The sequence below is a fragment of the Cygnus atratus genome, chromosome 2 (genome assembly GCF_013377495.2).
Source record: "Cygnus atratus isolate AKBS03 ecotype Queensland, Australia chromosome 2, CAtr_DNAZoo_HiC_assembly, whole genome shotgun sequence".
NCBI lineage: Eukaryota > Metazoa > Chordata > Aves > Anseriformes > Anatidae > Cygnus > Cygnus atratus.
In genome coordinates, this window is record NC_066363.1 from 87408649 (window position 1) to 87697006 (window position 288358).

A 288358-nucleotide genomic window follows, 5' to 3' on the forward strand; every position below is an offset into this window, starting at 1 on the left:
GTCATCGCCAATGTGTTTAAATTGCATCCATTCTGTCTGCACTATAGTCACAAAACATGTTTTGTCCTCCCCATACCTTCCCTCACCCACCCCCCTGCATTCCCCTCCACTCTCCCCTAGATTCACATCTGAGCACAACCATCAGAAGTTTGTAGGTGAACTCGGACTGGAGTGTGACCCTGGACCACTCCAGGTAGACAGTGTTAAATGTACCCTTTGTATTTAGAGAGCATCTCCGGGGAATTCTTTCTGGTAATGCTTTGGGTGGAGAAATTGAACCTCAGGACTGATTTCTCACCTGCTTCTAGCAGGGATCAAGTTCCAGTAATGTCTTCCACCAGAGAGAGCAAACACAGAAAGCTGTGTGTTTTCCCCATCTCTAGGATTTCAATGTGGATGGCCCTTTTAGATAACTCTCCAGCTGCTGAGGTTTCCTTTGCTGCATTTTAGCTTTTGCTTTTTTCCACTTTACTTTTCTTCTAGTCATTTCTTGCAGAGGAGGGCTTCCCCAGGGTCTCACCACTGTCCCTTTTGTGAATTCTTAATTTCAAAGGTGTTCTTTGAACACCTTATGTCCCTTCCTGTACCTAAATGAAGTTCAAATGTCCTCAGATGAATGTCCTTGCAATTTCTCAAGAGGCAAATGAAACAAAAACTCCTGCCATCTGATTTACTTAAATGCAAGATCCACGTGAATACAAAAACTGTGGACGGATAGTTTCAGATGCTGGAACAGGAAGGCTGTTCAGAACTCTTGCTTTACAGAATAAATAGCCAGCACCAGGGTAGCTATAGCAACATGCGTATCCCCACGTTTGAGGGAAATCTAGTCCTTGTAATGGATAATCCAATCTAGCAAACAAAGCAGATACCTAAGTAAATCTAATAAAGTTATTAAAATTAATTTAAGATTAATATAATGATATAAAAATCCTTTGCACAGCATGCAACAATTTTAACTCTTCAGTTTCAGCAGATAATCAGGCCTACTACATCACTAAACCGCATCTGAAAAAAACCCTGTTTCTTAGAAACAACTTCCATTGTCAGTCTGATGTTTTATAGACACATTCACACACATATGCACCCACATTCCGTATACACATTATATATATGCTACCTACATACACAAGCTCATGGACGTGTGTGTATTCTGAAACACTTTTAAAAAGTCTTAGTCTTCTTTAGTCTCTCTCATAATACTGCCAGAGCAATCTTTGCAGGCAGCACTGATGTAGCATTCATGTCCTCCTGCTCAAGAAGCAAAGGCCCTTAGGTTTGAGCTGAAGAATTTCTTTCACCTATCAGCAGCCCAATGCTTCAGAGGCATCCCTGTGTAGTCTGAGCCCAAGGATTAGAGGCAGTCTACTCATGGGCCGTAGCTTCCCCTTTACAATATCAGCCGTCTTCCTATCAAATTCACAGCCTCTTTTTCTCCCAGAGTCGAGGACATGTTTCCCAGAGAGTGGAAGATAAGCAGTTCCTTTTGTCTGAAAAGTGGGGAAGAATTCCTGAAAGCACAAATTTACATTTTATGATTTTGGCCCTTTTTCCAAACTGTTCCTCATTCTTGGAACTCCTTCCCTCTTTTATGATCCAAGCAACCACCCATTTTCATTTAAATCATTCCCTGAAACGCACTTTCTCTGTGAAGCCTCCGGCTACAGATGACGGGATATGGCAGAAACAGTGTTTGAATTCAGAACAAGGGTTTTGTTTGAGCAAATTGTTTGGGGAATAGCCACTTTTTATACCACACCTGATATTCAACAGAGTATTAGCATGCAAACAAGGATTTATTATTCACGAGTCATTATTTCATTATTCTTCCATTTAAAAGAGCTCCAGTCATCCAATCACAGCACCGAGGGAATAGACACATATCACGTCACCCAGTGTGTCAATTACAGGCCTTAAATGAGGATGAGCAAATAGTCACTGTGAAGGGTTTGCCAGTTCACCTATTCTCTAGGGTGGAGTTAGGTTCTGTTTGCAAACAAACTAACAAAAAAGCATTTTTGGGTAATCTGTTTGCAATCAATAGCTGAAGCAATCCAACAAAAAACAACAAAAATCTGTCATGAAGAAAAAATCAGTTAAAAAGAGATAGGAAAAAAATAATTGTATATTTTATACCAACCCCTTTGAATTGGGAATGGTGTTTTGTCTCTTTATGTTCTGCCCTAAGTTATTTTGCAGATCTGTATGGGAAGGGTTCCTTTTTGTAGCAGTTGTCAATGCTGTAATATTCCTAATAAATTTCAGCTTACAGTGAAAAGACAGATTTTCTTGAATTGTGCTAAAAAGCAGTAACAGAAACAGAAGAGACCTGAGGAAGAGTTGGGAACAGATCCTCCATAGCCTCTAAACACACACTCCTCAATGCTCCTCTGCACACATGTACTTGCACACATTGGCAGGCGTGCCCACCACAACTTCATGCGCCTTGCACCAAACGCTACCCAGAGAAAGGTGATGATCCCGGAGAAGGAGCCCGCCAGCAAAACCATGGCCACATGCCGCCGGTGTCCCATGGGGAATTCCTCCCACAGAGAAATAGCAGTGGATTTATGGACTACATACAGCAGGATGAATAATACGGTGGTGGGAGGAATGCCCAGTTGTCTGTGTGGGCGCAGAGTCTCATTGTCAACTGCTATAAATTCTTACTCTGATCCTCTGAAATTGTGTCGATACAATCCAAGACATCATTAACCTCCATAATCATATTGTCCCTTTTGCTCTCAAGGCTCTATTATTTTTCCTCTATTTTCTCGTTATCTGGAGGCCCCAAAAAAAGGGCTGGATCATGCTGACTTAACTGCTCTGCCAAGGACTCAGTGGATGGGAACAGCTGTCGTTCCCTGAGAAGAACCCAGCTGAATAAAGCCAACCGGACCATTTGACACCATTATTTGACATTGAATAATCAGGTAGATGCTGATAAGTGCCATGTGGTGAAGCAGAAACATTACGTAAAACAAACCCCAAGCCTCTTGCTAAAGAGTTTGTGGTTAAATACTACATGGTCACACACTGTCCATTCATGAGGTGGTACCAGGAGGTCACTGTGCATGAGCACGGCCATCCCACTTTGTGTCCATTCCCACCAACACCTCAGGTGTCAGCAGCTGGCAAGCTGATCCTCTAGCTATACTAGAGAGTGCTGTACAGCATCAACCTGAACTGCAAAAAGTCATGAAACGATGATGACTAGCCCACCTTTCCAAACAGTAAATATATATGTGTGTGTTTGGGCATGAGAAATACTGCAGGTATGAAAAATGCTATGGGAAAGCTGAAAAACCAAGTCCTTGGTGCAAAGTTAAAATGCAGGCTGCCTGTGATTTAGGTATGGCTTTGCTGGTTTCTTTGCCAATCAAATCCAAAACCATCATCGTAATCGACACTTTTAATCCTCTAAGGAGAGGAGCACTGCTACCAGTTGTGCTTGTGCAGCCTGAGCAATCTCTGTGCAACAGAGCAGAGCCTTATTAGCACATCCTGCAAAATGATAACTGGTAGTGTGAAGTCCTTACCTAACATTTATAAACACTTCCTCATAAGAAACGCCAGGCACTCCAACGTATTTAATTTTAGGAAAGCAGCTGGTCCAAAGCAGGGCAGACAGTATTATTAGTCTCTCTCTGGGGCAGGACTGATCATGCTTTCCTGTGGAGAGAACTGACGGGCGGAGTTTTGGAGCAGCCCTGGTGCCAGGCAGCAGGCTGGTGTCACAGTACCAGCAATTCAGCTGCCTGGTGCAGGGGACATGACCAAGCTTCCCAACACCCAAAATCTTATCTCAGAACATATGCTATGCTTGTATTTCAAAACATCGTTCTGTGATTCATAGCTGAGAGCACAGCTTCTGACCAGTGCCCTTATAACCCCCAGGCACCCTTCCAACCTCCTCATCCTATCTTGCAGCTGCATTTTTCCACAAAAGGGTGAAGTGCTGCCTTCCAGGGGTGCTGGGGAGAGAGGCAGAAATGCAAAATAAGGTGAAGGCTATAATGAATTGCTGTAGAAATGAAGGTTTGTGGTCTGTGAATGGTGGTCAATGTGGTCTTTGGCCAAAAAAAATCCAGGGAAGTGTCCCACAGAGCTGAGCAGGACCAGAATATTCTCTGGTCCCGTCCGACCCAGACCTAAGGAGACGGACCTAAGCTGCAAAAGCTCTGATCCAAGCACATGCTCCTCATCTCAAGGGCAGCTGGGTGGTGCCACCTGAGCCCCCCTTAATTGCCAAGCATGGATAAAGCATATGGAAAACCTCAGGACAGGGAAGCGGCACAGAATGTCTCTGTAGAGCGCCTGTGCCAGGAGGAAGCCAGCCAGGGAAGCGCAGCCGAGAACGCTTCAGCAAGAGTGGATCTGAAAGCCGTGATTCAATTTGTACCCAGCTCAGCTCCACGACTGTCTCTTAGCTGCTTCAAATTGCTTTCTTTTTGGCAGCCCAGAAATTAAATGTTAACTCAGAGAACTGTATTAATCTCTATTAGCAAGGAGCTGGAATCTAAATAGCTTGAACCTGGGCCTTCTTGTATGTCAGCTGAAGCAGCGTGCATTTATCCAGCCTATAAATCAGTTGGGCAGGCAGAGCAACCAAAAGCAGGTGTCACAAAAATGCAACGGTCAAGGCACAGCATTTACCTTGACATTGTTTTTTGACTTACTTAAGAAAGCCTCCAAAAAATAAACAAAATTGTGACAAAAACTAGGAACTGACCTAGGAGGGCTAAAAATACTAAAATAATTCAAAATTTATTTAGTTTAAACTTTTTCCAAACATTGCAGATTACAATAGCATTGCTGCAGGTTTTCAGCTGCTACTGTTGTGTTTCTGTAAGGGAAACTCCCTCTTAAATAGTTCTGCTCTAACAGAAGAAGCTAAATTTTTTCCATACACTACACTGCACAGAAAATGCCTGCTTGCCATCTAAACTCATTTCTCTTGTTCAGGCAGTGGCCAGCACCATATGCTCAGAGAAAAAAAAAAAAAAAGAAAAAAAAAAGAAAAAAAAAAAGCAAGAAATGCTAAAATGTAAGGAACCTGCCCCTAGCAAAAGTTGCCTTCTAATCACTGGGCAATTTATTGTTATTTATGATCTAAAGCATGGTGATTTATATCCCTTGTAATTTGTTATTCTACTCAGTGCAGCACTTGGTGTTTGTATTATTCATGGGCCTTTTTAAATCTTATTTCTTCTCTGACCTCAATAATAGCAGCTGGGGCAGTAAGCTCCACAAGTTAATTACTGGTTGTGCATAAGGCACCTTCCTTAAAAGAATCGTATTTTACTTACGTGTGCCTCCTAATTTGTTTGAGTCTCTCTTGCTCTTTCACTCTGATTACGGCCACTTCTTCTGGAAGGTTCATTACCGTGCTTTAAACACATCTTTAGAAACCATTGCTTGTTTGTCTCTTTTGTCAGCCCTGAGCCTATGTATCTCTTTGTGCATAAACAGTCTTTGTACGACCATTTGCACCATGAGTCCTCCACCAGCCTGTCTCCGAAGGCTTTTTATCGATGTTCCATGGGTTGCAGAATTGCTTTGCCCTCTCAAGGTGACCACTGGAGTGACTGCCGGGGCGCTGAAGAACAACCACAAAAATTGAGGATTTCCTTCTCAATTCTCTTCCTAATTATGAAGAGAGCCCCTGTGCAGGACTTCAGACCAGCCGCGCATGCAGTGTCTGCCAGAGCTGTCACAATGGGGAAATATATTGTCCCTGGACAGATCCTGCCTGACAGTGGGGACTGAAAATAGTGCTTCACTGGGGCTTGCTCTCCCTGACATGCCCCTCGATGGAGCCTGCCCCCCTTGCACTGTTTCTCTCTGGCTGCCCCTGGGCCAGGGCTCCTGCCTGCTCCCCCTCTCCAGGCACTACTGACAGGGCAGGGGGCTGGTGACCCAACCTCAGCTCGCACAGGGGCTTAATTTCTTATTTAACCATCCTGGGAGGTGGAAAACCTTCTTTTTCTGACTTCATTTATCCCCCATGCCTGACCCCAAGTCCTCTCCCACACTTCATGCCCAGCCCTTGCTGGTAACTCCAATCTCCTTCTGATAGAAAAATGTGTCTCCCTGTGCTTCTTGGTCCTGAAGAACGGGCAGTAGAGCAGAGCTGGGACTGAAACCAGGCCGACTCTTTCACTGCAAATGCCACAGAGCATGGTGTCTCTTGTGCAGTGCCTTTTTCATTGGCTGCTTGCAAACTACGTCACCCCACCATGAGGACTAAGTCTAGGCAGATGCTCCAGGCCAGGAAACTCCATCAGGACCACTGTTCCCTGTCCCTGAGCACAGGTTACTGCCGGCACTGCGGCACCCCCAAGTGACCAGCCAAGAGTGGCTTAGAAGATGTAAGGCCATTGAGGCTTTCACTGATGATGTCCAGAATGGTTTGGTTGATACTGTGACTTGGTACCACAGACAGAGAGTGCTCAGACACTTCTGGGCCGGGATGTGTTTCCTACCCAGACCTGGGTGTAAGCTGCTGACCACCTTATGGGAACATAAATGGAGCAGTCATTCATTTTGCTGCCTCTTCCTCAAGCTCCCTTGCAAAATAACCCTGCTCTAAGGCTCTCTAAACTAGAGCTAGGTGCAGAGCTAAGAACTTACCACCATATGGGAGTCAGCAAGGCAGCTGTGGACACTGGAGGTTCACAAGAGGCAGCACTCCCTGGGCAGAGCTGCTTCACAGAGTCACAGGCTGCTGCACTGCATAAGTGAGCTTTGCTGGGGCACTGCAAGTGCTTGGGGAAAAAACCCACCATGCTCCAAGAAATCCCATGCTGTAACCAGCGTGGCTGTGGAAGGGGCACTCTGAAGGTGTGTTAGAAAGCAAACCTTGCAGATATGAGTTATAAAGAAGTGTAAAGAAGTATAGATAATAAACAGCCAGGGAAATTCTAGTACTACAGTGCTGCAGGAAAATGGAGCAACATCAGAGATACTGCTGTTTTCCTTTTTCCTACACAATTTCTTGTTCAGCGCCAGGAGGAAAGGAGCCTGGCTATCATGCTGCTCCCTCCATCCAGAAAGAGGTCCTGCCTTAGCTTGGCCAGTGTCATAGCTGTGGTGGATGAAGAATACTGGAGAAAGAAGCTGAGGCCGATGTGTGTTCAGGCCAGGGCAGGAAGGCTATGAATGCTGACTCAGCAGGGGCTGCATTTGCTGTAGGAGAGGAGGATTTGTCCACACCCAGCAATTAAGATGTCATCTCTGTTTGATACAGCAATCACCTCTGCAATTGCTCCACCGAGCAATTTTCCTCTACAAATGGACTTCAGTCCTATTACTTAATGCAACTATGAGAAGTTTTTTCCAATATTCAGTGCAAGCCGGAACCTATATAGAATAGAGGGTGACAGCACAGAGCCCTTTCTGATCTGAGAAAATACCCAGAAGTCTAAAAGAAATGCTATACGATGTGAGCAAGATTGACCTTTCTCCAGACAGTAGCAACAAATTATCAAGCTGAAAAAAAGAAAAAGCAGTCCTTCTAAGAATGAAAGTGAGCTCTGCAAACTGAGTAATTTAATGGTCTTTAATGTCTCCAGCCAAGCTTCATATCACTTGGAGCAGTAAGGAAAAAAAGGAAAGAAAAAAAATCAAACTACCTTTAATTCCCACGAAGAGGTCACAGAGTTTATTATGTCCAAAGCCTTACAGCCTGGTCCTAGAGCTAGAAAAAACAGCAGGGTACATTCCCTCATAAAATGATATATCTTTTCCCCTTTTGTCAAGATTTTGCTGCTTTAATCAGATAAGACCACTTATTATATTCAGTAGAATTAGAAAAGAAAGAGAAATATGAAATTGTGGCTTTTTTACAACTTATTTAAAGCCTTAAAGGGAACTGTAACAGAAAACCCAGCCTGCCTGCCTGACCACTTCTCTCATCTCACAAAAAATTGCAAGGCTGTTAATGTGTTAATGTATTTTGCTGAAAGTTTAGCTCAGAAATTCATGTTATCTATCTCTTTTTTTCTTTCCATCCGGCTCAGACTTTCAGATATGCTTCTTGCTGGCTAACTTGGTGTGAGCACTGAGGACTTCAGGAAAGCCAACCACCAGTGCCCTGTAGAAGGAGAGCCTGTGGAGTACCACTGCCACTAGCAAAGCAATCATGCAGGAGAATCCAAGTGTGCCCATCTCTTTGTTTATGCACACTGAGCTCGCAGAAGTTGAGAGAGAAGCTTTCCTAAAAATATATGACCTTCTTTAGCAAATGGTAGAGGAAGTTCCTGATCCACTGCGCTGGTTCTCTTGGCGGGCATGAACAAGGCTATCATAAAACTCCCTCACAGGTCAAAAAAATTGTTAGACATTGTAGGACTTCTTCATGCACCTTTAAAATAATAACGGAGGAAAAAAAACTGTCTTGAACAGAAGTTTCTATCGCAGAGACATCAAAGCTTTTAAGCCTGGACTATTGCAATGCAAGATGATCCCCCAAATTGCTCCAAAACAGCAGCTTGTTAAGCAGGCAGGTACTTACCTGTAAGGCTGAGCAGACTGCAGAGCCCATTTATACCACAATAGCTACCAGCTATTCTGCTGCACAAGTACCCTCTCCAGCTACGTGGCTGCAAGTGAGCTCAGATCTGGGCATACAGCAGAAAACACCTCCTCAGTCCTGCTGTGGCAGCTGCCTGTGACAGGGAGAAGGTTTGAACTTGCAGAGGAGAGGCAGGGCCACACCTGGGAGCTCACTGTGGTTAAAGTCAGTGGGAGTCGATGTTTAGCCAATTTTTCGACTCACAGATGTTGCAGCGTTTCTCCACCATTTATTTCCAAGGGCTAGAACAGATAAAGCTGCTCATGGACACATCTTGACTAGACTTACACAAGAGAAGAAAGGACTGAAGCAGCCTTTCAGCTGCTAATAAGGCCCCAGACTTATAGAAGTGATAATCTGTGAATGGGATAACTGTGAGCGTGGCTTGCAGCAGCAGAGCAAAAAGACTCTTTCTGGCTCCACATCCCCATGGGAAATCTCGTGTTAGGAAGCTCACAAGCTAATGACCAGCACATAGGCAAGACCTGGTGAAGGGGAGTGACAGCTCACAAACCATTTATATACAGCTGGAGCAAAATGCCAGATGTGTCATTGATGTGTCATTGACAAACTTTTGCCTAGGATCTGAGGGGCAAGATTTACATTCTCAAGGGAGCTGCTTTGCCAGGCAAACCGACTATGGTGGGGTTTTAATTAACCAGCTTATGATAGGTAAGAGAAGTGAAGCCCCAGGTCAATGAGAGCACTTGTATCCCTTCCTTTACTAACCGCTAGCTCCTGGGACTGTGCTTAGATGAGACAAGACATGATCAGGTCCTTGCTATGCCTCTCTGACTGTCCTCTGCCAGTGACTTAGGACCACAGTTACTCCAGAAAGTGGCCCAGACCCCAGCTGGCTCTGTGACTGCGTGTGTAAAATGGGCTTAAATCCATCATCAGTGACTACTTGAAGAAAATATTTATTGATGCTTGAGCAGTATTTGCAGAGAGAGGTGAAGTGTGAACTGTCAATAGTTATGGAGGGAGAGCCTGTAAGGTGTGAGACACAGAGAAGCAATGCATCATGCATTTTTAGACATCATTAATGATGCCACATGAGTCTGAAGGCAAGGCGGATGGCAGGGTTTCATAGACTCACAGAATCACAGCATATCCTGAGTTGTAAGGGACCCACAGGGGTCATCGAGTCCAACTCCTGACTCCACACAGGACCAACCAAAAATCAGACCATGTGTCTGAGAGTGTTGTCCAAGTGCTTCTGGAACTCTGTCGGGTTCGTGCCGTGACCACTGCCCTGTGGGGCCTGTCCCAGTGCCCGGCCACCCTCTGGGTGCAGAACCTCTCCCTAGCACCCAGCCTGACCCTCCCCGTCCCAGCTTCATGCCGTTCCCTCGGGTCCTGTTGCTGTCCCCAGAGAGCAGAGCTCAACGCCTGCCCCTCCGCTACCCTTGTGAGGAAGCTGCAGGCTGGGTTCTGGAGATTTTCAAACGATGCCTAAATAGATCTGTCTTGCTTATCAGAGTCTCTGAAAGCTCAAGGTTCAGATAAGCACTGCAGGGGATGCATATTTAAATGAAGGTACAGAGGACTCTCATTTCTTCATCCATCACTTAAAGGTTTCCTTTGCAGCGTCCTCAGGAGGTATGACTCCTGCTTGCTCTCTTCCTTTGGTGAGTGTGCATGTGTGTATGTGAATGTGCATGTGTGCAGTATCTTCCCCATTCTATCTGCATTGGGATTAATTTAGATATAAGGCAGTCAATATAACTCATTCTTCATATTTGTTTCAATTTCTAGGTTTGTCATACAAAACGTTGTTCAGGAACATGTCTGTCTCAGTGTGTCATCTTTCAGCAGCTTAGAAAAGAGAAAAAAACGATAGGAAAGAGTATGTGGTGTTTTAAATAGCCCTAATTCTTCATTTTGTCCTCTATGGATGATTTTTTTCTTAAGCCTGTTGCTTTATCTTGAACCCATGTACTCAAAAAAAAATATTATTAAAGGGTTTTTGTTTCTTTTTTGCTTTCAGCAATAAAAAGATAATTCAAGGGGGAAACAACCCTTTTCCTCTCATGAATAATCTTCAGCATGGGCCAGTGAACGCTCTGTGGTCTGCGGTTGGTTGACCACAGTAGTCTGGCTGTGCTGGCTGTGAGGAGACATGAAATTCTGAAAATCTCTGACCTTTTCCCCAGGCAGTGATGCCATGAGCTCCATCTCAGCTGCCAAGGTCTGCTCTTGCCTCCAGCATCACAGCTGGAAGAGGGGCCGTGTGTGAGCTGGTAGGAGTGAAGCACATCCCAACACCACGTCGGTGGGCTGCCGAGAACAGGTTGACTGAAGGTGACATGGTGGAAGGGACAAGCCACCTGCCCCAAAGGCCAATATGGCACCGTTATTGAACAAGCCTACTTGGGTTAAGGTTGTCTTGCAGTTGCAGTCATCAGTCCTCCACCACAGCCTAGTTAGCTGCCCTTAAATGTCCTTTCTGTCTTCCTCTCTTCTTCCTGAAAGGTCCCAGGAGGAGCATCATGGAAGAGAGGGAATAGCTTTGGGCGCTGTACAAGTTTTAACCAACTGGGCAAATTACTGTGGGTATAAGTAGGGGACAAGGTCTGAAGCTCCTATACATGTTCATCATGCACTTCTGCAGCTATTTGGTGTCAACGTTGTCATTGCTGAGACTGGTCTCAGTATTGCTCAGGTTATTGTAGGAGCACTGTGGTCTACGACAACAAATACATTCAGTTTTAATTAAATGTACAAGACTGTGTAGGGTTTGGGAACCTTTTCTGTCAACTAACTTTAGATTTCAGTTGTCTGGGCCTACCTGGGGATTTATAGGTGACCTTCTCTTTTGCTTGGATAGTTACATAAAGATCACACTAGAATATATTGCACTTTGCCTCTCAATTTTTTGTCTTACTTATTTTTTTGGAAACTGTGATTGAGGTCCTGCTCTTGCTTGTGCTAAAGCTAACAAGAGTTGTGCCATTTACATAGATACCCCTGTGCCCAATACATTTATACAAGCTCTTGCTGAGATCTCATGGCAGCAACAACAGTTTAGCACCTTTAATCTGTGAAGTGCCTCGCACAAATGTTACCCACACCACCTTTATGAGTCAGGAAGCCACCATAAATATCTGAAGTTTCCCATCTAGGAAAGCTACCATAGATCACAGAATCATCACTGAGTGGTTCAGGTTGGAAGGGACCTTAAAGACCATCTAACTCCACCACATACTGATATCATGAAATTTTGCTTCCTTTGCGTGATTGTTCCAGTTTTTCATAAAGTCCCAGTGGGAGCCACATCCATTTTGTTAGCTGGACTGCTCTCCTTTCAGAAAAACACATTGAGACACAGGAAAGGGCAGTGAGAGGAACTGAGGGCTTGTTATTGTGGGACACTGTACCGTAATGGAGGTGCAACTCACTGTGGTCTGTACAGCTCCTTTGCAAATCTCCAGCAGGTCTTCACCCTCTATGGCTAACCTATATCCTCTTTAACATCAATCAGTTGTGTTTGTTCTGCTGGTAAAGTCTTTATCCTTCTGTCTTTCTTTGACCAGGTTGGCCACCCTGACCTTGTGAAAACGAGATGAAATACCACACTGGAACCTAATGATTTAAATATGAGACTGCACATTTCATCTTGAAATATGGATGGTCTTATTAAAGTGTGGAGGGAAAGCAGACAGAAGTACAGCCTTTTGTGTTTGGTTGGGTACATGTATTATTTATGATGTGGAATGAATGACTGATTGCCTTGAATTTTGATATGTGAGGCAAATGAAGAAATGTTACCTCTTCACATGCAATGCTACAGGAAAGTGGTTTCTTCAAGCCTCTGATGTGGGAAAAGCTGGCTTATGGTACCTTTCATACGTTTGAGCTGTAACCGAAAGGTAAACAGGCAGAGCTGATTTAACTGTGAGGACCTACAGTCATCAGTGGTGCAAATTCTATTATATTTAACAGTACAGCGCTGAAGCTGCATTTGCCCAGTGTGTGCTGATTAAAACTGCATGTAATGGCACTGTGGTTACTGGCAGAGTCGTGACCTTCACCCCTGCAACTCGCCTTCAAGGGCCATGGAGCTTTGCGGCTGAATAATAGACTTGTGTCTGCAGAAGAATTCAGTCATAAAAACCAAGCTGCTGCTCTGACTTTGTGATTTTCTCATAATGGCCATCAGGACAGCAGGTGAATTAATCTCTTTTTCACTCTGCCAAAGCAGCCTCTAAATTATTAAAGGTAGAGAGAGGCAAACCGTGCGTTGGTATATAGCAGGAAAGGACTTGGGTCACCAACTTGCACACTATCAATAATACCATAAGTAATCACACTGTCAGCACGTATTTAAAAGCCATTTTGACCCTATTCTTCAGGTTACCCATCTTAACACGGAAATGGAGAGGCTGACTCCATCTTTTAGTGCAGCTGGAGGCTGAGAGACCATGATGTCCATCCTTCTCCTCCCGCAGGAGTCCCGGCAGCAGTCGCTCAACTGTTTCCCAGCCACTGCTCTGCTCAGTTCTCTCGTGTTCCTGTAACTTACACTGACCTACTGAGTGTTGTCTGCCCTCCTTGTATGTTTATGTAGAGCATATAAAAAAGGACAGGGCGCCCACACAGACAGACTCGCACATACGTACGCTGGTGACATGAGTTTAAATATAACCAGGATTTGCAAGGCATTTTAAGGTGAAAAGCTTCACAGAACTGCTGACTGTCATTGGAAGTTGTATTTCTCCTTCCTTTTGCCTATCAGACACTGCCTGTAAGTGACAACTTCAACGGGATAGGCTGTTCTCAGAGGATAATGGCTTTCTGATGCTCCATAGTGCTATGGTGAATTGGAGATACCTGAGCAAGAGGGATGCTCGTTTCCAAAGCGGAGACAGTCAGTGGCATGGCTCTGCTACCAGAGCTTTATTCTTCTGCCATAAAATGAACTTAGGCAGACACTGCAAGAGGAACAACTCTTCCTGGTTGTAAGGTGTTGTAAAAACTGGCTCTCGTTTTACCAGCTGGCTGCCTCCAGGTACAGCAACACCACTCACCAGTTGATGCCAGAGATGCAGATTAGTGTGCTGGCCAGTGCAAGTAAGCAAGGGCACCCCTCCTCCTTCAGGTTTTGATAGACGGACTCAAGCAGAGCATCCAATACCTCAATAACGTCACTGACTCTCCACAGCTCTTGGCACGGTGAGGGCCTGGCCAGCATGAGGGCTTTACTATGCAGAAGGCATGCCACTGCAAAGGCCTGGCTGCACACAGGGTTGTATAGACTGGTATAGCAAAATGATACAGCTTCCCCAGGGTAGAAACAGCTATACCAGTATAAAGATAATTATTTATGCTGAAATTTTAATTTCCACACCAGAAGGCAGTGGTATGAAGCCCCTTTGTGCCAATACAACTGTCCCCAACCAGTGGTCATGTTGGTGCATCCATTTCACTAAAAACATCACACCTCTAGTGGAAATAGTTGTACCAGCACACAGCCTATGAGCAAAAAAAAAAAAAAAAATTAAAGACAAGCTCCATTTTATAAACAAACAAACAACAACAACAACAACAAAACATATTAATAAGTGAATGGGCTGGAAGTTTTGGAACAGTGGGCTGGACTACCTTTCAGTGCTCATTGGCAAACATAGGCCAAATATTTGGCAGGCAGGGAGACATTACCAGCACACTCAAAGTGATACTGCTCCATACCCTGGGGCTTGCTGAGGGTTTCCCTGCCTGTCCCTGCAGCACAGCCGGGGTCGAGGTGGGAGAGGAGTGTGCCAGTGGCTCTGCCCACACCCCAAGGAGTTTCCAAAATCAATTCCGAGACCAAACCACATGGCAGAAGCTGTTCCCTTAAAAACAGAAAAATGCAATCCTCATCAGCCTGGGGACCAGTCTCATGATTTTGCGGCTCTGACTCATGATTCTTCATTGCTGATAATTCTGCTTCACACACTCAAAAATAAAATCTGCTCCTTGGCTCAGGTCAGGCAGATTTGGGGTGAATTTCCTTCCCTACACGTTCCACTTGCTGCTTCAATGGCAGCCTCCAGCACAGGACTGGTTTATTGCTGGGGAGAAAAATGTTACCTGCCCTCGGGAGGAACCTCTTCTCAAAACTGTTCTTTCTGATCCCACCTTTGATTATTGGTGACAATTTGAGTGTATGAAGAAAGCACATATTTTTCCCATTTTGGCAATGGTGGAAAACCTTCTCCTGGTTAAAGGAAAATGTACATGAAGAGACCTGGTTTAAATTATTTTTGAAATCTTCTTCAGATTGCACCCTCAGTAATGTAAGATGAGATCAGCATCCTGAGGAAAACAAGAAATCCTCACCTTTTGTTCCCAGTTTTGGGAACACGCAGCATGTTATTACCCTGGGCTGGGCTCCATGTGATCTCGTAGCGCCAGGAAAAACACTCAGAAGATGAGGTACTGCATCTTGCTGGAGACCACACAGACCCTAGAATGAATGGCTCTTCAGAGTCAAGGCAAAAAAAGGGTGGCCAAAAAAAAAAAAAAAAAAAAAAAAGGTACAGGCCGTCCCCAAGCACTTTCATTGCTGTGCTCACCAAGCTCTCTCTGCTGAAGTGGCAAGATCGGGAATGCCTCCTCTTCCTTTTTCCCTGAGGAGAACAGCTACAGGTAGGCAGGAAGCCATCTTGGGGACAGAGGCTATTTCATGACAGGGGAATTTCTACCATTGAATTCATCAGCTGTATTCCAGCTCCTTTTTGTTTTATGTGTTTGCTGGAGATGTGTCTAGTTTAGATACAAGTTACTAGGAGCATGTTTACCTAGTATTTTGTACCTCATGCACTGGGGAGGATAAATAAAAACACATGAGCACATTACCGCATTCAGCTCTGGGGCCCCCAGCACAAAGGCATGGACCTATTAGAACAAGTCCAGAGGAGGGCGACGAGGATGATCAGAGGGCTAGAGCACCTCTCCTATGGAGTCAGGCTGAGGGAGTTGGGGTTGTTCAGCCTGGAGAAGAGAAGGCTCCGGGGAGACCTTACAGCAGCCTTACAGTACCTGAAGGGGGCCTACCGGAAAGCTGGGGAGGGACTCCTTGTCAGGGGTTGTAGTGATAGGACCGGGGGAATGGCTTTAAACTAAAAGAGGGGAGATTTAGACTAGATATAAGGAAGAAATTCTTCACTCAGAGGGTGGTGAAGCACTGGAGCAGGCTGCCCAGAGAAGCTGTGGATGCCCCATCCCTGGAGGTGTTCAAGGCCAGGCTGGATGGGGCTTTGGATCTAGTGGGAGGTGTCCCTGCCTATGGCAGGGGGGTTGAAACTGGGTGATCTTTAAGGTCCCTTCCAACCCAAACCATTCTGTGATTCTACGATTAAGGTCTCTGGGGAGAAAGACAGCTGAATGGCTGCTTTGCCAGAATTCCCGATGCCTGACCTATACTATGAGAGGTTATGTTTGTTTCTTACTCTATCCATACCTACTGCACGCAGTACATCGGCCAGGAAGCAGCATGACTTGGAGGACAGGGCCAAAATATGACACATGCATCCCAAGTCCCAGCTTTGCTTCTGCCACCATCATCTTGGGTGACCGCAGGCAAATAACCTGAGTGCTCTGCTCCCATCCGATTCTCTTCCTGACTTTTCTAGTTTGGAAAGGTCTTCAGGGCATGGACAGTCACTTGTGTTTGCACAGCACCAAAGACGACAGGGTTCAGGAGCTCAATTAAGGGTTGTATTTACAAATATAAGCAAATAGTAATATAAATAGAAGCCATTCTGCTAGCTCAGCATCCTGCTGCTGCAGAGGATTAACCCATTCCAGAAGTCCAATGTCTTCTTGACCGCTTTGATGCCAGGACAATATGAATAAAACATGCTACTCATTACTTTTACAAAGCATTTGCATAAAATATATTGCTACATTTTACTACATTTTCCTGTTATGCAAGCCCACCTTTATGTGGTAAGATTTATTGCAAGGTAAGATTTATTGACTTATTTCAGCATGGAAATGACTATTAAGATTGACCTGTCAGCAGTTTTTAATTTAATTGCTCTTTGATCCTTCAGCCCTGAACATATTTGCATTTTCAGTTTAGCATCTCTTGGCAACACTTGTAGAATACAGCAGAAGTAGCAGCCGAGATGCAGAGTCCTAAGAAAACCCATGAATTTCTCCATTTCTGGACATGTTCTGCTACTGAAATACAACAGCATTTCAATCTCACTTTATCCTTACAAGTGAGCTTGTGGGTGGGAAAAATACTGTTATTTGTTTTCATTCCCTAATCTTTTAATCCCACTCTGAGCAGAGAAGAGAGAGAATCTCAAAGGAACAATTTTCAACCTGAAACCAAAACAAGATGCATCAAAATCTGTCCATATTCGGTGCTCCCTACCAAAATAAGTGCACAGGACTCACCCACCCACAGGACAGGGGGAATGAAAACTGTGGCTGTTATGCATCCAAATGGTATTTTAGTTTGTTCCTTCACATAAAGCAAAGGTCTAAGAGGATAGATGATTTCCATGGTGTTTATATGGAAAAAAATATTACATCTCATCCTTTTCCATGGAGAACACCTGGACTAATTAATATATACTATCTAACGCAAAACTATTTGTAAAATACGTAGGACGATCAGGACTATAAATGAGAAGGAGGATGGGGAACTGCCCTCTCTTGGAATGAAAGACCTGCACTGATTCCCAGCTTGAAGCTGGAAAAATTCTGCCTCATGGCAGATGCATAGGATAAAACTGGCAAGCTTTAACCTGTGTAGCTGGGCTTAGAAGAACGCTTCATACCAACACCGGCCCCATCAGCAGTAGAGCAGCAATTTTACATAACACAGAATTGTTGCTAAATTATTCATCAACAGATAAAAATATAACTCTTTGCACTTCTGCAGCAATGGCTATCTGCAAATTGCCTTTGACAGTTTCTTCTATAAGCTGAAAAGCTGGGAACATTAACAACGAGGCTGATGAACAAGGGAATATGTGCTGGGGGGGAGGCCACACTACTGCCCTGTGCTCACCATCTGCTGGTCAGGGACAACACAGGCTGCACCCACTGCTGAAGCTGACCGAGGTACTGCGGGCTGAAGCCGTGGTGAAGGCTGAATTTTATCAGTAACAGGTCTACAATGGGGATGGCTGAGTCTGGTTTTGAGCATGTTTAGCTGAGCATGTGGTTGTATTGACAGAGATGCTTGCAGTCTCAGGATCTCCCTGGTGACTTCCAACATCCAGTGCAGGTATCAGGTCTCAGTGTTTCGGTGGGCTTGCTGCTCACTGAGGTGCCCCCTGCATGCTGCTGGCACTGGTACGTATTGTTGTGGAAGGAGGGCTGCAGCTCTTTGGCTCACATGCGCTTCACTCCTCGATTTAGTCAGAGGACAGACACAGCCAGTTCCCTCTCCCCTCACCATTACCTCTGGTTTATGCCTGAAAGGAAACCTTGCAGGCAGCTGGCTCCCAAGACCTCGGTACTGCAGTGGCACAAAGGCCGAACCACAACTTGCTCCCCGCTTCGACTGCTGCTCACCTGAAGAGCCTTTGTCCATCGGCATAGTGTTAGCACTTGGTTTGCCAACTCACACGCTGGCTAAATCAAACCACCTATTGGTTTGTTGTGAGGAAAAACATAGAAGTGACACCACAAGTCAGTGGTACCACCCAAACCAGGGCTCTCAAGTTGTGACCCCCCTTCCCTGTGCCAAGCACTACAAGGAACAGATCCAAGTACATCTGACAGAAACGCTTCTGTTGAATGCATGAAATCAGATAAAGGAAAGCCGTGCATATTTGCACTGTGTTTGCTTTGTTCCTACTGCAGTAAACACAGGTTACAATATAGAAGACAATGATGTTCCACAGTCTTGTTCTTTCAGTACAGTTTCCTTTTTTCAATTCCTGAATTGCAAAGTGGACAGTGTGTTCGTGTAGGAATAATGTCCTCTTTCAGCCTGATGTACAACTGCAACAACGTTGTGCTTTGTTCAGGGGGAAACCTTTTAGGACTTCAAACACAATAAAGACCTCAGAAAAAGAGACATGGCACGTACATGTTTTTATAAGCATATAGACAAAAAAGTAGAGAAGAGCAAAAGGAAAAGAAATTGGCTGAAGATGACATTATCTGGAGCTTCCAGCAGTGACTGTGTACAACTGTTGTGATTGCATCAAAACTCGGTCCCTGCCTTTCTTGCTATTTCACAGGATAAAAAGGCTACTGTTATAAATGGAAAAATGATCCACTGGTAAAGATCCTTTTTCCAACAACTACTAATTTCCTGAAATGATGAAAGAGACTCTGTGTGTGTGTGTGTAGTGAGTGATGGAAGGGAACAGACGATGAAAAGTGAGTTTGTTCTTAAAAATTCCTTAAGTGTGAAGAACATACAGTATTACTGTTAAGTAGTTCTAATTTCTCTCTCTTTTTAAAAATAAAATATTGCAACAAATCAGAAATGTGCTTAAATAAGAACAACTCCCCCTTTAATTGTTAGACAAAACCAGAAGGAGAGCGTGACTTATATCTGGTGTGGTATCATGTAGTCTGTTAGTACTTAAACCCAATTACACTTGTTTAACAAACACTTAAAAATATTTAGTAACAATAAGGAAAAAATACCTTTTTGCTCCTAGAAAGGTTCATCCATCTTAGTGTACTTTGTTGAACAACCCTGGGAACTGAACTACATGGAAACTTTCCCTAGCCAAATGAAGACATCAGCAATGAATCAAACTCCATACCCTATTCAGCAAAATAGAAAAGCAGATCAGAACAACACTGTACCAAATCCAGGTAAACATTACTGAAAACCTAGGAATTTCTTTCTTTCTTTTTTTTTTTTTTTCCATTTTGTCCTTCAGAAAGAAACTCTGCCATTGAAAAAGTCATTTTCTGCAAGTGGGGAAATGCAACCATTATGGAAGCTACAGCTCCCATGCGGTATAGCATATTTTATTTTGTGTTCTCAACAGCAAAAAGTGGAGAAAGAATAGGAATATCCACATAAATCTTAATACAAGTCTCAGAGGCAAAGCGTGTTGGTACACATGCAACTCAGCGGAGGAACAAAGACGAGTAGAGGAATAATACAGAAATAAATAAATACATTAAAAGTGCTAATTTACTGTTGTAGAAAACAACTATTTTTCATATTGTACCAACAAAGAACCGAATTATGAACATTTCATTCAGACAAACTTTGACTCAAATGAAGATTTGTGCAGATTTTTGCATTCAAATTAAAATACGTGCTTACTGCTAAGCAACACTAAACAACAGAACTGATTCTTTTTTGGAGAGATTAGAGGAAAAACATCACAAACTATCTCTGGGTGGCATTTTCCATTGTTTCATAATTGCATCTCTTGTTCTCTTCCTTCTTCCTACACACTGATGAAGTGCCAATTTTTGGCTGCGGTAAACGTAGCATAAATTGTGCAAATCACTTGAATGACCTAGGGAAGTTAAAACCTGCCACGTTCAATACCGTAGATTGATGTACATGTCAAAAAGTCTTTTGGTCCAATACTTTGCATGACCAACATCAGAAGGCTGTCTGTACAAGGAGTTTTCCATAATGAAGTCCCCTGAGTCAAATCGCTCATGCAGACAGTCAATATTATTTAAAATTAAATATTTAATCAGAGCTATTTAATGCTAGCTTTATGGTTGAGTGATATTCTGAGCTAAGAAAAAAAAAAAATAAAAACATGTAAAAAAGAAGGGGGGGAGGTGGCTACATTTTTTTTAAGAGATTCTCTAAGCCCTGAACATTGATTTATACCTGCACAAAGAATAAAGATAGCAAACCCAGCTTCTCCATTCACTTTCTCTGGTGATACTATTTTTCACCTCATTGGACTATACCTTACCCAGATAAAAGAGCATTGTAAAGGACCAGAGGTATGTCAGACTTTCCTCTGGTCGAGTTAAGAGTTCTGGAAGGAGAACCTAGGCCAAGAGATACACTGTGGAAAATGGGAGCTAACTGACTTTATTTTGGTCCTTCAAAAAAGAAACCAGCCCTGGGACTGACCATCTACAAGTGCCATGAAAAGACACATCAAAGACTAATCCAGGTGGCATGTAGACGTCTAGACATAGGCTATGTCTACACTTGCAAACCGTGTGGACCAATAAGAGCAGATAAATCGAAATACTTGGTGCTGAGGACACGATGCCTTTACCAGACACGTCAGCGTTTCTTCTTTTAACTTAGGACAAACTCCAGTCTGGTTCCATGGAGTTAATGTCAGATTGTGATGGAGTGCATCTCCCAAATCCATCTCATCCAGTAGCACCCCAGTTCCCAAGTCCTGAATCAGGGTAAAAGAGGGGGGTGACATGACAAAGAGATTCAGAAGAGCTTGTCTGACATGCACTGAAACACCTATGTATGCTTACTTCCCAATTGAAGACTGCTGAAAGTCTCCATAGGAAGTTATTGAATGGAAGGGTCATACTTATAACTAGACTTCATCCAAAATGGGTTTATATTAAAATTTCCATTATTTTGGACTTAAACTGCTACCAGGATTTCTGCAGTACCTGGGATGACAATGTTAGCAGCACACACATCTCCCATCAGCAAGAGAAGGGAATGCACACCCAGTCCAGCTTCTTGTTGTAGACAGCTGAACTCCGTTTCCATTTTCAGCTTGAGCTCTGAGTGAGCTGGCAGGATTTTTTATTATTTTTTTTCCTGTCACACTGAAGGTGACATCTCATCTTACAGCTGTTCTTAATCTTACAGTTTTTTAGCCATGGGAATTTGATAACCAGAATTTTATCTAAGAATAAATATTTTATAAACTTTTGTCCTATGCAGCAGCCAGAGAGAGAACCTTTGAGTCTCAAAGACTGGAGTATCTTATTATCTCAAAATCCAGTTTTGGATCCCTTACTTTGAAAAGTATGTATCTACACAATTTATTACACAAAAGGGACATTAGGAATGAAGGGCTACAGAGCCAGGGCCTTCAGACAACACTAAGAAAAACAAGAGGAAGACCTGCAATGAATTCCATCTTACTGCATCTCACCAAGGAAGCTGCACTTGATAATGGTGGGACAATCTGTTTAGTATTCAAGCTTATGAGTGACCGAACCCTTTCCTGCAACAGCAATTTATCATGTTAATATTTCGTATCTCAGGGACACTGAGAAGACTTTTAAGGTGTAAGAAGACTAACCAGTCAACAAAAGTGATCTTATTTATCTTAGGGCATGAAAGAAGAGCTTAATTCTAACCATATTAGCTTCCCTAATGATGAAATGGATCTTTACCAGTACTGGGTTAATATCAAAATGTATACAGTTGATACCTTGATTCTAGTTGTTGATTTCTAACTGCGTTCCTAAAGTATTAGCTGCGAGCCCTTTTCTGTTTGAGACATTTTATATTAGAGCCGAGATATCAAACACCGCATACTGGTTTGCTTAAGACCATCTTCAGTTCTACTTTCTTTTCTTAAACGGAAAACATTTGGCAAAAAGAGTCTTTCAAGCCATGTAAGGTTTGATTTTACGTTTATTTGTGGCACTAACAGACATCAGTATTTTACAATATATAATATACAGTCATATTAAATGCAGATGGCTAAATATGCTCTTGCTCTCAACATTACATAGGCATACATTTTAAATTTCACCTAAAAAAAAAAAGAATCTACCGTCACTCTGGTCTGTGATTATAAAAGTGTAAATGTACAAACTTCCTCTTCCTTCATTTCATTACGATATAGGAAATACGAAAAAGCATTTTGATCCCTCTTTTATAAGTTAATCATTTCAATTTAATGAAATATTTTCAAAATATGTACAACAACAACTACCAAAGTAGTTAACATTTGAAAAAGATGCTGCTATAAATACTCATGAGACAACATACAACAGCCGTACAACCTGGAAACAGAAGGCCAACTTACGCATGACCTGACCAAAGGACTAAGTCCTGACTACTGATCCAAACCAGCTTCACTTCCTTTTGCAGTGCGGGAATGAATTCTAGACCTCGGACCTCTATGCAGGGCTCTGAAATCTTACGAGTAAACTTCACAGTCTGTTGCAAAAAGAGATCCCTTAAGGTGTCTCAGTATTTTTAAAGTGCTACAAACGTTACTAGGGTTCGGTATATCTATACAGCTTAGTATTCTATACGTCATATCCCATAAGTAACTCTTCAGTAGACACAGTCTCACAATCATTATTGATTGCCTGCTTTCACAGAGCTCCACCAAAGATATGAAGTTTATCTAATCTCAAAAAAAAAAAATGACTCCATCTTATGACAATTAAGGTCCCTCATAATGTACCATAACCTTTTTCTTGTGATTTTTTCTATAGATCTTTATTCTCTTTTTTCTCCCTGATCGCTTTCAGCCATTTTCTAAACCAAATAAGAAGCAAGTCAAGAGTTTATAACAGTTACATATTTTTAACAACTTGAAATGAGTATTACTTTTCAGATAGCTAGCAAAGCCTTTTTATTTTGCCCATAAACACAATTAAGTATTAACACAGGACTGCACAGTGTTTATATTCTTATTAACCTGCCAACAAGAATAGTTTATTGGCAACCTTAAATATTCAGAGGCAAAACACAATTCCTTGGCACAGACGCTTTACAGCAGAGCAACACATTTTTCGCTTAGAACCATTATGCAGGAACACACAGAAAATTAACTACAACTTATTTTGGCTCGTAGACAAGAGAGTAAACTAAACTTCTTGATGTTTTTTGCCACTTCAGACCTTGAATGATGATTATGGGTGCATATGGGGTTAGATTTCCAATTACCTGTTCTTTATACATGATTCAAACGAGCAGAGGGACCTGTAACAAAGAAAAGCACATGATCATTCAAGATATTTTTAAACCTTCAACTGTTGACATTGTTAACCAAACATTCTCTTGTGGGGCTGTTTTCAAGCCTACTCTCTTCATCAGCTCCTTAAGACTTAGAGCTTATCTGTTCTTTTTTTTCTAGCTGTATCAGTTGGTCTAATAAAAGGTTATATTATCCTTGCTTAAAACCCCACACCTCACATATCCTTAGATCTTATAGTTGCAGTAACATTATTACTAGAATTAGGTGACATTTTTCTGTGAACTTTCTTCATTTTGTGGAATGAACAGAAACCCTGGCTGTAAGCAAGCAATATCTGACTGTCAAATCTATGCGGAATCAGAAAGCTGTCACTGGTCACATAAATCAATTGATGAGTACTTTACTTCCTGACTGAATGAAGGAAATTCCCATAGCCTTTAATTCAGGAAAATCCTTAAACAAATGCTTATCTTCCTTCCTAGTCCTCAGGTCATCTACGCATATGCTTGATTTTAATGCCAGTGTACGCTTCCAAAATCAAAGTTACTGAGCTTTGATTCCATCAGACAGATATACATTAATGTCACCACAAAAGCTAAACAGGAATAATGTATTCGATTAAGTTTCAACCTTCCATATTGGCCTTAGCATCCATGGCAGAAGCTTTATTCTTAGGGAAAAAAGTAGGCCATGGTACAAATTATTAGCAAGGTGAAGAGTTCAAATTAAGTTTTATCTTTCAATTCAAATGAAGTAGCAGCATGCAAATGACTGCTCCTAACTATGCATGGGAACCAGAATCACTTTACTTGCTCATTTGACTACCTGTATATCAAGCTTGGCCAACCTTTAAGTGGGGTCTCCTGCCCCATTTCCAGCATAGCAGTGACAACATCAACGGTGGATTTGAGTCTGTAATTTCTGTCATTGCACCCACGGACAACAATGACGAGAAACACTCTTTCTTCATTCAGAATACCACACCTCTGATTATATGAGAAAAATAATCCAGTGCTATACATAAAGGTACAGAACTAGGCCATACTCCCTGGAAGACATTGAACATGCCATAATTCAGATCGATGTATTACTTGCTGGCAACCAACTTCAAATTATACCAGCATACAGCACTAACTTATTGTAATAGGTGCAGTAATTACCTTACCTGGCTCCTTTGATTGCCAACAGAGTGATACACTGCACGTATCAAGAGCTCATGTGACTAAATGCCGATGCCAAACACTGGAATGAATGCTTGTACATACTGTGATAGAGCCAAATTCATTTTGTTAACTTAGAAAAGGCTGCTTAAATATGTCTGGCTCTAGTCTTTACTGGGAAATGTGAAGTCTGTAGAATACCTCTTGTACGTACTGTTAAAAAGTGGTCTACAGAAATCATTTTTCCATGAGCAAAAGCTTGTTTTTCAGATATGCAACTTGCCTTCCCCACCTTATGCAGGCACATTCTGCTGTGCTACTTCTACCAAATCCCTGAGTACAACTCTACCTAATATGAGTAGATGGTATAGCAGCACAGGCAACTTTTATAACTTCTCTTTGTTGGGTAAGATTTTCCATCCTGCATGGACTTGTGCTGCAACTATACCTACAGCTAGACATCTAATGGGTTATTTGCATGTGTAGTTATGTTTTTTCTCCACAGATAATCATAGTAAATCCCAAGGCAAGTATACTTCAGTGTCTGTGTAACATGTAATGATACACAGAATTGCAGAAATCTAGCCATATTAGGCTGCATTTTCTGAGACAGAAATAAAATATTTAAAAACGAATCATAAGAACCTTAATTGCATGAACTTGTGACAAAAAGTTCTTTGACAATTTAAAGAAAACACCAGTTCACTTTTAACACTAGAAGCTCAGATGTTGCCGTTCTTCTACTAACCTGACTCAGTAGAATTAGCCAATATTTGGTCTCAGATCAGCTGTTTATTTCCCCTAGTGACTGACTGTCCTTTGTGCAGGAGGTAGATTGCATGGCTAGGAAGCAGGCTCCTTGCTAGTGAGATGCCTTTATTTCTGAAGTCAATTAACTGCCAAAGGCACTAGGTCATCTGTCCTGGTCGGTGACTTTACTTCACACCATCTCCCCTGACTTGCTGTTACACTTTGGACATGTTAAACACGTACCAGGTTGCAGGACAGACCATTCTGAAAAGTGAAGAAAAAGGTTGCTGCCTGCAACCTTTTCCAGCATGGTAGGTTCACCCCTTTTCATCACATTTGCATCTCTATTCCCTTTGGGTAGGATATGAAATCTAACCCCCTTTCTGGCAGGTCTCCGAACTGCACTGCACTGCACTGCACTGGGGATGAACCATGTTCCTCAGGATGACCAGCTGGGCTTGGCACCCTCAAGAATTTTCCTTCAGGAGTCTGTGGACAGCAACAGTGTGCAATAAAACAGAAGCCGTTTCTTCAAAACAAAGTATGATTTATTTGCCAAAGCAGGCACAGTACTCCAAGAAACGGACTAAAGAACAGCCAGGAGACCTGTGCACATACTGTCTTACCTTCACTTGGCATTTCTCTCAAGTACCTATTTTTGTTCTAGTTTGTTTTGGGTGACCCACTTACAGCCTGTGTGGTGCAGACCCTGACTCGCAGCAAGGCAGGGTCAGCCTGCAGCACTTTCTTTCCTCCCTTCCTGCACAGTGGATCTTTCAACCTTAAAGTTCATGACTTCAGCAAACAGCTGTGTAATCAAGGGTGGAGTGGAGGAGTTGCCTTTTCACAGATATTAATAGAGCTCAAATTTTGGTTGGGATGCTCCTTATCTAGGCAATTGGTTGCTTTTTGTGTTTGGTTGCCCTGACAGCCCCGTTTGATCTACTTCCATTGCAAATAACCCCTCATAAATAAGGCCAAACTGAGTCATACATAACTAAGCAATGCAGATCCTTCCCAGTTCTCTGCAATATTAGCTAAATAAATGACTTCACCATCAGAAGCCCTTGTTCCAGAAAACTTCAAGAAGACAATGAAAGAGAAACAGACACAATTCAGAACTGAACTTCCCAGTCTGCTGTCTAGTTGCTGAAACCAAAATCCTCTAGAAAGCAAAGCCAAAAATGGCTCTGTGCTCACACCACCAAGTCATGACATCATAGATCTTGGACAGACAAGACAAAATAAAGAAAAAAAGTTTGCTCTGGTGCTGGTGCAAAACCACCTGCTAGTTACTCTCTACCAAAAACTCAGTGCTCATTGGAGACATGTCCTTCAGCTGTAAAGGAAGAAACCTCTGATATACAGATACATACTTCTACCAACTCAATTTTTGCTATCACAAGTTGTCCAACTGCAGGGAAAATATCAGCATTCAGCTCTCATTTAACACAGCAAACTAGGAGAGATATTAATACACACTGGATAGAAAGCTCTTTGTGAAATCTGACATTCTTATTTTATTAGTGATCAAGGGCATGGGATACCAGATGTCAAAGTGATATGATGCCTTTAGCATATACAAGACAGCTTGCATATCCAATATCATGGAGGACAGCACAACAATAAGAAAATCTTACTTTGTCTTGGAAAAAATGCTGCTCTTTTATTTTCCTGAAAGACCTACATAATAAGAGATTCACTGTTCTGTCACCTCAATGTCAGAACTACCAAAAAATTACTCTGTCTCGAAAATGAAAGAAGACAGGCACAGTGTTTAGAAGAATATATCAGTATATCAAGATTACTTTCATGGACTGCAATGGCCATCCAACTGTTTCAAAGTAAATCCCCAAGGATATGATAAAGACTTGTTTAAATGAGTAGTGGTACAGGTCCCCTCAGAGACTTCTGCAACAGTTACGCAGTTGGAAGAACAAGGAATTTGAAAAGATCTAGAAATCAATGAACCACATGAAGTATTCTTGAATGTCCAAATGCCCTATTTTTCTGTAAACCGGTGAAGTGTGGAAACAAATGCCTGACTTAGAGTATTACTTCTTCATAATTTGCAGTCTTCTACTAGTATGCATAGTATAGATGTAACTTTTCACATGCAAAATAACTGCATGTCCAGAGTTCTCTTTGTATGCTGATGTAAACTTCACTGTAACACTTTAAATGATCCTGTGGAATTCCTCATTTGTCAGATTTCTTTAGCTAGCCTTTTTATTGTTAAAATTTGGTCATCTTTTCTGAATTTTTTTAGAGGATAACTGAGCAAGGTTAAAGCCTATTTACATACTTAAGGCTGGCATTAGGCAAATCACATGTTGGGAAAATGGCATCTGTTTCTGTACATTTCCTAAAGTCTGTGGATCAAAGTCCATTCTTTGATACTGCAGTATAATATTAAGATAACTCCACTTAAACCAATTAATCTGCTTCTCTTCACCTAGAAATATAGTGTAACACAAGATTAGAAAGAGTAATTTTTGGTCAAAGAGATAAGTGAACTTATGCCAAAAAATCACACCCAGGCAACTGAGCATTTAGCCATCTGGGAGTTGAGTAACCCACAGATGACCACAGAAGTGATACACATATCATCCAATTTACAATTAAGTTCAGACTGACATTAAAAGGAAGCCACGGTTTTACTGACAGCTTTCAGTATGTGTGACCAGGGTGCAAATGTAGGGACTCAAAGTCTAGGACACACTACTGAAATTGGAAGAGAATATCTATCTCTAAATTTGCTTCAGGGTCTCACATCTGATCTTTCTTAAGTTCACGTAGTCTGAAGGACATCCAGTATCATCTCAGATTCACAATAATGGAAAAGGGCATGGGAGTGCTTTCTGAAATGATATTCATGCTCTCGTTGCTCTCTTCAAAAAAGTACTGGCTGTTCATAGGGTTGCATGTATGTACAGGCATGTTTTAGCCTTAGTAGTGTGTTTTAATACCCATTCAAAGGTTTGAAATACAATGTGGACCTTTAACTCAGTTAGAGAAAACACTGCGTGTACTTTCCTCTGCTGGCAGAAAGAAATGTGTGGCTAGCACGGCTTACAAACAGCTCCCAGAGCACAGCAGCCCCAGTTTATTTCATCCACAAGGAAATATAAAAGTAATTTACCTTTTTTAACTTTGCTGCTCCAGCACCGGAGCGAATGGCCTCCATCAGGGCTTGCCTTGCCTCCCCAGGGTCACCTGCAGTTTTAGCAGAGAATTTAGGAGCTGATGTTGACAGCTGAGTTGGAGGTGGTGGTGGTGGCTGAGCAGGGGCAGGTGGGTTACAGAACGGCTCTTCCCGATAGTTTTCTGTTTTCTGCAAGGACAGTTCTGCATTCCTAAAACTCTGGAGCTCTTCAGAAGCCAATGAGGAGATCTGTTCATGATGCAGTTGAAAGGAGGAAGTTAATACCAAGCATGACTAAACTGTAATTACTTGACATTTGATGCACTTTAATTTCAGTACCCCAATTTCACTTTGCCTGAATGACATAAAACATGTAGAACTTTTGTTTGCTCATGAGGTTGAACATCTGTTACTACTCACTCACATCACTCAGCTGGGCTGATTACAAGCATCAAGGATTTGGCATTGCCTCTGACTCAGAAACTCAATCTTTATTTACTGTGAGCTCGAGCATCCTGTAAGTATGTAAGGTAACAGACAGAGAGTTGGACTTGGTATTCATTTGGAAACAACCACAAGGGGTTTTGGAATCAGGAATATATATTAAGGCTGCAGTAGCCACCCAGGAATCTCATTACTTTTCACATTCTACGCTGCACGGAAATAATCTCATATGACAGAGAGGCTCTTCTAGATTTAAGATTTCATTGCTTCATTGAAAAAAAATAATATTAAACCTAAAGATTTCAGCCACACTGGAAAAAAGTAAAAAAAAAGAAAGACCAGAGAGAACAATGTGAAAGGACTGAGAACAAAACTGATTGCTCTTCCAAGTGGCTTTCTGTAGAATTTCTGAACCTAAAATTCCTGCATGAATTACTTACTTGGAAACTCATTCTAGTTAAAATGAATGCAGGGGAGGAGGTAATCTTTCAGACTAAGCCAGCTTTTCCATCAACTGCCTCAATAAATAGTTTTGCCATTAGCAACATTACTAGTAATAATCATGATAAATTATTTGTAATCAAATGATTTGGCAATTATTAGGAAATTCAGTTCCATGTGCCAAACAGGAGGTATTCAAGTAGATGCATTAGTATTCTGTTGCAGAGGAACTGAGGCACAACACTTCCCTAGTGAAAAATGAAAGGATTCATCGCCCATCAAATAATCCAAACTCACAGAGCTCCTATGTTCTATTCCTTCACTGTATACACACACACGGACACGGACAAATACATGGTAATAATGTAATGTCAAACAAGACATGAACATTTGAGATGGCATGAAAAGACAGCCCTTTCATCACAGCACATCTATATCCCACCCGGTACACATACAAACACGATGCTTCAACTAGCACAGGTGACAGAGTGTGAAAAAGAAGCGCACGGTTTCTAGGCAACTTCCTTTAAAACGATGGCAAATGCTTCTCTGCGGGAGGAAACTATTCCAAAAAGTCTCTGTGGCAATACAACACCACTTTGTTGTCAGAGCCTCTTTCGCACAGATCTACGTTTATTCCTCATGAACGCAGACTGCAGTTAAGTCTGCGTGAAGATGGCTGCTGCGCTGCATGTTCTGCTCTCAAGCTCCCAGGAAGCTGCACCCTATCTGCAGCAAGGGCAGTAAGGTATTCAGAACTGCTTTGAGGGAAGGAATAATTCCCTTACAGAGACAAGGGAGACTTTCTACCTAATGCCAGCTATTTGGATGTGTGCTAATGGCCTGAGTCATTGCATAAGGGAAATGGGAACCTCCTTGCCAAATACACATCCTTGGCTGGATTAGTGAACTAAGGCAAGAACAATGCAGGCTTCGGCTATTACGAATAAGAGATGCTTTAATGATTAGGTAAATCTTTCAGACAGAAGGAATTATCCTGCTGTGGTGAAAGTGTTTGAAATTTTCCATCAATTACTTGCACGCACCAGCTCATATTAACAGATAAACAGCACGCATGGAGAAGCCCTAGTGTTTTTTCAGGTAGCTGGAATTGGATGTATATGGAAGGAAATGCAAATATATTAACCTAACCACATACCTAGAAAGTAGAAAAAGTAACCCCTAAAATGTGAACTTGATGAACATTTGATGTCTCCAGTGTACATTCACTGTAATCCATTTAGATTTCTATACACTTCTTTCTCAGTTAAAAGCACACCAGTTGAAGGAATGTGAAGTTTTATAGCAGAGGGTAGAATCTGCCCTGCCCTGCTATCTGCGTAAGTCAGATCTGACTTTGTATCATAACACTCCCTTCCTAAAGTCTTCTCTTTGCAACACAACTTGTAGTTTCATCTTCTCCAGGTTTATTCGAAACACTCAGCAGGCACAGACTGCACCGAGGAGACCACTTATCATCTTGATTTCTTACCTTTTTCAGCTTTGAGGTGCCACTGTGGCCTCTAATTGCTGCTAGAAGGGCTGAGCGCTCGTTCTCTGGCTCAGCATATGAGGGTTTCTTGTGATTGCCATTTAGTGCGCTGTCTGAAACCTAGAATGTGAAAAGAATAAACCTCAGATTGTTATTAGATATTTACTTAGAGATACTTTGTAAACACTATTAAAAGTATTTTTAGCACTTGTACCAGATTCAAGCTATGGAAACTGCTGTCTGTCTGCTTTTGTACCTGCTTTACAACCTGAGCTCACGCTGAATGGTGAGGGTACCCATAGGTCCCAGTTAGGAATTACATACTTACAGACTCAGTCTCATATCCCCTAAGCATACAATCAGTGGCAAACTGGTATCACCTAGCAATACAAAATGGAGTTTTATTTCTTGTGCAGTTTTTTACAAGTTTTCTACGTGCTGTGTGTTCCTGTTTTTACATAACAGCCTGAAATGCAGGCTAGGCTCTTTGGCTAACCTCGATTACCTCTTCATGCTGTATCTATGCACCCTCTGCCTCTTTTAGGCAGTGCAGCAGCAATGGTGTTGCATAACATACAGGATGTGGAGAACCACCAGTGGCTTGGGCTGCATTTTGCCACTATAAATTTTTCAAACGCCATGTGTACTCCAGGTCCCCAGCAATGGTACCAGTTATAAAACCTCTTGTGTCCAACAGACTTCTGCGTGTTTCTGCAATATGAACAGACTAAAGAAAGTCTCCACTTTACCTTCCTGAGCTTCTCCTTTCCCCCTCCTGTTTGAATGGCTTCCATTAGGGCACTGTGCAGCGACGTATCTTTAGGAATTGGTTTCTGGACAACAGGTTTGAACTTCTTCTTTGGTCCAAAGATATTGGTCTGCACATTAACATCCAGTTCACCGACAGCATTAGTAACTGAATCATCAGGTTTGTCCTTCTGTTCTGACTCTGCCTTTGCTGTCACACCATTTAACTTGGGCGATGCTCTCAGCGAACTAACTTGCATGCTGTCAGCAGGAGGCCATTTAGTGATCCGCAAAGACGAGCTGAAAGTGGGTGAGACTACTTGGAGATCAGGTGACTTGAGAGAGGAGGCTGAATTACTACGGGGCAAAGTCTCACATTTCTGGTCGAACAAAAGACGCGTCTTTTTCTCCGCTATACTTTGTTTGCTATTTAAACTGTGCTCATCTTCTGTACCGTTGTTATCCTTTGGAGAGGATTTAGTAAGTGGGACACTGACATTCTTTTTATAGAAACTAGCAGGAGTTGCTTGATTTGGTGCCCTGATGTTAACTACTTTGTTTTCCATGCCAGAATTATCACCAGGTGTGAACCTGTGGGATACTTTTTGACTGCAAGTAAAAATATTTACATTTTTTTCTGTTTCTGCCGATTCTGTTTCCACAGGGCTGGAATTGGACACAATAATACACCTTTTGGGGGAAACTTCTGCTTCAGTTTTAACCTCTGCTGCTCCATGCTTATTTTCATCTTTCTCATGAAATCCTGCAGAGTCAGGCTTAAAGGTAGGTAGGTTGATGTGTTTTGCAATGGCAGAGGCGACATACTGACTTGAAGTTCTCCTATGAGGTTTTAGAAATGGAAGCTCCACCTTGTCTTTATTAATGGCTGGGACCATTAATGGTTTTACCTGAGACTGCGTGACTGGAAGAGGTGGTTTGGTCTTTTCATTCTCAGACTGTTTTTCAGCTACCTGGGAAGTAACAGTTTGTGGTGCTACAGGTTTTGGAGCTGCAAGACAGACAGGTTTGTGTTCCTGTTTTATAGTGAAGGACTTCGAGTTTGTGTTAACTGCTGGCTTTTTAGCAAGATGCTCAGCAGAGTCATCACTTTGTTTTTCCACAGAACTTGACCTCCAAAATTCCTTCACTTTCCCGAGAGGAATTTCCTCACTTTCACCAGTAGAGGAACCTGGTATGTTCTTACTGACAACAGCCTTTGGGCTGATAAGGTTGCCTAGTTCGTCTATCTTAATGGCACCAGTGGAGACTGAAATTCCTCTATCAGAATGTTTTACTTCAGGTTTGGGAGGGACAACTTTAAAGGTTGTCAAACCCATTTTGGGTTCGTAATTTGTTCCCCAATTCTGGGCACGATGACACCATGGGGGTGTTGATGGGACTTCTTCTGTCTCAATTTTTTTTGCTGGTGGCCATTTGATTTCTAATTCTGATTTACTTTTTTTCAGAGTTCTCTCCCTGTTACTACCTTCATTAAATGGATTTACTTTCTCTTTTGCTGTACTAATTTCAATTGTGGTCTTGGAGTGAGATGGAATCAGCTTAGATTTACACTCCTCACACTTCATACCATGCCTGGGTGGGGCTTCCAGTCTTAAGTTCTTTTCACTTCTTTTTTCAAAGGAGGATGTGAGAGATTCAAACATATCTCTCCTCTGTTCCACAGGCAAGTGAATGAAATCGCTTTCAGATGGTTGCTGATGTAGTAGGTCTCTGGATTTACATACAGGTCCAACATCTGTGTGTCCTTTATCAAAGGAACCCGCATTGTTGTTTTTATTTGTAAAGTTTCCTGTACTGACAGAGTCAGCTAGTAAGTTCTGTGAACCCCTTGTCTCTTGGTTTCCAGATGAATTAGAGATGGTAACTTCTGGAATATCATCTATGACTGTTACTGGAACAGAACTGGCAACATCCCGGGGATCCTCAACTTTTCTTATATGTGGGCTCTGCACTTCACTGATACACTCAGAGTCAGAGTTACTTTTAACATCCATTGCTGCAAAATACACATATAATATTACATATAGGCAATATTTAGGCAATATGACTTTAAATTAGACCAACAACTAATACAAACTTACCCATAGCAGATATTTCAGTTACACAAAAACTAACAGGAATATATTCATGCCTGTATTACAAAAAAAGGAGAGATCTTGGTCCTTTTTATTGTCTGGCTGCTGATTAGGATCAGCCAAATATTCCTGCAGTCCTCCTGCTTCAGCCAGTGGGAAACATATAAATGCAGCTGAAAGCAGAATTTAATCTATTGTTCATACCTTATCTTTGACTAACTTCTCTCAGTGATAAACATTTCACCACATGACTCCGAAGGAGAAACACTTCTGAGAAACAGTGAGCAACTCCAAATTATGTTTCCCAGACCTGGTTAGTAATAACAACCCAGCTGAAGGATTTCCTTGAGCAAGCAAACAAAGAAACAGTACTTGTATTTTTTTCTCCATTCTTTCATTTTCCTTCATTACCAATGACTCCAGAAGCCTCATTGTGCAAGAAGCTTAACTCTCCTCTCAAATTTGCTGGTATAAATAAAGGGTTACAACACAGAAGCTAAGAAAAAGCAGTGTTGGAAAACTCACAGAAATTAAATTGGAAGTCCACTGCAAAAGTACTGAAATAAAGATGGAAAGTTTTAAAAAAGTATTCAGCATCATTTGATGACAAACCATTAATAGTGAAATGTTTGTATTCACAGATGGAAAAACAGAAGCACATTATTGCTTTGTGATGATATTTTATCTCTTCCCATTGTTTCTTCCTGCATTTTTCAATTTTTAACTTTACAACACACGTCTGCTAATGTAGTGTGGACATGGAGAGGAGACCAAAGTGTCTCCCCTTCTCTACTTCACTAGGATAAAAGATGCAGCAGAAGTACTGTTTATAAAAGAGAGCTAACTTCACTACTGATTTAGTGTCACTGAAGTCAATGAAATTATACCAAATTTGGCCCACAAAATGTGTCCACAAACTGCTGATCATCTCTTTCTAGTAGCAGACACCAAAATACAATGACAACCTGATAAACAGCTTGAAAAATACTCAGTGCTGTTTTATAAAGAGTGGCTGCCCCAGAAGCAAAGGGAAAGCAGCCACTTCGGGTGCGCCACATTCTGCCTTGGACCCGCGAGTTGCTCCCAGTGATCTCGGTGAGAAATGTGCAGATGTCTCAGATGTTTGACAGTGTACCTCCCAGCTATGCCTATGTCTTTTGTACCTGAGAGGTTACACAGTTCCCTACCTTCTAAATCTTCATCCAGGTCAGCCAAAGTCTGCTGGAGTTGTGCATCAATGAATATATCCTCATTCTCATGCTTAGCTGCAGTCATTTCTTCATTTTTGCTGCTAATAAAGAGAAAAAAAAATGCATTGTGTGTCCTGCTTTTTTGCTTTGCACTGTTGCTCTGAAATATGCTCTCATTTCAGCCCCTTTGGCTCCACTGGGGATCTGAAATTCATTCCCCAAACTATGAAAAATATGCAGCCTTAGAGACACAAACCACGCCGACACGTGCATCTAGGAGGGATCTCAGTAATGCCCGAGCGTATTCCGTGTGCTGGTGATCAAAAGATTAGGATTAATACACCCTGTCACAAAGAAACGGTCTGGCCTCACTGTGAAGCATGCAATTCAGCTGGACCGCAGAAAAGTAACATATGCCAAGGCAAAGTTTTTGCATATCCACGTAATTTTAACGCAGACCGCTAGCCATCCTGTGCACACTCTATGCCAATAAATCTGCACCTTAATTAAATAAAAATTGCATGGCAATGCAAAATAAATAGAGCTAAATACTGTTAGACAATCACTCTGCATCCTGGGGGGAGGGAGGAGAGGAGTAAAGAGAAACTAATCCCTTGAGAGCTGTTTCTAGTGAAACATATTGAGTGGTCTTATTTTGCCAAGAAATAACTATATGGTTTTTGATGAAGTCGTACAATGATCTAAAACAAGTCTAAAATCAGAATGAGTGCCAAGTGTTGTCTTGGCTTATTGAAGAAAAAAGAAAATGAAGATGAAACTAAGAAGAGTCCTAACAAAAAAATAACTAAAATAAAAAAATACACATGACAACCTATTACACAACAGACCTTCTGTTTCTTAGGAAGAAAAGTTTTGACCAGCAGAGCTTTCCTATCTAAATAATTGAAACCAGGATGTTATGTTGGACGATTCATTTTTTCTAGCTACCTGTTTCTCACCTGAAGTTAAAACATTGTCATCTGTGACGCTGCCTCTAAGTTCTGCCCATGTGATTAGTTTATTGACAAAATAGTTTTCCCTTCCAACCACACCTAACACACTCTGGTCAGGTGAAGCAACTTTGCCCTTTTCAGTATCAAGCCCTTAATATCATAGATAAAAAAACATGACTTTTTTTTTTTGGTAGTTTGCTGAACATCACATGAAAGAATGCTACTTTTCTACTACCCTTTAGAAGAATTTACCAAATAAATATTCATGGGTGTTACCTGACATTGATTTAAATGATCTCCAACAGTGTAGCTTCCTTTTTTGCTATTTTATTGCTTTAGTCTTCTCTTGCTCTTAACAGGAGTAATTGGAAGCACATGTTCAAGCATCAGGTATTTCATTTTATTTCATTTTGTTTCCTTTCATTTACCTCTCCTTTCCTTGCATCTTCGGTAGCAGTCCTGAAGCCTGATTCCTTTTCCTACACTGGGATGAAATCAAGGTGGCAAAGCTACATATATGCCTAAATGGTTTCCTAAATTAGAATCTGAGACAGAAATCTGTATTCACTGTTTAAATACAGAGGAAGAGACGCAGTGCTGCCATAGAATATCATTTCTTCCAGCATCTGCCATTGACCCGAGCTTTGACAAGCCCTGAACATCCCCAGAAGCTGATGTGAACTGATGATGCTCAGGCTCATAGTGCAGGATCACGGCAAACTGAGTTTTCCCCATGATGGATTAAGAGAAAGGTGGCACAATGCAGCCAAAGTCACCAACAGAAGCAATGAGTGCTGAAAGGCAGCAGTCCTACTGTACCCTGAACACACGCACGCACAGATATCATTCATCTGAGCAAACTGATAAAAAGATTTAAGCTTACTGCAGCATTCAGATTGAGGTCGAAGTCTGGGAAACAAAACTCTCAGCTTTAAGGTGGCAGAAGGTATGAACCACCTGAATGTCATATTGATTTTGCCATGAAAAGTTTTATAAAATTAATAAAAAATACTTGCTCTTCTGAGCGCATTTTAAAACCAATTAATTGCAAACTCAAAGAAACCATTTGTGATGGGAAAATGATCCAAACTGTGCATCATAAACAATATGCAGCATGGAAGGTAAATATTGCTTTCTTCTTTAAAAAGATGGTCTTGTGGGATAGTTGTGTGTAGTTGGAAGCAAACTACTGACATACACTGAGACCCTTTCTCTAAGCTACTGTGAAGAAGGTGCTTCAGGCTACAGCGCTTCAGAAAAATCTTGGAAGATACATGTGTAAACCCCTATCTATCACAGAATTAGACCTAATTTCATGAAGGCTGTGCCAGCTCACCACGTTTTGGTACTTGATCATATCTTTCTGTCTCTTGCCTGACTGTTCTTCAACACAGGCAAAATCTGTATTACTAAGGTTATAGGTATTGGGCTTTCTCCAGGAAATAATGAAAACAATTGGATTGAGGATTTTATGGGTGATTTATCTAGGAAAACATATTTAGGGATAGAACGGGGATTCTAATGTTGCAAATAGATGGTTTGGGTTCATCGGACTGACCAGCTCTTTTCTCACATCAATCAGGGAGAATCTTCCAAAGACTCCTTATAGCAAAATCATCTTCTCCTTGATGGGCACAACAGTCAGCAAAGGTTTCTTTTATTATCCTCTGTGCACTTATGCAGAGACTATACGTAATTTGCCTCTCAATCTCTGCTTCAATCTCCTTATCTAGACAACTGGGATAATAATATCCAATTCAGAGAATTTTTCTGAAGGAAAGAGAACAATGCAGTGAAAACGAAAGGATTCTTATTCTTTTACAGAGAGAGCTTCAGAAAAAGCAGATCTTTTCTTGTGCATTTCCAAATTCCTAAAAGAGCTATTTTCATTTCATCTCCAAACGCACCTAAAAAGCAAGCCAAAAGGTATATATTAATTGCAGAGCCCTTCTTAAAATTCTTAGCATTGGGAATTTAAAATGTGATACGTGTTTCAGGAGGTGAAAGTCTGGTAGTTTCCAGTAGCTCACATGGTTTATAAATATGCTTGAAAAGACTCTTGCACACAACAGCATTTGGAAAGGAAAACAAGAGGGCCTCTGATTTTTATTTTTTTCAGACTTCTTCCCTTCTAACGCTATACACTTTTCTTTTGTTGACAGCTCAGTTTTGGCCAGTATCCAAGAAAAATATAGGACTTATTCCTACGTTTTACATTCTGGATAAACATTACCAATGGCATTTTCTCACACATACTTTTTTTTTGACATAGGGAAGAACTTGATAACCTTTTTGCTGCCTTTCTGGTAAAACGTGAAGCGCTAAAAATACACCACTGGTGAGCGTTTAGCACAAGCTCGAAAAGGCAAACTTCCACGGTTACTGGAAGCCTGCTCACTTATTGCTTATGTAGATTAGCTGAGATTTGTGCAGGAGCACAGAACTGAGCAAAGTGAGTACTAAACTACAGCCTTTAGTGCTCCACTGAGCTCAGGCTACAATACACAATTACTCCTCGGCAGTCATTCATGCAGTTGGAGACAAAATGAAACTTACGGCAGCATTTTGTCAAATTAGTGCCATGGGAGACAGACATTTATGAGAAAGTTTACATTCTAAAAAGAGAGGAAAATCTGTGATAAGCCTTGCTGGAAATGCATTAAAAGACAATATATTTGCAATGAGAGAAGCTGCTATTTTGTTCTACTGAGAGCAGCTTTATCTGGGGGTTTGCAAATGACACAACTGACTGAAGTCTCTTTGGGCACTTCTCAGGAGTTCTGGAAAGCTTCCCGTATGGTACTACGGGTAGAGACCATGACTGCCAGCATAACTGAGAAAATATAACATGGAGCTATATAAACTGCAGAGAAAGAATTGAGGAAGAGATTCAGTTGTTGTCCAGCTGGGACACTCAGTGCCATCTGAAACACTGTAGGACATGCAAGACATCTGCATGGGGCTGGCAGACAAGAAGGAACTGATGGGAGACCCATGCCCCTGCTGGAGGTGGAAGACCAGTACACGTTTCTCAAGTTCATTGAATGCTTCCCCAAAGTCTCACTCATTTTGTACCACCCTTGCTATATCAAGACTTCAGAACATGGCTCCTATAAATTTGTTACCAGCTGGGCAGGGAAGACAGAGCCCTTGTAAATCAGAGGCAAATCCAGAAAGGCCCACAGTGCATGAGCACACACAGGGAAGGAGCGGCTTCTGTGAGGCTGGCAGTTCAATGGACACGAGAGCATTCAGCCCCTCACATGTGTCTTAAGCAGCTAACAGGGATGTGGAAGGCTGGTATTATGGTTACTCCGGACTGGCCTTTGGAGCATTTTGGCTCCTTTCCCTCCTCTGATAGTTTTCTCAGTGGGGTACTGGGGATTTAGTTTAACCCTGCTGAATGTATCCAGATTCGTCCTCTTCAAAATGGATCAACAATAGTCTCCTCTTACATAAATGCTGAGAAGATAAATGCTTCTACCTGGGGTTTATCATAACTGGTGTTAAAGAAAAGACTGATGGTGAGTGATTTTATGTTGTAGAAAGTAGGGCTGAAAGTACATCCTTTTTGAAAATGACTTTGTGTTCAACCAGGTCAGAAATGACATCAAGGTATCTCAAAGTGCTTATGTATTTGTTTTTGTGATTGATGCAGCAAAGTACTTTTAAAAACTGGAGGTAACTATTTTCCAGAGTAGCCGAGTTTACAAAATCTTAGGGTCCATTTTTCCATTATTTATATTTCTTAGGCTATATGATTTTTTTTTTTCTATTTCCTTTTGAGGAAGTCCTTCTCTCTCATATTTTTCCTTGTAAACCAAGAGATGTTATTTAACCTCGCCGCACCATCTTTTAACCTGCATCTTTTAACCTGTTATTGCGCACAGGTTAAGTTGCTGTATTGAGATTTAAGTCGAGCTAGTCCACTTTCCTGACTATTTCTGGCAATCCTATCTGCCTGCGGGCTTTCCCGTTGAGAGGCTGTGAACGGCTGCAGAAGAGCAGTTAGTATAAGTAGTGGGCTCTCTGGTCTTTGAAGCTATGACTTGACCAAGGAGGTTCTTTGCTACCTCCTGTGAACCTGAACATAATGTTTAATAGTTCTAGCTTTGTATGACCAAAGCCTGTTAAAATGCCATACTGTAGATTGTTAAAATACTGGAAAGTACATCCCACTTAAGACTGGCTAGGTAACAAAGTCATCAGTTGTCTTTCATACAAGATTTCTGAAAGTGGCAGGAACTAGGGAAAGGAAAAAGTACACGTTCATATTCTGTTGAATGCCACATAACCTTGCTTTTTGTGTTCTTCAACAAGCAGTTAAAAAAATAGCTGCACATGCTTTTTGAGAACAAGTTGCAAGTATCATTTCTGTTCCAGGTTTTCAGTTTGTGTTCTGTTTCTAGCTCTGTGGGACTGCATCATACTTACAATGGTCTTTAGGCTGCAATTATATTTGTGCTGAATAAAAATAATCAGAAATTTAATTAATCTGTTTTCACATCCTAGAATACACAGGTCCAGTAGTGCCCTCAGACATAACACCTGGTTAAAATAAGAACTTGCAAATATAGAGAAGGAGGAAAATGAAGTAATTTTTCATCAGCAGCTAGGTTTACGGTTCTTTTACAGTCCTTCCCCATGGCTACTGGTCAAAAACCTTAACAGAAAGCAAATGAAAAAGCTTTTGCTTATTTATAGTATCATTTTGTGGTTTTGATATCCTTAATGCTAGAAATCTCTGAGCTTGTTACATAGTGGGATGATTTAAGCTTCTAGAGCCCCAGACATATGTCTCATATGCTTCAGGGTCCTCCCCTAAGCTGCAGAAGCAGCAGCTTGCAGTTGCTGTACAGCTGGAAGCATGCCCCCGCTCCCCCTCCTTGCACCATCCTCTGGCAACAGCTTCTCAACGGGAAAGCCCGCAGGCAGATAGGATTGCCAGAAATAGTCAGGAAAGTGGACTAGCTCGACTTAAATCTCAATACAGCAACTTAACCTGTGTGCAATAACACTGCAGGTTAAAAGATGGTGCGGCAAAGTTAAATAACATCTCTTGGTTTACAAGGAAAAATATGAGAGAGAGCACGGACCAAAGCCTTTCTCTGCTGGAAGTCAGCACTGCATCTTTAGCAACCCAAGCTGCTTCCTAACACGCAGTGTATTATACAGCTCCAAAGTACATAGCATTTTACAAGCCGATGAGTTTAACAGAAAGGCTAATCTGGATTCTTGCTGTATAATGACTGTGAGTATCTATTACTTAACTGTAATATCATTAGTACCTTCCCTCCACGAACATCTGCCAGCAGAAAAGTGCATGAGAATATCCAAATCCAAAGAGTTTTCTGGAACAAGGGGAAAGGGAAAGCCAGAGATAAGGAAGGAAATTAGCAAAACTATGTAAGAAGCAGAGGCTTGCAAATCTGTCAGACATCTGGGTCTTAATTAAGTAATTTTTCATCCCTGAAGTTCTCCTTGTCACTTTAACCCTTTCTCTTCCTTTCTCCCCCTAAAAGCACATTTATTCTGTTTTCAAAAAAGTTAAACACATGCCCACCCAGCTAAAACAAAGCCTATCTTACAGAGAAATGAGGGAATAAAACTTTCCCATATTTCTCTAAGATTGCTGTAAGTGACATGTAATTATATAGGACATGTTTGTGCACACAAATGTATATATATTACATACGCAGTGCTATTCTCCTTCCTGATTGCCTTCTGCCACTCACGGTTATACTTTTTCTTCCTCTGACCTCCTTCATCATTAAATTCTCTCCAGCTACCAAGTTCTCCTTCCCCCCTGTCCTTCCCAAGTGGAATACAAAACCTTGTAACATTTGAATTTGAATGGGCTGAAAATTAAGCAGAACAAGTTCAGCCACCCCTATCCTTTCAAGCATTTTTTTAAATCTAACTCATCAAAACACGAAGAGTTTTGTAGCAAACAGCCGAGTATTTCTCAGGTTGGTAACAAAGTGGACTCTTTTCCTTCTCCTTCCCATAGCTCCAGCTACCACAACCAGAGCCAAAGGTAACAAATTCTCCCAAGAGAAAGGGAGGAAATAGGATTCTCCCTATCCAGATCCAGAGCATGAACTGATCTCCGCTTGGTTCCCCCACCCCCACCCCGTGCCCTCAATTAGCTGTACGTGAAAAAATAATCCTCCTTCATGGCTACTGACACAGGAACTCAAGGGAGGGGAAAATCCCTTTTTTAGACCTCTGGAAGGTATCTTTTTGTCCCTGACAAGTCACCGTCTATCATTATGCATTTATTTAGCTTTAAAACTGGCTAGTTCCCTTTAGATTTTAAAATACTTAAAAAAAATCATAAATTTAAAACCTTTTTAAACTTTAAAAAATATTTTATACTTTAAAGTGTTTTTACTGCCCTTAGTGAGGCTGGTGGAATGACTTACTCTTAAGAGCCCTTACAAAATCCTCATTTCAGTTGCTCATATCTTTGAGTAATAATATATCTTTGCTAGGTGGCAGTCCAAATACAACAATTTATAACATTCCCATGATTATTCTATTATTTTCTTTCTGGCAAAATGGTTAAATGTCTTTGAAGAACAGAGTTTGGAGGAAATGGAGAGGTGCACCCTAATACATGAAATTCTGTTTGAATGCTCAGCCCTCTGAAAAAATGGGTCCTTATGGTCTAACTGGTCACTGGTCTGCCTTGACTCTGTGCATCACCTCTCCTTATAATGCCACCTCTTCATCTCACATGAGTACTGTGAAGAGAAATTAATTAAAGTCTGCATGGTACATGGATACTAGTATGATGAGTAAGATAGAAAAAACAAGAGGAAATTAAATAGTCCTGTCTCCAGAAGAGAATTCAAACTGAGAGCAAATGGTTGTATAACTGCTCCATTATTTGAGTCTGAAACTTAGAAAGCAAACAAAAGAGTATGATCATTTAACTAGCGACTTTATCATACTGCACAGAAGAGGGGGAAATTAAGGTTAAAGAGGGGAAACTAAGGTTAACCAGACAGCCTTAATATTAATGTTACCTAACTTTGAGCATGTGACTTAGCATCCCTAATAACTTTATTTTAAAATAATTTTTAATGTGTAATTATTTATAAAGCTCCAGACAGTAGGTGTGCATGATGCTTTATAGGCATATAAAACTGACTGATCCCTGCCCCAAGGAGCTTGCGTGATGACACCATACAAGGGATGGGAAAGGAGGGGGTATGGGAGGACAGGGTTGCAACACTGTGAGATCATGAGATGTGCTTACTGCTACATAAGCAACATTTCAGCTTCTCTGTGGTTTTCTTGTTACTCATTTAACACTATATATTAAAATTTGGTGAACAGATACATAACACAAATCAACTGTAAGGAAGGATATGAAGAAAGAGAACTATGTTGTACAGTGTTGGGAGTCAGCAGTTAATATTAAAACATTCACAGCCCAACGCTGCATGTAGTCAATTATTTATATGGGGTTAGCCCGTGGCACCTCCAGCTGAGATCAGGATTCTGCTCTCAGGCACTGTATGAACATATCATGAGATATGATAACTGTGTGAAGAATTTTACCGTAAAAACAGTAAGTGGCTGACAGGAATATCAGAGGCAGAGAGACAAAGATGGTTTAACAGGTTAGAGGCAGGTAGAGTGAGTGATTTGATACTCTACATGCTAACTCTTAGGTGTATTTGGATTAAGATTGCTTGAACAAGAATCCCAAAACAAAACAAAGAAGAGTACAGGTGCGAGTGGCTCCCATGTGCTGGAAAAAAAGACCATAGAGGAAAAAAAACATGTTGCAAACCCCTGCACTGTGGGGACCTTCTTTTAGAAATTTTTGTATCTGTTCTCTGGGAACCGAACAAGGTTTGAACTCTGTTGCAACTGTCATTTCTGTTTGTCCAAACCCTGTGGTATGTGCCATTTCTTCCTTGGTCAAACGATTATGCTGCTACACAAAGACAAACCTATTGCATATTGAAGCCTGTACCCTTAAACACTCACAACTTTCCTCGACTTCAGTAGTAGATGAGGTGCAGACCCTGCTGTGATATTCTAAAGCCATCACGTATTTCAGCTGCTCTGAGACCACCCACGCCAGCCAGTGAACAAATCCAGAAGCTTTGAGAAAAATGCATTTAAAAATACATGTACAATTAACCAAAGTAAGCTATGTGGCAAAATACTCTTGATGATCTCCTGGAGCACAGGCTAAGCCTCTGGAGAAAACCTATCTCTAACAGCTATGGTCTTGATCGTGCTTTTCACTGCAGTTTGTTACGGTGCGCATGCCAAACACCACTTGGTCTTTCTTTATAGCGTCTTCACACTCTAAATATAATTTGCTTCCACTTTAAGGGTAGTTTTCATTACCCATACAGTACAAAATGATTTTAGTATACAACACTATAGTTATTTCACAGGGTGAAAAGACCGAGTTTTAGTCAGCTTTACAGTTTAAAGAGATTAGCTAAATATTTTCATTATTCTTATTAACTTTTTTTCCCCCAAGTCTGGGCCACATTAGTCACTAACTGCAATTTCTGGCTTCAGTGGAGCTCAGACTCAAGGACTCCACTATTGCTAGCTACTCTTTCTCTACAGTAGTGACATGCTCTCCAAATTTCTTTGTTCTTATCCTCTTTTTAGAATTGAGTTAGATCTAGGTACATGGAAGAATACAAAGGAATTAAGAAACTCCATGTAAAATTTTCCTTGAAGTTCTGTAGCTTTTGAAACACATTTAAAACTCTGTATAGCTTGGTATCGATTATTCATACAAACTGCACTTTGACTTGTCTGGGAATTTAGAAGGCTTGTTGGTCCCGAAAGTAGCCCATTCATCACAAGAACTACGTATAATCTCAGAGCTCCCAACAGATTTTGTTATTGGGGTGGTGGCTGCTCTGACAGCAGAAGTTGAAATTGATTTCTCCAAATTGGCTGTACTCCAAATTGTACTCAGAATTGATTTAAATCCCACCAAAACAAGAGTTTAATATGAATAGCTTAAAATACACACACACACACACACACAAAAAAAAAACAATACTATTTTTTCTTTCCCTCCACACTTACGAAGTGGCTTTTAAACACTTAGCAAGTTGACCTCAAAAGGATTTAGAAAAGCACAATTTTCACAGCTGGTTTGTTTACAAACACATGTTAGGGGTAGAGCTGGATTTACCTTCAAACACTGCTGGCACATTCAGAGCACAAAAGTTTAAAAGATTTTACTACCAGTATCTCTGCTGTGGCAGCCTAAGTGATTGCTGCCGATGACTAAAATCAATCACAAATGTTAGACTTCTGCTCTCTCCTAAAGGTGATCTGAAATAATTTTTCTGTCCCAGAGCCCCCCAAAAAAACATGATTCATGAAAAATAGCTCCACTCCCTGAACAACAAAACATTCTCCTCTTCCAGCCTAAAACCTCTCCTTTTAATTATGGACATATTTGTTAAATACAGATTATTTAGAATGCTAGAATCACAAAAGTTTAGGTTGGAAGCCTAGTCCAACCTCCTACTGCAAGCAGGGCTAGTTTCAAAGTTAGATGAGGCTGTCCGAGGCTTTGTCTAGCTGAATTTTGAAAACCTCTAGGCACAGAGATTCTTCGACCTCTCTGGGCAACCTGGTCCACTTTTGCATTTTGAGAATGAATTTTGTCTCTTCTCGAAGTACTCTTCTCTCTTCCCGTTGTCTCTTCTCTAAATACTCTTTCCGAATATTAACAATTTTGTGTGTTTGTGTTGCAAAGGCAAATCTCAGTGCAATGTAAAGAAAATCTGCCTTTTTCTGAAGTGAAAGATGTAGAAAAATATTGACTTTCAAGAGCTAGTGTGTCAACTAACTACTTCTGCTCAATCTTTCATTTTACTACAAAACACCAGAAAAAGTCTGAAGTACTTTTCACTGATTACAATTGTTCTTACAGTGCCATGCTTTGACGTCTTTGTTCAATATTATGGTAATCTTTTCTTTTTCTTTTTTTCCCCCTAAATGTGCATGTGCGTTTTTCTAACCAGTTTAGACCCTGGATTTTGAGGGTAGTTGGGACTGCTTAATTATTTTACTACTGAAATTAATAGGTTGCTTTTTCAGACTGTGTCTGGAACGTCCACTGTAGCTAATATATTAGCCTATCTAACCCTCCAAACAGAGACTGTATCAGGACCTAAGAAACTGTAGAAGGACAAATCCTGAGAATAATGTATTATTGAAGAAGTATTTACATGAAACTTGACCTTGTTCCCCCTGATATTGATGGGAAAAGAAAAGCCCTGAGATCATTCCAATAGGTTAAATACTGACTTTGGCCTAATTTATCCCTAATTTATCCCTAATTTATCGTCCACTGCATGATCCAGGATGAAGTTCTCCCTCAGAAATGTGTGGAAGGAATAACTAGGTCATGATACATGTTCTTATGAAGGGGCTACAGATTAGCAGCTGAATGGAGAGAGACCAGAAAGTGCAGACTTCGTGTCAACTGAGAATTCAGAGGAATTTCTGGCCCCTGTCCCATGACTCTGCAGCATCACACAGAGCGGATCCCTGTCAGTATTACCAGGCCACCCTCCTTGCTGGAGGCACAGCTTCCTATTTGGCCAGTTTGTATTTGCAAAGTCCTATAAATTTTGGGTTCCTTCTGCAGCCCTGCCACCAACTATGTGAGTTTTGGCAAACAAACAGTGTCAGAGTCACTTCTGCTTGAGGGCAGTTTCCAGTTAAATTCCAGGTTCTCGTATTTTCTTGCAAAAACTTCAGTCAAATATTTATTAAAAAAAAAAAAAAGGAAATATGCTGGGAAAAAAAAAAACAACAAAAAAAACCACAAAAAACAAGGTACATCATCAATGGAGGTTAGCATTAGGTGAACATACATATGCATGCACACACCCATAAATAAGCCCCCAAATTTCACTGAACACAATCCTTTTCTACCTGGTTTTCAATGACTTGAATTTTTCCATTTTACACATTTTTCATTATATGACCTGCATGTCATTTTTCTAGATCAATACAAAGTATCATTTTAAGTGCTTCATATCAGAACCACAAAATAAACCAAACTGAAACAAAATTATTTCAAACTTCTTGGAGAAATTATCTCTGGAGGGCAGCAGTCTTTAGCAAGAAATGTAACTACAAGTTCAAACAGAAAAGTGACCTTTGCCTGTTGCTACAAGTATGTTACTAGAGGGGATTTGGCAGAGAGTTTTTTCACTGGGAGGAGTCACTTGGCATTGGCAGTAGTTTATGAAAGAGCAGAAGAAAGAAGAAGTTGGTTTTCTTAAATGATTCCCTACAAGGAGGACATGCAAGATATTTTCTAAAAGCCAACTGCATATGAATCTTTACCTCTGTGGAGCACTGTCATATTCCATGTTACTGCAGCAGGCGTTCTTTACAGGGCATGTCTCTGTGCCACACATTGTGTCTGCCTCAGCTGAGTCCATGTAGCCATTGACCAGCTTGATGTCTCTTGACTTCATGCTGTCATTTTGTGAATCCAAAGATACAATGTCGGATGGGGAGCTCACAACACCCGAGTCTTCGGTGGTGTCCTCTGATGCAAAACAGCTGCTTTCTGATGCTGTTTCTTCTACCTCAGATAGCTCCAGAACTGTGTCATCCACTGCATAAACATTATCATGTGCAGGCAGTAGGCTCTCTAAATGAAATATAGCAAGGAAAGTTAGCTGGAAGTCATTAGCAAATAAATCAAGCACAGACCTATTGCTTTATAACTAGAAAAATAATACATGAAATCCATTAGAAATAGTAGAATGGTGCTCAATATTTGTATACATGATAGAGATGACTTGCAAAGTGACAAAAATTTCATCCTTCTTTACTTCTAGAAGGGTGTTTTGCCATGCATATGTCCTGTGGAGTTTGGGTTTTATGTTCTTATCATCTTCCTTACATTTCTGGAGAAACAACTCTCCAGGGACAGCTTCCTGAGGAATTAGAGAAATGGAAAGTCTCAGCTCCTTCCAAAGAAGTATGAAGATAAATTTAACTGATATTGTATGTAAAAAAAAAAAAAATAAAATAAATAATTCCTGTAAGAAGTCTATACAGAAGTAAAAATGGGTAGCATTTCCTAGTTAGGAAACTGAAATGGTAAATTAGGTCTATTGCTGGCCCACTCTGTGGGTCACTTTATTTTACCACCCTTCAATTTCCTATGTGTTAAGTGGGAGAATAACAATCACCTCTTTGCAAAGTATACAAAACCTAGTAAGTGTTACAGAAAGGTAGACTCAACTTAAAGCAGAACCTTTTCCAACTTTCAGTTGTTTATATAGGAGATCAAGAGATATGCCCTCTGTATGTTTAACTGTAACATCACTGCAAGTGATGAGAGATGATTAGATATAGCATTTTATGCTCTGATTTAGTTTGGTTCCTATGATCTACCTTTTTTTTTTTTGTATGTGTGAAAAATACAATTTTGTTATTACCCTTAGGAATTCTACAACTCTGGATTCCATCCTGCAATTATGCCTTTAAAGGGGAATTCCCAATAAGGTCAATAATTTCAGAGTGACTGAAGACAGCATCATGCCTAAACACACTTCTTTTGATCAAAAGGAATCAATAAAGACTAATATGAATATTTAATTAGGAATTATAAGTGTGCTCCATTCTCTTCTTCAACCTCAGTAAGCAAAAGGAAGGTTAACCAATTGGTTATGGTCTGATCCTGCAGACAGTTGTGGTGGATGTTAATTATATGAGAAGTCCCACGTATACAAGTATGATTAAGATTAAACATACACTTCACTGTTTATAAGGTCATAATCTACAAGTTTTTGAACTACATATGAGCTACAGGTCAATGAAAATGATAAATAGAAATAATTCTGCATTATAAATAAAAGTATTCTCTTTAGGTCAGGGAACTGAAAACAACTTTGTTAAAGAAAATGTATTATAGAAATAATTTTGTAAGGGCGTAGCTTAGCAGTGAAGCCTTGAGTAAAACTAAAATAAAAATCAAACCAACATTCTCCTTGACTGAGGTTACAAGATGCCATTAAGTACTGAAATTGATTTCTGACAGCAGAAGCAATAAAATTCACAGAGTTACAAATCATGATTAAAGTCATAAGTGCTGTCAAGCATCAATATTAATGATGGGAGATGATCCAAAGACTCTATCGTGACTTTGGAAGTAATGTTACTTGATTTCTCTGACCTTATTTTCTCTAACATTAGCTCTACATTCCAGATTTAATCCAAGAGATTGTTCCATGTAAAAATATCTGTTACAGAAAAAAAGTATGCATCACTGACAGATTACAGTATGCTCCAAGACAGAATAACAGTTAGGAAAACACCAATATCAAGGAGAAATAAGAATAATTTGACATTAAATACCAAGCAATAAGCACAAACAAAAATAGACAGCAAATGAACAGGTAAGAGTGTACGGCCTGCTTGGCTTTCAATCAGACGACAAGCACTAGTAAAAGCTACAATAGGTTGAAAACAGAACAAAGTAAGGCATGGTATAGCAAAGAAGCCACAAGTGGAAGTTAAACAGTGGAAGCAGATGGGAAGTTTTGAAGTAATGCACAATGCAGTATATTTTGATGCAATGAGACCTCTATGTAATACCGGCCACATCTATTGTCGCCAGGGTGGCATAAACAAGCTCCACCCTGTAGCTGGCACGATTTATAACAAAGAACCTTCTTCCAGTTCCTGACACCAAGGTGACAGACAGGCTTTTCCTCCTGAGCTGTGTCTCTCATTTATGGGTCCTCTCTTTGCCTGCCTGCAACTATTTCCTGCATCCTTCTGCTCAGGAATATAGATAGTAACTACACCCTAGTCTCTCACTGGTTTTATCCAGCAACCTGCTCTGCTGCAGGATCTCCACCCTCCAGCCCCTTCTTCCCACATACTGTCAGAATAAAAAACAATTCTTTTATTATCAGGGTCCATGTGTGATTCGATCCCTATCTGATATGCCTGGATCTCGGCAGCTGAGTCATCCAGTCCACTGAAAGCACCTCCTTGTTCAACAACTTCAACCTGAAACACGGGAATACAAAAAGACATCTTTCTATTCGATGATTAAATTCCCTGTGCTCACACAAAACCAAAATGTCTCCCTCTGTTCAAGCCTATCGGTTTGTCAAAGCAGTTCCCTCATCTTTTATTTTCGCTGAGAGGATCCATTAATTCTTAATATAGTTAACACATGTCAGCAGAGCTGCTGGCTGAGGTAAAACGTTTTGATTGCCACTACTACTCGTCTGAACACGAAGGCACACACTTAAAACCTGACTGCTGAAGTTGTGTGTCATGTTAACTACCTCGTTTCAGCTGTTTTTAAGTGGAGCGATCCTTGGATGGATGAAGTGAGAACCCACTCTTCCTTCTACACATTTGATCAAGTCTCCACCAGTGCAAAAGGAGGATGGCTGGGCTGCGCAAGGACAAAGCAACTTGCTGGCTAAACACACAGCATGAAAAAAGCCTTCCCCAGCTTACTGAGTGGTCTTGACTCTGGAAGTCAGAAAGCAGCTTTTACAACTTTCCAGTTTTACACAGCGAGCTGGGTGACGCGTCGTAGCAGATGCAATTCTGCAATTTTTGTGATTTTTTTTCTCAGAGCGAGCGCACGTGTGGAACACCACCGCACACAGCACTGTGTGACCACAGTGATGGCAGCCAACTGAGGTAATTTGTTGGTCAAACGAAGACAAATCCCACCATTTGTTTCACTCTTCTCTGTCACGACACTAAGATGACTTCAATTTGTGCCCTGATCTTCAAGACCTAATGCAGACAAAACATCCAGGCTAAGACACAGAATATTGAGCAAGTACTCCAGGACTGGGCACACAAATAACGATTGCCACGGACAATGTGTTACTGAAACAGTACTGTAACTCAGAGACTACCTGCATTTCTAAAGGCATAACAATGCCAAGCTCTTCTTTCAGTACCACGTAACCCACTGCATTGGCTTGAGGTGGGGTACGGTATTTTGAAGGATGCAGAACATGGCCTGCAGTCTCCAAGTCCTGCTAAAACTTGTGTGACATCTCATCCGTACGTGAAGTTGGAGGGCCCCTCGGTGCCCTGCACTCCCCTAGCAGTGGGCTGCAGAAGCTGCAGTGCCCAGAGGAGCACCACAGCACCACAGCTCTGGCACAGCACCAGCAGGCCGCACAATTAGGTCAGCCACAACCGACAAAGGCTTTCTTGGGGGGGGTGCTGCAGGAATGCTGCCACTGATCATCAGGAAGGAAAGAGGAGAGTAGCTCATCAGGGAAGAATGCGAGCTTCTTGTTTAACACAAAAGAGACCTTGTTGCTTTAATCTCAATAGGCTGTAAGTAATTAGGAAAACACCGAGCTCGGAGTTTAGGAGAGCCGTATCTGCACTCGTGCAGCTTGATATTGCATATATGTACACATTACTCATACGGAATGCCAATGATGGGGAGACAGATAAACCTCACCTGGTTTAAATGCCAGTCAACACTTTCAGATACGAAGGCTGAATTCAATACGTGAAGACTATCATGGGTGAAATTCTCACTTTGATTACTACTGAAAATTACCACCACTGACTTCACATGAGACTGAAATCAGACTTCAGCGTTCAAAGGACGCGTGTCCTACCCAGATGGACAAAATCAGAACTGAGTCCATGTCATTAAAGCCCAAACTGTCCCTCCCTCTAAGTCCAATGGGCGCAGAGCTAATTCTTTACTTGCCAAAGCCTAACTGTTTGCTAAGTGCTGTGACCTCCTGCTTCTACAGCACTTCCGGTTGTTTATTGTCACATTCATTAATGGTAGAAACAGTACATCCAAAGGCATTTTTTAAGACGTAGCAGCTGATATAATCCTAACGTGGTGACTAACTGGAACTTTGTACTCGTTTTACAGATGCAAAGTTCCTATAATTCTTCTGAGTTCTTGCTCTCTAGGAGGTTGGCAATTATTTTCCAATTTCTTTCATCACTTGTTCCACTGCCAAAAACTTTCTTTTCATGGATTAAAATTGCTTTGCTGTAGTTCAAATGGCCTATTACAATAAAATTGTAAAAAACGTTACAAACTTCATGATGTTAAAGAATATTAATTCTTAAAATGATCCCCAAATTACAACATAATTATTTTACTGACAGTACTTAAAACTTCTAGTAAGAGAAAGAAACATTGCTCTAATTATTTGCACTGGCAGTAAAGAGTTGGACCATCACAAAAGACCAGTATTAAAAAAAAACAGTGTGCATTTTTTCATACACTCGGAAGAAGCCTGGTGGAAAAAGAAAGCATATATTATGGCAACGATTAACAGAGATTATAAAAATGAGCAACACAGGAGTAGTGTAAGAGTTTTCACACAGGTACAATGTGTTCCGGTTACATTTTACTCATTTGCTCATCAACGAAAAACTTGCAGGTTTAAGTAGGAGTTAAAATACAAGACAGAATGGGCTGCCTTCTCTGTATTTATGACAGTTTAGATTATTCTGGTTCAATATATTTCTTAGCATACTTGAGCCTACATGCCTACTTCCATTTTGTTTTTAATTGAAAGAAAAAAAGAGAAAACAAACGACAACTGTTATATATTAACAACATCATGGGGGAAGTGGGGGAACAGATCAAGCTCTGAAGCACTCCTCTCTCAATGTTGTAAATGCCTTGCAAAAACTGAATGCGTGCCCAAGAAAGGCTGTGGTGAGGATGCTTTGCAGCTCTAGCTCTCCTCCGAAATGAGGATGCCGGGCAGCTTAGTGTTGGATCTGTTCTTTTAGCTCATAGAATCACAGAAAAAAATTCATTTGGAAAGAACCTCTGGAAGTCATCCTCCTCAAAGCAAAGCTATCTTCCAGCTTAGATGAGGTTGCTCAGCATATTGAGAAGCTGAGTTTTTCAAATCCCCAAGCCCAGAGACTCCATAGACTCTCTGAAAAATCATAAATCGTTCCGTGGGTAATGTTTAATGCTTCTCCCCATAAAGAACTTTTTCTTATAACAAATTATTTTTTTTTCTTACTGCAACTTGTAACTGTTGCCTCTTATCCTTTTGCAGTGATCTCTGAGTCCGGCTTGGTCTTCCTCTTCCTACAGATTCACTCCTATGATAGCATTCAAATCCTCTTGACCCTTCCCTTTTGCAGGCTGAAAAAGCCCTGTTGTGCCTCAGCACCTCCATGTACACGTGATCCAGCCAGCCATCTTAGAGACCTACCAGACTCAGCTGCTTCTGCTCCAGTTTGTCAGTATCTTGTTTGAGAGAATTCAGAACTGAACCCACTTTTGGACAATGAACACAGATGTGGCTTCATGGCAGCCAAGTAGACAGGAATAATCATTTCCCTTGATCTGCTGGCTATGCTCTTGTTAGTGCAATCCAGTATGTGGTTAGTGCTTCATCACCATGAGGGCACGTTGCTGACTCACACAGTCATGCATGTGACTCCCAGTTCTCACATAATGAGGTATTTTCGGTCTCCTTCCTTGCCTTATGCCCCACATGTTTTCTTTGCCAACAGGTTCTTTAAATGCAGTCCTTCTTGATGCAAAAACTCTGCAAACAGAAATAAATCTATTCCTTTGCACACTAGTCAATAAGAAAAATGAAGCCTCACAAAGGACGTCTCACTACACACATCAACAAAAAGGTACATATGGAGTATTATTAGATACGTACCATGAATCTACAACATCTCCATCGTCAATCCTAAGCTGACCACACTTACCTTAGCTACCCAGATCTACTCTGCTTTCCCATGGTTGAAAAATAAATGCAAGGTGGACCAATTCAACCTGCCTTACCAATCTGAGCCAGTTAAGCATTTCTCACTTCTCCTTGTCTGCTGTTTGTTGATTCCTGAACAAAAAGGTAATTTTGTAACTTCTGCAAAAGCTTTTTTGTCAGTGGTATTCCCTACACCAAATGCAATACAGGATAGGATCAAGCCAAGGAGTAGGAACTGAAGGGTATTCTGGTTCCTCCATTGTTTTTTCCATGGACAAGTGACCACGAGGATTTGTGCACCAATGTTTCATTTCCCTTTCAAATTTATGCTGATTTTTTTTTGTGAAGTCTCTCTCTCAGTGCTACCTTGTATGTCTACTGTCTCTTTGAAGGCTCAGAGGAAACTGCCACCCCATGTAAATGGCTGCTCTCCCATTTCAGCCCTTTATTTTTACCACCTCCCAAACAAGAAAATAAAGAAAAAAATCTGAAATTATGAAAAACAGATTTTCAAACAGGGGAAAATTAACATACAGGATTTTATTACCACTATTTCTTTCCCACAATCCTTTCTTCCATGACTGCAAAATCCTCCCTGACCTCTGCAAAGCTGATTTGACCTAGAATGCTGCTGCCATTACTAAACTGATTTTTATCCTCTCTTTTTTGGCACTCTCTTCAACCTCATTCTTTGCTAGTTCCTTGCTGTTATTAAAGCCGTGTTTGAAGACTTTGATGACTATGCACCACAGCCAGTAACTAGCCATCCTTCTTCAAGGGGATGAGGCTTATAATGGCTCCCAATTTCCTGCAAAAGCAACACGAAGAGCAAAAAGAACAGGATCAAGTGTGCAAGCAGACAAGTCTTTCTTTTGACTAACTGAAGAACATTGCCACTTGGCTTGGAGAAGAATAGATTTAAAAAAATGAGATAGTGGCATGAATTTTCCATTTAAACTTATACACAATAAAATATGATGGGGAGACTTTTGTAACAGTTCCTGGTGTTCAGTATCTGAGTTAACAGCAAGCTAGAATTACATACAGGGTGCCTTTGTGGCCCTGCTTGCTCCTTTGCTTAGGTGTGAGGAGAGATGCAATGTGCCTAATCTGTGCATTTCAAAAGACTATGAACAAGCAGACAACATAGGTTAGAGCAGCCAGATAAAAATGGAAATATATTTAAGAATATATATTAGGTGGCTTCAGACTTCCACTTTATAAATCATCATGCGTAATACTAGTAACATGCCATTATCAATAATGGGGCTCTTTGGTGGCCTTTGTGGGAAGGGAGAATCTACATCTAACAACATAAACTGCCTGATAGAGTAAGCCTGGTGGAGAAATAAACCACTCTCCACATTTTGCTAAGTGATGCATTTTGGCAATCTGCATCCTTTACAGAGGTGGTCAGCTTCAATTCAAGTACACTGCAGAATCTAAACAAATGGACTGTGAAGGTGATTTTCATGAGCCACCTTTGAGAACAGACTCTATAAAATTGCTTGAAAAGTGTATGCGCTATAATGATTAAAACCAGAAACGATTAGTGCACCTATGCAATAAAACAATGTTTTATTAGGTGATTTTTAAGACCACAGAAAAAAGGCCATTTGCTCAACATTTCTTTTTAAACTTCTCCATCTTTTCCTCTGTGCATTCTGTTCTACTCAATTCATTCTCTTCCTTGCTGCTTGTCTTTATTGTTAACAATTTCAGAAAATGTCTACTACAGTCTCAGATTTCTAGCATAATCCAGAGAAAAGAACCATAAAACACTTTTGCATTGTAATTATATTTTCCTTCCCCAGAGACTAGCTGCCAGAAAGCCCAGCAAAGAAAAGACAAAAAAAGCCCTAAACGCACGTACACACTCACTTGCAGGATTTAAGAACTCATTCTGTATTACAGAGATACCTTTCCACTCACAATTACATATTTACTTCTGATTAAAAGTAATTTATAAGTTGAGAATTGTGGAGGAGAATCAGGTCAATCTGTGATTATCTATTACCGAAGCCATCAGGAATCACACACATATAAGTAAAAAAATGTGAACAGCTGCTTTCTGTTTATGGGGACAAAGTACACTTGCCTTGACAAAGTACTTCTTTTGACAACTTCTGCACAAATGAGAAGAAAATACTTGTATTATGTTCCTAACAATGCAGATTTATTAACCAGTAATGGCAACAAACAGTGGTTTTGCTTAATGCTAACAGCTAAGAGTAAACTCCAGACTGGAGTGCTGGTTGACAAGATGGGATTTCATCACTTTCGGTGATTTTTTTTTTTCTTACATGTCCTCACAGCACCTCAGTCTGTTCAGAACTGTGATGTTTCCCTTCAGTTCCTCCATCAATACATCCATCACGTTCCCTTACATCACCTTCTATCTTCGTACAGAATAGTATCTATAGCATCATCTCAAGTCAGACAGAGCCCTGAGAAAATTAAATGTTTCATGCACAAACCACCTGTCTAACTTACAATTAGGACGGCACAAAATAACTCCATTTAATTGGCTAAAACATGCTTCAGCCAAACCACCAATAACATAAATACCTTCACAGAAGTTTTTCGGCAGCTAGCTCTGAATTTAGATATGAAAACATTTTCATACATGTCTGTGCCACAAAGCTCTACACTGACCTCTTTTGATGTACACTTTCTGACTCTTTCCCTCTTGGACCACCTGATCAGTGGAATAGCTGCTTTCCTCTCCAAAGTTCGAACTCCAACAGGCTACTCTATATACTTGGGCTGATGGCTTACCCTGGCAATTATGTTTGTAGGAATATTTTAACCTAGAAAAGCACGCTTCGTTTCTAAGCTTAGTTATTGCACATTTTACTCTGCATATCCACAGTCGATGAGAAAGAATTACTCTTGCAGCTAACAAAACTAAGGACCAGAGTGTGGTGTCTCCCTGAAGATCTCATGCAAGACTGTCCACAGGGGCATTGTGCCATTGTCAGAGGACATTTCATAGTCACCCTGACCAGACTCCCCTGCTGGGCAATGCACAAACCAACGGCAGCGAGTCCAGGGCAGTGTACACCAAGCACACTCACCATGAAACACCATGCCAGGTATCCTGGGGCTGTGCTGTCAGCAAAGAGCCACAGACATGCTGCAGAAACCCATAAGGGCCATTGCTTACATGGAAGGACGACAAGGGACAGGCCTCTTTTCCAGTAATACAGACATACCCAAGAAATCACTGAGTGGGGCAGGAATCAAGTGCTGGGTAGCATGAACTCCAACTCAGGCTCTAGCCACGAGGTTATCTTGTTCAGCTGTGCACACTGAAGGTCTCAATGAGAGCCTAGTAAGGAGGGAATATAGGACAGGTGGAGAGAACATGGTGCTCACTGAAGAGCCCTGCTGTTGTGCCATTACCCTTTGACAGCACATGGACTGGATCAGGTCATTTCAGACTTAAGCAGAGAAAGCAATACTTAAGTCAGAGCTGAATTTGGCCTGTTCTTTCAACGCCATCTTCTGAAGTCAATTATCTCATCAATCATGCTTTGCCCTGGGGCTTTCTTTCACTATTAACTTGAAATACCAGGAGGAAGAAATGCAAACATGCAAGAGTGGTTAACTGGATGTTGTGCTTTGTACTCACGTGTGGATAGTAAAAAGGTAATGGCAGTGCCATCTCTGGCACTACTGTGAAGAGTACCCTATGCAAGAAAAGCTCTTCTGAAATGGGTCTTCATCTGAGCACCCACTTGGAATAAACTTTCCCCTTCATATTTTGCTCTGTTAGCAACAGATCCCGCTTCCGTTTTATCAGGTGGGTTTTGCCACTGACTCCAGTGGGAGCCGGATCGGGCCACTCACTGATTAAAATGCAAAGCTGCAGATATCTCCTGCATGGGAGGAATCCCCACAGGGAAAATTTGTCTGCATTTTTATTCATGTGAAACATTTTAAGGCTTTCATTTACACAGTTCGTTCAATAATAATGTATATGCTGTATAATGGGGTACCCACTTAAGCATGTTTAAGTGCTTTCCTGGAGCAGGGCCATTTCTAGAATTTGAAGGTTTACTATGACCATATCCTCAAAACAGACATGCCAATGTGGGGAATTCTTCACCTGAGTTAATGGGCCTAATTCTGAACAGGATCAGCATAAAAGATTATTTTTTAATATGAAATTTGGAAATGTCTTTGATTTTTTCTTTCTTTTTAGCCTCAGTTCCTACAGAAATTAGGTTGAGAAAATTCACGCTGCTGTAGGTTTATGATCAAACCCTCCAGTAACTTCTAAACTGTTGGCCAGTTTCTCCTGAGTTAGTCAGGAAGGATAACAGTGCTAAAGTTCAGTTCCAAAAGTTTCATTGAGAGGTAGAAGGACAGAGCAAGGAGACTCATACTTTTTATCTAGCAGAGAAAGGGCATCTATCTACTATCCATCTATCCATATACTGAGGGAAAGATGCTACAAACTATAGCTAAGCTTCAACTGTCTGTGGTGTTTTTTATATACTAGAGAACTGAGTCATTGAAGCAGCAGTCCAAAAGAAATACTTTAGGAATTACTTGATGGGGTCTGAGGGAGAAGAAGAAGACAAAGTAGAAAAGGAAAAGTCCCCTAATCCTAACATCCAATTTGGTCTTGGAAAAAAAGCAAGAAGGTGAAGCTTTTGAGGTTTTCTCCTCCATCTATTTCTTTCCCTTTCTCATCCCTAAATAAAAAAAGAATGTCAGAAAAAAAGAAAGCACCTCCTCTTGTAAATAACCAATTATTATTTTTCTCCTAAAAACACCACCTAAAGACAGTGTTTGGAAAAATTTTAAGCAGGCATGACTGGCTACTGTACCAGTTTGTACAGTACACTTTGTACTGTAATACTCAAACAATATCTTCACTCTCCTGATTGCTCACAACTGTCCTCTCACCTTAGTGGCCCCTATCACAAAAGCAAAGAATTGAGATGGTGGTTTGTTATTACTCTTCACATCATGGCAAGTAAGTTTAAAGACTTCTGTCTTCAGTGCTTTCAGTCTACTAATTTTCTCCCAGGCACTCATTTAACCACATGGAAAAACCGCAAGGAGTTGCCTTGTGCAAAGATTTTTTGTGTAGAAAAATTCAATCAATGCATTGCCAAAGCCTTGTATTATGAACAGTGACATGTATTTTGTGTACCCTGCAAGTGCAGAAAAGCCTTTTTAGCACAATCTGTGTCCTTTGTAGGAGTAGACTGAAGACAAATGATTTTATTTGAGGAACATCTGAATCACATCGATTAGCTTGATGAATACAGAACAGGAAAGCTGCCAGGTACAAAGGAAGCTGGGCATGTCCACAAGGGAGTGGAGCAAACAAGCAAATTACAGTATATGCACACTTTTTTTTTTTTTCTTTTGACCAAATGTTTTCATTTGGAAAACTTGGACACTTAAACCTCTAAGTTTCTTTAACGGACTGGTCAGTTAATGAGGACCGTGTTCTCACCTTCTGAAGGAAAGCAGAAAAATATTTTAAAAGTAAAAAAGTGTATTTTTAAATCACAAATTATCAATAAAATGTCCATTTGCATTGTGTTTAATTGTAATAAAATTACTTTTGGAAAAAAAAGAAATCTTTCCTCTCTTTGGGGAGAAAGCAGGATAAGTTTTACCTGGTAAAAGAGAATCATGTCATTCCTGACCATTGATTTAACATATCTGAGGGACTGCAAGTACACAAAAAGTTTTTCAGAATAAAACTAAAATACTAATGTATTCTTGCAATTGTTCCAAAATATTTAGTTCTACTCCCAGTTAATACCAGAAATTGATTCAGGCTGGCCCTTCTATAGCCCTCAGCAGGCCACTGTTAGGCTTTCTCCATAGAGGCCAAGTATAAAAGTCTACATAGCTTCCAAAATGTTCCTTTCTCTTATGAGCATAAGTCAAGTACAGAAAATTCTTATCTTGAACTCCGAAGTTTTGCTAGTAATTTATTTATTTATTTATTTCCCTGCATTTCTTATATAATTCTTTATAATTCTCATAGAATAAGAATTATTGAATTCTTGTATCAAGTCTGTACTGTTTCACATATAGAAACACCTTATAGAGATGGCTGCACTTTTTTCACTTAGTTGAGAAAAAAATGTTGAAAATGGTTCTTCATTGATTTTCATGTTTTTACAAAGTGAAAAAAAAAATTCCCTTTTTTAACCTCATCAAGTGAAAAAAACAGAGGAAAGAAACAAACAGAGAGAAAACAAAAAACTGCTAACCTGTATGTTTTTAAAATCAGGTATCAATAATAATTTTTATTATATGTGTGAAGTAAAAATAGGTTGGTTGTTTGCTCTAACAACTAAGTAGATATTCCCCTACCACTGTTTACGAGAGGCTACAATATATTTTTAGCAACTTCACTTTCATCTTTTAATCACAATACTCTTATAAAAATATTTGCCAGCCATAATGGTCCTTTCTCATTCTTTCCTCTGTCTTCTCTTGGTTTAGGTCTTTGTCCTCCATTACACCCCACCTTTGCTTATGGTACAGTAGGTTGGAAAGTAATTCTTTTATCCATGCCAGGAACCAATTATGGAATCCACAAAAGGAGCTGACAAAAGCGGCTCTGTCTCTGCTCTCAGCCTTTTGCTCCCTCAGGCCCTAAAACCCAGAAGTGAATGTGCATGGCCAGAATTCTCAATTTCTTAAAAGAAAGCAGGCAGTCATTTTAGTGAGTGTTTACTGGCTTAGAAGTGGTAATAGGAAAAGCTGAGTATGAGCATCTCTAAGGATGGACAAGCAGTTTGGTATGGTACTATCACCTACCTGGAACAGAGAACACAAAAAGTTTCAACACTTTGCTTTCTGTAGCTCTCTGTGCAATGACTGCACTTGAATCAGTAGGATCTTGCACTACAAATTTCCATGCCATTTCCAACACCAACATCCCTGTTTGATTTGGCCCATTATGTGTAAATCAAGCCTAACTTCAAATTCATACCCAGGACTGAAATTCCGAGACACATACAGTCACACCATGTGCATCTGTCTGGCCGGACACAGAAGTTTAGTTCAGCTCGTTAGTGATAAAGCGCAAGTCTGCTGGTATGGGTGTGACAGTTTCTACAAATCCCACAGAGTACGTTTAAGATGCTACCCAGTTATTAAAGGTAAGACTTGCAGAGTTAAACTTCTCTTATTCTGACTAAGGAAGAAGAAAACAGGGAATTTGGTTTCACTTAGAATAAACATTCACAGTTTATCCACAGACCACTTGGATTGCAGAACTGGGCTGCAAGGGAATTAGAAGAAGAGAAATGTCTTTATATTTAGTCAGGGTGGGAAATGGGAAGATAAGTTTTATTCCACACTTTATGAAGTAAGTAAATAAACAGTCAAAGAGCTAAATATCAGGAAATGAGATTAGAAAGACTGTTTGATTCACTGGAGTCCAACCCCTTACTTAATGTAAGCAGAAAATATTTTGTTATATTCAAAGGAATTAGACTAGGGCTTACTTCTGGCTTGAAGTCTGCAAAGTCACAGGTATTATTTCCAATACTGTGGCAGGCAGCTGAGTGAATGGACATGTAAGGGAATACAAAATGCAATCTTTCCAGCTGGTGTTACCTTTACACAGGAATGCATCTCCTTCAGAGCTTTCTCAAGGCACGAGAAAAATTAAGAGATTTGGTGACCCAAATTTAGGATTTGCTTATTAGAACTGAACAGGAAAAAAAAAATCTCTGATGTTCAAGAAACATTCAAGGGATATAAAGGATGCTGCAGTTACTGCCTAGTCAGTACCTTATCCAGTTCTAGAGTAGCTCCCTTTTGCCACTGGGCTGTACCCTTTCAACAGCCACTCGTAGTAAAGCAGATCATGATGCAGAGAAATAGAAGAGCACCTTCCCCCTTCTCCACCTCAGCAAAAACACAGTGGAGTTCATTAGGCATAAGCTCTTCCGGATAAGCAAGGAATAAACTGTGTCCACTTATGTACTTCAGCAGTGGACTTCTGTGGCCACGCAGGTGCTATACAGAAGCCTATCTATATACTATACATGAGATAATCTGAAAAAGAAGTGTAAACAGTGGCAGCAAGCTTGTTTCACCGTCCTTGAGGGGGGAGTTCATAGTTTTGCAATGACATTAGAAAACAACATGGCTGTAATTTTGGAGGGATGGAATAAGTTACATTCTGTCTTCTAAAATAACATGTATTTTAGTATGGAAAGTTAAATGGTGCCTACTGCATGAACTAAATATATATTGAGAGTCATGGTAGTGACGGGAAGCCAAGTTAGGGAGACAGAGCTGCTGTCTTATACACACACACACAGCACAACTCTCACACTGAGGCACTTTAAACTGGGATGGAACCATAAGGAGGGCTTAACGTGGCTGTAAATGTGAAGAATAAAAATAATATGAGAATCATGCCCACAGAGTTGACTCTACATATGCAGAATACAGAGACAGATGATGGGCATATGACAGGTTACATGGCCATGTCTAATAAATAAATGCATCCTAGGCCTTTGCAATTTAGATCACCAAGTCAAAAAGGTGTGGTATTCTATTAATCACTGTCCCCTGACACTTACTTGAGCACTCTGGACCTCACGGCCAGCTGCAAATAATTACAGTTAAAAACAAACAAAAAGAGAACTATTTCCTCCTACCATCCATATATTTAGAATATTCTCTCATATTATTTAGAATATTCTAAATATTCTCTCCACACTTTACCTGCCCAGAATCAGTTTCAGTTCTGGACCAGTAGCACATTTGCTAAAGACAAAAATGGAATGAATTCAAAGCTTAGTATTCTGCAGCACTGTCACCGGAAAAGAAAAAAATTCCAGCTGCTCAGTTGGAAAGACTGCATTCACTTAAATCCTCAAAGATCAATCATAAAAAAAAAAGGAAAAAAAAAGACAAAAAAAGACAGCATTACATGTAGAAAAAACATTTAAGGGTGTTTGGAGAGTCTTCAAATCTTCAGTCTTAGTCTCTGAATGACTGAATCGCTGATAACAAAGTCACTTGTCAGTGAAAGAGGATGGATACTAAAATAAGCTGCACACACTTTTAAAATGCTACAAGTCATGCTGATAAATATTTCTAGCAGAACACATCCTTCTATATCAACACTAAACATGACGTATTCCTATGCACTTGTTCTTAAGCACATACAGCAGCTATGTGCACTAATTTCCACACCTTGGGCATAGCTAGACTAGATACACAGGCGGTATCTATACAATATAATAGGCAACATAACATGCCAACACCCTTTGCAAGAACACCTAAAGTAAGAATTTGAGCTTTTGTCTAGAAGATGCCATCACACTAGCATCACATGCAAATATGATTTATCTTTGTTTTCCTATTCGTGATGAAACTGATTAAAATCATAGAAAAGAACTTTATTTTTCTTTTTAGTTGATGAACAGAACAACTCGGTAAATTAGGTTTAATTTTATGACTTTCTTAAAGGCCTAAAGCCTTTGCATAAATGTGACACCTACAGCTTAAAATTCACCTTTAGCATTATCGTTACTCGCTACCTATTGCAACAGAGTGACAACGTCAGCTCCCTCTGGTGGTCAAAATTTAAAAAAAAAGTTTTAGAGGGGCAGTCAGTAAAATCTGTGCATCATGAAGCTTAATCTGTTTATGGACATTTATCATGCATCAGAACGGGATTAATCATAAATTATACATCTGTCCTTATTTCCTAAAGGCACTCGTTGTCACTGCCATTGGAGTCATAATACTGGAAATTGTCTTGATTTACAAGCTATCTCTGCATTTACTTACCCTCCTGAGGCATTTCCCAATGTCTAGGTGTTTTTTTGTTTTGTTTTGTTTTTTCACCCCAGGTATCCTACTCTGAAGGAGAGTATTTCAGCAGTGCTGTTTGGTAGTGCAGAAAAATGTTGAGTAACTTAAATGCATTTTCTTACTAATTCTGGTAAAACCATTTTGGTGGAGAAGTATAGCATAGCAGTTTAATACCAGGTTAGATGATCTTAGAGGTCTTTTCCAACCTGAATGATTCTATAATTCTATTTATTATCAATCTCTGTATCATTCTCAGTAAATTTTTATTGTCTCTATGAATAAAATGAAGGAGTAAAACAGCCAATATCCATTTATATCACTGCTAACTTCATGTTCCATCAAACTGACCTAAACCAACGTTTCTTCCTGCCACTGAAAATGACAGAAACACCCTCATTCTCTTCCAGGAGCAGAACTGAGGTGACTTCAGGAACACTGGGTCAAAGCCCAGAGCAAGCGGGGATTCCCCGAGCACACCTAGGTGCTGAGATGGTGCTTGTGAACCAACATACATCAAGTTCACATTCCCATGGTCACGCTTTGCTTGAACACTCTACCCCCTTGTACACGCATTATTAATGAATTCACAGTTGTGAAATGGCGTATCTATGCAATTCCATTGAATAGATTTGGATTTAATGAGTGTCATTGGAAGTTCTTTCCCACACTGTATATACTAATGGGAGGTTTAGACATGCTAATGATAGAGCATAAGCATAATTTCTTATAATTAAAACGATTTCTTGTAAAGATACAGTACTTTTTATTTTTTAAGTGTTGTTCAATACTATATATAAGTACCTAGCATTTATGAAATTTTAAGAAACAAAGGGTATGAGCTAGCAAAAGCATGGATTTTCTTTAAAAAAAATCAGGAAGACAAGAGCTAGCTAGCTAAAATGGGTCATTAAAATATTTTACATAGAAATTTGACATACAATATCAATTTCCACAAACTTTTTTTTAAAGGAAAATTTTGCAATTTAATACAAAAAGCAAGTATATTAAGGATGAGTCATGAATTTTTTTAGTTTTCACCTAGAGCTTTTTCAAGTTTCAGCAGACCACATGGAAACAGCTTCTCACAGCAAACTGTCAGATATACGGAGAGGGTCAGAATGATATTCTTTCATGGCAAGGAAATTTTTTCATCAAAAATGAAATTTACTTGAAAACATGAGCTTCCACTAAGCTAAACTGGTGTCAATACACAAAACTGCTTTTACAATACACTGTACTTCTACACTGTGCTCAATATAAACCCCTTTGTTTCACCACTTCATTACTCCACTTTTATCCTAGTCTTAACTCCATGGGGCATGTAACTCTGTGGAGTGACAAATAGGATGTAAATAGAATAATGAGAAGGGGTAAATTAGCTTCCTAACCTTCACATTGTGAATATCTACTAGTTGTTTCTTTGTTTTATTTATATTTTTTTTTAAGAGAGAAGACTTACAATTAAACCATTGTCCCGTCTTAAGAAGCTATTACAAAGTACCTGGCAGCATCAACAGTTCAATTCCACTCCACTTTTATTAGAATACCTTAGGGTATTAAGTATACTTTCTGAGGCATCACTTAGAACTTATTAACTACATGTCATATTTGTATTAAAAACCATCAGAACCCTTTTTAGTCATGTTTCATATTATCTGTAGGAATGCTTTGTTTTCTTATTCTCCGTTTTGCCTACCTGGAAAGGATTCAAGATGAACATGACTGTTTGCTTAAGGGTAAAACAATAATTTTTCATCATTTAAATTATAGTTATGTATTGCAACTCACTAATTTAAGTAACATAAATGTCTTAAATCACAGTACATGTGAGGTCAGAATAGTTCTGGGTGTGTGCACCATTGCAGTTCATAAAACCTATGTTTATAATTCAGAATCATTAAAAATACATGCCTTATGGACTGTTCACACGAAGAACTTTCTTCAGTGAAAAGAAGTTTTCGTTAAGTACAGTCCTATAGCTGATATAATTATAACTTACTGAGTATTCCTATTACAACTGTAAAAAGGGGACTTGTGGAACGAGATTTATCTTGAGCAAACGGTGTTTGCATCTTTTGTTACAGAAATAGAACACACACCTTGATTTCCATAGGATGTCTCCAACATCAAGATAAAATTAATCATACTAAGCATCAGGATGAAAGCAGAAGTAAAGCCTATGAATCAGTGCATTTGGTACTGATTCTTAGTATCCCTTTTAGGCCCATTTTAATTTGACAGATCTTTTTTTTTTTTCTTGGCACCTTGACTGATAGCCAAGATACAGAAAGAATCCTGTACTTCAACTTGCCTAGGCCATGCCCAGTTCTAGTTTTGTTCCAAAGGAACAAAACATACGCTATGAAGGAAAAATAGGATAAATTTGAGAATGTAAAATGTTATACCTAGGCTAATAGAGGAAAGAAAAATGCTTTTAGGAAGTTTTCATGAAATCTTTAGACAGTATTGAAATTAAGCCACTCTTCCCTCCCCCATACACACACTATTTAAAACAACAAATCAAATCAAACCATGGCTCAAAATAAAGACAATATTTTGAAAAAGAACAGACAAATGTATGGATAATCTTTCTGAGACTGATATATAGATTTATATAACACAGCATTCAGTTCTGGAGCATACATCTCACAAATGAGTAGGAACAACAGCCAAAAATAATCAATAGTAATTAAAAGAGAATGTGCAAGTTCAAAAAGAAAGGAAGCTGAAATCTCAGCCAGAAAGAAAAAAAGGTTCTTTTCCAGCAGGGAAAGAAGAAAGGTAACAGAAGAATCAGGGTAGCAGAGGCAACAGGAGGTTCATAGGTATGAAGGTCATAGGAAGAGGCGGGGTCTGTCAGACGCGCTTGGTGTATGAAGGGAATGATGCACAACAATAAACTGTTGGAGGAAAAAAGAGTAAAATGATAAAATTAAAAATATTGTGTACATAAGACAACAGAATGGCTAGCATGCTCAGAAACCTTCAAGAATCAGATGCCCAAAGGTGTAGTTAGGTGCACACATACTGAAATTCAAAATCCCACAGATACTCTAACTCCCTGGGTTTATGTATAAGCTAACTTGATCCCAACAGCACAACAATGATAGACAGCATGTCTACGAACTCTGCTTGGACTGAATTTTAATTCTCTAGAAGGTACAAGATAGATGATGTTGGAGATTCAACTTCGTTCAGATCAGGCTGGAAAAGTAAGAGTGATGGTGGTATAAGCCTCCTAAGTCACCCTTACAGATTTTCTTGCCTTAAAGCCCATCTTTAAAAAAGAAAAGGCTGGAAAAACTGAAAGACTCCTTTTGCGGTACTGCATTATAATAGGCCAGCAAAGTTACCTACTGAGCAGTCCACAGTTCTCAATTAATTTAGAAGCACATGTAAGAAAATGTCGTTTTCTCTCTAGGAGTTTTTCTACTTGTTTTTGCTTAAAGTTAATAAAGTCCAACCCTCAGAAACTATCCTTAATCACTGTGAAAGACTAAATATCTAAGGTGACTGAAGAAATATGGCTAAATTGCTTGTGAAACTGTCATGGCTTTTGTCAAGTGGCTTATATTACCCATCAGTATATCAAATGATATCACAGAAAATGTTAAAAATTAAACATGGGGACAAGGCTCCTTTCTACTCTGTTTCTTAAAATGAACTTGTTATTACCCATCAACTAGTAGCATACATATTGTCCATATAAAATAATTGGGAAATACTTCTACTAATCCTTCATCCCTTTCAAACTTTCTAAGTGATTATTTTGATCTAAATTAAAAAAGACAAATTCAAATAATGATCTCATTTTTAAAGACAGAAGTTCATTAGCACCTTATTCAGTGTAAGAGTGAAGAATTTAAGTTCAGGATCTCACTCTACAAGAAGGTGAACTGTCTTTTATTTTTTAACCTTTTTTTAAATTTCTTACTGGATTTCTGTATGATAGCTCATAACAAGCCAAATAAAAATGGCTAATCAAAGAGGTTCACAGGAGTACTGAATTTATTCTAATGACCCCCATGGCAGGGGTGTTGGGTTAGATGATCTTTAAAGGTCATTTCCAACCCAAACTGTTCTGCCTGATTCTCTGATCTCTTTGAAAACACTTCAAGGCAGTATGTTTTAGTTGTACCTCTAGGTACAGCAATCTTTCAATATATGGATTCTTTACCTCATATGAGTAGTACAGAGCTTGCTATTGAGTTGTTTATTGAGAACTTCAGGAGCTAAATGCCAATAACCAAAGCCATGCAAGAGAGGTGTTAATCTCCATTTCGGTATTACCAAAGCACACTCAAATCTAACAATCACAGGCCATGAACAATCTGATTAGTAAGATAAGGAAGGAGAAAGGATCCCATAAACATATCATTTTCGACATGCACACAACATGCAACTAAGGGTCAACCAGACCAAAAATTAACAGGAAAACCCATGTAATGAGAATAAAAAGATTAAAGAGCAAAAACCAGGAGGAACAATTGCACTCTTGTTTGTGGGAGAGACTCTTACCATTAGAGCCAGAAAAGCCCAAGTATCTTACTAAAAGCCCTATTCATGAATGACTTACGCTCTACCTAAGTTTGGAAAACTCTGTGAAGAGCGATTACCACCATCCCCTATGAAATGAAAATTCCTCACCATGGGTTTCTCCGAGCACAATGGGACGACTGTGTGTTTGCTGGGAAGGAACAAGGGGTGGGGCACAGTGCCTCACAAACCATGGCAGATCATAAGGAGCAAGAATTTAAACTCCACACGATCACAGAATTATAATTTCTGAATGGGAATCACATCTTGTCAAACTGCTGCTGACAGTCACCCACTCAGCCAAAGGAGACCACAATCATCATCAAAGAAAGCTGTTTTGAGAGTGATTTCAGAACAAATATGCCTTTCATCAATATCTGGCATCAGTAGCTTATCCGCCTTCCCACCTTGTTCTATGAGAAAACACTTACTGAGGTTAGAGTCAGGAAGATTGAGAACTTTGCTGTCCTTTGAATCTACCGCAAAAGTCCTATTTGCACTGCTTGAGGCATTCTCAGGCAATAAAAACCATCATTGCAAAACTCCGTTCCTATACCACTCAGTCGCTACGGTATCTAAGCACCTTTCAGAATGGCATTAAGCAATATAATTAGCATCTGTCGTGTGTGCTGCCTTCTCTCATGGGTACATCTATACACGTTTCTCTCCTGTAAAGCTATACATGACTATATCTAGGTAGCGCACAGCATAATTATAAAGCTAAACTTGTCCCTCTCCAACATTGATGCTTTAAGTCTAAAATAAATATCCACTAAGCACTACTGCTTTGCTCCTAGTAAACCGAGGATAATAAAAGCTCATGTTATGTTTCCATGTACAAGCTTAATCAAATCATTTTGGCTGGGATATTGTGTTTGTTTAAGAGCAAGTGATCGGGCGGATAACATCAGAGCTGCATTGATTAAAGTGTATTTGATCAGCAAGGTAGATCAGGAAAGCGTTGCAAAATATTGGAGTGGTAGAAACTCAAATGAAGCAGAAATATTAATGCAAAGAAGGCCACAACAGACTTTTAATAAAGAAAACATTGTAGGCAAACTGATGGTATCTAGTAAAAAAAAAAGATTTCAAGTATGATATGGTTTCTGTGCATATGCTAGTAAAGAAATGAATTAGGGTTAATCCTCAATAAGATTCAAGTTTTCTGTTAGTACGGATCTCTCTTTTTTTTTTTTTTCCTTTCTCCCCGCTATAAAGCTCATCAATCTGTATTTCCTTAGCACAGATTTGAAAAATAATACTTTAGATTTAGTTGGCAATGAGCAGCAAAACCACTGACATTAATGTATCAGTGTAACTGATACCTGAAGAATAATTTTGGTAAAGAAAATGTCCTGGTAAAATATCTTTGTCAAATTAGCAGCTAATGGAGGCATTTCTCTATTCCACGGTTAGGAGACAGACTCCTAACCTTCAAAGAAGTGTGTCCACGAGATGCCATAATGTGCAGAGCTCTGCTGCCTTTACAGGATCTCCATGGGTGTGCAGGTCAAGCCCACAGAGAATACGCTACATGATCAAAGACTTGGATCATGTACAAAGACTTAAAGACAGTCAATGGATAAGCGTGAAAAAGCATGAAAACATGCTTTTCACAAATACACATGGATGTGGAAACTATTGCATTTTTTTGTCTGATAACAGTTATGCCCTGAGGGGAAGAGCACACAAAGGATTATCCAGAGATGTCAAGGAAGGTGTATCCATTAGGACAGGAAGGCCTTTAACAATATACAGCTGGTGTAAATGGCTGCATTTTCCTGAAGGGAGACACCCTGGAGTTTTCAACCTAGACTGATAGACCTATTGACTCTCAAAGGAATTTGTGGCTGGAGAGAGAAAAATTGTTAGTACAGGAAATCAAAGATGGAGAATTAATACAAGGCAACGAATTTCTGCTTCCAGCTGGGTGAAGTCACATGTTTTGATGGTTGCTTTTAAATGCTTCCAGAAAATGGCCAGGTATCTCCAGCAAACCTGTCTCCAAGCAAGTGCTTCATTTACGTTACATTAATTAGTTACACTGCATTGGGCATTTCGAAAGACAACAGGCTGGAAAAAAAAGGGAAAAAAACAGACATGTATGTCCAGAGAGCAGAGAGGAAAGTCTGGAAAAGCTACCTCTGAGAATAATCACCAACAGAGATGAAACGCATATACATATATTTTGAAACATACGTTTAGGTACCAGCTTTGTTGGTGCCGTAACATCTGCTTCTCTGTAACAGACTGCTGGATCCATAATGTCTCTGTCAGGAGGAGGGTAAGGTGGGGGTGGGGGGATCACTAACTCGGGTGGACCCCGAGTGGTGCCTCTAGGAGGCTTTTGTGGCACCTGCCGTCCATCACCTACAGGGGGGATCAATTGACTAGTTACTTCAGCATCAAGACAACGATTGCTACGTTTGCTGTTATTTTTAAAATACACGTTGATTTTCCCTCACCCACAACCAAAGTCTTTCTGGATCTAGTTCTGCTCTTATTTAGCCCCAAATAATTACGGGAGAAGGAAAAGCCTGGTCTCTCTTAAATCAACAACAATGGGACCAGAAATAGGCTAAGCACATACACGTACATCACAGCTAACAGTTGAAATCTTCACTGCTGTTTTGCCAAATATAAGGAAGGATGAAAATTCAAAAAAGAAAAGTGTAAAAAAGGTATGTAAGAAAATAAAAACAAGAGAAAAATGTTTTATTTTCCGTAAGTGCCAAACTGCATGAATTTGTTGACCTTTAGGATATGTTATGTGACCATTTCCCCCTCTCTATAAGAGAAAAAGGAGAAAGCCTCAGATCAATATTTTTAAGTAGGTATGTTGACGGGTTTTTCTTTTTGTGAGTAGTTTTTGTATTATTTTGACATTGCGGGGAAGCAGTTGTTTAAGTCATTCTTTATAAAAGTGTTTTAAGCTATCAAAGGAAATGCTCATAACTTGCTGGAGGCTCATTTCAATTTTATGTACAATATCTACATAAATACATGCACCTTTGGACTATGCTGCATTAACCATTTGCAATGTCGAAAAGCTGCTGCCAGTTTGTGGTGTACAGACCTAGAGCTATTGCAATTCAGCAAGTCCTCAGAGGCTGCAAGTCAGCTGAGGAAGCAGGACTGCCTGCTTGTTCTGCTCTCATGCCCTGCCCTAAGCATCTGCTACTGGTCATAGCTGAAGATGGATGCTGGCTGAGATGGACCTCTGGTCTGTGCCATCACTCCTAGGCTCATGCTCTGGTGTTGCTGAGAAGGGGAGTAGCGCCAAGAGGCAGGAAAAAAAAGATTAAGCCATTCTGATTTGTTACTTAGGAGTCACTAGTTTGTAGAGATTGAAGACAATTAAATGTTGGCAAATGTGTAGACTTTTAACTGCTTTGAGGAAATTGGGCACAATGCTTTGGGGTCAGAGTAAGTGGTTCAGTATTGAATGTGCCCCATTCGCCAGTTCGAGGATATTTTTGATTGATCTTTTGCTTGGATTCATGTGGCTAACTTGGGAGATATACAGGTAGCTTTAATCCTTTTTTCATCATGAGGCTGCCTGTTTCTTGCAGCACTTTTCCCCCCCTCACTACTGTCTTGCCTTTTTCACAGCTTTTCTCTCCTGCTTTCAGAGCCATCTGTGCTTTCTCATCATTTTCTTGCAAGGGCCTCAAAGAGAGGCTGTTTTACCAACCTTCTCTCACTGTAACATTTTTTTCTCGTTAATGAACGTATTCATTCAAGAAAGTAGCAGAAAATGAAAAGCACTGGGGATCGGGCTACTGTGGGACGAGTTCTTTGTTGGTGTAAATTAATAAGGCTCCATTAAAGTAAACGATACTACAGAACCCTACATAACAGAGTCTGGCCAGCAAGCATTTATGTACACAGCACTGAATGGACTAGAAGTGGTTATGCTCTGCTTTATTTCAGCTGTAATGTTATGAGCACTGATACAAAATAAAATTAACACTTACAAAAAGTTGAAGCACCAAATGTCATCAATAAGTAACTTGCAACAGGGCAAGGCATGAGGAGTTTCAGGCTGTGGCATCAGAAATAGTTAAAAGTAAGCCAATTTGCTGAAAACCCCTGTATTATATGGCACAGTGATAACGTTCCCCTTGGAGGGCTTAAATAAGAGATGTCAATGGAGTCGAGCATGTCAAAAGATAATGGACTCCTGCTGCTACATAAATGCTGAGGCATTAAATGTGAAGCATTTACTGTAAATAAATGTTGGAACAAAGCCAAGAGGTTTCTTTCTAAACTGTGAGGCATTCATAATGTAAGCAATTATGTATGACAGGATGTCATATCTGTATGTCTTAGGCACTTTATGGAACATGAGGTCAAAGACATGAATTGAAGTGCATTGAGTGCATTACAGTACTTGAATGCTTCTCTTAATGCACTGAAAAAAATGTTTCAATATGTGGGGTTATCATCTCATATCTTTACCCATCATAAAATCACTTTGCTAAAAGCGTAATCTTGGGGTCCTCACTTGGACAAAGCTCCCACCAACCTGAATGAGCTAGCAGTCAGATAATGACAGAGGTTTGGGAGAACATTTTTCAGTTTTCCTGCATGAGAGTAAAGGTGTATCACATACTGCTGAAGCCTACAGTTCCCTCATCGTCACCAGCTATGTATGGAATTCTTTAAAGAGAACCAGTTTTCTTTTTCTAGCTAAAGACTCGGGAGAGATTAATTTAGGAACAAATTCAAAATAAAAACTTCACTGACCATCAACTGACTTGATGTCAAACTTTTGGAGGCCTAAAGGAAAAGAAAATGTCTTCAGGCTTTAAGAACATGAGGAGAACCTGAACTAGCTTAATTGTACCTCAGTTCTAGTAGACCCCATGGCTTCAGATGTATTCAGTATTGCCTTGTCTATCTCTTCACTTTCTTTTTACTAGCAAAATGAGCATGACCTTAGAGGCACAGAATAGGCCCAGGGCTAGTGCTTTTTAATATCTAACTCATACAAAACATTCAAATCATCTGACAAGTGTCATCTACATTTTACTGTCTTCTGGTCCTCTGAATGGTGCCATTAAAATGAGGTAATATAGAAACACTTATTTCCAGACTTTCATTCTGCAATGTAAATGCATTCTCCCCCCCAGCCAAGTTACAAAAGTTCCCAACTCACAGCATAACAGAATTAAAGAAACTTTGAACAGTGAGTGTTGAAAGCACATGCATGGAATTACACAGGAGAAAACAGCATCTCTCACCCATTGTGCTCTTCCTCTTGTCTTCCACCTCTTCTGTCCTATTTGGCATGGCAGGAGTGGGTGGAGCAGACAGAGTTGGTGGAAGAGGCGCACGCCTCTTCTTTTTCTGTAAATCGTTTAGGGATGCTCCTTGTGAAATCTAGAAAAATTGAAAAATATGCACAGTAAAGGATGTGTGTGTTTTTTTTTCTTAAGTTACCAGTAACAAAAAAGTGTTTGTCATATGCTAATTGCTAATTTCTTTAGCACACAGCATCACCAAAATATTTATAATACATATTTATAGCGAGGAGATTGAAAAGACAGACCAGAAGAGGTGTAGCAAGGCACTCGGAAGGAATGGGGCAAGAACCTCAGAGATATGTCACAGCAGGACTACCAGTATGCTTCATTTGATGGTTCTGATAGAAGGGAATTGGTGAGCAACACAGAGTATGACACTACATGCGATGTTAGGCTTAACCCATCGCATGGTTAAAAACGCCAATCTGTACATGTAGGTAATAAATACTCTCATTTATTTCATTTTTCTCTCAAACTGATGTTTCAGGACTTGTGAGAGAAGAACCAAAATTGAAGGTCTGCTTGTATGATGATAAGAGATCATAACATACTCTGTTTATGTCTACTGGACTTCTTAGACATACTTCTGAAGATCTGTAACACCTCTGCTTCCAATAATTGCGACACGTTGGTTGGCCAGCCAAAACTTCATTACTGTTTATACTGATTTTTAAAATATGGAAAATTTTATTACAAGCAACTTGGGTTTCACTGCATTGCATAATATTTTCTGTTGATTATTGGAACTTAGCTCTATTTCCTTTCACCGGAAGAATAATTAAAAAAAAAAAAGGTAGGAAAATCTGTTTAATTTTTGTATTTGAAAGGTACTGGCAATGCTAGATAGAACCAAGCGCAGCTGAGGCAGAGGGTAATGGAAGCTGCCCACACATAGCATGCTGTTGGCATTCCTCAGTCTTCCCTCATGTTGCTTCTCTGCTCTGTCCATCCTGATACTCCACATAGCTGAAGATATCTAATATACAGAATTGCCCAGTGGTTTTCTAATATTACAAAGGTCTAAATAATAATAATAATCATCATCATCTCCCCTTTAATCCAAAGGGCTAATGAACCCCTAAAATGCATTTGTTGTGGGAGATTTCATTAAATAAATAGTAGCTTCACACTGCTCAAAGCTATTATCACAGTTCACAGGAAAAGCATTCATTTGTATAAGTCTTTTCATAGACTGAGTGAAAAGTCTTAGGATAAATGATTTTTACAGAGAACAGGACCTAAATAGAGCCTCCCTCACTTAGCCTTCCTTTTTAAAAGCCCTCAGGAAGGGCTTAAGTTTATAAAACATGGACATTCAGTTCCCACCTTCCTGGACAATGCTCTAACCACTACACCACATGACATTCGGATGCTCTCCACCCGTTCTTAGCGTCCTGCACACAGCAAAACTTGGTAGTAACAGAACTGGAAATAGAGCACGTTAACCAGGATGAGCTGCAGCTTCCTAGCAAACAGATTCTGTAAGGTGGAGGGGGCAGAGGGTGGGAAAGGAAAGGTGTCCTGGTGTTGGTACCTGCTACCATGTTTTGTTTTTCTATTTTACATTAAATATCCATTGGATAGAGTGCATGACTAAAGCCAGTCAGGCCAATCTAGATAAACCTGGCTAGAGTTAATGGCAAAGAATGTTGGCCAAAACTTCATGGAATTTAAAAAAAATAGCCTTCCCTCCAGGAAAGAGCACCAGGCCAAACATTCAGAAATAGTTACAGCAAATATTTAGAGCTTCTTTGAAAAACTTTTGCCCAAATTAATAATGTTACTCCATATCAAGATAGGGCACCTCTCCTGATGAAGATACTGTCTGCCTCTGCCAATTGTTAGAAACAGACTATAATTAACCAAAGTTGGATTTAATATTATTTTTAATACTTATAGAACCAGAAGGACCAATACTCAGCTGAACATGGATGGGGAACTCTGTTCAGTGAAACAGACTCATCAGGCTTTGGTTTTGCAGATGAGGAATTACACAGATGACAGCTACCTAATTCTGCATTCTTCTCCATGCCTGTTTGGGGTAATTGGCAAATAAGCAGTTAGAAAAAAAATCACATTCTTCAGCACTGCCTTTTACAATAGCTAAAGACATCTAAGTGTTTAATACTGTATCTTGATTACTCAGGATACTACCTTACAAAGAGAAAATTATCAATCAAAGTTGGGACTAAACATTTAAATCTGACCACACTGTCTCCAAAATTCAGTAGCTATGAAGAATCATTTGGGAGACAGGCAGAAACTTCCCCAGCACTTCACAAGCACAAGCTATGACTTTAGCAGCTATTTAATAGCATTTTGTAGCTTTCAAATTCACTCCTGTCTCTCCAGGCAGAAAGGTCATTTTATTTGAGGACAACAATGGATGGGCTGGTGATTTAAATGATAAGCCTAGGAAATCTTGAGAGTCAAGGCAGAAAGAAACGTGTTTTTCCACTTGAAATGACAGAGATCACTAGTCAACCTTCACCGAGTACCAGGTGAGTGAAGGATATTATTTTGCCATAATCAAATTCCTCAAAGATAAATTGCAGCTTTAGAAAGAAAAAAGAATCCTTAACAGAAGCCAACATAAATGAGCTATATGCTTTCTTATTTAGTTGAACCTTCTAGGAACATTACATAGATTTATGGACGAACAAAGTGCTACTGCTAAAGAAAAGGCTAGAAAATAGCTAGAACACAACTGCAATAATGAAAGTTTGGTCAAATACACACAAAAAATGCTTTTATCATACTGTCAGCTAAGTGCAGCATACTTCACAAAACCCATGAAGAAGATGAAAAGCTTGCTTAAAGCTAGACATACTACCATGTATATAAGAAGTGTCTAGTTCAAGAACAGGTTGTAAAAATTATTAAAGTAGTTCTTTAAAGCCAATCTCAGAAAACCTATGAGGCTCAATATAAATAGCAAAAATCCACAAAGAACATTCTGTTTCCTTCTTGCAATTGTATATACCAAAACAATAGAACTCGAAAATAATTTGTTATGACTGGTTGCTTCTTTTATAAAGAAATCAAGCCTTAACAACATCATCTGAAGTAATTTCCCATCCAAACTTTGTTACAGGTTCCCCTCTCTGAGTGTAACAGAGTATATCCTATTCTTAGCACCTGTGCTTCACCTATGTAGAGTTAGATGGAATTATTAGGTGAGCTTCCAGTTATGCAACAAATACATAACTTTTAAAGATGTTAGTGACTGTTCTCTGACTATAACTAATACCATCAACTGAGCTAGAGATGAATAAAGTGGTCCAAAAGGACCTAAATCTGAGAAATACAGCAATTCCTATTCCCATTTGATTATACCACATACGATGCAAAAACAAACAAAAGAAAACCCACACTTTTTTTTCCATTAAATTCATGTCATGGCTCACATACTGTTTGAAATATACTTTCAATATTGCAGACAAAATATTTGAGGAATATGCTGAATGTGGTGTACCTCTGTGAAAGCTCAAAACCTTTATTAAAATTTGAGGGCTTAAAATAAAATTTCAGAATATATTTGGGGCAAAATAACAAACTCATGGGGAGGCTATGTGCCAAAATTGTGAGGAAGGGCATCCTACAAAGCTAGTGCTTGAAAATATTAATCAGTAGCATTTGATAGTCATCTTACTTGCAAAAGGCCTGTGGATACAGTACCAGTGGATTTGTAAACAGTGGATGTGTTCATGGCACCAAGCCTGTCAGAGTACAAGAAGTGTTTGAACAACGCTCTCAGACATATGGTTTGATTTTTGGGTGGTCCTGTGTGGAGCCAGGAGCCGGACTTGATGATCCTTGTGGGTCCCTTCCAACTCACGATATTCTATGATTCTGTGATTCTAAATTGATATATTTTTTTAATGTGTAAGAGTCCAGTATTTTCTTTGGGTTAGGTTGCAATGAATATGTAATCATGAAAAATCATAGTACCATAGAATGGTTTGGGCTGGAAGTGACCTTAAAGATCACCCAGTTCCAACCCCCCTGCCATGGGCAGGGACACCTGCCACCAGACCAGGTTGCTCAAAGCCCCATCCAGCCTGGCCTTGAACACCTCCAGGGATGGGGCATCCACAACTTCTGTGGGCAGCCTGTGCCTGTGCCTCACCACCCTCTGAGTGTAGAATTTCTTCCTTATATCTAATCTAAACCTACCCTCTCTTAGTTTAAAGCCATTACCCCTTGTCCTGTCACTACAACCCCTGACACAGAGTCCCTCCCCAGCTTTCCTGCAGACCCCCTTTAGGCACTGGAAGGCCGCTGTAAGGTCTCCCTGGGGCACTTTCGTCTCCAGGCTGAACAGCCCCAACTCCCTCAGCCTGTCTTCATGGGAGAGGTGCTCCAGCCCTCTGATCATCTTTGTGGCCTTCTTCTAGACTGATCATCTTCATCTTCTGGACTCATTCTAATAGGCCCATGTCATTCTTGTGCTGGGGGCCCCAGAGCTGAATGCAGTGCTACTGGGGGGGCCTCACAAGAGCAGAGTAGAGGGGAAGAATCACCTCCTTTGACCTTAATGCATCCTTGAAAAATATACATAGTGCATCTTTGTTAAACAACAGAATACAGTAATGTTGTAAGTCCTATAGTTTTATCTTGCCTAGTAAAGTATGAGGCAACTACCAAGGTATTTCAAAATGGTGATACTAGCAGGTAAAAATGCTTAAGCTAGTACTAAAAGCCCAGCTGGATTTTGTGGACTTGAGGGGAAAATATCAGGAAACTTCCATACTGGATGGTGAAGGCCAACTTGAAGCTTTCTATGAACCTTTTCTATGCCTTTCAAGCAATGCTTTGTCCATTTATTGAATAGCTGAGGGAGATTTCATCATCTTCAGCAATTGCTGTGTTAGGACACAGAGACCTGGGGCAAATACGAGACAGAAGAGAGACATGGACTTTCTGCAGGGCTGAGAAACAACTTGGAAAAAAGCTGGGTGATCCCAGCTCAGAAGCACAACTAGGGACACAAGGAGGGAAGAATAACCTAAAAACTGCCATGGAAAGACCCTCTTTGATTTGTGCATTAAAAGCAAACAGCACCTTGAGTTACTTGGAACGACTGTGGGTATCTGTATCGTAGTTGGTGTCCACACCTACTGGAGAAAGCTTTGTCAATTGATTGATTTGTCAATTGACAAATATAAACTGTTCTAACAGAAGCCCTCCTCCACCAGTGGACCTAGTCAATATGTGATTGAGGTGTTAAAAAAAAGTGCATAGCTTGTCTTTCAAAATCCAAACTACTCTTCCTAGTATTTTCATAAAAACAAGAAACGTTTGTCTTAGAGCAACAGATTTTTCCTTTCACTCTCACTGTTATCATTTTTACCATAGACCAGGAAAAATGGAAACTTGAAAACCTAACAATTTTCCAGGGTTTGCTTTTTATCAAAATCACCCTTAAAGCTATTTTCTTTTTGCTTAAACATTGCAGCTACAGATGATACGCTTATTCTATCAGCAACAGGATTAAGGACTGCTTTTAAAGGATGTCCCATAATGGTTTAGCATATATGAATCAAATATTTTATAGTAAGTGATATAAATTGTGTGAACTAAGCTCATACTCTCTTGCTCATTTCACTTTTTTTATGCAACGTCAGGATCTCTTATTGTTTTTCAGAATGCTTGTATTTTTGTGACTTCTGTCTAATTTGTATGTAAAACACGTTCAGGGAAACAGTGAGTGATTATTTGTAAAAAATATTTTTAGAAGCAAATAAAAATGATTGGAAGAAGAACACACATGGATTCAATCACAGGCATGCCCTAACTACAAACTGGTTTCTGTCATCCAACACAGACTAGACACACACTGATTTAAGCAAGCCAGAATTCAATACACCTGCTGGTGATGATACTGTGTGGGGTCAGAATGCCTATTGAATTACAGGATTGTTTAAATATGACCCACAGAAAATTTCAGAGTTAATTTTTAACTAAACAAACAACAGGATCACCCCAAACTATGTGTGGGACCATCCCAATTCTTCTCCTCTCACACTGAACTGTAAGAGATCTTGAAATAATTAAGAGCCATTTCACAATAAGCTCTGGAAATAAAAAGACACATTTATTAACCACTTTTAAACTCTTGATATAACTGTAACTGAACTGAAGCTTTTGCAGCATTGTATGAAAGACAAGTGGTAGGCTGGTATGCTAGTAAGATTTATGGCTTAAGAGTTTTTAAAATATTTTTGCTATGATTTTGTACATAATTTAAGGCAGTTGAGAAGAAAATATTTTGATCCAAGAGGAGCTGTTCTAGGAAAATCAGAGAGATAAATCTTTCAGCTGCAGAACGGAGACATAAATCTGTCCACTAAACTTGATGATATAAAAGCTACTCTATCCAGCTGATTCTGCATTTTCACAGGGTAACAGATGCTTCAACATGCCTAGCACCAGAAACCACAAGAAGTCCCAACTGAACGTTAATGTGTCTTAAACAACCTTTACTCATATGTCTAATATTCCCTGGACAGGTCATACATTATTAGGCTTTTCACTGACATTAGGCATACACTGACAAAGGGAAATTCTGGGAGCTCTCAAAGAAACTGAGCTTATGAGCAATTCATGAGGCTGACCACTGTCAGTTACACTGTATTAAACTGTCTATTCAGCACTGAACTTCTAGCTTGCTTCCTTATTGGGTAGCACTCCATTACCGCTGATTAAAAACTGAATTTCTAATCCATGAGTATGTTGTAGTGGCATTCAAAGACAGAAGTCTGATGTTTCCCAAAAACATGTCTTTATGTTGCAGAATGCGTTTGAGTGGTGGGATATTTAAGGTGCCTACTAGGATGCCATGCAATGCAACAACATATTGTAAAAGCAACATACACATGGATACTAAAAAAACTGGCACATGGAAACAGCTTGAAAAAGCATATTCTTTGAAAAACTTGTCATTTTGATAAAATGCATAGAAATGACTACATTTCAAAAACTGGCAAGAAGCTTCTCTGGCTCGGTCATTTCAGTACTGTACATCTTGATTTTCTAGTCCTGGATCTCACAAATGAATAGCATAAAAGTAAAAGTAATGGGAGATTTTGAAATAAACCATACGAAGATAAGAAATGAATACTGTGATAGCAAGATTGATCATCTGACATTTGGATTGACTGGACCCAAGGTCTTGCGCTACCTTTGACATGTCAGTCTCACACAGCACATGTTTACATGGGGAGATTCCCAAGCTGCTGCCAAAATGCAGCACTAGTAACTCACATGATGGTTTGGCTCATGTGATGGCTGTCCCCCTGCCATACTCATGGCCTCAGATTCTGAGCTGCTTTTCTGCTGGAAGTGTTCAGTCTCTGTGTTAAATCGGGAAGTCAGGCTTATAATTAGCATGCAAACTGTATTGCTCTTCTGAAAATACCCTTACCATTATCATTTTAATTAGATGCCATAAAATATTGTATAATTTTGCCCACTTTTATGCTGTTTAATTTCAAATTAAATTTCTCACATTATACCATTCTGGTATTAAACAGGATTTTGTAATGAAATTTAGTGGTCATTACCAAAACTGAATCTCTGGCTGCAAAAACAGTTCAGTACTAATAACAGATAAAAAGGTTAGCATTACTGGATTTTACAGAAATTGCTACGCTTTTGTGCTGTTTTTATTCATAAAATGAAGAAGACAAAAGTCAAGGATGTCCTTGAATGCTCAGTTGATTGGCGACAGAAAACTAAATCAGTTGACACAAGAAAGCCACTACAAGGTGAAGGGGCAAGCTCATTTTTCCGTCTGTTTTTATTGAACACACCCTTTGTGAAATGTCATGGTCAAGGGCAGTTAAAAATTAATGTCATTCTAATCTTCTTTAAACACTTTAACTTGTTCAGCTAAATGTGTCAGACAGGAAACTATCCATAAACAAATTTGAGATGTTAAATTACTAAGATAGCTGTGATTTCCTTCTTTTGCAAAATCTCATTACTAGCTGGAATATTATTTCCACTCAAGGAAGTCACTCTACAGCAGCAAATACTTTCACATGCATTGAAACATGTAGACTACACAAGTCTGCGGATGTTTGTTTTGGCAGAGCATTGAACTTCCTCTGTTTCTCTGAATACAATGTAATCCTCCTCATTTATGTCTTCATTTAGGGGAAAAAATCAAAAACCTCAGAAACTTCAAGTTCATATTTTAAACCACCACAAACTGATTTGCTATTAAGATTGATTTCTCTTCTAGAAATAGCCTGTGAAGTAAAACAAAAAAAGGAAAAAAAAAAAAAACAAACTCAAAATTTTCTTTTAATGTTTGTGCTTATCTTTTCAGTTAGAGCAATAAATTTGAATAGAACAATTGAGCATTAATTGGAGTTTAAAATACACAGTTGGACTGTAGCTTAATATTTCTTCTGGCAACTTTATGAATGAATTTGATAGGTGTCTGTCATACCTCCTTGAGCCACTAGTGCCTTTAGGAAAGGCCCTGGCATGAGGGTTTTATGTATAATATTTTCTTCCTCCGTATCACATTCAGGATTACAGGCTGGTTGACTGTCGGTCTGTTGTTCTGTCCCTAAAAATCTGAGAAACGCCATAAGCCGGCTGAAGATCTGCAAAATTTAGTTTGCATCTTTGTCCAATTTTCTGCTAAAAGGATGGGCTGTAATCTAACATGTTAGGGCCAGGAAGTGGATTGCAATCACACAAAGATTTTACCAGAAGCAAGGAAAACCATACCCTTTCTGCTGCCACTAAACTACATACCTCTCTGGAGCTTAGGTTTTCCATTACACTTAGAATTTTCTCCTTTAGAGAAAATCGAAGGGAATTTCTAGTGCTTAGAACAGCACCAAATCCTAAGCAACATCCTTACAATTCTTCTCAATTTAGAAAAGAGCACACCGGATTTATTTGCAGTATTCGCCTTCCTTGGACAAGCCCCCTCCGTCTGCAAACACACAAAATGCCTGGGAAACATGTTTTGGGCAGTAAGTCAAGTGATAGTTTCATGTCATCATTTCCTGCTCCTCCCTGCAAATTTCCACTCAGTCTAGCTCCTTCCAGGGCTTACAAAGGGCAGCCAGAAAGCCCTACTTCCATGATCTTGAGAAACCAAGGAGAAGGTGGAATAGCCAAATGGTATCACGGTGTAGATTAGACGTATTGCTATGGACTGTAGCATAACACAGCTCTACACCAAGCCACTCCTCACAAGTATAAGATTTTTATCACCCAAAACGATGAATGGGCTCTGCCAGAAACCTTGGTTTGAGAAACCCACCATGGCATTCTGCTTCCTATCCTTGCCTGGAAGTGGCAGCAACACGCAGCTGAGCAGGGCTCAGGGACAGTCTGCTGAACTCTGATGTTCTGGTTAAGGCGGGCACACAGCAAACAGAACGACGTACCTGTACCTTTGGTTGACCTACACTGTTCGTTCTCCAAAGAGATGAAAAACTGAAGTGTCACGCAGTCAAATGAACTGGATTTGCATTCCCCTCTCTCTGTTTTTATTACTTTCATGGCTTGACTGTGAATTAACTCAAACAAAAAAAAAAGCTATAGAAAGCAGTGAACAGTTTTTACTAGATTATATCTATTTGTGATGTTTCTCCTTGTTTTCTTATTTAGCTAAAAAATGACCATAATGCAATTAAACCTGATTTACACAGCGTACATTTACTTAGTTAACTTTTCTAGTATATAAATATTTACCTTTCTAATTTGAGATATAAGAAAGGTAGAGTTACAAGTGAAATCTTAAGAGTGACACAAACCCAGTTTCTAAATTAAGCAAGGTGTTAGGGTCATTTTTCATTGCTTACTGAATGCCAGTTCTTTAGAAACCTAGCAGCTTAAAATTATCTGTCTATTAACTTCCCCTAAATACCTTACCCGACAAAGTCTAATAATTACTCCACACATACTTTCTCTTTAATGAGAGTTAAAGCTTACGATGACATCAGCCTGTCCTACTTGTCTGCGACTTGCAAGCCAGATGAAGTTTACTAAATGTTGCAACCCTGCCAAAATTCAGGGCTGCATAGAACAGTATGTTCGGGCCCTGATGTCTTGCCAGTTTTCAATGAAGTGCTTGACGGAGACCACATGTGGAGGTCAAGTGATACTATCATGATCTCACCAGATGGTAAATTGTGGTATTATTCCCAAGGCAGGTAGCATAATCTGTTCAGAAACAGTTGGCAGGTGATCCATGAACTCACAGCCAGAAGCAACTGGATTATTGCAAAAGATCAGGAATGTTATTGATGTTGGTGAAAAGACTTTTCCAAGAATTTTTCTTGCACATAATCTAAGGGCTCAACTCTGAAGCTGTATGTTTTCTTGAAAAAAAAAAAAAGGGATGTATTTTATTAACTGCTATCCTAAATCAGAACCCTTCCCATAAACAAATCTTGTACACTTACATGATTATTATATGATGCATGTTAAGTGGTAAAAACAAAGACACAGCAAGCTCAGTTTGCTTGGGTTCCTGTTACTACACAGGTTAGAGGGCAGGATTGGACTACTTTGCAGAGAACAGCAGTTGAGCACAGATAACTCCTCAGCCAACCACTGAGGAGTCTCACAAAATCCTGTAGGTCTTCTTTTCCTATCCTTCTCCATTATCGACCAATCCAAACCACAGTGTGAAACAAACTGCACTTCACACAATCCAGCCTTCAGTTAAAGCAGGTAAGAACTTAAAATCAGTTCTGGACTCATCTGACCTTCCCTGAAAAAAGCTGCAAAAATATTTCTAAAAACGTGACAAAGCCGCACAGTGGACTCCTCTTATGCAGTAACTTCTTCATAATCAACTTTTTTTCCCAATCTAGAAAAGCAATATTCTCCTTCTAATAAAGACAGGACTTTAAAGCAGGTTTTAAAATTTCAAGTTCCAATGGTACATTACCTATAAATTGACTGTGTATTTTATCTGAGTAAAGACAGATTCTCCAATGGCCAGTGTAGAGTCAGTATTACTTCTCCTTGTGCTTCTGAGAGGCTGCACCTTCTGGCTAACATCAAAACCTCCCCTGAAATTCTACACTAACATCCTCATTCATACTGACCAAACTTCGGAAAAAAAAATCAACTGTACTTAATCACTTTGTGACTGAGAAAGTCATGATTCCTTTTAATTAATTCATCACAATGAGAAATCTTACTCTATTTAAAATTATGGAACCAAGGAGACAGAAAATAAGTATATTAATTACCAGTTAGAAAAAATAGGGACACAGAAGAAACTGGAAAGTAAGCTGCTTACATAAAAATCTAAAGATATTCAAATGTTTTTTGAAATTTTATTTCTAAAATAGGACACATGCTGCTACTAAATTAATGTGCAGCAAAACAAAGTTGAACATTAGGAGCTCTAAAGAGGTTGGGTAGCAATTTGCACAAGCTATGAAATTTCTTTAGAGATATGGAGAAAAATTATGCATTATAATTAAAATGTAATATACCCTTAAATGATACTCTTTGAAGATATTTAGAAAGTAGTTACCACAGTGCATAAATCAGTTACCTTTAGCCTTTCATAATTGTTTTGAAAGAAATAGTTTGTTTGATTTAGTATGCATACACCAGAAATAATTTTTCAGAGATGTTTTTCTTTTTAGAAGAGGTACCACTTACTCCCTTTAGCTAGCAGCTTTTTTTGAGGCTTTGATATGTTTTCTAAAATTGATTCTATGTATGACAGCAAGATAAGCCTTCAAGCCATGACTGCACTTTTCTCTCTCTTATTTTAATTTGGGCCTGCATCATTAGCCAAACTAGAGTGTACTTGTCTAGCTAAATTAAGCATCCAGGCTGCACAGCAAACATTATCTGATGTTCTGTCGGCTGGTTTCATGTTTGCCATCTGAGCATTGTTTTGTCAGACATGAAAAGAACAAGCCTGGATACCTCTCACTCAACTAACTCAATGTCATGTTTAAAACTCTTTAGGGAAAAATGAACAAATCACTTTCAAATTAGAAATTAATTGTTCTGTGTTCTAATTTCATAGTCATTTACTTCAATATAGAGCATTTTAAGGACCACAGACCTCCTTTACTACTCACAATTGTTTCTAGTAATTGGTTCTGGTACATCTCGATAATGGACGCTGTAATAGGATAGCACTAGCCAGGTTCAGCTCCAGTGAAAATATTAAATAGATAAAATTTTCCAGATTTATGACTGGTTACAAAGACCATTATTTCCATAAAACTTAATTTAGTATATCATCACAGAATTTCACATCTGTGAACAGCAACAGTTTATGTACATGGCTTTTTCAACACAAGGCAATTAACTGAAAATCATTAAGAAAAGTTCCATGCTTACACACTCATCTTAAAGAAAGAAATATTGTCTAATCCTTTTGGGAAAACTAGATAGATCCAGGAAAGCAGCATGCTGTAAGAGAACTATCTGACTTACTATCTTCTGAAAGGTAAAAATGTCATAATTTGCTAAGCAAAACAATAGACCCATCATTACACAAGAAAGAAGTGTACCAACAGCCAATTCCTCAAAGGTCTTGTAATCTAGAAATCAAGCACAGAAAGACAAAAGAAAGTACAGCAAGCAAGCATCAGTAAAATAAACAGTTATCTGCTTTTCTCTTAAGGAAAAATCTGTCCTAAGTTGATAATGATTGATGATGATTGGTCTTAGAAGCAACAGCTGTGAGGATAGGGCAGTGAGCATGGAAGACAGTGGCACACCTAAATGACAGCACAAAGCTACAAGTGCAGTTTTTTTGGGATGGAGAATTGAAAGTGCAAAACATTGTGACTATCCACTTGTCCATTTCTGTCTTGTGTTCCTGTTTAAATCAATGAGCATACTTGACACTGACATGAATCTGATGCTGATTTCACATGTAATAGGATCAAATCTTTCCTGATGCTGCCTTTTTTTTTTTTCTTTGGTGTCAGTGAAAGGCACGTGTCCAATGGAGTGCACTGGACATCAACTACACAGCTCCCAGCTACCTGCAATTTGAGCTGCCCACCTGCATCTCCCCGTTTTGAGATGCAGCCCAGGGTGCCTGAAAATATAACCCTCCTGAAAGGCATTTTGATGCTGCAGTTACAATACTAAGTTGAAACACATATACCAGGGAAGTTGCTTTAGGGGTCATCCTGGAAAGTGATTATTGCTCACATCATTTACTGGCAAAACTTATGACCTCATTCTGCAAATGCAAACCTTTGCACTTAGGACCACAAAACAGAGAGCAAAGATGAGAATAGGAATCAAAGACAGCTGCTTCTGTATTAACAAGAGGCATGTTGCCTGGTTATCAAATTAGTAGTGATGAGAAGATCTAGTGAATTCAGTAAGAATGTGTATCACTTCACACTTATCTACACAGAGTATCACCTGCTTGTTGAGCAGAGGAAAAAGAGCCCATCACATCCATAAACTCTCAACATCTACAGAAATGTATAAATGAAGTTAATAAGCTTCTAAATAAAATTTCATACAGGATGACTGGAATAAAAGTGCCAAAACAAATGGGGTAGTAAAAGCCTAATGGAAACTTTCATAACTACCATACAGTATTTGCAGCCTATGACATCCAAAATAAGTGGTTTCTACATGAATTTGCTGTGAAATACAGAGGAATAGATACAATTTCCATTCCTAATGGGTTAGTCTATTAATTATCTATTTACTTATATTGACACACAGAGAGAGACTCAGCTACTCTTTGATTGTATCAAAATACTGACTAATGCCAATTGCGTCGCAAGTCCCCTCTTGATCTGGCATTGTACAGCAGTACAATGTACACTACAGCAACTAATATCCAAACTCTAATACAAAAATGAGGAAGAGAGCATGATTTAACCACCTTTCTTAGCAGCTGTACCCCACTATAATCTTTAATACTAGACCCCACTGTAAACTCAAGAACTCTGGAAAGTAACATTAGGTTTATTTTTAAACCATGACAGGACATCTCACACATCCTTGACTACCTGCTGACTTCTTAACATAAGAAGAGTGTTTCTTCTTTATGCTTACATAGCTTGGGCACCTGAAGACTTTTTTTCTCAGAAAAAAGCATCTTTAACAAAGATTCAGTATCCCTGTCCTCATGACAAAATATTGCTAAGAAATATCACACATCACCTGAGGGTTCGATCAAGTCTGCCATTAACACCAGTGAAGATTATGATCTAATAGTCATGATGTCCTCTGTTAATAAACAAAGACTAAGGATCTTTAAAAATAACATGCACCATTCACATTTCAGGCCTTTTTAATACACAAAAAGAAAACCGTACTGGAACAAACAAACAAACAAAAAAAAGGAGGTACAAAGTCAGTCACTAAATTCCTTTTATTCAACAATTAAAAAAAAAAAACTCGAGTGTTTTCCCTCCTCTTTTAGAAGAAATCTTGCTTTCATATCCTCAGGGAGCTTACAGAAAATTAAGAAGTGATCTACAAGATGCAGTATTTTGTAGAACTGAAGGACAGATTTTGAAAAACAGCTTTTTCCTGCAGCAGAAACTGATTCATTGCATACTTCCTCAGAACGTGAAAAAAAGTATCTGTTATTCTCAAGGGAGACTTCTGGATGCTCCACATGAAAAAAAAAAACAAAACACAAAAATCTACAAAAAAGCAGAAAAAACACACACCACACAGCCCCCCCCCCCAACCCACCACGACCAAAAAAAACCCAACCACATTCACAGAACACTTAAGGGGAAAGGAAATGTGTCATAAGAGAAAGGTTGAGAAGACCTCACCCAGAAGACCTCTGAGTCAAAAGAAACCTCCCTTCCTCTCCGAAAAATGATAAAAAAAACAAGCACTCGTATCTTGTTGACTTCTAGCAGACATTTCTGGCTTAGGTGTAACCTATGGAAGGGAGATAACTGACCTGAGTCCACCCACCCTTTTGTTGAATTATGGGCTCCCTATTAACAAAGAATACAACTGTCAGATGATCTCCACCATGAGCTGCTCATTACCTTTCACTTTACATCGAAATACAGAAAAAGATGGAATTTAAAAGGGAAGAAAATACCCACAGCAGGATCCTATTCTGCTGCATTACGAAAAAGCAAGCTCTCCTCGTCCCCCAGATATGTATGAATATAATCACTTGTGCAAAAGTAGGATTGACCACCTTGGTAAATCTACAGAAATCTGAAATTCTGCCCCTTGGGACAGAGAGCTCTGGTTAAGAGTGGGGTTTTCACAGCAATGAACTGGAGCAGATGCACAAAGGAAGAAGTAGAAGACAGTGAACTGGTCAGAACTGATAGAGATGATCGCAGCAGATGCTAACTGAGCAGGTTTTAGACACCTGCCCACTATAAACCTCAGTTCTGCAGGTATCCACAGCAGCTTTTCTCATTCAGTTGTGATTCTGTTCCTCAATTTCACTACAATTGCAATACCTGCTGGTATCATGACTCTCCTTTAAAATGATGCTTCTGACAGTCTGAGAAAACCTGGCAGAAAAAAAGGCACAAACACAGGAAGGCACATCCACACAAACATCCACACAAACACAGGCTCTTTGCTAAGCACTCAGCTGTTTTTTAGAAGTGAAGCCAACTGCAGGAGTATTATTATTATTTTAAATGTCAAACTGATCCAGAGTACCCAGCGACAAAGCAGATTCAAGAAACTTTAACCCTTGCAGCAAACAGAGAGCTCTACCGATGGCCTCTTTAATGACACAGCTGCACATGCTATGAACCTACTTTACTCTTCACTGCCCTACAGCATTGGTATCCATTGCGTTAGGGTCTAATTTGCAGTCCTATGGAAATATGTCACTTTGAAAACCTGATGTGAACAGCAGTAACAGTGTGATTTCATACCAATTGAGATTATCCCTGTAGTCAGCGCACCACAAATCTGTGCCCTTAGATAATGAAGACATAAGATGGAACAGTGGTAATTACTTAATGGAAATGAGCGTGAAAGATATCTGCTAAAAATCACGGTATGCTGGGTGGATGTGAACGGCAGAAACACTTCCTTTGCGCAGATTTTTATATTAACAATCTCAATTTAAACTTCTTTTGCAACAGAAGGTGGCATAGCGAAGAATAATATGATAATAAAATCACCGTGTCCAGATACTGAGTTGCTGAGCAACCAGACGTAGCTTCTGACATCTTAGAAGTTCAGCAAACATCAAGCTACAAACTCAGCTTCCTAATTACGGACAGCAAAGCTAACTGTTTCTAAAAATCTTGGCCACTGTTTACAAGGTATTTTACTTCTAAGGAAGATAATGAATCATATTTCCAAACGGCTCCCAAGTTCACCCCTGTGGCATACTCACATGTACATGGGACTTTTGAGAAATGCAAATTCAGGGACTGATACTGGAAATCCAGGTGAGTGTACGGTTTAACAATTCTTTGAACAGATTTCCTATGTTAATTATGATTTCAACAGAATTTTATTCATGTATTTCCTTCACTGCCTTCCCTTTATTTTTACTACTTGAACATTATTCTGCGGTTCTCACTGGAAGTATCAACAGCAGGTATGTTTTCACTACACAGTGCCCATGTGCAGTGTGATTTGGAGTATTCCAGGGTTGCCTGCAAATGGACATAAACTCAATGGCTTTCAACATGATATTTCATTTCATTAGCATATCTTGTCCTTCGGACACACTCTTAATGTGCTCCATAAACCAGATGGGACGCACCTTTCACTAACTGATATATTCTATTTATATTGGTTTATATATAAAAGGATGAGTAGTACTGTAGCACAACTTCTCCCGTGAGAAAGGCGTCATTACCATAGGCATGACAATGCTACTCAGAGCCTAGAATGCCTAACCCAGGGGCCTGCCAGCTCAGTGGCACTTCTCTCGTGGAGTGGTAGTATAAAAAGGACTCTTGGAAGCACAAGATGCACTGGAGTAGAGGAACATGAGCCACAGGAAGCTGCTGTCTCTCACAAGAGTACAGAAACATTTGAAAAGAAAAAAAAAGAAAACAAGAAGAACAAAACACCCTTGTGTGGTTGTCAGTAGAATCTTTTAACTAAGATGGTAAAAATAACTTTTCCTCTGCATTTGCATATTTTTAGTTTTCTTCATTTAATAAAAGATGTACAACAAATGTTGAAAGTATCTTCTCCAAATACACAAGAAATTTAGCAAATTTTTAACATGAGTACTTTTTTTCTCCAGGGAGGATACAAAAATCTCACTTATCTTTGTTGATGTTAAAACTATCACCTTAAAGCTGATCTTCCCATTTAGACATAAAATTGGTCAAAAATAAACTGGATAAACATATTGTAACTAAAATTAAAAACTACAAAACATATACTAGAATATTTATGTCTGCTATATAGCCCCATTCTTCATTCAGTACAGGAATTTGACTGGCTAATAACAAATCCCAGATGCCTCCTGTTACATCTACATACTATATGAAAGTGCTTCTGTTCTGAAAATCACAGCAGCTGAAACAGCACATGGCTCCTTTATCACAGTCTACAAATTGCATTTCTGGCTTCTGGAGTTGACATTAGAGATATTAAAAAGATGGAGGCACTGAAGAGCCCTCTTCTAATTCTGATGTTGTCTCCAAAAAGCCTCATGATTTTACTCTGAATAAACCACTCAGTTTCATAGAAAAGGCTCTTACAGAAAGCCCCTGAGGCCTAATTTATCATCTCCCCTCACTCTAATTTCTGTACTTTTCCATACACACTGAAAATAAAAAGTAATTATTCCCATAAACTTATTTGCCAGTGCACATTAGTCTTGACCTCCAAAAGACTTAAATACTCAATTCTGCAATTCTTCCAAGAAACGACCCAAACCACACTTTTTCTTTTAAAGAGAGGCCAGTGAATAAGCCCCTGAGATGTGCTTAATTCTGTCAGACTTTATGTGTGGCTTCTCTCCATGTGCTCTATAATGGAACACTCATACAGATTTTTTCTTATGTGTTTTGTCTATGTAGCACATGGTTTTTGGGTTGGGAACCCAGTTTTTAATATGCCTACAATAAGGTGGCCCCAAATTTTGCTAGCACATCCTCTAAAATTCTGTAACCATTTGCAAAAGAATGCAAAAGAGTTTCATTTTTTTTTGCTCACTCCATGCTCTTTTCTACTCTATACGTCTGAACACTGTTAATGGTAAAACAGTGATATCTGAACAGTGTTATGATAAAATGTTACTACCATACCTTGGTCTTTTAAAAAATATTTGTTCAACGGGCTTCTCATTATTCTAAATTGCATCACCTGGGAGATGTTTACAAAAAGGGGGGAAAAGTCTCCAGGTTAGAAATACGTAAACTCCTTTCTTTGACTCTGCATTCCTTTGTAAGCTACTTCGTGTATGCACAGCACTCTGAAACATCGTTCAGTTGCACTCCGAACTGAAATAAATACTTGCTAGAAGAGATTTAATACAGTTACAGAGGAAATACTACCTCTCAATAGACATGGAAATAGGAAGACTAGAAACAGACTAGGAAAACTAATGATGCTGCAGTAAAAAGTAATTAAAGTTACTGCAGGGGCCTTACCCTCAAGGAGGTAAATTACTCTTAGAAACAAAAGTTGCACTCTAGTAAAATTACACTGTAATGATCCACCTATCCAGAAAAAAACAAGCAGAGAAAATATAAATTTAGAAGTTTAAACATCCTTTCATACACACAGAAATTTCTTATTACAATTACTAGGTGGGGAGATTACATGTATACTCCCAAAGCATTATCTATGCTGTAAAGAAAGCAGAATGCCCTAGAGCTTAACAATGGGTTAAAAATAATGGGCTTGTTAGGTTGGAAAGTCAAACTACATGTATCCGTAACAGATCCATTATTTGCTTTTCTATGCAGCTTTATGGAAGGAGATAGTTTAAAAAGAAAAATCCTTCTGAAAGTTCAGAATACCACTGTTTTAATTTTCTATTAATGTGCTAGCTTCACTGGAAATAAACATGTTCCCCTTTTGCAGGATCTTCCTGTTAGTAACAGTTGCACATAAATAAAGTTTTCTAAACAAACATCTTATCTTTTTATGGAAGGAAGTCCATTAATAAGGAATTGACGTCCTTCCCTGAAAAAAAAAAAAATCAGTGCTAATTCTTTCCCATAAACTAAAGAAATAAACTTACACCCTGAGATTTTTTACTCTATTTTCACAGCAAACTGGATAGTTTGCACGTAGATAAAATAGAACTGTTTGGGTTTTCATGTAAACAATATTCCTGTTGCTACCTTGTCACAGAATACGCAATAACTAATCTCTTCCCTCAGTTTTTGATTGCTTCATTTCAACTGTACTCCACTCATTCCTGTTTGAACTACCGTGCAGCCTATGAGACACTTTCAATCTGTGAGCTTCAGAAGCACATAATAACTGTTTAATATTTTGACATGGGCAACTATTTTCAGAAAGTTTTCCTTTACCCAACAAATGCAGGCAAACTAACTCTAGCAACTGTGCCCATAATATACCGTACTCTTCAATAGCTTTGTCAGCTCCACAAAACACTTCTATTGACTAAAATTAGTTTTGCTATGGAATATCCTCTGACGCAACCTTCACCTCTTTCCCTTCATCAAAACAGCTTTTCCTTTAGACTACGAGAATTTGAAGCTGCCACTATACTGTATGCTACTTTTGACAAATACTTTTATTTCCCAATGGGTTCAGAAAGCCAGCACTTCCATCTATTTGAACAATGTTGATGCTAAAATGTTTAATAAGAATTTAGCTTCTCATTGTTTTTGTCTAAAACAATTTAAAATGTCAATGCCACAACGCATGGAGATAAGCCTAAGAGAATGGCAGAGTAACACAGTGTGTGATGACTATACTTGTATAAACTTAGTATTTTTATTGAACACATTGAACGTTTAACTCCAGGGGATACAAGAAACCTCATCACAGTATCTACAGTGGGAATTTCAAAAGGATTTTTTTTTTTTAAATGGTGCACCATATGTTGAAAAGTAATATAATCATTTCTCTTGAGCTGTATCTATAGGTGAGTGTTCTACCAATGGCACCTATCCTTATTTTGAAAGATGAAGCACCATCATGTCCCACCAATCATGCTTTTGTGTATCCTAAGGAATGGGAAAGTGAAATCCGATAATCTGTTACCAAGTCCATGCATCAACTTTGCTTACACTATGCCTCATTGGAAAAGGCACTGAAGGTATGTCTAACGTAGGTAAATAGAAGAGTGACAGGGAGTGAGACTGAGCACTAGACTCCTCCTTATCAGCTACAATGACCTCAAACATTCCTTCTTGACTCCATTTTGGATTAATAGAGTTCACTTTCCAAAAATAAATCTGCTACAGATATGACAAGCCCTAAGCAAATAGAACCAGTCCACATTACATGACCTTGAAGGTCAACTGGTTCCTTGCATTTTATTTGGCATCCGTATCTAGTTTTATGCAGTGACTATTAAAGTTTACATTTAGAATATAACGCTTTTGTTGATGGTGGAACCAGAAGTCTTCATGTGATTGTGCATGTTTAGTAACACTTTTCCACTTAACTCCATTCTTTTCAGATGGTTAGGACCTCTAAAATGTTTTTCTTCTCATTTGTGCTTAATTCAGCTGACAGTGTCATGGAACATTGAACCTTTTTAAAGGGAAAACAGAACACCACTTTAACAAATCTCATGGCACAACTGGGAAAGCAGGGCAGATCTTCTAGTATCCAGCACAGGAAATAAGCCAATAAAGCTACCTAGTCCCCCTGTGTAACTACCAGCTTTTCTATCCTTACTTCTTCTTCCTCCTCCTTCTTTTATTGTAATAATGCTTTACAAAACTTTTCTCATTCAGAAGAACTCTTGATAGTGGGAAAAGCTTGGGGAGGTCTCAAGAGAGCTCAATAAAATATGTACAAACTCCAAGACTTTTGTTAATTTTATTTGGTAAGATTAACAGTTTCAGTTCTGTGAAGACCTGCTGCGGTTAGTGGCTAACCAACAGATCTGTGAATGACTGCAATTCTGATGAATGAACTGAGGGCAGTCAGCACATTCAGCAAAGAAGCTGATTTCTGTGGTTTCAGTTACCTGTACTGCTGTCTTTTCCTGTCCGCTCATCTCCATGTTCTGCAACGGAGGTGTCACAACCGGTGGAGGAGGTGCTCTGCGCTTTTTCACTTCTGGGTTTGCTGTCATTCCTGAGATGTTACCAAGGGACAGTGATGGACCCAGGCTACTGGAACGAGAATTCACTGAAGGAGAGTTTGGTGCTGTGGAAAAACCCTGTAAATGGATTAACATCTTGGATTAACATCACTTTTTAAAAACAATGGAAAGAAAGAAGAAAAACAAGACACATCTGGTTACCGTTTAAACAATGGTATGAATAGTCATGTACGTTCCTCTGCCAAACTTGCTGAATTGCAAACTGTAACTTTTGGACACTTCTAAAGGTCAACTGGAACAAAGCTTACAGGCAGAATTAATAAGTCAGAAGGCACTATGAGCACCTACTGCAGCTTAACAATACTGTTGACAGGAACACCACTGCTGTTTTGATATTTAAAATATAAGCTTAAATTACACATAGTACACATTTCTGAAAGCAAGATTTACTCTCAAGTGAGAACACAGTATTAGTCAGATGCTGCCTGTATACCAGGCTTGTCTATTTTGTTATCGATGTGGTTGATTTACCTGAGGCTTCTCTGCAGATTTACGGAGGAAAAATTCTGCTACCATAAAATTATTTCAAATTCACATGAACAATCATGCATAAGTATTTACAATCTGCTAAAACCAACCAATGAATCTGGTCAAAAGAAATCCCACTGACAGGCACTGCTCTGGATTTAAACAGGCCCAGGTGAAAGGAAAAGCAGAAACTATCTCACTAATTCCTTAATATTAAAAATTATTTAGGCTCAAAGCTTAATGAAATCAAAGGAAAAATTTCACTGATTTCTGAACAAGACCTTTTTATATTAATAATTAACAAGACATTTTTATATTAATATGCAATCAGAAATACAGTCGTACAGTAGTAAATCCGCCAATAGAAATGGACTAGGAAACATGATTACTTGAAAACGTGTATTTTTATTTTAGTTTGGACACTTGAAATTCAACTTATTTGCATTTTTGAATCTGCTAATGATAATCTTGCAAATACATTTCCCTCAAAACTTGTTAGTTCCCTTTCACTATTTATATTAAGAGAAGCGTCCATGCTAACATTACTTTTTAATTAAGTTATGGGAGAGTTGTTTCTTCTCAGGAATGGTTTCTGTGAAATCATTACTGATACCAATCCACTATGAGCTGGAGCAAGATACCTACTCTGGAAGTGAAGGTTGATGACCATGGTTGATAACGCTGTTCTTATCACAACAGAACATGCTACTGCATGTGCAAAACTCACCCATCCAGGATGTAAAGCTCTCAGGTGAAATTTTGTCCAAGACCACAGAATACATAGTAGCAGGAAACTAAAGACCACCACAAATCTCATCACTTTCCAAATAAAAGAGGCTGTTCTTTGAATCTAGGTTCTCCAATCTGGGAAGTGGTGGAAATGCTCTCCCTCAATTTATGACTGCTTCATTATTGTGTGGATATGCATGAGACAGTAGGATAATTCCTTTCTACAAGTGTCAAGAGCAATCTTAGGTAAAAAATAAAAACATGGAGCATCAAGCTTAAGAAGACAATTAATTTAATTTGAGCATTGTTGAGGAAGCACTCATGAAGCACAAAGAGCTAAAATATATAGCATCACAAAAATATACACATATATAATACAGGTTCCTGACTGCCTAGTAAGGTTCAATGCTTTGTAGATTCCTATGAAAGCAACTGAAAATGGTAATCCAGATAACAAATTGCTTTGTGTCCTGGCCTGCATGTGATAACTACCACTGACTTAAAACTATTTGCTGGACTTTTTGGTTATCTTTTACTTTGCACACTGCACAGACTTCACAATATTTAGCACAAACAATGCATAGTACCAGCCTCCTCTGATCAACTGTAGTTTTACTAGAAGATTAAAGCAGTATTTGTCACATCTTTTCCATGACTAATTTATTTGAACTGACTAGCATCAATAGTTTTTTCACCTTTCTAGCAAATGAGCAAAAAAGCTCTAATTGGAAGGTGGGGTTTAAAAGACTTGGTCTAATCTTATTAAGAAATATGCTTTTTTCTTGCTCCTACATCTCAGGCAGTGGGAAAAATAATGATCTAATGTAACACCTAGTAAGTTTTAAGTTGATCTCAGTGCATATTGTACCTGGTTCTATAAAATAAACTTTGTTCACTCCTGAAGAAATGATTGGGTTCACATGGTGAAATATACGGTAGTCTCCTTTTCCCACACACTTACAAAAGGACTGAACGAAATCATTTTAAAGGTTATTCTACAGGCTATGCTTTTGTGACTGTTTTAATTCTTTGATTTTCCTTACTGCATTAAAAGGTTGAGAAATTTTGTTCACAGATTTACAGATATATAAAAACAATAAATAACCCTAAGTCTTCCCTCCCAGCATTACGAATACAATATACTGATAAGAACATAGGATGTATCTAGTTTTAAATTAACATCCCATTCAATTCTAACTCGGGGTCTTGTGGCTCCTTTTTCAGGCACTTTCAGATCACTGTGAAGGAATACAGACATGAATAACTAAACACTTTAACCTATTTTTCTAAAGCTTAAATTTCCTAAGAGAAGATACAAGGAAAAATATGTAATACTAATATGAAACTGTAAATAGTCTACAATAAAAAGGCTTTATCGAGAGAAAAAAATAATGAAAAACTTGGAAATTCCTCTATGTTTTCATCACCAGTCCAACCTTTATATCAAGCCCTTTATTTACTGAGTGAGCGTTTCAAGAATGTTCATGTTGAGACTTTTCCCCTAAAATAAAAACATACTACATCTTCCAAGGGAATGGATTGAGAAAAACTTCAAAGTAGTTGTGAAAGCCCCATCATTCAGCAGTGAGAGCTCTGTCTAACTGGAGGCAGATCTTCAAGGTCTCCCACGAGTGGAGCCCTTTTCATTATCTTTAAGGAAAAAAAAAAAAAAAAACAAACATCTTTGGACATGAACCATTGATACAAGTGTTTTTGGCACTCATTTGGATTCATTTTTTTTTGTAAACCTGACCTAGAGAGACAACACCTTATGCAGCTCTAAAATATTTTAGGTTGAGTTAGATATATTGCAGCTTCTTCCCAAATCACTGGATTTTGGAGATTTAGCTTTCAGACAGGATAGTAAGGCAACAATTAAGAGCATACAACATTAACTAAGCAAACTTGCAGGGACCTGATATGCACAAGTCATTTGCCCAAACTCCCTCTCATTTATTCTTGTTTTAATTTGTTATCAGTGGACATATTTCAGTGGGATTACTCAAATTATAGCAGCATAGGTGAGAGGAAAACCAAGCTCAAGCATTGCAGCCAATATAGCTGTCTGAAGAAGTCAGCCCTTATCTCCTGTTTCATTTGATAACAACAGGCTACGGTTAATGTTCTGTTCAGAATCAAATTTGGTTCCTACAATCTGTGTGTTTTGTAAATACATTGCAGAAAAAAAAAAAAAGAACAAAAAAAAAATATCAGGGCAATGAATTATATAAAGAGCTTTCCAAAATGTATCTCAACTCGTAAAATCACAGTCTTTGCTAGACCACTGGTATTACAGCACTTTGCCTGCCATTCTAACAACAATTAAGTATGCAAACTAGCAAGACAAAAAAAACAGTTTCCTCTTCTTTTTTTCAAATTAAGCTGAAGCAAACAAACACAGATGGACCAGCACAGGTTACCAGTAAACCTGGCCTCTAGTTGAGCAAGTGTCTTCAACAGGTCCTAAACTATAACCCCAGACCAAAGTGCATTTCAGTTCCATGAAGCAGATGTTGGAAGGAAGCAAGGAACAGCTGCAGGACCTACTATCTGTTTTGATGTATACATTGTTTAGTGTTACACTTGCCATGGGGTTTTTTCCTGCTCCTTGAACTTCTGAAATATAAGGGACTTTTTTTTTTTCTTATTGCATATGACTCTTTTGGGATAAGCAGTTTAGTTTCAGTGTTTTCCTTCCAGTTCTTCTAGCGGAAAATTAGCTTTCAAAGACTTTTTGGATGGTCAGTAAAGTACCGTTTAAAACACAGAAGCATAGAGACTCAGAGTAACCTGGTGACTTAGACATACCAATTCCATTTGCAAAAGAATTCGACTTTCCACAAGACGACCAAAGCCCATAGCCCACTGAACTCAAGACAAAGCCCAAGCCCACTGAACTAAAGCAGAGGCCAGTCTGTGTTCATAGACCATCACCCTACAATGCAATTATAAAATGTCTTTTGCAAACTACTCGCTTTTTAAGGACGAACAGGAGCTCTGACATCTTACAGGTACTTCTGAAAAAAATTTAAAGATCATATTAATGAAGGAATGTAACATTAATCTATTTAAAATCCATTAAAATGTAACAGTACTGTTGTGAGAATTCCGTTTTACAAAAACAGGTACCTATAAAAAGGGAAGTCAGCTTATGTTTGTTTTCAAAAGATATCCCTGATATAAAACTCCCTTACCCAAAGCCCTGTTATTAGCATTTCCTTGATTTTCTGATGACACTAAGTGGCATTTAAAGGTCAGCAAGGAAGAGACTGCAGCTTGCCTGTGAGAGCGATCTGACTTCCCGTTCCCTGTCCACACCGGTCAATAAAAAATTTTCAAAATGTCAAGTTCTTTTCTTGTGAGGTTGCTATAGCCAGGGCTTTCTTCCGCAGCTCTCTGCCAAAACTCAGATGTTTGAGCTCTCAGTCTTGTTATGCAACTTCCTTCTGAGAAGTTTTCATATCAAAGGTAATCAATTGGGTTGTTTTTTTAGCATGTGATGTATGGGATGCATCAGCAAAAAGTTTTTTTTCCCCGAGAACAGAGACAAAAATAAGAATACAATATCATAACAGAAATTATTTTGTTTATAGTTATACCATGGGTAAATATGAAAAACAAGATCCAGAGCAGGCAGACAAATCCATCTACACAGTGACAAGAATATTTATGCCTGTTGGACGTTTAAACTCCATTAATGCAAACTCTTATTGATTTGCTGAACGATACCCCAACTGGTTACAATTGGCCATTTAAAATGCCAGACATGTTATGTCAGATCTACTGCACAAATTAAAAGTCAGTCTGCTTTCTTTGAGATGATACTGAAATTCCTTATACTAGCATTAAGTTTGACAACACCAAAATTGAATCTAAGCTCCTGCTTCAAAACTGAAGCAAAATACTGTCATTAATGAGATTGCTTGGAGACTTAAAAAAAAAAAAAAAAAAGAAAAAAAGAAACCATGGCCACTCAAATTTTCCTTTTTAACTGGCCACATTGAATATAGTTTGTTTTTTGTATTCCCTGAAGCATTATATCACTATGGTACTTGCATACAGCCTGCAGCCAGAAAAGAAAAAAATCTTTTCTTGCTCTGATTTTTTTTTAAATGAATTTTTGTGCAATTTACTTTAGATTGGTTTTTCATCTCATTCCTTGTTCATATTGGTAGGAAATAATCTGGTCACCTCTCTCAGTATTAAAAGAGAAAGGCAACTATTTAATTTTTACAGCAGTAAATCGTATGGGCATTATCATCTTGATTTTATATATCTGATGAGGCTTTCGAGGTCTTAATGCAAAAGCTTTGAGTTATTTTTGAAGTCTGTACAACTCCAACTCTGTCTTACACTTGTGTAAGTCTATTTTAGAATCCAGCCAGCAATTCCAGATCCTTAAGGCCACATGATGGACATCAGAACTTACACAGCCAGAAAACCCTAAGAACTTTCTCTCTCCTGTGCCCTTTCAGTTCTCCCTCACCATGGACGACCACATTTCTTCCATTTTAGTACCAAGTTTGTTAACCAGAAATCCTAGCAATGCCAGGTGCAAGGAGATCACCTACTTTACAAGGTCATCTACTCTATTTCCCAACACTGAAGTGGCATAACCCATCTGTCCCTGCAGAGGTTATTAAAACCTTCCTATGACACAGGTCCACACTATCCGCAATTACTCTGTTTTACTGTTTAACTATCCTTACCATAACATTTTTTTCCTTGTACTTTAACTACAACTTCCCTTCCAAGAAGTTTATCTGATTCCTTCTTGTCCTCACCTTAGTAAGGTCATTCAATGTAAAATATCCCGATGCCTCTAGAGCTACGAGTGCAACTTCAGTTTATGTTTACTTTGCACCTACCATGTTGTCCAACTTCTTTGAAAGTGTAGAGAAGAACCTAGGTAACTGTTCTTTCAGCGTTTATACTATGAAAGTTCCCACCTGGGAACGAGAAAAGAGGAAGCCTTCAGGAGAAAAGTTTTCAGAAACAGACTGAAGAAACTTAGAGTAGCCTGCTTGTGAATTTCTAATATTAAATAAGTGTGGATATTATCTCAAGCCCCGTGCACTACACTGAGAACAAAGAGGGTGCCCAAGCAGAGAGCTTCCAAGAACCTTCTTCACTTTTTATTATGTTTTTTGTGTGTGAAGCAATCTTCAGAACTCCTTTGTCGTTTGGAAATCTGACAAGTATTGAATGAATATAGCAAAAATCACAAATAAGTTTATTACTTTTTTATGAACAATGAAATATTTGACTTCGATGCTTAGGAATATTATTTTTTAAATCAGATCATTAGTGGATTAGAAAACATGGACCGGGAATACATGCATTCCAGCTAAACATAAACTTGTCTAAATTCTTGGAAATGCAAAAATTGGAAGCAGTAAAATCACACCTTTCTGCTAATATCAGCATCACCTACTACTACTAACTTCCTCAGTATTCAAGCAGTTTCAGATCACAAATTTAATCTCAGTTCTCCAAAGATGCCTTTGTGGCATTATAAGGCAGTGGAATACACATCTGTGAATTCAACTATGTATATATAATATTCAAGTACTTTGTTGAGATTGTCAATTTATATTTTTTCAAGATTTAATAATGGATGTGATTCCTCAGTATTTTGAGAATAGAAGCTTTCCCTGAAGTATGGCTCAATATAAGAATTTGCAATAAAACCTGCTGACTCTTCCATTTTAGCACTGCACTTCAAAACCTCTGGTGATTTAAAGTTCAGTATATTTACTCCAAATAATCTCTCCTGTTCCATTTTTCACTCTTCCGATTTTCCCAAGCCACATGAATCTTCATGCTTAACAAAATTTTTGTCTACTCAAAACCACTCCTGTGTCAAAAGTAGCAAGACTTCATCTGAGAAGGTCTCCCTGCTAGAATGAAGAAAACAGTCATATACCAAGGGAAATGGATGCAATGATTTCCTTCCATCACAGCCATACATGCAGATGAGGGAAGACAAGCTAACCTCATTTATGTTCGTGTGCTTGTATTACCTCTTCTGTTTAAGTGACAGTGTGCTACAAATACATATGCATATATATATATATATATTTTTTTTTAAAAGGTACATCCCAGCAGAATAAACAAAAATAAACTTTTTTGACAGGGGAGGGTAGCCACTACATTTTCTAACTGGTGGGACAGAGGGAAAGAAGGCAGAGCAACCTCTCAGCAATCTCAGAAGATGGGAGCAGGAACCATGCCTCCTGGTGCTAATGGGAAGACTTAAGTGTATGAATCAGTGTTTGGGAGGCACGCAAGAATTATTTGTGCCCTCTGATATCAATCCAGACACTTAATTCACTGCAGTAACCAGCAAGCACGCACCCTAGGGCCTTGTGAATCAGAGCTGAGGAACCTGGTAAAAAGAAGGGAAAATATCTTCTTTGATTCAGAGCTCTTAGCATTGACAAGCCAACCTCAGTTCAGTGCAGTGAAAATGCACTTGCTACAAGTCTTTCTCATGCTCAGTTTATTTAGTTTCTGCCACTGAGTGTCCTGTGAAGGATAAAAAACCATTTTGTTGAAATCTGAAGCTCATTAGTCACAAATGAAAGAAACTTAGGTTGCTGAACATTCTCTTCTAAACAAATGTGGTCGGTAAAACAAGTAGGTGTATGTTCAGAAAAGCAAGCTTCATCTCATAACCACACAAGCTGAGATATTTTCCACTTAATATTCCGGATATAAAGTACCTTCTGCCTTCCACCACATTCTCAATTTCCAGAAATACAACTAAAAATCTGTGAAACATAAAATTATTGGAAGATATTTCAACACAGCTATAAATCTAATGACATCCACGAAACAGCCACAAGCTTTAGCATGCGTGTGTTACATGCATATCTAATCCCATAAAATGCCATGTTAAGATTAAGGTGACATACAGATTACAGAGAAATCAGACACATTTATGCACAAGCTCCCAGACTGCGTCAAATTCCTTCACGCCCTTCTCGTGCTATGTACCTGATACCACCCGGCTAAATGTTTTTTATTTATTTTTTTTTCCTGGATGACAGATGTATTTTAAATAGCTCTACAATGTAAATATTCTTGGTGTTGTTTTGGATATGTAAATCCCAGTGAGACAAAACCATCATTAACATAGCACAAAAAAACACTTCTGTACTGTGTATTTTCTGTGCTATGTGGTAGTTTAATAAAAGTTTACTGTCCACCACTCTGGCAGGAGGTAGGACTGCAGGGTGCAGAACTGAATTTGCATGTCAAGCTGAACCACGGGTGACAGTGTGATGCTGGCAGGTGCTTAGAATAAGGTTTCCTTGTATTTCATACAAGTGTGAAACACTTGATCTTGTCTTTCAGAAATGCATCGACAACTTTGTGCCTTATTTGTTAGAATGCTGTTTTTTTCTTTTTTTTAAAAAATATACTGTTTGGGGAAAATACCAGAATCAATTTATATATAAAATGCACCCTCTCAGGGCTGATTTACATCTTTCTGGTTAGACTGCTAAAAACTCATCTTCCACAAGTCCAACACTTTTTGTCACAACACATTGTCAAAGTGCATCAGCCGATAAAAAACGACCACATTTTGAAATATATGTTTTTCATAACTGTCAGAAATATAAATATGTAAAGGCAATATGGGGAAAAAGATTAAATTCAAAATATTATCACAAGGGAATGGCTAACAAAATAGTCAACAAATTCAGCTACTCACGTTATTTATCATTTTTTTGGATAGCTGCATGCATATAAACTAAATAACTGTATCATTATGATAGATACATGACAAGAAGAAAAAAAAAATTCATGTAATATGCCAGGCAATTAAAAAAAAAAAAAAGGAAATGAACTACGAAGAAAAGGGAAGGTTTATCCAAGGTAAAATGTCTCATCAAATGGGGATGGAAGATGGACTTGCACTGAGAGATGTGGAAGAAGCTTGGTGAATTATAAAATGAATTGGGAAAAATACATGGAAAACACCACAAGTGTGCTGTTTGTTCTCTTTTGGATATCTGTCCAAGTTGTTCAAAAGGAGGAGAGGAAGAAGTATGAAAGAAAATAGGAAGAAGTAGGAAGAAATAGGATAGCAACAAAAAGATGGTCATTGTGGATAAAAATGAAGTGGGTATGTTCACCAGATTTGACAGGAGAGGAAACCCTTGCAGAAATTCAAACACAATAATCTGGAAAAGGAGAGGAGCAAAGCAAAGAGCAGAAGACTTCAGAAAATGTGATGATAGAGTACTGGCTCATATCCTGGATAAGGAACAATGAGCTCAGGAGATTATGCACAACAGAAAACATATTCTGCAAGAAAACGCAATGATTGTTCATGTGTTAGTCCAGAAAGATGGCAACGTTACTGCTCAGTTGTTGACATGAGAATGGTGGTGGTAGGGAAATCACATGAACAGAACTCAAACTGGTAAAGATTCAGCACTGAAAACAAGAGGGAAGGGGATGAAAATATGGATTTGTGAGTATGTAATAACTATTCCTGTGCTAGGAATTTAATGCATACAGACACGCAATGAGGCAGATTGGAAGAAAATAACCAAAGAAACATCTTAAAACCAACCAAAAGTTGTCTAGAAGTCAATGACAGACACTAATGGAAAAGTACGTTTTAAATGAAGTGAAGGAGAAGTGAGAAGTACAGAGGAAAATTCACATGGATTCTAACATTCAGTTCAATCTCCGTATAGAAAGGAGACAAAAATATCACAGCAGAATGGAAACAAAAAGGAAAGAACATTCAAAAAGAGACTGTTTACGCTTGGCCATGGGAAGGCCATTAATAAATCTAGCGAGAACAATCTTGGAAGAATGAAGATGGAAAAAGCCAAATTTTTGTAAGTCTGAAAAGGCTGCTTTCCCCTTTCAGTTACACTTTTGCACTATTTAAAAATAGATGAGCTCAACCAAATAGGAAAGCACAACCAAGCCAAAAATCAAAATTTGTCTTTATTAATGGTCTGGCAACAGGCTCTAGGAAAAGGGGAGTTCAAAAGGTCAAAGACCAACAACAGCAAAAAAGACATTTTTGTAATTTCCACTGGTGTTAAGCATTCATCAATCATAAATAACCACAAAAAGGATCAGAGGTCCTGAGCAAAATTAATTCATCATTGCAGTAAGAGCTTATTTTTTCTAGGCTCACTGATTCTTTTAAATCAATCAGCCAATGTGATCAGTCCATGGAAGATACAAGTTGCCATATTTGTGATATATGTCTTTATAAAATTCGAAATATTTTGAAAAATTACCAAGAACTTCCACTGCAATAAATTCTTTTAACATATAGGGGCTAGAGTTGAACATCTTCGGTATATTTTCACTGTAGATATGCCAATGTATACTGGAGGAGGAGATGGAAATTCCACTTAAAATATACAATTTAAAAAGTATCTGCTCTAATGCCTGTATAGCCAATTCTTATGGGACTAAAAATATGAATAATTCCTGGCATGAGTTTTTTGTGTGTTTATTTGTTTAGTTTCAAAGAAATAATTTCCATTTTTTACCAAAAGTATTTTTACTCCAGGTAAATTAAAATGTGTTCCCTCCCCCATTTTAATGGAAGTGGTGCCCCCTTCAGCAAATTTTACAGAGACAAAGAATGTTAACAACTGATTCTCATCATCTTTCAGGACTGCTGTGCTTCTAACACATATGAGTTTTGGCCTCTGAAAATCATTACTTGGTAAAAATAGTATAGCTGTTGATCAATGGAGAAAATCTGTACTGAAATTCAAAGGCAAATTTCCACTGAGATCTAGAGAACTTCTCTAAAGTCAGAGAAATTGCTCTGATTTACTCAAGCTCAGGGAACTGGCTTCCAGTTCCAGTCCCTATAGTCCAATTCCCACACAAATACTTCGTTAATTTAGAATGAGGTTGTGCAACTACTTTTCCCTTTGAAGTCTATGGTAACTGTAGGTGTTTAGCTAGAGGGAGACAAATAAAATCATCCAACTGTCAAAGCAAATTTTCAAAAAGGAAGCTTTACATTTTTTTAAATGATAAAACTGCCAAAAATATTACTCCAAAACGTGCAACCTCTGAAGATTTTAAAACTTACATTAGAAGAACAAATCAGCTTCTGAACTCTGAATTTAGTGCATATCTTAACAGAAATCCTAATTACAGAGTCACTAAGAGGACTCTAGCAACATGAATCAGATGTTGACAGCCAGGAATTTTACTGTTTTAATTAGCCCTTTCAATTGTCTGTGTGCGCGTGTGTGTGTACATAACCTGTGTGTGTATATGCATGTATACACATACATACACGGGTAGATACACACAAATTTTATTGCTTCAATTAACTCTTTCAAATGTCTGTATACGTGTTTATGTGTGCATGTACACATACTCAGATAAAGGGAGCACAACATCTTGAGACCTAAACCTTAAAGGGGAGCCTAAGCCAGCCCCCAAACTGTATCTGCAGTTTCCATGCTGGGCATTTCTGGAAGCAAGTAATGGCATTGAAGCAGACCAGCCTTTTTTAAGGAGACATGACAGCTTGCTGCTTAAGAAAAAGACAAAAAACAAATTCACACAAGTTCATGCACACTATGCTCACAGCTTAATGATCAGGTATAGATGTCAATAAATCGTTTTGATTTACAACAGCTGAATATTTGGTCCCAGATTGACCATGGTGGTCAGGAAATAAGAGTATAGGGGTGAAGAGAAGGTATAGGGACAACATTTTGCAGCTGGACAATGGAGAGTGCACATCCAGGTGATACGCACATCCATCTTTTTTTTCATCATACTATAGATCAATACCTAGAGAAATTAAGCTTGTCCCATTAGAGTTGAAAAATTTAGGTAGAAAATATACACACTTATACTCTGAAAAAGTCACAAGGATCTAAAAGTCAAAAGTTATTTCAGGATCTAAGTCTTGCAAAAGCAAGAAATTTAGATCTAAAGATTCCTCTCCATTCTGGAGCGTTCTCCAAAGGCTATTCCCTTTAGAGAATAACCAAAATCCTCAACATGCTGGCAAAAATCACACAAATTCAGTAACTGGGCACAGAAGCACAGGTTAAGAACAAAGAAGCAGATCTATCTTTGAATTTTCTTAGCATCTTATTCAAACATGAGTTCAAATAATTTTGGCCTTTTTCTTCTTATTGTAAGCATTCACTATTATAGTTTTAATGCTGACTTTGTCTGTGTCAGTCCACTTCTAAATAGAAGCCAAGCTATAATGTAGGATACTGCAAAATGACTGGAAGTACAGCTGTGGTTGAGCTCAAGCTACTTCAACCTTTCCCATTTACCCACTTCTATGTATATCGTTTCATATTTTATCTTCCTTTGCAGAATACTATGGCCAACTGTGTTTTTCCAAGTCTATAAATTCAGTACAATTTTCCTCACGACTCCAGAGCCTGACTTTTGATAGTCCTAAAAGACCAAATTTCCCACTGTGTATAGCCTTGTTTCCTATGTGGATTTAGTGTGAAATACTAAGAAATTAAAGCACTCTGATTTATACGTTCACGCTGACTGGAGTATTCCAAGCCATTGGAGTGCACTCCCCATGAAGGAGCTGTGGCAGAAATTTTTCAAGTTCAGCTCTGAATTTAAGTGACACTGAAGTTAAAATCTGTGGAAACAGATAGAGCGTATACCTACACTTGGACGTTCACCAGCATCAGGACAATTACCTCTTAAAAAGAAGCAGCAGTGCTGAGAACTCTGCTTACTTCTCTAGGTATGCACTTCTTCAGATAGCAAAGAAAAACTTGCTTTTGCAACAAATTATTGGTTGGGGAAAGCCACTCCTTCCTTCACCACTGTTTGCAATTCATCTTCTGCAAGACTTAACTTGTTTACTTTGGGGTTTTCTCCCTCCCCAGTGGGAAAATGTTCTATAAATTAAGCAACTTCAAGGGGTTTATCTGTGTCAACTGTCCATCAAAAAGGAGCTACGTTCTTATGTTTTCAAAGAGGACAGTGAAATTGCCAGCAGATCTTTCTCCATACAAAAGAGAATCTAAAGTAGCAGAAGAAAGAATGATTTTTAAATGGCCTAGTGCAGATAATGGCTAACAGCTTGTAAAAGACATGGTCCGAAGCCAACTGCAACCAGCAGGAATTTTTCCACTGGCTCTAGTGAGTTCTGCATCAAGTCTCCAATGGTCACTCTAACTTTACGATGCCAAGAGACAGTAATAATGTGATCTAAACTATGCTACCCCTTCTCCAGGATATCTTTTTCTTCAGTATATTCCCAAACTCAACGAAAACGACAACAATGCCAGCACAGAAATCACAGCTCTGATTTTTTAAACACAAAATTTGACTACAGATACCGATACTTAGTCTCTACTGCTAAAGAAATGAAGAAATTAAAGCCCCTTCCAAAAATACATGCATTAATCGGAATTCAACTAGTTGGCAAAGAGTTGTATTAGATGTGTTACCAAAATGCACGTTATGAACAAAAAGCCTAAGGGAAGAGCACATGATTAGATACAATGATGTATAGCCTGGCTGTGTAACTATTTAGAGAGGGTTTAAAACAACAAAATGCAAGCACCCCTAGCCCCTCACTCCAGATGATGTTAAACAGCATACGAACAAATTACTACAAAGCTAACAGACCCTATACTACTTTCACCCTCAGCATGATGCTTTCTTTTGGTTTAATATTCAGCCACAGGAAATTAAAAGTAGGATAATATATTAAGACAGTTCACAATCCAAAGCAAAAGCACTGCGAAGTCTTGAAGCCTTGTCTTTTCTTTCCACAGGCAGAGGAGGAAGGGTTTTTTTTCCTTAATTCAAACAGGTTGCATAGAATATTTTCTCTTTCCCTCTCTCTTTTTTTTTTTTTTTTTCTTTTTGTGGTGGGGACAGCTTTGGAAAGGCATGTTGCTTTTAATTAACTACTAGTTAATGACTTTGACTGACTTGTACAATATATTTTAGTTGATATTGCCTTTCTGACCTGTAGCCCTTAAACTGGAACAAGGACCTTGTTTAACGTTTGTTAAATTTAGACGGCGCCACTATCCACTATTACCCCCCTCCCACCCCTGCTGCACTAATCTCCCATGCCAGCTGCTCAAATGTTTACATTTGAAGGGCTTTCTCTGTTTGTGCAGAAATGGTCTCTGCACAGTATCTCTCATCTGTACATTTGCCAGAATCAAGGCAAGAAAAGCCTCACTGCTGGAATTCTTGATTAATAAATAGTCTTAAATGTTTCTTCTTCCCTTCCCCCTTCTGTCAAATCCATTGCCATTAGGTTTTTATAAGGCAAAACTCCATAGTGCTCTTTATTGGCCTGACTCTTGTCCTATGCAAACAACTGTAAATCAGAACAAGCTCCATTTGGACTCTATGAAATTTCACCATCTCTGTGCTGAAACTGGGAGAGATCAAAATCAAGATGTGTACCTGAACATTTGCTGGGATGGAAAGAAGAAAATGTTATGATCAGAGGAGGGAAACAAACCAACGGCACTAACAGCCATAACTCTAATGGTAATCTCTCCATCTCTCGCTATCCATTTGCTTCAGAGTGCCTGTACAGCTCACGTCCTAGACATTGGTTCCACCTGGCTCTCACCGGGTCACCAAGGTACTGAACCAGCAAAACACATGAACAGGTGCTCAGGATGACACTGGAAAAGTCAATGGGTCTACCTCCTGCACCAACTGCTCATCATCAAACTCTCCAAGGCTATGCCTTGCTATTTGCCTTGATCTGATGCTTTTAAAAGCATCAGATTCCCTTCTTCTGGCCTTCCAGGTGACCATTTTTAAAGCCAGAAATACTTTCCCTAGTTTTCCTGAGTACTTTGAGAATGGCTTAAAAGTGTAAATGACAAAAACAGCAACAAAAACAATCAATCAAAAGGCAACGAGAAAGTTATCTACCTGTAGGTATCACAACTTCACACTACGTAACTCTTTACAAAAACTGACCATTATTCGTCGCTCTCCTTTCCCTCTCCCACTTGCCTCCCAAAATGCTGCCATGAATTCAAATGAAACACTGAACACAGGAAGGTAACAGAAAAAGCAATGTCTGAAATTACTTGCAATCATTTCTGTTAAGCACACGGGGGAAGATCAGCATTGGAGCTGCAAGTAAAAGACCAATAAAACCTAATTTAGCAACTGTTTATTAAAAAGAAGAATGTGAAACAACTACACAGACTGCAGGCATTAGAAGGTCTCTTGTAGCAATTAATAGCTGAAGAGCACACACGGAACTGAGAGTTATACACTCCTTGCTTCATATGCACAACTCCTATTTGAGTTAAAGGGAGACCTGTAAGGCCTGTGAAGACTTATGTAAGTTTGACTTTGCATGAGAGAACTAAGCCACAAAGTTCACTTAGGAAAACTCCCCCATCAAAGTGAAATGTATTGTGTCCTGTCAGCAAATGTTGTTTTGCAAATCCTCTCTCACCTGCCATAAGATATTATTGAGACATATGGTTTCACACACTACCAAGCAGCTCAGTTTTGCCAACGAACAATAATGCACAGAACAAATATGTGTGGAAATCATGAGATCATCTAATTAAAAGAAATGTTATTGTTTGCCACTACTTTTAATGAAATCGAGTCTTCGCTGTCCACAGAAGAGGCTGGAAAAGAACCAAATCCTATTAGCGCTCATGCCTCAGAAATTCTTTGCAAGAGAAGAGAAATTATACCTTAGCCAGTGTTGAAAATCTTCGCCGTATCTAAAATCTGTATATGCTAATAGGATATTTTAGACTAGTATAATGAATCTATGGTTACATGTGATTCAGATTATGCCACTACAAAAACAGGTGTTACTGTCTGAAAAAAAAATTTCCATTGTGTATTAGCAACATGGAGTCCATGACATGCAATTAGCCATTTCTGATTTCATCTAGTAAAGGGCACTGGCATAAATACACACTAATCCTTTCATTACAGTAGTTACATTTGGAAAGCTTTAGAAGAAATATTTTGGATATCCATCATTAAATCAAACAGAAATGTACTTTGCAATGGAATTAATAATTCCCTGACTCATTCCCAGACCATCCCAAACTTAAACACAAAAAGCATTTTATGTACACAGAAATATGTGAAATCCCTTTTTAAGTAACTACATTTCTGCTTATCCAATTGCAGAAAAGCCTGATCCTCGGATAAACTTTTCTTTAAAGGTGGTATTTTCAACACCACTGCGTGCTGGTCAGTTACAGTAAGAACAATAAGCTGAATAAATTATGACCAAATATGAATTACATGGCTATTATACACTATTAAGGGTCTCTGTTAATATTAAATACCAAGTAAGCAAAGCCTGAGTGGTTGAGATGTCACTAGAAAAATCTCAAATGGAATTTAAGTTTGTTTTGTTTTTTTAATGTCCCTTTATTAATGTAAATTAAAAGCCATCGGCCTTATTAGCTGCTGCTGCTGCTTTATTCTGTTTTTTTTTTTTTTTCCAGTGAGTTAACTTCAAAACTTTTCAGTGAAATCAGTAACAAAAGATGAATCAGACATAAAAGGATTTGGGTGGTTAAGGGTGTGTCATAAGGTCTTAATTAAACATCCGAGGGAGATATCTGAGCCAACTTACGCCAGCCCGACTAGGTCCACACAACACAGAAGGATGCCATGGAGCCCAGGTCTGGAAGCTCAATTGCCTCACACATCTGGCTAGCCTAACTTACCGTGCTCTTGTTAGCTTGGGCCTCTCCAAGTCACACCTCTTTGTGCTTTCCCTTCAATAAGCCTGACACATATACTTATGATGTGCTTACTCCCCGCTTTGGTGCCTGAATTCTGCTTCTGGGCATGCTGAGCATGAAACTGCTGAGAAACTATGCTGCTAACCTCCTGCCTAAACTCCTAACCTCCACCGAGATCCGTAAAGTTGGCAAGTCTTTCTGTCTTTGTCAGCAAAGGGGCTTAACCCAAGAGGTGAGCACAAGGCACAGCTAAGAAACATGGCTCCAAACAAATCCTAACTGCTAGAAGAGGCAGCTACTGGATTTCTCTCCTGTCTTGTTCTCCTCATCCATCCATCCACCCACCCACCAGTTCAACAGTTCATCAAGAACATGGGAAATCCAGGTTCAAAACTTTATTCTAGTTAGGAGGAATCAAACTTCCTTCTCTCCGGAGCAGACTGAGATTATCCTCTGTTCAAACACACGAATATGAGTTCAGCTAGAAGAAGAGTGAGACGAGGCCACTCATCCCAGCAGCGAACAGCGGCCATTTGGCTCCCCTGCTTCTAGCTTCAGTGACAACTTACTTGCTGGATCTAACATCTGCTTAGCATAAAGCATACAAAAACATCTCCGGCGCTGGCACTGGAACGCAGAGCTGCCACCACACTTAAGTTATTTTGTTACTGGTCTGAATAGTTAAGCTTGCTCTTGGTCTGTCTTTCTGAGTCACTGAATATTTGGGTATTTTTACGAAAGGGTGCTTCCCACATCAAGAATACCTCACAGCTTTGTTCCAAGCATCTCTAGCCCAGCAAGTATTTTGGTTTTCATTACAAAGGAGGAAATAATTCTCTCAATAATGGTCCTGAGAGAGATAGATTGGCTGCCGTCTCCAAAGGCACAGAAGGGATCCAAACTTTGATCTCTCACATTATGGCTAACAGTGGTAGGTGGTAAGCTTTTAAAATAAAAGCCCTGAACTCAAGATTTCATCCCAAGTAGAGGCAGGTAGCAGATACACAAGATGGTCAGAGTTTATCGTCGACTCCTTGTGTGTTGATTTTGGTGGCTTCATAACTCAGTAAATTAAACTCTGATGCTTAGATCCAGTGCCCTGCATAGCTAGGGAGCATTTCCTTCAAAACGCCCTGCAAAAGCCACTGGTAGAACAGAACCTTCTGAGTCGTCCTTTCACCTGCAGCGACTAAGGGGGAAGAATGACACAACTCCAGCTTTTAAAGACGTGGCTGTTTTCTTATTACCTCGTTTGATCTACGACAAGCAGGCAAATGCAATGCATTGTAGTGATTTTACTCTGTACCACACAACTTTATGTAAAGATGCAACTTCTGGTGATCACTGACTACATGACAATCTTTCTTTTTAACAAAACCTTCACTGCTGCCAAAAAATGTGACCTGTACAAATCCAGCACTCCGAAGTGGAATGGAGGGAAAGAAAGTCAAGCCTAAGTGATTTGTTACCAAATCTCATGATCTTAAGCCACTTTTGTGTGGTGAGGGAAGGAGCTGACAAGTGATTCCTGAATGCATGAAGTTGGCAGCATTTGGTTGTACAAGCTAAGAAGCACAGCCAGAAGATGGGTCAGCCAACATGTCTCTTCACAGGAGTCTGTTTTCAATAGCTTGTAACATTATGATGCTTTAACCAGAGCTGCTGAGACTTTCCATTCCAGGTGTCTGCCTAAGGCTATTTTTTTTTTTTTTTGAGACAAAGTAGTTCAGCTGGTTCTGAGAACTAGACTTCTTTTATACTCCACACTAACTCCAAGGACCTTTTCTTTGAAGAGGTCTACTAACACCATGCTTTGGAGTGAGAACTTGAAGGCTCATGGCAAGCAGCCACTGTCCCAAGCTCTTGCCTTCTGCTATCACATAACCTAAGAAAAATCTGAAGGTACTATGTTAAATATATGAACGTATCTATGACTCACATAAATGAAGACGGTGGATCCTGTAAGTGCACACCACATAGTTGCATCTCTTCAGCAGACATAACTCTTGATGAAAGGCACCTAATCCACCTAATCCATCCTTCTACTCCAAGGCAGAATCAAGTATGTGTAGCTCAACCCCAAGATATTTTTGTAGGTTTTGCAGCCCAGATTAGGTGGTATTTCAAAGTCTCTTTTAAATCCCCTCTGAAACCTCCACACAGTCAGAATTATTTCCCAGTTAAATTTTCACTGCTATACATAGAGCAAATCACTTCTTCCCCTGCCCTCAGTGGACAAGGAGAAAAAAAAGTTGATAACTGTCTTGTTTACTACGTATTTGAATTTCATTAATGCCAGTTACAAGACCGTTGAACCTAGCAAAGTTCAACTACTCAGTAAGAAAAGTTAACAATAAAATGTTTTTTTCCAGAATATCAAAGGACATCAAAATAAAACTGACATCACTAATGTGATGGTGAATCTCATCTTAAGATATCTGGTATGTAATAAATCTATTTTTCTTCTAACCATGTAAAAATTTGCAGAAATGAAAACATTTTTAATTATGTTGTATCTTCTTGAGTATGATTCTCTGTTAACCAGCTCTACTGGCTTATGGGTACCCTGTAACAGAAGAGTGATGAGGACAGACCAATATATTGTAATATTTAGATGACTCTCCATACCCATGTTAGGTTTTACATTTTGCAAAAAAAAACATGCTAAGCAAAATTGTTTCAAAGTCATATCACAAATTTATGTCTTTGACATCGTGCATAGATAGCTCTAACTGTGTAAAATGTAATAGAAGTATCCCAGGATTTGACCCTGCAAGTACAAATAGATGCAGACAACATCCTAAGCACTGACAGGAGACCAAGAAACAAGAATACCGATCTAAAGTGAATGCAATTGTCAGAAATGAAAAACATATTAAAAGTAGATGGCTACTCACTTCCATTTAGATGACATGAACAATATTCTCATTGCTACAGTTCTTACTACCTGGCTACGTGAGGTGAAATCCTAAACAGCAAAGATGATATTCACTGGTCACTTGGAGCCTGAGATGGTTGAAAAGAAATCACATTTTCATTTATGTTTGCATAACCATAGTTGATCACCCTCCAAGCACTTCTGAATTTAGAAAGTGCATCATGAATAACTCCTACCAGCTCAGAGACATCATAGTTAGAATATATTAAGAGCAAACAAGGCCCTGAAAAGGTAAATAATAAGTTTTTTAAAACCCTTTACAGGGAAAATAGCTATTTCGACCATTTAAGAAATTTTTAAGAAGTGACTGCCAAAGTTACTAATGCACCAGAAGTCCTCAAGATTTGTTTTCGAACTTTATGGCAGTATTTTTCTTCAGGGTGATGACTTTGTTTTCTGTATAGGGACTGGTATGTAAATCAAAGAAAAGCACAAACAAATAAAAACCAACAACACCAGAAACAACAACAACAAAAACCTATACATATGTCCTAATATGTATAACATCTGATAACCATTTGAAACCCAAAATTCCTTTTTTTTTTTCCTGGATATTTTTGTTCATGAGCATATGTAATAATGGCCATGGCAGATTTATTAAGCAGGGAACTACTAGATTATCTGCTTCACTGAGGTTCACTGATTCTGTTATAACATATTCAGACATATACTGAAGACTAGATTTTTAAATATGTGCTGATGAAAATCTTCTAATATTGGTCTGCTGAAATCGTGTTTGAACTAGAGAAACCTTGTGTGATAAGACTTTGTGCTGAAGTTTCAAATCCTCTGATAAGTGTCCCTGGCTGTACTTTTAAATATTTTTTCCCAAGCTGATTTATTACATAAACAAAATTCCACATCAGAGATACACATCGTTCAGCACTTGGGATGTGTTTTTTTCACTCTTGATTTATGAAAACACAAAGGCCCCCAAAATAAAAACAGCTAATTTTAGTACTGTGTTCCAAGCATCAGGTTTCATCTTGATCAACTGTTCACTTGAGGACAGTGACACCAAGTGGCAGAGATGACAAACTCCTCCTTTCTTTCCCAGTTCTCAATTGCAGCTGAGTCCGTCTTTGATGCACAAAAAAAAAAGAATAGGGTTAACTGTGCTGCAACTTCCAACTGCTTTATTTGTATGTTGCATTTATACAAGCTCTTCTGCTTAGCACAAAATTGGTACAAATTAAAGGAAGAGATTTCTGCTTTGTTTACAATATACCATTAAATTTCAGATCCATTAAATTGTTTACTGATGTATGTTATAATGAACTGCTGCATTCTGGAGACTGTCATGAAAAAAATCTTTTCTTCCATTTTTACAGTCTCTACAGTGTTAAATTCTTCTTTTCTCTTTTCTTTTTTATTTTTGCTGATACTGTTAAGTGTCCTTTCATCTCAGCGTAACTGTTGACTTTCCCATCTCTATTTTGAAAATCAATTCCTTCATCAACAATCAACATTTTATAAGCATTAAAAATTTAAAAAGTAATTATAAAAATAAAGAACTGAGGATGTTCTGGTGTATATAAAGGGAACATAACTTGTTCTTCAATAAATATCAAAGACTTCCTAATTCTTATAGCTTTATTCTATTCCTTCGTATTGGTCAGTTTTCAAAAAACAAACAAAAAAACCACAATAACTCTAGAACAGAGTCATTACTTTTTCTACTTTTTTTTCCTATTTTTTTCTTACATTTTTCAGTGCACATTACCACCATATAATAGTGAAAAAAAGGATTTAAACAAAGAATACCAAAGTTCTTCATTATGCCCGTAACTCAGCTGTACTTCACGATTTGCCTATTTCCATATAGGCAAGAAAGATTTTCCTGATCCAGACAGTGTAACTGCTTGCACTATGCTGAAGACAATCTTTGAAAGGCAATGTCAAAATATTTTCCTTTCAAAAATTACTCCGAAACTTTGGTTTTAATTCCTGCACTGCAATGCAAAATGCTTTCAAGATGACCTACAACAGTGAAAAAAAATCAGACTTAAAAAAATGGATATGGATAAAGATATAATCCATAAAGATATGGATTTGAAGGATAGACAATTCAGTGGTAAGCAATTCGCTGGATGGCCACAGCCTGATTGTGGTCAATGACTCTAAGTCCAGGTGGAGGCTGGTGACAAGTGGTGTCTCTCCAGGGTCCATCTGAGGACTGATGTTGTTTAATATCTTTATCAATGACATAGACAGTGGGATCGAGTGCACCCTCAACAAGTTTGCAGGTGACACCAAGCTGAGTAGTGCAGTTGATACACCAGAAGGAAGGGATGTCATCCAAAGGGACCTAGACAAGCTGAGAAGTGGGACCACATGAACCGAATGAGGTTCAACAAGTGCAAGTGCAAGGTGCTGCACCCGGGTCAGGGCATTCCCAGACATGAGTACACACTGGGAGAAGAACTCATTGAGAGAAGCCCTGCAGAGAAGGACTTGGGGGTTCTGGTGGACAAAAAGCTTGACATGAGCCAGCAGTGTGTGCTTGCAGCCCAGAAGGCCAACTGCATCCTGGGCTACATCAACAGAGGGGTGGCCAGCAGAGCGAGGGAGGTGATTGTCTCCCTTTGCTTTGCCCTTGTGAGGCCCAACTTGGAGTACTGCGTTCAGGTCTGGGGCCCACAATCACAAGAAAGACGTGAAGCTGTTAGAGCAGGTCCAGAGGAGGGCCATAAACATGATCAGAGGGCTGGAGCACCTCTCCTGTGAAGAAAGGCTAAGAGAGCTGGGGATGTTCAGCCTGGAGAAGGGAAGGCTCTGGGGTGACCTCATAGCGGCCTTCCAGTACTTGAAGGGGGCTTATAAAGAAGATGGAGAGCAACTTTTTATGCAGGCAGATAGTGGTAGGACAAGGGGGAATGGTTTTGAACTAAGAGAGGGGAGATTTGGATTAGATATTCAGAAGAAATTCTTCATGCAGAGGGTGGTGAGGCACTGGCACAGGGTGCCGAGAGAAACTGTGGATGCCCCATCCCTGGAGGTGTTCAAGGCCAGGTTGTATAGGGCCCTTGGCAACCTGATCTAGTGGGTGGCATCCCTGCCCAGGGCAGGGGGGTTGGAACTGGATGATCTAAGGTCTCTTCCAACCCAAATGATTCTGTGAAACCATGGAATAGGAAGCCTCTACTGCATGACAATTTGCAAGAAGTCCTGCCTTACCTCATTAAAATTTCTTCTATATAATGAGATCTCCATGTAAAATACCATTTAGTTTGAGTAAGGATACTCAGTTCCCCTGAAGTATATAAATGAGACTATCTTTTAAACAATCACTGGAATAAAGAATTACTCAGAATGACTGGGGGTCTCAAAGTCCAGCCCATAAGGAATTGCTAAGCTGAATTTTAGAACTAATGAAAGTGCTTTCACTGGAATTTCCAAATGAATTTTATCTTAAGTTTATACAAGTGATCTGTGCTAGCTATCTATGCCAAATTTACAGTATATTAGAATTTTTTTCCACCTAAGATCTCACAGTTGTTTACCTTTTTCTTAAAGCCCATCTAGCCTGTTTGAAGGATGGATGTCTTGCACTGCTGAGAGAATCAGTTAGACTTATTTTATACATTCTCATCAAACTTTTAACAGAACAGTACAGAATTAAACTGAACTATTTCAATACCTTCTTTTAAGTATGCACTTATTTCTTAGTAGGATCAGTGCTCAAACAGAAGTGTCAAGCCAGAAGTTGAAGATATAAACACTGAACAATGGCTACATTGTTCTTGAAGATTAATTGCTCTTAAGAGGAAAGGGAAAAAAATCCCTGACCTGAAGGTGTTGATGTAACTGAATTAAAAGGTAATGCTTTTTTACCTGCTACTGCAAGATCCCTTTGCTCTCTAAGCTCTATTGCTTGTGCTTTCAAAAGACAAAAGTTACATTGTTTTGACAAGACAGGTTTGAACGTTTTTCATCAATGACAAAGGAAAAAAAGGTCTTCATTTGTGATTTGCCCTATGAGATTCCCTACAAAAATTAAAAGGAAGCAACCCTCTTCTGAGGAAGCACCACACACTAGTGTAAAAGACAGTTCAGCATATTTGAACTACCTTCATCATATCTTCACTTGGAATCCCTCTTCTTCCTCCTCCTCTTGTCATAGCTGGGTATTAAGACACTGAGATTAATGTGTAATGGCAGTGAATACGACACAGATTTTATTTTTGGAAAGATTATGAAGGTTTTTGTATACTTTTATCTCATATATTTCAATTACTGACATGACCTTCTACTAGAACTTTAGAGTAATAGAGCCCTTAACAAAATAGTCTTTTTACAGTGTCACACAAGTTTTTGGTGTCATATACCACTTTCTTACTTTTGTACTCTTTCATATATGAAGGCTTCACAGATTCGAAGAGTTAGGTGTTTTTTAATCTCACAACCAATCATTTCTCCATCTATTTTCTATTTCCCCCTTCTGAGTTCTTTTATATAATGTTTTTTTTTTTTTTTTTTTTTTGGGGGGGGGGTTCTGTTCTATCACTCCTCCTCCATTTTTTTCTGTAATTTTCTGTCACTCTTCACCTTGACTAGTGATTTGCACATTTTGCGGATCAGCACTCCTTTTCCAAATATTTGTTTGTAAAATGGGGATTCAGATCTAAGCCTCAAATTTCAGGCTTCAATCATGTCATCAACAAAGTTTTCTCCAGGTTTTGAAAATATAAGAAAGAGCCAAGTAATAATAATAATAATTAGAAAAAAAAAGGCAACAAAAAGACACCACATTTATTATGATTATAAATCCAAAAGGACAGCCTTACAAAAATATATATGATTCACACTTCCTAATTATAAACCTAAATCCTGGTAATTTTGTAGTCTGTCAGGAGCTTAAAAACCTTTCTAAATGTGGTTCACAAGATTTTTGTACCCCAAAACCTACTGAAGTATGTAACAAAACTCCCTTCTTTTATCAACCCTGTTTAAAACAAAAGTACTCTCCATCCCCAGCTACTTGAGAAACAACTTGAATGCTGCCATGCGGAAAGCAGACATATAAAGGGATAAAAGAGAAAGGTGCGGCTATGTAAGAAATGTCACAGATAAGGCACATACACACACGCTTGCATCAGGCACTGTTTGGAAGTCACAACTACGTCCTTGGTTAAAGCACTTTTTGCTCACAATTGCTTAGAACTTAACTTTGAAAAAAACATGATTTGTAGTTAAGCTAGCAAGAGTTTTATCTGAAGAAAGTGCATTGCACTTCAAGATGTGAACCCCGGTAACTAAGCTAGGAAGTAGGCTATTTCTACTTCTACTTGGCTAAGCACTGGGAACAGCAGTGGGTTCTGGCTACTCAAATTGCAGGATCTAATAGGAATGCAGTAGCATCTACAAGCTACATTAGTACTTACATCCAAGCTTCCTTCACTTGTAGATGTAGAACTAAAAACATCCTCCTCACCATAACCTCTGTTCATCCTCAAGTGTTCTTCTGTCTGCAACACAAATAAGTATCCTACACAGAAGTAGCAAAGCAAAGAAAACAACAGAAACATGCCACAGCAAAGCACCAAACCTCATTATGGAACCAGGATGAACTACTGCAGTAGCATTAGATCTGATTGCCGAGAAACACTGAAGTAGCCTGCAAAATTTTTCTGATGTAGGCAAGGCCCCAAGAAATCTATTAACAGGAGCATAGAAGAAAATAAAACCAGAACAATTCTAATGCAATGAAAACAGGTAGCAGCAAGCAGGTCCTGCAGCACCAAGGGCCAGGCTGTCACTCTGCTGTACCTGCAAAGACAGGGTTGCAAGCATAGACCTTCTTTCCCCCAACATGTAAATTACGGGACTGCTTCTGTGTCCTAACAGATATCCCTCTCAAGCCTGGATCCCATGATCATCTGCAAAGGACCTCTGCACTGCTGTATTGCTTAGCAGTGCCAATTTAATCTTGATTTAGCCTCAGGCACGTGGCTACATTTCACATCAAAAAGATACAGGGTTCATGCCACCTTTATGTTTTTTTATGCCAGCTGCAGGAGAACAGAGGGTAACTGATCCAGCATAAAATTAGAATGGACTGAAGATGATACCTTATCTGGCATTAAGCCTATAAGCACAAAGTTAACCAAAGAAATACCTTCAATCAGTTTGTATCAAACATGAGAATAGGTTTCTGCTTTTATTCTGTGTCATGATGTTTTTCATATAGCAGAAAAAAGGAATTGTAAAAGCTAGATCTAGTGTATTGTCATACCATGATTATTGCCTTCAGCGAGCTCAGAAAGCAAGCATGTGTGTGGGCATGGAAATCTGAGTGTGGGCCTATAGAGTGGAGTGATACTTGATCCCAGAGAGCTTGCAACACAGGCTAGTGCTCTCTTCTTCCCTTGCAAAAGAAGTTGTCTTCCCTGTAAATGTATGCGACTCCACAGCGCGTTCAAGACCTGGGACAATTCTTGCTATTAACTAGTTCTAAAACAGAGACTACACACGACCACATGCAGTAATTCTGTATTTGTGTGTGTGTACGCAAATGATGATGCAAACAAAAAGAAATTAAACAAGTAAGCAGAACCAACTGAAGTCTTGCAGAGGAGTAAAACTCTAAGGGAGTAACAATTAAAAACAGTTTTGGAAAAAACCTTCTGGGCCTGTGTGTGTGTGTCCTGAAACCACAGCACATCCCACCATACAATCCCTTCATAAACTTATTAAATCCTTTCTTAAAAGAAGTTAGTTTGCCCACATTCTGCTAACTACATCTGTTCAGCAGTTTCACTGTTGTTTTGTCTAGAAATCTGCCATAATACTGATCCAGATGTATTATGGCCACTTAACGCTTGCTCTTGTGTTCTCCACAATTCTTCAGTTTTCAGTAATTCTTCTGTCTATCTGGGCTCAAACTGCAAGAGGTTCATACTAGAAAGGTAATGATGACTTCCTTGCAGGTCTAAATAAAACTGTTGTTTTAATCCCTCTTCCTATGGAGTATTCAACATTTGAAAGTAAGAGTTCAATAAAGACATCATCAGGAAAAGTCAATTAACTTGTCAGCCAGCAAGACTTGTCTGACTTACACCTTCACCTCCGATTTACAAGTTGTTCCTCATACTTGTTTGAACAGTTCCTACTATCTCCCAGGACAAACATTACTTGTAGCTTATTGATCGACCCTCAGTATCCTTAACACCTATTAAAATATATCTTTAAAAAAGCAACCTCAGAGTATGACCTCTTATGTCTGATTTACAAGCATGAGGAAGAAGAGAGGGGGGTGGTGTATAAAAGCATAAGGAGTTTGTAATCTCTGGGACACTCATCCCAAACTCAGCTGTGAAAAAAACACTGCAGTAACCACAGCACTAGCAGGCTTCAAAGCAATGTTTTCCAGTGTTGTATGTGAAATTATTCTATAAGCTAAATCTGAGCTGCTTCTGGAATTACAACTCCAAGAGCAGACACTTCATACCAAGGTTCAGTAAAATGGGAACAGAGGACCAACTATAACACAGTAAACTGCATGCTGCAATATGTTCAGTTCCTCCAGAGGAGCTACAGCGCGGTAGCGTGCCCTAGAGGCTTGTGCTGAGCTCCCTTGTGATCTAGATTCTTCCAGGCAGATGCTGCATTATTACTCCAGTTATGCTTTTGTTCCCTACTAAATGGGAAATAATTTCTTACAGAGGATAAACACTTGAAATTGACTCACTATCTCATAAAATACAGCTCTGATGCATCCTTCATAAAATGTTAAGAATAGATCAGCATCCATGTTTGACCAAATTTTTCAACATAGTGTCGATACAGAGTCCATACAAGAAGCCATTGCCTGGTAAAAGCACTCCAAATTTGATCATAATGAAAAGGGCTGAGAACTAATAAAGATTTTGGAAAGCTTATACAGTTTTAAAAATGTGACTGAGGAGACTGGAAGGGTTAAGTGTAACACTGGTCCATCAAGGAAGTGTACGTCACTTAGTACCAGTTAATCTGATGTCACTGCAAAAGCCTTAGAAGGCTTTTAAAATAAGACAAAAGAAAATTTTAAAATAAGACGAAAGAAAATTACTTTTTTACTCTGACATCCTCAAGTAATAAATACTTTAAAATCAAATCATTTGACACAGCAAATTATAGCGGACACAAAAAGTGTGAAGTTAAAAGTGTAGTATGTTCTTGAGCTAGAAGTTTTTACTATATTTAATTTCTGCAATGTGGCACATATTTTTCAAAAAGGCATCTCAATAAATTCTAAGATCTACAGAGAATGCATAAGTATTACTTTCTAGTTTTCCCCTTATAAAGTCATCATAACATCTTCTCTAATTGTTTAAAGTTATTTAAATTTAGCAACTGTAATTGTATCTTGAGTTTAGTTGAAGCGAGTTTTTATATGAACTTTCTTTTTTGAATTTTCCAACTTCCAAAATTAAAAATAAAGTTAAAAATGCCCAACATGCACCCCAGTAGTACTGATCCTTCAGTTTATTACTCCTTTTAGTACTGTGAGCTTTCTTCTACACCTGATTCATCGGTTTTACAAACTGGAGATGGCAATAACACAAAGGCACAGATCTTACTGAAAATATAAATGCTTTAACACAAAGTATCACACATGCACAGAAGAGTTAATAAGAGACTTCTACTTGATATCTAGAGTAAGGTGTTCTATATTGCATCAGTTCCTTCCTAAATGCTTTTTTTTTTCGTCTCCAATCTGAGCGCTACTAGTAAGTGGACATAAGTTGCTTAAAACTCCTGCCCTTTGTTGCTGCCTACTGAAATAACAGCATTTCAAAAAATTAAAATTAAAATTGAAATTAAATGGTTAATATGCCCAGCTCCTTGAATTAGCAGCCGAAATCCCCATCAGACTGTACCGATTAACTGTGGTTTATGCATCTGCTAAAAGATGACTCCTTGGAGAAACAAACAAACAAACAAACAAAAAAAAACCAACAACATCAAACCCCATTGCCCAGAGACAAAATACCAAAATACATCTGGAAATAAATCAATTCTCTTTAGCAAGGTAGTACATTGATAAACACTTACCTTGCTGTTGCTTCTGTTAGCTTTGAAAAATCCCAGAAACCCTTTCTTTTCTTTTTCTACTGCATCACTGCTTAGCAAAACACTTCGAGTTGGTTCTGAAACAATTACAATAGAAAATGTTTACATTTCTGCAATAAAGATCAGTATTTTAATACATTCTGGGTTAATGCTGTATTTTTATGAACCGGAGATGTTATGAACTGCAATATCTAGTAAATCCCAGATCCTGCACTTTCTTTTTCATCAAACTTCTATTTGCTCCGAGTTTGTTCCCATACCCAGTGAAATGGAATAATAAAGTCATAAACTTCAGTAAATTTTCGATCACAGTTTAGTACTCCTCAGGATTGTCTGACCCCCTCGGTCTCCCTACAACTTCCCCCTCACCAGCGAAGCTGGATGAGTGATGTGATAAGGTCATACCTTACAGGGAACAACCATTAGTTTGACATTCAATATACAGACTGTAAAACCATTTTTTTCTTAAATGAACACTGCATAAAGCTAGAGAGATTTATTCTCTTTCAAGAACATCAGAATATCTCACTAGCACAAAGAGTTTAACGCAGAAAAGTTGCTTTCTCTTTTAAGTATTTGTTTAATAACAATTAAGAAGCATACAAAGTAACTTGTTTCTTGACATAAAAGTCTACTTCACCGAAAAAAAAAAAAAAAAGACAACTTTATCCCAGAACTTTGGTAAACTGACTTAGATTTCACACAAATCACGTGATTTTCACACAGGATCACTTTGCACATCCATAACATAAGGTGTTAGGAGGTGTTATGCACATTGAGTAGTTCAAAGCACGATGGAAGAGTAGAGGTGGTGAACCCTGAGGAAAACGGGGAGAAACTATCCCTAAGAAAGACTGCAACTCCACTGCAAAAAAAATACAGTAATATGTTAATACCTTCCTCAAATACAAAACACTGCCTAAGCTCATTCACCAGAAACTTCTATTTTTCTGCTCAGGGCTGGGCTGCACCTGAATGTGGATCATGACTGCCTTGCTCAGCTACTCCTCGACAGTGAACAGTAATGATCAAAGGCTCGCGTAAGCCATGGTAGTAACTACTGGTCATCAACAGTTTGATGGAAATCCAAATGGAATTGGGATTTTAAGCACTGCATACCATCTCAAAACAACAAACAATCTGGATAAATCTGGATAAATTTTTCTGAAATAAGTACAGCAGCTATTCACTTTACCATTATGCTCTGTAATAAGTAGCAGCCACAGCATGCAAGGACATAGGAGAAAGAGCACTGGCTTCAGTGACGCCATGAGGGAACAGGCCGTGAGTTAATATTCACTCAATGGCTGTCACTATTTGCTAGAGATGGACTTCTTACTGGAAAAGTTATAGAAGTTATCCACTGCTTTATTTTGGTTATGTTGTGTTTACTACTAGCAATGCAAAGAAGTAACAAATCAAGCATATTTCTCTTGAGGATAATTAATTTAAACTACTTTTTATAACAGATTTAATGGGGGAAAAATATATTAAACATACACCTTTTCTGCATAACTGGAAGCAGAAGCACAAACATAATCTAATCAAATCCTATTTAGTGTAGCAGTTCAGAAGTCAGCATCTACCCAGAGTTATCCAACATGTATGCTTACATTTAAGTTTGGTATTAAAATGCTTCATTACATGTAAATTGGAATTAGTGGAAGATCTCACAGGTCTCAAAATACTCTGTGTCTGCTACTATAAAAAGTTTGAACCCAGAAGACTTGAAATTTCAGTATTCCTGATATTCAACTAATCATGTTTTAGGTAACAAGAAAAACCTTGGAATCTGCATAGAAGCATACTATGCCAGACAATGGATGGTTAAATGACAGGATTTGTTAATTGATATTTTGATGGACAACAGTTAAATGACATGATTTGTTAATCGTTGGCATTTTAGTGGCAATTACTGAATAAGCATTATGCACACAAGTGTGTTGGTTCTGACGCAAAGCATGACCACGGGAACAACACGGTCCAAAAGACAAAACAGACTGTGAAAATAGCTTTTTTCTTGACAGGGCTTTACACTAGGATGTTAAAGATCCATCTCCTAGAACCACAACAAACAACATGACGGGAAAGCTGATTTCCCCTCAGCAGCATTGTACAGTACCTCTGTAGTTCAGAGAAGGTTCAGACTGAGTTTTTGATGGAGGAACTGGAAAAGGCAGGCAATGAAAGGACAAGAGAAGACATATTAAAGTTCTAGTATTGCCCAGTAAACCACAGCATTATTCATTCATCCCTCCTAATATTTGTGTCCTAAGGACTGTGGAAACAAAACCTTATCTGATATCAGACATGCAGAGCTCCTACTAGAAGCTGCTTAGCCGAGAAAAAGTTTGTGCTCCTTGTCGGTTCACTAGGAAGTTGCTTCAGCTGCTACACCAAATTACGTTAGCAGGTGGCAGCAGAGCTTGTCTTTCCATATTACTTTTGCCTTCGGTATTTTTATTTCAGGGAAGGAGCACTTTGGTTTTTTTTTCTAGAATCTGCTCTTATGAACGCAGCCTGTGCTTTCAGCACCTCTGGTGCCACACTCATTTGTGAGAATGTGCTTTAAAAATCTGCCTGTTTTTCTGGTAATTAAAATAGCCTGGACATCCTACTCCATGCACAATCCTTAGGCCAGCTGCTTGGAGCAATGGAGTTACTCCTCTGGAAGATTACAGATGAGAATATGGGAGGAAGGAATTTGCTCGAACAAAGGGTACCTTTTGTAAATTTTATGTGTATTTACTGTTCTCATCAGGACCACAGTGCAGACTAAGAGGGATACAGAGAAGGCTGACATACATTCAGGATCGGGGGATACTATCAGAATGAAAGGCATACTAAAAGGTTCAAAATGATAATATATATATATATTTTTTTTTTTTTCTGATGCCGAGAGCAGCACCAAGTGTTACAGAATTTTCTGCTGTAATCTCAGGCCTGAAGTCAAGTCTTGTTTTTGACTGTACAGGATAACTGGACTCTTCAAATCTGGACTTGCGGACCCATACAACACCTATATATATATATATATATATATATATACACATGATCATTTTAATTAAAAAAAGAAAAAATTAATGAAGGCCCAGGCTAATTATTCCGTGAGTTGTCCCTGAAGTATGCTGAACAAATCCTGTTGAATACTATGGATTTTCAATATGTTGCTCCAAAATGCTTAGCTTAATTATAGTAAACATGTCTTTAAAGAAAAAAGAAAAACACGGAATTCAGTTATGACATGTTGTCAGCAACTTTTTGAGCATGCTGACAATTCAAAGGAAAAGGAGACATTTAGTTTACTTAAGAGTCTAAACTCACTGAAATTTGGCTCATAAAGAGTTAGAACTGTCACCTACCAAAGGAGTTTGAAAGGAGAGACAGAACGTCAACATAAATAAATAACCGTATAAATAAAAAATAAGCCTGCTGCTCAGTGTATACAAGACTGACATTATCTAAACAATAAGTAAGGACATCTACTGTGCTGGAAATGATACCGATTGAGACAAACTGCAGGAGACAATTTTAATGAATATCACTTTCTGACCTCAAAGGAAGTAGCACTTGTCAGTATGTATTTTAAAGCATGTATATTTAAAAACACATGTTACAATTCTGCTATTTGAATACACAGTCAGGCTGATGAAACTCAAGCCCAAGAAGCTGCTGCTACAATGCCGCCTATGAGAACAGAAGAGAAGGCAGAAATACGCAAGAGAACAAAATTTTAAATACAAGTACCTCTCAGCTCCTCTTCACTAAATTGTCAGCAGCTTTGCTGTTTGGAGGAACCACCTCTGCACCCATCCACAGTCTGTTATTACAAGCCCCGCTCTGCTGCCTCTGCCTCTCCGCTTTCGCGGCTGCCATGACTATGGCACATCTCCTCTTTCTTCCTCTCTGATCCACAGCACAGGTCAGTGACGGGGCCCCAGGTGACGTGCATGGGTACCAGCTGCAGCTCTGGGAGGTACAAAGCTCCTCCTTTCGCCCTGCCCTAAGCCAACACGTGCCCTGCAAGGGGTTAGCAAAGCCTGGTGCTGGCCCCAGAGCAGCTGGTGACTGCTGAGCACGCCACTGACCTGGGCTGCTGCTCTCTGGGACAGAGGCCCCCAAAACATTCTTTAGTTGCCCATAATATCATTGACATCTCATCTAATCCAGCAGCAACCGCTTTCAGCCACAGCTCACCTCTTTTTCTGTCCCAGGCGTACAGCTCACTTATCCCCAGCTCCTCCAAGGACTTGGTAAGCTCCAGCTCCTCCCCCGTGATGCTGTCTCGCAGAAGAACAATGTGCTCCTGACTGACCTCGCACTTCTCACAAATAGCCGGAATGATGTTGTGGAGAGGCACCTCCGGACTGACTCGAACCACTGCCTTCTGTGTCTTCAGGTAATTCACCACCAGCCTCACAGACTTCTGCAGAAAAAAGCACAAACTCTGAGCCCTCCCTCTGTGATGGCCATGCATTCTTATAATGAGAAAGGTTTCCATTCAGGAAATGGAAAATGGGACATCCATATCGTCTTCATTCATTTTAGACAAGCTTACCCCACATGCATATTTATTGCAAAACAAAACAAAACAAAAACCTATTAGAAATAAACAAAAATTCTCAGAACAAAAATTCTCAGAACACACCTATCATTAAGGAGAGAGTCAGAAAAACAGGCAAGTAAGGAAAAGGAATCAGACACAATCAATGTTTTTTGCAAATGTTTGCAAGTGTCACTCTGAAAGACATGGCAGTGTAATTAGCTACCCTGATCCAGAATAATGAAAAATTCAACAAAGAAATATTTGAAAAATGTCAACTTCTCAATATTCACAACACTTTAAAATAGGTTTATTACTGATCAGTCTTCTCCCTTATCTTTAGTAAAGATGGCCAACAAAATATTACCAAAGTCCCATCTACTTTTGCACAATCCCACAACCCTCATTTTAATCACAACCCTCATTTTAATCACTATTGTCAATTTCCATCATTTAAGTCTTTGATCAAAGTTCTTTACAAGAGCAAACTTCCATCTAAACAACTGCATGCAACATAACATGTTGTGTAAATGCTGCAGTCGAGACTGGCAGCTGCCAATCTGCGTGCAAATCAGTTAACTTGTAGAGAAGGTTAGAGTCAATCTCAGGCCTCTCTCACCTGGTGTGAAGATGCAAAGGTTGGAAAAACTTGAAATGTTAAGAATAAAATGATGTCTCATGTCACCATTTCAGTGCTACAGAGTACTGACCTCAGGGGCCCTTGGCAGAGGTCGCTTTATCTTCTCTTCAGGCACCTTCTCTTTCAGAAGTACTGTCTGTACATCCAGTGCTCCTATCAAAGTGTTTGCCTTGTAACTCAGAGGTTGCTGAGTTCCCAAAGACTTCAGTTCAAGACTGTGTTGGGATGGATTCAGATGATACCGGCTGCATAAATCAACCAACAGATCCATCACAGCTTTACTGTAGGGAAGAAGACATTCACTGTTAGCATGGAGAAAAACAGTTCCTAAAAAAATTGACTTTTGTTTTAATATTGGAGAAAAGACAGGACAAGCTGTGGATGTGTCATGAGGAAGGAACAGTGCTGATGCTTTGTAATGCTAAAAAGCTCAGATAAAAACATTAGGACTCAAATACATTCATGCTTTAGTGTGTGCTTATGAGCTGGCAATTAACTATTCGTTATGAGGCAGGCAACAGTGCCAACGATAGCACTAACAAACATAATCCAAAAGCAGAGAAAGTGCATCTTATCTGCTAAATGCATACATTAAATTCTCCAGTTCAAACCCTGTTCCTCATCAGGAAGGCAAGATACAAATAAATGACTCACTCAAGGTACGGTAAACTCTACCTACATTTGAACCACCACATAATGCAGACCAAACTGCAACACATGGATCTGGAACAAGAGGTAGACAGAATTTTTTCCAGCTTACAGATTTTTGTGTGTGTTCCTCTGCCCTCCAATGACACCAGTAATATTTCCAAGTACAACTGAACTCCTCCATATTTATTTTGGTGAAAATATTAAGCCAGTATAAAAATATCTGACTTCAAGTATTTGCATTATCAAGACATCTCATTGCAGATGTGATTCCCAAACCACGAGGTTAAAAAGTCAGTCATTACTCCTTAACACAAAGCAGAGGCACTAACTCCACTTTACCAAAGCAGCAAGGTGGCTTGATACTGTCTGACACGGCAGATACAAACTACATTTCCTCCACACACCAAAACATCTCCTCTTAACCGAGGTACTGAAAGGCTCTTTTTTCTTTCTTTTTTTTTTTCCCAACTTTCCTCATTAAAATTCTATTCAGGATCAGAGAACACGGGTTTTTTATAACTGGTTATGTTTATGAAAAGTTTTGGTTTCATAAACCAGCAACTGTCATTAACAAAACAACCAAGGTTGAAAACATTATTGGCCCTACTTGAAGCCTCTGATATACAAAGGATACTTTTATTCTAGTGGAAGAGAAATTAAATGTATAGACAGCTCATCTCCCAAAGAAAGTGGCACCTCTTTTAATGTGTATACTGGAAAAGTGTATACAGATTCAAAATGCAGCAGACGAATTCAAAGGAGAAAAAAAAAATCCTTCACAGACAGTACCTGGAGTACTGCGTTCAGCTCTGGGGTCCCCAGCACAAGAAGGACATGGAAGTATTCGAATGAGTCCAGAGGAGGGTCATGTAGATGACCAAGGGGCTGGAGCACCCTCCTGTGAAGACAGGCTGAGGGAGTTGGGGTTGTTCAGCCTGGAGAAGAGAAGGCTCCGGGGAGACCTTACAGCAGCCTTCAGTACCTAAAGGGGGCCTACAGGAAAGCTGCGGAGGGAATCTTTGTCAGGGGGTGGAGTGATAGGCCAAGGGTAATGACTTTAAACCAAAAGAGAGGAGATTTAGATTAGATATAAGGAAGAAATTCTTCACTCAGAGGGTGGTGAGGCACAGGCACAGGTTGCCCACAGAAGCTGTGGATGCCCCATCCCTGGAGGTGTCCAAGGCCAGGCTGGATGGAGCTTTGAGCAACCTGGTCTGGTGGGAGGTGTCCCTGCCTATGGCAGGGGGGTTAGAACTGGGAGATCTTTAAGGTCCCTTCCAACCCAAACCATTCTGTGATTCTAAGATTATTAACCACTACCATTAAACCTGTAGCTCATGAACTGCCCCTCTTGTGGTGGTGCCAGCTCTTGTGCAAGAGATGAGAAATAGCTCAAGGACCTACTTCAAGGACCTATTTCAAGTTTAACTGAGTTGTGCAACACAAGCTGAGAAAACGGCAGGTATGGAAAATTTGAAACAGGTGATCCTGTTTAAAGGAAATTAAAGTAAGTGAGAAGATGAAGATCAAACGAGGAGAATTTTGTTAATATACACAGGAGGCTTCAGAAAAACGTAGCACTGTGGCAATGCTAGCATAAAGAGCATCTAAACAGAAATGGGTATCAGGTCATTTCATGACAGCTTCCAATGTCTTATTCTGGCACTGTCCCCAGATTGTGAATGCCTTTATTTTGCAATCATTGTTACTTCACACAAAACAGAAACATTTGTGCATACCTCGTCCAGGCTATACAAGAATCCCGCATACAATGACATTTAAACAAACATTCATTATGTTCTGCATCAATGAGAATTTTAAAAAGTGTCAGTCTGTCTGATAAAGACCTCAGCTTGTCTGTTTACAGATATATTTCTTTTCAAGTGAAATTTGCATGTTGTTCTTTTTTTCCCTCAGCCTTATTACTGTTGTTTCAGAGAAAAGTAAATAACGTGGCAGAACCACAATACACGGTATTCTATTTGATGCACATTTTTATTTAAAGTGGAATGCTAATGTATTTCTGTAGCGTATAATATTGCGATAATTCATTCAAATTTAGACTCTTATCTTACCTCATGTAAATTATTTCATTCAAAATACTAAAAAATGCAGCACTTGAAAAACAATTTTATACCCATAGTCCATCAAAAGGGTAGTTTATGATGCTGTGTACTTTCCACAGAAATTATGGAATGTGTTCATCAGCAATAGTGCCACAACTGCAACACGATTAGAAACCACACCAGCCATCTGAGAAAATAAGTTGCAGATAATCATATGAGTTGAACGAATTTGTCCAGACAATGAACAATTTAAAAATCCAGCCAAATTTGAGATTTCAACTTATTACAGAGCAGAGTGTTAACACTTAATGAAGTCTGAAGCACCCCATCCTGTTTCAAACTGCTCAAAACATGCAACTGTTGAAAAGAATCCCTAGGCTTCACCTGTGCCATTTAGGAGTACAAATTAAGCAACATCTGAAATTTTTGAAAGATCATCAAAGTGCATGATATGCTCTTGTCAAAATGTAAATTTGGGAAAAAACATTTCCACAAAACTTCAAAATGATAAAAAACCAAACCAAACCAACAAAAAACAAACATGGGGACAAAAATTTTAAATTCATGTATTTCCAGAGAAGTAAGAGAGCTCAGAAGTCCTTGTAAGGAGATTACTCTTTTATCAGACTTTAGTATCACCAACTCTAAAGATTTCCCTTCTAAACTGCAATACAGTTCAGCTTGGTTTTAAATTGGAGTTTTATTTCAACCAGTTCCATACACGTGGCACACACAGAAGAGAGCCACCAAGCACAGCCAAGAGAACAGTACTGAAACAACTTTTCTTTCTAACCTTGAGCTGAATATGGCTTTTGAAAAATGCAGAAAGTTTCCTCCCCATTTCCATCTTGTTCCAGACATACCAGAACTTTATTTTAACCTGTTTTTGAGACCTGATAGAGAACATACTTGATTTTGAAACTCGAGCAGGTCTGATCATAAAAGACTAATTCTAAAGCTGAAACAAAAGAGTTAAATGTCTCCTTTATTTTGAACTACTCATCTATGAACCATGTTACTTTCTTCTTTTAAAGACCTTGCTGGAGTTTGGTAGGAGACCAAATGCTGTGTGACAGACACTAAACATTCATCACTGATAAGGAAATGCAAAAGCACAGAAATAAAGTGGAGTATGAGGCCAATATATGATTCAGACAAGGTGGTCCAGACAACTATTTTTAGCAAAGGAGAATACTTTGGCTCTATCCTGATAGTATATTACTAAGCTGTACAACATTAAAAAACAATTCTGGAAAGTAAAGAACAACTACTATGTCAGCAGCACTTTTCAGGCTGAGGTCCTGACCAAGCAGGAGCATGTCAGACCATTCGTGTCCTGCTGTTCACCAGTAAAATGCAGAAAGGACTTCAGGAATTTAAGAGGTAGAAAAAAAAAAAAGAGTTGTTTTGAGTGTGGATTGGGCTAATCTCTTTTGGATCACACAGAGCAATCCATTTTAAAATACAGCCTTGCACACCTATGAAATAAATTTGAAGGATAAAGCTGTACTCTGTAAAATGACCAACTCTCCTGTTACCTTCTACTTTCATGCTACAAATGCTCATAAAGGTAAGACTAACTAGAGGAAAGAATTATCTTTATTTAGATTAATTTCAAACACACATCAGCAAGCTAAAATGACAGACTGGAAAAGAGAAATGTTAACATAGAGGGAGTGAGATGAAGTCTCTGAGGCTTTAACTATGCGCATTTAAACACCAGAAAACAGTGTTACTCATTATTTTCTCATGCTCCAAAGCACAGCAGGCACTTCATGAAAAGATTAGAAGTTTTCCTACGCAACCATAAATATGTATAGTAAAAAGGCAAACTGCATTCAAAGAAGTCATGGAAGCATGATAAGTAGGTATTCACAAATGCTGTCTCTTGCTTTTGTTATTTTGCTGATGTATATTTCCCTCTCATTTTCCATATTGGAGAAAATCCACAAAGGGGCCATCAGTATGACATGTAAGCAGCAGCAGAGGTCTGTGTTTGTCAAGCCTTTCACACCTTCAGTCTTTTACCATTCTATACATTGAGCTATAAGCCAGCAATTATTATCACTTAATTCTCTCACTGAGAATAACTTGACAATATTTTTTCTGTGATGGCATTAGGTTTATGCTCTATGTAATGCATGGTCCTTGCACTCAGCTGTGTCCTCTTGTTATTTGCTGAATAGGACTAAAGCTTCAGCTAGTTGATTATTTGTACCAGTGTCCTCTTCTGTGTATCACACGTACAAGAGAACTTGCCTACCATGTAAGAAAGCAGCAGTAACAATTGTCCTATCTCCTCTTCTGACTATGTCATCCATGTGTTGACAACTCCAAACCAAACACTATTTATCTTTAAACATCCCCATTTTTCTGCAATATATTTCAAATACTATTGACTTCTGAAGCTGCTGACACTAGAGCTCTGTATCTGCATTAACCAGGAAGCCCTCCTCAGCATGACAGACACACAATCCCTGCATTTGCAGGTTACCCATTCAAAGTATTACCCATGAGCATCACAAACAGAAAAGGTTTCTGGTAACACTGTTGAGTTCTTCCCATTATTTTCTTTCTAAATATCTAGTCATCCCCTCTGTCAGACCTGTTACTAGTTTGTGTGGATCTGCTGCACATCTGTATGCACAAAACAATATGCATAAATCACCAACGCTGTCTATCCTTTCAGGATTTCATGTATTTCTCATACAACAGTACAAATACAGATTAGTTGTGAGAGGTACTTTATACTTTTTTTGGGGGGGAGGAGAAGGAGGGGGATTTAGCACGAATACTTTTACATGTTTTACAGTAGAGTTCACAGGGACCAATTTCTTTTTTTATTATTATTTTTTTAAATACCATTCTATTGCTACACACACTCTGTAAGGACTCAACTTTGCCCTTAAACTGTGCTACACATTTCCAAAAGCTGCAATAAACTGTTATAAAATGGCAATAAACTTTTGAAGACGGACTGTCAGCTTGAGTTAACTTTTATAAATAAACGTACTTAAAATTTCCAGATTCTAATATAGGATCTTTAAATAACACGCACTTTCTTTTTTTTTTCCTTGAAAAATATTTCAAGGAAATTTAATGAGAATTTTCTGCCCTCTTGCTGTTATTTAGAGGAAATTTCTATAAAAAGAACAAAGTAAAATTGATGACATGCTGCTTTGCTTACATACAATGAACAACTTGAAAGAGATAATTCTGACTTTTAATTTAGTGCATTTATAATAACCTTAAGTGATACTAATTAACTACAATAGTTACATTTTCAAACATCCTCTAGAGTACTTCACTGCTCTGTGAACTGCTTTCCTTGAATTACAGAACGATTTTTCATTATGATGATGCTCAGAGCAAGATTTTGTATTTTTTTTTCTGAAAAAGAAAAAGTTATGTCCCTAGGGCACCCAAGAGCAGATTTTCAAGAATGTAGCTCCAATGTTGGCCATGACAATACTGAAGATTTACAGCAGTATAGGCAATAGCAGAATTTTCTGAAATGTCCTTCCATGGTACCACCATTGAAAGTGAAGAGGGAACAGAATTTATTAACTAAACTAGCTCCCATATTTGCCTCTAACTAAACTAAACTCATCATTTTTTAAATCTGTTATCTTGCCCATTAAACATTTACCTCTGAGGACCACCATACTTCGTCGCTGTCCAGTTTGCACAAAACAACGCAAAAAGATGAAATGCTCTCACCCAAACCTGGGAACTTGAGACAGTCCACCTCCTAAAAATTTCAAGTGCTTTTGGAATTTTATTTATTTAAGTTTGTAGTCCACATCCCTAAAACTGTAACAAGTGCTAAGTTACGGACAATTTATCTTTTGCTGGTGATGATGAACAGCAGCACACACAAGGCCGTTGCCATACAGTGCTCTTCAGAGGGTGCTCTTATTTCATCACTCGTTCAGGTAATGCGGCCCTCTCCTTGGCTTCCATTACCTTCCACGCTGCTCCCAGCTGCCTTCCCGTGCCTGATGTGCGTCATGGCCACACTGAGGGAGAACACCTGCTGCCCACGTCAGGCATGCACAATGCTCAGGAGAGCAGAGGAGCGCCAGCAGAAACTCAGCTGCCACCCTCATTGGGGCCTAGACCTGCCATGCAGCCTATGGGGGAAAGTGGGCACCCCACTGAATAACAAAGAGTTTGTTTTGGTCACCTCAAGTGCTTCATGTAGGCCAGAGGAAGAGCCTCACAGAAACGTCTGAGATTTAATTTGTTCACCTCAGGTTTCAGTCCCCAAACTAAAGATTGAAATAATCAAAAATAACCAGCCTCAGTGTAAGTGACAGCAATGGCACCTGAGACAGACTGTTTGTTGTGCAGGGATTTTCCCTTTGTTCTTTGCTCTTGTGACTTCTTCAAAAGGTCACACTGAAACACTACTCTTGTAATGCTGTTGGAGTGGGTTTTTTTTTGTTTCTTTGTTTTTTTGAGGGGGGGAAGAAAATCTTTTCTATCCATACAGCAAGAATATATCTCTGTTCACAAAATACTGCAGGAAGATTTGCCTTATTAGCTCTCCAAATGGCTGTGTTTGCCATTGAAATACCAGCTTTCTTTGGCATCTCACAACCATCTCTGGCTTTGGGGTAGACCCACAGAAATTACTGCTTGCGCTAGTCTCCTGAGAGTGGCTAGGCAAACACTAATTACTGCAAGAAAAGCAAGGGGAAGAACGAAGCACCAGACACTATGAACTGCTGCACACCTCTTCCCCAGCCATCAGAATATACTAATAGACAGTCAAAACAGACTACTATATCAGACCAAGACGAGTAGTTTTACAGGAATGCAGACTAACTATTGCAAGCCCCAGACGTAAATTAAGCACAGACCCTGATTTATTGGCAGCCAACCACATATCCTCCTAATCTGGTATTATTACTTTCCACAATTTCTTGACCGCACAGCAGCCACTCAAATCATTGTTTGCTATAGTTTCATCAATAGCATCGAAGATATTTTAAAAACTCTTCCTCAAAGTAATATAAATATACCAGTTCCTTTCTTTCCAAGCAGAATGGACTAGAAGATAGAAGAGCTCCCACACTGAAGAAAGCTATCTCAAAACTACCCTTCCGATACAATTTGACATTGATAGCGCTTAATTACAAGAACCTCTCTCTCTCTTCCAATGGAAAAAAGGACACATACAGAAAAAGGTTCCCAAACTCCAGCAGATGCTTTGCTACCTACGCAAACATAATATATTTATGAATGCAGGATTTCTGAATTTGATGAATCATTTGTCTTCTGAACCTGGAAAAGGAGACACTAATATCTGTAACTATTCTACTGGCAATGGAGGGCTCCAAAAAGGAGCTCAAAGCCTTACCTTCCTTCTACTGTGGTCTTTTGTTCCACCCCGTTGGGCAGAATGACTGTGAAGTCCACCGATCTGTTTATCATATTCTCCTTCATGCTCACAAGACTCTGATCAGAAATTACTGCTGTCTCTGCAGATGACTTGTGCTCGTTGTGAATTCTACTGGCTGCAGAAGGTTGATTTGGTGGAGGAGGTGCGCGAGCTTTCATTCTTCTCCTTAACAAATAAAGGTGAAAAGAAAATAAACAATTTATCATGAGCAAGTTATAAACATGTTAATAAAAAAATACATTCTTTCAGCCATAATCTCAGATTATTTTTAAAAAGTTCCTACAGCATGAGCCATTTTTCTTTGCCGTAAAACTTCAATGGAGCTGCATTTTATTTTTACCTCTTCCTCTCTAAAAATACACTATTTTTTTAATGATGCATTCACTCCTACTGCTTGCTTTCCACACCCCAGGGTATGAATCAGTTCCATAATTAGGATATGAAGTAATCATTCTTCTGTTGAGTATGAAGCATGCTCCTATGAAGAGAGAATCAGAAATACTGGGTCCAGTCCAGACCTGACTCAAGAAGAGAGTTGTATTTATGTAAATGAACGTTTTCTCCAAGTCAGAGCAGCAGGAGGGGAGGTAGGGTGAGCTTTCATTCAGCTGTGTTTGGGTTCCACAATATTACTCTAGTTAAAATATTGTCTCTTCCTCTGCCTTACTGAGTAGTATTAAATTTGGTTTATTATACTTGATAGGAAAGGGCCATGAAAAGGTCAACCACGAATGATACCACTTCTTACCATGCCACACAGAGAGACTGGAGCACTCTGAAAGCACCCTGAGGAGAGCTTGTTCTCCAGCAGGAGACTACACGCCATGAGTGGCATACAGAAAAGCTGCGTCAACTTGCACCATGTACTTTGCAGGGAGATAAAACCACCACAAACTCAAAGTTTCCTTCATTGGCAAGCAGCACAGTAGATAAGCAACATATGTGTGCCGTTAACTTCTGAATAGCTGGCCTCATACTAAGCACATGTTTAAGAGGATTTATTCTGATGACTAATATCTCAGTGACCTCTTCTGACTAGATGTATGCCTAGTTTAAGTCAGATTTCAACGCAACAGATGGAAAAGGCAGTAAAATAATTACTGAGAAATTATTACTCAGGCTTACTGCCTGAATTTTTTTAATCTGTTTTTAGGCTGCAAGAAGAGAATAGATTACGATTCTGCACATCACTTTCACCCTGCAAAGAACATAAGCAGAGACCCAGAAGAAAAGTCCAGAAAGAGTACTCTAACCCTTACAAGCCTGCAAAGCTTAGTGGTTCAATCAGACAGGGACAAAATTGTGTTCAGGAAAACATGCATTTTAAAAACTGAACAGGATTAATACCAGACCAGCACTTCTTTAATTAAAGACAATGTGTATTCTCACTGATAAAAGGACTAAGCATACAGCCTGGATTACCAGCCTAAGTTCTTGGCAGAGAGCAGAGGAAGAGCTCCATCACAAAACAGTTCAGGAACAATCCAACTCCTCTGTACTTTTTAATCAGTATTTGTGTTTGACCATTAATTTCTGTGACACGTTTCAACTTGCAAAAAAATCACTACGGTGCCTTGAAAGTGTGTTTCAGTGAGAACGTATCAGGTTCTCCCATCATCCCACTGTAGGATGAACTATGTAGGTACTTCCATTCATCTCCTACATGCATAACAAACAACATTCCCTACAAATATGCAGGGAGAGCTACTGCCATCTTTACTAGCACACAACAATTTCTCTTCTATGGGAAATTTTCCCTGAACCTTCACTTCTTGTCCTATATACACCCAGTGAGTCATGCAGGCATCAGCTACTAACTTGCAGCTTCTACTTTCCTCCCCACGGAGGTGACAGGAAGCTCAAGGCTTTACTGTTTGGCAAACTACCTTCGCTTTCTATACCTCCCAGAAAAAATATATAGAAATATATTAATATAATAATATAATAATATAATATATAATTATAATTATATAATATACAATTATATAATGTATATAATATATACATTATATATAATGTATTATATATAATATATAATTATATAATTATAATTATATAATAAATAATATAATAAATAATATAATAATATAAAGAAAAAATAAGAAAAGAAACTGGGTTCATCTCATGCTAAGATCCCTTTACGCCAGCTACAGTTGTTACTCATAAGCAGGTGGTGAGTGACATGGCAGTTTTGCATAAATCCATTTCTCGCCAACGTAGTCTTCAATATAACTTAGTGTAGCAAGTGCAACACTGAAGGACTTCAGATCAATTTACAAACTACATAACTCTTGCCCTCCATAACACCAACTGCATTAATATACGCAGCTTATTCACAGCTTTACACAAAATCATTTCCGAAAACAAAGCTTGTTTCTGTTTTTTAAAGCTTTCCTATAATGTCAGGGACCATCTCCAACACAGTGTTGCTAACAGCGTACCACAGGGACGGGAATAAAAGAAGCAGCAAGTGTACTGAACCTTGCACGACCATTTTTGTTTCTTTGAATTATGATATACCTGGACTTGTAAATTCCACATCTAAGGGCAAAGAGAGGAAAGAAAGCAATGGTAATAAAATAAGCATGAAACCGAAAGCAGCCAAAACTGAAACCAGTGGAGAAGCAAAGAACAATTGAGTTTTGAAGCTGACGAAGGAGCTGGAAGTGAATTGGGAGTGTGCTACACGCGTGACTGTTGCTTTGCAATGACACAAAGGTGCATCTACTTTTCTGAAGGAACAGACAAACAAGGCCCGACACCTTAATGTCAATTTATAGCTCCGAAACAGGAGTGCGGTTTTTATTTAGCCACTTTTAAAGTACTCTTTACGTGCCCTGCTGCAGCTACAGACCTTGCACAAAGCTGCTTGGCAGGGGGAAGCCAGGCATCACACCACCACCAGCTTCAGCTCTGCACTGACCAGTGATGCTCACTTTGCCTCTACGAAGTATGTAACAGTGTGCATTGGTTTTGGTGTTAGGCGGTCAGGGCCTCTCTCATGCCATAGCTCTCCTCGTCTTCTGCTCAAAAAGGACAGCGCACATCCATTTCCTTCACAGAAACTAGAGAAAGGAAAAGGGCAGCATTCCCACTACAGCCCTGTTAACCAAGCAATAGGTCAGGAGACCTCATATGAACTTCTCCACAACAGTGACCATATATTCTCTCAAGACACTAACTGCTTAAAATGCCAGCCTTTCAGCCTTTTCCCCAGTGACGGATCTCAAACTATTCCCGTGGAAGCAGATCCCTTTCAGGTTCATGCTTTTACCGTGGTACATGGCACAGATTTGCATTTCTCAGTCAACTTTCTGAAACATCTCAGCGGTGTAGACTGGAAACCACAACTCAATCTTGCCCTGGGATGTGCACAGAGCGGCTGCTGCCCGCTCGTGCCCTGCAACCGCAGCCTGACCAACCGCGCAGAGCAGCCTGGCAGCGCCGCACAACGCCGACCAGAAAAAGAAACCATCTTTCTCTGGCATAGCTATGATGATTACAAAGGACAACACAAAAGCACTCCGTAATGAAGGCTTTTTTGTTCCCCCACTAAAATAACGCACAGAGAAAAAGCGTGATTTAAAAGACTGTTTTAAACACACTTGCTTTCCATGCTACAAACACAACATAATAATAAAAAAGGCAAAAATACCATACCTTAGTCTGAGCTAAATTCAAACTAGATTTAGCTCAACAGCAAGTTTTGTCCAGAAACACCTTTCCCTGTGCTCAGCACCGAGACACTTGCTAAGCTCCCAGCTGCTGTCAGCCTGCTGCTGAAGTCGCGAGCGAGAACACCTCATGCCTCTGATTCACCCACGGTCACACCACGGCTTCCATCTGGCCCCAGATAATGAAGCGAAGCAAGAACAAGCGGCAAGAACAACACACAAATGTACAATACCTTTTAATGAGGACTTACATAATTCATCTCATTTTTTTCCGAGCTGACAAAACACATGTTGCCATGAAATGACCAGGTAGAATAGGAAAACAACCTACCAGCACTGTTCTCATCAGGCTTCCCAACACAGGAAAGGAAAAACAACAAGCAAACTGAGCAACAAGACCAGCTTTTCTGTAGTACAGTCTGCAGAAGAAAAGCAATAGAAACAAAGAGAAGTTTCACCAGATTAAGGAACTTCAAGACGAGCCCTTTGGACCTACACTTTATTAATATATAACTACCAAGCAACAGGATCCAACCTTGACTTTACAATCCCATGCTGAAAAAACATGCTCTTTCTAACCAATGTGGTCCTGGTACTTCTACCCTCATGGCAATGCTATTCAGGTTGTCATTCTTCAGATAAGGTCTAAGATGGAGAGGGAAAAAAAAAAAAAAAAAGACTTTCTTGACTGCCAGGTGATTGCATGCCTACACGCACAGCTACAAATTTATCCATGAGGCACACCTCGTACTTCAGACCACCAAGACACAGATGGTATGGCAGAAGGACCTCCTGCCCAGTGATCCAGCAGGCAAAGCAGACATCCTTCAAAGAACTCTGTCACTCTTCATTGCTCTAAAGTAATGCAGACCTAAATCACAGACTGGGAAAGAGACCCTCTCTAATGTAACTAATGGTATGCCGAGTTCCTTCTGCCTAAGTAGAGTTCTTTCACCTTGTAGACACAGCAGTTCAGAAAAAATATAATGCAACACAAATGAGAAGGAAATGAAAACAGATTAGAACCAAAATAAAGCTGCATCAAAAATTCTGAAATGGAAAACAAAAAATGAAACAAATCCCACAAAGATGTAAAAGAGAAAGCAGCAAGGGAATGAGATTGTGATAATGTCCGTAGCTACTACGGGAGTTCATCCAGACAGTCCTATGTTGTAAGCTAGAACCCCCTTTCACTGTGCCATCTGTAACATTTAAACTAACTAAACTGAGGTTTTATTTGCTCTTTATCTGAAAAAAAGAATTAAACAGCTTTCTCAACTTCACTCAGTCTGCCACAGGTACCCACTACATGTGCAATATGGGCAGCTTATGTCCTTAAATGCCTCATACGTAGATAATAAATTACAGGTCTAAAATATATGACTCTTACAGTAACTTATTTCCAGTATCCTTTTACATTTCCTAATGATTTATAATGTCACAAAAATATTACACTTGCTACAGAGCTGAAATCTTCAGCAGAGACTAAGATCTAATTAACTGGATTACTCCCATGCTGATAGAGCTCTGGGAAAAATTAGCATTGCCTATGATACTTCATTTCCCCATTTTTAAGAATTCTTTCTGTTTTAAATACAGTCTTCACTCTGAATTCCCTGGCTATTACGGCATGTAATTGTTTTATGCTTTTCTCTTTTCAAACATTTATTTGAATTTCATAGTGCTTTTTAAAGATCATCCCATTTCTAAGGAAGGATCACACTGACAGACGTGATGAAAATGGTTCCCTTACAGGTGCGATCAAGTCACCCAAAATATACAAGAAAAAATAATTTGTCTTTGACAAAGAAATTAAAGTTATTTAATTATATTTTTGATCTTCCATTTGATTCTACTGATGAGAAACCCTACAGCTTTACGTATTTTAAAAATAAGGTTTTAATGCCAGAAAGGAAAAAAAAAAAAAAAAAGACCAGAAGCTAGCTGAGTGAGAGCACTTGCAGAGGAGGAAGCGGGGATAGAAGTACATGGCCATGCTTGCCCAAGGGTGAAATTAAAGGAAAATAAACAAATAAAAATCCAGCTGAGATGACACAATCTAACAGAAGTAGTTCCTAGCATTGTAGCTCTAGTTTCAAACCTTTCACAGGCTTGAGCAATAGCACTCAATCATTAAAAAGCACGGCGCTGCAGTTTCCCAGTCTCCCATGTGCAGGCGAATGACCTGATTGCTCTAAATTGGCTCCCAGGGACGTCCCCCCAGATCTGGCCCCCTTTGGTGAGAGCTCAAGGTGCACCGCAGGGCAGAGATTCGGCTGCAGCACGTGTGGCACTGCCCAGCTGCTCAGCATGAGAAAGCTGGTGTCCTCCTGTGTCCTCCTGCCCTGACCCGACTTCACTCAAGTGACAAGGACCAAATAATGCCAAATGATCTGTCAGTGTACAGCTGGTGTCCTCAAATACGTGGTTTTTTTTTTTTTAGTTTTGCTTTTCCTTATACATCACCCAAACTTCCGATTAATAGTGCATTATCTTCCAGTAAGAGCCGAAATCTTCCTCCCAGTCACCGTGGCATCCCCTCAAGATCCAGCACAAAGAAGTGAACATACCAGTCTTGTGATGCATCCATTTTTTAGGGCCAGAAGAAACCACCAAGACACGAGCCTGGCCTCCTGCATGGCACAGGCGGTGCAAATTCACACCGCTGCAACCTCACTCACAGTGAAAGCAAGGATGGAGCTATACGTGGGGTGGGCTTTAAATGAGCAAGGAATAATACTGCAGCTTACAAATGCTTTTACACCTATTAACCACAGACCCACTAGGGAGCCTAACAGATCTACCTGTATCAGTTCCCAAAACCAACACAAAACACGTAGACAAGCCCTAGAGAAAATCTTTTAAAAAGCAGCCAAATCCCAGGATTTGGGTAGATGCCCGCCGCAGTTAATGAAAACACTGCCTGAATAAGCACTGCGAGGCCTGGCCTACTAGCTGCATCTCAGGACTTTGGGAATACCACCCATGTGTTCAGTGTGTGGCAAAGACCACACTACTAGCTGGTACCACTGAGCGCGATTCCACCAGCCTCGCATTAGTGAACTGGAATGAAATGGGAGAGGAGCTAATGATAGGTAGTTATTTGCCTCATCTGATGAAACAGATTTTTTTTCTTTTCTTAAAGAACAGAAGTCCTTTAAAAGGCAAGAAAGCATAGATGAGTTACTCTTATTCCAGCATGGTCAATTCCTTTGATTTTAGCTGTAGTACTATAGCATCTCTGTGTCAGGGATATACCAACATGTCAGCTCTTTAGTGTGGGAGATGTGAAATAAAAAAATCCAGTAACAATTCACACTGGAGGCTGGATAACAATCCTTACCTTCATAGAAAGTTGCTCTAGAAAAGCACTACTAGAAAAATAGCCCACAAGGTCACAATGGTGGAACCTTGCTCTTCACAGTGACATCTGCCAGAGGAGAAAAGACTCAACAAAATACCAATAAAGGCAAAACAAATGTAGGCTTTGGGATACAAGTGCTTAGCCTCCAGCATCTGATCTAAAACTACTCGCTAACCTCACACTGACCAAGATCCAGATTGCTGGGCAATGGCAGTTTGAGGGACCCAGAGGAACCAGCGAAGCATTCACTGATCAGTGTCCCAATCTCATTCCCTCCACTATTTTTGACTTCTTCCTCCATTACCCACACACTTGCATTGTTTTTTCACCCACTTACCAAGTACTGAGCTATTAGTCTCATTCCATTTCTAGCAAGAAAAAAGAAAAAAAAAAAAGCAAAACCACGTTGCTCATGTTCATCTGAAGTATTAACCACCGTCTTCAGTTTTGATTAGACTGCTTTGCATTATATGCTTAAAGGAGAATAAAAAAATGGATTACTGCTATTTCTATGTTAATAAAGCTTAAGCACAAGTGGCACTGCCTGGCAAAAAAAAAAGAAAAAAAAAAGAAATGTCCACGCTGAAATCCCAAGTGACATGCAGAATATCACCGCTTATACTGCAATATGTCCTAGCCCTACTGCCAACATACCCTGTTGTGTCCTCAGTGCTCCTAGATCTTCACTGAGCTGCTGTAAGGATGCTCAGTTTAGCAGACAGGAGACTACAACCACGCAGGCAGCCGCAGCACAGGGAGCTCCCTGCAGATGGCAAATGCTGTGGCTGACCTGGGAAAACCACAATGCTAAAATATAATTTGCAGGTGATACAACTAGTGAGCTTTCTCAGCACAACTCATAAAGCTGTAGTCAGTTCATGTTGACTAACTGGGTTCTTACTCACCAGGCTCTCCTGTGGGAATACACTGGCATGAACACAAAGTCAACATCATTTCTAAGCGGGCTGGCATCACCATGGGCATTGTGTCCTCTGCATGTTCCAGGCAAACATGCATCCTTCAAACAGTGTGCGCTCTCTCCTACTGTCAGCTGTTGTTTTTTTCAAGGACAAAACAACTCTCAGTTTGTTGTCTGTGCCTGGTGCCACAACACCATGCTAAGCTCTCCAGGAAAACTCTGAAGTCTGGAAATGCAACGTATTAGTTTGATGGGTTTCAATAACCAAATAATTACATGAGTGCTCATCAATCATGTTTATTAATAGCAAACCAATAAAAAGCAATGGGAAGATAATTTGTTTCTAGATGGGTCAAAGACCACAGATGCGATTATGCAAGTCTGGGACTTGCTCAGAAATACTCACGCTGCAAGCTACGTCCTCTGAAGACACACGTGCTATGTGGATTTCAGTATGGTTGTCCTTTCTTAATCTTTTCTTATCAACGATCACTTTCAATAAGGTTGTTCAAACAAATAATAGAAGTTTATTGCCTAGCAACACTGATTTACAAACTCTCCTGTGGTGACTAGCATCATCGAGATACAACTTCCACGTGCATATGCAGTGTATTGATGATTAAACGTACACTGGACTGTGCTATATCTTTGCACCCACAGAGCTCTTACCTCACAACCATCTACTGAAAATCGCTCTCTTGAGGCTTGAAGACTGTAGATTAGGGCCCTGCTGTAATAAAATGCTTTCCTTGTCTGTTTACAAGGGATACAGAATATGGAATCATTTTGAAAGATAAGGAGAAAATGCGAGAGATCTCTTGTGATTTACTGTGATAGTTCCTAGTTTTATATATGCTTATAAGCTAGTGGGCACTTCAGTGGATAATCACTGACATTACTATAGGATAATACTCCTCCTGATGCCTTTTGCAACCAGGAACACCCTTAAAAAAGCATTCAGCTGATGTGCAGATGGGGAAGAAGTGTTCAGAATGATTGATTACCTGCTTAAATATGTGCATCTGTGGTAAATGTTAACACACACAACCATTTGGTGAGAGATCATCATTTCTCATTCAATGATAGTGCTCCAGAACCATGCTACTGAAGTTCATGTCACCCATTCACCCTTACTGAATCAGATCCTACCAAAACACCCCGGCAGTGGCAGTGAGGGAGTTTAGCTTTTTGCAGAACTAAACCAATGGTCTGCTTCTCCATGGCCACTATGCTTCCTGTCAAATTTCCTTGCCCTCGGAGAAGCACCTGTGGTCTTGTCACGCTGACCGTATGCCGCGTTTCTCGGGGCAGGGAGGGGACAGGCTGCATTCACACCCAGTGGGCACTTCTACGTATTCCAAATCTAGATCTGCTGACACACTGGAGGAGAAGCAAGGAGACACAATTTGCTTACTTTGCATTGCCCAGATTAGAACACCAAAGACGTGAATCTATCCCCTTTCTATTTAAAATTATTCTGCAAATCTCAGACTCTGTAGAGCACTACATGTCCCAGAAGAAGGCTGCACCAGAACTACAGGGCCAACAAGCTGCTTTCTAGAGTGAGAACAAAACCCCTAAAAAGGTCTAATGATGCATTTTTGTAAGATAGTCTACATTCACTTGGAAAGGAGTAAAAATCAGAAAGGCCAATACATTCCTTGCTCTTTTAATCATCTTCTTAATTAGCATCTATAATTCGTTCTTAATTCATACTCCAGCGCATAGTAAGAAAATCACATACATCAGTATATTAAAAAAATGTTAATGAAGCAAATGTACAGTGTCAATGAGATACGGAAATGCTTCACTTCAACACAATAGTCTTAACTATTGTCAGACACCATATTTATGGGATGCCACAGTTGCTTTTACTAGAAAATCCCACTGCTTCAGCTGATTTTCTATGTATTTTCCTGGTGCTGATTCACTTAATAAAATTTCTTATGAAAAAAACAAAAACACGTGTATTTTGCTTTCAGTTTTAAGACATTCTGTCCTCCCCAAATAACACAGGAATCTAGTATTTCTTAGTTTGAACTGAAATTTGAATATTTTCTATTTAGTCAATCTTAATTATAAAGTAAAAAAAACATAAGTAAACTTAAGTAAAACTGAACTGTCAAGTAACAAATCCTACTCTAACCTTAACTCCAGTGTAAAAGACCTACATTAATATAAAATCAGCAAGACTGATTGAAAAAAGAACTGCAAATACTAAGTTAACACAAATAAACTTACAATACCAAACATCTGAGAAGTAGTGCTCTGAAGTTTGATCTTCATTTATCAAGACCAAAAATGTTTTCATGATTTTTAAGTCAGCAAAAACCACTTGTTCAGTTAGTTTCCATTTAAAATTCTTTTTAATGTATCCTTTAGGCATATTCATCAATAAATTTTAAATCTCTAAACAAAAAGGGATGTGGTATCAACCTAAACTAAAGCGCACTCTGAAGATCTTGATAAATCAAAGCACAGGCGTGCCAACCCATCCCCAGAGTATCAAATCAGAGGGGAAAGAGCCAAATACCCTCCTCTCTTTATTGCACACATTCCAACCAAGGTTGATTAATTTGGATGTTTTGTGGATGTGAGGCACTGGCTCAGGACACAGGAGACAGATGATGCCATTATGGATGTCACAGGGCAAAACCGAGACCTTGAATCACCACCCTGCAGCAGATGGGAAGCCATGGGAATGCACTGCATGTTGTACATGAGAAACACCACTAGGAGAGCAAAGGTACCTACCACTGAGGAGGTTTAAATGCTACTCAGAGATAACCCAACGCAAACATGCTGGAGGCTGTTCTGCAAGCAGTGAGGGGGCATCACAGCAGCGACAGCAAGTTTATGTAGACATGCCTGAGCTAGCTGCAAACGCAGCACAACCTACAAAACCCATGTAAGAAGCAGGATATATTGGACTACCTTCTAACATGAATTTCCATAGTCATGCTAGAAACGGCACAAGGTACACATATAGCAAATACAAGCACCAATGAGTACAATCATTAAGAGATGATCTTTTAATCAAGAGAAAGGATTTCCACTTCTGGAGCACTGGATGATGTCTTCAGCTCTGGACCTCATGCTGCAGCTGTCCTCTGAGCAGGGCAGTTCCAAAGCCTCTCCTCTCTAACAGCCACCAAATTCCCAGAGACTTTAAGGAAGCTATTATACTAGGTTTCTCTTTCCCTCTGTCAATTAAGCTGAAAGCAACCAAATGGCTGAAAAAAAAAAGCAAACAACGTTTTTTAAAGAAAATACAGGCAAAGAACATCATCGAAAAAAAACATCATACTGTATGAAAACCGTGTTAAAATCTGGCATTGCATGGCTCCATAAACTGCTGGCTGACTATGTTGAAAAAAAGAGAGCCTGTCCTGTCTGATAGCTGCCACCTGGGAACACTGGGTGAAGAGGGAAGATGGAAGTGAGCGCCCACAGCTTCCCTTCCTCACAACCACAAGGGAGAAATCCTGGACTTGGTGAAGCCAACGAGGGTTTTGCCACTGACCCTGCAGACAAACAAGCCTGGCAGCACCTCAACGAAGCAGTGTTTGCTCTCTATGCCCACAGCCACGCTGGGCACCTGCCCTGGCCTGCAGGCAGCTCTGGAGCACAAGGACTGGGCCGAGCAGTGACCGCCAGAGCCTGGAAGAAGCCTGGGGCACCAGGAACAACTGCAGGGCACGGCCCCGGGCACCCTGCTTGGGTCTGCAAGGGCGTAGTTCTGTGTTCCTACCACGTCCTGTTGAAAGCTGAGAGTATCACATGCAACCACTGTACCTAAGCGTAAAATTAAATTTAAAAAAATGAGGGAAACTGAGAAAAAATATTAATGAAAAATGCAAGCACAGCTATCATCGTACATCACCTCCCTGAGGACTTGGTATCATTTCCGGTTCTAAAATCGGACGGGGAGGTCAAGGAAACCTGAGGACACAAGATAAAGTGGGAGCTGCTGCACCGCAGCCTCTCTGGTCACCCCTCTGAAAAAGGAAGGTCGGTGGCATAGTGATAATTGGTGACATTACCAGCACAGAGCCAGCACTGTGCAGGCCAGGGCCTGACAGCTGCTCACTTGACAGATGTTGGCACCGCTCTTCCCAACGAGGGACGAGGACGCTCGGCTGCGAACAGACCCAAAGTAAATCCTGGGTGCTGCTCACGGAGCAAAGCTTCTCCAGAGACCTCTCTTCTGCTGAGCCTGATGCAAACAGCACCCAGACAAAGCTGCGGGGCAGGGGGAACTGAAATCTGAGTTAAATCTGCCAAAACAGAAGGGACTTGCTTTCAAAGCTGAGACACTGAAGTTTTCCACACTGAATACAGGAGCACAGATGGTGGTGAAAAGGGAGCTGAAAGATATAAAGATGGCATTTCAAGTTTCCAAAAAGTCAGAGCTGGCCCCTCAGCAAATAACAGAGTTCCAGGATGTCTGACAGACCCTCCAGAAAAGACGCTGCCTTTTATTTTGGAATATGCAAAAAGCATGCATATTTTCCCGCTCTTCCTGAAGCAAAAGTAATAACCTCCAGCATAAAATCTTGCCTACAGCATTGTTTGAGTGTCATGTTTAAAGTACAGGCCTTATCAAAGTTATGCATACAAGTTCTTTCCCCCACTCCCACTTCCTTTCATAGTACAAATTGCAGCAAATAATTACTGTTTTATATAAATAAAACATTTTTTTCCCTACAAAATTCAACCTACAAAAGGTAGACCTCTGCTGCTAGGAGGTGAGGCGAGTTCCAAGTCATCTCATTACCACAGCTCTGCTTCAACTAAGAGGGGTAACACAATCTTGTGACACATCCCGAAACAGTACTGCTACGTGGCTCTGGTACTGGCAGACCTAAATCTAAACGCCGCTACCATTCATTATGCTAATGCAGGTTTTGTTTTCAGTGTCTTACTGGCACCCAGAGAGAAAACTTCCTCCTCCAGTGGCTCCCCAGCTAGCCCAGGTGTGCTGCAGTGCGCATGGCTAATCGCAGGCACATATGCTGGGGGTGAATCATTAACCCGGTGCTGGAGCAGGCAGGCAAGAAATGACTGGCCTTCACTCCACTGCCTGTCTGATTCTGACAGAATAGTCCTCGACAGTATTTTAGATAAAGAAATGATGAGAGACATCTACTGAGCCAGGCGGGCTGAGGGACCCTTGCTGCTCTATGGAAGGACGTCACCGAATGCTGCTTCTGAGGTGGAGCACGGCTGACCCAGGCCTCCGAATTCGCCTCAGGCGAATTTTTTACCACAACACCAGCATATGGGATCAGCCAGTGAAGGCTGGCTGTGTTCAGGAAACTGCTAGACCAAACTGTTTTCCTCCTCACCTTGACCTAGTAGGCTACAGCATGCCAAAAATATTACTGTGCGACTATGGAAGCTGTAAGACAACCATAAGCAACTCTGTGTCATCACTGCCCACGTTCAAACCTACGGAGATACACACCATGGAGTCACTCGGCGACAATACTATCCGCATCAAATCCCCTCAAGAGGATGTGCTGGTTTTGACAGCACAGATGGTATGCCAGGTCCATTAGGTCAGAAATGGAGCACAGGGACGTTCTGCCTGGCCTGCGAGTGTGGAAACCCATGTCCCTGCTGTGGAACATGATGTATGCTTGGTGCTTTGTACCAGGCAGCAGAAGAACGCCTGGAAGGAGACACCTCCTAACACACCAACACAGACATCAGCTCAACACAGCAGCAACACAAATTCCACCCCAAGTGCATCAGACGCACACAAGTCAAAATACTACTGGCAAGCAGTCCCATCTCTCCGTCAGTGTGCAAAGATTTGTTAATGCATCGACCTTACTCCAATTATCCCGACCACACAGCTGTTAAAAGCAAGATAAAATGTATCTCAGAATTCCCTGATCACAGGATTAAGGTCCGCAGAGATGGGGTAGTAAGAGAAGAGTGAGAATTTCATTTCACCACTGCTGCTTCTCAAAATAAATAATGAATTAAAAGTTTAATCTTTCACTGAATACCTGGCATGTTGATAGTCTTGGCAAATGACAGCCAAATTAAACATATATGAATGGTGTCATATAACAAGTCTAACCACTTATTTTTAAACTTGGAAGAGTCTGAACAATTGAAAATATCTGGGTTGGGCTTACAAAGTAATTCCACACACCCTTTTCATGCACTCAGTCTGCATAGCTGGTAGTAGTATACGGCACTGGAAGAGATAAGAAATCTAAAACAGAAACACACAGCAAGGAAAACTTCCTATATTCATGGTATTTATGAGAAAATAGTATGCTGCATACTACTGGTTTTTGTATCTACTGCAAAAAAAGGATTGGGGAGAACTCTGCATATGATATTAAAAACAATGTAAAGAATTAGTGCAAGCATAAAAAAAGCTTCATAAAAATAAAACAATCTAACTTTAACTTCAGTCAGTCATCTCTCCCTGAATCAGGGAACTTATCCCCGTGAACTGGTGATGAATAGATAAGCAGTGGACTTTTGCATTTTAATTATGCATGTATGCATGAAAAGAGAATTTCTATCAATCCACAAACATTGTCACCGTTGAAAGAAGAGCTAATCTTAACAGAAACCCTACTCTGGCTTCAGTTGTTATTATTTAACAAGTAACTTCTACAGTTCATTAATTTAACTGCTTTGGAGTTTCCGCTTCAAACAGTCCGAAGAAAAGCCAGACATACGCAGCCCAAGCACAGCAACATATTTCCAATTTTTTTGCTAGATATTTTCCATATATGAGTTGTGGCTGGTTGGGAGAGCATCTAAAGGGTGCATATAACGGCCCACATGTCTAAGCGGAAAGGCAAGGCCAATCTGCAGCATCTGGGCTACTTACGACTCACAAGGAGTCCGAGTGCCTGGCTGTGTCTGAGCAGGCTTGTGCTAGGTAATTCAGTCACTGGACCAACAGCAGCAGCTGAAGCCAACAGCAGACGATCTCACTAAAACCCAGGTCTGTGCCAAGCCCAAGAATGCTATGCAGTAAAAATAACAAAAACCTCTCAGGGCCAGCTCATCTACCTGTGAGTCACCCAGTCCACCTTCCCTCCGTGCCAGGCCTGGTATGCGCTTGATGAAACCAGACAAGTCAACCATGAAGGCCAACAAGAAGCTTCACCTGTGGCACATGGGTGGCCAAGTTCCTCATTCTATGGCCAAAACTGCTGGATCACACATGGCCTCAGGATTTTGGCAAGAGGACTTCAGCCTTACCTTTGTCCTGCAGCTATGACTGTTGCTATACTTTAACAGTCATCACTATGAACACGGAATCTCTAGTTATTTCAAGAAAAATAAAGCTCCTTATCATTTTTGCTCTGAATTTTTCCTCAGTCACCCAAATCTAGCACACGAGTGATACAGAAATGTTCTACTGTTAAGTTACAAATACTTCGACACAAACTTTTATCAAAGTTTGAACGTTTGCTATTCAAAGCTAGCTTTCATTTCAATGAACTTGCAAAACTTGGACATAGAAATAAAATAAACAACCCAAGCACCCAGTGAAATCAAATACACAAAATGTAAGCTTACAGACAACAATTTCTTAAAGCCAGCTGAAGAAAATGCTACTTCGACCTTAAACACTAAAAGAAGGTAACCACAACTTCCTCTTACAGTACCACAACACAGGGCTGTAGTGACAGATCTCAAGGATGGCAGACAGACTTTGCTTGTTGTTCAAACTATGAAACCCCATAGCTATGTTTTTGTTTCAAGTTTTCGATTACCTTGCTATCAGACACAGTAAAAATAAGGTTCAATAAAATAAGTAAAATAAGTAAAATAAGGTTCGTAAGCAGTTAAGATACTAATTTCTCAAACAGAAAAGTTGGCAGTAATGGTCTTCAAAGCCATGAACCAAATGCTGATACTCTTACTCAACTCGGGATCTTCATACATATCACATTGTCTTAAAAAAGCAATTCATGACATAAAGGTACCAAACAGTGTTAGCAATGCATCTGTACTCCTGCAGCCATTCTTCTGCTCACACCCTCGCACCCTTTTCCTGTGAGTCAGAAGAGTGACAGTGGCTTGAACGCTGCTTTCTGAATTCGAGAGAGATTCATGACCATTTCCTATGGCCAGCTGTTCAGAGACAGGCTATGCAAAACCTCATCAAATAGTATGCCTCTATTCAAATGGCTCACATTTACAGCTTTGCTTCTATTTTCAGAAGCTTTAAAACATGTTATGCTTCTCTTGGGAGGGATGAAAAGGAGAGGAAGAGGGAAAAAAAGAAAGGTATTTATTCTATTTACTCATATTGGTACTGCACACTTGTCTCTAGATGCTCATAAGTATTTTTAATGAATCTACAAAGCAGAAGGGTTTTTAACCACAGTTTTAAGATGACAGCATCTCCAGGAACAAATTGTGTCCAGTGAGATGAACACAGCAGACAGGGGAGCTGCACTAACCTTGGGCTAACCAGCAGCAAGACCTCGATGAAAAACCAAGATGTAGAGACGTAGCACACAGCAGGAGCTGCTGATTCCTGCATCCCACGGTATCCCCGCACATCAGATGGGACACTCAAACCCATATTATTCTCAGCACTATTTCACCTATTGCATTCTTATTGCTCATGATGAAAAACAAGTGTGAGAGCCAAAAAGAAGGAACACTTCTTTCCTTTGACAAAACTGCAAATTATGCCATTGTTGGAGAGCTCACTCACCTAAATCACAAAAGGCAAGCAAGCATCTCAGATACCCTTACTGGACAAGCAGGGGAAAAAATAAACAGTCTGCTTGATTTTGTAATAGCCCTTACAGAAATATAAATGTATAAGTGGTTAATTCCCTTGGCATGTATATTGGCATAGTCCATTAAAGTAATAGATTAGCTCTAATTTAACCAATGAAATAATCTCTTCCTGGGATCTCTTTAACATACACATCCTATTACTGAACTGTAATTTTGAAAGAAAATAACTGTGAAATTCAGAGCTTCCATTTTTTTCATATTCAAAAAATAATCATATAAAAGTTATTAAAGGAAGCTATGCATGAGGTATGAAGATTTAAAACTGATTCCAGATGTCATTACACCAACAAAACTAAAAAATTCTACAATTAAAAAATGTAAATAATGTATGTGAAACATATTATAATATTTAATGATTATTTATAGGCGATGGAAAACGAATAGTTTATTTTTTAAATCATCATATCCTGACCATACAGCAAGCCCCAGATACAATAATAGCAATGTTACCTCTCTCAAACTGAGCGGCCTAGGACAGAATAGTAGTAGCACATGAATCATGTCTTTTGGACAGACAACATCAGGAGAAAGAGGAGAGTATGAAAGGCGTGTTTGTGCAAACTGGGATTCAGCTGGGAAACCAGCAATACAAAATATGTCCCTTCTTCTGAAAACATTCAGTATTAAATTTATATATTACTACTGGACTACTCACTCTCGTAACACTTTCTATTAATTACCCACATACTAATGAGGAGTAACATTTTACATTTTCAGCACGATTTGCAGCCATTAAAAACAGGTAGACAAGCTATTCCTTTTCGTAAGATGGAAACAGAAAAGGAGTGGGCAGCAAGGTGCCTCTCTCCCTTCAAAAATCAACAGCGGGGCTGCCAGAAGAATTTGATGCATGAACCACTTGATTTTGCTGCTCTGCCTACACAAGAGGATTAAGAATTGGGGTTCTCTGAACCTAACCTCCTACAAATATTTACTTAAGCTAATACTAGGAAATCTGTCACTCTGCAACTTAGCCTGCAGCTTCAAACAACTCACTTTTATGTTTTCAAATATTTTAAGAATGGAAGTGATGCTCCATCCAGACTTAACCAGAGTACGGTTAAAATGCCATGCCTTCCAGCTGAAAAGAATCCACAGAAAAACACAGTACTGCCAGATAGCCAGTGTATCTGTGCTTTATTCAGTAATCTGCTGAAAGCTAATCTTCAGTATCACAAGTAAGTCATTGTGTGCAAGAAAAAGTCCACTGTCTCTACTACTACTGCACATACAATAACTACTCTACAGTATCCAATTTTGAAGCAAGAAAGAAAAGTAGAAGCGGTTATTTACAGACAACATAATGGATTAGATCACGCATCAAGGGGCACATCCATTTCATGTTGCTGAGAATAAGAAATTGATTAATTGAAAAAGACTCATCAAGCACATCCTACTTCCTGACTGTTTATTAGTATTTTTGTGCAAAGTTCCCACCAAAAGAAAAATGTTTAACATTGCATGATGCATGCTGATTTATATACTGAGGTAACATTTTGGTTTTCTTTTCTGTGATTGCTTTGTCACATCAACTTACTTGTCTCCGGATTAATTCTCAACCAAATATCCTTAACTCACCTTCTGCTCTGTTCTGTATAGTGAGACATCCTGGCAGTGCCAATGCTTGAACTGAAGTCAACATTGTAATTCATGACTTCTCATAACCTCTCAATCTGATGCCAAGTACTGCCACAGAAAACTAACAGACTACTCAGCTTTGAACATGAACTTCAACGGAGAAGAAAAAAATGTATGTCCATTAATATTTTCTGTACTTAAAGACACCTGGAACCAAACTGTTCTTTCCCACTGATTACTGTTAGATCCTGCATGTAACAAAAGCTTAAACGCTGCACTAGTAGAGGAGCTGAAAGACGGATTAATAAAAGGAAAGAGATCTGACATCTTCCCAAGATTAGAAATAATGTTCTCACCAGCTACAGCAGTGGTGTGGATCAGTTTCTGATAGACTAAATTCATTTTGCACTTGTGTGTGAGTCAGATCCACAGCTTGAACACTGCAGATCCCTGGTGGCTTGTTGCACAATTAGTTCAAAAATGCAAGAAGTGGCTTTTAATAGCAACAGCCAGAGATCCCTTTGCTGTGGTACTGCGAGTTCTTCACTAAGAAAGCACACAGCAGGTGAAGAACATGTAAGTCCTCAACAGCAACACATGCTTAAACAAGGACTCCCAGATGACAACGAGGTAAAGGGTAAGCTATCATCAAGAGCCAGAAAGGAATCCCACTGAAGGATGTTTTTACTATATTTTGTATCATAACTTTATTGTAGAAAAACCACTGATGTTCTGCTATAGTCAGAACAACCTTGACAAAAACTGAGTCTGATTAACTTATCAAAGTGAGCTCCACATTCCCTCCTCTTACCAGTCTGATAAATGCAGTATACAACCCAATTTAGAAGTGCTCCTGAAGTTTGTGTCTCTATATAAAGTGTATAGTCTCTAGCTGTCACAATCTCCAAGATAATCTGTACCTCTTCCTAATTTTATGACCAAAATTTAACATTAAGAAATGACACAATGACATAGAACTCAGTATTATACCTTTATGAATAGCTGCCACATGACACTATGCAGGTATACTTTACTTTTTCAAACTGAAAAAAATAAATGCTTAAAAAAGTTAATGATGCAGTATTTGTTTACCGTGTCCCATAAGAAGATTCAACATCAGAAAATAAAATTACAAAGTTGTCACACCAGTATCACCAAGAGGCACTGGACAAAAAATATCCCCTCTGTTTTACAATACCGGGTGGTGCCCTGTGCTAACTATCCACGTGGTTTTACCCCTGCTCAGATCAAGACTAGTATATTACACCCTTTGCAAAGTCTCTGCTTTCAACTACCTCTTCCAGTCAAATCCATATCCCATTTATTTGAAGAGCTAAGGTTTACAAAGCACACAAGTTATTTATTATAAGCAGCAGCACCCTGTTCAATACCTCCCTTCTTGCTTTCACTACTGTATTTTAGCACCAATCTACGAGTTAACATCTGTATCTACCTGCCTCTAGGGGGGACTCGTATAATAAATGGTACAAATCTGAAAGCTGAAAATCATAACTGAACTGGGGGTGAAAAACTTGGACAGATTTCCTTCTCTTGGGCATATCACTGTACATGTTTCTTCAAATATAATGGATACCCATACAGTTACATTACTTTTTTTTTTTTTTTTCCTAAAATAACTCAAGAAAATGAGATAGTACATTTATGCCACTTTCTGTATAATGTTGTTTTTATTTTCAGGTAGCTACATTAAACCACGTGATCTACCTGGGGAGAATTTTGCCTGAAATCACTTCAAGCAGCAGCTTAATTTCAGCTGCTGAACTATCACATGTCCTTCATTCATCCTCCTAGGGAAATGAAAGGGAAACCATTTCCTTTGCAGGACTGGAGCCCCGCTTTGTTTTTCTTGATGTTGGATTTATATTCGCAGCCGATCATCAATGAATCTTTGGCTGCTGAACAACAACAGCTCCTCTGTCTGCAATCAGCAAGGGCATGAAAGGGAAATGACACACAAACACACACACACATACATACAAAAAAAGAAAAAAAAAGGAAAAAAAAATCTCTGTTGGAGCCAAGCCTCAATTTATACACTGTGAAGCAATCTCTCTGCAAGCTGGCTTTTCATCTGGGCTGGTTTCATGGCATCTCAGTGTGGCAAAAATGCATGGGATGCTTTGCTTATGCCCTGCTCCTGCCTGCTCACGCCTTCCTCTCCAAAGGCAGTTTAAATGCGGCAACACCTGTGTTATCTTAGAAATACTTTGGCCAAGAATAACCCTGCACACAGCAGCAGACTATTTCCACCTGACTGCAGAGTACAGAAGGGCACGTAGCCTGGCCGAGTGGTTTTGGGTTAGCACGAAGACTTTTTTGCTCTAAAGCAATGGAGTTGAAGCAGTGGCTGTGGAAAGGTGGGACGTGCCAGTAATTGAGCTCAGCAAAAAGTGCGGATGGAGGCTTGAGAGGTGCAGCCAGCTGGAGAAACACGACGGACAAGGCAGAGGTGAAAGCGTACGAAATGTGGCAGGGCAGGTCGGGGACCCTGCATCACACCGGACCTGCATGCAGCGCAATGGACACACCACCTTTAGGTGAGGAATGCCTGCTCCCATGTCAGTCAGAGGCTTGCAGCAGCTTTTAATGAGCACTTCTGAATACTTCTCCTCCTCACCCTCTTGCTCCCTGTCCCACCCCAAGCAAACCAGAACACAACTTGCACAATTCAATTAACTTGGAGCTGGCTTAAACCTTCCCAGATGGCTTGCTCTGGGGCTGCACCTCAGTCTGCAACACCTCCATTCACATGGATTCAAAAGCCACGAGGACTCAAAATGTATTTTCTAACAGCTGGATCAGCTGGAAAAATCCACTGCAATTACTAAAAGAAAAAACAACACCAACAAAAACAAACTAAAAAAACGCCTTTGCACATCTGTTACAGATGCCTACTGCACGACAAGGGTCTAAGTACAATATACCGAAAGGAATAAATAAACCAAAAGACAGGCAATGTGACAGACTGTTTCCCCCTTCTGAAGGGAGTGGTGGACCAGGATGAATTTTGTGTGGTGTTATTGTATGGCAACTTGGCCTTGAAGCCCCAGAGCTGCATAATGAAATGGCACCTCACTCGAGCAGTGTGATGCAGGGTAGCTCTGAAACGGGTTTTTTGTGCAGGAGCAGGGTTTGCACTGTTAGGGCATTTGTTGTTGTGCCTATGTTTGAAAATTTACTTGTCCTAGAGACGTGAACTGGCTCCATTTCTGAGCCTGGCCCTTCTCTAGCAACTCCTGATTTGCAGAGCAGCCATACACTGAGGGAAAACACCTCCTGCCGCAAACCCAACACAAAAGGTTTGGTGGTGTATACCACGTTCAGGTGTACAACTAAAGCTTTCCAAGGGGCTGCTCTAACTTGCACCTGAGGCATTCCAGCTCCTGCAGCAGCTTGGGATCCAGAGCAAGGCTGAAGGAAGCAGCAGGCCACTCACACAGGACGCCGCTCTGACGCAGCAGCCAGATCTTGACATAAAAGCTCCTCAGAGCGACTGTACATCAACCTGCCACTTCCAAGGAGGAGTCTGCTTCAACCGCAGCTTCAAGAGAGACAGAATTTGACAGAATATGGAAGCATACACCTGGGTAAACAGTTTAATCCCAAGTGCTGTTGAGACTTAAGCCTGCGTGGTCTCACACGGTCTGGTCTGCAAACTCCTCAGCCGATCTCGCTGGCTCACACAGGCAGAGCCAAGGGCTGAAGACCAGAGCCTCAGGCTGAAGAGCCAGACCTTCCAGATTAGCTCCCACAACCCCCAAAGAGTTGTTTAATTATGATAAATTATAAACATTTTCTATGTATTCATAGCGGTTTTTAAAATAACCCTGTAATTTATATTAAAATGCTGTACAGCCCAGACAGGTTTAAGATTCCTATCATTTATAAATCAGTGGCTACACTCTCACAAATCACCGATTTCCATTGAAATACTCCTGATTTACACTGATATAAATGAGCAGAGTGAAGTTTATGGCTGTTTTTTTCCCTATGTACGCAATGGATAGCACTCTACCACCAAATTACACAGGGGTGAGCCTGAGCTTTACGGATCACACATGGTATCACCACCCCACTGCTTGCAAAGTGGTGCAAATGAGATTAAATTAATTTGGCCAAATACATATTCTCTGGTCCTGAATATATAGTTCTGCTTGCGAGGAGAACAATTTTTGTTCAAGAATCCTTAAGGTACATTGGAGATATGCTGCTCTCAGGAAAGGGAGCAGAATGACATGAAATTCTGTAACATATACATCATCTCATATGCAAAGACAAAGCAGCCCATTCTCATATTTAGACCTGATGCTAAACACTGGAAATGACAAAACAGACACCACCCAGAACCTTCAAAACACATCAGAAAACAGCAGACACTTACTACTGCATTGATTCTGTATTTGAGTAACTACAGGACTTTATAGATAGCAATGCAAAGGCAGATTTTTGTCTTGGCTTAAAGCACTGAGGCACATATAAAAAAAATGCATGGAACTGTCATTTAGAAAAACACTGAAACAAGAAAATATCCAGACTGAACTAGCTAATCTGTACAACTGTACATGGAAACAGCTCGACTGCTCCCAAGCACTAGTGTAAGTAACCCTGAGGAATCATCTTTGTTAGTGACAAAGGCTCATGCTAAACCCCTGTATAAGGGAGATACTCAATCCTTTAAAAAATATTCCATTACATTAAAATAAAGCCGCTTGTGCTGCTCTTGGCTTGGAGATCACAATGAAGTGCCCAACTACCTCTCTTTGCCACCCCACCTGCTTCCCAACAGGCAGTGCATTCATGCAGCACGGCCGCTCTGCAGCGGAACATTCTGAATCCCCATCAGAATAGGGAGCATTGTCTTGAGGATTTACACCAAGCTACTCTTCTTTTCCATTAAGGCTAAATTGCAGGCATGTGTACAAAGATGGAAAAGCAATTACCTTCCAAAAGGCAATTAAAGAATCCTTAATTTCCCTGTAAAAAAGCCACCAGGGAGTAATATTTTTTTTCTCTGTAATAAAACCATCCCTATGTATATACTTGCAATCAAGTAATAGTCTATGGTCTGCATACATACATTACTCTACCACATGAGATGAAGAAGGTTGTTTGAAAGTTTCTTCTTCATCCCCTCCAGAACAGGAATGTCTTGAACCAGAGCCCCAGCCCTCTGAAATAGCTGAGGGGCTTACGTCTCGCCAGGGGGCTGCCGTCAGCATCACCTTCACGACGTGTGGAGCCTTTCCTGAGACCTTCACCCAAAACCTCCCAGCCGGCCCCAGAGCCTGACCTTTCTCCTCACCTTCAGTCAGCTCCTGGCACTGGCGTGGAAATAGCAGAGGAGATCTAACCAGGACAGAGCACCTTCATATGTTAAATCAGTATTACGTGTGTGTCCAGACATGACTTTGGAGGCGGGGGAGCAGTCTTCACTTGGTGTTGTTATTCGAAAAATCCCAGTCAGTGCCTCAGAACAAGACGAGCTCACTCGGTCGAGTGCGACCCCGCCGATGCCACGGCTGTCGCCGGCACAGTCATGCTCAGCGGGTCGCTTCCCTCCACGACTGACTAAAAGGAGTCACAAAAGCTTTCAGCATAAACTAGGGCAATACTATTTTTCTACCTGTATCAGTTTTGTACCTGAAAGGCTTGTACGCTAGAAAATTGAATCACTTTCACCAAATTGGTAAGCTTAAAAACAAAAAAAAAGACTCTTTAACATGTGGAAATTGGGACTTACAGACGCACATTTATACATAACCATTGGCTTACAGGACAACAAAATATGTTGTTTTTCCACATAAAGCTAGGCAGATACTCCTCACCATGTCTGCATCCACAGTATTGCAGTGGGCAAAGGTATGACAGGGTTGGGGCGCGAAGGAGCAGGCTGTGGCGAGGGACACAGAAAACTCAGACGGGCTTCAGCAAAAAGACGTAGAGCAAGTAGTTTCATCTCCCAAATAAATAGCACTTCTTTGACAGCTCTCTCGATTAATTTTTTCCTCCCAATCCTGTCTTGTTTCTGATTCTCTCACTTGGCTGCCGCCTAGCACACATCACTGATTTATTAGTCAGTGTTCAGTCACGATTTAGGGTCCCATCCAGTCACGATCTGATCTACTGCCACTCAGTGGTTTACATCTATTAATGTTTGTGATGAAAACAATATAATTGTGGGATTACTAACGGCACCATTTTAATGTTACTTGCTTTTCCACACGTCAGTATTTTTCTTCCCTTAATTTTTAACTAAAATGCTGCCAGCAACCTTCTTGCATTTGCAGACATTTGAAAATTTCACGACTTCATGCCCCAATAAAAAAGCCTGCACAGCAGTCAGGCTGTCCTTCCAAGGCTAGGAGGACAAGAAGCCCCCCCGGCCCCGCGGCTCTCCTTTGAGTGCCGAGCACTGCGCAGCTCCTCGCTAGCCCACACACCCACGCCTCATGCGTCCCGGGAAGATCATTTCCCAGCAGACATTTGCGGACGTGTTACTAATGATCCAGCTGCTAATTTAGCATCTGCTCAGGTTCTCGGGTTACCGGCGGGTGCCTCCCCACCCCGCCACCCTGCTCTGAATGGGTAGTACTCACGCACGGCTTCGCCTCAAAAACACGGTGGTATATTTAGAAACAGCCAGCCACTTCATGCGATAAGGTGGCGGCACACTTCGCATTAAGTAGGTAAATAAAACTCAGTCAAAAGTAATAAAAAGCAGACTCTCCAAGAAAATAAATCTTCTTGATTTGGTCATTTCAGAAGGACATGAAGGAGGAAAAAAACTTTGTATATTGCAACTTAGTCTAGGGAAAAAACATTTCTTTCTCCCTCCCCTTTATCTAAAAGGCAACTTTCTGCAGTTTACCTGAAGTAGAATTTCTTCACTATGAAACTAAAACACGCAAGATATGCCATGTATATTTGCTGTGAAAACTCTCCTGTTACCACAAGTACATTTTTGTTAGAACTGGACTCAGATATTAAAACATTGCTTTAACATTGGAGAGTGAAACTGCCACCAGAAAAGCTCTGAGCTTCCACTTCAGACTAAGTCAGTTTTGCAGGTGAAAAGGTCCCTGCCTTTTGTATATAAGGCATCTCTATTTCTGACTAGAACTGAACTTCATGGCTTGAATAATGCTCTTATGAAGTCACACAGCATTCACTTGCTGAGTTTTGAGATGGGGTGAAAAAAAACGAATGTACTGAAGTACTAAACCACCTTAACTATTTACTGAATATCTACATACAAATTGAGCCACTTTGTGACAAAAAAAAAAACAAAAAACAAAAAAACACACACAATGAAGTAGTAAATGCTATTTTAAAAGGAAAAAAAATCACTATAAAAAAAAGTGCATTGCCATCTACTCAGTTCTCTCATTGAAATACTATTCCATTAGAATACATTTATTTACGCAAACTATAGTAGTGACAGAACGTTATTAATTACAGGCTGATTTAAACACTGAGGCATACTCAGACATAATAAATGAGCTGATGCCAATACTTAGATCTGTAACCAGAGGTGATATGGCTTGTTATCAATTTTATGTAACTGCAAAGGCGCATAGCAGAATACACCCGGGTTGTTTAAGCTTGAAAAGAGCTGGAAGCAGATTATGTGAGAACATTTTTCCCCGTCTTTTCCTGCAGCACATGAACTCCTGGTTAGATAAGATCTGCACAGAGAACTGAAAGATGTCAGGAAAAAGGACAAGAAGTGGCTTAAGGAATGTGATTCACACAGGGGTGCACTTCTAGACCTTTCCCACCTCACCACGTGCCCAGTAGTGTCCTCACAGGATCTGCCAGGTTCAGGATTCCCTGATCCCACAGCAAAAGTGAGGGCACCATTTGCGCCACCAATGCAGCAGCCAGCGGCCAGCTAGAAGACAAGTAGGGATAGTGGGGGCTCCTTCCAGCTCTTTGAAATCCTGGCCCTCAAGCAGCAATAACTCAGCCCTGGGTGCAAATTCAAGGACGAAGCTCTCCTTTCATGCCACAAAATTAGAAACTCGCAAGAGTTTAAAAAAGGCTGGAAAGAATAAACTTCACTATCAAGAGACAGTTACTTTTTTTTTTTTCTTCCTCAAATGTTTGTTTCAAGTTTCTTCTTCATTTATTCCGAGCCGCCAGGGACGTACTTTCAGACGACCTGAATAAAACCACGAACACCAGAATGCCGCCACTGCTTGACCATGCAGAAATCTACAAGACTTGTAGACTCCTGTATGTGCAAGTAACATGAACTTCACCAAGGAACACTTACAGTTCCCCAGGTACAGCAAATTTTACAATCTATAGCGTGCACGGTCTGTCAGATTATCATCTTCAGAAATCCCTCTAGGACTCGACACTTGCCAGATGTAAATTGACCCCAGACCAATTCTGGAAGGACTGGCACAGCTGTACGATACTGGGAAATGGCGGCTCCAGAAGTAAGGTCCTGCACTGTAACATTTATTTTCAATATTACGCAACACACATTACCCAAAGTTTAATCTTCCCTCTGCAACTCCGTGTGAAATGCAAACACAATTAACTCAAGAGATAAGCACAACTTTCAAAGAATCCTAAAATAGTTACACGTTTGCTTTTAAATGTCCAGAGAGCCTACCAAACCATTAGGATCAAAGAACACACTTCTATGAGCAGTAAACCGGCTCAATGCCATGCACTCATTTATTCTACCCCTTAGCACTGAAGCTGGAGACCACTTTCATGCAGTGATTAGAGCTGTGTATGAAGCACCTACATATCCTCATCCTTCCTCGCACCTCTCCAAAGCAGCTACCCGTATACTACTCACCAGCACCAAGCAAAGCAGTCCATGAGAGAAAAATCATCTGCTTCCAAAACAGGTCCCCTGTGGATCTCTCTATGCCCGTTTAATTTAATTAGGAAGAATTGAGGCATTTTCTGTCTGGTACAAATCACAGACACTTTGGAAGGCACAAAAGGAACATGAAGTCTCCAATTCACTCAGAACCCTGAGTTTTATACAAACATTTTACCTGGCTGCTGGAAAGTAAGATAATGCTATTTTTACTCCCTTAGCTGTACGGCTGATTACCATTACACTTTACTGGTTTTCTTTCTACTACAGGGTGGTGATACCCTTGGTAAACGTAAGAAGCAGCACAGAATACTAGGAAAAGTCTCACTAGATAATTTTAATGTTTTAACCTTAAATAATGCTTGGCGAAGGCAATTTGATGCAGGAAAAACCCTGTTGCTGATTTGGGGTTTTGTCTTAATATAAATAATGTTTATGAAAGATTTATAGATATCTGAATACTGCTGCACACGTACAGCCAGGTGCTAAACAGAGCACGAGGGGTTTGTTTGCAATCTGAGCTTGCACGTTATGTTTTTCCAAGTAACTCTGCCTACCCCTTCCTGGCCAAGCTGAGGAGAGAAATTCAGCCCCCATGCTAGCGACATGTTCGTTCCCATCTGCTCGGATAAAGAAACAGCACAAGCACAAGCTAGATCATTGCTCCGAGATTAATCAGAAGGCTGAAATACCACAGATAGCCTCCAAAAGAGCAGCTACAGAGTGTCTTGCCCCTTTTGAAGTATTTGGGTCATTCACTTTGCAGGGTTTGTCTGCAGCAGAGGCTGGCACATACGGGCTGCCGAACCATGGCTCTGCCCCCGTCATCGCACGCTGCAGGGTATTATTCACATGCGGCACCTAAGCCCTGCGCGCAGAGACTGTTTACATGAACGCAGCTCCACATATTTTATATGCTGCACGGAGTTGTTTATCCTACAATCCAAAAGGTAGGTGGGAATTTACATTTTAAAAGCTTGACTGAAAACTGTTCATATATGCGTCGCTTTTAAAGCAAAGTTAATTTGCGCACACACAAAAAATTCAGTGCTATCAAATTATTTCCAGGCAAATTAAGCTAACCTGGAAAATAGAGGTACTTTAAGACTTGCAGTTTTCCTATCGGTTCAATACTACACTGAATTAAAAAAAAAAATCAGAAATTGTTCTCAGGTAGCAAATTAGTAATATAAATAATTGGCAATGCACTGCAAGCAATGTTTCTTTCCAAGTAACTGCTTATGAAAATGAAGCAGCATGGGGAATTTACGGTGCTTTTCATGGCAAGAAACCCGAGGTATCTGTATAAACAGGTTTTATACTTCAGGCAGTTTTATATTTGTAAAATACTTTCCAGTAGACCCAGATCTCATTTTTAATAGGAGAAAGTATCGTATTTAACCACTTGAATGCAAAGAGATTTCATTCCAAAATAACTATGGCTAATTTGAGCATACACAACAATAAACAGTAAACAATGATATAGATGAGCAGCAGTCTTAAACACAGCTGGCGCAATGTCATGACAAGTTGTGGGCTTTAAAAAAAAAAAAAAAAAAATATGAGCACTGCCTGGTCCTGTGAGAACAACAGTGAGAACAGGAAAAACTGACCTCTTTATCCTCAGCAAGGACAAGCAACCTGTCCTTAGTGTGAGAGAAGTCCTTAGCTGTAAAATACTACTGGAAGCACGGTGCTGCGAAGCTTATTACCATGTAAATAAAGAAGAGCATCCACTGGTGGAGAATATAGGGGAATATAGGCACCGAACTCACCTATCTACACACACGTGGCCTTTTGTAATGAGGTACCTAAATTCTGCTAGTTCAGCAGAAAATACCAACCAGATCCCCGGTAAAGAGACGAGGGCAGTGAGCACCCGCAGCCAGCCCCCAGTGCAACCAAGTGACCTCATGGTGGTCCCTCTCCTGCACCTTTGGCCCAGCAGCAGCTGCCGTGATTTCATCCCCAAAATGGGCACTAGTGAGCCTGCCAAGTGAAGCAGAGCAAAACTGAATGTGTCCTTCACATGGGCCCTTCACACCAAAGCTGAGCTCTGAGACAACGGGAGCATGGATGCGCCCACTCCCCTCCAAGCTCAGCCTGTCCTACCAACTCAAGCCGCTCCAGAGCATCTGACCAAAGCCCCATTTCCAATACTGCATTAATTAATTAATTCCAATTAACCCGTACTGCTGCTGCGCAGGGCTTCCTGGCAAGTGCAAGCAGACTCACTGTCTCTGTCCCAACACAGCCCAAGAAACCACAGGAACAGACAGAATCTGCCCAGCCCCTTCTGCTCGTTTTGTACAATATTATACTGGCAGTCTTTAAAAGAACAAAAACAAAAAATAAATTAAAAAAAGAAAAAAAAGAAAAAGAAAAAACAAGCCCCTGGTTTGTCTTATATAAGGAAAAAAGTTGAAAGAAATACTATAGCAGAGGGATGGGGGGCAGACCCTGCTTCTTGATCCTTGCATCGAGTGCTAAACCACTGAGATGCTGTTTATTAACTGCAAAACAGAACTACTAAAAGCAAAATAAAATAAAAATAACAGCTTTCATTTCATCCGCTGATATATCACTATTTCTAGAATTCACAATTGGTCTTCTTCAGAAAGAAGAATTCTTAACCAAAGCTATAATACATTTTCCTTATAAGAGTTATTTTTTCTGATACCTGTGAGATTGAACACTGGGTAAAACTAGCTGCAGAATAACTAACTGCATTTTCAAGATGGTATTCTCTTGTTTCTCACAAATCCCAGCAAGAGCTTGAAGAAATTAGTTAACTTTATTAACTGCTAAAAAGTTAATAAGAAAAGTAACTTCACTTTCATCATGAAACTGTTTAATCACCGATGTATAGTTCCAGGACTGTCTCTTTCTAGATAGATTGTACCATCTGCATAAGACTGTCTGCAAAACTTAAATTGAAGAGAGAAAATAAATCAACTCAACTTTTCATTTAGAAGTGCAGCGTAAGTTTTTATCCTCCTAAGTACACAGCAATTTGTAAAATCCACAAATCTCTTAATTTAACTTAAATTACTCTTCTGTAATTACCCACGTAAAAGGGTAATTGTCTTTTTCCTTTCTTCTACACTTTGTGTTTGATGCTGGACCCTTTATCCATCACATGTGGATGCAGTGGTGTTTGTCTCACAACAGAAAAGCCAGGTGTGGTGAGGAGAAAGTAACGTTGCATTAATACCCGTTCAGGAGTAACAGACTTGACATGAAGACAGGATGTAACTTACTAATTTAAGTGCAGAAGTAAAGATATATTCTAGTCTTAAAATAAAAGCTTCAATGTAAGGCTGTGTTAAATTCTTGTGTGATGTTGATGCAAACCCTGGTTTCTTCCCCAGGGACGCACAGTCCGATTTGGGAAGACAGGCACCTCCCCGGGCTGCAGGCCGGGCTCCCTCTGAAAACACAGGGACGGAACTGGTCCTGGTTTGTCTCCCTCTAGGCAAGGAGCTACCCAGGGAACCAAAGCGTTTCACCGCTTAAGGAGCACTGAAACGACAGCAAGAAGTCTGTGTGCCTCAAAAAGCAGGAGATTATGCACACCTGGTAGCACAGACTAACTTAAACGTGCTGTGCTGCTCCACGTTGCTGGTAGGCGACCAAGTGACTCTCCACCTCGGCACAGGCAAGGAAACAGAGGTAATTAAAAGCAAGCAAAATAAGTAATTTCCTTAATTACAACACCAGCAGTTTAGCAACATGATCTGACCTAGCTGTAATCGTATGTAATGAGTTTGTAGAAACAGACTTGGGAAGATCAGAAGGTGTCACTGTACCAAGATTTTAATCCCGCCAGGAGGCAACGCTTGGTATCCTTCCCAAGGAGAAAGCCCAAAATCACCGAGGCTCCTCAGCACAGCCCGGTGTGTTTGTCAGAGCGACTGCAAGCAGCGTGACCAGCGCAGAGCAGAAAAACCGTGCTGATCCTGAAACATGAGATGTACCTCCAGGAAAACCAGGAGTCACTTCTTCGGTATCCTTGAAAGTGTAGGCTTGGTACAAAGAGAAGCTACTCAAAAAAAGAAAAAATTAAAAAAAAAAAAAAAAGGTGGAATCTGGAGTTAGACCAAGGTGTTCCCTCACCACCATCCAGAACCATTGCTGTGCCCTTCAGAAATGCAGCACTGCAGCAGGAGAAGAGGAGATAAAAGAACAGCACAGGAGAGAAGAGAAGACAATTTTCCCTTCGAATTTGGCTGTAACTGTGTATTGATTTTGGAGACTCCCTTCACGGAACTCAGAGAGAAAACCAGAATGGAAAATATTCGTCCTGTGTGCAGTATGAGCAGACATGCTATCCTTGGTGTATTTATCTAGGAGGTATTTTTGCTGTATATGCAAGATATTCACCTCAAACAAAAGAAAAAAGAAAAAAAAAATAGAAAGAAAAGCCACCTAAGTGCAGAAGTAAGCACAAAAATGAAATAATTGTTATATTGCAAAATAACCTGGAGTTTTATGCTTCATTTTGGAACCTAACAAAGCAGGAAAAAAATGTTTAATATAACTCAAAAAATTCTACAGAACCTACACAGAAAATGAAATAAAGATTAGTACTTTAAAGGGTGCTGAACAGAATTTGCTGTTTTCTCTTTATATACACCTCCACAGCTCCCAACAGACCTCAGGAGTGAGCACAGGGACATTCCCGCTGTGGTATGTGTAGGGCGGGCAGAAAGAAATGTGCTTTTCAAGCAAAAGTCACACAGACAACATAAAACTGAGCTCTTTGCAGCTATCCTCGTTTGTCAGCTTTGACAGAGCTGTTCCCGCGTTTGGTGGGTCTCCCAAAGACAGCAGCCTGAAGACATTGGCACAGCCTGGAGGACAAGCTCCTCCTGGTGTCAGCATTACCCCACCTCTTAACACCAACAAGTACGGAGGAGAAACCCAGCAGCCTCACCCCAAAACTACCAGCTGCCTTTTCAGAGGGAAGAGGGCTGGCAGGCTACCAGAAACAACAGACCTAGGAGATGGGGACAACTGATCATCAGCGGAGTGCTCATATTTAGGAATTTTGTTGGTCCCTACTGTAACTAAGCCATCATCTTCAAGGAAAGTTGCTAACAGACAACCAGATGTACCTACTGCAAAGATAACGAAAAAGCTGTAATATAAAAAGGTTTCATAACATCTTACTATAGATGGTAGCGCATGTTTACTAAAACCATGCTTGAAAATTCAGGAAGCACGCCACTGACCATCAGTGTTACCCATATTAAATCTCTACATATTTGTGAGGTCTTCAAGAAAATGTCATTAACCATCAATTACAGAAAAATAAGGGAGTTCCACCCTGCTGGCTCAACTTGACAATAAAGTTTCAGTAACAGTTGATCGGCTCATCGTGCATTTATATAAATAAAACCCGACACATAGCAATGGAAAACAGGTATGGCAAACAGAGAATGGTTCTGCTCATTAGCTGTTCTTACTAAAAACATGAAGGAACACTTATCTGATTAAGCACTTCTCAATTGGTACTTGCTGTTGAACCTTGCAATACGTCTATATTTAGAACACTGATAACATAAAATTTGATTTTCCTGCTCAAGCTCCATGCCAGTGATGCATCTGGCAAGCTCCACGCCAGACTTTGCATTTTATCTGTTTATTTTATAGGGTATGGGAAGTTTTACTGTTAGCACCCCAAAACCAGCATGGCTCAGAAAGACTATTTTCTTCTAGCCTTGGCATCGTTGCTAGCGCTTGCTTATATTTATTTGGCTTCTTGCTCAAAGAAATGTGTGGACTTTTGGGTGGTCCTGGTAATTTTGTGTAGCAAAAGTTAATGCCGACTTAATCCTCCACCCGTCCTACACACAGCAGGTCTACGTATCCGGTTTTCTGTAAGCAAGTTCCCAAACAAGCTGGCTGTTGATTACTGAGGTGAGCGACTCTCCATCACACCTTACCAAGCCATGACGCTTTATATATACCACAGTAACACAGAGAAACTCACAGACCACCCTTCTAACTTGCTTACCGCTCAATCACCTTTAATTAAAATAGACACTGGGGAATGCAGAATATCACCCAAAAATGCAGTCTGTCTGCTCCACCTCTGGTGAGCACCTCGCACCCAGCCTACACCAAGCTCCTACTTCATCCGCTTGTTTCCTACCTGCTTCCATGCTGCTCACTGCCTCAAAAAGGAAAAAAAAAAAAAAAAGAAAAAAAGAAAGTTTATCAGTGTTGTATCATTTTTAAAGCATCACGGAAAGCTTTGTGACTCAAGTGCCATCACTGACACCATTACAGGCGACTGCCAACTCTTCCAGTGCAATACATAGCAAAGCACACACAAAATGCAGCTGAACACTCAAATACCAGGTTGCCATTTACAGGATCAGAAGTGAGTTGGTTTTTTTTTTCGTTTTTTTTTTTTTTTTCCAAAAGACCCTCTCAATCTGGAAACCAATGTGAGAACATAGGAACATCGAGAGAAAGACCATTTTGGATCTGCTTTTTTTGCCACATCTCCAATTACAACCACTGCTCTGCGCAAATGCCCGGTGTCCTGTGCAGCTCATTAGCTGGTGGCATGACGAACCTGAAAGGGCAGCCTTTCTTGCGCAAAGGTGCTAAAAGTGGGCATCAGGCACCACGTGTGCCAGCCACCCCGGCACTGCCCCACCGCGCAACCTCTGTGAGTCACTCCTTGGCACGAGCAAAGTCCCTTGCTCATCGCTGGCATTGTAATGCTGAAACTATGACAACAATACGCTATTCCCAGGATCACTTATTTAACGATAAGCAGCCTGGCTCATGGGGCAACTAGCAGCTCTGGGAACACCCTACACGTTAAGACGATTTAGTATGTGCTGTAATATCCACTATCTGGAAATGCAGCTACTTTTTAAGATCCTTAAGTCACAAATTTTGCTGGAAACAGATTTTAAGTCTTCTTCCATTCCCAACTCCTAATGCAGGAGCTGGCCTAACCTACTAAGGAAGAATAAATTTCTAAAGACCCCTCCATCTCTTAGAAGAAGTATTAAAGTGTTAAAGTTGTCAGTTTTCATGGAAATCACAATGCCAGAGCACCACAAAAAGCTGCAGTATACAGAACATACTAGTTGCCAGAAAATCAAGTGTTTGCTGATGCTGAGAGAGTAGCTAAAAGCTGAGCACAGGGGAACACTTGTTCAGGCTCTGAATTGTGATTCAGGAGAAGCGAGTTGCTTCCCCAGCTCTGCCACAGGCCTCCTGGCAGCTTTCTAAGCAAGCCATGTAAACGTGGTCACACTTTTGCCTGTATAAAATGGAGTCTCCCAGGCGTATTTCCTTAACCCTGAAGAATACTGTTAGGAAGCCTCCATAATGCTTCTAAAATAATTCAAGTCTGTGACAACAGGAGTCTAAATAAGTATTTAAAGCACAATAGATGTTTAAGAATATGTACGTTTATTCAAGAAAAGTTTCATTCCTTCAAAGGCAAAAAAAATATCTTTTTTTCTGGCCATAATCACAGTTGTACTCTGATCTGAATCACTCTGTAAAAAGCAATATACCACTTCACCAACAGGATTAACTACACACAAAGCAGCCATGTATTTACCAAACTGACTTCCAAATAAATATTTAGGAAGTTGTTTTTTCCTTAATGGCTAGCGTCAGCTAAAACTGCACATATGAGAATGCTCTAACTTGTAATCAGCCCCCCCTCCCCCTGACTTTATCTACTGCAGGATCCTGGATAACCACTGTACTTGGCTCAGCTTGCCCAGATGGGGCAGTAGGTAAAAGTCTGTCCCATCAAAATGTAGTGCTACCCCCTGCTGAGCAAGGATGTGCTTTTATAGAGACAAGCAATTTGACCAAGATGTAAGGTTATAGGAGCAAAAGCTGACAAAAAATGAAGTTAGAATTACAGGAAGAAAACATGAGGAACAAATGAGAAAGGAGATAACAGGAAATAGGAGTTTCAATTTCATCCTCAGTGGCAGAAGCAGCATAAAAGAGCAAGATGAAAAAATATGGAGGATATCCATGGGAAAGAAAATAATGAGACAATTAAGAGACTGGGAGAGTGAGAACAAATCCTGAATATTCTAGGCAGCCCAGAAATGGCAGAGACTTTAAGAAGCCATGTATTTCATCCCTCTGCTCTGATATGAGACTAAAAGACTTATAAAAGAAAGGGAAAAAATGAGGAAGGATAGGAGAAATGGGAAACTGGAATTCAGAAAGAACACAGCTATAAGGACTTAATTGCACTGCATTTATCTTTCCCTTTTGCTTATTGTTACAATTAGCTTGCTTATCTTCAGCAATCCTGAGACATTAGTCATGACTGAAAATACATGTGTTTGCAGTATATCTGGTCAATAGTTACGTTCATACAGAGGTGCAAAATACAGTAAAAACCACCCTATTTCATTTTACACAATAGCAAGCGTAATTCTTATGTTACTGACACCTGAGGTTTTGTTGTTGTTGTTGTTTTGTTTTTTATGTGACGTATCTCCGCTGACATGAAAAGAAATAATTTGGATCCCAACTACATGTGAGAGGAGAACAGGGCTAACACTGGTGCATAAAACGTATGTGCCCATAATAAATGCCATCTGAAGTCTGCAACAGCAGCATACGTACAAACCAGGACACAACACAAAGGGTAACACCAAAAACAAGTGTCAGTCTTTCATCTGGCCAAGGCAGAAGTGATCCTGTACCACTTTTGATCCAAGTACCACTCTGATACTCTACATTTTTAATTGCCATTATCATCCTTTGCCGTACAGCACTCTGCACATTTCACACAAATCTCTCATAAATACAAAGCAGGTGAAATATGAAAATTGCCCAGTTTTCCAATTTAAAGATTAATTACACCGTTGTCTCCGTATAACTTAAATCTTCTAACACCTGGCATGTGGTGTAAGGTATGTTATGATGACATTCACACAGACATTCTGAGGACAACAGTGCTCTCCAGGCTTTTCCAATACAATGTTTATAAATAATATGCTAAACATGTGTAATGGTTTTGGGTTTTGTTTGTTTAAAAGCTGGGTGTGGAATTTCACAAGGTAACCTGCTTAACTACATGGAGTAGATATAGAATAAAAGGGAAAGGTTTCAACAAGTTGAGGTGTGTGACCTATGCTTTTTACCCGTGGGTTTCATTTCTGAGAAATGAAACGTCACTAACGTTTCGCTGCCTTTATCTGTCTTATCCGGTCACTTCAATCCAGCAGATAAATCACTCCAAAGCAGGTGTGCTAGCATGCGTCTGTATTTGTGCTAAGACCCTGTGAGACAGGGAAGGAAGCTGAAGCACAAACAATTAAGGTCCTACTCAAAGCTCGTGCATCTTGTTTCTTGTAGGGACTTTTCCCACCCTTGCTGAAGACTACAAGGGAGGCCACTCGAGGGACGGAGGAGCGCCTACAAACTGTGGGCTTCAGCAGGAGATAAAGATGTTTGCACTCGCAGCAGACGATGCTCTGCCCTTTGCACAAACTGATCCTACAAGTGCTCATTTAGGCTCAAGCCTTTTATACCACTTATGACCAATGTATGTCAATTTGGCCACACTGCAGTCAATAAAGCCACCAGCCAGCTGTTCAAGAGACTCAGACAGAGAGGCCTATCTCTGGTCTCCCTACCGAAATAAGTGCAGATGCAGGCACCAAGGCAGTAGGTTTTAAACATGTGCATTTCTCTCTTCCAACACCTATTGAGTGACTACAGAAGAAGTAATTCTTATTTCTGGTGCTAGTACTTGTCTTGAATTCCCCTTCATAACCTAAAATAAATGTTAATTAATTAGAGCATTACAAACTTGATCAAGCTTTATAAAACTTGTGCCGAGAAATTACTACCAATAAAATTCTTGATACTGAAGTCCACAATTATTCTTGAAACTGAGAAATGGGAAAAGCCCTTCAGCAACAACATAAACTGCATTTTTTCCTTTTGCCATTGAAGACCAAGTAAAAGTCCATGAAAACCAAAGAACAGTATCCTTCTTTTAAATGTGCAATTCTCAAGCAGCTGTGCCATGAAATACATGCAGTCAATTTATCTGTGTAAGGTATACAGCAGAGCTGCTTGACTCTTTACCAAATTATACATCAAATTAGTTCACCGTTTAACAAGGGAAACTCTTAACATTACTGTTAATGATTTACATAAAGACAAAACAGCTCCGCCTAAATTTTGTTAAAAATTGTAAACTTGGGGTCATTTTAACCTCTTGCTTTCGTAACTGCCAGCTAACCCAGTCAACAAGCTGGGAATTTATACAGCATTTCTTCTGCCTCAACAGGAATGTTTCTGCCATAGTCACCTTAAAATCACGCTCCTGGACAAGTTCCACAGATGTAGGTGATACCTGGATTCATATGGGAAGCGGCACAGACAGATGAAGCTGTCCTTGTCACATTTTTCTGGTCCTAGCTGATTTCCTCATGGAAAGAGTAAAACCTAATTAGGGACCAAACAGCCACTGGTCCTGTACAGCTGTTAAAAGTTCAAGGAATTACCAAGTGCTCAGTGAAACCCCTGGCTAACAGCACAGGCACATCCAGGCTGAGATTTTCCAGTTCCCAAGAAAAGACAGGAGTATTTCCACATGTACATGAATTCAGGTAAAGCAGACGGGCAGTCCCTGTCAGCATGCATCACAGCTTTGCCACCAGCATGCTGCTATGCAATATCCGAAGCACATCTTAAGACTAAATTCTGCTCCTTGAGCTGTTGGGAGCAACCTGACTAAAGTTAATGCAGTTATTGTAACTTCTGGCCATCTGCGTGATACCAGAGTCTGGCCGTGGAACAAGCTCATGTACACGGAGATGAAGCTGGCTGTGTACATATCAGGAGCTTTATTCAAAAGTGCCCTCAGACCTCAGTGTAAACCTCTGAGAAGCACTAACAATATGTTTTCTCATTCCAATTTCAAACATTTTAATGAAACTTTGGATACCTGGCAAACAGGACAAAATTTCAATCCGCACTACATCTAGAGGAGTGCTGGATATTTGTCAAAGCACACACACAAACTAGTATCTCCAGCCTCTGTCAGGATTTTAGGCAACTGCCACCCTACTACATCAACTCTAACAACAGAGAGGGGAGGCAGAGAGGGGAGGCACATTATGCTTACTGGTTTTCATAAAAGGTTAGCTTAGAGGTTCATAGTAAAGGGTCATAATCAAATAGACCTGTCTTCTAACAGGAATTAAGCATTTATTTACAAAAACAAAAAAAACCAAAACCCCAGCAAGCTGTCGTACCCTCCACAAGTGGCAGAGGCACTGCACACAGGCAGCTTCACTGCCACAGCACCAGCACCGGCATCTCCTCACCCGCTGCCCCCTGCTCTAATTTCTGCGGCACACGCTACAGGACTTCCCACCGGACACAAAAACCGAGGAAATTAAACGCAAAACAGCTCCTGCAGCGCCCTGACACGCACTTTGGAGCCGTTTTCTGCTCAGCCCCGCCGGCTTGCCCGTGCCGCGGAAGGCCGGCCGCTCGGGGCACCTGCCGGCCGGCTCGCAGGGCGGCCATGCCGCGCCGGGGGGACCGGGACGGGGGAGGACCGGGGGGTCGCGGCGGTGCCTTACCCGCTCGGAGGCTTGCCGGCCGCGGGGCGGACCAGGGTCTCCATGGCTGCTCTGGAAGGGTCTGGACACGGGCCCGGCAGCGAGGAGAGGGAAGAGAGGGCAGCGGTGAGACCCGTGCGGTGACCCCCCCCACACTCCACCGCCACCACCCCCGGTCCGCCCGCTCCGCGGCGGGCGGCGCTCCCCGGCCGGGCGCTGACAGCTCTGCCGGGCCCTCCTACCTGCCGGGACGGGACGGGAGGAGACGGGACGGATCGGGGACGTCCGTGTCGCTGCCCACTCAGCGGGGGCGGAGGCAGCGCCGGGCCGTTTCCATGAGACTGCCCGCGGCAAACACAAACACGGCGGCGGGCCCCGAGGGCACGGCTACGGCCCGCCGCCCCCGCACCGGGCGGAGAGAGCAGCAGCAGCAGGAGGAGGATCCCGAGGGATGTGTCGGATCCCCCATGTGCCCTGATTTGGGCACCCCGGCCTCTGCCGGCCGTTTCAGGAGTTTCCCTGCTCCCCCGCCCCCCACACACACACCCCGCTCTCCGTGTGGTTCACCTTGGTGTGCAGCCGCGGTGGGGGGGTGACGGAGATGGCGGATGGGCCAGGACAAGGCAGGGAGCGGGAGACACGAGCAAGCAGGCTGAGTAAAGCAGCGGTGAGGAACTCCGGAGAGAGTCTGAGGGAAGAGGGAGAACTCCAGAGAGGGGCTGAGGGAAGGGGAGATGCTCCCTGACTTGCCTTTCCACTGAGCTGCCTTGGAGACTGACCCCTGGGGTACAACTAATTTGGCCACCCCTTTTCCCAACCCTCCCCTCACATCAGCCTTGAGCTCTTATCTGTGCAAATTCTGCCCCTCAGAAAGCTACGCACTCAGCTCTGCGTCCATAGGAAATTCAGTAAGCTTCTCTGGCCTCAGCAGCCAGAGTTTCTTCCTCAGCAAGCAAGACTTGGCAAATCTATGCCAGAAGCTGCACGCCAGTGATGGCATTGCTATCTGCAAGCTATTAAATATTTGGAAACGTTCAGACACTGGATTAATTTGCCAGTAACAGAAAGGAAAAGTACGCCTTCATCTTTTCTGTACTACGTGAATGGAAGATTACCATAAACCCCCACCTTTGTCTTCTACCTGTGCTCCTGCATTATGATCAAAGCACCTGTTTATGTGCATTTACCTCAATGTTCAGTAAAACACTTGTTGTGCCGTAGGCATCCTTAATTTCATCTTCCCTCACTTTGACAGCCTGAGGACTGACTCCTGGCTGCTCAGCAGAAAGTTGAGAATGCTATTTTCTGTTTCCTTCTCCCCTTCCATGTTATACAGAGAGGGCCTTGGGGTAAGGGAGGCAGCTGGCTATCCCAGCCGTAGGTAGAGAAACAAAAATACACGTTTGCAGAAGCAAAGAATTATTGGTCTCTTATTTCCCTGTTAACATGGGTAAAAGTTGACTGAGTCACCACAGCTTAGTAATTACCCCTGGTCATCTGAGCCGTACGCCACAGTAATAAGCCACATGCGTGTTCTTAATTTGTGCCCTTATGAAAATAAATAGCCTAGCTTGCATACTTTGTTTTGCAAGCTTTGTGGATTGGAGTCTGCACGCTGTCACTTACCATAGCTCCAGGAATGAATGGTGAGCTATTAAATCACCGGATCTTGATTTCATAGCACCGTTCATTGTCTATTTAGTATATTTTCAATCTCCCTTTTTCACTCCTAAATGTAAATGAATTCCTGCCTATCCTAGAATACATGCTAAAGCTGCACAGGCACAAAACCTGTAGAGAACCCCCAAGACCTTCCCACCTCCACATCGACAGCAAACTACACTGCGCGGTTCATTTCAGGAACTTGAAAGATTTTCCCTTGCCTCAGCTGCAACTCGTCCCACTGTGCTGACCCTGAAGGAAGGTACACACAGCCTGCATCACACCCACTACTTCCTTGTCCGTCCCTGGCTCTCACACCCACCTGCATGCCCAGTGACATCCCCACCGCTCCTGGCCCCTTCTGCAGCTGTTTCACAAAGCAGCACCTGTGCTGTCTTCTCTCCCTGCCTATAGTCTGTTGCTGTTCCCCCTTCTCACACCCTCTCCTTGACTTCACCATTTCACGTTAGTTTATTCTCTAGCAACGTTGTCTGAATGTTTTCTACTTGATAGCATCTTCTCTTCCAAGCCGTGTAAAATGTCATTATAGGAGTATATAAAGGCTGTCACGACCCACCACAAACAACAAAACAGTGTTTTCTTATTATGTTCATTTTATACAGCACAGCAGAAGAGTGACATAAATCACTGAAATCACCATCTCAGTGCCTCTCCAGAGCGCCAGGAGGAGCAACACAGGTTGACCACAGCCAAAATCCTTCAGTCCCATTTAGCTGATGGAAGAGCCAAAGGAAGTTTGCAGAGCGCGAGAGCTTGTCTGTGGTCTCCAGTCTCCTTGGCAAGCAGCCCAGCTCTCCAGAAAGGGCAAAGGCTGCGCTTCTAGTGAGCATTGTAATCCCCACAATTGGGATGCTGTGCTCAGTTTTTAGGCATGGTGCTTTAGGGCTGAGAGGGGCTGTATGAGTTCTTGCAGATCTCATAAAATATCTGTGAGAGTGAGCATTTTAGCTTTTCCCTGTCTGTATGGCTTCATCACTGACCATCTCTGTTTAGATGGCCTCCTCAATATATTTCCAAAGACTATTAGGCCATCCAGATGACAACATTTTTCCTATAAAATAGTTTAGGCCTTTAAAAATAAAACTTAATCAGCTGTGCAAAATCATGTTTCTGCTTTTATTGTCTTCAAGACATTCTTTGTATTTTTCCTTACCTTCACTGCTAATAACATTACCAAACAAGCCTTGAAGACTACATTCTTTTTCCAACAAATCTGGCATGCTAGGTTTCAAGGATTTTGGTTTGTATTATAAACTTAACTGAACACAGAAGGAATCTAGTAAGACAAGTCTAATACTGAAGATATTTTTTCTAATGTAGCAAAGAGGTTAAAATTAGGTCAGCATTAGATAACATGCACAAGTTAACCATGCCTTTTCTCTAATCTAGCACATACCTTTTCGTATGATACAGCTATTTGAGGGCCATCCTACAATTGGAAACTAGGTTTGATTGTAGATAGCAAGGCATAAGTGCAACAAACCTAAGTTTATAGCAGGAAAAAATTGTGAATAAGAGTTATTAATGTGGTTAGGTTTAGTTAATAGCAAACATAAATTTTTAACCACATAAATCCAACTCCTTTTCCCATTCTAAGTAACCTGGAAATTGCCATTTAGGCATTATTCCCTGTAAGAGAGTATGTTTACTGTACAGTTGCAAAATTCCTGGCTATGTAATTATAAAAATTGGAGTTGCATAGCCTCAAGCTCACAATATTCTTTTATTTTGCTATCCGAATATAAATATATATATATATATATATATATGAAGGGAAAATAATTTTTCAGGTCTTGTTAGACCATTCCGTTGAGTCCCAGAGCCACCCTTCTTCAGGGAGTTGTTTTGGGATTTAACCATACAAGTCCTATTGGTTTTAGTCGGAACTGTGAGCAAATTACATAAATTTTAGAGGAATCTTTCAAACTAACAAAACTGATGAGTACTTTTTGAATAAATGTCAAATCATTACTAATCCATTCAAGACTAACATAACATTATCAAATACCACTGAAGAGACTGAATTTACTTTAGAAATTCACAATTACTTGATGACTATGTGGACTCAAGGGGAAACTAGGATATTGTGTTTGGCTCTGTCTATAACCACACAGCAAATCACTGACAAGTTTCTAGGGTCTTTGGAACAGCGATTTTATTTTTCTTTGTGGTTTTAGAGACATAGTGTAAGCAGCCTGTGATGTCATTTGAGAACCCGAAGTAATACAGGAAGAACCAAAAAGATACTAATCATACAAAAACATGAAAAAGAAACCATCTAAAAGAGCACGTGGATATGGATTTGGATATTGTATTAAGTGTTACAGAACTACAGCTGAGACAATTTATAATTTTGTAGTTATCAGGTAACGACTTACTGTGTGTGTAGAAATAGTGAGGCTTGCCCTTTGTCTTCAGTGATCTCTAGACCTGTTCAGTTCAGTAAGATAGATCCCTTCAGAGATTTCTTTTTATCTCCTGAAGTTTATTGGAGTCAGTGAAGAGGGTATTTTGCCTTAAGACACCTAGAAAAGGGAACTGGGAGCATGCATAATTTCTTGCTTGATGCAAAAATCTAGAGACTTTCCCAGCCTGTGTGTGGAAAAAGCTGCTGAGGAAATCCCTGCCCAACCATTCAGTCCTGTCTGCCCACCTCGGTGCGATCTGGCAAGAGGATACGTGGGGCAAGGGACTGCTGGAGAGAGCACACATGGTTCAGGACCGGCCAAATGCTCATGCTTAGGAGCTGCAGACAGATTGAGCACCGTCATGCACAATAAAAGCGTCGTGGAAAGAGAGGGTCCTTTTGCCTTAGAGGGTACTGCAGAGCATGCGTGCAGAGCATGGGATGGGATACCAACTGGGAGGGGAAAACACTCTAGAACTGCGATGTGAGTAGAGTAAAAGGAATTTCTGTGAACTCAGCCATCAGGAAATTAAAAGCGGGTTATATTAAATGTGGCTAAAAGTGGTCATGGTAGACATTGGCATTACTCAGACTGAAGCTGGTATGTCTGTACAGTGTGCTGACAGTCTTCAGTCTATGAGCTGTACACTCTTTGTGCATTTTATTTTAAAAGTTGGATATTGATTACATGCTTATTCTTTCTCTTTTTTCCCCAGCAGTTTTATGGTTTGTTGCTTTCCCACATTTCATTTATATATTTTGGACAACTAACCTTCTATATCCTCTGTTTTCTGCCATTCCTATTAGGTGAACTTTTTTCAGGATTTGAAACCCCAGCCCTAGTCTGCAGATAAGCTAACAATAAGAAAAGGATATTAACATCAAGAAAAGGATACCTGCACAGACTACTGGCCTCATGGAAAGGCTCAGACCTCGCATTCTTGGGCTCAGCTGTGGTCACAGCCTTTCTAGGAAAGATGCTAACTTAAGTTGCTTCCCAAAATCATAGAGTTGCATCACTCAAACTTATCTGAGAACAGTATAAGAGAAGGCAATATAATTATCCAGGGAAAATATTAGATTATTCTTTAAGAGCACATCATATAATACGACTGAAAAAAAAATGGGCAGTCTTTACCAGCTTGCAAATCAAATCTATATACCAACAAAGTATTAGCCAATTGACGTAAATGTATCTTCATTGTACTGAAGCGAGTAATCTCACCCAACGTGCTGGTCAGGGTGACCCAGCTACAGCCCTTCCTTACTGTAAGGATTTTGCTCTTTGTTTGTTAAGCCAAGAAGAACCTGAAATTGTCAGAGCAGCATTTCAGAAAAGAGACTCACAGCCTCCCAAATGCTGGTGCCACAAACACTCCCTCCAACATTACCTCTTTCTGTAACGAAAAAATGTTGTACTATGCTTAGCAATATCATCTCAATTTTCTTGGAAGAGAAATAGAGCTTTTGGACCACTCAACACAGCAGGACTAGTAGAAAGGGAAACTCCATGAGCCTCTTGTGTAAATAGCTTTCCATGGGTCTGAAAACAGATCATTTAGAAGTGACGTCAAATTACAGCACTTTATTTTGGTATGACACTTTTCCGGTCATTTGGGTATAGATAGGCCACGCTTTTGTAAAGCAGGGTAGGACTGACAATACAGCAGAAGGGATGTTGCATGCATTGTCTTGTGCAATAATGAGGAATACAGAAAACTCATTGCGTAAGCTATTGACATGGCATGTTCCCGATTTTCCTCATGCAGCACACTGCATACAGAACAACACGTGGCTCCACCATTTAAACTCGCCTCAGCCCCTCCCATGTATTGTAGCCCAGATTGCCTCTGAGCAACAATTGCTTGCACTGTAAATACTGGCAGTGAGGAAGGCCTTCTTTGAAACACTGACTTTTAGGCGAGACCTGTGCTTCTAAATGCTGAAGTAACTCAAAAAAATTAGTCCCTGCAGTGACCAAATGCCCTTAGAAAACAATTCTCCAGTGAGCTATGTCTGCACTGAATATTCAATACCAGGGTTTCTATTTCAAGAAGGCTATTTCTATTTTCATATATATAATATAGCCAAGCTATAATCAGAAGAATTATACCCACCCACAGTCCTGTCTATAAATATTAAATACTGCATGAGATAAGCTTTATTAACAACGTCTGCAACTATCTTTTAGCTCACAGACTGGTTTGAAATTTCTACTACTTTTAAATAGATGTTTCACTACAGTCTTTCAGTGAAATTTCTAGTGAAAGTTTCTCATTTCACACTTGCATCAACCAATGGAGCTTTCATGCCAGGCAATTAATCCTGATTGATAGCAACATGAAGTGAAAACAGGTTTTGGTTCTGTATTTAAATAAAAATTAACATGCTAAAGAGAGAGACATATACGTATGAACTTACCCCAAACCAGAAAAGTAGCACTCTTGGTTTGCTGGTATTTCTGTTAAGTTACTCAGCTTGTGATTGTCTTAGCTTAACAACACTTTTGAGCCCACAAAGATGTAGACATGTGGAAGCTCACCGGTATTATGCTGAACTTATATTATTTGATTCTTTAGAAAAAAAAATAGGACCCTTTGACATATTATGTCTAGAATTCTTTATAAACTGAACATAGACTTGAATAGCTGCTTGCTGTTAAATTACTACATGTGCCCCAAAGGCGTACCTATGCATTCCTTCCCTAAATGTAGACCTCTTGAACGTGATGAAATCACTGAATTATATCAGCATGAGAATCAGATCCCCAAAGGATAGAGCTTCAGTGGATGCTATTGTCAGGAAAGCATCTGAAGGCAGGTGAATTCTGAAGACTGGTATACTTAAGACCTTATATATAGTTCATACCCAGGTTACAAATGTAAGGAGGTAAGCAACAAAGAAACTTACCTTGAGGAATTCTCACTAAGCATGTTTGGGTTGCCATCATGTACAATATATTTTTCCCAGTTACCACCATGCCTCAGCACATTCACTGCTACAGAGGCTGTTTTCCCCACTACCCTCCCTTCTGCGGCAATCAAAGATTTCTTAACTCTCCCTTCCAAACATTTCTGAGGCTTTACAACTTGTCACAAGACAGTAATACCTTTCTCTCTTTCTGTTAACATACCTTGAGACCAATCCTGCTGCTTATCTTTATTTCCAGAAGATATGGGTTAGCTGGGTATGGAAGAAGAAAGGAGGTCTTCCAAAGATGTCGTACTAATCCAGGAGAAGCTGGGCTGAGATGATGCACACAGTTGGCTCACCACAGTGTCATTGGGCAGCTGCAATCATGAGACAAGGTAATATTTTTCTCTTTGGAAAGGGTTGTGGTCACCTTCCTCACCCTGCTCCTGCAGCCAACATACAATTAGAAACAAGAACAACTCTCTCTGAATTAACAAGGAAGAGATTGGATGAACTGGTCAGCAAAGAGGGGTGGATGAAATATGGATTATCAGGAGAACATCACTGGCCTGATTCAAAGCATACAGATATTAATGAGGTTTTCTACTCGCTCCAATTGGTTTTCCCAAATTTTTCACATCATTTGCAAACATGGGTAGTAATGACTTGGCTTTTTATACAACCTTTCCTCTAATTTCTTCCCCTCTTCCTCCTTAATGTGAAGTTAAGCATGTCTTAATCATACCTCTAGTCACTTGTATTGGTGCACCCAGGAATAGCCTGTAACCACAAGAACTTTTACAGGAACCTACTGTTTAATGGCCCCAAAGGGCCAACATGAAGGAAAAATCTCTAATGTGCTTTAAATACCCTGTACCTTACATTAGGTGACTGACTAACCTTTGGAAACTTTTTATTTCTCTATCTTCTCCTAGTGTGTCAGCTCTCCTCACACTCCAATCTCAGTGCAGGGGAGGGGTATAAATTATGACATAATTAACCTGAAACAACACTCCCTTTCTTTAGGTGAGTCATCTGCAGTTATCCAGAAAATGTACAGCATGAAAATTACCTCCGGTTCAGGGTATTAAGAATACAAAGTAGCCACTTAGAGTTACTTCGGAAAAATAAATATGGAACACTTCTAATTTATAAATAAAGAAAACTAATTTCCTACCATTCACAGTAAATGGCTAGAATAACCAGATTACACAGCCTCCCGTGCATTCCCAACCAGGCCTGTGAGTGGGGTGGTGCACTGCCGTGTTGCTTGAGGGACAGCCCAGAAAGCAAACGGTGATGCACAGAGCTGTGCCCAGCTTCCCCTCTGCCCTGTGGCTCTTTTTCCAAGAGCATTGCCCGCAGCAGCCAGTGTCTGGCACGGCACTTGTTGCCCAGCCTGCTGGCACGACGCTGCTTTCCACAAGAGCAGGCAGCAAGTCAAAGCCCCACCTTGTCTCCACCTTCTCCTCCCTCAACAGAGAGGGACACGAGTGAAAAACAAGCATCCTGCATGGGCTGAGGTTTCCACACGGTGCACGTATGACAGAAATGCCTTACTAGCCACCTAGGGTCTAGAATAGAGACCCCAATCTTTATTAAATAAACATCTATCCATAGTAATTTAAAGGAAGACATTGGTTTAATTTTTATACTGATTCATAACCTGGTGAATTAAAGAAACACACTGATTTATTTACATTTTTTTCCTTTTAACAGAACACGACAAATGAGAGTGTAAATCCTCCTGAAACATGTTAGATTAATACCTGTCATAATGATGGAAGTGCTTTCACAGCACTGGTTGGTGTTTTAAATATAGTTGTCACAAAAGTCACACTGACTTCAATGAACACAAATGAACCAAAATGCGCAGATCTTTGCAAATTTTCAGTCAAACTATATTTTGAAAACTGTCTATTGTTTCTTTGAACTTCCAAGGGAAAATGAAAAACAAGAGAGTGACATTTCCACTGTTCATATCTCCTTTGCTTATGACACGCTGTCCAGTCCCAGGATTTATGAAGCAGGGGCCTGCCAAGTAAGACCCTGTACATATTATGCACAAGCAGTAACAAGCTGTGGGCCACGCAGCAACCTTTGCAGCCCAAGCCATGGCTTCTGTGGAGATTTCTTGGGGTGTTTGGTGCAAGCAGCACCCTGCTTGTCCTTGTTACTGTACACGCAGGAGATAGCCATCCTCCTGCAGAGGGTATGGGGACCTTTGAGACAGGGAAGGTGTGTTTGCATGAAGTCACTGGCAGCGATTTTGCATGCAGCTGCTTCCTGGAAGTGGTGAATTTTAAAGCAGGGATTTAACACTCTCAAGGTGGTCCTGTCCTGATGTAGGAGTGAGCAAGCTCCCACTCGTAAACATTTGTGTGCCACCATAGCCTGGCACGATGATTTTCTTCTTGTGCAAGGAGGTGCGAGCTGGAGCTAGGTTCCCATGGCAGGCAGTCACAGGGGACCTGGGGCCACCCTCACTGCACGTGGGGAGCAGCAGTGGCTTCTTCTCAGGTGCACGCCCTGATCCTCCTCCAGCAGAAACCCTGCTGCACGGACCTAAGCACAGCACGTCTGGGGTGCAGAGAGTGCTTTGCTTGCCTGCTGCATCGCTTCCAGCCTGCAGAGCTCCCGAATGCTGTAACGCACCAGAGCGGTGTGCCTCTATGTTATTGCTGTACACCCTTTTCTTCTTGTTGCATGCCAGCCGTTGTAGCAAAAATACAGGGATTTTCCAAACTGAAGGTTTTCATGCACTCCCCTGCAGCTACTGCAGCTCTGAAACCCTTCTTTATCGGGTTGCCCAATCCTAGCTGAATCGCTGCCAAGCTGCCAGCCTATGTTAAGCAATAGGTCAGCCTCCAGTGCACGGGCCTCCCAGAGCAGGTACAGCTTCCCCATTCCCCATTAGTCTCAGACCATAGCAAAATAAGTGGACAGCTCGTGCAACTGAAGGTGTAGCATTTTTAATCACTTGAAAAAGAATGACATTCGCAGGAGTGTCATTGCAAATTTAGTTTCAAAAGAGTTTCATGTTTCATAAGTGTCTAGTTTTTTCAGTTTACCAAATTACATGTGGTTCATTTATGCATTGCAGTTGCATCTAAAAACTGTTGTCTAATACAGATGTTGAAAACTACATTTTTTACCCTACAGTTTTATGAGTACCTCATTCCTTCCCAAAAAGTCTAATAATGGCTATACCTGGAATTTCTGAATGTATTTAACATAGACTATAAATTTTATAAATATATCTTTATGCACATATATATGATTTTATGATTCTAGAATTTTTGTTTTGTAGTTGTTTGGTTGTTTGTGGATTCTTGAGTGCCCAAGTGAGTATAAGTGCATATTTGGATATCTATGTTAGTGTACCCAATTTAGATCATTGCATGTATTGTTGGCAATCTGAGGACATTTGAGGTCAACTCATAACTGAACCCCAAGATTCTGAGCTGTTATTCCTAAATGGAGGTTTTTCAAGGGAAAGAGCATACAGTCCTTCAGCTGAGTCAAGAAATTATATAGGAACTTTCCCTTTGTTTGAATTGGAAGCGCAAAATGAAATCAGAGGTTTTGCAGTGCTCTGGTAAGCAAGGACAAAACAGGCTGTGGAAAACCCAGGGAAGGAAATTTCAATTAATATGATATCTTCAACAGTCTTGTGACAATGCGTAACAAGAAAACAGCCAATGGAAGTCCTACTAACATTTCAGTTATTGGGTTCAGACTTGGAAAGGAATAGTGATTGAGAAAGGGAAGAAAGGCATCAGCAGGAAAACAAAACAAAAACAAATTTTCCCCAAGGCCTTATTGCAAAATTAGGCTATAAAATGTTTGTATCCAGCACCCCTACTGGGAGGCCTCCGTCACTGGGCCCTGGGAACGTGGGGCCAAGAGTCCCCACGTGCTGCTCTAGCAGTAGGGTAAACTTCGTTTCTGACATGGCAAGGTGAGCTGGGTATCACTGCCTCCTGGAAAAGAGAACAAGCTGGTTTTATTTTAATTATGATTGGCAATCCCCAGCAATGTTCTAAGCAAAGCCAAACAGTTCTAACTTTTTACTGCAACTGGGAACCTTGGGCATGCAACTGGGAACCCTGGAACTGTGGGCATGAAGAGGGTGCTTCAGGGAGGTGTATGATGAAAGATCCTGCTAACACTGTTGTAAAAGCAAGGCTGCAGCAGGGTGCTGAAAGGATGCCATGGGTAGCTTTCTTTCTGGAACTTCCATTTTTAATGGCAGAGAAATTGAAAAATGAGCAAAAGGATTTTGAATTCCTGAGCTCATGGCTGCTTTGAGAAGCCAAAAGAGGGGCTGTTAAGCACCTAGAGAGCAAGGCTTAATTCAGTCCCTTTGAATCCTGAACCTGATGTCTCAGCCCCAAAATCAAAGAGATCCCCCACACACTTTGAACCCTGAGGGGATGGAAGCCCTAGCAGAGAAGCGCTCTTTTGCCATTGAGTGGGGCAAGGGGGAGGCGAACAGAGAGCACCAACAGACGTGCCCTAAATATTTTTTTGTTGTACACTGTGTTACAAGACTTGACAGGCATTGCTGAGAAATGGAGTTGCAAACTGGAGAAAAGTTTGCAGCTATAATAACAGTATTTATTGTTTCATAATTTGCTTGTAGCTTTGTGAAATGTATTTGGGTAAATGGCTGTTCTAGTCCAAGGCAAGGACAGCCTCTGGCAGCCTGAGCAAGGTTAGCAGTTCTGCTCAGCGAGCAGGGAGGTCACGAGGTTTTGTGCTACAGACCGTACAAGCTTAGGAGGCAGAAAAAACAATTTCCATGTCTTCTTGAAGGTCTTTCCCCCGTTCCCCATTCGATTCAGTTCAACTACTGGCTATCTTAGGACAGGAGCAGCTGGTAGAGGTCCAGGGGCCACGGAGGGCTCAAGGCACAGCCAGCAGGGAGGTGAGCAGCTGAAAGGGAGTTTCATTGCTTGAAACTAATGTTTATCACCCAGCAAAACTCAGTGTTCACAATTGATGGGGAAAGGAACAGCCTAGAAATTGCTTTCATACAGGAAAAGACTGTGAGCTGTTGCAGCTGAAGAATAGCTGTAGCAATCAGTTACTATTACTCTGTTTATCTATCCAGTCGGATTAGTGGGTTTTTGTTCCCCCTTCTCAGAGAAAACAAACAAACAAAACCCCTCAAACAAACCACAAAGTAAAAGCTTTGTTAGCTATTTGATTCATATCTGCCATTGGGAAAAAATACCTAATTCAGCGTAATTTTCCCAGTTGCCCAGGTGTGGCCTAAATCACTGCTTTAGGGGCAACTCCCTTAGATTTGAACTCAGACCCTGCTATGGCCAGTCACGTCCTTGCAGGAGGGTTGCATCTGAACAACATGAGCAGTGTTTCAACTAAATGACTGCATTTCTTTTCCTAGAGGATCCCTGCTACCACTGGTTGTAGGATGGAGCCTAGTCTGAGAATACACTGACTGCATAGTCTATCTCATTAGTCGGAAAAGGAAACAAACACGGAGATTCTAGGGAGAAAAAAGGGCAATGTTGTATTAAAGTAATTAAATGCCATCCCAGGCTCCAACAGACTACTTGGCTCTGAGCAATTATGAATAATGCTGGGTACACGGGATGAAACTTAATTTAGGCTGCAGTTTCATAGTCACTTCAAGCTAATCTAAGTTGGCACCATATAAAAGAAACAGTCTCGCCTGCCTGCCTCGCCTGTCCCCAGCAACACTGCTCCCTCATTTATTTATTTATTTTATTTTCCTGCTGCTACTCCATTCCCTCTTCCCCCCACCCCCTGGACACACAGAGCAGCTTTATCTGTCTCGGCGTGGCATGAAGTGGGACAGGAGACATGCCCGCGCAGGGACATACAAAGCTGATCCCTGCTCTACTCAAGCACACTTAGAGCCATCCTGTGCCTTGCTCCAGGTTAGAGCTGTCCTGTTAATAACATGAAAAGAAATAAAAAACAAACCCAACCCAACCAGAAACAACAGAGAAGGATTTTGGCTTCCTGATCTGTTTTGGGGTGGGGTGTGCAGGTGCCTCAGCAACAATTTCAAGCAGTAGTGGAAACGTGGCCAAACACCCCAAGTATGGTAAAACTGTGGAGCAGCTGAAGAACCAGGACTTGAAACTGCCTGCAGTCAGTACTAATTTTGGCATTTGCTAGCTTAACTTTGCTTTGTATTAATGTTGTGTAACATATTCACTTCTAGAGGTCACAGCCCATCAGCCCTCATCCACTTGTCAGTTGTCAAAGTAAGGGCAAGCAAAATCCTATTTCAGCTGGGGTGGGAGGTTTTCTTTCTAGTATTCAAAAAAACAAAACAAAACAAAAAAAAAACCACAATGTTTGGCATGTTAGGATATTGACACCCTTCCACCACTGTGGAGGGGGAGTTTATCTTTGGATACTATGATGGGACATTGACCTCAATCAATGTTTTGGAGTCATTGATCCCATGTCAGGAAGCCCAAGTTGAACTCAGCAAACACAAATGAAGTGTGTGCCCATGAGTGTACAGCTTATTCTATCTTTTCTGCATTTTATATTTATTTTCATAGGAGCAACCTCAGTGTCACAACTGAACATCTATGCTTGTTTTTAGGTAAACACACAAGACAAAATATGACCGAAGTGCGGAGGCATTATTTAAGATACTTAAACTACAAATAAAGGCTTAGTAATCAAAAAGCCCCCTATGATAATTTCTAAAGTCACATGCTCATTTTGCAGGAGGTAGGCTTTGTTGTGCTCTGGAAAAGTAAAGCAACTGTAAGGCAAGTATTACTTGGGTGTAAATTTTATTAAGATCTGCTCTTTACTGCCAGAGATATTTAAAGGGGTTCCGTATAAACCAGCACTGTTTACAGATATCTTCTCAGTAGTGGCACTCCATTGTTAAACATTAATTCTTAGGAATGTGTATGTTGTGCAACCTTTTTACATGCTACTCGAATCTGTTAGCAATTTGTAAGGACACTTTTGGTAATTTAAGATTAAAGCATAGGTTTGGGAAAAAAGTTTCCTACACGAAATATAGGAATGCACACATTAAAGCGTAAACTTTTTTTTTTTTTTTTTTCCTTGCAGTAAAGGTTCCCAGAAGTCTGTGTAACAGGCATTTAACTATTATGCTAGTATTGAAGAAGGGGAGCAAAAAGACATTGACAACTTGTCCCCTCTTGTATATTTGCATTCCAGCAGTGGAGGAGAACAGGTATACAAGTGGTAAAAGCAAGCTGGCAAAAAGGCTAGGGAAATAATGTAAAATTTGGGACCATTTCTAGGGAGGCAAGCAAGCAAGAGTACTATTTTTAATGCAAGCTTCCTGTTGAAAGCGTCATAGGTGAGAGGTCTCTGCTCCGCCTGTTGGTGGAGAGGAAGAAAAAATTCTCCATAGAGAATTAAATAGAGTGAACACCCACATTTGCCAGCATCTCTCAGGGAGTGTGCAGCAATAGTTGTGTATGAGCTGAGTTTTCTTTGTCTTTTTGGAGAAGAGGAAGTGAATCAGAAACCCCCAGAGAGATTCCAGAAGAAAAAAAAAAAAAAGAAAAAAAAAAACAGAAAAAAAAAATGGAGTTATCTTCTTGCCAGCAGGCAACACCGCCTGACCTACAGTTACGACTTCAGGGAGATTCATGGACAAATGTTCCTCATTGTCCAAACCCCACACAGAGGTGTTTGCTTGCTTGTTTGTGCTTTTTTGGGGGGCAGGGATTTTACGGTTTAGCCAAGGTCTGTTACTTCAGAGCGCTTCGACTGTTGGCTGTGAAGGGAGCCCACCAGGCTGGGGGTGGCATAGCGGTGCTATCATGTCCTGTAACAATGGAGAGGACTTAATTTCATTGTTTTACAGGGTGTTCTGCTTTTTGCTTACCGCAGGTTGAAGGCCATGAAGAAAAACATCCAATGTGCAGATTCTTTGGCTGTTTATTAGTGTTATCCTGGATTGATCTGCTCGGTATCTGGAGGCTTCTAGGAAAAGCAGCCAGTAGTTATATGTCAAGAAGCATTACATCTGACATCAGTCCTTCCCTGCAAAAGGTTTGTTTTGGTGATTAGCTGAGATATCGGGGATTCACTTAAATCTTGTCTGTGGGAAAGCACATCACTGACCATGGGAAAAGCATACACACATTGCAGAAATGGCAACATGTGTTAAAATGCTTGTGTAAGGAGATTCAGACTGACCCTAGCAGGCAGAGAGAGCTAGAATATGCACTTACAGCAAGTATCTCATTCAGTGAAGCATAATGCACGCTGCAGAAAGTTCAATGCGGTGTCCAGGTGTCAGAGCTGGTCCATATTTTTAGACTCTATAACGTCAGAGTTTGTCTATACAACTGTGTGATTTCCTTAGCTGTTTTGAAAGCCTGATTCTTGTTGGGGACATTTTTCAAAACGCCCGTGGTAGGAAGAAATTGCCCACCTACATCTGAAGCCAAGAAAAATTCCTACAGGAGCTGTCGTGACTCAAGAAGAAATGTGCTCTGCCAAACTGGAACGAGTTCTAAGGGAGCAGGGCTTATGATCAATCCATTACATAAACCTCAGATAAGGGAGTGGCAAGAAACTTTCCTGCCACCAACCAAGAAAAACAGTTAAGGGAAAACAAAGCAGCCACTGCATCTGCTCTTAACAATCTACTCCATCTCAGTAGCGCAAGGGCCCCAAAGGGCCTGGTGGTAAATACAGAAGAAATCGAAACCAGAGATTAAGCTGCTGTGATGAGCCATAATGTCATTTCTTCTAACATCTCCAGGCACAGACAGCAGCTGCAGTTAAGTAGATAGCCTTAGGAAATAGCTTCTTAGTGCAAGAAAGCAGGAGAAAAGTCATTTTCTTTCCTCACATTCTTTTTGCAGTATTTGTTGCTGAAGTTACAAAACTGCTATGAAATGTAAAAATAAAAGACAGTCTTGTGTAGCAAGAGCAAATCAGAGAAGTTAAGAAGCATATCTTGATCCCAAGCAGGGTCCTGCATAGGTTTCCATGAACTGGTGGTGTCTTTGTGCATCAAACCACCAAAGACACGTGGAGAACACTATTGTCTCACAGAGGTAAAGCCTCTCAGCAGAGGTTTCAGTAGAAAATGAATGTGAAACAAAATTTGAAGCTATGTTTTGTACTAAATCTGTCATAATTTAGTACTTTGTTGTTACATGTTGACATTAATGACCAGAACCCCTGCAAGTTGTTCTATGTACTGTGCGAGATAATACTGTCAAAATCTAGGGGGGAGAAGAAAACAGTGAAATGGATGTTCATCCAGTGGCTGCAGTGAGATAAAGATCTCTGTTTCACTGACCTAGTTCATTCTGAGGGAAAGGAAAGGTTTTGTGCAAACAAAACGTAAAAATGTTCGACAGGTTGAATGGGAAGTCTTAATAATCGGTGAAACATTTATCCACGGACAAAACATATGCACATAAGAAATGAACTCTAAGCTCCTTCCCCTAATATCATGGTACTTTTTCATCATGTAAGAAGACATGCCTTTCCAATTTTTTATCACCATCACTTAAGGGTTCAGATGTGACACTTAAAAAATGCAAAACATACTGAAACCTCCTCATAATTTTCAGTTAGCTACAGAATACCTTAAAAACCAAATTCTTTAATAGCTGTGGAGAGGAAATGCAGTTAAGTTACAGTAGAAGAGTATAAGTCTCTCACACATCCTAGAAATAATTAATCTGGCAATGTCTTCATTCCGTCTTCGCATTTCCCTGCCAGCCCAGTTCAGGCCAGGACAACAGACAGGGCTTATACTGACGCAGAGGAGTTCTCGAGCTGAGGTGCCCTAAGTCAGATCTGAACAAAAATAAATAAATAAATAAATAAAAATAAACCAACCACCACCACAACCAAAGACCTAAGCAAATAAACAAAAAAATCCCAAACATAGTTATAAAAAAAAAAAAAGTAAAATTTTGTAAGAACAACCAGATTAGCTCAGACTAAAGATCCACCTAGCCCACTGTCCTGCCTCTGCCAGAGGCCACCAGCAGTGAGCAGGTGGGGAAGAGAGTAAGATTAGGGTAAAAGTAAATTGGTAATTTCAGGTGCCTCAGTAAATGCTCAGCAACATAAATAAGCTAATGCTTAATTTGTGTTTAATTGAAGTCTACAGTCTTTATAGATGCCTGTTTTTTTTCTCATAATAAAGGAATAAGGGAGAGAGGAGGAAGTTTAGCAACACCATAATTAACTACTTAGGGTAAATCCTCCCATCAGATTCATGAGACAGATTTCAGATAAGCAGCTCAAATGAAGGATTATCTTGCCAGCAATGCGGAAATGTTGATCAGCTTGATATTTCCATTCTGCAGACAAGAGTTCACGCTGGCTGTTCACTATTTTCTGCAAGGAGGTAAATCTCCACAAAGGTAGCAGGTCTGATCCAGAGGGGATTTTATTTTTAAAACCCTGGCATGTGACAATCTTGTACTTGTTGCTTTTCAGGCAGAAATGAGATCTGAATATAAACGATGCTCGGATACCCTATTTGAGCAGGGTTACTAAGCAGACAGATGCCCTGGTGATATATGATGGATGGGATGGAGCGTACTGCATATGTGCTAATATTGTCTTAATGCAAACGTTAGCACTTGTGAGTATTACTGAGAATTCAAGCATTTTGGAAATATTAAGTTCAATTATAAAAAAACAAAACAAAACACCTCTCTCAGCATATCCTTGATGGCATTTAAAGACAAGTGGAACCCACCTAGCCAGTACCATTAAATTTCAAGGAAATAAGTCCTTTCCATCATCAGGAATCCACTGAAAAAAAAAAAAAGTATACAAAAGTATACAAAAGTATACAAAACTGGAGCCTTCTGATATGAATAGCTGTGTTGCACGCATCAGTCTTGGCTGGTGTCTGGGCAACCAATGTGGCTGAACAAGGAAGATACTTCCACTCCCAGAGGAAAGGAGACACATTTAGTGGCACCTCGTGCTTAGCTCTTACCCTGCTTGCTTTTTACTGAGCCATTTTCAGCCCAGAGGAGGGGCTCCTGTGTTGTAGTCAACTGCCATCAGCTAGGCAATATACTGCAGAATATTTCAGTATTTCTGACTGTTTTTCTTTGCAGCTATATCCCCTGATATGGACAAAAATATTAGCGTAGCAGGTAGCCCGTCAAAGGATCAAGAACATGGTCTATGGTCTGAAACCGCCTTCCAGACAGCCCGCAAGAACCTGGTCTTCCAGTTGATAGACATGCACATCTGATGTTGATCTTTGTTAGGAAGGCAAGCATATGCAAATAAGTTGTTCTGTGCAGTTGAGCCAGGACACTACAGCCAGAAAGTAGTGAAGTCAAGCTTTGATCAGAAGAGGGAATATTTGCAAGCAAGACCTTCTTGCACTTCAAGTCCAATTAATTCATTCACTGCAAACCAGTCATTACAAGGAAACTGGAAGCTAACAGTATCTGCAGGGCAGGCAATGCAGGTGCCTTTCATGCCAGATCCTATGAAGTATTTACACAAGCCCAAAGAGGGAGGGCTATCATTTTGTCACACTGACATCTCACAAGTAACAGAAGTTTAATATAATTTTTCCTCTTGCTGCCAAGGTAGCAGTTGAGAATATGGTCTGGATGCTGTTTTTCTCATGTATCATCTGCATCAAGCTTTTTAATTTCCAGCAGCAAGACTGGATGGCTTTTGTCTCATTCAGAAGTGGTAGAGATGGCTTTAACAATATCCTAATTTCAATGTCAGGATCTAAATGCAGTTTACTGCGTAGGGTTCTGCAAGGATCTCTCTCTCTTCTTCCTTACATAGTAGAAATAAATAAATACACACTTCAGTTATTTTTCCTTTTAACAAGCAAGAGAAGATCCAGAAGCCTCTAGGAAGCAAATAAGCAAACAAAAACAAAACAAATCAAAAACCAACAACAGCAACAAAAAAAAAAAACACAACCAAACACCAGATAATACAAAAGTTGCTATTACTGCACTCACAGAAGTAGTACCAGTCTCTTCAGATTTCATCACTTGAATACAGACTGCATATTTGACTAGAGTAGATACAAGAAATTCTGTATGTCCAGGGAAATGTTTTTCATTCCCATTGTTTGACTTATGCAAATAGGTTAGAGATTTTGCCCACAAGCAAAATACCATATTGCCCATCCTGACAAAAGAAAAGGTATTGTAGTCATGCCCCACAGTTTCCCCATGTGAAATTATTATTAGGTGTCCATATTATTATTATTAGGTGTCCATAAGAGAAGGGTAGACAGTGAAGTGTTTTAACTGGTATTTCTTCAAAGAGGAGGCTGTTCACTTAAAGTTCATCTCGTTAACTACACTTTTTTGTGTTTTGCAGTGGTAGAATGAATCTGTTACAACAGAAAAAAAAAGTGTTTTAAACTTGGAACCTAGCCCTGTCCCATCCTTAGTCATATGAAATCCCCCCAAAAAACCCCAAACAAAAATAATTTTTCCTGAATGCATGCCTGAGCAGATAAGCCTCACAGTGAGATTTCCAACCAGTACTCAGGAGACTTAGGTATCAAATTCCCAACTGAAAAAAAAAAAAAAAAAAAAAAAAAACCAAACTTTTCCCTCCAAGAGCACTGAGATAAGATCATGTGCAGACATCACAACACACTTGGCTCATGTCTGCGCATTTAGCTCTCAAGTGCTGGTATTGTTTCTGAAGATGTTCAGCTGTGGGCTCCCAGGCATACGAGCTGAGTCTGACGGCCGCACTCTCTTGGAGATTGCCATTTCTCACTCCAGAAACCAGCACTTAAGGTACCATGGCTGAGCCCAAGAACACCAATGGGGCAGCTCACCAGTGAGTCATGAGGATGCCCACACTGCCCACACAAAATCATTTAAAGCCCTACAAAGCAAACCCAGCGCTATCATCTCCACACAGGCAGCTGCTGCCTGTCAGGAAGAAAAAGCTCCACGTGTTCAGAGAACAAGATAGCTATCATATTTTTATTTTTATATTTTGCTAGCTCTGTCTTCAGAGATGTCCATTTCAAATGTCTCTGAAAACAGTATTGCATGGCACTAAGGAGACCAATATTGGTAAAAACAATCAAATGACATACAAAACATAAAAAAATACAGTAGCTGTCTGTAACGTACACACAGAAACAATGATCACTTGTATGCTCCCAGGCATACAAGCACTTACTGAATGTGGAAGCCAAATGAACAGGTAAATTGTTGATCAGCCCTCCGGCAGCAGAGTCACTAGGTGGGATCATTTGCATTACCACCCTTAACCTCTTTATCAGTAATCACCTTGTTGATAACATGCACGCTCATAGGTGCCCAGCTTCCTTCACTGGATGATAAGAAAAACAGTAACATCTCAAGCATCCTTTCATCTTTCTTCTTGCAGTCATGCATATGTAGCCATTGAAAAGTGGAGGCAGCTGTGCATGGAAGGCTTGAGTCCCAAAGGCACCCTCTGGATATCGCCCTTGCAACACCACCAGGAGGTGGCCCTGCCTGCAGTAGTGGATCGCAGCCCTGTGACGCAAAGGACAACTACCTAAAAGGATTTTGGGGAAGCATGCAATGGAATGGAGCCCAGGACATTGCTTTCAGGCAAGAGTTATTCCTTAAAGAAAATGCTTTGCTCGCAGAAGTAGTTCTCATTTTAGGTTCACTACAACTATAAAATTCTGTTTTCATCTTTCTACGCTAACCACTACTCTTTCAGGCAGCCTGCAAGGCTCAGCTTTATAGCAGCAACAGCACTGGATATAATCCTGTTCTACCTCCATTCCTCCTACAGATAGCCCTGAAGTTGTAAAGAAAAAACAATTCTCTGAATGCTTATATATAGGTAACATTTATAGCAGACACTGAAAACAGTTTCAAACTCTGTAGGCTGTAGCTTGCTTGAAATTTACTAGACTGTACAAGATGCTTGCCAGAAGTCTTACTTTCCACAGCTACAAGCATACGAGAGAGGAAGGAGGAACAAAGAGGAGAGTGAAGCAAAGAGGAGAGTGAAGCAAAGAGGAGAGCAATGCTCTCAGTGACCTTGCCCTGTAAAATTGCTTGTGGCTTGGCTGTGACTGCAGAGTCCCTGTTCAGTCACATTGGTGTTTGTAGTAAATCTAGTTCAGGTTGTTCTTGTGAAATAATCTGTACTTCCCACAGAAAAAAAAAAAAAAAAAAAAAAAAAAAGTACCTGTAAAGTAAAAGGGCTCTGCAAGTAAGTCTTATTTACTGTAAAGTAGCTGCTGGTTATCTCAGTTATTCAATAGCAGATGGAGCTTTCACTGACCTAGATACTTCTTACGCACTGATTAATACTCTCAGCTCTTACTGAAATTAGTGGTATTATGGGATTGTTACCTTCAGGCATTTAACTTAGATAACCAAGTTCATCCTCTCGTGCTTTAGACATTGCCTCCCAGAGACAGAATTCAGTTCAGAGCACTCCCAGTTTCTTGATTTGGAGAGAAAGCTGAATCCCTCTTTCTTTCTATGTTAGGAATAAAGGGAGCTGTCATTCTCATACACAAGCATGTCTACATTAGACAGGATGGAAATCTACATCAGGATGTCCTTGTAGTTGATATAAAATAAACAGTAATAAATAAAATTTAGTCCAGATAATACCAACATAGAGAAGGAACACCAGAGAGAAGTCACTTGCCTAGAAAACAGTAAGTCTTCTCTAGTGTCCTTGTCCAGTCATATGACCAGGAAGATAGTCAAAATAAGGTGCAAAATAAACAAAGGCCAAAGGATTTTCTTAGGGCACAAATAAGGGAAGAAAGTTCAAGATTACAATAAAATCATTCTTTACCTCAGCTTCTCATCTTTCTATTCATTTCACTCCTTGCTGTTACACTGTAATTTTCTTTGGCAGAAGATAGTCTGTCAGCTTTGCAAATGAATCAAATTTATAGACATGAAAACCATATTTTAAAAGGCTTGAAAAGAATTGAAAACTTTTGTTAACACCAGTTTGCTAATGAATTCTCTAAGTTCCAATGCAAGGATGTCTATCAGAAGTGATGGTATAAAAAAGAGTATCAGAAGATAAATTAGTACCTCTCCACAAAGTGATTAGGTTACTACTGGATGTTAGGATCCACATAACATCAAACCTGTCCCTCTGGGTGCATGTTCAAACAATATGGAAAACTAAACCTCTGTGCAGAAACTATTGAGAAAATAAACAGATGGGGAAAAAAATAAAAATAGACTTAATTAGAACAGCTTTCTAATGCAAAGCCACTCAGGTAGAGCTTCTATCCAAAAGATATTCACTAACAATATCCCAAATGCACGTTTAGGGAAATGGCTCCAAAATCTGAAAACCTTTCTGCTATTTCAAGCCATTTTTTACGATGTTTAAGTGCTATACTGGTATCTATTGGGCTTATTGTTACCCTTACAATGGAAGTGCACTGATTCTCAGCCTGCTGTCAGAACACAATATATAGAAGATGGACACTCATCCTGCAGATATCTGGGAACCTCAATTCTAAGGAATGTGGGGTATATAATGTACGTGCTACATGTTAACGCTGTTCAGATTTTAACTAGTTAACATGAGATGAGATGGATGGTTCCAGCTGCATATCATTCTGATGAACTGTGACACTTCAGATCAAAAGTTAAAGGACATTAAGGAACAATATTAACCAGCCCATTGCTTTGGACTCTAGTAGAGACGTGGGAAAGGTCGACTCTAGGCCCTGTTCTGCCTGAATCAAATTTACTTATTCACTGGAGGATTTGTTTTTGACATGATTTTATGTCCTGTCTTTTATGGCAGATTTTGTTCATATGCTTTATTATACAATCAAGTTCTTTCCAGTTTATTTCTTGTCAAACCAGAACCTTTCCACAAAATGTGTTTCCTAGTTAACATTTTTTTCCAGCAGCAGCAGCTGATTTCCAAACAGCTCAAGGAAAAACACTGTGGATAACATTGTTCTTCCCTGTAATACAGTTAACATAGCTAATGTAATTTATGTAATAGATGAAATCAGCATAGTACATCTTGCTTAAGTTATTTGTGACTAAACACTATATACAAAAATATATGAAGTCAAACCCAGGGTGGAATTTTCTAATAGCTCTATGATACAGCATCCTTTTTTTTTTTTTTTTTTCCTGAAACATCACAATCTTTTCGTTGATTTCATAACATTCTTAAAGCTTGCTATTCTTTCTATTAACATTTTCTCTATTAACTTTGGAGAAATGTGGATTTGATGGATGGACTATTAGATGCATAAAGAATTGTCTGGATGGCTGCGTTCAGAGAATTACAATCAATGTCTCAATGTCCAAACAGAAATCATTAATGGGTCATGTCCCTTGAGGGTCTGTACTGGGATAAATACCGTTTAGTATCTTCATCAATGGCATAGATAGTGGGACTGAGTGTGCCCTGAGCACTGCATAACACCAAGCTGAGTGGTGCAGTTGATATGCTAAATTAAAGAGATGCCATCCAAAGGGACCTTGACAAGCCTCAGAGGTGGGGCCATGTGAAACTCATGAGGTTCAACAAGGCCCTGAACCTGGGTTAAGACAGTATCAGTACAGACATGGACCTGTTAGAGTGGGTCCAGAGGAGGGCCACGAGGATGATCAGAGGGCTGGAGCACCTCTCCCATGAAGACAGGCTGAGGGAGTTGGGGTTGTTCAGCCTGGAGACGAGAAGGCCCCTGGGAGACCTTACAGCAGCCTTCAAGTACCTAAAGGGGGCCTACAGGAAAGCTGGGGAGGGACTCTACCAGAGCATGTGGTGATAGGATGAGGGGTAGCAGTTTTAAATTAAAAGAGGGTAGATTTAGATTAGATATAAAGAAGAAATTATTTACTCTGAGGGTCGTTAAATACTGGAACATGTTGCCCAGAGAAAGCTGTGGATGCCCCATCATTGGAAGTATTTAAAGACAGGTTGGGTGGGGCAACCTGGTCTAGTGGAAGGTGATCCTGCTCACGGCACGGGGTAGGGCTAGATGATCTTTAAGGGTCCCTTCCAACCCAAACCATTCTATAATTTTCAATTCACTTGTTAGAGCAGTTTCCTTTGTAGAATTCTCATAAATGTTAGAGATACTTGCATATTAATATTTTCGCAGACTTCTTCATGCATCATTAATGTCTAGTGACATGGAGTTTACAGATGACCTAGGAAGTTACTCCTCATCCATATGCCTTTAGTTGATATTTTGGGCTTCACAGGTAACTAGTTTCAGAGTTAGTCCAGTGTTTTTTTTTTCTTTTTCTTGTTTCCCCCACCCCCCCCCCAAAAAAAAATGAAGACCCTGTTTCTGTCAACCCTGGTTGTGTGGACAGTCTCAATGACTGGGGATGTCAGTGGACAAGGTGCCAATATATCTTTACCCCTCATTTGATAAGAAAAATATGGGGTTACATATTAAAAGCATCACCCTACTCTATGAATAACACCATTGTTCTCAAGAACCTCACTGAGCAAGTTTCTATTCAGAGTAAATGCAGTATATGTCCTGAATATTTTTTTCCTTCAGGAAAATATTTAAACCGCTGATTCCTATTAGTCATCAGTATGAACAGAAAGCAGGACCTAGCCAAAAAAGAGCAAACCCAAGTTTCCTGACCATCTTCAGGGTCAATAAAAATTTGATACTGACTGCTGTCAAATACAAAAAAACGCCACCCCTTGGACTCAAATATCTCTATTAAAGCTAAATTATTTAAAATTCTGCTATAGGTTTTAATGATGAAGCTCTTGATCAGCCACAATGCAGAGATGTCTCTGTCTGGTGCATTCAGGTTCATCTTTTAAGAAGTCAAATACTTCACTGTTTCTAGTGAAGTAATACTGTTTGCTTACTGTAGTCTGTGGGAGCTTTGCTACTCCCTTTTAGTTTCACACCAAAGGATGAAACTAAATACTATGTAGAGTTACTAACACTGCCAGTTTACTAATGACAACATGAACACATGTACTCTCCCCTTCTCACAGCAAGAGAACAACTCACAAGCAACATGTAGGAAAGAATAATTTTTCCCATTTTCATAGCAAGTCAATTCAAAAGCAAGGAAGGCTTTATCTGGATCATGACTGTGCTTTTTTTTTTTTCCTTCCACCAATGAGAATGTCACCCACGTTCATTCCCCATTGCTGTCAGTAAAGCATACTTGCATTAGACATTCATACAGATAACCTCAGATATTATGCTGCATCAAACATTGCAGAACTAGACATGTATGAAATGACTCTCCTTTATTTTCACAAGAACAGTAATAAACTTGGTTTCCCTAAGCCAGGTTCTTAACATTGATTTCATTCTTTCTTCCCTCTCCTTGATAAGAGTGCAAATTAAAGTATACATAGTAGGACACACCGTCCTCTTACATGGCAAGGTTGCAGTTTCCTATACAGGAGTTGTATTTGCAAGTCAAAGCCTTTCAGAGCAGGATGCAGCAGTTTGAAATTTCAAAGGAAAAAGGCTTGATACCACTGTATGTGTAAGTGAGAATACTTCTCCACCCTTGCACGATTAAATAAGAATTCTCTGCAGGATATTAGGGAGTTGGCCTCGGCTTGAGCCTCAGGAGTAACCCGTGGTTTGGAGGACTCTGTGCCAGTCAGCTGAGAAAGAAACTGCCAGGAATTCAGCAACGTGGAGCTTGTCCATCAGTGTGTCCACACAGTCCAGAGAAGAGATTATTCAAGGCTCAAAGTCTATTAAAATTAGTCTGCAATTAATCAACAGGTGAAACTGAGGCCTTGTTTCCTTGGAGGAGAAACAACATCACTGCTCAATTCTGCTAAACTACTCTACTACTAAAATGGATGCATCTTAGTTAAGAAGGCAACGTGCACTATTTGAGACCACAGAAGAAAGCAAAGCAAAACAAGGGCAAACAGCAGCACTTGCAAGGCATTCTCCAAGGGTATTTCCCACTACCCTTCCCTGCCCTCCCCTTCTTTCCCTTTCCCTCCCCTCCATAAACATAGTTAACAGTATAACATACTTAACAGTGCCTTTAGAGAGGCTGGTATAATAATCATAAGCGAAAATGACATTTGATGAAAACTGTTTTTTAAAGAATAAGTAGGATGGCTGGAAAAAACATTTTTATCTTTTAAAGGGAAGTGATTAAGTTCTTTCCGTGAGAAAGGGAAAGTATGCTTATAAAAAATATACTAATCCAAAGTCAACTCTGCAAGATTAAATGATTCAGTTTAGATATCTTGTTGCCACAAATTCTTCTTTTATTTCTCATACAAGTTGCTACTCTTAAATCTTTTTTTTTTTTTTTTTTTGACGTATATGTACTTCTGTAACATGTTTTGATTTAGCTGGGGTTTGTTCCAAGGAATGGTTTCATGTCAACTCATGACATCAGTTTATCAGGTATATGAAATGCACAGCAGATGTGCAAACAAATATACTTAGCAATCATCCAGGCAAATATTTAAGATGAGGCTCTGCTTTGCTCCTGCTTGTACAGAAACACTGTCCTCACATCCCAGCTTCATGGCAAGCCAGAGGCATGTGACCAAGCCTAGGTGCTGCTCATGGGTGCGCGTAAATGTTCTCCCTGGCCTTTGGTTTAATCACCAAATCATGAGCTGGACATGTGTCCTCCTCTACCACTTCCATTCAGCACCGGGGTTGATCAATCAGACGTCACTGAAGGGGAGATGTGTGGGTCTGCATTTCTGCTGACAGAAGGAAAAGGAAGACACAGGAGAGCATAGAAAGGCTGGATGGAAAAGAGAAACTTCCCGATTGCCATCACTAGCTGCTGCACTGGATTGTCCAATGCAGCAAGACCAGGGTTTAACTGGTTTAGGGCACTAATTTTTGCACTTGTAGGAGCAAAAGAGCTCGCTGCTGTTAGTGGCAGAAACACTAACCCAGAGAACATCTTGCTCTCTTTTAAATTCACTTTTAGTCAGTCCCTGAGCTGCGTGTGCAGACAAAGAAGGGGAAAATGAATGCAGTGCGCAGCTGCATATGTATCTCACAGGCTGTGGCCAGCTCACAAAAAAACTTTTGTCTGCGTGGGCTGTTTGAAGATGACAAGTGCTGGTGGCCCCAAAGATTGCTACAGCGATGCCACTTGCACTCTGGGACCAGGCTCTGATTGCTAATGCAAAATAACACGGATGTTATACAAGTCCTCCCACTCTTGTGCCAGCTCCGCAGCTGTACCGAGATGAGCAAAGTGCTAAAGACCTTCCTCAGCTGAAGGTTTGGGTTTTACTTAACTATATGGAATGTGTGCATAAGGCCAGATTGTGAGCAAGATGCCATGGCCATTAAAAAGCTGTCTGGGGCTTTGAACGCTGAAGGGCATGCAGATGACTCACTGAAACTCTGTCAAAACACAAGACATCTGCTTAAAGATGTTCCCTGCCAGTCCTTTTGCATGGTTGGAAATAACGGGCCAGGGATTCTCTCCTGCTCCACCAGCCCTGGCAATGGTGGGCTGGAAAAATGCTGTAAGCCGTGCTTCCCCTCTGAATGATGGCAGCTGCTGCTCAGCTCTGGGCAGCAAAAGGACCAAGGGAGAGTGCCAGCGTGGGAGCAGCCCATGCTGAGGCCCCCCTGGCTCCCTAAGGGCTATCTAGTGATGTGAAGCCATTCCCATCACTGTCCCCTGCCCCCAGCTTGTGGCAGAAGGCTGTCAGTCACAGCTCTTTAGGAGGTCCCGCATGCTTCCAGCTCAGTTCTCACCTTATGGAACCACACGTCACAACGGGACATGGCAGTTTAACACACAGCAATAGCTGCAGTGATCCCAACAACACTGCGGTGCCACACTGCAATTATGAAGGCGGTAGATAATCTCCAACAAGAGGCTAGAAAAAGAAACACTTTCAAAATGAAAATAATAGCAGTTTGCCAAAGCTTTTAATAAGATTTGGTGCTGAAGATGCAGCCCTCATGACACAACCTGACTTCAAAGAAAGCGTTGGCGAGTGAGATATGTAGACATGCACCTCTAAGCAAACATGCGATGAACAACAAAGCATCGTCACTGGCACAGCTCTACCTTTAAAAAACACATGCCATCGTATTTTTTCCCTCCTTCTGAAGGGTCAGGCCTAATTGTGCTGCTCTAAGAAGACAGCATTTCAACTACAAATGAACTCTTATAACTATTTCATGTTAAAAATAAACTTTAAAGCAAAGCACCAGATGCTGCCTTGGAACATACAGTGGAGCTTTCATGCGATGCATACATCTGTCCAGCTAGAAAAGTGACTGCTTCAAACAAACTAATGGCTTTTCAGTGCTGAGAAAAAAGGGTAAAAAGGCAAAATACTGTGGAAAGCACTGGAAAAAAAAGTTAGAGAAGTCTGTGCTGGAATTATGTGACTCAGATAAAGTTTTGGATCAAAGCTTGAATCACAAGTAAAAACAGATTGAAACTGTCAGAGATGCAAACAATTATTTGTTCATAAAGCAGAAAGAAGGGAACTACTTCTCAAATGCATGAAAATGCAAAGGTTTAGAGGCAAAGAGCCATCTCATTTTATGCTAACTTATTTCTACCTGCAAGCTTGGGGAACATTACAATTTTCTTGAAATTTTAGCTTTACAGAAGTTCTAAATAGATGCTGATGCCTAGTGAAACACTAGGAAATGGAAAATTTTGTTGAATTTAAGTGCTTTGTTTAGTTGTTCTACTTCTTACTACTGATTTATAGACAAATATGTGCCAAATGGCACCTCTGTTCATATTTTTAAATATTCATCTTCCTGTCTTGTCATCTTAATAAGCATGGGCAGTCTTGGGAAAGTTAATATATCTAGAGTGAACATGGAGTTTTTCACAAGTAAATCTTCAAATGCTTTACAAGTCACTCCTACTAACACTTTACCTAGGTTTTAGTACAGGTTTGTGGAACAGTACAGGTATTGAGAATTACATCAGTTTTACAGAAGAGGAAAGTGACCCAATAAAAATAGGTTAATCAACCCAGGCCACAACAAAATACTAGTAAAAATGTGATCTAGCATCATGAACTCTTAGCTTTTTCTGCTTTTTGGACCAACACCACATTTAGTTGCTATATAATAGTTAAGCATCCCAAATCACAACATGTCCATCTATTTAGTCTTTAATGTATAAGATGAGGTACTGGAACATTTACTGCATGTGCCCACTCTGAGTTTCTCCATAAGGCAAAGAATGGACCTCTATTGTGTTTTATCATCTCAGGTCTTACTGTCTCCAGTGGGAGATAAAGACACCTTCTAGACCTGAAGGAAGATCTTTCCACCTTGCAAAACAATCTGAGGGTTCATGCTTGCCAACAGAGCAGCCCCAGCACACAACTGTGAAGCAGGCAGTTAGTTTGTTTCTCAAACACAAGTGGCAGAGAAATGGAAAATTTTGCAGTTTTAAGAGTTTCGTATTGGGAATAAAATATCTTATTTCCTGCAATTGAAGTAGAACTGCAGATGTAACATACCAACTTTTAGAAGGATGGAAATGAAAAGAAGAAAGTCTAAACACTCTGCTGCTTTGCCCTTTTTATTATTAATCCTGCAATTGTTCTTATACTTCCCTTATGCATTGGGCAGACATGGTTTACACTGCACCAAGTTTGACTACCTACAATATCCATATTTATGTACCCCTGAAAAGCAGTCCCCAGTACTGCTTTTCTGAGCAGGTTTTCTGAGCCAGCAGCTCTAAATAAAGATAATTGATCTTTAATTAGTGTTTAAATTAGTCTAACATCTAAACCATTGTGAGGTTTGTAAGCTTGCCAATAATTGATCCTAAATACTTTTGCTTGCCAAAATCTGATTCAATGCTCTGTGCTCTTCCCTAAACATCAACATCTGAAAATAAACAATAATTTACTTTTTTTTTGTATCACTTTAATTGTTATGGTCAGTAACTTTTACTGTTAGCAGGGGAGGAAAACTCAGGAACTCAGTTTCTAAAGCCAATAATATGTTTTATTATTTATTTATTTTTCACAGTATGCACATACAAAACATTTCTTTTTTTTTTTTTCATCAATTGTAACTATTTGTTTCTTATTGAAGATGATCACTTTTGCAAAGCTTGCTATATTATGTGATATTGATAGCTACTTTACAGGCAAGCAGTAAAATGCTAAAAGCACTTGACATTAAATTTATTCTGCCTCAACCAGATTGAAAAAGCTGAATCCACTCAAGCACTTCACCATTTCTATTTTAACTTTAAAAATGAAAGCTCTTCACCTCAGTTGTAAATCAGGATGTCTGAAAGAGACTAAACCACCTCCAGCTCTCAAGAATCCTTTTTTTTTTTTTCTTTTTTTTTTTTTAATTTGTAACCAGTGTCACAAGTGCAGAGAAAAATCACTCTTGTCTCTTTGGTATGCTCTTATGTAATTTGACACGGAGCATAAGTAAATCAGCTGGTTGGCTGTGCCCGAATAAGACACTGAAACAGTAGCTTCACTCATTATATAACATCTTCCAGCCTCCTCTTTATAATTCAATACCTAGCCACAACAAGAGATAAATCTTTGATGGCACTACACAATTTGGGTAGGGTAAATCATTTACTGAGATGGAATTTATTTCATCAGAAGTCTGTTATGCTTGGAGTTTGAGGACAGCTTTTCGTATTGAGTTTTTAATGCCGACTGTCCTGTTATTCATTGACATAGTGTTCTAGTAACACATACATGGAGCAAAATCCTACAGTAGTAGTGCTCAGACTTCTGATCAACTCTCTTCAAGGTTGGATTTGTCATAAAAGGTATGCATTTGACCCTGTATATTTATTTTTAGCTTGTTTCTGAGCCCTATGTCTCAACATGACCAATAAGTCAGGGATGAAAAGATAAAACTTATGGTCACAAAACAAACGTGTAATACATTAACAGTGTTTCTTTTCCCTTAAGTTTACCTTTTTTTTTTTTTTTTTAACTAAGTTCATTTCCACCTGTAATTGAAAAAGCATTTTTGCCAGCAATAGGAAATGTTTGATTCTTTGCTCTTACATGAACATTAGAAATTATTGTTGTGAAGAAAGAAGTGGTCCAGCCTTTTCCATCACCATAATTTTCTCCCCAAAACTTCCTTATAGCTCTGCTGAAATACGATCACCCTTTTGAGAATATGCACTGCCTAGAAACTGGCTGTTTACTGGAGGATTTGTTCAGACTTTCTGCACAGTCTGCCCGTTAGATGACCACAGCATTTGTTTTCAATAGATGCCTTCATGCACAGTCAGGGGCTGTGTGTACAAGAAGGCTATTTTGTCTCAAGGTAGATATGAATGAATGTGCTATGCTGGAGTGTCTGGTAAACCAAACTAAAGTCAGAAAAGTTCTCCTTTTTGTGGTTCTCTACATCCAAATAACAAGAAAAAGTATTTTTTAAAAAAGCTTGCAAAAAGATAAATGTACATCTTACTGTTTTTTTTTTTTTTTTTTTTTTTTTTTCCTATAGGACAGCTCTTATGAGATGTTCAGCAGAACACTTCCTTCCATTTCTCATAGAACCATCAGTATGGATTACAAAGAAACATTGTAGTTTGGACTAGAAATAGCCTCTCTGCTTGTGATCTGTTAAGTGCACTTGAAAACACGTCCCTCACGTGAGAACAGAGTTCATTCTTTTGCTGGAAGTGTTTCCCACCTAAGAAGTAGCAGAAGTTTCTAAGTCTTTTATTATTATTTAGACTATATTCTGCCTTCATGTTCACTCACTTCTAAGTGCAACAGTGAAAAAAAAAAAGGTTTTACCAGGTAGCAGAGGTAGCAGTATTGTTAACAAGAGCTATGTCAAGATAGCAAATGCACAGCTCATTCTTTCCAACACATTTTTTATCAACAGACTTAAACACTAATTGACTAATAGGACCAGCTACGTTCAGATAAGAGCACAGCATTCTTGAGATGGGAATACCATTTAGGGATTTTTCCATTCAGCACCACTGTGCTAACATATAATACATAATCTAAACATCAGAAGACATTTAGTGAACATAGAGTAATTTAGTAAGTGGAGCAATTGTGAAACCCACACTTAAAGATTAGGCTTCCCAGGATTTTTTTTTCCAATGCACACCTGAGCCAGCACAAGGCAGGCTGTGCTAAGATATGGTGCTTAGTGAAGGAGAACTACACCTGTCTGGAAAAAAGCTGGGAGCAACTGAAAAGCCAAGGCTGGAGGTTTGTCAGCTTGTCACTTAGACCTCAGTCCTCAAATCTCTGGGCTTTTCTCAAAGGTATTTTTATCATGGTGTTCACAACTGCTTTTTTACTTTGTTTATTCAACAGACAATTGCTCACTGTCTACGTTTGACATCAATCGACAGTTCCGGGGGATTTCTTGTTGAAGGAAAGGCCATCTCTACTTTTAACCTGCCCAACTGGTTTAAACAAACTCTGTTTGGCTCTTGCAGATCCCACAAAGGGTCTTTGTTTCCCTGTGATTTTTTCCCCCCATTTTACTTCTTGCAGTTACTTTTTTTTTTTTTTTCTTCCCTGCATGTAAATCATTTAATTACTGAGAAGTGTAAATTGGTATGATTTCACATAGCTCAAAATTTGTGATTTCCCCCTGGCCCTCAGATGCATTGGGTATCCCATTATTCATCAGTGGGATATAGAGAGGCAGAGAAGGAAGGAATGACACTTTAGGTGCCTTGGGATTCCCAACTCTGCAGGCTGTTCAGCAGCTCTCAGGTCAAAGGTTTCACGGGTAATTTATATATTTTTCACAGAAAACCTTCAAAAACTGTGGATTTGAAAGGGAGAACAATTTAATTTTTCATTAAGAAATTAAGATTTATTTTTTTTCCATTAAGGAAAGAAAATATTGTTAGCTACTTTCTGGAGAACTAAAGCCAGGATCCCCACCCACAGATTCATAGAAAAGAGAAAGAGTTATGAAAATCTATATAAAAGCATGGAAAGTTGAGAATTCTTTTTTGAGGTCTAAGGATATTTTTCTGGCAGTTTTTGTTCATAATAATTCAGCCAAATGGTCTGCAGATAAAGAATAAGATTATCTTCTAAGATCTTTTAAGGAAGTACATCCTTTTAGCAAATTCAACAATCTGGTATTCAAATTATTTTTCAGGAAAAAAAAAAAAAGGTCTAAAGCAGTATTTAAAGCAGAAAACTAGCTGAAATCTGGACTGCAAAACCACCTTAATTATTTATTTGTTATTGTGCCAAGGCTGCTTCCACGCTGGGAGTGTGAATAGAATGCACTATTCATTTGGGCTCCCATGACTAAAAAGCCCCACTTAACACATAATTGAATATTTTTCTGAACAGACATTTCTGTCAGTAGTCGCACTGGATGCTACACGGGCTCCAGGTAGTTTTGAAGTATAGGTATGCAGACTGTGAAAAAACACTCTTACGTGCACTCTTAATGTAGAAAAATAGATCTCCTCCCCTAAAAAAAGCCATCCAAACCCCAACTGACTGCATAGGCTATGCAAAAGTGTTGCACTCCTGTAGCTCTTTTTGCACTATGAATCTATGTAAAACCATATAAAACTCATTACTAGCATCTACAAACAGGTTTTTAGCTTCAACTGAAGTAGTTTTACTCAGCTGGGGATTTTTTTTTTCCCTCCTTTAACACCACATGGGGAAAATGGCATTGATGGATTCATGATGTCCATTTATTCAGCAGTGAATTTAAAAACTATGTAGGTAATCTCTTCTTGTGAATTTCTTTTTTTTTTTTTTTAACATGTTAAATATTTTTATGCAAATTACATGTAATAATTATCCAGCAGATAATTCATCAACCATACTTAATGATATTTAAAATAAGGTATTTTGGAAATGTGTACAAACAGATGTTGATTTTTCTATTCAGATGGTTAACCATTTTTTACTCTGTAAATGCTGCATTTCTGAAATCAGGTCTTGCTTTCTGTGAACTCTTTCCAATCACCGGTTAACAATGAAACATTCCCAATCAGATTTGTGCAATTAATACTGCTTGTTTGGGTATTTGGTGAAAGGGATACAAACAAGGCTCAAGTATGAACAAAGTACATTTGTTTAAGTGTTCAGATAAATATCTATGGAAATACGTGTTTGTCAGGCTACGGTTCCCAGCATCAATAAATGTTAAAGTCACATCAGAAGGCTTAACGAAGAAGCATTTCTGCACCAACACATCCAAGCTCAGGTGCCCAAAGGTTTCACCCTCCTTATGTTTGGATACCCAGAATAGTTTCTTTGTCTTCAAAAGTTAAACTGCATCAAGTATGGGGCAACTCCCCTCCCCAGGGAAAAACAAACAAACAAAAAACAGCACAACAACTCAAAACACAGATAACTTGTTTTCTGGACCCCTGGAGGGAAGGTCCACTGGCAATAGGGAAGACAGGGGCAGTGACAAGGGAGGGAGGAGTCACCATTTTCCCTGCGTGCCACTGAGCATCAGCAGCCATGAAGAACTTTTCTGGGTGATATTGAGATCCTACCTCACAAATGTAAAATGTGCTGGGCAACACTGTTTTTTGCTTTAATTAGATCCCTACTCATTTGGCCAATAGAGTAAGTCTTGGAGGGCTGTCAAAGGTAGTCTGCATTTTCTATCCAAGAGGCTCATTTGTTATTGTTAGTACCTCACCTGTGTTCATTACCGTAATCCTTCTGAACATTTCTTAGCAAGAAAAAACAAACAAATACACAGTGAGACAGTATAATCTACACAGAAGTGTGATGTTTCCCTATATGTATGACTGCTGGTTTATATAAAAACACTGAATAGACCAGATGTAAAAAATAAAAAATAAATTCAAACCACACTCAAATATTTGAGTTTGTGAAACACATGATCCTAACGTACAGTACCACAACTTAGTCTCTTCAGAAGCTTTGACAAGAGTCCACAGGAATGCACTGTGATGTCCTCATGTCCTGTGAAGAACAGCCATAACGACACCCCACAGGTACATGAGTGCTACGAAGATGAGCTATTCAGTGTTATCCTGCATAAACAAGTCTGCTTGTCCAGCCTCATAACTCTGCTGAGTAAACCAGATTTTTTGTTTAATTTGAATGCTATTTCATTCTCATCATGTCCATGCAGTTTCATGCATGTCTTGCTCTTAGTTTTGCTTTTTATTCCGATCTGGATCACTTCTTTCCTACTGCTGTGTGAACACCCACCTCTCGGGCTCATTCCACACCCTCCTCACTCATTACATGCACAGACATTTCAACAGCAACTAGGGATTTGGTGGATTTATGTATTTACTTAAACATCCAGATGCAGACAGTTTAACATTCCTAGGGAAGTTTTCTCATAATGTAGTTTTCCTACGATAGCCCGAAAATGGGATCAAAATCAAGACGCTTCAAGTAGCAAGTTATCCTTTAAAATCAGGACTGGTTTTTAATTTTCAGTTGTTACATTCTCCTTCCTAAAAGTCACTTTCATGAAAGTTACCCTCATTTTTATGACCTTTTTGCCCTCTTAAATTTGAAAGTTGTAAAGAAATAGGATATTCCCTTGCTATTTCAATGGATACTTACCACTCAGGCTTTAGACAAAGCAAGTTGTTCGAAATAACGAGACTTAATGAGATGACCATCCGTATTTATGATTTAACAGTCAGTTATTTAAGCATTGTCAGAACAGAAGTTGGTTAATAGTGAAAAAAAAAAAAAAAAAAAGAAACTCCATAGTTAAAACTGAAAGGCTCTTTAGGTTGCAACCTGGAAGCCTGCCCAGACTGCTAACCATTGACAATGCTGCCTAATTGCTATGGAGCCCTCAAATGTGAAGCTTTTTGATATCTCATGCAGAAACATGTTTGTCTTCCCTGAAGTTCAACAGTAATATTAGTGTATTAACTGACAAAAGCTGACCACCTGTATTTTTCAGTCCTGATCCTTGCAGACGAGTAGGGGGCTGCCAAGGCAGGGGGTGGCACATGGGGAGCCAGGGATATGGGGCCCCTGACCACGGTGGGCTCTCTGGTGCACTCTGCTCCTGCATGCCACAGCCTCAAGTCCAATCTTACCCCAGCTTTGAGGTCCTCTTCAAACATCTAGTAAGGTAAACAGACCACAGTCATCTCCCAAAGAGGTGATTTGTGCTGTGGTTTTGTTTTTTGGCTGTTTTGAAAGAATATTTGCAATGACGTCTATTACAGGTCCTTTTCTGTCTTAGACTATCACATTTTCACTTGCTTCTTAATCTCTTCCTTGTTGCCTTTTATGCTTTGCAACAAACATGAAGTGGCACATGTGTTCACATAATCTTTTGTTTTCCCTGTAACTCCAGATATCTGAAGACTTTCAGGGGCAACCAATGTGTTTTGACAATGATACTGAAAACAATTCTCTGGTCCCTTCCAAAGCTACAACACAATTAAAGTCTTACTCTCAAAGGAAATGAATTATACAGAACAAAATAGGAGCAAGTAATATTTTTATTAAGCAAGATGAATGGAGAACACACTGAAAGCTTTTTTCACGTGTTTTATCCCCTATACTTTATCTGTTGGCAGTGGAGAAACAATGGAGAAACTGCAATTTTCTTCCTCTTCCTTCCCCTAGGACTGCAGTACCCTCCAACTGTCTGTTTGACCGCATCACCTGGTCAGGACATGTGCTTTCAGACTAGAGTTATTAAACACCATAAGTTAATCAAATGACAGACTTCACCAAGGACATAAAGCAGTGTTTGTCCCACAAACAATACTGTGCCCCAAGGCTTAGAGAACAGTACAACAAAAGCAAATTACAGCACACAGCAACTTATGACTGGAGTAAGGAAATTTATGAGTGCTAATAAAGCTTGTTAACAAACACCTGCCCAATGTACTATCTACCACTCTGCCTGGACAGCACTCCAGTAAGCTTACATTACGTTTTTCTGAACTAAGAAGGAAAACTATGCTTGTTTTTCTACAGCATATTTAATTTCTTAGATTGAAACAAAACAAAACAAAACAGCAACAACAAAAAAAACACCTAGAAAGCAAAGCTAATAATGCAAAACTAACCTTCAGGCTGTCAAATTAACCTCAGAGAACTGTTTCATAGAAGAGGAATAATAAAAAACAGAGAGCCAGTCCTGGGATGTCTTTCACATAGTGTCTTGTGTGTCATTGTGTGTCTTCTACAGACGATAACATAGTGCAACAACATCATAACTAACAGAGGTATCCAGGTGCCCGAAACTGCACACCTGTCCTCACAGGGAAGGACAGCTAGAGAAGAGGCAGGTCTAGTTAGCCAGGATGAAACACCAGGCTGTTGTCAGTGCTCAAGCTAACTTGTTTGCTGTGCTTTGTACACAGCACAGGTTTATGATCCAAACATGTCCCAACCTTGCCTGCCTGAGGAGCTCAAAAATTGTCATCTATTCCACTCCAAAACTCACAGAAAGACTATGATGTTTTATAAGACTTAGCATAAAATTTTGCTCTGTATTTTCCTAGAGCTTTAATACTCATCTCTCAGTCTTCCCATCTACAGAGAAAAGCAAGAACAACTATATTTTTGCTTTGCTTTAGCAATATGAACCAGTGGGCTCACAGTTAAAGAATGGCACAAAAAGTACCTCTCACTTTGTGTTGTAATCATATAATCACACTTACTATTATTTTTAAGCAATAATGAAAATTCTGGCTGTCTGTTGCCCTGGATGACTGCTTGCAATTTAGACATCCCAGACAATGCACTGAATGCCTCCTGGTTTCACAGCTCTTTGTCCTCTCTTGCTCTGTAATCTCAGGGCTCCTTGTCAAGAGAAAATGAAACCCTGAAGCTTGCTAGAAATCCAGTGTTCAGAAAGTCATGAGGTTCCAGCACATCGGCATTTATTTCAGGTGTGGATGACGAGAATCTGGACTTGCCAAATAACGAACTTCCAGAGTGGCTTGCAGATTCAACTCAGCAAAATACTTCACGACTAGATTTCTGGGAAGTGCTTGGAAGAACTTGGAAAAGAATTACCTCATTGGAGAAATACACCATTTTCAGATAATGCTGTATAAAAAGTTCAGACAAGCTCTTAGTGGGTGCAGTTGTCAAGACTCCTCTCTCTGGGATGGTAAAAGGCCTTTCCCTAAATGCATTTTAAGTAATTTAGAAGAGCTGTTATCTTATTTTTATGACGCTTTGTTGACAATAAAGCTATATGGGCAGCAAATCAGTGCCTTCATTACATGGTTAAGCCAAGGACCACTTCCAGAAATAATATGCCAAAATACGTTCTGAGACTGGGACAAATTTCTTATTACAGTCTAAACCTGAGACTCCACAACAGCACAAATAAATAAATGTATATAGTGTAAAAAAAAAAAAAAAAGGCAAAAAAAAAACCCAACCAACAAACAAAAAAACCCTTACTAATGCAGGGAAATTTTCACCTTAAAATATCACTTACTCTTATCTGAAATAAAGATTGGCCTTGAACACATGCACACCGCAGACAGCTTATACCAATTCAGAAATTAGCTTAGTCCTAAATTTTAATCATAGACTTTTAGTTATCTGGACATCAGTTACCTAGGCATACACACAATCCTAGGAAGGCTGAATGGGAGTGTCAAGCCCAAAGGCAGCAGAAGATGGCTAGAAGCAAACAATGGCAACCAATCCCCAGCATTACATCTTCTTTTCAGTGAGAAGCAACCAATTCTTGCATATTTAAGTGATGCAGGTGCCATGCCAGTTAGGAAACTAGAGAGGAGAGATCCTGTGTTGATAGAGGAGATGGTGCACACAGAACTTTGAAGACCTTTGGAGTTTTCCTGTGAAGTGCTACAGAAGTGCTGGAGGGGACGTTGTGCCCTGGGTGTACTTGCAAAGAAAGAAATAGGATAACACCTTCAATAAGAACGAAAAATTTTCCCTCCATTACATGGTATCACTTTAAAAATGGAAACCGAACTGAACAGTTAGGTGTTTTGTTTACACGTCAGGCTAAAACAGCTTATTTCTAAAAGTCAGCTTTCTCCCTCATATTTGTCCTATCAATCATTTATGTCCTGGCTTTTCTGACACATTCCCAAGCTGAGCTCACCCATTTTTGCAAGGGCTTTTGACATAAAGCCTGGATCTGGTTGATCTCTTGGATGATATTTAGCCTGAGAAAAAGCATAGCAAGAATTTAGCCTTTAACCTTTGGCTTCCAGACTGCTAGGAAAAACAAAGACATCTTTTCACAGGACAAAGTGATCAATACTGCACCATCATGCTTTGGATTTCTGGAAGAGATGCATTTACAAGTTTTGCTTTATGAAAGAAGTTCATTTTCACAGATTCTTACTTGCTTTTACGGACCACTGGGAATGAATGTGCATGTATGTAAACTGGTGTAGCTGGCGTTGCCAGTGCTTCAGCTGCAAGACCAAGCTTGGGCAGCATTTTGATCCTTCCTTTCCAGAGAAGTCCTACAGAACTACAGAAACCACAGCAGATCCTTCCCCAGTACCAAGTCTCCTACAGAAATATTCCCACACCTTCTGTTTTTCATTTTTTTTCACTCTTTACCTCACGGTCAGCTTGGACCAAAGCCTATCATGTTGGAGAAACCAGAGCACATCTGGGTAGAAGAATCTAATTTTACTTTGTTCAGTCCATCATAGTAGGCAGTCTTACCATTAAGAAAAAAAATCTTTTAAAAAGTTTTCACAAATGAACTAGATGGTTTAGAAATGCAGAAGTTATCTCACAGAAGAAATACTGAAGTCTTTTTGTTCTGAAGTAAATGGCTCTGAGATGATTCTTTCCTTTTTTTTTTACTTTTTGGTCTACTGATGTAAATTTGCCCTATGACTAACCTGCACTACCTTTCTTTTTACTTTATTTGCATAGCACCTAAAAGTGACAGCAGAGTTAATTTTGGCCTGTCATTCCCTCTTGACAGGTGCTAATCAGGACACTGATCCTGAGGATTTCTGATGATATGATTTTGTGATGCTCCAAAACCCCTCATATCTGCCATTCTTGTCATCACTGTCATTTAAAACAAAAATTTCACAAACACTCAAAAAAAACCCAACAACAAACAAACAAACAAAACACCACAATCCCCCCCCCAACAAACAAACAAAAAAGAAAACAGCCATTAGCATTTAAAAAAAAATCACTACAAGAAAGCACCTTTGACTGAGGTGTCCAGGTACATTCTGTAATAAAAGTTAATGAAGTTTGGTCAAACCAAGCCTGATCTAATAGCCTGATAATGAATACCTAAAGTGACAAACCTGAAGGACAGAAAATTATTAATTGCTTTTTTTTTTTTTTCCTGGAGACTGGTAAATCTCATTATGCTTTATAACTCACTTCTAAGTTAAATCAGAAAATTATGTTATATTATATAATTTTAAATTAAATTAGCAGACCTTTAAATAGAAGAAAGAAAATGGAAGAAAAACATTTCATATTCCTCATATGCATATTTCCCAGTTTTGGAAAGTATAACTCCAGAATGAATCACTAGCAGACCGGACTACATTCTTCAAGTCACAGCTAGTTTCAGTCACTGTAATCTAAATCTTGATGAACACCTGGACTGTTCCCATGCCAACTGACAGCCAGGGTCTATGATGTTTGTCTGTCCCAATTTCTAATGCCCAAAAAAAGAATAGACGGTAAAACAGATTGCAGATGCAGTCAGGCTACACTATTTTAAGATTATCCTGGTCATTTCCACTGACAGTAGGGAACATGCTGACTGCAGTAATGGCATTAAAAAGGGATTAAAAATAATTAAGGAATTTCAATGTTGTGCCAGAAGAGGTAAATAAGGTGACATGCTGTCTGAAGGTATCATGAAAATACTAGCTCTTCAGAGTATGTAAAAATCAAGGTAATTTTTGAAACATCTATCACTATCCTGAATTTCTTACACAGAACATACTCCACCCCCCCCTTTTTTTTTGTTAGTTACTGAATTAAGGGAAGTTTAATTTTAAACAACAATTGGGTATTTGGGAGGTCCTTATACAGTGACTGAAAAATATCAAAATACACTGAAACTCATAGAAGAAAGTTAATGCCTGAGTGTGCAGTGTTCACAAGAAGATTTAGTTGTTTATTTATTTGGTTGGTTGGTTGTTTTTTTTGGGCAGTGTGGGGATGGGGGAGTCAGTTTCAGTTTCTTGATGGGAAAATTTTTGTAAGGATTTTTAGTTATGACCATGGTTATGACAAAGTTTCTTACTAGGCTCCAATCAGAAACTGAGCCATCCCAAAATAACTGTCAAGGCAGTTGGGTCAAATGCAAAAATAGGCTTGACACTTAACTACATTAGTTGTGGCAGGATTTATACCTATTCCTTCTGCATTTCTGTGAGTGCCCTAACGACCAGAAGAATTAGCTATTTTTAAGCATGAGAAATGAAGCAGAAGAGTGGAAGCCGACATACTGTTGGAACAAAACCACTGACCAGACCTACATTGTAATAGCTCACATTTTTAGCCGGATGCCACTGTTTCAGCTGTGATATTTTAGCCAATAGAGCAACTACAAAGGGATTTTATGGTATGATTTTCACACATTAGTGATGGTTGTAACATTATAGACAGCATTGAAGAAAGCCACTTGCCACAAATCTTATTTTCTTAGTCAGTCAAAAAGGACTTATCTCATATGACATCAGTTCAATCAGGATTGAAAAAGATTGGAGGACTAGGACTTAAAAGCCTCTGAGAGAAAAGCTTCAGTAAACAAAAATGTTACGACAAGGCAAACGAAGAGACATAATTGATAAAAATTCATTGACAATATCACTAATTATTTGAGTCAAGCTTTACATAATCAAGAATTGTCAAAAACCCTCAAAACTAATAATAGAAAAAGACATTCTACTAGCAGTTTCAGCTCTGCAAATCAGAGATTTGCTTTAATAGTCATTCCTTTACTTCAGTTAATTTCTTTGTTGCAAAATGTCAATACCATCCCAAGCTGTGGAGGTATTTCACACACACTCCTCCATCCCAAATCCAAGCCCAAGTGGAAATTTAATTAGCTGCTTCATGCATGCACTCCTGAGGAAAAAAAAAAAAAAAAAGGCATTTGAGAAGAAAGATCCTGAACCTCAGCACATCTGAGTTCCTAGCACAGGATGCTCAAAAGCAAGTACCACAACCCTGCACACTGTGAGTAGCTGCTGCTTCTGTTCTCCTCTTTGGTCAAGTTTTGCCCGGGTGTTCAGAGCCTAAACCACTAGACCATTTACAGATGATAATCTTTCCTCAGAATTCACATTGCAAGAGCAAAACAAGTTGATTCAGTTTTCTGAAACAGTTCTTCCAAGACTAGTCTTAACCAAACATCTGAATCCCTTTTCCCCTCCAAGCCATGAGGACTCGGGATGGTTTGGTATATGGGTCCTTTCAAAATTTTTCTTAGCACCAGAACTGAAGTCACTTCACCTGTAACCTCTCCACGGTTTAGCTTACTTCTCTGCATCTGTTCTGGCTTAAATTGGAGCTTCTTACAGGCCAACTTCCAAATGAAAACTACCCTAAGAAAAGCTGAGTTACTATCTTAAGGCAAATAGTGAGAGTTAAGTAGCACTGGAAGCAAATATTTGGGGCTATGACGTCTGTTCTGATCCAGGGTCATCACCTGACCAGTTTACACGTCACAGACCTAATGGAAACAGGATATGGACATCACTGTAAAGCAGTAGCTTCAGACTGGGGGTCGAAGGAGACTCTTTATTTACTCTTCATTGTGAAAAGGAAAAGGCCAGGCACATCTCACAGTGCATGTGTACACAGCAGACGTGCAGAATGCTAGCCCCTGGGTGGGAGGAAGCATCTACGTCCTGTTGGAAAAGGATGTCTGTTTATTTTGTATTAGAACTAATTAACTGCAAATCACTTGTCAGAAGAAGACATTTTTTCCTTGTGTCAGACATTCCTGTCAGAGTGGCCAGGCAGGCACAGCTGTTGAGCAGGGCCATATGCTGCTCATGGGTGTAGGGTGGTCTCTGGGTTGAGCCCAAGGAGGATGTGGGATGGTACAGCTGGGCATGGTTGCGCCTCACTAGTGGAACAATATTGCACAAAGTTCACTGGGTAAATGACCATTTCATTTATATACCAAAGGGAAACACAACCTAGGAAAATGACAACATGGAAAATAAAATCTGTGCTTGACTTCCTGATGGGTCCTGTGATAATGACATGCTCTTATTTCTCTGATGGTCACAGAAGCTCTGAGATAACCAAAGCCTTACAGTTCCCAAATCAAGCACCTCCCTAAGATCTGAAAACATAAATTAACCTAAAAATGAAAAAGTTTAGCTGTGGTGACTGGAATACCAACATTCCTATTCTTGCAGAATGACAACAAGATGTTTCCCCAAATATAACTCACCACAGCTGAATGTCAGATGTTACTGGAGGCTGAATTCATCCCGGATGTGGGCAGGTACGCTAAGTTTCCTGCAGAAAGCTCAAGAGGAGCCATCCTGTGGTGTCCAGCCATACTATCACATTTAGAGATGGCTTGGGTGTTCTGACCTGCTGCACAGGTTATATTCATGCTGTTGCTATTGTCTGCTTGAAAGAGCAAATAATCACTTTAAATGCTAACATAAAAACCTAAAACCTCATTTTTTTTTTCTATCTGCATATTTATTTTGTGTCCCAGCACCATACCTGACAGTCTCATGTTTTTCAGATATAATAGCTTTGGCTTTGAAATGGCAATAGGTATTCAGAGCAATTAAATAACATTTACAGGTGTAGATCATTATGATAAGCATGAGGTATTGCTTTGCTTGTTACCAGAAAACCCAGCTGGATTGGCATGTGCAAAAGCTATTTTAAAAGATGGTTTGAACATAACTAATTCAAAATCTCAAACCATTTATGCTTAAATGACTTAAGAATGAATTAAGAAAATGGTGCTACATGTCTTTTTTAAAAAAAATTAAACACATAAGACAGGAAAATGCCAAAGAGATAAATATTTTTTAAGCAAAGCTCAAGAAAAGAGCCTGTAAGAACATGAACACAACATCTCCTGTCAATCTCTAGGCAGAGTTATCTCCTAGTCATTTCCCAAAATGTTATATAACACTTATCAGGATTATCAGGCCTGTCCAACAAGTAATCAGATAGTTCAGAACCACAACAACAGCGAATTGTGTTAGATACACTGCAACCTAGTGCTACCCACAGATACTTTGAAGTGGAAAAAGATCCTAAAAAACTAGATGTGCAGCACCCTCTAGTGACATTCGCATGTCCCCACGCTCGGCTTTATCAAGTGGTGCTACTGGGAAAAAAAAAAAAATAACGCCAGAAAAAGCTTTCCAGAAATATAAATGTGCAGAAGAAAGAACCAATGAAACGCCAGTCATTTCACTTCAGTGAGAGTAAGAGACCAGGTGCTAAATTACAGCTGCAAGAGTGAAAAAATCCAGCTCATCTGTCTCCCCCCACTGCCAAGTCATTCTATGAAGTTTACTGAAAAACTAAGTGAGAATTCAGTGATTTCTGCCATTTCCCTAGAAAGTTAGGTCTAAAAAAAACCTGAAAAATAAAGTTCTTACTAAACAGAACATATTGCTTCTTTAAACTCAGAGCTTTTGTCTAAGTTCCACTTTTCAAGTTTTTATTGTGTTTGATCAAGTTACTTAGGAAAACATTAACATTATGCTTAGCATTTCAATAACCACTGATTTATTTTTTTCCTCTAGAAAAACTTTACAGAGAAATCATTATGTCTTCATTTCCACTTTTTTTTTTTTTTGACAAGAAAATCTCCCTTGGAAAACTCAGAAATACAGAAAGCAAGTATTTCTACTACTAACTTATGTATTGCAAAACCCATGTCCTGAAAGTAAAATATAAATTGAATTCACTTCAACTTAACAATGCAAAGTTACACACAAAATATTAATACTGTATTGAAAAAACTGAGAACTGAACACGACTTTTTAGGATGTAAATGGATACTTGTGTGTTCTTCTGGCACTGTCAGTTCACTGTTTTATGACCTGACCTCTCAACTCTTTTTCCCCCCTCCCATTTAAAGATCAAGCTCTGGGAATCACTGCTATGCAAGATCTCAGCATTTTTTGGGGGTGCTTTTAGTTAAATAACATTCTTTTACTCTTCATCTGAAGAAATACTTACAAATGAAGGGAAAATACAGAATTTTATGATCCAGGGTACCATTTAAAGTTCCTTATTACAAGTGAGCCCAAACATTATTATTATCATTTTTTTAATTTTGTGTATGATAAGGCATTTTTTAAACAATATTGGGGTTCTGCAATATTAGTAAGGGAAGAAGAATATAGATTTAATTCAGCACTTAAAAAAACACCTTATTTCATCAGGATATTTAACCTCTCAAGCTTAATTTAGTAAAAAACATGACTTAAGCATGTGATTAATTTTTCAGTAGAAAGCAACAAGATACCTAAGGAAAGGAGAATTCATGGATGTATGCAAGTGGCCAAGCAGAGGGATATGCAGGTTGTGTTGGACATATGGAGAACTTTTGGCTTTGCTTCTGAGCTAATTTTCCTTTCCACTCTAAATATAAATACATTTTGGTGGCATGCAACCTAGATATCTTAAGACAGTTTAAAAACCTGGTCAAACTAGAATTATGGTTTTTTGATTGAAGCCAAGGTCAGTGACTGTATAACTTGGACCCATCCAAAACAAAGCCCAACAAACTCCTCCTTCCCTCCCCAAATACACACAGACAGACAGACAGACAGTTTCTCAGGTAGTCTTACCTATGTCTCCTAGTACCTTGACAGGACAATGCAGGGCTGCATATACATCTACACACACCGTCAATTAATTAATAAAACAAGTTTGCTTTCCGGAGTAATTTCTATAAATCTCAAATGCTTGAATGCATTTCAGTCTGAATAGAGAAGAGAAAAGCTTCCCACAGTGTGGGTGCTTTCTTGCCTGTGTGTTTCAGATTGCCCCTCCCTTGTGTTCAGCAGATTATGGCTGTCACACTTGCCTCTGTTCATTTATGCGAGCTAATAATTATGCCCTTCAGTCAGGGTCTAAGAGATCCCTATATCATTTACCAGCAACGAATAAGATAATGTCATTAAATTCCACAAAGTTACATTACTCCTATAAGGAAACGTATACAAGAAAATTGCAGGAAAACAAGAAAAATGTTTTTCAACTGAGTCACCACAGAGCTGCATACAGAGGTCGGATCTGCTGACTTCTTACTGGGTTACACTGCTTTGAAGAAAGCTTCAGTGAGATTTTATAGTAGGCAATGTTAAATGACATGCATTCACAAGAGCACAAAGAACATTTAAAACCTTAGAGACACTTTTCAGAAGCAGTTAAATAAAGTATAACAAAGTAAATAAAGCACAAGGGACTGCTTTCATAAGAAGCTTTCTCGTGAGAATTGATAGTTTTATTTTCCCTGTTAATCACAGTGAGAAAGCTTTGTGTTCTATCTTACCACTTTGAGTTTCTTGCAGGGATACCTTTACCACTGCAGTTTCAACCAATATTTTAATCAATGTTTTTTAAATGGTATCTTTGACGATATTCTTCACCTCTAAATTTGATGTTTGTCTTGCACATCAACATGCATCCTTCTGTCCTAAGGGTCAATTCTTTAAGTTGATTTTTTGCCAGCTGTAAATTTTTGAAGCAAAGCTGAAGTACAAAGATGCACATGAATATAATAGCTTAAATCAGATGATCATCATACGACAGAACAAACACCTCAAAGACTACTAGGATAGCTGACAATACATATACACCATTACTCAAATCTCATGACCCTTTTCATGGCATTTCAAAGCTGCCATTAAGTTATGTGACCAAAACCCACAGAACCGGAGATTATTATTTCCATTACTCAGAGCTGAATTATAATACTACATAATTTTGTATAACTTGTGCAGTCATTAAATAGATATATTCATACATTACCATAAATCAATGAGCTGATCTCAAGAGTTTAGGAATACTTTAGCATTCAATTTGTAGCTTAGATTGCTGTTCTTTTGTGTTCCCCAGTAGCACATCATTTGTGTCCATGTCCCAGTGGGATCTTAACCTTCTCAATTTTAGTGTGCTGCTTTGACTTTCTGACCTTCAGTTTTAAATACAAAGTCACTGGCAAGATCTCAATGACACTCACTGCAAATCTTGAAAGGATTACCTTCAGTTAGTGCTGGAGAGCTCTGCAGGAGTGATCAAAGTTTAATCTGTTTCTAATTAAAAGCTGATCTGCTTGACCCTGTGTTTTAAAAATATCAAGCTGTTTATATAAACTGTTTTTTTTTCTTTTTGCTTTTTTTTTTTTAACTCCCATGATTTTATAACACAAATAAAAAGAATACAAGGCATTAGGAAGATGTTTCTTGGTTCACGTAGTTATGTTTTAGAATAATTAACACAAGAAATGTCAAAATTGACTTATAGAATGCTAGAAGTGAAAAGAATGAAGAGGTGAATTGGTAAATTAGATGCATGAGGCCATCTTTCACTAGAAAGAGCAAAGTCAATTACAAAACAGCAACAGACTGTATAAACAACCACTGCCTGTGTGATGTACCCAATCTGAGATGCTAGGGTTCAATTAAACAACGACAGGCCACCAAGGGGACACAGAGTCACAGAGGAGATCATGCGGATAAACGGCATTGCTGTTAAGTCTTACTTCACAGTATTTACTAGATAACTAACATTAGGTAACGGCCACCTGAAATTCAGGCCCGTAAGGTACTTGAGAACAAGGATTCAGCAGTTTGTATAAGCTGGTTTATCCGAGCCACCCACTCCATTTTTATTTTCTTCTAGTTTCTCCATTTTTCCTCCTTTCTATTCAGACAGACCAAAGCGGTCTCCTGATTTATTTTTATTTCTGTTGTCCAACCAAGAGAAAGCAAAAAAGCAACCAACCAACTGAACAAACAAAACAGCAAGGCAAGCAAGCAACCAACCAAACAATAATAAAACAAACAAAACAACCCAGGTTATTCTTTGAAATAATATTTTGTTTTACATGAAAGATTGAGTGTACAGGTTTTAGCTGGGATCAGGTTCATTTTCTTCTTAATAGCTTGTATGGTGCTTTGTTTTGGATTTGTGACCACGACAGTGTTGATAACTCACCAATGTTTTAGTTGCTGCTGAGCAGTTTTTGCTTGGACACAAGGCCCATTTTGTGCAAGGGCTGGGGATGCAGAAGCAATTGGGAGGAGACACAACCAGGACAGGTGACCCCAACTGACCAAAGACATGTGGCCATATACAATATGACACCATGCTCATCAATAAATCTGGGGGAGGAAGGAGTAAGGGGGACATTCAGGGTGCTATTTGTCTTCCCAAGTAACTGTTAAGTGTGACAAAACTCTGCTTTCCTGGAAGGGGCTGAACATGTGCCTGCTGATGAGAGATAGGGAAGGAATTCCTTGCTTTGCTTTACTTGCATGTGGAACTTTTGCTTTCCCTATTAAATTGCCTTTATCTCAACACATGAGTTTTCTCAATTTTACCCTTCCAATTCTCTTCCCCATCCCATCTGGAGGGAGTGGGCTAGTGATGCTTAGCTGCCTAACAGGATTAACAAACAACATTGAGAAAGACTGAAGTTTTACCTCTGAACAACAGCCTTTGCAGTCAGACTGTGATGTAGGCTGGATTTTTTAAAACAATTTTTTTTCGTGAATATCCTGTTTCTGAGAACTCTCTCACACATTCTCAAGCATGCTGCAACTCATGAGTTTCCAGATTACTGGGGCTTGGGAGTATGTTTCACCCTGTGTGCTGTGATGCATGACCTACAGAAAGCTGTATACTAAGGTTAAAAGTTCTCACAATCAAGTGCTGAGCAGCACATATAACTCGTTTCCTTGGTTACATGGAACCTTTCCTGAGTTACATGGTCCTTTCCTGAGGTCTGCGAATTCACTGTCAGAGGCCCTGATAACAAAGGTCCTGTTCACCCACCTTCAAGAACAGCACAGAACTCAATAGAAACTCACCTGAGAAGCTTGTTATAGTAAGACTTAGGGCTTTCATCTGAAAGCTGTTCATAGCTGGAGGCAATAGGGCTCCATTTTGTAGCCTCATTTGACAGAAATGGGATGAAATGAAGCCATTATTGTTGTTAATAGGGATGCGCACAAGACACAGAAGATAACATGTAACAGCACTACTTCTTGGGACACCCAGATGGTACAAATCTATGACTTACACGTAGGAGTTCTTGTTTGGGTTTGAAGATGGGTCAACAGAGTTTTGACTATGACTAAGACAATAGTAGCATTCACCTGAAGGAACTGGAAAAGATTTCGTGGTTCATATGTACTTTCCTTTACCCTAATCTTTTTTCTCCCTCCCCCTGCCCCATTTTGTATATTTTTTCAACTAGAGTTTGAAAAGATAACTGTGGGCATTGTTTATCTTGAATGTCCTGTGAAAACTTTTCTCCTTAGATGTAGTATTTACTCACACTTCACCATGTCTGTATGATTTCCAGGTTATGCTGCTGTAATGCACTGTACTTGAGGTTACGGCTTATTATGGCAATGAAAATGTAATCCAAATGCATTGACTCATTTATTAAACAATCCACCAATAAACTTGTATCAGTGCCTTGTAACTCTTAGTGATTTGTGGTATCCTCTCAGAAAGATTAGGATGTTGGTCACCTCAGCTAAAGCCAATTGTCCCCATTAATAACATCCACTTGAGGTTGTTTTGAAGCAAAGATCTATTGTTGCTTGCTCCAACCAGCTGAGAAATTACACAGATTTGAAGTAATGCCACTTTAAGTGCTAAATAATTCCTTTCCTTATGTGGTAGATGTGTCATTTAGTACACTTAGAGAATGTGCAGCTAAGGGTTTGTGTGTGTCTGTGCGTAGACCCCAAACCTCCTGAAGCCTTTGCTTTGCTTGAGAATGTACTTTTTGAATTGAAAAAGTGATGGTGAATTATCTGACAATTAATAGGCTTTGCTTTTATTTTCAGAAATATATTCTGAAATATATTTGGTATTCTAGTATTCTGTTTGATTCATTTTCTTGCAGACATAAATAGGGTAAGCATTGAATGTAGTAGTCGTCCAGTTACCAGAGTAAGGCTTGTATGAATAATGTATGCCGACTTGAGAACAGTATTGATACTGCTAGCACTCATTCTAATTTTACGTGTATTTGTCATTTTTAAAACTGATATGGCAATTCTTTCTCAAATATTCACATTTGAAGTGATGTTATACTGCAGAAAATATGGACAATATTTCATAGATCACAAAGCTTCAGATAAGTAGTCTTGAACTGGTTTCTCTAGCCAGTTGAGTCTTTTCAGTGACGGCTTTGCATATTATAATTTCAGGAGAGAAGAATTTTCATTTCATGAAAATGGTTAAATGCAGCCTGGGTTTAAGTGGCAGAAACAGTGAAGATTAGAGATGGTGTTGTGACTTACTTATTCCAGGGCTTGATGTCTATTTGCTGTCTTTGTCACAGCAGAATGAGTCATTTCCAGTAGACAGCTGTGCAGATCAGGATCAGATGTGTGCTGGGTTGAGTTTTGTTAAAATAAACAGATGCAGCTGCATTTTTACTCTACATTTGTGACTGGGTATTATAGAAAAATGTGAATCAACAATATTGACTTCTGAATTATTAGTGTCCACTAAGCTGACATTTCCATGGTTTGATCTCTGGAGAAAATACATTCTCTCAATTCCAAAACGAAGTTGTTTGTTGTGGAAATAGAAGAAGCAAGTCACAGGAAACTCCTGAAATGTCAGGAATCGTTTGGTGGAAATAAGTTTGAGAACTAAAAATGATACAAAAGCTGTCTTTTCTAAAACAGCAGGACACATATAAAATGTTTTGAATTCCCTCAAGAGAGACACAATAAGGAATTTTGGTTTTGGGAGATTTTCACATAACTCAAATTAAGGATCTGGCTCTTGGGATATATACTCATGGGGTGACCAGGCTTGAATAGATGTTTTAGGGTTGGAGGGACAGGTTCCATGTATTCAGCAGTTGCCAGATACTCTGGAAGCTCTTGCTGTTTGATAATCTAACTCACCATAGATTGCTAGTTATAACTGAGGTGGGAGAAGAAAAGCTGGAAAAGAGAGGTGGAATCAATCAAATATGTGCATGAAGGCTTTCTCTGAGGTGGTTGTAGACTGAGAGGAGGGAAGAGCAGAATTGATGATTTTCTTGCAAGGGTACAATAACTTCTGTCTTATTACTATGATGGGAAAGCACTTCTGCAAATGGGAAAGAACTTTCTGCCAAGCCAATCTGCTTTTCTCTAAAAACTGTACTGGCACTGCAATCCCCACCTCCTTTGCAGAACTAATACATGTGACAGTGCAGCTACGGTTATGGAAATACTTACCTTTCTGCTTAATGCACTGTCTGCTTTTCACAGTTCTGCTTTCTGGAACATCATGTGGCTTATTCCTCCAGAAATCTAGTCACTGCAGGGAAGTAACAGCAGTGATGTCTGGCATAAAAACAAGTGTCCATAAAAAAGAGGAAAAACTTCAGTGGGAATAATTGCCTACTTGGAACAACTTAACACTGGATAAAAGACACTATAATAAGTCTCCTAACAACAGGTTTGGCATTGTTTTTGGAACATAAGGAACAGCTGGCACCTCGGTATAAAACAAGCCATATCAGCATCTGTTGTCCAAACCAAATACTCCACTGCATTTTTTCTAAAGAAGGAAAATAAGAAGAAGTTGGCTGTCCTGGGAGAAACCTCAACAGTGCATGTTTTTATTTTCAGGCTGCTGTTTTGGGAGTTGTTATGATTTTCTAATTAGATGCAACTACTTGCTAATACTGCTATGAGACTATAGACTATGGGTCATAATTGCTTTTCACAGTATTTCCTCTGAAACAGGCATGAGTTGCTGTTTTCAGGAATGATGTGGTGCATGCCTGTCTTGCACATTTTGCACTGGACAGTTAATGAACATCTCAGAAAATGCTGAGATGTGTGACTGTAAGGGATATGGACTTGAATTTTCCTGAGATCAGTTAATAAAACTCGTATTAGATCATATAGCCTATGTGCTGAAATAGATATACTGTAGCTCCCACACTCTTAATTTCCATAGAACCATCTGGTTACCATGAACTGATAGAGAAGCATCTTTGCAACACAAGGAAAGAGAAGTTTGGCTGGGGATTCCTCTTCTGCAGCTTGTACAAGTAACAAGAAAGAACTTTTCTGCAGGTTGGTATAAAGCACTGTACAAACATGAATTCAGGTTCAAAACAGCCATGTATTAAACCATCAGTTGACCAAAATAAAGTGATACAGACTGTCCCAGAAGTGTAGGAGGGTCAGATTATAAATCTTGAAAGTCAATGGCTTTGTGTTTGTATTTGTGCTGATCCTCCTCCCATCACTCCAGCAGGATGTGAGTGCATTCGCAGAGCTTGGAGCACGTGTAATTAACTAGTCCTGCCTGGAGAGCAGCGATCCTCCTGGCAAGAGGAGGAGGCCACATCTCTGTTTCTCATCGATCAAATGGTATAAAAATAGTCCTATCCCTGTTATCAATCATAGCAGTTACTCTTTAATTTAAAATGCTGTAGTGAAAAGCATGAGGAAGATGGATGCAATCAAGGAAGTCAGTTGCTTTGAGTCTTTTGCCATTTAGCTGTGAAAAGAAGAGCAAAGGGGAAAGAAGAGGGCAACCAGCAAGTGCTCTCCCCAGTTGGAGACATCCCTGAGCTCGGAGCTCTTATCCAGCAAGCACCTGTGCAAGCCAAGACCTGTTTAACTGCAATTTTACTCTTCAGTGGTGTGGTTTTCATCTATCTCTGTTAATAGTTACAGGAGGTTTTTGTATATTTTATTAATTCCCTTGGCAATGAGTTTGCAAGGATGCATACTGATTGAGCTGTGTTAGGTATTTCTCAGTTTTTATTTTGTTACAGTCCTTTATATCTTTTTATTTCAGTCACTGCAGATGCTGGTAAATGTTTTGCAAAAGAAAGGGTCTAATATTTTAAGGGGCTTATCCTGACCTTTTCAATGTGATTCGTTTCTCTTGAATAAGGAAGCTAAAAATTTGTATTTTTATAGTGATTTGGACTCCGTATAAATATCAGTGACCCGTGGAAGGATGTTTCTGAATACCAATTAACTCAGCTTTCTAGTGGCAGATTAATATTTGGGCAATGGCGTTTTCTTTCTATGACTGCTCTGAAATTCAGGTTTTGAAATTTTGTACTGAGTTTAGTTGTATTCAACTCTGTGTTCCTCCATAGTGCAGTGACAGTCTCTTTCACTACATTTTCGTGAAGTTAGACCCTCCTTTCTGTTGAGGAAGTATTAAGGGCACAGTTAGACAAGAGGTACACCTGGATGCTAAGTGAGAAAGAAATCATCATTCGCATGGCAGCACAAGTACAAGGGCTGTATGCGGCCAGAGTAAGGAGGTGGACGCCGAAGTAAATAAACTGCTTCTCATCTTGGGAAGAACTGAAACTGCAGTGTTCAATTTTTTTTTTTTTTCCCCCCTCAGATCCACTAACTTCTTTCTTGCAGATATAGTCTAGCATGCATTGGAAAGCTGTTATTGTACTGTAGCTTTTCCAACAACTCCGTAATGTCTGATGATGTTAACAGTATCTGTGAAGAAGAACTGACCCCAATTTTGTTTAGTTGCTGGATAATTTAAATTTGCAATACCCTGAGAATAGCTATTGGACTAGACTTTAAAGGCTAGGTGATCTGATAATTTGTTCTTATGGTCATCAATACGATGCGACTGAAATGTTTTCCTTTTTTGATAAAGCAAGGCTATTGATTTGAAAAAGAAAATGTCATGTTTGTTTGTCTCCAAGACACAGCAATTGCACAATAAGACTTCTTATGTTTACTCTTTGTGTTAGGCAGACAATTTATTTTCAAGGTATGCTTCTGTGGAAATTATACTTCAGTCAGGTTTGACAGGAAATCTTGCTTTGGCAGAACTTTTGTTTAAGTTCCAGATGACTTTGTGAATGTCAAGTTGTCATCCTAACTTCCAATACTAATACTACCTCTTATTTATTTTTACTGACATCATAAATATTAATGGTGTTTTGGATCTACATAGTGGTTTTCATCTGTGAATTTCAAAGGCTTTAAAAACAGTGAAAAAAAATCTCTCTCTCTCTGACAGGTAAAGGGTTTTAAGCACAGATTTTGTATCTTTACCTTAAAAGCTTATCTACAGAGTGTATTTCCATGGTTATCTTGAGCAAGTCCCTTAATGCATGGAGCTGAGAAGCATCCATATTTATGGTGTTTAAATCATTTCACCCAGAGTCACCTAGCCAGGCAGAGAACTCCTGATCACCATACATAGCTACTGGGTTGTAGCTACGTGTTCAACTGGAAATTATTTACCCATTTTGATTAACACTGTGTTTTGAAACCAAGAGCTGAAACCAAGATTTTTCCGTGATAGAAAATGAAGAAAGAATTCCAAAGCCACTGGGTGTCACTGCTTGACTGCAATTTGGTATAAGAAATATACGAAGGTCTGCAAAGACTAAAAATAATCTGCAGCAGCTCTCAGTGGTGCTTCACCTGGAAAATGCTTAATTGCTTGTTCAACAAACAGCATTTGTTATCAGTATCATAAGTACCAAAAAACTTTCCACTTTGCTTGCAAAATGATATTTCTGAAATATCATATTCATTTTGACTGGTTTGTTTTTCTGGCAGCTTTTAAAATATAGAATGTTATTTTGCAATAAATGATCGGGAGAGATTTTGAATACAGTGACTTTCTTACGCAGGAAAGGAAAAAAAGGATTTTTATATTAACTGAAATAATTTACACTTCCTTGTTACTTTTAAACATCTTCATATTATCAGTTTACTATGGCATAAAGGTTTTTTTAAAAAAAAAACAAGGTAGAAGCCCCAAATAAGATCAAATTAAAATTTAAAAGGGATAAATATATGTGGTATTTACCCTTTCCATTTCTAGTCTCTCATTTTTATGGCAGCTTATACAAAATTTGAAGACTGTTGCCAGAGAACATTGGCTGATCCTGCAAACTGAAAGAAAAATCTACCATTACAGCAGTAGTTCAAGCTGAGCCAGACTGTATTTGTAGCTTTACTAGTTAATAGATATATTGTGTATAGTATACATGATAGAAAGGACGTAACAAGAAAAGTGTTAACAGTCAAAATGGTGTGCATTAGTGCCTTATGCAGCATTGCTTCATGATCTTGGAGTATCTGAAGTTTCTGGAATGATAGCATAGGTGTAATTTAAGAAAGAATCAGTCTTCCTTCTCTCCATTTCAGTCTTCCTTTTCTCTTGGTCTCTTGGTTCCTTTTTTTTTTTTTTTTTGGGGGGGGGTGGTGGTGGTGGTGCATTTTCTATTTTCTTCTAGCTCTGGTCACTCTTAGGGACTTTTTCCCTTGTGTCCCCCCTTTTCCCCCCTGAAGCCAGGTCTCATTAACAACTTTCCTTTGGGAAAGAGTCCCAAACCCTTCTTTATTTGGATAAGAAAAAGGTGAAGGTATACACCAATGTAATATTTGAAACTTAAGCTCAATCTTCATCTGGAAACTGGATTCCTTACCTGCATTATTAGATAGTTCTATTCCCCCAGAGCCTGCCTTTTGGTCTATTTGCCCAAGGTCCATACTTCTTGCAGACCCGCACCATTTTGATGACTCCCATTTTTCTTCAGCATGATCATGCTTGTGGGCTTCATGATTTTTAGGAATCTCATTATTTAAGATTTGGAGCTGTGAGTGTTGTAACTAGCACAACTATTTCCATCCTCACTGTTCTACACCAGTGACAAACAACTCTGTTCAGTTACTGGAGCACCATACTGCAGTACTCTTGCTTAAGCATTCTTAGAAACGGGGAATGAGTTCCTCCCCTCCCCCCCTTTTTGTCCCCTATTACGAAGTTCCTTGATTCATAGCTGAACACAATACATTAACAATATGTTAACTCTTTTGCTCCATGTTCTGACTGTAGGAACTGATCTCGCTGATCACTCCTGAGAAGTCAAGCGCTGTTCCTCTGGTCCCTCTTTTATTTCAATTTCCTCTTGTACACATCATTTATTTCAGTCGTAAGCACTGCTGCTTTGCTAGAAAAGTTCCAGCACTGAGCATACTCACAAAACCCTAAGATATTCCGTTGTTCTAAGTGTGCAAACAATAAATAAATAAATAAATAAAGCTAACAGAACATTTCTATCCTACTCATAAAGGACAGAGACCACCTTTTCCTGCAGACCTCTCCACCTGCTCATTCACAGACTCTCAAAAAGAAGTAGCAGTGGCTACTTTGATAATAAGCAATTGATGGAGAGAAGCTGTGGTGCCCCAATTCCAGACATTGTTAAATTGTGCCCCAAACGGGTACAAACATGGAGATTTGCTCCCGGCTGACCAGAAGGGGATCAGCAAGATCAGACAAGAACATACCCAAATAAGAATATTACTTAAAATATTTATTATTATTATTATTTTTAATTGAACTTCAATCTCACATATAACCATGCTGAAGTGTTCAGAACCTCATCTAAATATTCTTGATCATCTGGATCAGGGAATCTCCTTAGATTCAAGAGTTCAGCTGAATCTGGACTGGTACTGCTGCGGATGGGTACCTTGTAGTTTCAGTATGGAGGAGAGAAAGTCTTTTGACATGAAGTTACACTGGCTGGCAAGATGTAGGTAGGAGCTGTATCGACAACAAATATGCAGTGAGCTTCTGAACTCTATTATGTAAACTAAGGAGCTGAAAAAGGGCTGAGGAGAGCAGAAAGCACAGGATTTTTTATTTTATTTTTTCTGTAGAGAGTCACAGAATCTGCAGAAAAATATCTAATCTGCAGAGAAATATCTCTAAAAAAAAAGGGAAAGGGAAAAGATGGTGCCAAGCTTTCCATGATGAAATGTGAAACAGTGCCCCCAAGAATATTGCTATGAAAACTATATATTGAGATCATGTAGAACATCTATTGAGAAAGACAGATCCAGCACTCTAAAGGTGAAGGTATAGCACAAGCATTCTTGAAATTACACTTTCAAGTGTAGGAGCACCAGTAAACACAAATAAACAGAGAAGGATAAATTCTGTGGACATGTAATTGGTGACTGCTTCACGGTGTTGTGGTTCTAAAAATCTACGTTTTTCAAAGTGTCTTCAGTATACAGTTTTTAAAGGAGATTTCTTTTAAAGGGCTCATCAAAAGGAGGGAAGTCAACGTTTTATTTTCACAACAAACTTCAAAGTGTAATTTTTCTTTGCAGCTCAGAATAAAAGTCAAGAACAAGGAAAACTCTTGAAAAAAATTACTTAAAAATAATCAGCCTTAAATGCTCCTTTCAATTTAGGCTTTTTGACTCTAACATATTTAAAAAACAATACTCAAAAAAAACAACACAAAACAAAACACAACCACCTAAATAAACAAACAAACAGAGACCACTGCAAACTAGAGATCATTGTCCAAAGTAGAGCATAACTTTTATTAAAGACTTCCAATCTCAATGGAAAAACTGACAGTGAAAGAATTCAGTATAATCTTAGTAATATTTAAATTAAGAGTAATGATTTTAATTCAAATGTTTATCTAGCTCTACTACATATGGTCTTGCTTCTTTATTTTGTTAACTTGTAAGAAAGAAGAACTCTGAGTTATCACTTTTATATTGCCCAGTTGGGCTGTGATCATTTCACTCATTAAGTTTTTCCATGCTCATACGATTCTTTACCACTTGAATTTGTCAGGATAGAGCAATTTTCCAATTCATAAAGCATTTTCATGGGTTTTCTCAAGACTTCATTGAACTTCTGGAACTGTGGACTCCAAAACTCGATGCAAAACTTCTTCTATGGTCACAAGTAAATCTCTTACAGAGAACCCTTTCTTCACCTTTTCTGTATTCTTCTAATTTTTAAAGTAATACATTATCTTGTTTTCCATATTATCACATTCATCCTCAGTGAATACTTTCTTGAAGATTTGTGTGCATCAAATTTGAAGAGTTCTCAGGCATTTTAGTATTGGCAAAGTTTTACCAGAGGAAAAATTCTTTGACATTAAAAAAAATAAAATCTTTGATTCCCTTTTATAGTAACTTAAAAAGTGGATGGTCACTGATTAAAATATAAATAATTGCATGCGTACAAAGTCCGTGTAATTACCTATGATACTCAGAAAGAACGCTTCTCAATAAACAATTCATTTCAGAAGTTCACAAAGTAAGTTCCATACAAAGACAGAAGAGTAAACACAGACAAAAAAATAAAATAAAAAGAAAGCAGCTAATAACCAAAAACATTTCAAAGGTCCTTGCAATGATTTTACCTGTTTTGTTTATGGAGTTAAGGAACATCTAATTCTGAGTTTAATGAAAGTATTGCTAAAAACTGAGTTGTAAGTAAATACCTACACCCAAACCATCTGAATTTACTTTTTAACTGTTAAATTGTTAAGTGCTGTTTAAAAAAAAAAAAAGTTGTTTTGCTAGACTTTTTGTTCGTTGTAGGAAGGGTCCTTGATTAAAAGCATTCGAAGCATTAGAGCCTTCAGTCTTTAAAAAGCTATTTTTTCAGAGAAATTCACGATGCAAACCAGTTAAAGACTGTCCCATTCAAAATTAAGAGCAAAGAACATGTAAGTAAAGAGAAAGTATAGCAATTGCAGTGAAATACTGGAGGAACTGAGGACTGGAAGCCACACAGTAGCCAAACACAAGCTGGTGCACTCCAGGTAAGCACTGGGGAAACTCCAGCCATTCTGAGAAGCACACAGCCCTCACAGAATCAAGAATCGTCTAGGTTGGAAGAGACCTCCAAGATCACCTAGTCCAACCTCTGTCCTAACACTAACAAAACTTCCACTAAACCATATCGCTAAGCTCTACATCTAAACGTCTTTTAAAGACCTCCAGGGATGGTGACTCCACCACCTCCCTGGGCAGTCCGTTCCAATGCTTAATAACCCTTTTGGTAAAGAAGTACTTCCTAACATCCAACCTAAAACTCCCCTGGCGCAACTTTCACCCATTCCCCCTCGTCCTGTCACCAGGCACGTGGGAGAACAGACCAACCCCCACCTCGCTACAGCCTCCTTTAAGGTAACTGTAGAGAGCGATAAGGTCGCCCCTGAGCCTCCTCTTCTCCAGGCTGAACAAGCCCAGCTCCCTCAGCCGCTCCTCATAAGACTTGTTCTCCAGACCCCTCACCAGCTTGGTCGCCCTTCTCTGGACTCGCTCGAGCACGTCCATGTCCTTCCTGTAGCGAGGGGCCCAAAACTGAACACAGTACTCAAGGTGCGGCCTCACCAGAGCCGAGTACAGGGGGACAATCACTTCCCTTCACCTGCTGGCCACACTGCTTCTTATACAGGCTAGGATGCTGTTGGCCTTCTTGGCCACCTGAGCACACTGCTGGCTCATATTCAGCCGACTATCAACCAATACTCCCAGGTCCTTCTTGGCCAGGCAGCTTTCCAACCACTCATCTCCCAGCCTGTAGCTCTGCTTGGGGTTGTTGCGCCCCAGGTGCAGGACCCGGCACTTGGCCTTGTTGAACTACATACAGTTGACCTCAGCCCATCGGTCCAGCCTATCCAGATCCTCCTGCAGAGACTTCCTGCCCTCAAGCAGATTGACACACGCACTTAGCTTGGTGTCATCTGCAAACTTACTGAGGGTGCACTGGACGCCCTCATCCAAATCATCGATAAAGATATTAAAGAGGACCGGCCTCAGTACCGAGCCCTGGGGGACACCACTTGTGACCAGCCTCCAACCAGATTTGACTCCATTCACCACAACTCTCTGGGCCCGGCTATCCAGCCAGTTTCTAACCCAGCGAAGCGTACGCCAGTCCAAGCCCTGAGCAGCCAGTTTCTTGAGGAGAATGTTGTGGGGAACGGTGTCAAAAGCCTTACTGAGGTCAAGGTAAACCACATCCACAGCCCTTCCCTCATCCACCAAGCGCGTCACTTTGTCATAGAAGGAGATCAGGTTCGTCAAGCAGGACCTGCCTTTCATAAACCCATGCTGACTGGGCCTGATCGCCTGCTTGCCCTGCAAGTGCCGCGTGATGACCCTCAAGATAATCTGCTCCATGAGCTTTCCTGGCACTGAGGTCAAACTGACAGGCCTATAGTTCCCCGGGTCTGCCCTCCGGCCCTTCTTATAGATGGGCGTCACATTGGCTAGCCGCCAGTCAACTGGGACCTCCCCCGATAGCCAGGACTGCCGATAAATGATGGAAAGCAGCTCGGCCAGCTCCTCCGCCAGTTCTTTCAGTACCCTCGGGTGCATCCCATCCGGCCCCATCGACTTGCGCACATCCAAGCTCCTTAGCAGGTTGCCAACCATTTCCTCATGAATAGCGAAGGCCACATCCTGCTCCCCATCCCCTTCCACCAGCTCAGGGCACTGGGTATCCAGAGAACAACCGGTATCGCCGCTAAAGACTGAGGCAAAGGCGGCATTAAGCACCTCAGCCTTTTCCTCATCCTTAGTAACTAGGTTTCCCCTCGCATCCAGTAAAGGATGGAGATTCTCCTTAGTCCTCCGTTTCGCATTGATATATTTGTAAAAGGATTTTTTGTTGTCTTTAACGGCAGTAGCCAGGTTGAGCTCCAGATGAGCTTTGGCCTTTCTAATTTTCTCCCTGCACAGCCTCGCTACATCCTTGTAGTCCTCCTCAGTGGCCCGCCCTTTTTTCCAAAGATTACAAACCCTCTTTTTTCTGCTAAGCACAAGCCGCAACTCTCTGTTGAGCCAGGCCGGTCTTCTTCCACGCCGGCTCGTCTTTGGGCACGTGGGGACGGACCACTCCTGTGCCGTTAAGATTTCCTTCTTGAGGAGCGCCCAGCCTTCCTGGACTCCTCTGCCCTTCAGAACCGCCTCCCAAGGGACTCGGCCAACCAGCGTCCTGAGCAGCTCAAAGTCAGCCCTCCGGAAGTCCAATACAGCAGTTTTACTGGTCCCCTTCCTGGCCTCGCCAAGAATAGAGAACTCTACCATTTCGTGGTCACTCTGTCCAAGACAGTTTCCGACCACCACATCTCCCACCAGTCCTTCTCTGTTTGTGAAGAGAAGGTCTAGCGGGGCACCACCCCTGGTAGGTTCACTGACCAGCTGCGTCAGGAAGCTATCTCCCACGCTCTCCAGAAACCTCCTAGACTGCTTTCTCTGTGCCGTGTTGTGTTTCCAGGATATATCCGGGAAGTTGAAGTCCCCCACGAGGACAAGCGCTGACAATTTTGCAACTTCTGTCAGTTGCCTATAAAACTCCTCATCTGTCTCCTCATCCTGGTTCGGCGGTCTATAACAGACCCCGACCAGGACGCTAGCCTTGCCGGCCTTCCCGCGGATCCTAACCCACAGGGATTCAACCTTGTCATTCCCAGCCTGGAGTTCCACAACATCAAAAGATTCTCTAATGTAGAGAGCCACGCCACCACCCACTCTGTGCTGCCTGTCCCTCCTGAAGAGCCGATAGCCAGGCATTGCAGCACTCCAGTCGTGGGAGCGGTCCCACCACGTTTCCGTGATGGCAACCAAGTCGTAGCCTGCCTGCTGCACGATGGCTTCCAGCTCCTCCTGTTTGTTACCCACGCTGCGTGCATTAGTGTAGATGCACTTCAGCTGGCCCATCACCTTCTCCCCTGGCCTAGCCATTGTTTCCCCCGGCACGGCTCCAACAAGCCTTGTTTGAGCCCCGTCCCCCTTCTTGCCTAGTTTAAAGCTCTCTCTATGAGCCCCGCCAGCTCCTGGCCTAGGATCCGTTTTCCCCTTGGAGATAGGGACCCGTCTGGGGCCATCAGGCCGGGCGCCGAGTAAAGCTCCCCATGGTGAAAAAACCCAAAATTTCTGTGCTGGCACCAGCCTCTGAGCCACCTATTAACCACGTGAGCTTTCCATGTCCTCTCCGTGCCTCTCCCTTCCCCCGTAGGGATAGACGAAAACACCACCTGCACTCCCGCTCCATCCACCAATCGTCCCAGCCCCCTATAGTCCTGTTTGATAGCCTTGAGGCTTCTCTTTTCAAGATCATCACTGCCAGCCTGGACTATCAAAAGCGGGTAATAGTCAGAGGGGCGAACCAGGTTTGGAAGCTTCCTGGTAACGTCTCTGACCCTGGCCCCAGGGAGGCAGCAGACTTCCTTATGCGTGGGGTCAGGCCAACAAATAGGGCCCTCCGTTCCCCTGAGGAGGGAGTCGCCCACAACAATCACCCTTCTTTCTTTCTTGGTGGAGGCAGTCCTGAGGCGTGGAGTCAACTTCCTCACCTCAGGCATCCTCCTGGGTAGGCTTCCTACCTCATCCTCACCCACCGGTCTCTCAAGCTCCAGGGTCTCAAACCTATTGTTCAAGGGCACCTGGGAAGGCAGCGCCGGAAGGGGAGGGCATCTCCTGCGAGGTCGAGAAGGGACCCGTCTCCATTCCTCCTCAACTCGCAGGTCCCCTCCCTCTGCCCGATGGCAACAGGGCAGGGGGTCCACCCCCCTTTGGGGCGTCTCAACCTGGTCCCTTTCCCTCCGATCCTGCAGGGAGTCACTCCACCAGTCTATCTCCCGCTCACACTCCCTGATATCCCTCAACCTCTGCACCTTCTCCTAGTTAGCAGTCGACAGCCGTTAAAGGTGTTGTTCTTATGGGCGGGGGAAACTCTGCCCTCTCCGCCCTCCCCGCGCGAACTGCCGCGCCCCGCCCTTCTGACGCGCCACACCCTGTCTGCCCGTCCTGGTCGCCGCGCTCCTGGTCGCTCGTCTACCCTACGGGCTGCTTTTGAACGGCCGGGGAGGGGGGGCTGCTGGCTCCGCCTACGCCTCGTCAGCCTCCCTCACGAGGGCTGCCGGGTCCTGGCGGCTCCCTCGAGCGGCCTCGATGTCGGAAAAAAAGCCCTGCCTGTCCCGATCCCCCGCTCCGCTGCAGGACGCGTCTGCCCCGGAGCCGATCGCCTCCAGTCACTCCTTCCTGCCTCTCCAGTGAGAGTTACCTTGCACTGCATAAAAATGGTTCATCATCAAAGGGAAGGTAGTGAAGTGGGAATTAATGCTGGCAACAGCTGTTTTGCCAGCTATGTTTTGAAAAAGAATGTTTTTCAAAGCTTATTAGGGTCAGTACCCTTTTTCCTTTTCAAAACTCATTTATTTACTGTACATTTCAAACTATAGTAAAGAGGTGTTTTTTATTTTTTTAACCTGCTAAGACCCTTAGTCTTCTATCCAGTTTTCCCCACTTGAAACAGGGTAAATAAATCAGTAGTCATCCAATTAGTAGGGGCTGGTAGTATCACAGCTGTCATGATGGCTGAAGCCAGGAGGAGCTGCCACAGAAGCGTAAGATTCAGTGTTTAGTCTCAGCACCCATTCATTTTCATTACTGAGTTGGAGAGTCTTCTTTCAAGCAAGCATATTCTTACTGTATTGCTAGATTTAATTCAGAAGAGTCAGCCTGAGAAATTACATTTTGTACAACAATTTATATAGAATGTTGGGAGTGCAATATATGTCCTTTTCCATAACCTTTTCCTTCAGCTGTGTTCTGCTCTTAAAAGCACCTAAAACAGTATCAAAATAGATCAGCTGACATTTGGACTTGATAATCTTGCAGGTCTTTTCCAACCTAGAAGATTCTATGATTCTACGAAATAAGAAGTTCTTCACCTTACACACTTTTTCTCCATAAAAATGTTTTAATTCTACATATAAAATTACAAGGGTTGCTTCTTCCTCCTTCCGTATTCACTGCCAGCCCTGCAAATTCTATCTGGCTCCTAAAAATAAAACAGAGTGGTTATTTTCATTCCTATAGAATGCTATAATTCCAAAGGTTGCTTTATATCAAATAAAGCTCACTTAGACATTCCCACGTGCATCATCTTTGGAATTTATTCTAAGTGATGTTTACAGAGTTGTTGCAGTTCTTTCATAGTTTTGCACAGAAATAACAGACTAGATTCAGTATTTTTTGGACCCTGTTTTGGTATAATTCCAGCAATTAAAAAAGTACTAGGTATGATGTGGTACAACATCTGGTGTGAATTTAGATATAGTTGGATAAAGATGACAATTCTCAACTCCTACGCCAAACTTCTTTTATTTTTTTAGGAATAGCATACACATGTGCAGAGGCCTTCCTGTTTCAGACAACATATCTACACACATGCAGCCTACATCACCCATCTCAGCCTTCTTCCATAATAACATCTTTTTTGATTGTCGAGGAGTCAGCTAGCCATAGCTATGCAGTGCTTACATAGAAGTCAGTATTACCTTTCTCTGAGCTTCTTTGAAATGCATCACTATTGTTCGGCACTCATGCTTACATGAAAGCTTTGTCACACAGGTTCACATCCTGTCCCACCACATTCAGGGAAGCTGAGGTGCTAGTAAAATACTTTTCACTTGGGAAATTAACTTGACCCCACATTTGAATGTTGGGAAGAAACACTTGGAGAGTGCACACTCAGCTAATCACAGCAGAAGTAAGTGAAAGCAATTGAATTGTTTGGGGGAGAAAGATTTATGAGGGGAATTTTAGCTACAGGCTTAATTGGATGAGGGAAAAAATTATGGGAGGGCTGTGCCAACAGAACAAGTATGATTGTTCACAAAGCAGCAAACATGAACAATATGTGCCTTCCTCTTTTGAACAAGAAAAGCGACATCCTTGTCTGAATTTAAAATCGGTCAGTCTGTCAGCTCAGACTCTTAAATCTTTATTAGCCCATTTTCCCTTCTAGGTTTCATTTCTGCAAGGCATTTAAACACATGCCTACTTTTAAGCACAGAAGGACTGCTGTTGAAGGCAATCTGAATTCCAAATTAGCTATATATATTTTAGTACTCTGCCAAAGAGGAGCTTTGAATAACAGTATCAAAGAGCTGGATATTTTATTCCCTTTACATTGATTAACCTGAGATGAGTGTACGTCTCAAAGCTACTGCAGTGGCCAGTCCATTTGTCGTAGCAAGTATTGACCATCCCATGTTCTTTTTGGATGGCAGTTTGGAATAATATGACATCAGGAAGAGTGATTTATAGTATCATTTTTCTGATTTGTGAAAGACCCAATCTCTTACATTCAGGCCCAGGATTTGATAAAAGCTCTATTGTAGTGGTTGCTAGTATTTATGGTGCAATATATCTAGAAGGCTTACAGTTGCCATCATGTTGCCTAATGCAGTTTTCCTCTTGACTTTGAAATATATTATCCTGCTTATTGATGGGAAGGCTTGAGTTGGTGAAGGCTGCTTCATAATAATGTAGCTAATGGCATGTTGATAATTATTTATAAAAATCACTAAGGGAAATGCAGTGCTCAGGAAAGGTGAAGGCTTGAAATCCCTGGACATGAAAGTCCTTTGGCCTTTTCCTTTGGAAAGCTATTTCTGTAGCTCTGGGATAAACCCAAGTGAACTTCCTCATCCCTACCGTTCTTCCTCTCACACGTAGCCAGGGCACCTATGCAAGCAGGTCAGTTCAGTGTTTTTTTTTTTTTTTCCCCCCACCTTTAATCCTTGACCTTTTGTTCAGACTGCAACCAATTGAGGGTGTTTTTGTTTTTGTTTTTTTTTTTCTTTTTTCTTTTTTCCTTTGTGAAAGCTGTCTGCAAAGTCAGAGACTAAAACCAGCAACACTTCATACATAATAGAGGATTCTGCAAATGGCTTGTAGGCAGGAAAATTTTCAAAGTCTGAAGGGCTGCACATTTTTTTAACTCCCTGGATACCAAGCAGCCTGAAGATAACCTTCCCTCTTCTTTACATTCTGTTTTCAGCCCAGGCTAGTAGACAATATTTTGAAGTCTTGAAGTAGCATTACAAACACCAGTGTTTTCCCTATGGCTGGAGGCAGCTCACATACCCTATGGTGAAGTCTTTTATAAAGGGCTTTGCATAAATCCTATTAAAATGGCATATAGACCTCTGTAAAACACCAGTCTGTGCCAGCTTACTCTTACTGCCTCATTAACATTTCCATGATTAGTTTCACATGAAATCACATTTTCAGTGGTTGTTGCTTTTAAATTTGCTAATATAGAAGTTCATTGAGACCAAGGGATATTAAATCCAGTAAAACCTGCTTGATATTCTTGTATAGGAAAGAAACTCATTTGAACAACTCAGTATCTGGAGGTCACTAACGGCTGGAGGTCACCAACAGACCCAGATGGCACCAGTGAATGTGCAGCTATGTGAAGTCACTGCTCCTTTGTCTGTCAAAAATACTGCAGTTCCTGGGAGCAGCTTTAGTGTACCTGCATTGTGGTCATGCCCTCTGGCACGTGGTGGTCGGGCTTGACCTTCATTTTTCTTCGGGGCTCTATTTACTGCTCACAAACTTTGGGCAGGACTCTTAACTTTTGACCTTCGTGAAGCAGGTGGAAAAGGCAAGTGCCTGTAATTAACACAGCAAAAAGAGTGCACAGCCAGCAAAATCAATAACATACTTTTTTTAATGTTCTGTTGGAAATATGAGCTATGTACTTTTTCCCCCAAGAGACATCAAACATGTTAAAAACAGTATGGGATTAATACATACTGCACCTCTGCATACTGATGAGGGAAGCAATCCATTTCCCTCAAAATACCTTTATGGACTTTTATCTATTGTACACACAACTTTGCAAAGGTCGACTTTCCATCTTTTAGAGCCTGCAATACAGTTAACTAACAGTTAGTTAATTTCATTACTGTAGATTTTTTTTTTCCCTTAGGCTTTGTTTATTTTTTTTCCTTTAAAGTATAACAGTCCTGAGTCCCAAATTAATTTTGTCTACTCATGCCAATAAAGATATAAGGATCAGCCCTTATGTTTTATTTTAATGAGCATTCAGATGATACTGCTCCTGTCTACTGCAGAAACTGTAACCCTTCCAGACTCTGCTTCTGAGAAGTGGTAGTTTGAATTTGAATCATATATACTACCTGCTGTGCTCGCTGCATCTCCAAAGCTAATGACTGCTATTTTTGCCCAATTGCTTTCTGCCTGTGTACTGTGTGGAAATAGTTGCAAAGTAATGTTAAATATTTAAAGAAGAAGGAAGACAGCATGTTATTTAATAAAATCATTATACCTACTAGAGTATCTGCATTTCCATTGCATCTGAAGGCTGGCAAACATCGTGGCATCTCATTTGTAAATAAAATAAGCTATGAACAAATAAACTTCTACTTGCAAGTAAAAATGTGTATGTTTTGGGCAACCCCCTCCCCAAGACAAGGCTAAATTTCATGCAGTAGATATAAGGAGCTCTGAGCAACAGGGAAGAAACTTGGGAAAAGGTAAGTGGCAACGAGGAGAAAACATTAAAATACAATGTATGTACTGAAGGAAATGAGACAGAATAGGAAACTAGATTTATAAATTGGGGAGTGGTTATGTAATGAAAGGATTAGCTTGCACAGGAGAGAAGACAGATCAGAAAGCAAAAGAAAACAGTAAGATCAAAGAGAAAGATGTTGAGGGAACAGGAGAGTGTGAAAATACTAGGCAGCGAAGTAGGGAAGACAGATGATAGAAAAAGGAAACTTCAGCAGACAGCTAATAATGGAGAGTGGAAACTAAAAAGAGAAGTTACAAGTAAAATAACAAATCCAGAAAAAGAAATTGCCAAGTGGGAGACTAGATCTGCGGGGAGAACAGTCTATTCATCCCAAGGGAAAAGGACAACTTTTGCTATAACTGTCTCTAATGGTGGCAGCAATGATAGAAGTTGTTGATATGGAAGATGAGCACAGGGATCACTTACAATTATTGCTTTAAATTGGTGTATGCCTGCTATGACCTCATAAAAAACATTTTCTACCAGGTGATGACCTTTGTATTACTTTCTTTTCCATATTTCTAACCTCCCAAATTTTAGGTTAATGTTTTTATCTTCTCAGGAAGTTTTAAGAGTTCATGTTTTAATCATTCTCCTTAAGAAATCATGATGCTCTTCTGCAGTAACCTGGTCTTGATCTAGCCCAGAACAGAAGCTATTCTAATTACAATTTTCATTAATGGGCTTTATTTCATAGAAAATGAAGAATCAGACAGTCCATAAAGCAGCTACCACTTTGCCTCACGCTGAATGAGAATGTCCTTCAGTTATTTTAATTTACAGGGACAGACCTCTGCACCCAGGAAGGATTTTTCAAATTCATGCTTTTCTTCAGCAAGAATATCACTGTGGACTCATGGTTTTGTAATAAATCCTAAGGATCTGGGCATGCTCTTTGGCTCTTTATTCAGTAGATCTTCTATTCAGCAGTACCATTTACTTACCTGAACCCTAAAAGAGATTATATGTCATTTACATACCTGTTCTCTTCACATCCAGGAACAAAATTTACCTTCCAGACAGCAGTAGGAGAATATACCCTGCAATAACATTTAGACCACTTTAAATTCAGCCAACATAGGGAACATTTTGGTAATGCTAACAACATCTAAGTTTTCCACTCATTGTTCACTGCACAGACCTCAGAATTGCTACCTGAAAGATACAAATAACTCTCTGGGAGCCACCCCGCACAGAGCACATATTCCTCATGTGTCCAAGATGCTTTGTGCTGATCCATGGTGAAATGAATCCCAGAACAGGCATCTGGCCTTGGCTGTTTCCATTTTTCTGCCCTGGGCTTTAGAGTAGAGCAGGTGGAAGAAACAGCTGGAAACCTTCTGGAGTGTCTTTAATAAACAATTCCACTGGGCTCAGTTGCATATACCCTCTCTGGCTGCTAAATTCCTTTCACTTGAAATTTATATAAAGGATTAGCAGCTGCCAAAAAAGCATAAGACAACTGCAACAGGTGATGAGCCTTTCATTTCTTGAAAGGAAATCCTAGGAGCCTGTTCCTGAGATAAAGACTCACCACAAGTCACTTCTAGCACTAGAACAAGACATGTGGATTATGTCTGAGATCTGCAATTACTTTCTGAGTACTATTTAGCATTTGCAGAACGTAAGTATGCCGAAACCTCTCCTTTCTGATGTTGGTTCGCATATTTTAGTCCTGGCTTTGTTAACACTCTGTTGGAATATGCTAATGTCCTGATTAAGGAGCTTCAGGATTCTGCTGCTGATGGTCTGTGGGTTGCTTGAAATTCTCACTGGTAGGAAAGGCCAAGCTAAAGCTGAACTGTGCCTCTTCACGGGGCTTTAAATTGAGTGCCAGTAAAATTCTTCACTGGTTTCAGAATTATACAAAGGATTTAGTTAAACGTGCTTTGTACCAACTTAAAATTTTTCCCATGGAGCTTTTACTATTACTTTCAACTAGATATTTATATTCCAGTTGCATTCAATGTCTCAGTGCAGATCAGGTCCTATAAAGAGCTTTCTCTTGCTTTTAAAGTCAGGCAGATATACAGCAAGAGGGGCAGAGGGGGATACAGTTTTGCTCTCAAGGTGTTACATCCCCTGGAGCGATCAATGTGATTTTAAGTCATCATACAGCAGGGACTGCAAGGCTGCCCAGCTCCCCATGTGCATCACTGCCACCACTCCGTGTTTAAAGCTGCTGCAGGGCTCTGACAGGCTGTGGAACCTTCTGGGGAAGAAAGGAGAGGATCCTAGCTGTCTGTCAGGTGCATCACTGTCAGCCCGGAGCAGCTATCATGGAAATATCTGATAACATTGGCAATACAGGAAGGTCAGGCCTGCGATTTGCAATAAGGAGTTTGCAATCATAATAAACTGTGCTAGGTGAAGTGGGCATTTTGTAGTTTAGCCGTGCTGGAATTGAATCATAAATAAATCATATGCTGCTGTAACAACATCAACAGTACTTACAGGAATAAGTTACTTCATCTTACTTTATATATATGTCTGTATATATATGCAAATATATAATCTAAAAAATAGAGAGCCATAAGTGTGGTTACTAATAGGTATATAATTGCTGCTGATACAGTATTTTGGCCTCTAATTGGAGGTGTAGTGAAAATGAATACTCCATTTACTGGAATGCTGACTGCGTGTAACACTGATTGATCTACAGGGCAGTTTATAAAGGACAGCAGATCTGCTTCTCTTAACCACTTGGCAAACCAATTATACCCTCTTTTTTTTTTTTTTCTTTTTTTCTTTTTCTGAGGAGCAAGGAAGAAAAAAGGGAACACAGAGTTAGCCTGGGTAGATGTACATAGGAATAACACGAACAGAGGAACAAGTGAAATGCTCTGGGTTACAGGAACTTGAAAACTGGTGCAGTAATTCATTGTGCTGTCTGTCAGTATGAGCATCCAAAGTCAAATTCAGAACATTGCATTCTCTTCCCCTACCTCATGTCCTGATGTTGCAGAGTTTAATACCAGCTTTTAAAGGTGCATTGGAGCATACATCTCTCCAATTACTCAGAAAGGGCTTGTGCTCATCACAGGGTTTACTGGCTTACCCTAATCACTTCTGTAATGTATTTTATGGCATTGTAGGAAAAATATGACAAATGCCATAGAGGAAGTTTGAGCTGAGCCTTCCCATGGTTTTCCTTCATTTCCTTCTGCATCCATTGCTGTTTCTCACGCTGTTGAGCACACACACCAAGGCTCTCTGGATTTCTCACACATTTCCTCCTTTGTCAGTATTCTGTGATAGAATATCTTTTCTGAGATGAAGATATTCAACTAATTAAATGAATTTCTGATCTGAAAATATTCAGTGAGTGTAAATTCACAAATACTTTTTGGAATATTTGAGCTGTATTTTCCAGAGAATTTACTACCGGTACAAAGATGTCTGCTAGCCTCTATTTGTAAAGATATAATGCTCAAATAATAATTTACATAATAATCACATTCATAGCTGAGGAACAAATATTTCTCCTACTAAATGCATGGGTCATAGACAACAATTTGAAACACAAGCTGAAATTTTTAGAAAAGATTTGACTCTCTAGTGTCTATTCATTTCAATGACATGAAAATCTCTCTGATATGTAAGCATTTTCAACTTAGCTCAACAGTGACTTCTATTAAAAAACACTGCTGCACTTAAAATCTTTCTGTTATCATTGGTGTGGTATTCCTGGTAACCTGTACTTCCAATACTGTCATGAAACATCACTACTTAATTTTATCCACTAATTCTGTTGAGATTTAATAATTTCAATTGTCTACAAAAATATAATGTGTAGAAACTAAAAAGTGGCAGTTTTCTTAAAACAGACTCATAGCTTCTTTAATAAGCACTTACGGGATATTGAAGACAGAGGAATGCAAACAGTAGTGTAAAACGTTGCAGTGCAGAAAGTCACATTATGGATGCTTTGCTTCCCCTTTGCCCGGGGCACATCTTCGCCTACTTGCATCATGTATCATCCTGATAGCAACTGCAGATATTATTTAATAGGTAAATTTATATTGGGCAAACACGCATATGAACTCCATAGATATTCTTACTTGCCTCCTGGTCTTCTGTGTCACCTGCTGTGCTTTGGAGTTGTGTTGCTGTTCAGCTGAATTTATAGTTATCAGTGCAATCTTAGTGTATTTGGCAGTAGACCAAAGGCAAGGAAAATGAACAATGGCTTTTTGAAATAATGGACTAGATCCTCAGCTCAGCTGCTTCGATTTATGCTAGCTGAAGTCCTGTTCCAATATCATCAGTGTCTTCAATCAATCAATCTTTATTGCCACAACTTTTGTCACAGCAGTTACATAAAAGCACTATCCGTATGCTCACTGAAAAGCCACTGCACTTACATGAGCCTCTGAGTACAGGCAATGATGGTCCGTAGATAACCATCCAAAATTCAAAGTCAGTGCTTTTTCTTAACGAAAAAATAAAAGAAATAAATACAATTTCTGTGGTATAGATTCTGAAAACAGTCTCTGGATATCATTACCATTTTGGCAGCAGGATGAATATTTTAGAGGAGAACCTTTGAGCTCAGTCAAGTTCCAGAAACATTTGGATACATCCTTTATTTCAGGGACATTTTTCCTATCAATGGCTAATTAGTGAAGATGGATGCTAGTAAATGGCTGCTCTTTCCTTATGCATCTTAAATCTAGGTTTTATTGATGTGAAGACCATAATCCTTTGTAAAAACTCTCCCCTTGAGGGGGTAGTTATGATGCCACAAACAAAAGGTGACATTTATAGGAGGTTCAGGTTAGAGGAAAAACAAAATCCCTTTTGAGGCACAAGTGTTTGAAAGAGCAGAATAATATAAAAAAAACAGAAGGCAGGCTAATGCAATGAGGCTATTGCACTGAGCGTGGAGCTTGCTACCATTACCTTTGAGTGTAAATGAAAATGCCAAGTAATTCCTGCTTAAACAGTAAAAGAAGTGGTTAGCAGCTTTCACAGGGAGGATAAACAGCTGAGATGATTCTAGCTCATTTGTAGAAAAAAAAACCTCTGATGTAGAAAATAAATAAGCTACCACCTTCTCCCCTTTGATCATTTATGGTAAGAGGCTCAATCCTCTAATTTCAGACTGTATAGTTCGAGTACTACTAACTGCAGGAATACAATAGAACAGATATATGTATATGCATACATCTACAATACACTGTGTATGGTATTTTAAAGTAAGTTATAGAACTTAAAACTGTAATTACATAAAGAATTTTAATACACTCAAACACACATGTGTATGTATACATATATGTACATGTGTATACATATGTAAGTAGAAATGGGAAGAGAGCCAGGCTCATGGAGTAAGTATACAGTTTGATGTATTTTGTTTTCTTTTGTTTGTTTATAGCTGTGACAATTTTTAGGTTATGAATTTTGAAGTTACTCTGTGTGAAGCAATGAAGAGGATGTGAACCTCAAAAGAAAGAAGCTAAAATGCATACTTTCAATTCTATACCTAACAGTATGGATAGGGCACAAGGATTTCCTACATCTCATGGCTTTCTGCTGTGAAGAGAGCAAATGCAAGACTATGCAATGTCATATACCAGCCCTTAACTGATGTTCCAGCCCCTCCTTTGCAGAACAGTCCTTACATACTAAGCTCTGCCTGATCCAGTTGCTTTTAGGCAATAGCTGAAGATTTATCTGTATGGTTTAGAACTTCATAAGTGATACGTAATAGTTGGTGTACTGCTTTTAAGATACCTGAATTAAATTGATCTAAAGGGAGCAGAATTCACATTCTTCCCCAGTGAAACGATCTCCACAAGGTAGCTGTGATTCAAGGACACTTTTACCACTGTCCTACTGCTTCCAGGAGCTCACCCCTGCCTGACACCAATTCCCACAGGTAATTTCTACCATACCAGCCTCTGTGTTTACTTGTTCCCTGATCCACCAGGTCCACAGAGGAGTTGCCTGTTGTGTTTATTGGGAGTAATGCACTGGCTGCACAGCACTGCCATGCTGTCCAGTCTCCTGATGGAAAGATCACTGCCCTGGAGAAATGGAAAACTTTGTGTTGCTAGGACCTTGAAATCATATACAGTACAAGCTGGATGAAAGTAAGTAGACAGGAAAAGTCTGTCCACTAAATCCAAGTATAGACATTATCATTACAAAATATTTACCTGAAACATGCAGGAGAGCCATGTTGCATCTAGTTGTGTTAAGATCTAACCCATCAGGTCTCTCCCTCCTTTTCTAAAGATGACTTGTTCGAGGAGCTGGATACTCCTACTTTTTGGCTATTGACTATTCTGTCTTTCTGGAATTCCTAATGTACCTTTTGCATGTCTCTATGCTTGATCAAATTTTTAATGTCATTAAGCTGTAGAGGGATAAATGAACTTTCTCTACTGGTGAAACAACCTGTGTCATTGTTTGAAGCCCTTACAGACATCAAATTTAATTTCCCTTTGTACTGGTACCCAGGTTTAAACACACTGTGGTGGTTTTACCCTGCTAGGCAGTCAAACTCCACCACAACAACTTTCCCACTCCCCCTCCTCAAAAGAAGAGTGGGGAGAAGAAAGTATGATGGAAAGAAAAAGGCTCACAGGTTGAGATAAGAATAATTTAATTAAAGGGAATAGAAAGAGGGGAAAAAAGCTACCAACGGCTGTGCAGAAGCAAAAAGAGAAAAAACAATTATTCTCTACTTCCCATCAAGAAATGTTGTTTGGCCACCTCCTGGGGAGCAGTTATTTGGGAGGACAGATGTCTTTGTAACGAGAGCCCCCTCTCTCCTTCCCTTCCCCACCTTTTATTGCTGAGTGTGACACCATGTGTTATGGGATAACCCTTGGGTCAGTTTAGGACAGCTACCCTGGCGATCGACATGCCTTCCCATCTCTTGCCCAGCCCCAGCCTGCTGGCTTTGGGGGGTTTGGAGGGAGTCCTGGTGTGTGTCAGCACTGCTCAGCAGTAGACACAACACTGGTGTGATATCAGTGCTGTTCTAGCTACAAGTGCAGAGCACAGCACTGTGTGGGCTGCCACAGGGAAAGTTAACTCCATCCCAGTCAGACCCAGTACATGCAGACACCAACGTGGTAAATATATGCAGCTCATTGCTGAATCTTGTCTCAAGCCAGCTTGACAGCAGTCAGTCACTTCGATGTGATAATATATTTGTGGAGACTGACCTTCAGCCATGCCTTAAAGAACGCCTTGACAAGCCACACATGGACACTGGTTGAAAAAAAGATTTGAAAGCACTGACAAAGAGATGAGTGCAGATCTGTCAGGTCTTGTGGATTTGGCATGGTAACATGATTGACACTTGTGTTCTACTGTCACCTGGGAAAAATTGCTTTCCTACCTTTCTGCCCACAAGATGAAATATCTGTGCACTGCGTTGTACTGGCCTACCAGAGTTATATATCCCTGCAACTCAGTATGTGGCCAGAGCATTTAATGGGATATAACAAAGTGTGACTGTCATGGATATCCTGTATCTTGTCATGCTTCCCCTTTGCAGTGTTCAGCACCAAGGAACTTCTCACATTATGCCTTTCAGCACATTTTTTCAAGGCCAATTTTGTTATTTTTGATCAAATCTCTATGAAAAAAAATAAAACCAACAACTTTTAGATTCAATAGTTAAACTGAAAAGTATTTTAAAACCTTGGTTGACATTTTTACAGAAAGAAAAAAATGTAGGAAATAAAAAACTGTGAGAGTAGAGTTAGGTAAAGGAAAGATCTCTCTCCTTAGCCCAGAGGGCTAAGATACTTCACTGACTATGAGCTTCAGCAAATATTTAATTTTTTGATATTTGAAATATAGAAAAGCGTCAGTAAAACAACACAGAATGTATCTCTGACCTCTTGCCCCACTTGTCAGCTCAGCATACTGGAAAAGTGACTCTCATGAGAAATGAAGATTCAAAAAGCAAAGGATTTACTAGGAGGTAAAGGAGCCTGTCATCTTCCTATTTGTGCTAGCCATTTCCCACAATGTCTTATTACCTGCTCAGTTTTGTAGCTTGGGTCTTGCTGATCACTCCTTGGCTCTCCAGTTGACGAATTAGCTCGTGGATGGGAATCAGGGAGTCTCGGTTGGTGCGATATTGCCGCCGGTGCACAGTTGTGGTAGCGATTGGCACTTGCTGTTCTTCAACCCTCAGCAGCCCCACAACAGAAGGGTCCTCTGAGAGACCGGGCAAGGTAGACAACTGTTTAATGTCCTCTGTCTCTAAGGCAGCTATGCCAAAAGCCCAGCGGAACCCTTTTGGGTCCTTGAAATATCCTCTTCTAAGATAGTCTATGCCAAGGATGCACGGAGCATCCGGGCCAGTCACAATACGGTGCTTTTGCCACTCATTTCCAGTTAGACTCACTTCAGCTTCCAATACAGTTAACTGCTGGGATCCCCCTGTCACGCCATAAATACAGATGGGCTCTGGCCCTTTACAGCTTGATGGCATTAGAGTACATTGTGCACCGGTGTCTACTAAAGCCTTATACTTCTGTGCGTCAGACGTGCCAGGCCATCGAATCCACACAGTCCAATAAACTCGGTTGTCCCTTTCCTCCCCCTGGCTGGAGGCAGGGCCCCTCTAGTCCTGGTCAGAATCTTCATTTCTGTGTTTAAAAGACTGCCTGCTGGAAGTTGGAGCAGCAAACTTTTCAGAGAACCCCTTTCTCCCGATTGTTTTCTTTTGTAACTCACGTACCCGTGCCTCTAGGGTCTCAGTAGATTTTCCATCCCATTTTCTCATGTCCTCTCCATGGTCCCGTAGGTAGAACCACAGGGTGGCGCGGGGTGTGTACCCACCATATTGTCTTCTTTGCACGGATGCGCGTTTACCCCTAATAGCCGAGACGCTGGTTCGTACAGGTGGGGAAGAAAATACACTCTCTTTATGTTGGTGGACCTCTTCAAAAAGTTTCTCCAAAGTATTCTCTTTTAGTTGGTGGCCACTGGTTTGTTCAGGTGGGGGGGAAGATAAATTCTCTTTAAGTTGGTGGAACTCTTCAGAGAGTTTCTCCACAGCCGAGACGCAGGCCTGTAGGGAAGAGGAGAGATTTCCTTCGTACTGCCGGAGTTGTTTAGCCATGTCACCCACTGTGGGATCTTCACCGTCTTTCCAGGATATTATTGCCAATGTGCTGGCCCATGTTGATGGTGCATTATGTACAAACTTCCGCCATATGGGTCGAGTACACTGGACTTCATCTGGATCTGTGGATGTTTGTGCGTCGTCTAGGTCCTTATAAATTACTTCCCGTACGGCTAATTCCCTCAGGTACTGGATTCCCTTCTCCATGGTGGTCCACTTGACTGGTAGACATACAAGTTCTTCCTTGTAGGGATACCTTCCCTTCACAGCTAACAGGAGACGCCTCCAGAGGCTGTGAGATCGTGCTCCATCTCCAATTGCTTTGTCAATGCTTGCATCTCTAGCAGGGGATCCCAACCGCTTGGCTTCCCTGCCCTCTAATTCCACACCATTGGCTCCAGTGTCCCAGCACCGGAGCAGCCAGGTGACAAGCTGTTCACCTATACAGCGACCAAAATCTTTTCGCACATCTCGTAGCTCACGCTGGTATAGGGTTCGGGTAGTTACTGTTGATTTTTCCTCATCCTCATCCTCATCTTCATCCTCCTGCACACTTGATGGCCCAGCCTCGTCTTCTCCACGCCCAGACTTAGCAGAAGACTTTCTGCGTTCTAAACGACCTGAGTCTCTATACCATTTTTTCACCTTTTCTACAGGGGCAACTTGCACTGCTACAGCTCGCCTCTCCGACCCAGCCACAGGGTCTGCCACAGGGGTTGGAATACCCTCTGCAGGGGCAACTTGCACTGCTACAGTTCGTTTCTCCGACCCAGCCACAGGGTCTGCCACAGGGGTTGGAGTACCCTCTGCAGGGGCAACTTGCACTGCTACAGTTCGTTTCTCTGACCCAGCCACAGGAGTGGGAAAGGCTGCGGGAGCTGGAACGGCTGTGGGTGCCGGGACGGCTGCGGGAGCTGGAGCTGGAACGGCTACGGGAGCTGGAACGGCTACGGGAGCTGGAACGGCTGCGGGAGCTGGAGCTGGAATGGCTGCGGGAGCTGGAGCTGGAACGGCTGCGGGAGCTGGAACGGCTGCAGGAGCCGAAACCGGGACGGCTGCGGGAGCTGGAGCTGGAACGGCTGCGGGAGCTGGAACGGCTGTGGGTGCCGGGACGGCTGCGGGAGCTGGAGCTGGAACGGCTACGGGAGCTGGAACGGCTACGGGAGCTGGAACGGCTGCGGGAGCTGGAGCTGGAACGGCTGCGGGAGCTGGAGCTGGAACGGCTGCGGGAGCTGGAACGGCTGTGGGAGCTGGAACCGGGACGGCTGCAGGAGCTGGAGCGGGAACGGCTGCGGGAGCTGGAGCTGGAACGGCTGTGGGGGCTGGAGCTGGAACGGCTGCGGGAGCTGGAACGGCTGCAGGAGCCGAAACCGGGACGGCTGCGGGAGCTGGAGCTGGAACGGCTGCGGGAGCTGGAACGGCTGTGGGAGCTGGAACCGGGACGGCTGCGGGAGCTGGAGCTGGAACGGCTGCGGGAGCTGTCACTAGGTTGATAGTAGCATCAATTGCAGCTCGATAGGCACAAGCCAGACCCGAGCATGCCACAGTGATTTGTGTCACTTCGGAACTGCCGGAGTCATGACACCTTTTTTTCAAGCATTCTACCAGTTTTTTAGGATTTTGCAGTTGTTCAGGGGTGAACGTCCAAAACACTGGAGGTGCCCACGGCCCTAGAAACCTGCCCATATCCTCCCACACTCCCTGCCACTCGCCAATATCCCGCCTCAAGACAGATCTCCGGATGAGATTCCTAAGTAGTTGTTTAACCTTAAACAAAACCTGAAGCGCATTCAGGAGACATAACAACAAGAACATGCTGGTCTGAGTATCCCAAGGATATTCAACATCTTGGAGAGCTACCGTAACTAGCTCGGGGGATAAGAGGGTGGTGAAGGAGGAAGGGAGAGTGAACAGGTAGGAGAAAATATCTTCCCCTGTCCCCTCCAGAGATTGACTCCCTGATGAAAAAAGGCAATAGGTGTAATTGCTAATAGTTTCTGAGATATGGTTTCCGAAGTATAGAGTCGACGACAGTGCTGAGTACAAATACCAGGTTAGAGTCATGACCAGATATCTCATCATTTCATAAGCCATCGTTACACCACACAGTACCATAACAATCTTAAACCAGGGCCCGGAGAGGATAAACAGCACGACAGGGAGCACATACAGAAAGTAACTTGCTATAAAACTCAATTTGGGAAACAGGTACAGCAGACTTGAGATGAAAGCAATCAACATTGTGACTAGCAACTATTAAGCAGGTCGAATACTTATACCAATTTTAGTTTAACACACTCGGGTCAAATCTGTCGATATCTCAACCCTTCGAGCCCCACGTTGGGCGCCAAATTGACTGTTGTGGTTTAGCCCGGCTGGCAGCCAAACACCACACAGCCGTTCGCTCACCCTCCCCCCTCCCTCTCCGGGATGGGGGAGAGAAACGGGAAAGTGAAGCCTGTGAGTTGAGATAAGGACAGTTTATTAAGACAGGGAAAATAATAACAATAATAATAATAATAATAATAATAATAGTAATAATGTGTACAAAGTGATGCACAATGCAATTGCTCACCACCCGTTGACCGATGCTCAGCCTATCCCCGAGCAGCCGGCCCCCCCACCCCGGCTAGCCACCCCTATATATTGTTCAGCATGACGTCAGATGGTATGGAATACCCCTTTGGCCAGTTTGGGTCAGCTGTCCTGGGTCTGTCCCCTCCCAGCTCCTGCTGCACCCCCAGCCTGCTCGCTAGCAGGACAGAGCGAGAAGCTGAAAAGTCCTTGGCTTGGTGTAAGCACTGCTCTACAACAATTAAAACATCAGCATGTTATCAGCGCTCTTCTCATCCTAATCCAAAACATAGCACCCTGCCAGCTACTAGGAGGAAAATTAACTCTGTCCTACCTGAAACCAGGACATAGCTGAATTCAGCCCTGGGTTTCAAGTCCTTTTTGGTAGAGGAAGGGAAGGAAAAAAAAAAAAGAAAAAAAAAGAGGCTTCTTTCTTCAATTTGACAAGTAAAATTTCAAAAACTGTTTTAGCAAACATGAGAATGGGAGATCTTGGAATCAAGCTGATGAATAAAATATTTACAAGGGTAAATATCAGGTCTATTATGAACAGTTATCTTGAGAAAATTAGATGTCATATGTTAGCGCCAGCAGAAGAGAAGGGAAAAAGAAAAATGTACCGGCTAAACTCCACAGTTTCTAAAATAGTCTGCTCAAAATTGAATAAATTAGACAAAATGCTTCCTCCATGGTATAAATGTATATAACTTGTCAGAGGTGTTACTTGGTCTCCAGATGACCAATCTGAAAGAAAAGCCCGAACCACATTTCTCCCATCTGCTGATCACACTGATCATTTTGGCAGGTCTACAGAACTTTTAATGCTGTTCAACAAAGAAAAAATGTGGCTTCAATGGAAAAGTAAATTGGCAACTATTACGGGGCAGATCCCAGCAGTGGAAATTAGTTGAGTTTAATAAGTTGGCATCAAAAATCTGTGATTCAAAGTGGAACTGAATTCAAACCTGCCTATTTCTCTGGACCTTTTTGAAACAGCTTGGCTACAAAATGTTTCTGGTAGCTGGTTAGTTCAAACGATAGTTTTGCTGAGCTGGAGCTCAGGGAACTCCAGTCCCCTTCCTCCCTCTCTCTAATGTTGTACATTATTTCCCTTAGATATAATTGTCTAAAATAGTAAGAAAGTGGAGATGCTATAGAATTATAATAATTTCTAATATTCCATACCCAGCACTGAATCTTCCTGAAGAGCAGTAAGCATATGCATTATCAGATCAATACAAAATTAACAAATCTCTCTAATCTGCTCTTCCTCTCTCTCTCATTCACATCCCATGAAACCAAAGGAGACATGGATGTCTCAGCTCCACACCTCCTTCCCATCCCTATATCTCATTACAACAGTATGCCCTAAATCTCTTTCATCTCCTTCCTCCTGATGAAGGCACGGCCCATTTCATTTTTAAACAGGATCCGCTCCCTGTCAGCGGAGTGACACTGCATTTATTTTTAATAAGTCTCTGCCTGCACTGTGTCTATGGCATCAAAGATATTTAGGTGCTTAACTTCTCTGAATTTAGTGATTGCTAGGTGGCTGAAGGGCTCTGTGGATGAGTGCCCAAGTGCCCAATTAAGAAACTCACAAGCTCCTCATAATGCCAACAACCACTGGTTTTCTTTTCTTTTTGAAATTTCCCTGCCCTCAAGTGGGGTACCTTGTCACATTCAATTAAGCTTCAAGGTCTATAGGGGAGGACTTTGAAATCCGTCCCGATGGCAGACCAGAGAGTGAATGTTTACCCTTTTTCCCCACCTCTTGGTTTACAGAGAGAACCGAGGAATTTATTCGACCTCTTTTCACAAAGCAGTTTATTCCTTGCTGTACGCGAGGCTGGTAGGGAGTAAAGGCTCTTGTGGATGGATTTTTCTTCCATATAGCTGTCTCTCAAGTGACCTTACTTCCCTTTATATCAATAGGCACCAAGGCAGATCTGTGCCCTTCTTTCACTAAGCTATGTGGAGCTGCCTACCAGTAGCTGTGGGCAGATTTTGTTCTTCTGTGCTTAGCTGTTTCTCTTCTCCAAATTAAAAACTTGGAGAAAAAGAGAATTCTTTTCTACAAATACTTATTAATCTGAAAGGCTCTGAAAAGTTGTTTTTCAGGATAACGTCTCCTGACATACTACTGAAAATAACAACAGCAAACCAAAACAAATGCATTTAGCCATTTTCTGAAAATACAGGCAAGAGCTGTTCAAGTACACAAATGCTGATTCTGTTTATTTTTGCTGGCATTTCCTGACATTTTACCTTTAAGGTAGTTTTAAGTATATTTGCCATAGATTGCCTCTATATTAATCTTTCCTACATGGCCATTTGGGGTTTGTGATCATAGTGAATTATGGCCACATACCTCTGGAGCATTCAAAAAGGACCTCTTCTGGTATGGTTTTCTGTAACTACAAGTGAAACTAAAAGCTTTTTGCAATGACTAGCTATTTACAAGCTGGAAATTTTCTTTATTGCAGTTCAGCTGAGCTATGGAATGAAATATAAAACACAAGAAGAGTGGACTAGACACCTCATTTAAAAGAGTATATATATATGCTAAAATCTCTTTTATGTATTGTATATAAATTGACAGAAAATGGTTACAAACGTACACAGGTACTGATTTTCACTACAGCTATTTAGATATATATATATATTTTTCTGTTGATACAAGTTAAGAATGAACTCTTTTCACTTAATATCCTAGGAAAAAAGATAAAGCCATAATTGTACAATGTTGTTTATATTCTCTGCTGTTCTACGGAGATGATGCTGTCCCTGTGTAAAAGTGACAATTTACTAGAGAACTTTTGGGGAGGTTTTTTGATAGACATATATTCAGAACACACATGCTAAAAACTAAGACAGTGCAAAGAAAACTGTTCATAACTAAACTTTATAAATTCAAGAAACACACAAACTACTTCTGCTCTTGTAAGGTCTTAAACTTTGAGAACTGTTGATTTGCAGAATTAATTATATGAGTAATATTATAATCTCTCTAGGAGGGCAAATAAAATAATGATTTAATGTAATTATTGAATGATCATAACCTTCATAGTTATATCCAAATAGAATTGAGTACAGATCAAAGAGGTATAGTGAAAAGAGATGAATCAGAATCACAGAATATCCTGAGTTGGAAGGAACCCACCAGGATCATTAAGTCCAGCTCCTGCCTCCACACAGGATTACTCAAATACCAGACCATGTGTCTCAGCGTTGTCCAAACGCTTCCTGAACTCCAGCAGGCTCGGAGCTGTGACCACTGCCCTGTGGAGCCTGTCCCAGTGGCTGACCACCCTCTGGGTGCAGAACCTTTCCCTAACACCCAGCCTGAACCACCCCTGTCCCAGCTCCATGCCGTTCCCTCGGGTCCTGTTGCTGTCCCCAGAGAGCAGAGCTCAGCGCCTGCGCCTCCGCTCCCCTCGTGAGGGAGCTGCAGGCCGCCATGAGGCCTCCCCTCAGCCTGCTCTGCTCTGGGCTGAGCAGCTGCTCCTCACATGCCTTCCCCATCTTTGTAGCCCTCCTTTGGACACTCTCGAATAGTTTTATGTCCTTCTCGTACTGTGGTGCCCAAAACTGCACACAATACTTTAGGTGAGGCTGCAGCAGTGCAGAGCAGAGCAGGACAATCCCTTCCCTGTTCCAGTGCCCGACCATCCTCTTGGTGAAGAACATTTTCCTGATATCCAGCCTGAAACCTTAGGTTGGAGAAAGCTGAACCCAAGGAGGCACAGAAAACAGAGTCAAATGATTATTAATTGCATCAGGCCTAATAAAGGTAATTGATGATATGGAGCAAACTGTTTACTATTTGCTTATTACAGAGAATAAAGACAAAAATGATTTTTTTTTTTTTTTGGGGGGGGGGTGGTGGTGGTGGAAAAGATGTTTCCAGCTAGCTTTGAAATGTTTTCTCAACAATCTGCTTAAGATATGCTTTCAGTTCCTTGAAACAAATCCTGTAAACTTCACAGACCATACTTAATGAATCAGGGGCTACTGAGCCAAATCCCTGAACAACAGGTCTTGCTATGAAAATATAACAGGGCAGTCCCCATGGCCTTTCTCTCTGGCAAGCCAAATGGTCCGGGGGAGCCAGCCCCAGAAAAGGGTCCCTCAGCCCCCCCAGCCCTCCTCCTTCCTCCAGGTGAGGGCATCTTCCAGGCCATTCCCAACACAGCCGTCCATATTTGGCCATGCATGGGCCACTCCATCACAGAGGCTTGCTGAGGTCACAGTGGCCACCACTGCCCCGCCTTTGCTGCAGGCCCTATAAAAAGGACCCCCTGCACCTGGCCCGCCACTCGCTGAGCTTCTAGGCCCTCTGACAGCCAGCATCTGCGGCAGAAAGAAGACCAGAAGCAGGAAGGTGAGAGGCAGCCCTCGTTGGTGTGAGCGGACAGCGATGCAGTCCCAGCAAGCACCAAGAAAGAAGGCAGCTGATAAGTGTAATGGGCGGAGACAGAGCGCTGGCAGCACAACAGATACCAGTGCCCAAGGGAGCTCTTGCGCACAGCCCACAGACACCTATAAGCGGTACCATTGGCACCGCAACGATGCGGGGACCAGGCCGGCCCCTCAGCCATCCAGCGACAGGGGGCCTGGGCCTTCCCAGTGGTGCAAAGGCAGTGTGGGGAGAAGGCAGGAGCATCAGGCAGACAGCCGTGTGGAGCACAGGCGTGCCTATAGTCCACAACAGAGTGCGGGACCCAGCCATGGCCGCAACACAGACGGCAGCGTCGGACCCACAAATGGCAGTGAAGCGCACAGTAGCATGGGACCGTGGCGTGGAAGTAGACGACCCTGTGGTTCAGCACCCTGGCCTGGAAACTTCCTGGATGGAAGGCATCCTGTGCGGCCTGTCCCAAGAAGGGATGGGCTTGATCATCAGCCACTCCGGGCCGTGCGCAGTCCGTCCCGGCAACGATACAGTGACAGGGGGTCTGGGCCTTACTACCATTGGCGCAACGGCGGCATGGGGCGAAGGCAGCAGGATCAGGCAGACAGCCGCGGGGAGCACAGGCATGCCTATTGTCTGGAGCACAGTGCGGGACTCAGCCATGGCTGTAACACAGATGGCAGCGTTGGACCCATGCGTGGAAATCAAACGCACAGTGGCATGGGACCTAGGCGTGAAAGTGGACAACCTTCTGTTTCAGCACTCCGGCCTCAAAACTTCCCGGATGGAAGGCATCCCATGCGGCCAGTCACAAGCAAGGATGGGCTTGGTCATCAGCCACTCCGAGCCGTGCGCAGTCCTTCCCGGCATCCATACAGCGACTGCAGGCCTTGGCCCTACCATTGGCAGAACAGCGACATGGGGTGAAGGCAGCAGGATCAGCCAGACAGCCATGCCTATCATCCGTACCACAATGCGGGACCCAGCCAGGGCCATAAACCAGACGGCAACGTCAGACCCACACACGGAAATCAACCTGACAGTGGACGTAGGCATGGAACTGGACGACCCCGTGGTTCGGCACCCCAGCCTGGAAACCTTATGGACAGAAGGCATCCCGTTTGGGCAGTCCCGGGCAAGGACTGGCTTAGCCTTCTGCCCAACACTGAGGAGCCCATAGAGGTGGATCCTCTACAAGACATGGAGGAACCGATGGAAGTGGATCCACCTCGGCCAGAACAGACCTGGGACTACCGCGGTGCATCTTTGCTCTCTGCTATCCGAGCACAAAAACAGCGTCGCAGGAGTGCCCGGCCCGCCCCCCTACTCGTCGTTGCGCAGGCTCCATCCCAAGCACTAGCTTGGAGCCCCCAAACACCACAGACATCCCGCAGGCTTACCTGCAAGATGTCCTGGCAATAAACCACTCTGTTGCCAATTCTCAGGGGTTGTGTGAGTGCTTCTTTCCCATCCCCCAGCCCTTGTGCCAGAGGTGGCATCCCTTCTGCACAGAGCCTTGAGGAAGAGCACGAGAGGACCCAGCTTCCTTCAGGCTGCTGCGCTGGGGTGACAGGAGGAGTCCGTGAGGGCCACCATGCACCTCTAACATTTGTGCAAATAGTAGACTGAGGGGTGAAAATAGTAGTGTGTAAGCGATTATAGGTGGCTAATTTCTTATCCTAGGAGTGAGTTTCTCTAGCTGAGTACTTGGTAACGACAGACGTGTGATTCTGCCGTCCCCCAGCCAGCCACCCCATAGTACTTGTCCAGCATGACACCATATGATACGGAGTACACCTTTGGCCAGTTAGGGTCAGCTGTCCTGCTTCTGTCCCCTCCCAGCTCCTCCTGCATGCCCAGCCTCCTCACTGTCAGGGCAGTGTGAGAAGCTGACAAGTCCTTGACTCAGTGTAAGCACTGCTCTTCAACAATTCAAACAAGTAGGAGACATTTCTTCTCAGAAAGAGAGGTCAGGCATTGGAACGAGTTGCCCAGGAAAGCTGTGGCATCACCGTCCCTGGGGGTGTTCAAGGAAAGTTTGGACCTGGTGCATAGGGACACGGTTTAGTGAGAGACATTGGTAGCAGGGTGATGGTTGGACCAGATGATCTTGGAGGTCTTTTCCAACCTTAATGTTTCCATGACTCTGTGTTTCCATATAGCACTGGGATTACTGGGAAGGGTACCCGGCCCATCTCCCAAGCAGCAGATCTGTCAAAAATGCACAAGAGCAGTGACAGAAAGGTAGTAGCACCATTCATTCATTGTGGCCAGCTAAGGATTTAAATGTTGGCTTATTTAGGCTTCTAATGAGGAATATTTTCTTTTTGCAGCTTTCTCAGAAGGACAAAAAAATGAATGGAAAAAGACTCCTAACTTTTCTAGAGACGTTGTTCTACCAGACTCTGAAATTTGACACAGCCTAAATAGCTGAACCTATATGAACCTGTATGAACCTATATGGAACTTGTGGAAGATGAAGATCATATATTTTCTATATTTTTAGGGAAAACACCAGGAACAAAGCCAAATTATGTTTAAATCAGTTTTCTTTTTTTTTTCTTTTTTCTTTTTTTTTTTTTTTGAAAAGGTCAGGATAGAGCTGAATGTGCAATTGCCATTACAATTAAAATCTGCAAACTAATGCCTTGTTCTCTCAGTAGAAAAACAAATGAAACGTGTCTTCTATTAATTTGCTTCCTGCTTGGTCTTTGAACTGGACCTGACATGTAAAGACACTATTTTACTTTCTAGTGGCTAACTTAATGACATATCTTATGTTTTGGCAATTTGAAAGTACCAACTTGGTGAAATATAATTTCCATAGCTAACTATTTCCTTATGATAGAGCACGAATATAGTCACACTGTCAGTAAATTGTCTGGAAAAGGAAGATGGAACTTTAAAACACAGAAATTGTGTCACCTTACATGGCACTTGATTACCATTTCTAGCCTATAGGCATGACATATTATACAAGCTAAAGATAAATCTTGTTTTGTGAAATTTTCAGAGGGCTTTGATATTTGTTATCCAAAAATTACTGTTAAAAAAAGTAATCAGAATTTGTCTTGCACAATAAGCCTGAGGATTACAATCACTCTTCCTGTAACCTGATTTGCAATTAGTTTTGCAAAAACTTCCAACTGAAAGTGCTTTGCTACAGTACAGTTGCATATAAAAATTTGATTAGCAAAGTGTTAATGCCTTTTTTTTTTCTTTTTCTTTTTCCCCTGGGAGGGGGAGGTTATTTGTGCAAATCTTATTTATTTATTTTTTCCTGAGGTTTCAAGAAAAATTTTTCAAGCATTCTAGTGAAATCTAAAGATGAGGTAGGACAAGGTAAATTTAATTAGGTATTTCCTTTCCTGTTGATATTTTTGTGCTTTATGGTGTGATCATAAAGATGCCCAGAAGGGAACCTGCGGTGCCTGACTTGCCATCCAGCTACAGAAATGGAGAAAAGGAAATCTACACAGAGAAGCAATATGATGTATTATTAAAATAGTTTATACCAGCCCCTTGCTATGGAAATGGCCTGTGGGAATGTTAATTAGCACAGATACTCAGGAGCTCTATGCTAGATGCTTTATATTAGATTGTTTTGTCCAGCTTAGTAAAGATTTGCAGGTTTAAAATATTTGTGTATTCTAACACTTTGCAAAATATATTCATCTTTAGAAAAAAACCACCATCTCAAAACACAGAATTTGAAGAGAATCTGAAGGAGGCAATTCTTTTACATAATTTACATAAGCCTGAGAAAACTATTGTAAAATTATGTCATAATTAACACAGATATAGTTAAGTGAATCATGTAATAACTTTGCTCTATGAGGAAAACAACACAGAAGATAAATGTTCTCAGTTGGATACAGTATTTCTGGGTAACAATATTACAGAGTTTTTAATTTACAAATTATATTTTGGGTGATTAATATTGTCAAAAAGATAAATAATCTGCCTCTATATAAATATAGATTTAGAAAATCGTACTTAAGGGGTTTACCCAGGGGTTGTATATCATTGTCAGAAAAAGCGAAAACTCAGGGACTGAAGGTACATAGTTCTGCTCTGGAGCAGCACAGTGCTGACTAATGTACAGCACAATTATGAGCATGTTATTATTTTTTATTTGCAAATTAAGTTTCTGCCTCTTCTATGTTGCTTTTAAGGATAGAAAAGTACTTTCTCTTCTTTCCCCTCTGGTGCTTCAACCCCAGGCTGCTCTGCTTTCAAACAGCTTCAATAAGTGTTATTTCCAGATGGGAGGAACAATCTGAGGCTCTGCTATGTGGCTATGCACAAGTATTGATTACTTATCCCTTTATTTGAGTCACTTCACCTCAGTGTCCTGTCTCATATTTTTCTCAGAGTTCTGAAGAACACAGTGAAAGCTGCTCCCCCCTAATTTGTCCCAGAGGCTACAATTTGGAAAAGTGCTTGAACGTGGTCTTAAATTGTTTTGCTAAAGAGGGCTTGGTCAGGCAGGGAAGGTCTGGGGCCAGGGAAGTTTCCTCTGCTGCAGCTGAGCAGCTCTGCACTACTCAGTCTCATGCTGGGAAGGGGAGGTCACAATGAAAACCTCTTTCTCCTTATTCCATTTCACCGATGAAGATGTGATGTGGAAAGAAACAAACCCCCTGGCCGCAAATCTGTAGACACCTACGAACACTTTAGAATATCCAGGCTTAGCTACTTGCTGAGATTATTTGGAACAGAACAAGGATCACAAATTTATTACTGCGGGATTGCTCCCAATCTTAATTTTTATTTGGTAGCGGAAGGGAGAATTCTTCCCCCTGCTCTTTCTGTCTGCTAGCAGCTAGACAACCGCACAACTGCTTAGTATGGGGTGCTTTACTCTATTCACCTACTCTGAGACTGAAATAGCCCTTATTTATTCTGCTTAGAGCACTGAGTTTTGAGAGTTTTTTTTTTTTTTAACATTTCATTTAATAGCATCCCACTGAAAGCACTGGGACAGTGGTAATCCTAATAAGAAAGAAGATAGATTGATTTTTAAACGGACATAAAGTGGAACTGCTGACTCACTTATATTCCTTAAAATCCACCTGACTACCATCTTCTCTGCTTAGTAAAAGACCAAACAGAAAAGATGATTTACTTGATCGTATTAAAGCAGCCTCCTCTCCAACCCTGTCTGCTTAGGCTGTCAGCATTGCATGGGGGTCTGAAAGTGACTTCTTTTCTATCCTGTGAATTACATGCAGTCTTAGCCCTCTCTGACAGCACACTTAAATGCTGTGATAGCTTGGGGCTGGTAACACTACCCCTGTAGCGAGTGATGGGAGGCACTGGGGTTGCAGCAGGCTATTTCAATCTCTAGGCAAATGAAGCAGTAATTCTGTGCTGACTTGCCCCCTGTCTGCTGCCTTCAAATTTAGTAATTCCCATCAACCCCAAGCTACCATGCTCGTGGTCCAGAATATCTGCCTCCAAAATAACCTTCCAGTCAGCCCCTGGAGAGCCTTGACACTCATGACTCATGCGTAAATGGCTTAACTGAAGGTAAGGCTTTGAACCAACCAGTATTTCTGTATTTCCGGAAAAAAAATATGAATGAATGACAAACTTGACCCTTTCCCTTTTGGCTCAGTCCAACAGAAGTAACATTCTAAAAATAAAATAAAATGAAATAAAAAAATAAAAGCTAAAAGTGACTGTACAGGCAATGTGAGTGAGTTAGCAGCACTGTGATTTAAAAATAAATAAAAAAAAAGATTTTTAAAATAAGATGATTGATATTAGAATAAGTACAGATTTCCAATTATAATCTTCCAGTTTAATGCAAACAATTTCATCTATGTCCCTTAATTTTCTTTTTCTGCTGTATTTCTCTGGCATTCTGGCTGATGCTGAAGGAAAGACTTCCTTGCTTGGATTGCCACCATGAATCCCCATTCTCTGTTTTGTGCATTTCAAATAACCTGACTTCATCCCCACCTTTTTTTATTGACAAAAATAGTTATCTGGGCTGTAGCATCAGGCCCTAACCCAGTGCACCTCATTGATTCTGCTCTTTTGGAAGTGAATTAACCTAAAACAAATGACAAAGATACCAGAGACTATTCACTGAGATGTTCGAATTAAATCCTAATCAAATATAGATAAATATTAAGATCACCCAATTTTGAGTAACCAGGCTTGAAATAGGCTTCTGCCGGACATGGTTCAGTGCAGAAACCAGAATTTGGTACTCTGTTGCTGCTAGGAAGAGTGTTTGTCTCTCCAGTGAATAAAAGAGAAATTCTGGAGAGGACCTGGCTAAGTACAGTAGTTCAATAGTTCAATTGGTTCAACTTTTCCCTGTAGAATTGCAGGCTATTCCTCAGAGCATGAGGATATTAATTACAAAAGACCAAGGACTGATGACTGCATAATACTTTTTTTTTTTTTTTTTTTAATGGAAAACAATGTTACATACCATTCAGCTTCTCATTTGCTTAGTTAGGAAGCTGACAAAGTCCCTTTTCTAGATTCACTGTAATTAGGGTTCAGCTGATGCAGTTTTGGTTCTTCCTGTCACACGCAAGAACAGTGACCTGAGCTGTTGCTCCATGCTTCCAGAGAGAGCTTAATGACTGGCAAAATATGCTCTGCAAAATTCAGCTGATTTTACGTTTTCTCATCATAAATAATGTCTTTAGGTCAAGGGCTTCTGATCTCTTACAAGGACATCTGTAGAGGTCACACAGGCACTTTTGTAATATTTGTCTTCACTTACAGATCATCATGTGAACCTTATATTTTGGCCCATCATGAACTATAGAAAAAGCACGGGTGAAAGGACGTTTCCTGTTGACTAGGTGTTAATTCTTAGTCACAGAATAGCAGAATCAGAGAATAGCCTGAGTTGGAAGGGTTTAACCCCACAAAGAACATCGAGCCCAACTCCTGCCTCCACATAGGATCACCCCAAAATCAGACCCTATGCCTGAGAGCATTGTCCAAACGCTTCCTGAACTCCGGCAGGCTCGGAGCTGTGACCACTGCCCTGTGGAGCCTGTCCCAGTGGCTGACCACCCTCTGGGTGCAGAACCTTTCCCTAACCCCCAGCCTGATCTTCCCCTGTCCCAGCTCCATGCCGTTACCTCGGGTCCTGTCGCTGTCCCCAGAGAGCAGAGCTCAGCGCCTGCCCCTCCGCTCCCCTTGTGAGGGAGCTGCAGGCCGCCATGAGGCCTCCCCTCAGCCTGCTCTGCTCTGGGCTGAACAAACCAAGGCACCTCAGCTGCTCCTCAAACATCTTGCCCTCTAGAGCCTTCACCATTTTTGTAGCCCTCCTTTGGATATTCTCAAATAGTTTTACGTCCTTCTCATACTGTGGTGCCCAAAACTGCACACAGTACTCAAGGTGAGGCTGCAGCAGTGCAGAGCAGAGTGGGACAATCCCTTCCTTTGACCAGCTAGCCATGCTGTGCCTGATGCACCCCAGGGTGCACGCCTCCTGGCTGCCAGGGCACGCTGCTTGCTCGCATTCAACTTGTTATCAACCATGGTCCCCAGATCCCTTTCTTCAGGGCTGCTCTCTAGCTTCTTGCCCCCCAGTCTGTACGTATAGCCAGGGTTGCCCCTTCCCAGGTGCAGAATTCGGCACTTGTTAAATTTCATGCTGTTGGTGATTGCCAACAGCTCCTTTTAATTTAGTGTCATACACTCCAATAAAATCCAACCCTAAGGTGATTCTCACACATCCTGAAAGATGTATATATGTGGCCATGTAGCTCTCAGAGATGGCAGAACTGTGGCTGCATCATCTGGTCTTGTCTGTGCAAGGACATCAGAGCACATGTAATTGGTGTCAATGACTCCTGATAGCCCTGCAGCCAGACAGGACCATACCACACCAACATAGTTTCAGCTTCTCTCATGTTTTAAAGTTATTCTGCTGGACTTCTCCCTTCCCTGCGTGTGATATTGAGGACCCTGGGGCCATGTGCTGTCAGCTAGGCTCTCACAGGCTCACTGCTGCTGAGTTTAAAGCAGCTATTAGTTCCAGCCAGGGCAGTATTTTCAGGGAAAGCAATATTGATGGATTTTCCACCTGACATATTCTCTAGCAATTTCTTAAAATTTTAAGATGAGAAGATAAGTGTGCATTCCTTGACAGGGTCAACACAGTGGAAATAATATATTTCTGTAAACTGCCACGTATTGTAGGGGTCTATGGTCCTAATGAGTTAGATGCTTTTCTCCAGTGCAAGTAGCCTCACAGCTTTATGCTCAACAACATATCCAAGGTTGCATGCTCTATAAGCCATTAAAGTTCACACTCTGTCATATATTATTCCTGCTATATACAAGCCAAGCCTGAGATTCCCATGCAAAAACAACAACAACAAACAACAACAGCAAAAAAAAACACAAACCTTTATGAATAAAAAATATTTCTCAAGCTCCATTATAAGCTGTGAATTATTGATAGTGTTAGAAAACATTGCTGAGCAATTTTGACCTGTATCAAGTGCAAAAAGGGAACCACGGATAAATAGAGTTCTCAGAAAAAGTCTAACACCTGGTTCAGATACAGAGGTTGTTATGCAAGCACTGGCCTACAAAAAAAATAAATAAATCAACAAAAAGCACCATGTTTTTCCCTTTGGAGTGGCTGCACTGTTCTACAGCACATATTACCAAGAGGAACAATTCAACGTTCAATTTCACTGTTGCACAAGGTGCTAAAAAAGATAGACAGATAGATGAGGAAAAACTCAGAAACCCTAACAAAAGCCTGGAGTGCCAATGCCAGTCAGTGCAGTGAAGAGACAAGAAATCTGACATGCAGCTGAGGGGGATCTCTGACCTCAAAGAAAATGTTATCACAAGTCATTCCCCAGATGAATAGACTTAAAGGCCAATGAAGAACAAGAGAGAGAAGCAAAAGCTTTAAATACAGTGCAAAAAGAGACAGAAAAAAAACATTTATTGAGTCATTGTGGGTATAGCACCTTCAACAGAGTCTCAGGCAACAACTGTTTAATGGTTCAGTTTCTAAGTTCTGTTTTTTAAAGCCTGATTGACAAAGTAAGAATAGTGTCCAAGAATGTTTACAGTTCAGTGCGACAGAACAAATTCTTCCATGGCTCCTGTCAGAACACTTGAACTTTTGCAAAATTGTTTTACTAAAGTGCCATAGTCCCCCTCTTCACTTATCCCAGGGAAATTCTAAGTTGGTCTTCAGAGGAAAAAAATTAGGCTACAGCTACTGAAACTCTTACAAAGAGGGACATACCAACACCCCCTCCCAACCTCACCTTCCTAAGAACAAAATCCCAAGGCATATCTGAACCACGAGCTATTTTAATGGCAAGCCTGGGAAAGTACCCTTTTGTTTATCTATGGTATGTTTTATGATCAGACGATGATCAGTGGGCTGAAGCACCTCTTCTATGAGGTCAGGCTGAGAGAGGTGGGGTTGTTTAGCCTAGGGAAGAGAAGGCTCTGAGGAGACCTTATAGCAGCCTTCCAGTACCTAAAGGGGGCCTATAGGAAAGCTGGGGAGTAACACTTTGTCAGGCAGCATAATGATAGGACAAGGGGTAATGGCTTTAAACTAAAAGATATTTAGATTAGATATTAGGAAGAAATTCAGTACAACAAGGCTGGTGAGACACTGGAACAGGTTGCCCAGAGAAGCTGTGAATTACCCCTCCCTGGAGGTGTTCAAGGCCAGGTTGGATGGGACTTTGAGCAACCTTATCCAGTGGGTAGCATCCTTGACCATGGCAGAGGGGGTGAATCTTTAAGGCCCCTTCCAACCCAAACCATTCTATGATTCTATTATCTAACACAGCTATCTTTTTAGAATTAGACTGTAAAACTAAAAGCATATTTGCAACCATCTCTCTTGTTTGTAAATTTGAGTGCACGTTTGTAAATTCAAATAACCTTTGGACCCTGAGTACCTGCAAACACCTGATATTTTCATGAACATGAAATACAATGAGCTTGCAAACTATATGGAAGGTAAGAGTTTAATTGCACTCATCCAGTTATGAGGCTGCATCTCAGGCTGCTTACCACTGACAGCTGTGCTTGTGGCACAGCTCAGGGCTCTGTACAGGGGTGAAATAAGGAACAGTCCCTACCACAAGGAGCTCATAAGACAAAGGGAGTGTGAGAGGGGAAAAGAGCAAAGAACTGGAGCATAACAACTCGCTTCCTTCACATAGAAAGGTAAAAAACAAACAAACCATGTTTCCTGACTACTATCTGGGGAATTTTGCCTTTGCAACATTCATATTTCCAACGTGAACAAAAAGAGACTGTTTTGTTTTATTTCCTGCTTGTCTTAGGAGACTTCTTCACTTTACCAAGGTAACCAAACCCTGGTTTGGCTGTTTACCAGTTAACCTACACTGGTTAGTCCTCTCAGGTTTCAGAGTTTTCCCAAAAGCGGAACCGCATTTTAGATTTGCTCTTAGGTATACACGTCTTTGCATTACACAATCCTGGTTTAGATGAGATACTTGCTCTGTAATGTACAAATTCAAACTCCCTGAATGGTTAAAATCTTTAAAGGTCTTTAGCTGCAAGAAAACACTGTTGTCTCTACAGTTTTAAAGAACTTCAGTAGTTATACATACCTCGGAGTAGGTTGCAAAATATTTTGCTGTTGACAACTTGCCAAAAAGTGTTCCTGGTTCCTTTTCCCTTCTTTCATTTTAGGGACTGAGAGACTTTATTTACTTTTTGAGAAGTCCCTTGTCAACTTTCTTAAAGAGTTTGGAATGAAACTATAAACCACGAAATGCCTGGGTAGGAAGAAAAATATTTAGCAGGATCTAACAGTTGGATTTCTTGCAAGATGCTATGATTTTTTCCCAATTTATCTTTTGTGCTTAAGCATGATATAAAACTGAGTTACTTTTAATTGGTTTTGGATAAGGCACTATTATTTATTCATTGCATCACAGTGATGTTCAGGATCTCCGATTCTGGAACTTTATCCTGCTGTGCTAGAAGCCATACACACAAACCAGAAAGTCCCTTTGTGATTGAAATCATCTATCTCAGCACGACTTATTCTTCCAAAAGTTATCTGAAAATAATCTCGGTTATTATTTCCAAAGTCCTTTGCAGTGTAATTTCAAGTTAAAATGCATAACTAGTAGGAACTAAAACAATTCTGCCAATGTCCTAAAAGATACAAACAAAATATTTTCATCTGTGTGACTACCTACACAAACACGCCTATATGCTATGTAATTATATATCGTTCCAAGATCCACCTAAGTACTTTTGCAAAAATTGAGAGGTATTTGCTTGCAAAATGTATGGATATCTGCTGATTGAAATGCTCTGAAAGAGCTTTAGAAAGCTACTATTTTATTACTTATGCTTTATGTTACAAAGAAAGGGAACTGAAACACAACAAGTTAAGGAAAAATTGGATCCCTGTCCAATGAGACTCTTGTGCTACTGCCTGAATTGCAGGATCTTCCAGGTGTCTACACCCTTTATGCAGTTTTAATATGACAGATCCTAATATGCAGGACTTCTTAATTAAATTAACATGGAGACACGATCCTTAATTTTTCTTTAATGCTGTATTTTGATAGTATCTATATCTTACAAAGAATAAACAATCCACTCATTTTTCCTTTGGCTTTCTATAGACTACAGATATGCAATTTCAATCAGAAATTTTGGGTGAAATTTATCAGCACAAGTTGCTGTTCTTGTTTGCATGTGTAATTTCCTTACTTTGCGTAGGAGGTTTGGTAAACTTATTTTGTCTAGATCCCAAAATGCCCTGTAATAGATCCCCAAATGCCCTGTAGTATCATTGTAACTGTCCAGGGAAACCTTTATTGAACTAGAAGTGTCAAGTACCACCCTCTTTCATATTGCAGTTTAATATTCAGGATGAATATTACAGCCAAATGGATTAGCTTTCCTTGATGTTTATGGCGTTGCTGTAAAAGCAGATGGATAATCACTATAGCAACTTAGCACATCAGGAGAGAGCCATTGAAAAGCATTCCATAATCAGGACCATGACCTTGACAGCCCTCACTTTCAATTGCCTAAGCAATATTTTTCATCTGTTGCAATCAGGCAAATTTGTTGCATGCCAATAAACCTAGTTGGATTGTCCCAAAACACTGTCTGTGCCGGAATGAGCAAACCTAAGAAAGGCCATGCATCTCAATGTAAGATATTTTACTACATTTTCCCCTATGGCATCTCATATGTTACTTCTTGCGTTTCAAACTTAGCACGCTGAAATAATAAAGTAGCAAGTGGGTGTTATTTATTCCAACTTCAGTAAGATACTGTCTCTCAGAACTTCTTCAGAGACAAACTGAGAAAGTACAGCCTAAATAAGTGGACCATGAGGTGGGCTGAAAACTGTCTGAACTGCCAGGGTCAGAGGACTGTGATCACAGGCACAAACTCCACCTCCGCCTGGAGGTCTGTCCACAGTGGAATACCCCAGGTGCTGATGCTGGGGTCAGTACTGTTTGATGATTATTAATGATGATTATTAATGATGATCATTAATGAACTTAACAATGGGACAGAGTGCATCTTTGGCAAGTGTGTAGATGGTACAAGACTAGGAACAGTGCATGGTTGTGTGGCCCTTCAGAGGAACATTGACAAGCTGCAGAAATGCACTGACAGAAACCTCATGAAGTTCAACAACAGAAAAGGCTGAGTGTTGCACCTGGGGAGGAATAGCCTGATGCAACCGTGCAGGCTTGGGCTGACAGGCTGGAAAGCAGCTTGGCAGAAAAGGACCTGGGTGTCCTGGTGGACAAAAAATTGAACATGAGCCAGAAATCCGCCCTTGCAGTAAAGAAGTCTAGTTCTGGGGTCTTGTGCAAGAAAGAATTGGATGCACAGAAATGAGTCAAAAAAGGGCTGAAAAGATGATTACAGGATTGGAGCATGTGTCATACATGAGGAACATATGAGAGAACTGGGACTGCTCAGCCCGGAGGAGATGGCTCGAGGCAGGTTCCTGTCAATATGTATAAATTTCTGACTGGTGTGGAGAGTTAAAGAAAGTGTCTGTATATAGACTCTTCTCAGTGGTGCCCAGTGACAGAACAAGAGGCACTATGCACAAAATGAAAATAAGAATATTTCACTTTAACATAAGAAAAAAAATCACAAAACACCATCAATACTTTACTCTGTGGGTGGTTGAACACTGGAACAATGTATTCTCCTTCCTCCAAGGCATTCAAAATCCAGCTGGGCATCCCTCAGCAATCTGTTTCAGGTCAACCTACTCTTGGCAGGTAGATTGGACAAGACAATCTTCAGAGGTGCTATCCAACCTCAGTGACTGATTCAGGCATTGCGATAGGACCATAACAAAAGGACTTGATATCTGATTTTCTCCAGTTAATTTGCTCATCTGCAGTTGTCCAGAGACCTTCACATTTCATATGAGACTGGACTACTTTTCCTGTTCTGCTGTTCCTCTTACAATAGGGGATCTTTATACAACTTTATAACATGTAAACAGAAATGAAAATAATCCAAATCACAACATTATTAGAATGAATTGTTGGAAGACAAAAGGAAAAATAAAGAATGAGGTACAGCCCAACCTTCCAACAGTTGGTATGGGTTTCTCTCCTCTGTGGAAATTGCTGTTTCCAGCTCCCAAAGGTGCAGAAAACTCTGGTCTTTGAACCAACAGGTAGAGGTCATGAATCAATCTAACCTTTATTGCAATAGGATTAGTAGTGAGAAACTTGAGATGTCTCAGCAGTTTAGTAGAGCTACTCTGCAGATTGTCTGGGCATGTAATGACCAGTTTCCATGGAAATATCAAAGGATTATATTTTCTCAGAATTTCTGGCATTTATTGATACTCAGCTGAGATGAAAGTATCACCTGAACAGGCCTCATAATATTCTAGATATTAGCTGGTGAGTCTTGAGTATTTCTTTATTGCTCAGAGAGATTTACTTACAAAGAGAAGCAGACTTTGTCTGTCTTACAGACAGAGAAACAAAGGTACTGAAGACTCAAGTGGCTCATTCAAGGCAGGAAAACTGGCTGACAGAAGAGAATGCCATTGCCTTACTCCAGTGAGATAATCAGCAAACAAGAGAAGTCTGTTTCCAGTCTTTTTGTGCTTGTGGTCCAAGCTGAAAACAAAAAGCTCCGGTGTACATACAAACAACATTAAAAATTAACCAGCTTGTCCTGATTTAAAAATCTCCATATTCATGAGATCTTGGATAAGGCTTTTGTTCTACATTCAGGCCAACATCGACAGCCAAAAAAACCCTTACTAAAACCAGCAACAACATTTTCTTCACACTCCAGCTGCTCTTTGAATAAAAATAAAATTTCTAACTTGCACTATTCAGTTGACTAATGGAGACTTTCCTGGCTGAAAATAAAGATGCAGTTCTATTGCCTGTTTGAAGATAGGGGATGAATTACAGAGACCCGTCTTTCATAGTAGAAATAAGAGGCATAGCTTTTTCATTTATTTTTAAAAATTCCCCATAGGTAGGAAGAGGGGAGAATTCAGTTATGACAGAGTTTGTCATGGTGAGGGACAGAGTATAACTCATCCTGGAACAGTGGCAATGTTTAATGCTGCAAGACGAACCTCCCTGGGAGTCCCTGGAGTTAATTTTGATTTGAGAAGGCCAAGAGGCTCAAAGATGCTCTTAACACTTTTGATTACAGCTGACCAAAAAACAGGTAGGAGGAATACAACCACGTAGAGAGAATTTTTCATTTGAGAAAATGAAGTAATTAAAGCACCAACAGAGGAACAGACCCTGTCTTTTGGCATATAAATGAAGTAAGAGGCTCAGCTCCCTGAAGTAGCTGCACATTGTACCTTGCTAGTGGGCTGTCTGTGCCCATTGATACTGAGTCTGCACTGCATTGCCCAACCTTTCTCATTTGCCTGAAAGAGTACACAAAAGACACACATAACCAGTCACAGGATGATTGATATCTGCAGCTTGTTTCATGTACATACATCTGAGCATCTGCAAACGGTGACTACCTGAGAAATGTTTGGTTTTGAAATAATGATTAAAAATGGGTAGATGAAGCTAGTATACTTCATGCTTATTTTGGTCTTTGTTAGATGATGACTGCTTGCTTTGGAGTAAGTATGTGCAGCCTTCAAAATATAACTAGCAATAAAAAGCTGAGTTTCATGCTGGGTGTAAGGCTATAAGCCGCCAGCAAGTTTGAGAATTGCTAGTGCTCCTGTGAGAGCTGCCAGCTTGGGAATCAGCTCAGTTTGTCCTCACCCAGGGCCATCAAATTGCCCCTCACAGGGACGCTCCTTTGGATCACGGAAAGTCACCTGCTGGCAGTTCCACTTGTACAACTCTCTCTTCCACGCTTGGCAGTGAGATCAGGGCAGTTAGCATTGCCATGCTATTGGCTGGAAAGGATTTTCTTCAAAAAATATGACACCTAGAGGTAGCAAAAACCATCAGAGGTGGTAGCTATTTTGCTAGTATATATTACATATGTTGTATTGCCTCTAGTAGACAATAGGGTTTCATGAATCAGCACCAACTTGATCTCTGACCTTGATTTGAAACTCAGTGATTACTCCTGCTTCTAAAGCTGGTCCCCTGAAGAACCCTGTAATTTTTTTTAGTGACCCCCCATTGGTAACTGTAGAGCATGGGAGCCACATAAAATGTTTGGATGTAAGCCTTTACAAAAACATGGCATTACTGCATCCTACCCCTGTTGATTCAGACTGTTCTCTTTTTAGCCTACTTTAAGTACAATTGGAGCAGACTTACAGCTTCATAGCTGAATATTAATGCTTATCAACAAAGCTTAAACATTTTATTGCAATGGGAGCTTTATTAAAATAGCCTTCTGGAAGAATTTAGATCTAAAGATAATAATAAAATGTACACACCTAAACAACTACATCGACACATTCTGCACCTTTAGAAACTGTTGTGAAAACACCTGCAAGTTTTATTGCCATTTTACCGCTTGGAAAATTACATCAAAAAGCTTAATTGACTCTCTGAAGGTGACACATTAATATCACTGACAGAGTGGCAATTGCAGGGGAGAAAAGCCAAGGAACTGAGTGCTAGCAGGCATAGCACTGGCATTAGTGCCCAACGTCTAAGTAGTGCCTGGCTCCTCTGGGATAAACGCAGCAGGTTGTTTCTTCCCTTTTCCCTAAAGAACGAGATCGTTTGCTAACTCTGCTGGCGGCTCTGGGTTTGTTTTGTGGTTGGAAATGAACCAACAGCAGGTGGCAGCAGCTCGTCACTCTTCCAACCTCTGCGTTTGCAGGCAGAAATCTCTGGCCACATAAATGGCTTTTTGCTACCTGGATTTGCTCTGTATTCCTGCAGAAGAGATCTGTGACTCCCACTAGCCTCCAGGGAAAGCCGGGTACTCTCAGTGAAGCCAGGTGTGTGCAGCACCAAATACGTACCACAGGCATCAGTGGAAGGCTGCCTGCTTGGATGCAGAGGGCAACGGGGCTGTTCTGGGAGGCTTGGGTATGATGAAGAAAAAAGGGGCAGATAATTTTATAATTTTCTATCAGCCTCAGGAGTACTACGAATGCACCCTGACTTAAGTGTAGTGGCTAGAATGACTTATGCAGACATCTCAAACAAGGCTATTGAAAACACTTAAATATTCTTTGTGAGATAGGGCAATTAATAGGTTCATTTAAGTACTGCATTTTGCTACATGAGAATACATGCCAGTAATTGTATTTATTTATTTATTTATTGGTATATTTCCAATTAACATGCATGGTTTCTTCCTTTTTGAGTTTTACAACACAAGCAATTTCTCAAGGATATGTAAGCTAATTGTTTTGCACTGGAATGGCTGTGTTTTTCATCTGTTAGCTACAGTTATTGTTCTGTGCAGGAATGCTGTTAAAACCTTAGTAAACATTATTAAGCACAAAAAGAATGATGATAGTTCAATGAACACTAAGCTGTGGCCTAATGGAATGATGCATGGTACAATGTAAGAACATGGGGAAATGACAAAAGGAACTCCACATTTGCAAGCAAGCTGAGCTTTGTGAAATCTCTAAAGATAAATTCAGCAGGGTAAGGAGTGATTATGTATTTGCTGCAAGCTGTGTTTCTCAGTAGAACAAGCTGGCTCTAAGAACCCTTAGTAAAGGCTCCTATTTTCATGGTCTTACTAGGGGGAAGGAAAGAAAGAAAAAAAAACCACAGCATTTATCTATATACACATTACAATGTTATGTAGAAAAGCTGTATGTGTAGAACTACACATTTTGTGGCTTCTATACATTTATAAATTTTATAATTTAATCCATGGAATGCTTATGGCTGTACAGAAAACAGATTCTAGAAATACAGATGTAAACTCAGTTTCCTCTCACAGTTTGATTATTAATAATACCATTCTTTTGCACTTGGTATGGACCACACTTTACGAGTTAGGAGTACTACAAGTGTACCCTAACTTAAGTGTGGTGGTTAGAATGACTTATGCAGACTTCTGAAGCAAGGCGATTGAAAACACTTAAATATTCTCTATGAAATGAACCTTGAGGCTGTGAAAAGTCCTCCAAGAAACCTCCAAGCCTCTGCATATGGCCCTTCAGTTCCCTGAGTTACTGATGCAGGAGGTTGTGTGCCATTTTTTTTCAGAAAACATTCTTCTTTTTGGTAACCAACAGAGAACTCGCACACATGTGCTTGCTGTCCTTTTTGTTTGTTTCATGATGGGGTATTTCCTGCTTCTAAACATGAGCTAATGAGGTCCCTATATTGTCTGGCACAATCCCACATCTACAGGGATTAGGTAGGATTTGAGCTACCAGAGCTGCTGCTTTGATACATCATACGTATGCCTTTTCCTCTTTCTACTTTAACTATTTTCTTGGTACTTAGTGAGGTTTGACCCCTTTAGCTGTGCTTTCCTTGTTAGACGAATTTGGATTTGACAGGTAAAGAAGAAAGTACCAGCTGAACTGAAAATGCTGCTTGTGACCCAGAAAGAAAGACAGCACTAGCAACAGGAATGTCAGGAATAGATTTTAATAGGCAGCTCACAAACTGGTTATGTTTTTAGCAGTTTCTATGTTTGACTGAACCAGTCCAAACATTCTTTGCACAGCCCTCAATCAATGGGAGCAAAAGCAAGTTCATAGGTATTAAAGCCATCCCCTTCAACAGACTGACCTTGAGGGAGAGCTGCAGACTTCACAAGCAAACTCCCTGGCAAGTCCTGAGTATAAAAGAACTACATTTTGCAGAAAGGAGGACAATTGGCTATTATTTAGGGTTGCTTTGGGACACTTGTCTTGAACATAATGTGTCCAGCTTAATTTGAATTGTCTTAAGCACCGTTCTCCAGGTTATTATAAAAACTGAAATTTGCTTTAATTATCCTCTATTGAAAAAACAATGCAAACATTAACATTCCAGGGTTTTTGCATCAGTGTCTTTTTAATTACAATATGCGATACTTTGCTGAATTTGAGAAGAGGAAGTCTGTTTTATTAGGCTTGGACTTGAAGCACATTAAACTGATCGTAAATGTTTAGATCAACCCCCCTAAGGATTTAGGTCTGTTGTTCAATACCCATGTGGTTAGGGTAAAACTAGATTATCAGCTGGTTAGTGAGCTGCAAGAGTCATTTGCTTGAAGTATGTTCTGGAAATACTGCAAACTGAATAAATAAAATAGTAACAAACCCAATCAACTTGCTCATGTTCACAGACAATTCAGTGAGATGCAATGTTCTCAAAAGCACAGCTCCACCTGATCTCAGACAGAAGCCGCACAGGTTGGAGGAAGAAAAAAGCCATTGGCAAAAGCAGACTTGGCACTTATAAACAAGTAATGAAATGCCTTTAAAGTACTGACATTAAAAGCAACCATACACTCAGCTGAGAATTAGTTTATTCTGTGCTCCTCTGACTTCTTTAGCCTTACTACTCTATAACCCACCTGTCATGCAGCTGACAACAGGCCCATTAACTCTGCCAAATGATGGCTTTCCCATTTTCAAACACTGTAGGCTCCTAAGTATTCATTCTCTAGTACCAACAGCTGAATGTCAACTTTCATCACCAGCTTTAAGCCACTCAGTACCCAGTAATTTATCAGGTTAAATAAGTCACCGTTTTTCACTGCACACCCTCCTTCTCCCCATCTCAACCCTTGCTGAGAGTTTTTCATCGATCTTTTACGTGCATGTTGGCAGAACAAAGCCTTGTTCAGGGGAGAATTTGCACACATATATGCTTAAATTATATTAGAACTCCCCAAACCAATGTAGCGCAAGTAATTGTCAGAATCAGGGCCAATCCATGGGAAATGTTGCTCTTCAAAATTTTCTTCCTCATATTTGTTTTAAATTCACTCATGCGTTCAACTGTATTCCAAATCATTTGTGCTGTTACTTTCCAATGTTTTATGATATATTTAATAGATCCCTACCTCTCTAGTTTAAAGGTGCATACACATTATTGCTCTGAAGATGGAGCTAAAGATTTTTGCAAAGTTAGAAGACACTGAACACAAATAAGAACAGATAATTTTTTTTTTTTAATTTTCCCTTGTAAAGGACTGATAAATAAGACGTTTTCCTGACTGCAGCTTATAGAATTGGACATCTGCAGCTCATTAGTTGTTGACGACTGTCATTCAAATCAATTAATTGAAAGAATTAGGTGCTTTCAAAAGGAGGAACAGACCAAAAATAAATTTACTTTTCTCCATTTCTTTTAAAAGTCTTTCTTGCATTATTATCTGCTAAGCACAGAATAGTGTATTGTTCCAAATCTTTTATCTTTCCTTTTCTCTCTTCTCCTTTGCATTATCTAGTGCTTTGTTTGCATTCAGAAATATCCAGCAGTTTCATTCATACCCAAAGCTTTCAGTTTTGGAGAGGGATGTTTTAGATCCCCACAGTCATGAAAAGGCCCTTTTGATACCTTGTTTATCGTAGTACAGTGACCTAATATTTGAGTATTACATCTTCTACATAGTAATTCTGGATCTGATTAAAATTATTTCAAGTATTCCTTTCATGCTTAGTGCTATGATTTTCAATGACATTTTCCACTATTCTAGGTCTAGGTCTTTTGAAAGGTCATTGCAAATAATCTTGCCTATATTTGCTCCAAGAAATTTTCTCCAGATTGAATTACTTTACAGGTTGCTGGGAATCTGTGTTATCCTCTTTTGCTGGATATCAGGAGAGGAAAACTTCATCAGTCTTCTGGAGTAGCAATAGGAGATAATGGATTTGGGTTTACATGAATGCAGCTAAAAACTCCATAGCCTGCTGGCACTACTATCATGGCAAGGAGGACTGGACAAAACAAATTCAGTTTGCACGAGTGACTAGGAAGTGAGCATTATCCTTTGATCACCTAACTTTGTAATTGCATCTGATTTTCTTTTGTATAGTTGTCTGTAGGAAAGTATCAGTGCATTGAAAAATAGCTCAGATATCCTGCTGTGACGACGCTGTGCCTCTGCAGAGAAAGATATAGTCCCTTTCTACAATAAGGAATTAATTCCAAACACCGTCCCTTTTGTATACTGCAACTCAGTCTACTCCTGCCAAAATCATGCAGCTCTTTTTATGGTTGCCATTAGCAAAGGCTTTCTGTTCCAGCCTAGGTCATGATAAAATTGTTGTCAAGCCCTCTCATGATCAGCACTCCTTGGGATCAGAACCAAAATAAAATGACTGAAACCATCAGATCACCTGACATAGGGCCCTTCAGTTTACACATCCTACCTCCACTTTGTCCATCCGGTTCGGTGAAAACCAGTTTAAGATCATAGCAAGGTTTTACTTACAATCAGGTTCTAAATGATCTTATAATCAGATATTCTAAAGTTAAGTAAACCTAAAGATTGCAAATTCCTCAATGAAACAGAGAACTGTACTTTTGTGGTATCTCTCAAACAGTGTACTAAAAGTTCTGTTACTCAATAGAAGACCAGCTACTGGACACTGCACACAAAACATAAAAAACAAAACAAAACAAAAAAACCCCACCAACCCATGGACTAAAAATTAACATAGCCTCTAATGAAGTAGCATACAGGAACAGAAAGAAAAAAAACACCACACACACACACAAAAAAGTTTCTTTCCGGGATTCATGTGTGTTTGCACATGTTTAATGTTCAACCATAGCTATTCAAAATCTAAAAGCATTATTTATACTTGTTCCCATTCCAGAAACCTTTCTCATTCCCAGTGGATATTACTCACGTGCTGCATCTTTCTAGCTTAACAAACTGCCACAATTTGATGGTTCTGGTTGTGTGGAATCCACTTCAAAAGCCTTTCATTTCACTTAGTGCCAGATACTACAGGGAAAAAAAGTACAGAAAAATAAAAGATTTCTGATGATACATAGAGTGAATACACAAAATTTTTACCTTTTTTTTTTTTTCAGGTTTCTGTCTTCTGTCTTCTCCTTCTGTAGGCTATTTCAAAATGAAAAGTTAGGCTACAGCCCAGCTAGCCTTGAAATACTGAGACCTTCTAATTAAAATAGGAGAAAAAAATTGAGAAAATGAAAAAATGTTCTAGAGAAGGACCAAATCTGAATGATAAAGACTAGTCTACACTTTTATAGTATATAACCTGACAGCTCTTATGGAATACAGCTCACCATACAACCTGCTGACAATAACTACCTCAATTATTCTTAATTACTCTTTATGAAAATTCCTCTGAGCCCAGGAACTTGTGAACCCCGTGCTGGAAACCTCACTGTTAGGAGCTGGGCCTAGAATCAAGGATTCTTTGTTGTTTGCGAGTTACATGGCACAGAGATTTGCTTTAGTGGCTTCTGCAACACTCAGATTGGTGTATTTAGATGCTACTATAACACAGAATATTAAGCATTAATAAAAGTTATTGTTCCATCATCTCTCCCCTAAATATTTTGATTTTGATAAGGAATACAGCTGAAGCAGTCCTGCATAAAGTCAATGCAGACAAGGTCTAATTGAAAATAAAAAAAAGAATTTAATTTGACTAGGAGTTCTAAATTGTCAATGTGTTTGTCAGTCTCAAGATAAAATTTGATATTAATTAGAAAAATGGGGTCAGACAGCAACCTAGTTAGGAAATAAATGTGCATTTGGATTGAAATGCTCCTTCACGGGTGGGGATAGGTTGGCAAAAAAGTTTAGATCACATGGGAAAATGGGAACATGAAACATTACCTATTAAACATTACCAAAGTTTAAACAGACTGGTTGAATCAATGTAGTTGATTAGGTCCTACAAGCAAACTGATTCCATTCAGGAGAACCATTTTTTCCTTTGAGAAAAATCTAAACATTTATGCTAATTTTTCCTAGAAAAAAAATACATGATTTTTTTTCTCCAAATATTTTTCAGAAAGCACATGTTCTATAAAATATATCTAATAGACACCTCCAAATTCATTGTGTAGGTAAAGATAAAACTATTTCCACACAGTCCTGGAAATCACACAAAGCCAGAGAAAGGTAGCTTCCAATCCAGTGATGACTGTCCTTGCCTTTTGACTCACTATCTGCAGCTAAATGAAGACTACTTGCAACCCTGGCTGAAACCATTTACAGGTGATGTTTGCACAGCAGACTGCAAATTGTAACATACTTTCTCTACTTACAAACCCTAATTATCTTTGTTATCTAATGCAGATGTTAAAGTCTTAAAGTTCTGCTTAACCTTTTGTGAGATACTCTGAGATCTTCAGAGGAAATGTGCGTTTTAGAATCAAGGCACTTTCACTGTTAATACTGCTATTTATACTTGACAGGATAATAGGAAAGACAACTATTAGGGTCTTTCAGATTATGAACCTTTCTTTGAAGTACTGAGACCCTACATCAGTTTTGGTATTTTTTTCCCTTTTGTTTAAAGCAAAGTAGCATTTCTCAAACAGTTTTGCCTAATGCATCCTTGCAAAGAGGACAAAAGCATAATTAATATAATCAGAAATAACACAGCAGAATTCTCTGTCTATTCTCCCTAAAAGCATATCCTACAGTTTAGGTGAACAGTTACTGACACTGTCATGTGCCTCATGCTAGGAATGAGCCAAAGTGATTTTCTAGATTAAGGTCAAAGCTTTCAGCATCCTGCAGGTTTGACTCTGCTTCTGCCAGATTTTTAGTTTGTGATAGATGAAAAGTGTTTTAAGTGTTTTTATTTAATGTCATGTACCCAAAACAGCAACCACTTCTGGCCTTTTGGCCCGGCATAATTTTAAACCACAGTGGAAGGAAATGTGTAACTGAACCAGGTCTGTCTCCTTTCTAAGCCAGATGGAGATCTTGACAGGATCTTTAGCTGAATGAAAAGAACATCCCTACTAAACACATACTGAGGGTGTTGCCTAGGACTTCATGTCCCCAGAATCATAAATGTTGGAGCTTAGTAGCAGGGATTCTGAAAAACCTTGATAACTAGCTCAAAACTGTGCTAACCTCCAGTATTCAGGATTGCTTTCCATTTTCTAGCCTATTATTTCAATGGAAAGAATTGAAAATGTTAAAATCAGCTAAATCTTATATGCTCAGCCTTGACAACCACACATGCCTCTGGCTGCAGGCTTCCTGCTTCCCAGGAAGCTAAGGGAGCTCTACAGGCTCAAGGTCTGTAGAGAGTCCCTTTCCTGCTCACTGCTATTTCTGTGATGGCTCCTAGAAATTCTAGTGGCGTCAGGAGTTTAACACTATTTTCTGCTTCTTAAATCTTTCTCTGCTTGTTCTGAGGAATTATATTTGATCCATTTAGTGGTTATACATCTTAGAAAAGAGGATCGTTCCTGAAGTTGTCAGCTTGTTTATTGAAAAATCATTTCTCAGCACGTCCTTGGCCAGAGGCAGATGGGAAGGACACAGGATCATGCTTGCCCAAGTCAGCCTGCTCTCTGGCAGACACCCTTGCATAAAGGTCCACCATTTTTCTTTGCAGAATATATGGCTAAAGCCTTGCTTTACACTGTGTGTGCTAAAAAAACAGCCAACAAACCTCCATTGAAACATGGTGTTCAGCATTATGTTTTTAAAACAATTGAGATTTTTATTAATAGAGCTGAGCCCCATAAAGACCTTTTAAAGAGCTTCACATTATAAACACACTTTATAAAAGAGCTTTCTCCACTTGCTGGGGCCAGTGGGAGGCAGCAGGGACAAGGAATATCGGGCTGAAAAGGCCACAGGACAAAATTAACTTGCAGTCCAATTTAAGATGGCTGCAGGTAAATACCACCTTTCAGAACTACAGGTGGCCCAAGTGGCTGCACTGTGATAGCTTCAGCTCCAATGAGCTGCTTGAGGAAAGCAGGGATTTTCTACCAACTGCAAAGGTCTATGATTGCTTAAGGTAATCTGATATTGTGAATACTGAGATATGGTTTAAACATCCTTGGTAAGCTGTATGACAAAGTAGGAAATAGAAGGATATTCCTATGCTTAAATATGCAAATATAAATACCACAGGGCTACCTTGGGATATAGATTTTCATAGAGAATGCTGCTGGGAGTATCTGGGTCTGAAAGATGTCCCGTCTTATCCATAGTCTCCTTGAGATGAAACATTTCCATCCTGTGAACTGGTGTTGGTAGTTCATTGCCCTCACTATTTATTACAAATTAAATATAAACCATCACTACTTGTTGACTACATTTCCATGTTGTTGCTATGATTTTGCCTGTTAGCTGAAAGAATAACTCAGCATCAGATTTGGAGCCATAAGGTGAAACTTGAGGTCACTCTGTTCTCTCTCCTCTCTGTGGAGCTTCCAGCCTACTCACCCAAGCGCAGCAGGATCCAGCATCTCTCCTCCTAGTTCACAACCCCTGAAAGGTTTGACTTCGCTACTGGCTAATCACAGTTTGCTCCTGACTTTTCCACTGCAAAATTGTCAAGTGGTTCACTCAAATGTTGCATAAAACCTGGCTCTTGGCAGAAGTTCTGCCTTGAAGCTGATTGCTGATTCTTATTATCAGGATTGAACCTATCCTCCTCAAAGATGCTCCTCTTAACATTTGTAAGCAGGAAGAACTAGCGTACAGCATTACTTCAGCCTTGCAAACAATCCCTGCACTGGAATGCAAACAAATTTTATGGTAAAATGCAGCCATCATCCCTTTATATCTTTTTTAGCTTGGAGACTGGAAGGCATTTTTATTGAATGCGGATCTTACAATGGTCAAAGGCTAATATTTCATAAAACACTCTTTTTTAAACTGAACATTTTAGATCATTTTTGTAGGCTTAACTCACTCATATTTCTGCCTCTTGCTGTAACTGCTCTATTTCCCTTCTGAAAGGGTATCCTGACATATGATTTGCAAGGTGCTCCTCAGCTTTCAAGAGGGATGTGCTGCTGCTCTTACTTCTGTGCCTGCCTGTTCAGAGTGTGTCTGTAGAGCATTTTCTTTTTCCACTGGAGAGAACTACCTAACTTCTCCCATCCTAAGGTGAGTTGATCATTTTAGACAATGCCAGTGCCGAAATTTTTGGACCATTTCAATTACTATCATTTTGATATTTATTTTTGAATGGAGAGATGACAGCAATGACAGAGAAGAGCAACAGTTAACTCCTACCATGTTATTTGCAACCATGACAAACTTTCCAGAGATTTCACCAGGTCTCGACATCTGTGAAATATTTTCTGTTGTAACCATGTGGTTCCCCCATATGCCTTGTTCATTTTTTCCATGATTAAGTTTTCATGCTTTTCTATTCTGCTCCACTAGGAGACACTGTTTAGTAAGGAGCTCCAGTTAGTAAGGAAGTTGTACATGCCTTATGGTGAACTTTTTTTTCAGCAGCCCCTTCCCTAGACTTAGCAGCTGTCAATGATATAGAGATTTGGAAGTTGCCTGCACATATGGGTACGATATAAAAGATATCCTGTAAAAGGAACAAAATAAGACAGAAAGCTGAATTTCCAGATGCTACTTTTAGATGAGATTCTGGTTGCAAGCACATATGCAGTCCATACAGAAATTTACTGTTCCAACATAGGAACCAGAAAAATAGTGCAAATGATGCTTCTTTTAAAATCAGCTAAAGGTTAAGACGGCAATCATTAAGCATTGAGAATTAGAAATACTCTGCCGATAGGCTGTATTCAAGATAGAATCATTTTTAGGTTCTTCTAGAAAGAATAAAAGCAGAGAGAAGCAAGTGAGAACTGCTGAGAGTTACATTGGCTTTGCTCTTAGAAAAATAACAAGTAAATGCATGAAATTGTAATAGCACACTATACTATATAAAACAAATAAATTGATTTCAGCTAATCATCTGCTGAAGGACTTGGTAAAGTAACTGCAGAGAAGTCATAAATTCTGTGAGATGCAAGCAAAAACGAGTGCATCAGTGATCTTCACGCGTGGGAGAAACCAGTAACATTTGACACAGAGAGAGAAATTATAGTGCGCCTTTCTGGAAATGTTTCTCCTGCAGTGACAGAGTTGACATTCTACAGAGAATAACTAAAGTTTCTATTTATGCAGTAGAAAGAATGGGTCCCATACTGTGAATCTCACTATATATATATATATATATTTTTTTTTATCTTAGCGATTGACTTTTATGAGCTATATTTTTTATTTCCTGGCTGCCTTTGTTATCTCAGATTAAATGTCTCAGTTCCTTACCAGGATAGAAAGGAAAATATGGAGGGTCAATTTTTGTAATTTCCTTTGTTTTAACAGCAACGTATATGTGAATAAGAACGGGATGAACAAGAAAAGAACAAGAATAGAATTCCATTTGGGAGACGCTTTTGCTTAAGGAAATCAAACACATTCGAATTAAAATTTCAGTTTAAATTAAAAGTATTCTATTTTTCCCATCTTCAAGTTCAAGAAAGAACTCTGTGTTGCTACCACATCTTCACTGATGAAACCTGCCAGAGCTATTCTGCGTGGACATCACTTTGGAGTGTTCTATGAAGTTATCACATTTGAATTTCTCCTGGTTATTATGGATTGTCATTCTCTTTTGGTTATTGTTTTCACACTCTGTAGTAATGGAAGGAGCTGTCATAGGAGAACTGTAGGAAACTAATTGGGAATCACTCAGAGTGTGATTAATTAACTGCAATTTACTTTCTGACATTTTTGAAAAGAACAAATGCTTTCCTACAAAAGTAAAGTTGCTGAATTTAATTTTATCAGAGTTGAGTTGTTTTCTTCTGAACATAAATGTTTCAATTCCCTTATTTTTATCTAACATACAGCCACAATAAACTGTGTATAATCTCTGTACCACATCCCCTGCTACATTATATCAATTTAATACTGGTATAACTCAGTGAAATAAACAGAAAAAATCTAATGACTTAAACATACAAAATGGTTATACACTGGTAAATTAATCGTATAATATATTCCCCATGTATTTTGATTATAAGGCTTGCAAAAGTTGTGTAACATGAATTAAGAAAATAATAGAGTTTGGCATCATTTTATACGTTTAAAATATAAAAATGTCGTAAATTCTGTGCTTATTTTTAATAGGTTCATATATTTGGATGAAAATAAAGTATTGAAGCTATTGGAGTTAAAGGATAGGATGAGATATCTTTCTTCCAGTAAAATTATTTATTTATTTATTTATTTATTTATTTTTAATGTTAGAGATGAATTGTTCCTGTGATTCTACATTATTGTCACATAACAACTACAGTAATATTAGTAAATGCTTGCCTTTTTTTTTTTTCTTTTTTCTTTTTTTTTTCTCTAGCCAGCTTAGTACTGTTTACTTTCTGGTTGGCCTATTTTCACCATGTCATGATGTAATTATCTGTGAATTGTGGGGTTTTGTATGTTCAGCATTTCTTGCTTTACCAGTCAACCATACATTACATTTTCTGAGTGCCCTAGGATGTCAATTTTGTAATTAATACTAGACTTGTCAAGTTCTCAGAGAGTATAAAACATTGGACTTCAACTCATTTTTGACTTATAGATGTGTGCACTGACAATGAATGCTCAAAATGTGTGTGAGGAAGTGATTGTGAATTGATGCATTTCTTAAGAGAAGTGGAAATAGGTATTACTACGATTTTTTCCAACTTATTCATCACAGGACTGTATTGTCTTGCATTTAAGTTAATGCAATTAAAAGAAATGGAAATGTCAGATATTTGTATGACTGATATTTTAAGAACTAGTTTATTCGATTTCTAATGTATGCATTTGGAGAAAATGCATATGAAAAAAACTGAACTGGGCTTAAAAAAGACATTTTTTTTTGAGTTTAGGAAATTCATTGTTTAAAAATGAAATGTAGAAGGTAAAGACCAAGGAATAGCAAATGCAGGAAACACAAAAAGTCAGGCACAAAACTAATGGTTGAAACAGCTGACTAAGAAATTGGCCAGCCCACCTGGTGCTGCATATGCCTCTTTTTCAGGTGCTGCAAATAAACTGCTCACAGAAGCCTGCTTCTCAGATGGCAAATTATTCCTAACAAAGGCAAAAGAGAGAAGAAAAATTTTAAGTCACAAAAGCTTGTTACAAAAATGCTTGTGCCTGGGTTATCGATTTATCACTGTAAACCTCAAAGCAGACACTCAAAATTTGAAACCCCGAAAACCAGCATCCCCTCTGCTTGCTGGTACAACTTACTGGGGAAATAAACAAGAACAAAAGCCTATGCATATCAGCTACTCTACAGTGCCAGCTTGTATGCATGCATGCTCTTATAATGCACAAGGACCAAATAAATACTCCAGGGAAAACAGCAAAAGAGAGATCAGTGGTCCTACTCATGGTGTTTGGTGTTACTTGAAGTCGGGAAGGGTAAGAAAATCTATTTCTACCTTGAAGAATAGAAAAGAAAAGCTAAAACATTACAAGTTATTTGATTGGAAACATTTTTATATTTGGCATATCAGTCTAATGAAGAGGGTTTTTTTGTTTGTTTGCCTTTTTTTTTTTCATTGAAATACAGTGGCACAGTCTTGATTTAGGAAGGAAGCTTCAATATTTTAATATTTGATATATCGCAAGCAAGCCTCTCTCACAGGTAACACATTTTTCACAATATTGCTGTATTTAGTCTATTTTCCTATGGGTAAATCTCAGAAAGATGGCAATTCTGAGAGAAAATAGATAAAAGAACATCAGAAAATGAAAGACCTGATATTTACCGCTGTCTGTACTGTACTAAACCAAGTATCCAAATATGGGCTCACCATACTTGTAACAAAATCTCTAATGTGCAAATGAAATTATACATGAACAACTTATCCTTGTTATAATCACAGAACACCATACATCTGAGGCATTTAATTTATATTGCTGCAGTTTGTCAGGAATGGTTTTGAGAAAACTCTTAAGAACTTAGGGTAAAAATAAATAAATGTCATATGATCACTAAGTTATAAAAAACAACCCTATTTCTTCAGAACTGTACAACAAAAAAACACATAGATAATTATTTTTGTTGGAAAATAGAATAGGGAAATGTAATATATAACCCTTCATCCTTGTTAAACTT

At 40.1% G+C, this 288358-nt stretch overlaps 1 protein-coding gene across 2 annotated transcripts; it reads right to left on the minus strand.

The window, feature by feature from the left end:
- Window positions 1-22079: 22079 nt before the first annotated feature.
- On the minus strand, window positions 22080-175793 carry COBL (cordon-bleu WH2 repeat protein). 2 transcript variants are annotated; one of them, XM_035552803.1, is made up of 16 exons: window positions 175704-175793; window positions 175483-175543; window positions 136632-136838; window positions 128620-128830; window positions 127564-127792; window positions 125489-125533; window positions 123349-123443; window positions 94318-94512; window positions 73170-73308; window positions 70123-70293; window positions 47180-47492; window positions 34860-34963; window positions 31579-33593; window positions 30830-30949; window positions 28450-28701; window positions 22081-23402 (listed from the first exon to the last, which is right to left on the minus strand). In XM_035552803.1, the coding sequence occupies exons 2-16, from the start codon at window positions 175524-175526 to the stop codon at window positions 23385-23387; spliced, it is 4158 nt and encodes a 1385-aa protein (XP_035408696.1). In that variant the 5' UTR covers window positions 175527-175543; window positions 175704-175793; the 3' UTR covers window positions 22081-23384. The 2 variants fall into 2 exon arrangements, with proteins under 2 accessions (XP_050565117.1, XP_035408696.1); XM_050709160.1 differs by lacking the exon at window positions 125489-125533 and having other exon boundaries at window positions 22080-23402.
- Between the last annotated feature and the right edge of the window lie 112565 nt (window positions 175794-288358).

Coding starts and splice junctions, on each gene's coding strand:
- COBL (XM_035552803.1), bottom strand. CDS start 175,526: ATGGAGACCCTGGTCCGCCCCGCGGCCGGCAAGCCTCCGAGCGG. Junction 128,831..136,631: donor AAGACCACAGTAGAAGGAAG/GTAAGGCTTTGA, acceptor TCTTCCCTACAG/TAAAGCTGTGATGGATCTGT. Junction 47,493..70,122: donor AACAAAGCTGGTACCTAAAC/GTATGTTTCAAA, acceptor TATTTCATTTAG/AGAGCCTACTGCCTGCACAT.